The sequence below is a fragment of the Vipera ursinii genome, assembly GCF_947247035.1.
Source record: "Vipera ursinii genome assembly, chromosome: 2".
In the NCBI taxonomy this organism is placed as follows: Eukaryota; Metazoa; Chordata; class Lepidosauria; order Squamata; family Viperidae; genus Vipera; species Vipera ursinii.
Genome location: NC_139513.1, coordinates 144427042 through 144697264, shown reverse-complemented (window position 1 = coordinate 144697264; position 270223 = coordinate 144427042). Strand labels below are relative to the sequence as shown.

The window sequence follows — 270223 nt, the reverse complement described above, 5'->3', positions numbered from 1 at the left end:
CCACTCGGGCTGGCCAAGCCCTCGAGGCTGCAGCCCTGGGGGAGGGGGGGGGCGTCACGCAAGGGATTTCCTAGCCTGGGGTGCCGGGAGAAGCTCGCCCGCCCAGAGTTGCCGTCCTTCGTGGGCCAGAGAAAGCGGCTGCGGCGTTACACAGGCGCTGCAGAGGCGCACAACTTTCCCTCGGCTCTGCCTCGATTGCGGCGGATCCGGAGCCCTCCGGCGTTAGGACGGCGAGGTCGGATTCCCTTTGCCGGCTGCAAAGCGCTGCGACCGGCCCCGGAGTCCGGCGAGGGCAGGCGTGCGAAAAGCGCCAGCCCTCTCTCCTTCTCTCTTCTCCGGTGACCTTGCCAAAAAAAAAGGTCTACCTCCCAGAGGCTCCCCGACTGCCGGCGTTAGTCAGATTCGCCATCTCGACCTCTGATGAGCCGGTAACTCTGCGACCGTCTCGGGACGACCGCGCCAAGCACGTCGCGCTTGGCCGTTGCCATTAAGTCCCGCTTTGCGGAAGGCGAGGCAGCCGATCGCTGCGAGAACTCAACGGCGATCGCCTCCAGCTCCCGGCAGGGAAAAACGATCGGCTCGGAGCCGGACCAAAGCGGCCGAAAAACGCAGAGAGACGAAGAAGCGACGCTCCGAGCCGGCTTGTGGCTCTCAACAGCACGTGGGTCGCCCCAGGCTGGCATGGCAAGCCCGAGGGGGGGGCGCTTAGAGCGGGCGAGCGAAGCGCGTCCTCGCCGCCGGCCCCGGCCGCAGGAGCGCCGTTTGCTGCATTGCTTCGCCGCCGGGATTTTGCTTCGTTAGATCCGAGCGCGGCTTGGCAAAGCGGAGGATTTGCGGCTCCCCGCAGGATCTGAGGGACGGGATTGAGACGGGACGGGACGCGACGCGCCCTTCCTGGCAGCCAGCCCGGCAGCCTCCGTCTCTTTTCTCTGGGACTGCGCGCTAAAAGCGAGGAGAGGAGAGGAGAGAGAGAGCGCGCGAGAGCCGAGAGTGATTTATTGGGAGGAAGTTTATTAATCACCCGCCAGATCCCCCAGAGGAGTCCCCCGAGCTGGGGAGTCCCGATTACTTTCGAGAAAGAGCGGGATCTTGATTAGCATAGCGCCGCCCCCTTGTTTACATAGGGAGAGTGACGCGTTGCAGAGCGCACGTGGTCAATGCGCCAGCGGTGGAGAGGGAGAGTCCGGAGCGAGCGAGCCGGAGGAGGGGGGGGGTCCGCGGGGGGGAGGAGGGCTTTCCTTCGGAAATCCTCGGGCAGCAGGTGGCGTGGGGAGGCTCGATCAGGAGTAATCTCGGGGGCTCGGCTTTTCTCCAGTAATCTCCGCCAATCATTTGTAAATGCAAATGAGGCTTTCCATCAGAATAAGGCACCTGAAGGACGGCCTAGCTTCCTTCTCTGCTGTCGCTGCCCGGGAAGGCCAAGGGGCTGGATCCACCCCCCGTCTTCGAGCCAGCCGATGCCCAGGCGGATCACATGCCCTGGATCCGTCTGCGGTTGTTTCTCTCGGTAGAAGGAGGCCTTTGCCTCAGGTTGGCTATCTGCAGATCTCTCTGCTATAAAAAAAACAGATGGTTGACTGTGCAGGCAGTCTTTAGTACAGGTAGTCCTCGACTTAACGACCAAAATTTCGGTTGCCCAGCCAGACATTTCTTTTTTTTTAATTGAAAAGTTTTACAATACATTTTTAACAAAGCAAAACCCCTCCCCACCCCCTCCCCTCTCCCCAACCCTCCCCAACACCTCCCTCCCTTCCCCCTCCCCCCTCCCCGACTTCCCAGAGCTCAATACAGGGTATAAAAATACAAACAATCATAGTCCACCTTATGCAAACAACAATAAACTATTAAATCTATCGCACTTTAACTCTTATAAACTAACTACAAGCAATATAAATATCACATCAATACTTATTCAAATGCTAGGTGAAACTTTTTAGTCCCATATTTATTCTGGATGTAATCAATCCATCTTCTCCACTCCACAATATATCTCTGTTGCGACTGGTCTTTCAAATACGCCGAAATCTTTGCCATTTCCGCCAGGTTGGAAACTTTTAAAGTCCATTCTTCTATAGTCGGCAGTTCTTCCTTCTTCCAATATTGCCCTACTAAAAGTCTCGCTGCCGTAACCCAGCCAGACATTTCTTAAAGTGAGTTTTGCTGCATTTTACGACCTTTCTTGCCACAGTTGTTAAGTGAGTCACTGCAGTTGTTAATAACACAGTTGTTAAGTGAATCTGGCTTCCCCTATTGATTTTGCTTGTCAGAAGGTGGCAAAAGGTGATCCACGTGACCCCGGGACACTGTGACCATCATAAATATGAACCAGTTGCCAAGCACCCGAATTTTGATCACTTGCCTATGGGGAGGCTGCAACGGTTGTAAGTGTGAAAAACAGTCAAAAGTCAATCAGTGCCATTATAAGTTCGAACGGTCACTAAATGAACTGGTAAGTCGGCAATTACCTGTATTCTTTTCCATACAGGTAGTCCTAGAGTGCTTAAAACCACAATTGAGACCCCAGTTTTCTATTGTTAAGCAAGGCGGTTGGTAAGTGAGTTGCACCCAGTTTTACCACCATTTTGGCCACAGTTGTTAAATGGCTCTCAAACATGACTCTGGACCCATCACTGCAATTTAAAATGTCCGTGTTTCTATTGGCTCTATCCCCAGGATTTGGGATCAATTACAAAAATCAAGAATTGTGGGTTTTTCAGGGATGCATGAAAGTCAGCTGGATGACCTGCAGCCAGTCCCACTCTCTCAGTGCAACCCACCCATAGGGAAATAGGAGGAGAAAGGAGTATAAGATACATTCACACCCTTGAGTTCTTTATAAAAATAATAAAGGTGAGATAAAAATAAAGAGGCAAAAACAATGATCAACTTTTTTGGAGTTCTCACAGACAGACATACCTATTACACTGTTTCTTTTGAGCAAACCAGTGCAAAATAATAAGTGTGGATGCATATTTTTTTCCCACGGTCCGAAGGGGCACATAATTCCATCCTTTCCATGCAAATTACAGGTAGTCCTCAGCTTACAACAGTTCATTTAGTGATTGTTCAAAGTTACAAGAGCACTAAAAACAATGACTTATGAACATTTTTCACACTTAGGACCGTTGCAGCATCCCCATGTGATCCAAATTCAGGCATTGGCAATTGGCTTATATTTATGAGTGTTGCAGTGTCCCTGGGTCATGTGTCAAGCAATGGGGAAGAAAGAGTCACTTAACAATTGTGTTACTAAATAACTGCAGTGGTTCACTTAACAACTGTGACAAAATGGGGCAAAATTTACTTAACGATTGTCTCACATAGCAACCTAAATTTTGGGCTCAATTGTGAGCGTAAGTCGAGGACTACCTGTAATGCAATTTCTTTCTACCATGTTAACGCAAAACTTACATATACAGATAGTCTCCTTGGAGAAGTTGGAGATAGAAAAGTTTTAGGCAGAAAACAGATGGCAAGCTGCTATTAAAGTGTGTGTATGTTTAATGTTTCCACCTTCGGGCTTATCACTTCATATTATAATTCCAAGTTTGCATTAAACATCTGCCTTTTTAGTAATTTGTTTCATTTTTTTTAGTATCAATTATTACCTTTCTAACTAATTTTGTTATCAACCATTAAAGTCCATTTGACACCTGGATGATAACGTTTCAGGACTGAATTAATTCGGCTCAATGACTCAGCATCTGCCATTTCCCTAGTGAGGAAGGGAAAACTCACCACTGCATGTGAACCATAAGGATGGGCTCGTTTTCCCGCTAGAAAATGTTTCCATAAGAACACTCCAAAGGATGGTGACCAAACCAGGTGTATATTCCCCTTCCTAAGAATATTTGAATAGCCTTCCCAAATCAGAACAGATTCCCTCTGAACAAATATTGTCTTTCCACTTTTGAAATTTGCAGGCACCATAAAGACAGGGACTTCAGTATCCCCATTCAAAAAGGAAGTGCTTAGACTCTCTTGGCTGATAGTTCTTGATAATCTTTCAAAAACAACATCCCTTGTTTTATTGGTCTGTAATACGTGGCTTTATTTAGTTTACCTCTCCCCTCAAAAGTCAACTGCTCAATTTGTTCAGACTCCAGTGTGCTGCAGAAAGACTTCTGGCCAGAACAGCCCTTTCAAAGTTGTCATAGTGTTATGTTGTGCACCTGAGGAAATGAGGAATTGTGCTTTCAAGATGTGGTTGATTATGTGCCATCAAGTTGCTTTGGACACCTAGTGGCCACTAAGATCAGGGGTCTTGAAACTTGGCCCTTTTAAGAGTTGTGGACTTCAACTCCCAGAATTCCTCAGCCAGGGTGCTTGGCTGAGGAATTCTGGGAGTTGAAGTCCACAAGTCATAAAAGGGCCAAGTTTGAAGACCTCTGGTCTAGGTAGATGCTTCTCTTTGCTTTCTTGGGTGGCCAGGTTGGATAGCAGTCTCTGATCTAAGATACAGTCATTGCTTCCTAGGAGGGAGTAAAGCCTCTGGAGGAAATGATAGCTCTGCTGAAGGAAGTTACCCCTGATCTGACCATTTCAGATAACTTTCAACTGATTTCCAATATTTTTGGGGGGAGGGGCGGAGGAGGTATTTAAAAAAGGGGCAGGCAATCAGTTGCAGCAGATAAGCTACAAGGGAAGAGATTCCGGTTTTCTAGACTTCCTCTGTTAGGATTCAGACCCAATCATAGGATGGAAACAACATTGATCACTCTGATGGATGGATGACCATACAAGGGCCAAGTTGAAAACCCCTGGCTTAAATACATTTTTCTTCACCTAATCTGGTTTTTCAAGTCTTCCAGCTTCACCATTGTAACAGAGTCCATCCACTTTGCTACTGGTCATCCTCTTCTCTTTCCTTCCGTCTTTCACAACTTTAAAATGTTCTAGGTCTTCACATATTGTGCCTGAAGTAAGATGATTTGAGCCTGGTCATTTGTGCCTCATTTCTTGACACTGGGTTGACTTGTTTGATCATGCATTTGTTTGTTTTCTGGTTTATGTATGGTATTCTCAGGAGTCTTGTCCAACACCAAAGTTCAAAACTACAATACTGTACTCTTCTTATTCTACTTCAATTTGTATTCACATCTCAAGGAAACATGCTGACTTCTGGAGGGATCTTCTGACTATGAATCAGGCTTCTTGTGGCAGCATTGACACACGTTCCTCCTGTTCTTGAGTCTATGAAAACGAATATTAGGAGAAGCAGCCCTGTCCCTTAGCAACGAGGGTGGGCATCTTGTTCTTCTACAGGCTTAATAAGATACAGTTCCAGGAAATGTTTGGTGGATTTTCCACCTTCTGTCTAGAAAGTGTCATTTATCTGCAGGAAAAAACAACCACCCCATTCTCTCTTCAAAGAAGTACAACTGGTGCCCCCACTAGCATCATTTCAACACTAGTTGAGACCTTTCTGTTTGCCCAGACTTTTTCATTCTGTTTGTGATTACATTTTAATTCCTTATTTTTTTGACTGACTACCTTGTTTCTACCTAGTTTGCACTTTGTTTTGCATGCAGTGGATTTCATTCTATATATTTTAATTCAATTTTTATCTTTCAGTGTCTTCTGTTGTAAACGTGCCAGAGAGCTTTCACTATTGGGCAGTTTAGATGATTTAATAAATTAATGAACTAAATATAACAGCCCTCAGTAACTGGCAAAATATTAAAAGGGTAGCTTTGTCCTCAAGAACAGGGCTTTTCAACCTTTTCACCGATTTAGGATATGGCAATATTCGAGTACCACCTAGCAAGGTGTCAAAAACTTGATGACCCCAAAAAAAATCCTATTCAAAGTTGCAATTGCACAGAAATGACTTATGACCATTTTTCACACTTATGACCATTGCAGCATGCCCAGGGTCATGTGATTTATATTTGGATGCTTGGCAACTGATTCATATTTATGATGGTCACAGTGTCTCATGGTCATGTGATACCCTTTTGCAACTTTTTGACAAGCAAAGACAATGGCAGGGCTGCTGGTGGCCAAGTGCTAAGGCGGGACTTCCCTCCCCCCTCTCTCTTTCTCATGCCCATCTCCTTCTGAAGGGAGAATTTGGGGGGAAAAAACAAAAAACCCATATTTTCTCTCTTCCATATATTCATCAAACAAGGATAAGCCTCCAGAGACAGAAAAGACAAGCTGCTGAGTGAACTAGCTTAAAAAGGCGCATTCCCCTTTAAGAATTAGCTACTGGCTAGAAAGGAAAGTTAAGGAGCGTAGCAGCTGGCACTTAAGGAAGAAAAAAAATTGTAGTAAGGATTGGCTGCCGGCTAAGGCAGCCTCCCCAAATGACTCCATTCATAAGTAAAGGAATGCTACAGGCAACATCCATTCAGGAGAAAAATACTTCAAAATCCGTTGCAGCAAAACTTACAGCTAACAATAGCAGAGCAATAGAAGCTAACACAAGACATCAGCCATCAGCCAAATAGAAATTGCCAAACACTCCTTAAGAACACAAAGCCCACATTGCACAAATCCCAGAACTTCAAAGTCACAAAAGCACATAAGAATCCTTCAACTCTTCATCTCCCTCCCTCCCTCCCTCCCTCCGTGTCTCACCTCCAGCTGATGCTGCCTTTCTTCATTGCTACCTTTCTTCATGCCTCGTGGAGGGCAACCCCTCCCCGCTGCATTTCTTGCCCGTTTGTTGCTGCCAGCACAGGTGGCTGCCACAGAAGTTGTAGATCGGCTCATGGCTGGCCTGCTTGATCTCCTCTCCCCCCCACCCTCGTCCTCCTTTCCCTTCAGTGTAGCTAGAGCTGACTCCACCTCCTCCCAAGGCGGCTTCTTTTTCTCTCTCTCCCTCTCCCGCCCAAACTGCCTCCTTTTATAGCTTCTCCTTTCTCATGGTGGAGGGTAAGCCAGAAGTGAGCCTGGGGCCTTTGCCTCACCCCAGCCACTCTGCAGCTCTGGAGGACTCTCTCACAGTAAGTCCTTGTCTGTGCTGGCTCTTTCCCTCCCCCACTACACTTGGCTGGGCAGGGCTGCCTACCACCTGCCACGTGTTAATGTACCACAAGTGGTACGTGTACCATTGGTTGAAAAGCCCTGCTCAAGAAGGTAGACTTTGAGCTGAACCATTCATAATTCAGGGGACAGCTTAAAGTGCACCAGTTAGGAAACCCTGTGAAGATTTTAAACATATATTTTAAATATTCCAATGGGGCAATATTCACTACAGGCGTCATCAGTCATGAGTCCCTTTGGCCCCACGAGAAATCTAAATTCAGCCCAGCTTGAATTCTGTTGACTCTTATCTACTGTCAATTTGCTTGGACCGTTAGTAGTTCAGATTCTTGTAGAGAGCTTAAATTTGCAAAAAATCTTTATATCCATTTGAACTGCCTGGCTCTCCTGATTTCCCTGGCGCATGACAGTTTCTTAGCACAGGAGTCCCCAACCCCAATCTGGGGACTGGCTCTGGGCCACAGTTTGCCAGAAACCGGGCCACGCAAAGAAGCAAAGCCCCATCCGCGGGATGCAGGCAGCATGCAAAACCACACCCACACCCCCTCCGGTCCGTGGAAAAGCCTCTCTCCATGGAACTGGTCCCTGGTGCCCAAAACTGGTCCCTGGTGCCCGGCGGTGGTGCTTTCATCTCACCCCAGACTGCATCAGGCTGCTTTTAGTGACGCTATCGTCCTCGGGCCGTTTTGGCGGCGGAGAGGGCGACTGAGAGTTATCCTAGCAGCGATGATGCTTCCTGTGCTGCCTCGGACCGCTTGTGTTGGCAACGGCGTCTTTGGACCGCTTCAATGGAGCAACAGGCGGTCTTTATACCACCTTTGGACCGCTCTAACGGCAGTGACGCTTTTAGACCATTTCGCCCATTTTGGCCCGTCTACTCTTCTGCCTGAATATATAATTTTGTCTGCCTCCCCCTCTCCCCTTTGGATTTGGTCGGTCCTGGGTATCAGCCATGGTGGGAGAGTGGCTGACTTTTACATCTGCAGCCCCATAGAGGTGGGAGCTCTATGGGGCATGCCTACCCAGAGTATATCTTTGACCATCCCCAGGTACAGAGTTGCAACTTGCCGTGAGAGGGCGGGGGTGACCTGTTTACTGGGGCACCCAGCTAAGTGGCAGTGCAGCTGGGTGTGGATCCAGATATTTTCTTTTCCGGCCTTCGACCCTCCTATGGACTTGATCATCTCCAGGACTACCTATTCTGGACTTGCTGGACTAACATGCGACAATATACTAGCACGGACTTGCTCGCCCTCAGGGGTGCCCCCCTCGCCTGGGTGCGACCCGCCTCTTTAAATTCTAACCTCGATGAAGGGCCCGAGTTCTGGGTCTCTGAGAGATGGCTGGGTAGGGGTAGGGGCCGTCAACATAAATGTAACAAGAGGCCCCTGATTTTGTTTTTATCAAAAAATTTTACGGGGTTGGGGAGGGGGGTGGGTGATAGGGGTTGTTTGGCTTTGGGGGGCGGCCAATATAGTTCAGGCCAGACTTGGGTCTGACCGCGCGGGGGGAGAACGAGGGGTCGTTGTCTCCGGGGCTCATGAGCGGGTCGTGGGATTACCAATTCCCACGACGGGGAATGGCAGCAGGCGGATAGACAGGGGGCCATATCGTTACCGGGAGCGCCGTCTCCGCTATTTGCAAGCGGTGGGGCGCTCCGACCCTCTGCTTCTTTCCCGAGGTTCCGGGAGCGAGGATGTGCAGCCTCCTGAGCTCCGGCTGGTGTACCTGAATGCCAGGTCCGTGGTCAACAAAGCTCCCCTTATTAGGGATTTAGTTGAGGGTGAGCATGCGGACCTGGCTTGCATCACGGAGACTTGGTTGGGGCCAGAGGGTGGGGTCCCTTTGGTTGACCTTTGCCCACCAGGCTTCCGGGTGCTACACCAGCCTCGAGCTCAGGGTAGGGGTGGGGGAGTGGCGGTGATCGTTAGGGAGACCTTATGTCCGCGGGAGACCACCGTTCCTCAGATAGTCGGGTGTGAGTCTCTCTTTATGAGATTTGGCTCTGGGGCGCAGTTGGGCTTGCTGCTCGTGTACATTTCGCCTAGTCGCGTAGCGGCAGCCCTGCCCGAGCTGCTCGATGTCCTCTCAGGGTTGGTGGTTGAGTTCCCCAAACTTATAGTTTTGGGAGACGTCAACCTACCATCCCTGGGAGGTTCATCTGAGCTTGCTCGGGAGTTCATGGCTTCCATGACGGCCATGGACCTGACGCAGGTAATTTCTGAGCCAACTCATGAGGGAGGCCACACCCTTGACCTGATTTTCTTATCTGGACGGTGGTTGGATGATCTTGGTGGGGGCTTTCCACTTACTATGCCCCTGTCATGGACCGATCATCACCTCCTGCGGCTGGTCTTCGATTTTGCCACCCCTCGCCGTGGAGGTACGGAGCCAACTAGATGGTACCGCCCCAGACGCCTAATGGATCCTGAGAGATTCCAAGCGGCGCTGGGGTCTCCACCTGCCTCCATTGCTCACAGCTCGGCGGATGCCTTAGTGGAAGCCTGGGAAAGGGCAGCCACTGAGGCACTCGACCGGGTTGTACCCTTGCGGCCCCTGACCCGGCGCAGATCCCAGCGAGCTCCATGGTTCTCCGCGGAGCTCCGGGAGATGAAGCGGCGGAAACGGGGCCTAGAGAGCTGCTGGAGGTCCAGCCGATCTGAACCCGACCGATTGCGGTTAAGAACCTATATTAGGTCTTATCTCGCTGCGATGAGGGAGGCGAGGTGTAATTACTTCTCTACCCTCATCGCGTCCGCAGACAATCGCCCGGCCGCCTTGTTTAGGGTGACTCGCTCCCTTCTTAATCAGGAGGTGAGGGAGGATCCCTTGCAGGGTCGTGCCGAGGAGTTTGGTCAACATCTGTTGGATAAAATCGCTCGGATTCGGACCGGTTTGGACTCCAGCTGGGCAGAGTCTGACGATCAGGACACGGGCGGTCTTGTCAATGTTATCTGGGAGGAGTTCGATTCTGTGACCCCTGATGAAGTGGACAGGATTATGGGGAAGCTGAGTTCCACCACATGCTTATTGGACCCGTGCCCTTCTTGGCTGGTTTACGCAGCTAGGGAGAGGACACGAGGCTGGCTCCAGGCGGTTATATCTGCTTCTTTGAGTGAGGGTTATTTCCCCACCGTCTTGAAGGAGGCGGTGGTGAGACCTCTCCTCAAGAAGCCTGCCTTGGACCCAGCTGTATTGAACAACTTCCGTCCAGTCTCCAACCTTCGCTTTCTTGCGAAGGTTGTTGAGAGTGTGGTGGCGCATCAGCTCCCTCTGGTCCTGGATGAAGCGGATTATCTGGACCCTTACCAATCGGGTTTCAGGCCCGGGCACAGCACGGAGACGGCATTGGTCGCTCTGGTGAATGATCTCTGGAGGGCTCGGGATAGGGGGTATTCCTCTGTCCTAGTCCTATTAGACCTCTCGGCGGCTTTTGATACCATCGACCATGGTATCCTGCTGTAGCGTCTCAGGGGATTGGGAGTGGGAGGCACGGTTTTTCAGTGGTTCTCCTCCTATCTCCTGGGACGCTCGCAGTCGGTGTTGGCAGGGGGGCAGAGGTCGACCCCTAGGACTCTCGCTTGTGGAGTTCCTCAGGGGTCGGTCCTCTCGCCTCTCCTGTTCAACATCTATATGAAGCCGCTGGGTGAGATCATTCGTGGTTTTGGAGTTGGGTATCATCAATATGCTGATGATACCCAACTTTTTATTTCGACCCCAAACCACCCCAGTGATGCCCTCGCTGTGATGTCCCGTTGCCTGGAGGCGGTTCGGGTCTGGATGGGGAGGAACAGACTTCAACTCAACCCTGACAAGACTGAGTGGCTGTACATTCCGGCTTCCCGAGACACCTGGGATGTTCCACCTCTTTCTATGGGGGGTGAGCTTTTACCCCCTGTGGATAGGGCTCGCAACTTGGGAGTCCTCCTAGATTCACGACTCACTTTGGAGGATCACATAGTGGCCGTGACTAGGGGGGCTTTTGCCCAGGTTCGCCTGGTGCGCCAGTTGCGGCCCTATCTGGATCGGGAGGCCTTGTGTACGGTCACTCATGCGCTCGTGACCTCTCGCCTAGACTACTGTAACGCTCTCTACATGGGACTTCCCTTGAAGACTACTCGGAGGCTCCAACTGGTACAGAATGCGGCCGCGAGAGTTGTCTTGGGAGTTTCCTGGTACTCCCATGTTACACCTTTGCTCCGTGAGCTGCATTGGTTGCCAGTTGTCTTCCGGGTAAGGTTCAAGGTTTTGGTTATGATCTTTAAGTCCCTACATGGCATGGGTCCGCGATACCTCGAGGACCACCTGCTGCCGGCGTCGACTCCCCTCCGCCCTGTGCGCGCCCACAGAGAGGGCCTCCTCAGGGTGCCTCCTGTCAAGGAATGTCGACTGGTGGCCCCCAGGGGGAGGGCCTTCTCTGTGGGTGCTCCGGCGTTATGGAATCAACTGCCGGTCGAGCTCCGGATGGCATCAGACCTCCGATCCTTCCGTCGCGGGTTGAAGACCCATTTATTTGAACTAGCGGGTCTGGCCTGATGGGGGTACTTGGGTTTTTTATTGGTTTGTTTTAGTATTCTGGTTTTAACTTGGGCATTAATTTAATTATTTTTTAATGTTTGTATTGGTGTTTATATTTATGCCCTGTGAACCGCCCTGAGTCCCTTTGGGAGAAGGGCGGTATAAAAATCTCAATAAATTAAATTAAATTAAATTAAAAGGTTGGGGGCCACTGTCTTAGCATACAAGAAGTCCTCAACCTACAACCATTTGTTTAGTTAGTCTAAATTTACAAAGGCACTTTAAAAAGAAACTTATGACCGTTTTTCACACTTAACAACTGTTGCAACATCCCCACAGTCACGTGATCAAAACTCAGGTCCTTGACAACGAGCACGTACTTATGACTATTGCAGTGTTCCAGGGTCATGTGATCTCTGTTTGTAACCTTCCCAGCTGTCTTCTGACCGGCAAAGTCAATGGGGGAAGCCAGATTTGCTTAATGACCACATGATTCACTTAATACTGCAGTGATTCATTTAACAACTGTGACCAAAAGATCATAAGATGGGGACAAAACTCACTTAACAACTGCCTTGCTTAGGCAACAGAAATTTTGGGCTCAGTTGTGGCCATAAGTTCAGGACTACCTGTAGTCTATATAAACATGAAATGGATTAAACAAAGATTTACTGCTCAGCATCTGTTTTTCCTATTTTCGTGCTTTGTCATCTCTGCAGTGTCTTTGGGAAAGTGATAAATATACACTTAAAAGAAATGTACAGCATATATGCATTAGAAACAAAGGATCAGCATGAAAAAATACAACCTTATATTAAAATAAATGGGGAAAAAAAGCTTCAAATGACAAGGATAAATGGAGAAAAGTTTCAGGACTAAGCAGGAGATTCATCTGAAAAATGTTGGGCCATTTAAGGCTTTGATGGTTTAAAACAGCATTTATGCTGCAGAAAACTAGGAAACAGCTCTTCGTTAATGTAAGAGTATATATGTTTTTTCTAGCAATTTCTTTTTTTGCTGCCTTTTTTTTCTCCTGAGGCATTTTAATCTAAGAATAGAAATATTTTATTAATCAAAATTCTTAGTATTGGTGGCAGTAAAGGTACTTTTTATTTATTTCAAATTTGTACCCAATGTTTTTTTAAAATTTGGCTTACCATAATTCTTCAATTGTGCAACTATCAGCTAATATAAATACTTCAAGCAAACTAATTTACATTCAAGGCATGTTAGCAATCTACAGTTTCTAAATACTTGTAGGAGAGATTCCTACAAGCAGCTTAACCTTGGCTGTCAGTAGAACATACATAAAAATAATTGAATTATTAGTCTCCAAGCAGGGAATAGCTGGCCTGTTTTGTTTTTTTAATATAGTATAATAAGAGTTGCTATGAGTTATGCCTATCTGTACATGCATCAAGAATCCTTCATCTAAAACCATACTTAAGGCCACAATCCTACACAATCCTTACTATGCTTTGTAGTAAATTCAGCTGAATTTAGTGGGACTTGTTGCTGGACAAGATTGCACAGCCTAAATTGCATTCTTCCCACAACAGCCTCATTTCCAGCAACTATGCAATAATTTCACTGTGTTCTATCTTTATGGGTAGTGTACCTGTTAATACTAATTGAAAGGAATCGTCTGTAAAATTGTGGGCCGATAATGTAACACCTTGGATTAACACTCTTCCTTTCTCGTACACAGTCACACTCTAGTGAGCTATTTCAGGAGGTGAAAATATCTCTGTAAAAACAGCAGTCAGATATCTCTAATTCTTCAGTTATCATTCATCATGATCAAAAGTGTGTAATCCACAGCTCCAATTCTAACTAAGAAATCTGAATGATATATTTGCTTCTTCAGAAAAATTACATTTTTAAAAACATTAAGGAATTATGCTGCCTATTCACATGACCTCTTGAGACCCACTTGATTTAGACAGATTTATTTTCTCCTTACTGAGTTCAAGATGACTGGAGTTTGCAAAATAATCATCAGAAGAGAGGTGTGAGAACTATAGAAATTCATAGGTCTTGCATTTCCATAAAGTTTAAAGATATTGAAGCCCTAATTATGGTTTTGAGAGGGTAATAGGTTTAATCTAATGTAATAATGCAGAAAGGTCAATTCATGAATATGCAATAATAAGTGAGAGTATTAACAGCCTAAGGAAGCTTAGAGGACTGAACCCAAACAGAAATATTAATTTCCTTATTGACAGAGGTTCAAATGAGCTTTGTGTTTATCTTAAGACACAGTCCTCCTTTTTTCCTGGATATCTAATTGTCTTTTTATTTTCATATAGAAAAAAATGCCATCTCCACAGGTGGCACTTCTTCACTGACTTTCTCTGACTTGTGCCAGCTCTACAAGGTACAGTAAGTCAGACTAAGAAAGCCGTGCTACATAGATCAGAACTACTTTTATTGTGTCAGAATCTCGCAAGTATGAATGTACTTTCCCCTCCCTCAGTTTATCTTCGTGTGAATTTAGGAAGGGCTTGTCAGAGACATTTCCTTAAGATCTTTTTTGTGTCTGCTCAAGCCCTTTATCTGACTTTGCCTTGCCAGAAGCTCTTCCTCCTGATTTCAAGGCCATTCCCCTTTCCCTCTACACCTTGTTAGTACTTAGACAGGACTCGTCTAGGACTATAGCTTAGAAAGAGATTGAAAGAAAAAAGATGTCTTAGAATAAGACAATGACCAATCACTTCTAGATTGTGCCCTGGAAATTATGGGGATTTGGCCATGAGGTCACAAGGATCATTCAAGGCAGAGGTTTACCTCTTATTTAAGCAAAAGCTAAGTGGAAGGAACCAGACAAAATATGTAGCACCCTCATTGTAGGAAAAAACCCACTTATGGATAAAAATGCTTTACTTCTTACTCAGCTTGCATGTTGTGTGTGCGTGTTTGTGTACATTTCTTTGTAAAAATGTCTTTTCTTCTTTCTCGCACATAACTTTCATGAGGAAGAACTCAATTCTGTTTGTTCAGAAAGAGGACAAGTTAGGAAAAACACAACGAAGACATATAAAATTCTGTATTGTATGCGGAAATTGTGAACAGAAAAAAAGGTTTTTCTTTTTTTTCAGAGTGTTAGAACTTAGGGGAGGGGGATCGGTTCATTTCTATTAGGTGCAGAAAGATTCAAGATTGACAAAAGGAATTACTTCCATATACAACACCCGGTTATTCTACTTGGAATGAGGTGGGGTGATGGCTACCAATTTAGATATTTTTAAAATGGAATCAGATAGATTCATAGAGGATCCAGTTACACATTGACCTTACTTGTAGAGCACCCTAATCAGTGAAAACTTTGGATAATGAAATACAAAGCAAAAATAATACAGAAAAAACAACAGTGTCGTATTTTGCACAAATATATAGCACCTAGAATAGACACCCAAAATCAATTGTAGCAAAGGGTCAGTGGAAATGTACTGGCAAAATAGCTTGCAAAATGCAAAAAGAGATGCTATCAGTGTAAGATGTCTCAGAGCTTGGGCATCTCCATGAAAATGACCAGCTATTTAGCTCACACATGAAAAAATCACTTTGGCCAAAGTGGTGTCAGATGTATACTGTTGCTGCACAGCAGAAAGCTTTATAGGCAATGCTTTGAATTAATCCTGGAAGCTACAGATCACCAGGGCAGCAACTTTAAAACGGATGAAGACAATCTGCAGTGGTGTGATTGTCTTACCTGCAGCATGAGGCCCATATTGTGCACCAACTTCCCAAGGCAGTCCCCTGTGCAGCCTCTACAACAGGGGTGTCAAACTCAATTTCATTGAGAGCTGCATCAGCATTGCGGTTGCCCTCAGGGGGCCGGGTGGGTGTGGCCTGGGTGGGTGTGGCCTACTGCGTGGGTGTGGCTAAAGTGGGTGTGGCCTACTGGGTGGGCATGGCCAGCTCTACATCGTTCGCATCAAGGGTGCCTATGGGGGCCTGGGCAGGAGTGGGACAGATCTGAGGGTCTGTGGCAGGAGGAGGGTCTCTGGGCCAGGGCCAAGGCAGAGGGGCCCGTTTCCTCACTGTTTCCAGGATGGGTTCACGGGCCGCATGAAACCACTTCACGGGCTGGATCTAGCCCCCGGGCCTTGTGTTTGACACGTCTGCTCTACAATATATGACTATAGTCCAGTTGCCTGGTGAAACAAATGCAAGTTCCTATTTCCAAGCATCATGACCTGGATAAGCTCGGAGCTGGTTCATCAGCTGAACGTGAGGAAAGGCCCTCTGACTGCTTCTACCTGCGGTTTGAGCAGAAGCCATGAGCACAGGTGGAACTGAAAACCCTATCCTATCCAGAGCAACTACAGGGACTGATTACTGGATGTTTCATTGACTGAATTTTTCAGATCTACTCCCTTAAAGCCTCAAGACTTTTAGGGTTAATCTACTTGGAATGAGGTGGGGTTTCCGTAACATCTCCAGCTCAGCCTACATAATGTCTATTTCAATATCAATTCACTCCCAGCCAATAGGTGACCTCTACCAACAGCTTAATATAGAGATTAAATAATAGGAGAGAGCACCGAGTCCTGTATTATACCAAAATAGAGCAATTAAGGATTCAACTCCCCCTGCCCCCAGCTACTGACTGAATCCACACACTCAGTTTGAAGTGAACCCTCTCTATAATATCATGTGCTATTGCCGGAAGTGGATGGGTGAGGGTGGGGGCTATCGTTTTTATTTTTATTTTTTGTATTTTTGTGTTTTTACTGTTTGTAAGCCTCCTAGAGTCACTGTGAATAAGTAGGCGGCTATATAAATTGTATGTATGTATGTATGTATGTATGTATAAATAAATAAATAAATAAATGAGAAAGGGAAGGAAGGAAGGAAGGAAGGAAGGAAGGAAGGAAGGAAGGAAGGAAGGAAGGAAGGAAGAAAAGCAGCAGACTCACCTCCCTTGTAAGTTGTCTAGAAGGATATAGTTGTGGGTGATAACAATCACCATTGCGAAGTCTAGTAGAACTAAGAGGGGCACATTCCTCCCATTTAAGTTGTGACAAAGGTCATCCATCCATCAGAGTGATCAATGTTGTTTCCATACTATGATTGGGTCTGAATCCTAACAGAGGAAGTCTAGAAAACTGGAATCTCTTCCCTTGTAGCTAATCTGCTGCAACTGATTCCCTGCCCCTTTTTAAAATACCTCCTCCGCCCCCCACCAAAAAAGATTGGAAATCAGTTGAAAGTTATCTGAAATGGTCAGATCAGGGGTAACTTCCTTCAGCAGAGCTATCATTTCCTCCAGAGGCTTTACTCCCTCCTAGGAAGCAATGACTGTATCTTAGATCAGAGACTGCTATCCAACCTGGCCACCCAAGAAAGCAAAGAGAAGCATCTACCTAGACCAGGGGTCTTCAAACTTGGCCCTTTTATGACTTGTGGACTTCAACTCCCAGAATTCCTCAGCCAAGCATCCTGGCTGAGGAATTCTGGGAGTCGGAGTCCACAAGTCATAAAAGGGCCAAGTTTGAAGATCCCTGACCTAGACTTAAGGTCTCAAAGTTGCTACAACAGAGAAGCTGTTAGTCGCACTGGTAAACCAGACCAGGAAATCAACTCCACAAAAAGTCTAATATTATATTTGTTAAGACTGAGTATAGTAACATAATCTTGCATGTCTCACTGTGTTGCACCTCCTTCTCCTTTTGATACTACGATATAGTGAATCAAGGCAGCGTCTGTATGAGTCATCTCCAGATACTTTGTTTCTTAAGACTTAAAAAATGTTTAAGCCCCCTTTGCTCATTCTCAAGGGATAAAGTCACTATGTAAAGGAGGACAAATAAAAAGGCTTCTCTTGGATTTGCAGCACCAACTATAGCTCCAAAAGGGATTTATATACACCAATATATTTTATATACAACCACAAAAACCCTAGCTTTATTGGAATTAATTCAGGTAAAGATGCTGTTCTTACAATACTGTACGATCTCTTAAAATCTCCTTACTGTGCTTTTGCCAAGGGGTATCACACTAACATATTTCAACTACCCACCCACTTTTGCCAAGGATTTTCTGTTATCCCAGATTATATCACCAAGGGAAGGCAGTATCATTAGCCCTTCCCAGTTGGTCAGACAGCAATAGATGTAGCCTGGCCATTGCAGTCAACCTCTGTTTGGGGGAGGCTATATGTTCTTTGTATCCAGATTTTATTTTGCTAGTTAAGTGCTATAAATGGAAAGGCTTGCTTTTTTAGCTGTTCTGTAGCTGTTCCCTTCAGGGGACCAGATACCCAACATGGGGCTTTTAATGAGGTTTTGATGTCCTCCCCATAGACTAACTATACTGAATCATCTTTAAAATAAAACCAGCTTGTTGAGAGCTCATTGATTGGGTCAGCTGCCTGAGCCCTTCCTGATGTACTAACCACCCCCACCACACCTCACTGACCCAATTAAACATGTCATAAGAGCAGAGCCAAGCACTGCTCTTACATAAGCCCAATTCATATGGCAACGTTATACGCCAGGAGATTTTGCCCTGCAGAGAAGCAAGGATTAAGAGAGAGAATAGTGTTATATAGCCAAGGTAGAGAGCAAAGGAAAAATCTGTTCTACGTGGATGGTTGGGAGATGGTCATTCAAAGGGCCTAGACCAGGGGTAGGCAACCTTGGCTCTTTTATGGCTTGTGGACTTCAACTCCCAGAATTTGCGAGCCAGCCATGCTGGCTCAGGAATTCTGGGAGCTGAAGTCCACGAGTCATAAAAGAGCCAGGGTTGCCTACCCCTGGCCTAGATAATGCTTAGGACAGGGGTGTCCAAACTTTTTTCAAAGAGGGCCAGATTGGATGAAGTGAACATGCTGGAGGGCCGAACATTTTTCCGAACATTCTTTGAACAATTGCAATTAAATGCAAATGAATTATTTTATGCCAAGTTAATTGCAAATGGCATACTTTTCATTTTATAACATTAAGATCAACTGGCAGCTGAGTTTTCACTATGTCGGCAACCCGCGGCTCCGGAGCCACATGCGGCTCTTTGAGCCGTCTCCTGCGGCTCCCAACCGCCCGGTGCGCGCGCACCTCTTCGAACGGGCAGTGGTGCGTGCGCACCTCTCCAAATGGAGAGTGGCACCACCCGTTCCGAGAGGTGCGCACGCACCTTTCCAAAGGGCGGAGGTGCACGCGCACCTCTCCAAGCCGTCGCCGTCCGGAGACCTGCCGACGTTTGGGGAGGTTTGGGGAGGTGCGCGCTGGGGAAAAGGCCGGGAGAGGAGGGAGGAGGAAGGATGGGGTGGGGGAGAAGGAGGCTTCCCGGGCTGGGGGGGAAAAGCAGAAGCGAGGGATCAGGACTCCTCCCGCTTGGCTGCTGCCACCGCCGCCGCTCCTACGGCCGCCGCCGCCTGCTCTCTTGGCTGGTTGCTTTCCGCTTCTCTCCCCCCGCCTGCCCTCCTTCCTGCCTTCCTCCCCTCCGCCTCGCCTTCCCCGCTCCCGCGTTTTCCCTCTCCCCGCCTCGGATTCGGGGTGATTCCCCGGGAGAGGGCGATGGGATTCCGGTGAGCTTTCAAGCCTTCTCGGCGGTCTCCGGCACGGCTCAGGAAGCGTTTCTGCGCCGCCCGGCCAGAGCCTTTGCCTCCTTCCCTCCCCCAAGCAAGGCGTCCTTTTTCAAGTTGCAAAACCAAGCGGGGTGAAGCGGGCTGTCGGGAAAGACATTCAGGAGGGTCCCCCTGGAGAGGAGCGGGAGCGGGAGAAGGAGGGAAAGGAGGAGGAGGAGGTGATCGACTCGCCCAACCCAGTCCGGGCCGGCCAGCCCCGTAACGTCCGAGCTCGCACCGCGGGCGGAGAGGCAGGAAGCCGAGAGGAAGAAGACCGCCAGGAAGCTGCCTCTGCAGCCGCCACCGCCGCCTCCTCCTCCACCGCCGCCGCCTCTGTCTCTGTCGCCGCCGCTGCTAGGAAGGCTGCCGGTGCTGCGGCCGCCTCCGCCGCCGCCACTGCCTCCTCCGCCACCGGGGCCTGACCCGGGGTGTTGCTGCTGGATCGCGCTCGTCCCCGCCGCGAGTCTTCTTCCTCTCGGCTTCCTGCCTCTCCGCCCGCGGTGCGAGCTCGGACGTTACGGGGCTGGCCGGCCCGGACTGGGTTGGGCGAGTCGATCACCTCCTCCTCCTCCTTTCCCTCCTTCTCCCGCTCCCGCTCCTCTCCAGGGGGACCCTCCTGAATGTCTTTCCCGACAGCCCGCTTCACCCCGCTTGGTTTTGCAACTTGAAAAAGGACGCCTTGCTTGGGGGAGGGAAGGAGGCAAAGGCTCCGGCTGGGCGGCGCAGAAACGCTTCCTGAGCCGTGCCGGAGACCGCCGAGAAGGCTTGAAAGCTCACCAGAATCCCATCGCCCTCTCCCGGGGAATCACCCCGAATCCGAGGCGGGGAGAAGGAAAACGCGGGAGCGGGGAAGGCGAGGCGGAGGGGAGGAAGGCAGGAAGGAGGGCAGGCGGGGGGAGAGAAGCGGAAAGCAACCAGCCAAGAGAGCAGGCGGCGGCAGCCGTAGGAGCGGCGGCGGTGGCAGCAGCCAAGCGGGAGGAGTCCTGATCCCTCGCTTCTGCTTTCCCCCCCAGCCCGGGAAGCCTCCTTCTCCCCCACCCCATCCCTCACCCCCCAGCCCGGACCCCCTTCTCTCCCGGCCTTTTCCCCAGCGCGCACCTCCCCAAACCTCCCCTCTCGGAATGGGTAGCAGAGAGTCAATACGGCAGGAGGAGGAGCAGCAGCAAGCAGCCGCAGTTGTTAGCTTTACCTCCGGGAAAGGAGACAGAGGACGCCGAGAGCGCGAACTTGATGCACTTGTAGTAGGGCAGTGAGTCCCGCCAGGCCCGCCCCGCACCTGCGCCGCTCGTCTTCCAAGTTTGGGCAGTGACGTCAGGATGCGGCCCTCTCACCGCCCTCCTGCGGCAGACAGTCTTCTGCTTGCCGCCCTCAATCAGAAGGGAGGGCCGCATTTGCACAGAGCAGGGAGGGCTGTTAGAGGGCCGGATTGAACCGCCCCGCGGGCCGCAAATGGCCCGCGGGCCGGACTTTGGACATGCCTGGCTTAGGAGCTATGGATTAGGGCTTCAAAAGTTGCAGAATTCTGTTTCCACCTCTACTCCCTGATCTGAGCGTTTGGACAAACAGACAATCCCAATTCTATATTCTCATTTTCTAGTGTCTCCTTCTCCTCTCTAACAGAGGACATAACTGGGTGGACATGTCATTGACACAGCTGCTTTTTTCTGCCTAACAGCAGGACCAAGTCTCAGCTTGATTAGTTCTGATTTTCAAGAGAGTCCAGGGGCCCCACACTTTGGGATCCATGCAAGAGGGAGACAGATGCCAGGCACCCATCTTTGAGGTTGGGGAGAACGGGTAGACCTCGTACCAACTCCCTGCCCTCTTGAGATGGACTTCACCACATCAGCAGGTCTTCCTTTACCAAGAAGAGGACATTTAGCTGGATACAGTGTGTTTCATTATGATAGTTTTCAATCCTGGATATGATATACTTTAGAAGAGAATATTTGTAGCTCAAGGTTGAACTCTGGAGTCTTTGGTGCTCCCTGAGCTCGGCTGTTTCCTTGCAGATGTTTCATTACTCAGCTAGGTAACATAATAAGGGATGATGCTATCTAGCAGGTTAATGATTATGTTACCTAGCTGAGTAATGAAACATCTGCAAGAAAACAACCACGTTCAGACAGCACCAAGGAGCCTCTTTAAAATGCTTCGGGAGGCAGCTCCTTAACAGTATTCTGCATTATGTCATGGATTTCCCCAGACAGGAAGCTAACTCTGATGCAGTTGAATCCTGCTGAGAAGAGGCTTGACTTCTAATTGGTGCATGAAAGACCCGGATTATTCTCCTTGAAGTATTTTTTTTTCTCCATCACGACCCAGGACATCTTTTTGTTCAGCCTGGCAGATGAAATGTACAAGGTAGCATTCTCAGGAGTACTGGCTGCCTACGCCCACATGGACGTATGCCTAGGCTTTCTTACTACGTGCTTGAAGCAAACTACAGTACTGTGCCTTAGCTTGTTACTGGTAAATATTTGATGTTTTTCTGAAAAACATGCACCACAGTTATGAAAAACGGAGACAGGGCACCACAGCAAGCTTTCAGGAAGGAGACAGTATGGGACGACAGCGGTCTAATAAGTAATGAGGCACAAAGGTATTCCTTTTCCTGTTTGAATTCTAGGATGCATTACCTAGATGGACCTGTTTTACTTCCTCAGCAAAACGTGTGTCATTTATTTGTAATAAAGCCTTGTTTTGCTTACAGAATAGATGAAAATGTTGCTGGAGAAACATCAGAGCTCCGTTTGTGTTAATTTTGCTCCTTTCAGAGGGAATTCTAAATGTTCTTATATTTTGAGCTATGCCATCTGACTTCATACACGTCATCTTATCAGACAGAAATGAAAGAAATATATTTTGGTAACTCCAATAACTCAGGGAAGATTCTGGGAGGAAAGATGGCAGAATGAGATGACTAAATAAACAGCATGGCAGGCCGCATCTACCTTTAAATATTATGTCCTGGGGTGCAGAGGCTCAAAGAGTATTATTTTAGTAGCAAGCATTGAGGTTGTCTTCTCTCCTCAGAACGCAGTGCAATTAATGTCATTCTTGCTTGTTTCTTCCAGACTTCCTGGGAAATTCCCAGCAACTTCAGCAGAATCATCTCTGCTCTTTACATTTGAGATTCTTTTTAAAGAGATACAACTTTCAAATTGTTGAAAATTAGATCAGAGGAGACAACAGTCTATGCATTCAATCTCCTCTTGGTAAGAATATTTTCCAATCCTTTTGTGTTCTGATTGAGGAAAAGGGCTAGAATGCAATCATCAGTAATCTGGTTTACTAAGAGAACACCAGTCCTCAAATCCTCCCCTTCCTTTTTCTTTCTTTTCTTTTTTCTTTCTTTTTCTTTCTTTTTTTGTCCTTTCTTCTCCCCCCCCCCCTCTCCCTTCTCTCCCTCCCTGACTCCTTGATGACCCTGGATGGCTTACAAATAAAAAAGAACAGCCTAATGAGATATGAGCAACAAGCCATCCTGGCTGCCTGGAACAATAGGCCCACCCATCCAGCACACATAACAAAAGGCAGCCCCTCGACTACCCTATCAGAAGGCCTGGGACAACAATCATGTTTTTAATAGTTTCCTAAATATCACAGTGGAAGCTGTGGAAGCTGCATGAACCTTTGGGGAAATGTGATTTCAGAAGGCAGATGGCAGAACAGAGAAAGCTCATAAAATGGCACTGTTTAATCAATAGGACCCAGAGCGTACCCACTCCGCTCACCAGATAGACAAAAATAACTGGAGGGAGTCCTTCAGATAGTCGGGCCTTATGCCATGAAGGCCTTTAAAGGTCTTTAAAGGCCTCCTTAAGTAACACCAGCTGCCTGCAATTAGTGCAGGTTCGCATCCCACCAAGCTCAAGGTTGACTCAGCCTTCCATCCTTCCGAGGTAGGTAAAATGAGGACCCAGATTGTTGGGGGCAATTAAGCTGACTTTGTAATAATGCCGCTTGGGGGGTGTATGAAAGCCCTAATAAGCAGGCATATACATAGAATGAAGGCTACTGCTAAGCTTGTAAGCCGCCCTGAGTCTTCGGAGAAGGGCGGGATATAAATGGAATTTAAAAAAAAAATAAAGGTAAAGGTTCCCCCGCAAATGCGTGCTAGTTGTTTCCGATTCTAGGGGCCGGTGCTCATCTCCGTTTCAAAGCCGAAGAGCCAGCGCTTGTCCGAGGATGTCTCCGTGGTCATGTGGCCGGCATGACTAGTTGCCAAAGGCACACGGAACGCTGTTACCTTCCCACCGTAGTGGTCCCTATTTTTCTACTTGCATTTTTATGTGCTTTCGAACTGCTAGGTTGGCAGAAGCTGGGACGAGTAACAGGCGCTCACTCTGTTACGCGGCACTCGGGATTTGACCCGCCAAACTGCCGACCTTCTGATTGACAAGCTCAGCGTCCTAACCCACTGAGCCACTGCATCCCTTTAAAGGTGATAACTAGCCCTTAAAATTGCACCAGCTAACTGATAATATTTCCAGTTTTCAGAGTAGTGGGGCCCCATAAGCATATGACGCTTCCAACCCTGTCTCCACCGCTGGATTCTGGAACGTTAGCTTCCAGATGGCCTTCAAGGGCAGCATCATGTAACGAGCTTTAGAGTAATCCGACTGAGCAGGGCATGAGTCACCATCTGAACCACAGTCTGAAGCCCTTTCTGAGCTCATTCATGATGCAAACATTTTATGCATCCCTTGCAATGGATGACTCGGTCCTGTGCCAGTTCAGAGGGATGCCCTTACTGAGGGAACCAAATCAGGGCAACTCCTATTAACATAGAGCAATTTCCATTGAAATAGTGTGGGTTGGGAGGCCATGCTGGTTCCTCTCTCCCTATTGGCCTTTTTAGCCATTGTTTGCCTGTCTGAGGCCAGGATTTATCTCCTTAATCTTAGCATCTCTGGCTGCGTCATGGACATAAGAGCTTTGTCAACATGGACAGTTATCAGTTTTCATGAGGATAGTTCAGGAAGCTCTCGTAAAAACCTGCTGCTACATTATCAGCTATGAGGCAGACAGGAAAGGCTTCACACATTGGAATACTTTTCCAATCAGATGTCCTCCAGGTTTGTTAGGATTGCAACATGGCTGGGGGTTCTGAGAATTGTCAGGCCCACCAATTTATCTGTTAGGGTAAACTTACATAACTTTTTTGAAGAGCAACCCCACTTTCCAATATGTGTACATAAGGCAACAACAAAAATCTACTCTGGTCACATTCAAATCAACAAGCAAGGTCTAAGCTAATTACTGCATGAGGATACCTTCCATGAAGTAATGTTCCAAGGGAATTTGTGGGATTTAGTCATTATGGGTCTGTGGTTTTCTTTCTGTGTGAAGGTGCAACAGTGACAGATGCTTATTAAATATGAGAAAATTTGGATATCATAGGGGTTGTCTTTATTAGTGTCCTTCAGGGCAATCCTGACTCCTGGTGACTACAGGAAAAAGTCTAAATAGTTTTCTCAAGGACACATTCCAGAAGTGGCTTGCCAGGTCCTTCCTAAGGCTGGGAGTGATCAAAGTTACCCAGCTGACATTCATGCCTAAGGCATAAATCTGCTCCTCCTGGTTTCTAGCATGGTGCTTTTAACTTTTACACTACACAGGCTGTCTATTTAAGGCTTGAGTTAGCTTGAATTCTGAAAGGGAACTTGGAGGAACACCACCTACCCCAAAATCAAGGATCCTCCAGTAGAAAACACAAATGCCACCAAAGCTTCTTCTCCCCCACCTTTCCATTTGGGAAGTTTGCAGCACTAAATAAACATTAACAGCCTCATGTAATGGAGAAAATAGCCATTGTGTCTTGCTGTTTGTCAGGTAGCTGGAAGACACAGAGAGAGAGGAGCCTACAAGGCGAATCCTGTAACCAAAGGAACAACTGATATGGACTGCTTTGCCTGCACAAAGGAATCACAAGCAGAACAGTGAGCTAGCTAGCCAGTGTCGAGTATTTCAGAAGGACGTGGAGACAAGAATGATTAACCGGATGGCCGCAGAGGTCAGCAGAAGCAATGTTCATGATGGAAAGTGGGCAGCCAAACCAGGAGAATAAGAACCGTATTTATTTCTTTTTGTTTTTTCTCTGGCAAGCAATGGGAAATTAAATTAGAGTGATGTGAGGATGGCTCTGACTTGGGAAGGTTTCTTCAATTGGGAGTACTTGAATACATAGCCCCATCTCTGCTGAATCCTAATTTTTGACTTTTTCAATAATAGGGAACATCCAGCGTCCGCAAATGCTAACCAAGAAGTGGGCTGAAGATGGGGATTCCCCCAATTTTATTTCTTCTGGAATGCCACAAATTAAGACAAAAAACAAACCAACCAACCTAAAAGCAAAACTAATCTATTGTACTTGCATAAAACAGAACAAGAGCTCAGAGTGAAGGATGTTTCTTTAAAAAAAATAGTCTGGGCAAGTCTTTGTCATGATGGTTTTATAGCACAGGAGAGCATCTCGAAAGCTGAAAGACCACACTAGACTCACCAAGCTGCAGAGCAACAAGAACAGCAAAGAAAAAGAACCATTTCTTTGTCTCGGCTTTAGCTTCCACCTGAGTTGTTGCCAATAGTTTTCCTAAGCTTTTTCATTTTCTCGTGTGTTTTTTTTTCTCCCTTCCCTTCATCCTTGAAATAGATTGAAAGCCTGGCTTCAATATTAATTATTGTTTGTTTCACTCAGATACATAGGTCCAAATCCAATTTTATTCACTAAGCAGTCCCCCAGCTTGTATGGTTCAGGGAGGTCAGACTGCTCTGTGCAAACCTAACTAGGATAGTAGCACCATCTGGTCTCTCTTTCCCAAGTGGTGAGCAAGCTAGCATCCTCTGCTCCACCCCAAGATTGTTGTTGTCAAGAACGTTCATCCTAGAGAAAAGTTCATGTTGCAGACAGTGGCTGGGAAAAATCAATTCCTTCATATCCAAGTTTCACTTGCTAATCTTTGCAAATCCAACTGCTGTTCAAAACTGAGGGGCAAACCTATTCTATGAAGTCCTGAAAGCAGATTCTCCAGGAAAAAAAAATATTGGTGCCAATACCGAACACATTTTTGAACACTTGTTCTTATGTAGACAATTCTCATCTTCTGAGTTGATTTGGCACATCAGAATTGCTTCTGTTCCAAAATGTGATCAGACTCCATCTGATCTTGGCTTTGAGTTGAGATCTGCCTGCAGGTTGGACATTACGAAAAGACAAAAAATATGACAAAAAGGCTAGTCTGTAGTAGACCTATGATGGCCTACAATTGATGTGCTGCTGACTGTGCTTGGTTGGAGGCAGCCTAGTGCAAAAAAAAGTAAAAAAGAAAAACCATACTCTGGGGTGAAAGAACAATAGGTATGGTCTCTTAGTAAAACAATAAAATCATGTATTATTGGAATCTCTAGAAACTAGGATGAACTGAGCCCATATGAAGCAAATAATGGAAAGGTAGAAAGGTACTAATAAAGCAGAAACATCAGTCTGAGATGCTGCTGTTGTTGTTGTTAGTTGCAAAGTCGTGTCTGACCCATCGTGACCCCATGGACAACGTTCCTCCAGGCCTCCCTGTCCTCTACCATCTTCTGGAGTCCATTTAGGTTCACGCCTACTGCTTCAGTGACTCCATCCAACCGCCTCATTCTCTGTCGTCCTATTCTTCTCTTGCCCTCAACCTTTCCCAGCATTAGGCTCTTCTCCAGTGAGTCCTTCCTTCTCATTAGGTGGCCAAAGTATTTGAGTTTCAACTTCAGGATCTGGCCTTCTAAAGAGCAGTCAGGGTTGATCTCCTCTGGGACTGACCAGTTTGATTGCCTTGTGGTCCAAGGGACTCGCAGGAGTCTTCTTCAGCACCATAGTTCAAAGGTTTCAATTCTTTGGCGCTCAACCTTTCTTATGGTCCAACTTTCACAGATACATTGCAACTGGGAAGACCATAGAGATGATGCTAGCTAGTTATTTATGTATACATTGATGAAACCTGAAGCAGGTTTGGACTATTTGTATACTGAATCTGTAGCAAGTTTGGATTGTTGAGAAAACATGCAATAACCATTCATTTAGCAACCATCTGCAGTTACAACAGCAGTAAAAAAAAGTGTTTCAAATCTTTACAATTTCTTTTTAGTTTCTGGATGAAGTGAGTTGTCTTTTAAAAAAAAAACCATCCGAAGCCAAATTGCATATTTCCCATCACAAAAAGCAATAAAATGGCGATTCCACAAGACTGGAGGGCTCACTGCACGAGCCTAAACAAACCTGCTATACACGTAGTCCTCAACATATGACCACGATTGGGACCAGAATTTCTGTTTCTAAATAAGGCAGTCATCCCCAATTTTATGACCTTTTTTGTCATGGTTGCTAAGTGAATCAATGCAGGTAAGTGAATCGGGTGGGTGTTAAGCAAATCCAGCTTGCCCCATGGATTCCTGAAAGTTAATCTGGAATTCAGCACTCCTAAGACTAAAGGGCCTTGAATCTGACCATTCTCCTTTAAATCTCTTATTCATTCTGAGAAATTGACAGGTGCAGCGGTTTTGGGACAGAGAAACTCTCAATGCTCCAAGTATGTCCCCAAAATTTTGGGGATCCCTGCTCTAATTTAAATAGCTGGCAAAATCCTTGATCTTGTTTTGTCTTCAAAATGATCCATACTGAAAAACCTGGCTATTTCCACTTTTCATTCCTTTTATCATTTGCGTCATATCATGAAGGTTACTGGTGAAAGCAAAACCCAGCTTGATATTAGGATATTTTAGCAGACCCTGCCAAATATTGCATGGGATGAAGATCTTGATTGACTCTCTTTCCTTTTGTTCCTAATCACCCCCTGGAATGATTAGTTTGTCAGCTGCCTTTTCTCCTTGTGAAGGGCAACTTGTTATTAAGAACCGTCTTCCTTTGCTCACTCACTGTTTCTATTAAATTTCAAAACCTATTTCCCATTATCAACCCCCCCTCCTCCATAACCTCATTAATTGTAAAAGCAGCTGCAAAAATGGGGGGGGACTGATCCAGCACAACTAAAAGAAAAAAGGAACAACAACCAATGATCTAATGCAGCATGAGATTAATACTTTAATACTGTTCTGCCCACTGATTGGTAGGATGTAAATGAGGATGTCACAATGGATTGCTTTAGTCAAAGACCTTCCCTCTCTTCTGCAGCAATTTAAATGTAGCAGAATAAGATGTAGATCTGAACATTAGGACCCTGGTGCCTGTTGCAGATTTTTCTATTCCATTAGAACTGAACATTTGTAAATAGCTGAGAAAATTCTAGCAAGAATCAGGAAAAAAAATAAGCATTATTGGTAAGAGTCCCAATTCAGGATACACCGTATCGGAGATTTCAGCCTTTATAGGATTGGATATATTCAAATATAATCTGACATATATAAATACTGTAGTCAACCAAGCACTTGCACTGAATTGTGCATACAGGTAACTTGATACTCTTGCAAAAATCATCTCAAACCATTTGCTGCATTAGCAGTGCATCCTCCCTCTCTGCTTTGAATAGACCTAACAGAGGCAAGATGGAAGGTAGGGATGGCTCATGAGTGACATTTAAGTTCGGGCTGTGATGCAATGGGGAACAAATAGAGGTTCAGTTCTGCTTTATGCAGTTAAAGACCGTTCAGAAACAAGCAAGTCGCCATCTTCTTATAAAAGTCCACCTTTATGCCCTTGACACAAGAGTGGCTCTTGAATTAGCATCATGAAAGGAGAAACTAGTAGGCAAAAAATGAAAGCCCTCATGAGGCTTTTGAAACCAGGCTGCCATCAGCTGGCGGTTGGTTGCCACTACAATTATTTTGTTTTCTTTTAAAAAAAAAAACAACAGCTGGCAACCTTCGCTCACACTGTCTTGGGTGCCTGTCAGTGGCGATCAAAGAAGTGTCGTTCTTATAATCAGCTATGGGCTTGAATATTTTCAACTTTGACGAGAGGCCAGGAGATGTGTATCCTCTCCTCTTGACTGCCAAAGAAGAATTGGTTATATGTGACAGAACACATAAAAACATTTTCTCCATCTGTTTCTCTCACAGTAACCATAAATATTTAGCTAATCACAGAGTTTGGGTAAGAGAACTGGTGCCTGCTGGTTGTCTGGGATTATTCCCAGCTAGCACAGAATATTCCAAGCTAGCACAGCCAGAAGAGTGGTGAATATCTGTAGCTTGGGTGAAGGATGAGAGTGAAGGTTCGTTCTCCGAGCTCGTGGGTTGGTTTCCAAACGTTTTATTACCAGGCTAGGTAACATCTTCAGCGGCGTTCAGCTAACAAAACATTTGGAAACCAACCCATAAGCTTGTAGAACGAACCTTCACCCTCACAGCTAGAAGAGTCCCAGTCCAGAGACACTCAATTGCTTACGCCTATCTTTGTTATTTTTTAAACAGAATAACTCTGGGTGGCTCATAACAAATTTGAAACTAGAAAACCATAAAAAAGGTAAAGGTAAAGGTTCCCCCGCACATGCGTGCTAGTCGTTTCCAACTCTAGGGGCCGGTGCTCATCTCCGTTTCAAAGCCAAAGAGCCAGCGCTTGTACGAGGACGTCTCCGTGGTCATGTGGCCGGCATGACTAGACGCCAAAGGCGCACGGAACGCTGTTACCTTCCCACCGTAGTGGTCCCTAATTTTCTACTTGCGTTTTTATGTGCTTTCAAACTGCTAGGTTGGCAGAAACTGGGACGAGTAACAGGCGCTCACTTTGTTAAGCGGCACTCGGGATTTGACCCGCTAAACTGCCGACCTTCTGATCGACAAGCTCAGCGTCCTAACCCACTGAGCCACCGTGTCCATAAAAAGCCATAAAACAAAAACAAAACCACCAGTGCTTCAGTTGTCCTTCTAGCATGTCTCAACAAGTATCCACAGGCTCCTATCGTTCTATTCGATGTCTGGGAAAACAGCCAAAATCTTGACATTCTGAGGGAGAAATGATAGATGTGTCAATTATGCAGTAACCCCACAGAATATGGTTATTTATATAGACATAGCTGTTTCCTAATCTTGGCTATGTAACATTGACCCCAAGCAGAATGTCTCATAGTTCCTCTCCACAAATGTAAGATACAGTTGGTCCCTCAAAGAAAGAGAGCATGGCAGCTCTCTGAATTTGGCAGACAAAACAAGAGAAAGGGAAAAATCTTGATGATGATTAAAGGCCGTACAGAAAGAGAGTCGATGTTCCAGGACACTTGAGGTCCACCTAATAAATCAAAAACACATCTTTTGGGCCCTGTAAGGCGTGTAACCGATGCAAGTTAGGTCACATTCTTTCCCCACCACCATAGCTGAAGTTACTCAACTGCTATTAAGAGAAACTTCATGAAGGCAACAGCACAACGATCTAATCCAATTTGGCAAACTGAAGCAGAAATAAGGGCTCAAAACACTAACTGGAGTCTAGCATACAACAATATAGTAGTCAATAGATTTTGGGCACCCCTGCCTGGGGAAGATTTATCATGCCTACCATTGGGGCACTTTCCCCAAGTTTATCTAGATAACTGAGTTTTTGTGTGAAATGTGTGAAGAACATACTTGAATTCAGAGCTACAGGTATCTTACCCAATACTATATAGCAGTCTAGATAAGACCTAGGACAAGATATTAAAACTTTAAGTCCCTTAAATTTACTGTACTGTAAATGACACATATAATAACAGAGTATCTGTAAACAATAAATTTGGCTCTTTAGGAAAGTGTGTTTGTCCCTCATGGTGGGACTCAAAACTCTTTTGAGAGAAATTGGTGGGACTGGAGATACAAAAAGTTGATGGGACAAGACATGAAATATTATTTAAGATCTGTTCTTTTATGTGGTTCAAATTCTGGTCCATCCATTCTCCATTTTGCTCCTTTAATTCTGCAGATTTTGTATGTCAAATCAAACAGGGAAGATTCTGCAGAGCTCCAGCAAATCAGACCTTTGAACATCTATGTTATCCCATAGGAGAAAACAAAAATATCTTTATTACATTTCAGCCAATGTCTTCATACTTCCCTTCTTATGTACTGATCAGCTACTACATACCCTTCTGCCAGTGCCAGATTTAGCAATCAGTCACTTGGAAAAAGCTATTTTCATATATTACCATGGCAATATCTACATTCTTTCTTATTTCTTGCTGAAAGTGAAATCAGGTAGCATATGGGGTAGTAGAAATGTGTTAAGCAGAGGTGCAAGATGATAGCTGATTTTTAAAAAGGAGAAAATGTGATTGGAAAAGGATTCACATCTCTAAAGACAGCTGTCCTCCCAGATTTCCCCCAAAAAAAGAAATATTTAGCAAGATTTCCTAAACCAAGCCTCAACTTTTGTATTGTCACATTATTTGGGACAATATTCTTCTCTTATCCCTTTCATGGACAAACATACATACTACAGAATATTTCCATGGAAACAGTGATGCAATACAGAATGCAGATTGCCTCTAAGTAAAGGAAGAAAGGGGACCAAGAGAGATGGTTCTAATGCTGGTTTTCCATTAACAAAACAGCTTCTGATTTTCTGAACCTTATAAACGTTCAAAGGTGGAAGATGCTATGGAGCCAAGTGAAATGGAGGAAGGAAAAGAGAAAAGACAACATTATATCATGAGAGCAGAAGCCTGGTTGCACAATGCTGGATTTTGCCCTTTGTAACATAGCAACTGAGGTGAATATAGAAGCATTCTGTGAAAAAGAAATCAGTAAAATCCTCAAATAATGTTATACATGTAGCAGGTTTACTAGGGAATTGAACGACCCTCATCCCAAATTTTATTTGAGCCTGAGATGTTCAGTGGATCAATACATGCCACCTAATACTAAGCACCACCTTCAGTATGTCAAATTAAAAAACACAGGTGGCAAAATCTGGATCAGATTCTACTATTACAAAGATAACCTGCTATCATCCGTGGACAATAGTTGGCTAGATGTTGAGACACACAGAGTAAGAACAGAACTTTATAGTTTTAACTTGTTTTATGCCAAGGGTGTCAAACTCAATTTCATTGAGGGCCGCATCAGCATTGTGGTTGCCCTCAGGGGGCCGAGTGGGTATGGCCAGGGTGGGTGTGGCCTACTGGGTGGGCATGGCTAGAGTGGGTATGGCCTACTGGGTGGGCGTGGCCAGCTCTACATTGTTCGCATCAAGGGTGCCTATGGGGTCCTGGGCAGGAGTGGGACAGATCTGAGGGTCTCTGGCAGGAGGAGGGTCTCTGGGCCAGGGCCAAGGCAGTGGGGGCCGTTCCCTCACTGTTTCCAGGATGGCTTCGTGGGCCGCATGAAACCACTTCACGGGCCAGATCTGGCCCCCGGGCCTTGTGTTTGACGTGTCTGTTTTATGCCTTTTCCCCACCTGCATCAGGGTCTTTTTATTCTTGCCTATGGGACACGAAACAGTAGAGTCTTCCTCAATCTTCTTCATTTGGGCAGGTCTTTCTTTGTATCCATGTCCTGGAAGGCTACCTTAGGGCACAGAATGCCGATGACCCAATGGCCTGTTTCAATGGGGTTCTTGTTATGTTCCAAATGTCATACAGTGCTAATCACTCACTCTGCTCTTCTAACTGAATTTTACAGCTGACACACGGTAACCAAAGCTTCACCTTTAGTTTGCGTAGTTTCTTCAGTAGAAATTCTGCAAGGAAACTTCATTGTTGCCTATCCTACCTGGTCAAAGTATCTCTTCCTCTCTTTCAGGAATTTTTTTTAAAACTTCCCCTTTTAAGCTGACATCCATTGGAAGTATGGGAAGTGGCTAGCTAAGGTTCTCCTACTGACATGGATAACTGAGCAGAAATCTAAATCAACAGCAAAAACAGTTCTAGGCTGGGAATCAAGGACAAATAGATCAATAGTACAAGAACAAGCATTCAAAACATAGCACGGCACAGTTATTTATTGAAATACCAGAAAAGGCCAGTGATGGGAAAAATAGGTTGGACAGGAGAAACTTCCATTTAGTAAACCTTCTTGGTAGATTTAAAAATGCCACCTACAGGTCATTCCAGCCACATACAAGATGCAGTACAAACCATGCAATTAATTTACAACCAAGAAGGGGTAAAGCACGGGGTGTTTCTACTTCAGTTCTACCCCTGAACAGAACTTGTCAGGGAATGACTTTCCAAACTAAGGGAATGAAACACAGACTTCTGGTGAATTATAAACAAGTATAATACATTGCCCATGGGACTGGAAAAGGCTATAAAATGTCAAGTGGGAAGATGAGTGATGCACAGAATGGCACATGGTGTCAGATAATGATGTGTTTCATTGATGATACTTCCTTTTCATTTAACCAAGGGAATACCGTCCTTCTCTCTCTTTCCTTGAACTGAGGTACATTTAGCTGCATGAGGAATAATCAGCTCAAGCCCAATCAAATCTGCCACAGAAGAGTCACTCCTGTAACATATGAGCAGGGGCTACAGGAGAAGTTGAGTTATTAAAGTCCTCAAACCTGGTATATCCAGCAAGAACTTCCAATACCAGTGAAATAAATAAACACATGAATGCAGATTCTGAACTTATACTGCCGAAAACAAAAGTCTACTTGCAATTCTTTCGCTCTTTTTGAAACATTTACGAATGGAATTTCTAATAACCCCTGGGGACACTAGGCCTCCCCTGCCTGAATATATATATGTATGTATATGTATATATATACAAATTATTTTACAATAATTCCCTTTTGGCTTTTACAAGTGTAGCCAAGAGTAGCCACTGTAATGCAAATCCTCTTTTCCACACCCTATGCAATACTGCAAGTTTAGAACTATTATTTAAAATAATCTTATCCGTGAATTACAAATAATAAAGTACTTTGCATATATAAATATTTCTAGCAGATTTTAGAATGTACATAAAAGATTCCCCCCCTCAGTTCGAATAAGCCCCTCCCCCCAAAAAAACCATGCTTTCCTCCAGATCACCGCTGTTTTAATAATGCTCTGTACATGGCGAAGCCCAAAACAGCAAAGACTGTAGCACCAAAACTTGCTCGAAGCCAAAAGGTAGAGCTCTTGAGGTCTGCCTGCGTCACATGCCTGAAATACAAAGAATATTTTTTAAAAAAATTAACAAATATTGAGATGATATACAAGCATCAAAATGTGGAAGCTCACTTTCAGAGATCTACTATGTATGCTTTTAAGGCATTTGTGAACTAAATGTTTTTGATGTAATGTAGGTTTGTTCTGTCTATTCAGAAAAGAAGGGTTATATTTTAACTCAGCTAACAGGTCAATCTGACTGATCTATAATTCCATTAACTTTTTCACAGCAACATAAAGTAAACAAATCATATTTAGGCTTATCTCACAATATTAAGCCAATTGCTTTTATACTGTGGTGAAGACTTGAACATAGGGCAGTGCATAGCTTGTTAACTTGTAGTTGTAAAAAGTCTAACAATCTAAGGAATGACTGTTCCAGACTCAACTAAATATAGATGACTTAAATGTAAATTAATGATCCAAGAGCTGTTTTTGTACATATCTATTGATATAGTTCTATACACCACCCAGAGTCCATTGGAGTTGGGTGGCCAATAAATTTCAATCAATAAATCAATGGCCCAACTGGAGAAGGAAAACTTAATATATGCTGTGCTGCTTACTAGTCAGCATTTCCAGTAAAGTTGTCCCTTCAGATTAACTACTCAAATGATTTTATGTATTAGCTTCTTTGCTGTGGTGTTTCTATCCAAAGCCAGAAGGCCTAACTGCAGAAAATAATCTTGAACACTACCACACAATAAAACCATTAGCCACACCAAATAGTTAATGAAAAACAGATATTAACAGGTGAAACCAAAATGCAACAGAACAGTATGGAGGATGAAAGAATTTTTTTAAAATAAATTTAAGATCAAAATAGCAAAAATTAAACAAAAAACAATGATCCAAGCTTGCCAGCATGCCAGTATGTGAGCATGCTCAGTTAGCATTCATGAAAAACACAGCCGACCATAATGCAACAGATAAAAAGCTATCAGCAAGGAGTTTTTACAATGACCTTAGTTCAAGGCACAGTGATTCTCAATTGAGTATTACAGAATTGATATAGGACTGCATTACAGAATAGAACACAAGAAAGAATTCCCTACCCTAGGCACTTTTAAAACTAAATCAGAAATAATGGGAAACCTACAAAAGTATACACCATTACCTTCAGAAGAGCACATTCCAAAGTATAATTTAAAGAACTACTGTAAAATATTATCAGAGATCCTCAAAATTTCTACCATCCACTTAAGAGGTCTGAAAATTACTGAATCAGCCATTCACAAAATGGCAGCACATATAGAAGACCTGAAAGAAACATAACCTGATTATTATAAGAGAAACTTTTACTTTAACAGGAAAAAAACTGTCAACTAATATCTTAAAAAAATAACACTCTTTCAGGCTATTTGCCTCTAGCTCTTCTCCTATCATCTGAACTGGGTATTCAGGGGAGAGTATGAAGACTTTTGAGTCCCAGCTGCAACAAGACTGGGACAAAGCCATAATTGGAGAAAATCTGGAACAAATGGCATAGTCCAGTTTATCAGACCAAAATGGGTGTTCCTTTTCAGACATCCAGGCAACAATACATGTAGCATTTTGCAAATTCAACAGCCTTGCTTGATTACTGCTAGCAATCAGTGAAGCCGGCAAGTACAAAACTATCTGCAGTTAATTTCAAAGTTTGGTTCTTAAGGGATATGATCTGAAAAAGATCCATCAGGCAATAGATACTGATAGGTTAGTTCTTTCCAATCTCTCACAGCAAGTCATTTACTAGAGTTCTCCTCTATAAAGAGTGGGTTACCTGTCTTCCAATAGCTGTGGACCAAGGGATGACTCCATGAAGATGGAATCCTCTACCGAGCTGATGGCATGTACTTGGTGAACAATACTGCTCTCCTCATCTGACAACAGCAAGGCACCCAACTCATCTATGTGGGCTCTCAACCTTTTTACACACATGCACACAGATGGCAGTTCACAGCATGGCTCAGAACAGGAAGTTACACATCAATATGGCTTACAATCAGTTTCAATATCCATTTTTAATCAGAAAGTTTTGGCTGTAAGATGCAGGTTAATAAAGTAGCATGGAAATTAGTGACAAGTCCCAAGGAGATATAAATCTTCCATCAGAGTTTCTCCTTTTTCTATCCCACGTGAGAGAAACCCTCTTTTTCCCCAGAATTCTTCTTCTTCTAGTTTTCTTTGTTTTTAAATTACATTTTTGTAGACATGCAATTTTGAAGACCAGGTCTAACAGAATGCTGGACAGTGGCTAGTAGAATGTTATGCTAGCAAATTTCTGCACAGCAGCTGTTTCATACAAAAGCCTTTGGGAAAGGGGCATTTTGATTGGACTGTTTGACCATTCCTGGATCCAACACTAGGCAATTCCTCACAAAAAACAATCTGGGATCTGGCTAGGGAGAGATAGTTAGGGGTTAACAAAGTTCTCGCCTCCCATTACTAAAGAAGCACAGGTATTTCTCTCCAATATTACATCCCATCCTGGAAGAGTAGGAGGAGGATCCTAACTACTTTTTAAATTCAGGCACACAGACTAAAGTAAAAATGCCTATGCATGCCCTATCAATTAATTATGCTCAGGGTTGTTATTAGCTGGGAAGTAATTGTTTCAAGCTCAAAAAGATATTCACATACTTGTGATTTAGAGAGAGACACTAAAAAGCTACCCCGTTTCCAGATGCTGTTGTTCTCATTTTTTTTCTCTTCCTCTTACTCCCTTTTACAGGAAGTAAAAATGTTGAAAGGTTGCCCTCCACTCATAATTTAACTGTAATTTACCAAACTGTCAGAACTCCAAAACTGTGGTTAAAATAAACAACAACCCATATATATATATATATATATATATATATATATATATATATATATATATATATGTATGTATATGTATATGTATATGTATATATATATATATATGTATATATATATATATATATATAAATTATCTATGGGCCAATAAATACCCATTTCAGAACCATTTTTCAAAATTAATGTGTGACGAGACTGCTGGGAATGCAATTTATGTAAAGAGATAATGATGGGGCGAGGGGGGCTAAAGCATAAAACACACACACATAATCGAGTAGAAAACCTTGTTTGAGTTGGCTCCATGAGCAAAAAGTGTATTTGCTGCCTCTCTTTTCATCAGAATAATTTTTAGCCATCTATTATTTCAACATTAGTCATTGGGCTCAAAAGCAGAAGTTGACAAGATATAACCCAATTCCATATTGGTTCAAAAAATTAACAGAGAGGAACTATTAAGTTTGCACGGTTACTAGAGACAGAAAAAAAGATCACATAGAAGCAAGACAACTATTTGGTATATTGTTGAATTCTTATCCCATTGTCACAAATTTGCAACAGAACTCCTGAATTCCTGCACTGGAGAATTCTAAATATTAAGAGATCTGCCATCAAATGTCAAAATCAGTGTCACCCTCTTCCCAGTATAAGAAGTTGCATTGCAATGAATCTATGTTAGATTTTATCTTTCATTTGCTTAAAATGAAAATATGTTGGCATCTTGTCTGATAGTACCAACCATAAAGCAATGCATTTTAATTACTGCCTAATCAGTGCTGAAATTATCTTTAGACAATGCTTTAAAAAAGCCTCTGCATTTGCAGCCTTTATCTATTTAATTAACAGGAACTTACTTACACATAGATCCCTATGAAGACTGGGTACATGTTGGCTTACATATGCTATTTGCAAATACAGACAGAATAGCCTTATTGCCTCCCACTCATTTGCCTCTGGCTTTCCTTGCAAACAGGAAAATATACCTAATATTGAGTAAGAATCACATAAAGGCTAATCCCATGATTAAGGGGACATCAAAGAAAGATCAGGAACATGGTGGGAAAGATAGGCTTACACACAAGGACAAGGCCCTTGTGGATTCAGAAGCCAAAGGACTGGAATGCCCCTGATGCAGGAGGAATTCTCTACAAAACTACATAGGACAAATTGTATGGGGAAAAAACAGTATGGCTAAAACTCTTTTTCCAGCATAGTGTTTGTGTGTGTCTATGTGCAGGTATATGTGTGTAATCCCAATATTACGGTATGTAGTTAGCTGTTTCTTTCAATTATTTATAGTAAGATTCTTTCAATTATTCATCAGATTCATTTCCCTGGACTCAAATTAAATCCTTAAATTAAATCATCTTACCAAACTTGTATTTTGTTTACCAAAAATGTATTTTGAATAAGACAATATCAGATGCTCAGAATACTCCCCAATGGAGATTTCCCTTTTCGAACTGACCCTGTAACATAACACACTAATGTTCCCAACCTTGCAGGATGATGTTTATCCAGAGACCTCTCAGGCTCTCTTCCCATAACTGCAACTTAGCTTTTTTTAAAAAAAAAATTTTTTTAAATTAAATGGAAGCAAGCATTATCCAAGAAACATCCGACTTCAGCTGCCATTTTTATTTCTAAGAGAGAAAAGCTGAGTTTCATACAGGCACCAAAGACATTCGTAGAAATTAAAAAATGTGGCTGGCTGACCCACTATTTATTTACTTTCTTTGAAAGTGGGTCAGCCTGCCTAGAAAAGATAAATGGGTGCTGTGATCCTCAGTATGTCCTCTAGGGCAGCTAGGAGACTTAATGTTGGTGCAGTGGTATTGGGCTGTCACCAGCAAGATCCAGCTTTAAATCTACCGTCACTCATGAAAACTCACCTTGCCACTTTGCTCTATTTCAATGTGGAAAAATAGGAAAAGGATTATATGTGCCCTCTTGACCCCCCTACCCCAAAAAGGCAAGATAACAAATAATTACTTTGTGAGCATGCCCATGACATGTTCTCAAACTCTTGACTCCAGCTGGCTCAAACATTTGGGGATTTCAACATTAAATGTCTATGGAGATTCTCAATCATCCAGGTCATGGTTGTCCCAAAGGTGCTTTTTCAAAAGCAACTGGACTTTCTTGGTTTTTCCTGGATCCGAAGAAGGTTCTTGGATGAGAAGCTTAAACGTCTTGAAGGAAAAACAAAGGAAGTCCAGTTATCTTTTAAAAAAGCATCTTTGGGTATTTTCATTAAACTTTTAGAAACTCCATGAGAAGTACGAGCTTTCTTTCTTTCTTTCTTTTTTAAGATGATGAGGCAGAGGCAGAAATAGTAAATCAGTCTTTACCATTCATGGCACATGCAAATAGCCAAAAAAGCAAAAGCCAAGCCAATGGTTTGAAAGCACACAATGAATTAGAAAATATACTTAGAAATGTAATATTTTTAAAAAGATGCACAGGAATGCAGCAAGAGGAGTGTAAGTGCCAGCCAGAGAAATGAAAACGAAGACCTAGAGGAAAAAACAAATTAAATCAAAATAATCCAGTATGGTCAAATATTTTCTTTTCCTAAATTATGTGCAGTATATATTGCTTTACGTACAATCCCACTCCTTTTGAAGCCTTTATAGGAAGAGATCCGGGGCAGTTTAAGTCAATAATCTCTCTCTCTCAATGGAGTTACTTTCACAATAAATGAAATCCTAACTTTATAATGATAGATCTCTCTGCCTCAAGTGTAAGACCTGTGGAGGTAAAGACCTTGTTAAAAGTTCTAGTTTTTACCTTTAATTTTCTCATAATGACAGGAAATTTAATATTACTCTCTTATCATTTCCTGTTTCTAGTGAGTATAATATCTGATTAAATTTCTAGACCAAAGGTCAATAAATCCCTTTTTAAAATAAGGGTACAACTAGTGGAATGGATTTTCTTCATTTGAATACATTTTTAAAATATAAATGATTCTTATTCATTTAAGCTTCAGTTGTAGGGCATTCAAAATAAAATTGACCGCTCTTAATCTTCTTGGCACTTCTGAGAAGAGATGTACATATAACTACAATGTGTTAGTGAAACTAACACAACCCTCCACCACAGCTGTGCAAAAAATGCCTAATAACAATTGTGCTACCCACTGAAATGTGGGCAATCTGGAGGGAAATGTATAAAAAGAAATTCAGGTTATAATAAGTTCAGTTCCAAAGAAATTGATAACATACTGTATTTTTGACTGTGTGATCTCCATCCATGCATCCATAATCTGTTGTGTGCAAAATTAGGACATCGCATATGAAAAAAAATAGGGGTGGCATCTTCCAAGCAGGGTAAACAGCTCTAATAGCTCAATAGCTCAAGACTGAATATGCCCTACTGAGACTGCCACTGATTTTGTTTGTCTGGAGAGAAGGCTAGTGCTGGTTGTTAGCCTGGAAACAAAGCATCCCTCTAGGTTAGGTAGATGTCTCAGGGAGGACAAGGAAGAACTTTTTTTCGGTCATCATACAAGAGAACTTACAAAGCTCTCTGCTAACAACCATCTTCAAACTAAATTAGACGCAGCATTGAGCAACATTTCTGCTGAAATACTATTTTTAAATTAAAATAATCTTAAAATTATTAAAAAATACTCAGAGCTCAAGGTTCAGGGGAGAGAGAGAGAGAGAGAGGGGAGGGGAATCAATCACCACCCCAGGATAATTCAATGGATGGGAAGAGAAACAGAACAGATCCTATCCTTCCTTAGAGATCATATGCCCAAGTGCCTAAACACCTTCCTTCTAAATCAGAAATTCACAAGTGAGCACGAAATTTCATTTGCTTTCAAAAGGGCCAGATAGCAAATACTTTAGAGATATCAGAGGAAGGGAATGCTTCTGTGACCCAACAAGACAGGTTGATGGCTGACCATATTATTTCACCTACAGCTGCAGACTTCTGAAAGACACTTTGAATAAAGATAATTTCTACCATTACAAGGGAACCCTAAGGTAAGAATCAAGTGGCTTTTTCCAGTCAGCCTTCAAGTCTAAGCCTTAGGTCTTTCGTGAATTAATCTTAAAAAACCTCAAACAATATGGACAGTTCTATAATTTCTTCAGCGTGTTCTACAACTTTCTGGATTTCATATTTTTGGATGGCAATCTTTGAAAAAGGCATCTGAAAGGCTGGTTAAGGGTAAGGTGTCTCAGTGGTTTTTTACTTGGTTGGTTGAATGCTTTACACTATTAAATCAGACCTTTGTATCTATTCCACGGGTGTCAAACTCGCCGCATCATGTGATGTGTCACGACGCATCGCAACTTTTTTTTGCATTGCCGGAGTTGGAGTGGGCACGGCCTCCGCATGATGCAACCAGCCTGCGGGCTGGCAGTTTGACACCCCTGATCTATTCTATTTGGCTTAGAGACGATGAAATTGGAATGGATATTTGGATATTTCACTTAAACTGATTTGACACTGAGGAGAGTAAACTAATCTGTTTTCCCCTAAATATGGTTGGCTCAAAGTTCATTTGAAACTTGAGAAGCTTAGAGCTAAACTGTCTGATTTATCTTAGAAAACTATGTGGAAGTTTAACATAAAACACTTATCACCTAAACAGTTCGGACAGGTACTACTGCAGCTTGTCACAACTTATCATATTCTAAGATGGCGGTGCCTGGATCGGCTGTGGCTGCATTGGCTCTCGAAGGTGAAAAGTGCTTGGAGGGATTCAAGGGATATAGGCCACATGATCGGGAAGGTTTTAATGTGTTTGAGCAACGTGGTGGGACTAAGTTAACATATGACCGACAATCTTTGCTGGTATGGCAATTTTTTAGCTGTTTCGGAACTGTTGGTGAGACTGTTAAAAGTCATTTGCGCTATTTGAAATTGTTCTGCCGGCAGCAAGATCTGACTGCTGGCACAGTGTCAGTGCAAATCAGGGCTGTTCCTGAAGGAGGCAGAGGAGGAGAAGTCCCGGGGCTTATGGAGGAAAGGAACTGGATGAGGCTGTCAGCAGGCCCAGAGGAAGGGAGGGAGGCTTTTGGAGGAGTTGGAGGTGGCGGCAGTGTGCTCCAGGGGTGAAAAGGAGCGAGGCCCCTTTAAGGAAACGGTGGAAAAGACAAGATCAGAAAAAGGAGGCAAGGTTGTTGCACAGGAACACAAGCTAATTTGAGGGCTAATCCACATGGAGCTACGTTTCCATCTGTCCTGTTTGCCTTCATTCGCTCCCTAGAGACTAAAATGGACGTTCTTAAACTTGAGCTGGCCATGAACAAGGAGTCTATATCGAAGGTGGTGACCCTTTGAGAGTTGTATGCAATGAAATTTCATTTTGATGTATGCCGATTGGTGTACATTCAAAGCGACAATAAAATTGTTTATTATTATTATCACCATCATCATCAAAATTGGATCAGAAAAAGGGACTTCCGGTGAAAAGATGGTCCACTAATGTCATGCCCAGGGAAGGATCCCTGAGTGTTTTTTTCCCTGGAATGTAGCTTCTTCAACTGATCAACAGAAGGAACCTGCAATCCTTTAGTTTATATGACTCTCCTGGGTTAGGGAAAGTCCTACAATCATCCCCCAAGATCCTCCAATACAGCAGCAGATCTGCAAGTAGCTTTAGGAGCTGTGCTTTGAAGCACCTTGCATGCTGACAGCTGGGGGAGGGGGGATGTAATCAGTTCATTGTTGAAAAAGAAGTCATTTTGGAATTTATTTTTCAAATGGACAGTAAGTTGTACCTTTCATTTCTTAAATAATTTTTAAGGATTATTCATACTGCTAAGCTTGTAAGCCGCCCTGAGTCTTCGGAGAAGGGCGGGATATAAATGGAATTAAAATAAATAAATAAAATAAATCTTTATTAAGCTAAAAGAGGTTTTCTTTAATCGTAGCCAGTTATTTCTTTTTGAAGATCTGAACCATTTAGTGGAGATTTCTTCTTGTTAAACAACAAAGAAGAAAGCTGCTAAGGCAAGCTAAAATAAGGAGGTGTGGATTATCGTTTTTTAAAAAATGAATGAAGAACTATAAGGGCAGGAAATTGTGTTTCTAGTTTATTATTTATAGTAATTTGTAGCTTGGTCTGCTTTGCTGTGGGTGGCCAAATTTTCCTGCCTTTTATGTTTCCTGATTGGTCAGCAATTCTTAAGTGACTTACAAAAAAGCTATTCTTTGACTAAAGAGGGAGTTAAGAAGATGTTCTTCTGGACCAGTTGCTGGCATGCCACGGCCCGGTACTGGTCCACGGACCAGGGTTTGGCGACCCCTGGGTTAAAGAATCAAAGAATACAGTGAATTTTGTTAATACAAATGGTGATAGTTTATAAAGGTTATTAAGTGTATATTTTCTTTCCCCATTTCTTATTTTAATGAAGCTGCTGACCTAATGTTTCAGCTGTGAAAAATGCCAAGAAGGATTCATTAAGAAAGGGAATGAAAATAAAACCACCAACGCTGAGCCCTAAGATAAATCTGTGGTATGCCAGCATCTGGCAAACTCTGTATGGTGCTGCTTACCATATTTGAAAGAAGGTATGAGCAAATGCAAAATGAAAGAGAGGGAAGCCAAAATGATCAGTCAACTAGAACACTTTCCTTGTGAGAAGGAAGTAGAATGTTTGCAGTTCTTTAGCTTATACAAGTTATAACCAAGACTGAGAAGTATGTGATCAAGGTGTATAAAATCATACATGACATAAAGACAGTAGACAGTCATTTTTCTCCCTGTTAGGACACTAAGATCAGAGATCATCTTCAAAAATGACTGGAAGAAGATTTAGGAGAGACCCAAAAAAAATACAGTCCACAGTGGTGAATGGTCACTCACTTGAATGGCTTTAAAGGGGAATGAATACATTAATGGAGGATGGAGCTTTTGCCTGACCCAGCTGCTCTAAGATAGATATTAAATTACTATTTTATGTCATATTCGAAATAATGAGTGGGAATCATCTTCAAGGGCAGATTGTTTTTAAAACATAAACATTCTTTTTTTTACCATAATTCTACTCCAATGAAGAGGCATAGAAAGGGATTCTTGGCAGTATGGTATAATTCCTTTCAGCCATTTTATCTATGATTATATATTTTCTTGCTTTTTTCTTTTTTCAGGGGTATATTAGCATCATACAGATTCTCTAAAGAAGAGATTCAGAATAGTGGGAAAGCACTAAACAGCCTCTTCACTCCTAAATGAAGCTTTCTCTAGGGCAGGGGTAGGCAAATTTGGCTCTTTTATGACTCGTGGACTTCAACTCCCAGAATTCCCGAGGCAGCATGGCTCAGCTTGGAAACCTCTCCCTTTTCCCTCAGCGTGGCTGGCTCAGGAATTCTGGGAGTTGAAGTCCACGAGTCATAAAAGAGCCAAGGTTGCCTACCCCTGCTCTAGGGTCACACAGCTGCGCTGGATGCTCTTCCTAGCTGTGTGCATGCAGCTCCTTTTGCTGAGGGAAAAATGGAAGAAAAATATTTTTCTAACAGCTGCCTCCCTCTCAGGATGAAGACAGGACGTTATGCAGGGATTGATGGGAAGCCGCTTTTCTTCAAAGTTCACTTTCTAGTTATCTGACTCTGACGGATCCATCTTTCCTGACTTTCTATTTTTGTGGATTTTCTGAGTGCTTACCATAAAAAATGGAAGGATTGCCAAGATCTGAGGACTACTACTACAATATAATGCTGTCTGCCCTTCTGTCAAGCCCAGTACAGGGATCAATGTGATCTCCTTATCAGTCTGCCTAATTTATAGGGGAGACTAAATGGATAGCCCCTGCCCTTAAACAGACAAAAAAAATATAATCCCTTAATATAATTCCCAGCCACTGGTGGAATGAACAAATCACACAGTGGAATCTTACTTGAATGCTTTTATATTCCTCCACCCACAGTGGAGCACACATTAATGTATTCCAACTTTATAGTTCAAAACACATAATCACAGGACATAAAATAATGCTAGCATAGAAGGAATTGCAGTATCACTGAAAAAAAATTGCTTTCAACTCTCATTCATTTCTTGGGTGAATTTGCCACAAATGGGGCCATGCATTTAATAAAGAGCCCATTAAACCCATTTTTGTTTGTATGAAAACATTTAAATAATTTGCACTGTGGTATTAGTGCGATGCAGTACTGTTTGCGACAAGGAACATTTGTTAACTAAATATTTCTTTATCTTGAATTTTCTTTCCAATACATTGGAATATCCTGAGAGAATCATTTGTGCATTCTTAAAATTAAAAAAAGTAGCATTTTGTTAAAGAGGGTTGATTTAGTTGTTAAAATGCCACAGATCATATCACACCACATCCATTTATAAGCACCAAATATAAGTATTCTGAATGCTGGAAGTAAATGTAACTAATATCCAGAATGTGTGTGTGTGTGTGTGTGTGTGTGTGTGTGTGTGTGTGTGAGAGAGAGAGAGAGAGAGAGAGAGAGAGAGAGAGAGAGAGAGAGAGTCCCCCCCCCAAAAAAATCAACTAATTTTCTTGATTGTCAAGTTAGAGGCAAGCCATGGTTTCAGAGATAAGCACTGACTCAGTGACAAGTTGATTTTATGGATGGAGAAATGAGGTTTGACTCCTTTCTCCGAGTCAGTAAGAAAACTATAAGTTGATGAAGACTTCCCTGGCAATTACTTCTGAATGACTAGAAAGATTGTTGCTTTCACAAGCCAACTCAGCTCCTCTAACTGATGCCAAGTAGTCAGACTGATGTGCTTCAAGATTTGTTACCTTGAAGAGAACAGGAAAACTATTATTTACAAAGGGAGTGTGTTCTCCCAGCCATCTTTGTCCATCCAGTAACTTCTAGTAGGGAAGGCCCCCTTGAAGTCACATCCTTGAGAGCCAAGGACCACCAGGACCTGCCCATTTGCTTTGGAAGATGCTCCAACCAAAGGCATGGACACACCAACATTGTTGGTGGTCGGAAAAGTGGACCTGGTTATTTTGGAAAGCCTTTAGGGCTTGATGATATAGCAGTTCTTCCTTGCAGTAGGCAATTATTAGTGTTAGGACTATTTCCCTTGGTGTGTTAATGGCTACTATTTACTGGGGTTTGGTTATTTTTTTTCTTTTAATTTTTCTATTTTTCTTTTGTGCTATCTATAAGCCACCCAGCAATTTGTAGCAAATAACTCAATAACTGGCAGGACATTTGGCTGCTTAATGGATATGGTGTGACAGGTCTGTCGGTTTACAAAGTTCAGCAATCGGTTTCATTCATGTAATTTCCAAGCACAGCTGGTACCTAGTAAATAAAATCAAAGACCTGTTAAGAACTGCAGTGAAGAGTTTGTTCTTTACAGATTGCAGCAAGTCTGAGTTGAGGAGGTTCTGACAGATGCAAAATGTACACCTGTTGCAGGTGCACATACAGCGTAACCGGGCATGGCTGCAAAAACACACAGAAGGACAAGAGTTGAGACCTTGGGCAGAAACCATGAGAAATCTGAGCCAAAACCAAGAGAAATAGGAACTGGGAACATCTGGGGGATCAGGAAGTGAGGCAAGGGTAGAGTGAAGCTGTGCAGATTTCCAGGAGGAACGTACGTTAAGGAACTGTGCTGATATGCCAGCATCCCCATAAGCAAAAGAAAACAATCCGTTTTCCACTCACTTGGGGCTTAGAAATGGAAGCCTAAGAGAATACGCATAGCAGAAAGCAGCTCCTCCTTAACCCACGGCAAAAATTGGAATTCAGTTTCCTTCTTTAACTGAAAGTCATTAAGCAACAGCTACCCTTACCTCTGGCATCCCAATCAAACATACACATGCTTAAGAGAATCAAGGGAAGAAAGTCAAATACGCTACTGCTTAGATTTCTCCAAATATTTAAATATTCCAGGTTGCCAAATATAAATTAAGAAGAGCAGAATTTCCTGAATTTAGATGTCCCCCCCCCCCCGTCAAAACTGGACTCTCCAAGGATAGAAGCAACTTTACCTTCACTAAGCAACTGAAAGCTTCCACCCAGCAGCACTGATCTTTGCACCTTCAAAATGCTTCCCTGTGCTCTAATTGAGTACAGAAAGATGGTGGTGGTGGGGTTTTTTTTAAAGAAGAAATTAGGTCAATAGTTATTTATCAGAGAGCTACAAATAGAAAGTCAACATTTAAAGGCAGCGTATTTCCAATTCCTGGCTATAAGAGCAAACTTGCCATGTAGATTTGGGGTGGGGGGAAAGGCCTGGAATAGAGGTTGCCATGCATAGACATTTCCTTTTGCAGAAACAACTAGGAAGCCTATATTCTAGCAGAGCCATAGTTAACTGGGGATAGGTACAATGTGGAGCCTTAGGATGCACTTAATATCGGCTATGGCACCATTCTGAATCTGCCATCTGAAGGACATCTAAACTGAATTCCTGCAGGAAAGATTTGTCCCGTCAAATGCAGAGACTGCAGAGTGGGCTTGCTTGGCAACAGAGTGAGATGCTTAGTGAGTAATAGCAACCTTTAAGATCATACGTCTCAAGCTTGACAATTCGCTACAATGCACGAAACACCGAATGTTCAATTTTACCAGCAGCATGTATTTTTGAGAGACACAAATAAGCAAGAGACTATCGTCTAGCGGCTCTTCTCTGGGTGACTAGAAAGAAAGGAGAGGAACATTTCAAAGGAAAATTAAAGCTTTCCATTTTAGCAATGATACATGTCAATTTGCTTTAGTATAATGATGCCTTGAAAAGAAAGGATCTTCCCTCCCCCACTTTTTTTAGCATATTATGAGATACTGTTAAACACATAAGACTGTGATAGCATTATTTTATACAGCTTTTTGTAACTACGTGCACTGAAAGGTATCTATAAAGTTGACTGCTAAAAAGCTCTAATCAGGTAACACAGAGTGTACCTATTCTACCTTGTTAAGAAGCTCATCACAGCAAGTCTTTTAATTAGAATATTTGTACCTTTCAACAATTTTAAGAGAATGCTAAATTTAAATATACTTCAGAGGGATTGTTTTTCCTTGTACTCAGTTAGGGGCTGAGGTTCAGAAAAACAAGCAGAATCATTCAAAGCAGAAAGCAACCCTTGCTATAACTCCCTGAGATGAAAGAGATTGCTAATTAATTGTCTCCAGGGGAAATTAATCCATTTACAATTCAAATAAGAATTGTCCCCTAGAATCATGCTGCTATCGTTCATCATCACTATTACAAAATGTAACCAGCCAATGGAGAGCTGAGCAGCTTCTTTTTATCCATTTTTTTCTGATTTTTTGTTTTGTTTTATATAGCAGACTCTAATGCCACATTTCCAAAACAGCAGCAAACAATTTTATATATAGAAGCACTTTGCCACTAGGATCTGCAAAATGTTCCATTATGCAACGTTCCAACCTTAAAACGAGTTTTTCCAACATGGGCCTATTCCAATGTTAAAACACTCGTGAGATGAAACACTTCACATATTCCTCTACTATGACATCTGGAGAGAGCTACTCCTCAAACCAAAGACCTAGTGGGCATACAGAACTAATTTCACGATCCTTTTGGATCCTGGATCTTATGTAAAAAGACTTACTAAGGAAATAAATGGGCACAGACCGGATAATAAAGCACGCTGAGGAATAAGCTGATGAGGACAAAATGATCCAAATTTATACATATACCCAAAAATCAATTTCTTACCTAATTAGGAAGATAAAATATTTAGTGCTGATTTTTTTTTAAAAAAAATTATTAATACTTTACACAAAACTGTATTTCTATTTTTGTTTCAGCATATAAAGGTCCAATCTTTTGGGGACAGACTCACAATTTTGCATTAATGGATGAGTAATGGTAACGAGCAATGCAATACATGCGTATATGGAGAGAATCGAACCCCATGTCTTTTGAACTAAATCTAATTCATCCCAGTCTTCAAAGATTCTTGTCAAAAGATTATGTGTCAAATCTTGTGCCTACGAATTTTTAAAAATTGAAATATGTACTTATACTTTTCTGCCGATTTTAGGTCATTTCCCTTCATTGATATCCATCACTAACATCTCCCTCTGTTGCTAAACACAATTTCATTGGGGCACAGAGTTCCATCCTTATGGCAACCACAGCATGCAACACTGTCATGATCCATGCAGTATGAATAGAAGGGTGCTCTGGATACATACGGATACATGGCCATTGTTGTCAGTTTAACAAAGATATCTTTACTTGGTGCATCAACGGTGTTACAAGTAAAGGCTTGGGGTGGAGGCATTTTGTGTTTTTTGCAGAAGTCAGCTGGAGAACTGCTATATTCCTGCCGAACTTCGTGTAGATCTGACTTGGCAGCTATCACCAAGCAAGGTATCCTGCTGTCCATGAAGTGTTGCTAGGGATTTAAAATAAAAATGAAATAAATGTTATCTACCAACTTCAATAAAATACATAGGTTTAAAATCTACAGAGCTGTGATTAGTAAATTCAACAGTCTGCCATACCTTCAGAGGACAGGGTGCAATCTATATTTTTTTAAATGTACAATGCCATCCTTCTTTCATTCAGTTCATGTATACCACATATAGTTATCGTGGTCTTTTTTCCTACTATAGATTCACAGCCATTTTGTGAAGTAAGTAGCCCAGAGTGTGAAAAAGATTGGCGTGGTGTTAGTCAGCCCAATGTGGAATTTAACACTCCCGTTGTCTAATGATGAATGTTTTAAGTACCAGGATCCAATCTGGGTCAGTCACCAGCCCCAGAGGCTTTGTCTTCCAAGTTTTTGGATTTTTGCTGGAAGCCATCCTCAGAGAACTCCTCTTTAGCAGAGCATGCTAGAAATGGAAGCCTCATAGAATATATAGCAGGAAGTAGCTCCTCCTTACTCCACAGCAAAACTGGAATTAAGTTTCCCTCTTTAACTGAAAGTCATTAAGCAACAGTTAATACAGCTAATAGATAATGCAGCTAAGAATAGAGACACACATTCTGCTACAGAGAAATTCCCTGAGGATGGGGGCTCCTGCACAAGTCGGAAAGCTCGGAAGACGAAACCTCTGGTCCCGATGAATGACCGAGATTGGATCCTGCAACATTATCCTGGGACACATATATTCGCCCTTCATTAGTTTTAAGTACTATCCCACATGGACTAAATATACAGACATACATATTGTTGTATGTCACCCAGAGTAACCTCTTGTGAGATGGGCAGCCACATATATTTGATTAATAAATAAAAATAAAATAAATTTTAAAATTCTGAGCAAACTACTAGTTTTCTCTGTAGATATGTCCAACTTTTTTTTCAGATGTTTAAAAGATGTACACAACTTTCACCATCAGAATTAATTTCTCAGAAAGGTAGTTGCTTTTCAAAGATCCTCAGATCTAGTAAATAAATCCACTTGTCATGGATGCTTTAATGTGATTTAATGTAGATTCTCATACTGACCGGGCTGAATTCCATAGCCAATACAGCCCTTCACAAAATCAATGATTCTATGACACAATTATTTTCTATGAGGATACAAACCTTGAATATTCTGGCACAATATTCAAATGATTTGGGATTGCTGACATCATATACTAGGCAGACTACATCACACATGATTTCAGCATCACATAAGAAATCAGATTCATAAACACTGTGTAACTAGAAAGAAAAAGAAAATCAATATCAAATACTATAAAGTTACAAACACTGTAACAAATTTACTTTTTTGTACTCATTCCAGCCCGCAACTTTTTCCAATTTATTATGTCGGACACAAACAGGTGCTGTATTAAAAAACCCTAAAAACCCAAAGTGGTACTGCAATTTTTTTTACTGGATTATATCTGTGTCCACCATCACACACAATATTGCGCAGATACAGGCTTCTCAACATTTTATTGCCAGTACATACACTGTTCAGGCAATGTACAGTTCATTTAATCGTCTCCAAAGTCATACTACTAACCCAAAATTAGGACAAGCAGAGCAAGGATGTGCCAGCTTCAACCTCAACCTAGGATACAACAGGCAGAAATGATCTGGCAAGCACAACAATGAGTTCGGATGATGTGTACATAATATGCCCCCAATCTAATATTTCAAATTATGTATCTTCTTTGTTACAATACAGATCCATTTTATGAATATTTACTACCCTGCACTCTATATTTTTAAATATTTATATATTGTACTTTAGTTATTCTAAAACATGTTTAAAGCTTAAACTGTTATGAATAACCCTAGGAAAATCTTGTCATGAACAGGATATGTATTTTTAAAGTAAATAATACTATAAATCTGCTAAGCTCTTCATAAAACAAAGAAGATGCCTTACTATGAGAAACAGCCATTTGTAAAAATCTCAAATTGTAACTAAAAGGTTCACAATAAACATTGTGCACCCCAAGCATGCTTTTGAAAAGTAATAATGGAAAACTGGGGGGGGCATGTATACCATTAAATTACAATGTCAATAGTCCTCATAAGAGGGGAAAAGTCAAATTTAAATGTTATTATATGAGTAACTTACCAATAAGTATTTCTCTTGCCCATACACATAAACAGTATTAATTGCATAGTAGGATTTGTGCTCTGGACGTATATGTTTCTGCTTCTGAAAGCATAAAGGAAGAAAACTGTAAGAAAACATACAGGTTTTCTAATACAGTGTTTTTCATACATACATTTAGGCCTTCCCCAGACTATAACACTGGATTAGGCAATGCTGTGCCTCTCAAATGTTTTGAAGCGAAACAATCTCTTCCTCACTGACCATGTTGGTAGTTCAAAGTGTAGCGTAGGAGGTTGGCAAACTATGGCCCATAGACCGAATTCAACCTGCGACCTTTTTTTTACAGTATACAGCCCACAAGTTAGAATGAGTGGGTAGTAGATTTCCAGGCATGAATTTCTGCTGAGCTGGGGCATCAGAGGTCTTTCAGCAAGCTCCTTACTTGCAGATTCGTGCTGCCCAAGGGCTGCTATACTGCTTGGCCTGCAGACTTGCCAACTGTCCTCACGGAGGTGCACCATACTACATTAAAAAAGAACAGATATACTGGTATTTTGGTGTATACCAATACAAATATATTGGCAGGTAGGGCTCTCAGGGGTGCCAAGAGCTGAATTCAGGTAGTGATGGGCATTTTGATGGGAGTCAGAGAGTGGGCTGCTCTCCAAAAAGACGTCCCCAGTTTTTGGTACCACTGTCACAATCTGACTCCTGTGTACTGAAACCCAGGCCCGGATCAACAAACAGACAGAGAGCCGGGCTTTCGGCTGTTGTTATTTAATGCCAGGTTAATTAATAACAAAGATCCTCTAATGTGTGATCTCATCAGTGAGGAGCAGCTGACCTGGCATGTATTACCAAGACCTGGCTAGGCCCAGAGGGGCAGAGTTTCCTGGCCGGGTTTAGGATATGGCACCAGCGAAGACCCCAGGGCAGGAGAAGGATAGGAACAGTTGTCTTCTGGAAATCCTGTTGGTCTTCAGAAGTGCTGCTACACAAGTTGCTGGTTGTAAGGCTGTTTCTGAAGACAGGCTGGCAGAATCAGCTGGTATAGACTGTGGTGGCACAAGCATAATAGGGCATCTCTAGAGGGGGTGCAAGTAAACCCTGTGCTATGTAAGCTGCATTGGGTATTGGTCTGCTTCCAGATCCATTCAAGGTGCTGGTTATCACCTTTAAAACCTGTTATGGCATGGGACCAAGCTACCTGAGAAACCTTCCTATCCCTATTTCATTAATCTGTCCTACTCAACCAATCAGGGAGGGTTTGTTGCGGATCCTGTCAACTAGGGGTCTAGGAAAAGGGCCTTTTCTGCTGTTAAGGGTCTTTTCTGCTGTTCCATGTTGCTACCCCATAGAACATCTTTCCCCCAGAGGTGAATTAGGCCTCCACTATTCCAGCTTTCTGGAAAACCATCAATATCTGGTTTTGCCAACTGGTATGAGAGGGTGTCTAAGAGTAGCATACAACCTTGGGGGTGGTTGGTGGCTTGAGGGCAGTCCTTCTGCCTTTAAATTTTTTTTTAACCTCTGTTAACTTTTAACTTTGTTTTTACCAGTGTTTTTAACTATGTCACTTTTCACGGTTTTCATCTGTAAACTGTCCAGAGTCACTTAGGTGAGATGAGCAATGTAGAAATAGGATAAGTAAATACTGCACTTTGGATCTGTATAGCAAAGCATAATTGCAGGACCGTCTGTTCCTAGGAAGGACTTCCCATCGCCCTGTGCGCTCACACAGGGAGGGCCTCCTCAGGGTGCTGTCGGCCAGACAATGTCGGCTGGCGACCCCCAGGGGGAGGGCCTTCTCTGTGGGGGCACCTGCCCTGTGGAATAAGCTTCCCCTGGAGCTCCGGATGACCCCAGACCTCCGGTCCTTTCGTCGTGACCTTAAGACATTTCTTTTCCAACAGGCCAACCTGGACTGATAATAATGGGGTTTTTTAATCTGGTTTTAAGGTTTTATTAATTGGGGCTATTGATATAGTTTAATTTTAATTTTAATATTTGTATTTTATTGTTGTTAGCCGCCCTGAGTCCTTTGAGAGATAGGGCGGCATATAAGTCCCAATAAATAAATAAATAAATAAATAAATAAATAAATAAATAAATAAATAAATAAATAAATAAATTGCCTGAACATTAAATGCTGGTACATGACTAACTGAACAGTACATTTCCTTTGGGCCCTACAGGACCCATAGCTAATTGGTCCTGCCTCAAAGTTGCTGGATCACAAATAAAAATAAACAGTGAATGAGAAGAACCAAGTGGGGTGGGGAAACGTGCTAAAAATAATTTTAAGAATATACTATAGGTCTATACATATGTTGTATATGGTATGTTTTAAATGTGTGTTATGTATGTGTAGCCCTAATAAGCAGGCATATACATAGAATGAAGGCTATTGCTAAGCACACTGATTTGTGCTTTAAATTGTAAGCCGCCCTGAGTCTTCGGAGAAGGGCGGGATATAAATGGGATTAAAATAAATAAAAATAAAAATAAATACTTTGAGAGGAAGCAACTAAATTTCATTTTTAATGTGTGCCATTGTGCCCACAGGAAAAAATGACAATAAAGGTTATCTTAAAAAAAACTGTAAAAGCAGTGACCAAATGCTATCAACAGGTAATTCTGTCCCAATTCCAACCCTTGTTTAGGTGTCAGAGATCATCGTTTTAGAGAAAAACAGAAGAGTCTTACCTGGAGATTTCTTCCAAGCAATGCATGGAGAACTCCATTTTTCCCACAGCCTTTCAACCCAATGAGATTACATCTGAACACATTCCTTTGAGTCTGTCTTTTTTGAAGGTCAATCTTTTTGTCTCTGGTTACTTTAAAACAAGAACAAAAACAGACAAATAGAGAGATATGTTCCCTAAAATCCCAATGCTTTACGGTAGGTATTCTTCAATTGCTTTACCCTGCAAGCATCCAAATTCTTCCCAAAATAAGTTGGGGAAGAATGCAAGCCAATACCTGTAATTGCTGATGCCTGGGATTCCTGTTCAGTCAATATTGAATATCCTAAATATCCCAGATACTCGAGGCAGCGCTGTACATCCAAGTATGTAGTTAGTCTATAAGAGAAAATAAGTATGTTTCCCAAGTTCTCACCATTTGTTGTAGCCTTAAAGCGTCCCCAACCTTTCTGGCTTGGCAGACAGGGAAGTGGGGAGAGGGGAAAGAGAGGATGTTTCTGTGTACGTGGCAGGTGCGCACGTGAATGTGTGCATTCCCGCTACTCACGCAAAAGGAGCTTTGTGCCGAGTACGAGTACCTGCACAAATGGAGCTTCATGCACAAGTTCCTGCAAGCGGAGCACATGCATTGCTTTCCTATCGCTTGCGCAGCCCAGTTCCGAACAGGCCGCAGCTTGGGAACTATAGCCTGGGGGTTGGGGACTTCTGCCTTAAGGCACTTTGCAGTACAAATCTATCGGTAAAATCCAGGACTGTTTTATATACGTACTCATGCATTGGAATTTGCACCTTCCCTATTTGGGAGCCCCCCCTGAACAGATTTTTAAGCTACTGAAAGCAGTAGGAAGCAAAATTAGTAATATTTGTATCAGCACTTACATACCAGTTCTGACATACCACATAAATAGGTAGTATGCAGTTAAACAATATTGGATGACAGCTCAAGATTTTATAATGTTAAGGTATGTTATACACTTTATCAGTTTGCATGCCATGTATCAATCAAAAAGGCAAGATAGCCCAATGGGTAGTAGAAAGAAACATCCCTGCAGTCTATTTCTAGCCATAGTACTAATTCACTTGGGCAACCTGCTTGTTGTGTGAAACAAGGATGGCAAACTTTATTAAGCAGGTCTCCGAGAGAGCAACACAGAATTAATTTGTGACACTTGCCTGGGTTACAATCATAGGATTGCTGCAGTTCCTTCCTGATTAAATCATAGTACATGAGAAAGAGTATTTTGGCTTCCTTTCTTTTTCAAACGTGCTTGTTCTTAAAGAGTGCTGGGAGTTTTCAATAACAGAATAATATATTTGCAATTTGAAATAGTCATATCCAAACGAACAACCAAATAGTACCCAATCACTTAAACCAGGGGTGTCAAACTCAATTTCATTGAGGGCCGCATCAGCATTGCGGTTGCCCTCAGGGGGCCGAGTGGGTATGGCCAGGGTGGGCGTGGCCTACTGGGTGGGCGTGGCTAGAGTGTGTATGGCCTACTGGGTGGGCGTGGCTAGAGTGCGTATGGCCTACTGGGTGGGCGTGGCCAGCTCTACATCGTTCGCATCAAGGGTGCCTATGGGGGCCTGGGCAGGAGTGGGACAGATCTGAGGGTCTCTGGCAGAAGGAGGGTCTCTGGGCCAGGGCCAAGGCAGTGGGGGCCGTTCCCTCACTGTTTGCAGGATGGCTTCGCGGGCCGCATGAAACTTCGTGGGCCGCATCCGGCCCCCGGGCCTTGTGTTTGACATGTCTGACTTAAACTGTCTTTGAAAGCAGCTCATTTTCACTTTGTACCATTAAAAGAATAGCTGTTTCTAAACACGTGGTGGGCAATCTCTAATTTATACGCTACACTTACGTCCACTGAGAAAGAAATCCCTGATATGTTATCCAACCCCTTTCATTTGTACAAACAGTGCTGTTGACATCTGGTCCCCATGGCATGTAAGGGAAGATTTTGAACAAATCCTTGAGTTCTTCAGGAGACAAAGCACAGTCTCGGTCCTGAAAACAGATTTATATTTATTTATAGCCAATTAGCTTTGTTTAGTAACTCAACTGACATAGCTTGTTTTTCTACGCTTCATTTAGTTGTGCCTCAGAAGGCGCTGATTAAGGATGTCTGGGAAAGAGAACAATATATAAACAGAGAGCAAACTCCACTCTCTTCTAGCACGGAAGATGTTACCTAGCTGGGTAGTGAAATGTCTGCAACAAAACAACCAGGTTCGGAGAGAACCAAGGACCCCGCCCCACCCCACCCCCAAACCATATATTTTTATGTAACAGAATCACTTAATTGGCAAATCCTAAAAATACGCTATACAATAAAACAAGTTCAATGTTGGATATATTTTAATCATTTCAAGTGCCTTCAATAGCAAAGTTAATGTTTGAAAAATGTATTCAGGAAGTAACTGGGCTGGGAGCTAGATGGCAGGCCTCTCTAATGCAGCCTCCAGGTTTTGAAATTCATTATTCTCAAGACACTGATGAAGCCCCCTTTCTCCGGGTGTTTCACAAAGCACTTAGAACAACTACATTCCACTGGCACTTTCAATTCTATTTAACTGTTTGTGGGTATTTATTTTGAGGGGGTGTGGAACAGTTGTAATGTTTTATTTTTTTAATACTCTTTTTTTTGCATATTGCCAGGAATGTTCAGTTCAATCAATCAATCAATCATGTGTTCATCTTAAAACAGTCCCAAAATCAGATGAAAAACTTACCAAATCATGCTTATCAAACATGCTTTGAAGAAACAAGTATGCATGATGGTTTAACTCTGTCGTGCAGTCAGAAGGTATTTTTAACCTGATTGAAAAAGAAAGCAGTATCTTTGGAAAAGAAGCCTATTTACCAAACATAAAATGAACAGGCAAGTCTTGTAATTGGGGGTGCCTCATTCTGCAAGTTGTTAACTGACTAAGGTAAGGCCCCACCTGCCCCTGTGCATCTTACTCTCTTTCTCCCCATCTTTGTCAATTTTGAGCTAATTTAACGTTACTATTTATTGTGTTAATGTTTTAAGATTTTGGGTTTTTTAAATGATTGTAGGCCACCTGGACTCACCTGCAGGTGAGATGGGTTGGATATGTTGAATAAATGCATACATGCATACAGACTGACCAGAGGCTTATCAAGCCCAATATTCCCTATCTCTAGGGCTAATCAGATGATCCTATGAAGCCCATAAGCAAGACATGAGCAGCTACTCTTTCTGCAGCTGCTCTCCAAGAGTTAATACTGAGAAGTGCAATATTCAAAATCTGAATGTAATATAGATAGTCCTGAAGTTATGACCGCAAACCGGAGCAGAATTTCTGCTACTAAGCAAGGCAGTGGTTAAGAGAGTTGCCTCTGATTTTACAATCTTTTTCGCCGATCTTTTGCTAAGTGAATCACACAGTCATTAACTAAATCACAGTTGCAACATGACTCCAGCTTCCCCCACTGACTTTGCTTGTTGAAAGTCAGCTGGGAAGGCCATAATTGGCAATCACATGGCCCCAGGACACTGCAACTGTTGCAAATGCATGCTCATTGTCAACACCCAAACTTTGATCATGTGTGAGAATCTGTTAGATGTAACTTTTTTTCAGTCAACAGACCTTCAAGTTCTAGACAGTATGTAATTTTCTGCAGGGAAACCTAGATTTTAAATTGTATAGGTCAATAATACCAACTAAATTTAAACCAAGTTTTAAAAATCGAATTTGATGCGTACAGGGGAAATAAATACTCTGGTGTGAGCTCTAGGTCATCGTCATATCCAAAACGCCGCAATACTGTCCAAGTTGTTTCATGCCTCCCTCGCTGGATGAAGAGTGTATGAAGAAAAAGAAAGCCTGAAAAGACAGTTGTTTAATGGGCAGTCTAGAACACAGGCCAGGGAGAAAGGTTAGAATTGAAAAAACAACAAATGCTCTTGTAAAACTGGGCTGATCATGGTCAGGAGGGCTGAGCAACCCACTAGGCCAGGGGTAGGCAACCTTGGCTCTTTTATGACTCCTGGACTTCAACTCCCAGAATTCCTGAGCCAGCATGGCTGGCTCAGGAATTCTAGGAGTTGAAGTCCAGGAGTCATAAAAGAGCCAAGGTTGCCTACCCCTGCACTAAGGGAAAAGGTGAATCAAAACATGTGGGCCCAGCTATCATTTCTGTAACAGCATCTTAAGAATCTGCATGAGAACTCAAGAAAATATGTTTTTAAGAGATACCAACAAGTATTACTAGCGGACATAAGCACACTCTACATCACCTTTTCCCTTCTGGATCTGGAAAACTGCACATTCCAGGTTATATTTTCACTGCAAAAATACGGCGCTAGCAAGCCCTCTCTCTCACAGAAGAGGAATTGCCACTAGCCCTCCAGCCCACCTGCAGATGCAGACAAAGCAACAGACCCAAATGTTTTGAGCTTAACAAAAATGCATTTGGACTCTGGCAAAGAAATATACACATAAAATGAATTAATAAGCTGCCTTTTTGACTAATCAATTCCATACACAAACGACTGGTCTATGCAGAAAGGCCAAAGTATAAACCTCACCTCGGCACAGCACATTTAAACCCATTCAATTCTGCTGGCTTCCACATTCATAAATAGAGATCGAGTCATGATTTTTGCTATAGTTTCCAAATGATCAGCAGATCCCCTTCCCATATTTCATATAGTAATAAGAAAGAATGTAGTCCTCACCCTTCAATGTTAATCCATTGTCTACAACTCCATCACTTAGATTTTTCCTTACTACATTCTTTACGTCTTCCAACGCTTGAGATGCCAGTGGCGTGTTAAAGCAAATTCTCTAAAGAGAGCAGAAATATTTGAAATCAATATTCGTTGATAAAGATTCAGTGGGCTGTAAACAGCTTGGTCTCATGTCAGACTCATACAAGTAGCAGAGTAAGCTACTAGCCCCGTGGTTAAATGTGCAGAAGAAGCATATTGCAGCTCCTTAGCCACCCATGTGGTCAAGCCAGTTGTATCTGACCAACTCAGGGGAATACCACTTTTGTGCAAGAGTTCTGAATACAGAATTCACAACACTGCTGGCAATATAGAGTGACTATATTCTGGCATCTTATTCTTCTATCTCTCTGCGCAAAAAATTGGAGAGGGTGAAGTGAATCTTTAGAGCAGTGCTATTTCCCCCTGCTTGTCTTTAGGAAGAACTGAAAAAGTAGTCCAGCCATAAATGCTCCCACTCTTTGGAATATTCTCCCACTGGAGGTGAGCCCCGACTCTCCTAGCTTTCTGGAAGAGCCTTAAAAATTGGTTCTGCTGGCTGGCCAAGGGCCCAATAGGTGTACTCTATGCAGGGAGCGGCTGGTGGGTTAGAGAAAATATCCGTAACTCCCACGTCGTCTGTCCTCTTGGTTTTTAACTCTTATTTAACCTTAATTTTAATCCTTCTGTATTACTTTTTAAAACCTTTTTATCATTCTATATGCTGCCCAGAGTCGCTGCAACAGTGAGATGGATGGCATATACATGGAATAAACAACAAACAAATAAAGTATTGCTGTCTCTCTGCAGACGCAGAAGCTCACTGCGCCCATCTCTCTGAAAGGAGAAAATGAGAGCAGAAGTCCTGCAACATTTTCATCCTTCCTTTCTGCAGCAATTCCACCCCCTCCCCCACCCCCGGGTACCACCATCACCAGTAAAGTCCTCTACAGTGAGTAGAGTACTCTGGGTCTGAATGTCCCAAACATTAAAACATCAGCAATGAGTTCAACTGAGGATTTCACTTGAGATTTAATGTACAGTTCAGGATGAAACACGGCAGAAAATGGAGTAATACCTGGAAGAAGTTGAGTTCTGCATCGTTCAGGGTGCCATCATTATCTTGATCAGAAATTCGGAAGATCCGAGTTAAGGCTTTTATACAGGCAGGTTTCATCTACAGATTAAGGTGAACCAAGGAGTGACAATGACTGCATTTTATTTCCCTGCCACATTTTGCTTCAACCTAAAAACTCTAGTTTTCACAAGACACAATCAACCAAAAGAATCTGAATATTCTTGCACATGCTACCTTCCTATGTCTTTCAAAACCCACATAGACATTTTTCTTTAAACATAAATCAGTCCTCCTAAATCTGATTATTTTTCGGAAGTGTTGACAAATGATTCCCACAGCTGCAGACAGATCTGCTGAGCTTCATGTGGTAAAAACAACAGTATATAATCTATACCAACAAGTTTTAAGAAGAAAAAAGTAAAAAGCGAATCTGGTCTGAATTCTTAATCTTTAATCCTAAAATATAAAAGGGGTGAAGCTTGTATGCTGGCATGGTCATGCCTGGGACAATGAAACCTATGATTGAATTAAAAAGTTAAGGTATCTTAGGGGCCAATTTGGCACTAGATTTGTTAAGAGATATACAAGCAAACACAGAGGATATAGGCCAATCTGGAGCCAGGCATGGTCATATTTTTTATTTATGTATTATTAAATTAATTTGCCATCCATCTTGCTGTGGGCTACTCTGCACAGCTTACAACAGTTGAACATAAAATTATATTTTAAAAATTTCCTGGATGGATCACTTATGGGTTCAAGCTGCTATTCTTCTGGATTGACTAACAAGGTTACAGTACAGACCAACACAGAAGAGGACTGCTTAATAAGGTTCCAAACTATTGGGTGGCTGACGAAGTCGCAGTTCAGATTCACAAACTTATGTGAGTTGAAAGGGAAATAAACAAAAATAAGTTTCAATAGAAAAATGGCTAGCTTACAAAACTCCATGTTTGTAATATTTAAGACTATGCAAGGCTTAGAATTTCATCTCTGAAATGGGTCCTCCCTCTGAAGCATTGTAAACTTTTACCTATCCTGAAATAAAATTTAAAAGTGACATTTTCTAGGTTACATTTGGCTTAAGATAGATGGCTTTGATTGTTTTTTTGTTTCGGGGTTTTGGTTTTTTTCGCCAGACTGGCCTCATAATGTCACTCATAAATTAGCAAGCAGGAATAAGGTACCTGAATTCAGCCTCTTTTGCAAATCACATTTCTTAGCTAAAAGCTAACTATGCAAATTACACTTCATCTATTAAGTCTTTAAAGCATAAGAATCAATATTAATTCATCCCCCAGCTTGCAAGCTCAAAGTATCACAACACAAGATGTAACCATTATATGAGAGAACTCTATTAAGCACAGTTCTAAATTAGTCCATTGATTTTATTTAAGATTATTCTGAATTCACAGTTGACATAAATAGAAATAAATTCATTAAGCTGCCCAAATTATAAAGGAACACTCCTTGGCCCAGTGTCAAATTAATAAATATTTACATACGTTTGACAAATGTACATTTTGTTTTGATATTAGTATTTACAACTTTTACTTAAAATGATAAAAAATGGTTTCTCCTAAATTGTAGAAAAAACCCAAACAAACCAGAAAACAGGAAGAAAAAAAAACCCTGCCAAAAGAGAAAAATAACATAGGGAGAAAATAAAAGCACAATGGATTGAAAAAATGCCTGAGCCCTAAATGCTTTGTTAAATCAGATAATTCTTCCTCTCTAAGTGGGAAGTGGACTTTTAGAGCCTAGTTGCAATTGTCAGAATGACCCACACTTTTTATTCTTAGAGGGACCCAGTGCAAATGACTGACTTGTGAAGGAAAGAAATTCACATAAAAATCCAGTGAAGGTTTAAAAAATATTCTGAAATGGGCCAAGGAGCAAATGTGGATGTAATTTAACTGATACAATATTGATGTTACAAATTCCAATGGTGGGCTTCAGTTAGATTCCTCACTTCCACAGATTACAAAAAACTGAACTTTCCAAAGTCTTCATAAAACAGCCACACTTAGTGTGTTATAATAGGCAACTTGGATTTTACTAAACTGTGCTGACATATATCCCAATGACATTTTATTAATTTTTTTTATCAACATTGTCAGCACAGTGGCTCAGTGATTAAGACACTGGGCTTATTGGCTGGAAAGCCATGAGCCAAGGTTTGAGTCCTGAGCACGTGACAGGGGTAAGCTCCCGTCCTCACCCCAGCTCCTGCTAACCTCGCAGTTCAAAACCTTGCAAATGCGAGTAGATTAATAGGTATCACTTTGGTGGGAAGGTAGACCACTTTGTGATGTCATGCTGGCCACATGACCGTGGAAATGTCTTTGGACAGCACTGGCTCAATGGCCTTGAAACAGAGATGAGCACCACCTCCTATAGTAGGCAATGACTAGTGGAGTAAAATCTTCAGGGATGCTTTACCCCCCCCTTTTTAATCAATATCAAAAGGGGAAAACTACTCTTAGCCATCTTCGTTACAGCAGACCTGGATCCTGGCGCATTCTCAGATCATAATATGATTCCTTCTACATGTCTTTTGAAGTGAAACATTTAAATCCAAATGAAGCTCAGACATAAACAAACCCTCCCAATCTAAACTTGTATGTAAGCGAAGATTTAGTTCTGCATTGTTCCTAAGTACTAATTTAAGTGAACAAAATTGGGCACTAGTGTCCAAAATACAAAGCCAATATAAAAAGACACCTTCAGGTAGCATCTGAGCAGAACATGAAGAGAACTAAAGCTGCAAAGAAGTAAAAAAAACAACAACCCAGAATAATTGGCATATGATAAACTGCTGTATATCAAATGTTGCAGCAACAATTTTAGTCAAAAACAAGACCAAAAATCTGAAAGAATGGAATCTGCATCAATCAGGTCCAGAATTACCCGGAACTGATCACTCAGAAATGATGATCTAGACCAGGCATGTCAAACTCGCGACGTCATGTGATGTCGCACAACATATCAGGACTTTTTCCCCATTGCCAGCAATGGGGTGGGCGCGGTTTTGGCACGACACATCCAGCCCGCGGGCCAGCAGTTTGACATGATAATAACTGAAATGATTGCAAGTATCATCAGCTCTCCTGGCAGGATCCTACCCATTACTTCTTTCTGACTACAGACCTCCTACCCTTCCTAAGATGATTTCAGAACCGGCAAATATCCAGTGAGCGGGCACTGCGCCTCACTCTTCCAAATAGTCTCCCAATGTACTTAGGAGGCACAAGCTGAAAAGAATCTACACTGACAGGAAAAAGTGGGGTTGTAGCAACATCCATTACAATACTGTATCTGTAATCAATGTGGAATCCAGGTCACAACAGATTCTTCAAGTTTTTATCCACAATTTTTATAAAGTAAACATGTTGGGATATTGGATGTTTAACACTTCCCCCTCCACAAGGAGCCTGTATGTCTTTGCCACTCAGAAAGGCAACACATATTCCTACTATGTGATCACAATGCTACTGTAGCAAATCTCTTTGCTAAGTACACTCTAAAACAACTTCTAACTCATGCTCAAGCTTGTCATAATTTTTTTCTCCATTACAGTAAAAGCCATCCATCCTGTCAATTCATTATTCCCATTTTGTAGATCATCAGGAAAGTTAGGTAAGCTTTAACAAATAGGAGACACAGAAATCCTTGTTGACATGCTAAATCAGGGGTCTTCAAACCTGGCCCTTTTATGACTTGTGGGGGAGTTGAAGTCCACAAGTCATAAAAGGGCCATGTTTGAGGACCCCCGTGCTAAATCATGGTTCAATAAATCACAATTAGCTAAGTATATACATTATGCTAAACCAGCACCAAATATATAATGGCTCAGTATGATGCACCAACTCAGCCACTGTGTCAATCGTTTGGATCTTTTCCTTATTTTAGGGAACAACCAGTATTCTGACACTATTGTTAGATAAGAGAACTAGTCTCTAGATAAAAGAACCAAAGAGAGCTAGTCAAGAGCTATCAGGAAATCATCTATTTTATGTGATCTTTCAAAGCGACAGGGATGCCTGCTTAATGTTAAACTCTATCAAGTGAATTGATTCTTGTGCTTATACTTGATTTTCAGAACAAAACGTAACTCATCAAGAGAATGACCTGTTATGCAATCCTTAGGAATGGTAAAGAAGAGAGGCTCGACGTCCTAATGAAGGCTTGTAAAAAAAAACAGTTTATAATTTCCAATAACATCTTGGTCTGCACAGGAAAGGAGACTACCCATGCAGAGTAAAAGAAATTATTAAAAATAGGAAGATATTGTAGGTGACACACCAATTCTGAACATCTGACTTGGAGAAAGACCAGAAGAATGGAAGGCTGAAGATATTTCTACCTTCTTAAAATGGTATATATCTGTTTCCAACCACTATACCTCTCTACCTTAAATAGAACTCAGGTTTCCACCTTGGATTTTTTTTCTTCTTCAAACACACTGCAGATAATAAAGCAGAAAATGGCAAAACACTGAGAACCAGATGCTGAAAGATCACTTCAGAACATTTTGAGTGTCACTCTTTGCTGTTTAAGACTGGGGAGCTAGTGACAGAGATGGATTTTATAGCAGAAAAGTATCAATATACCTCTTTTTCCTCTGGACAATAGAGGGGCCCTGTAGGGTGTAAAACTGCTTTCTGTGCATAATAAAACAATTCAGATATATTCTTCAAATTCTTTGCTGAGCACTAGAAAAAAAATGAGAACAGTTTTGAAACCTTTACCTCAATATGGAAGAAAAAGGCTTAATATATAGCTATTGGATTGAAAGTCTACTCATCCAAGCATATTCTGCTTAAGAAATAGTATCATGATGGAAGAGCTTTGTACAAATATCAAATTGTGATTTTTAAAAAAAATCTCATTTAGTGTTTAAAATTTTAGTTCTGAAGCTTACTGTTGTCTTGGCCTCATCATACTGTATGTAGCAGTTTTATTTTTATTTTTAGCTGCTTCAATTTTATTTTTAGACGCAAATCCTTGAAATTAATTAAAATGGACAATGATTTCAGAACACCTGGGCAGTAAAAACAGTTACATTACTATTTGTTTAATTATATTTTAATCTAATTTCCAAATAAATGCTCTTCCCCAAAGCAGCTTACATTTAAAAAAGAACTTTCAGATTTATAAGTTAGAAAGACATTTTTTTAAAAAAAAGGAATGGCTGATAAAAATGGCATTTGTATTCAATTGGGAACAGGTTTCTTTTCTTGCTGTTGCTAATGATAAAAAGCTAATGGTGACCCAATTCTTCATTTGTGCAGCAAATGACACACAAAAAAGTATGTCCTTCTCCACAATTCAATAGTCCAGGAAAAAACTACCAGCCAAAGCAGTATTCATTCTGGGGAAAAAGGAGCTCCCTGTATCTGTCCCTTTTCCTGATCAATAGCTGAAGCCAAGCTGTTCTCTTGGTATTTTCTAGGACAGAAGAGACACCATCTCCCAACCATCTCTCTTCCTCCAGCTGGTATAGCAGGTGCCTCCCTCTACTGCTGCAATCCTAGATTTATTTAAAAGTAGAATTCTGATTTCTATTAAGTAACTATGAACACCCACAGACGTGGTTTTTCAATACCTCTACACAGGTTTCAATCTCTGTGTACTGGTTCATGATGGGAAGGATGGTTTCCATGCTACTGTACTCAACCAGATCTGACTTGTTTCCAACCAATATAAGCGGAAGCCTGGAAAAAAAGAAAAATGTTCTCACACTGAAAAATAAAAACGTATTAGATAGCTCATAAACCCACAATAAGAAAAACTAGTGTTTGCTATTCAAATTGCTATTCAAATTCTAGCCCCAATATTATATATAGTAAGGGAAGATAATTTATAAAGTTATAGGAACATCTCTCAAATCAACCATGTGTAGTTTTATCCTTTTAATCTGTAAGCTGCCCAGAGTTACCCTGTGATAAAATGGATGACCAATAAATAAATAAATGTGTGAAACTGAAAATTCTGATTTTCTTTGGCCACAAACACAATAGTTTTAACTAGCAAATCAGTTACATGGTTGATTTGAAGGCTATTTATGAGTTTTCACTACCACAGCAGGGGATATATTCCGATAAACATGGCTAGGACAACAATTATGTTAATTTAACTATGTACAATAAATATGTTAATTAAAATATGCGTGGTTTTCCCTTACATGAAAATCACAGTTCAATACAGTAATAAATTCTGGATTCTCTGGAGGGCTAGGGAGTGTCCATGAATGTAAATACCTTATATAAAAGAATGCCACACAGCATTTCAGTTATGTTTCAAATGTAAGTTAAGTAATAGCAATAGCAGTTATATTATTATTATTATTATTATTATTATTATTATTAATAATAATAATAATAATAATAATAATAATAACAACAACAACAACAATAACAATAATAATGATTTTGATGATGATGATGATGATAGCGCCTTGGGTGCAATCCCAAAACAACTTGGAGTACCACTTGGACACTATTGGCATTGACAAATTCACCATCAGTCAACTGCAAAAGGTGACCTTACTAGGAACAGCTTCCATCCTGCGACGATATCTGTAATACCATCAGTTCAAACATCCACATCTGCCTATCCCAGGTCCTTGGTAAGGACTCGATAGGTAGACAAAAAAGTCAAATCCAGTCTGAACATCTGGCTGACTATGCAGTGAATAATAATAATAATAATAATAATAATAATAATAATAATAATAATGATGATGATGATGTTGCAAGGGGCCTTGGAGGTCATCTAGTCTAACCCCTGCTCAGCCAGGAATCCCCATACCATTTCAGACAAATGGCTGTCCAGTCTCTTCTTAAAAACTTCCAGTGTTCAAGCATTCACAATTTCTGGAGGCAGGTTGTTCCAGAAGTGCTTTACAGGCTTCTCTTAAGCGGTTTACAGAGTCAGCATATTGCTCCCAACAATCTGGGCCCTTATTTTACTGACTTGACCTCAGAAGGATCGAAGGCTGAATCAACCTTAAGCCAATCAGAATCAAACTGCTGAACTGCTGGCAGCTGGCAGTTAGCAGAACTAGCCTGCAATACTGCATTTTAACCACTTTGCCACTATGGTGCTAATATTTTAAGATTCCCAGTTAGATTAGAAACATTTGTTATATTCACTGACGGTTGTGAGGAAAATTACAGAAGAATGCTAGGTATACTATTTTTGAACACCTGGATGAAAAGGTAGATATAAATCTAACACACAAATAAATACAATTATTTTTTTAAACTTCAATTCCAGAAATCTAAGCTGTTCCCAACAGTGCAACAGCAAGCAAGCTAATTAAAAGCTCAGGAAATATACCTTGAGCTTATAAATAATCTTCTTCTAAAATATAATTATAATTGGAGTCTCAATAATATCCTTTAATATTTCACTATTTGAGCTTAAACAGATCTTAATGTGCACCTGCTGTCTTTGTCTGTTCTTTCACTGATGAGAGGGATCCACCGGCTTGTTACCTAAAGCAATAAATCAATATTCATTTTTAAAAGTTAGGCTACACTATTCATTCCACTATATATTTCTATTTCGCTATTGGTTTTCTGAATGTTTAAAATATATTTGAAGAAGTGTGAGAGGGCAAAGAGTATGAACAAATAGGCAGTGCAAGGTAATCCTAAAGGTAGTTACAAAAATTAAGTTTGCTTTCGTTCACTAATAATTGTGAAGTGATAAATCCCAGTGTCAAATGAAGGGGTAAAAATAGAACAAAAACTCTAATCAGCATAACTGTATGCACAGAAAATACATAACCTGCTTCTGTATGTAGGAACTGGACATTTTCCTCATTGGTATCCACTAAAACCACAACCAATTTTCCCTCACCCCAAAATGATGCAACTTTCTAAATCAGGGGTCCCCAACCCCCGGTCCGTGGACCAGTACCGGGCCGCGGCATGCCAGCCAACGGTCCACACAAACAAGCAATGTCCCATCCGCGAGATGCAGGCAGCACACAAAACCATGCACACTCCAGTCCATGGAAAAACCTTTCTCCACTGGAACCGGTCCCTGGTGCCCACAAGGTTGGGGACCTCTGTTCTAAATAACTGGATCTTTTTTCAGATTCTAATATAATTACCTCATGCAAATCCATTGAATTCAAACTACGTTTTCATTCCATGCCTAAATATTGATGTATCAACCCTAACATAGATAGGTTATTCTAAAAGAAACGCCACAGGATTGCATCAGAGAAACTAAAAACACTGTGGAGTTCTTGGTGCTCTCTAAGATTGGATGTTTGCTGCAGATGTTTCATTACCCAACTAGGTAACATCATCAGTGCTAATGAGTGTGGGATTTGCTCCCTGTTTATATGCATTCGCTTGCTCTGCCAGAATTGGTGGGTTTTCTCCTCAGTAGTTCCTTGACTGTTTTTTGGCTTGTTTCTCTGGTTTGCTTGGTGTTCAGCCAAATAAAAAAAAACAATGCTAGGGAATTCAGACAACTGGCCATTAATAGACACATAGAAATTAACCATATTTGCACATCATTTAAAAACAACAAAAAGCTAAGGAAACCAAAAAAAACCCAGGACATATTACTCTCCAGCAGTCAATACCCAAATAAGCAAAGATTAATCAAGACACTCAAGCAGAAAACAATGCCTACTCAAGGAACTATTCCACTATCAACACTGGCAGGGCAAGTTACTGTGTGTAAACAGGGAGCAAACTTCACACTGGCATTGATGTTAGCATTGATGATGTTACCTAACTGATAATGAAACATCTGGAAACAAGTAATCAAACCAAGGATTCCACAATTCAGTCGTAAGCTGCATTTATTCTTTTCTATTCGAACTAAAAACAATACATTCCATGGCATTTAAACTTTGTTTAAATTCTTTTAAAGATCCCTAGTTTTCTCATCTGGAATATTCAATATGTTAAAATAAAAAAAATACAGTAAAATATCCCCTTACAAGTGAAAGGGCCACACTCCGTCTATCAAGAAAACAATGCAATTTTTTAGGACTAAATAAGAAAAGACCCATTTGGATTGATAAAAAAATTAAGAAAAGACAAATTTATTATGTCTTTCAAAAAGACAGTCTGAACACCTGGAAACAAATGTATTCATGGTCAACAAGTATGCTATATTAATATTTGGACAAAATAAAAAACGCTTTCCTCATACCTTATCAATTGAATTCTTGTTGTTAACTGCATATACTATGCAAATTACATTTGCCTGGGACAAAAAAGAAGCAAATGGTTTATAACTGTAAGGTTTTCCTAGCAAAGATGTTAAAAGACATTATTTAAGGCCACTTGATAGTTTCTTCTGATATTCAATTAAACATAAGATATTAAAACTGCGAACCAGCAATTTACTTGTAGATTTTGTACTGTGGGCATAAAGAATAAAAATACAAATACATACATACATACATCTATTTTAAAAAATTGTAAAGTTGAACGTAGTTTGATGAATCATAAACTAAGAAAATCATAAATAGATTTGCAAGGATGTGGAATCATATTCTTCAAAGGGAACTGTACTCACAAACAAATTCATTGACTTTCCCACCAAAATTTATCAGTAAAAGTTTCAGCATCTGAAAAAAGCAGCCTATAATTATAACAGAAACTCCTTTGCTTCTGCAAAGGGCATTTCTTCCCCAACTTTTCCCTATCATATTCTCTCATTGTTTCATGGGATAAGTGTTCGGAGGTTAGGTTGGAAGATTTCAGTCCATGAGATGAACTCTGCTCATTATTTATCATTATTCATCCATTGGTTTATTTTTAAATCATCTTGTACACCCATTCTAGCCCAGGAAAGGCTGCCAGTGATCACTCATGCCTTAGTCATTTCCTAATTGGATTACTGCAATATATTCTACAGTGATATCCCTGAAAAATGCTCAGAAGCTTCAACTGGCAGCATATCCAATTCTAAGTGCATTGGATGCAGTTTGGACTATACCTGGGCTACCCTGCTATTGAGGGTGTTACACTAGGCCCCAGTACGATTCTGGATATAATTCAATGTGGTTATTGCATTCAGAGCCTTGCATGGCACAGAATTAAATGACTTGTGGAACTGCCCCTCCCCTAAGGCTTCAGTTTTCCCACCCGATCCGATAAAGTGGGTATGCTTCAGGTCTCACCTATTAAACGTCATCTGATGGGACCTAGGAGATTCACAGTGCCGGTCACATGCAATAAGTTCCTCAAAATCAGGAATGTCCCAACATTCCAAGAGTTCTGGAAGGTCATGAGGACCTGGTTCTTCCCTCAGTTGCTGGGATGTTAGCTGAGCCCATCGTAGACATATGGCTGCACTGTGAGTTTGTTCAAGTGCCTGCCTATGGTATTGTGGTTATTTTTAACTTAGTTTGTATCTGTATTTTGAGGTTTTATTGTATATTTTTGTAAATTGTTGTTAGAAACGCAGGGTTAGCTATTTAAAATCGATGGCCACGTAAAATTTCTAAATAAATTCATAGAAAATGTTTGGCTTATTTTTTTCTCCCCCATCATTCTGGCATGCAGGGCTTTGCAAACCTGGGCCTGTTCTTGAGAACCACTCAGCTGCAAGTATATACTTTACTAAACATCCATTCCAGTTAAGACATTTCAACTGACAGTCTAATGGGAAGAACAGAGAGTGAGGATGCTTTATAGCCTGAGGACAAATTCATCATTCTACAGTTTTCCTCATTCCTACATCAGTAATCAGATAAATTATGTCTTTAAAATGATGATTCGCCAGGTGCCAAAAACCTGGCTCACTTAAGGCAACTAAATCACTTTGAAGATACAACATAAATGTACTAAGCATGCAAAAAAAACCTGTGTACACTGGGCTCCCAGCAAAGCATTGGCAGCTTACAGAGTAGCCTTGGGCAAAAACAGAATCAGAGCTTATATATCTTCGACCTACTACATTTCAAAGACAAAACAAAGGAAAAAAGCAGACCCAGTGTAAATTACAGCATGATACTGGAATGCTTTTGAAAATCCCATCTGGATGGCTTTCTCATTATTTATACTTTTCTTACTACAGTAGGTAGCATGCCAGCTATACTAAAGTTGATATAAGGTAAATAGAAACCATTTGGTTTAATGGGCCTCTCGTTCCAGTTTGATTTTTACCTGTCACCACTCAGGGTCAATCCAGCTTGCTACGAATATTTCACTATAAGGTTAAGTAGTTCACATATATAAGGATGGGCATCAGGTAGGTTTGGTATTGAACCCAGCTCACTTGTATAAGAAGGGGGGGTATTTTTACCGCCACAATAATTTCATAATAATCAGAATGATTCTGGCTTTTCTTGTGAAAAGAAATTCACTTGCGCACCAAGTTACACAAGATAGGTAAAACACAAATATTTCAGAACAGAAGACACATTCCACTCACTTGAGATATTTCATGATGGAGCTGCTCATCGCTTTGTTCAGCTTCTGCATGGAACAGAATGTAACAATTATTATTGATCAAAATGATCAAAGAAAGGCCAGTAAGCATGAAGTATGACTTGGTCACTAAATGGGGTTGGACTGTTTGATAAATTGGGGTGAGGTCTGGATTAAACTGTTGTGTGCTAAATGTAAAATCTGTTAAATCATGCTCTGGAAGACCAAGGTTTTATAACAAAGTGTCACAACAAAGACTTATGAGAATGAGGATAACAAAAGAACTTCCATCAAGTTATTTTCTTGACTCTAATCTTAAAAATAATTTGACAAATAGGAACTTTCCATGTTTACTACACATTATAATTGAATTCAATAGAAAAAAAAATACAAGGTCACTTCTAAGAAAGTGGTTCTTGATAAAGTAGTGCTTCTTCCATTGACTTTGCTTGTCGAAAGCCAGCTGGGAAGGTTACATATGGTGATCACATGACCCCAGGACGATGCAACCATCATAAATACATGCTAGTTGCCAAGTACCCGAATTTTGATCACATGACCGTGGGAATGCTGCAAAAGCTGTAAGTATGAAAACCAGTTATAAGTCACTTTTTTCAAAGCCATTGTAACTTCAAACAATCACTAAACGAATGGTTAAGTCAAGGAGTATCTGTATACTTTCCAATTTTCTGTGCAGTATCTCAGTTTTCAAGAAAAATCCTGAACTGTGCTGGCATATTGTATGACAATGCACATACAGTATGTAAGATAAAGGAAGCAAGCTAGGATTTGTCTTCATGCTGAGTGATACCCTACATGGCTATATGGCTATTAATTTGAATGTTCCTCTATACTAAAAAGCAGAGAATGCTTTTAACAAAATGTAGTTATTCTTCCCCACGATGAAGCACCACTTTCAATAATAAAGATGCAAATTATTATAATAGGCAATTCCAGGTATGTTTTACATTGGGTAGAACCTAAATTACTTACACCAGAACCCTAAATATCTAGTGCTTTATAGTTACAAACAAATGGCACCTGGCCTTTTTATACAAACAGACTGGCATCTGGCCATTTTACAGTTATTTCTTAATTCAGCTGCCATGCATCTTCTCCATTATCTTCCTATCTAAAAAAAAAACCATTTCATCTGCTTCATGACTTCTAGCAAGCTGGCTCTGTTGGGAAAATGTCAGAGGAAATGGCTCCATTTAACAGAAGTAGACCTCCATTTAAAGTATTACTGTTGCATTTGTGAGACTAAGAAAGGAGCAGAGAGACTGATTTCCTAAAATCTTGGTTATTAGATGCATAAACTGTAAAGACAGAGAAGCACTATTAGTTGGGTGGAAGACAGGATTTTCGATACATTAACCTTTGAGCTCTATTATTCTTCCTTTCTATGGCTGATGAATTGTTCTTTGATACCTCCATTCCCAGAGCAGCCAAACCCTCTTTTTTAATTTATAAAAATAGAGGCATTACCTGAATAATCCACTATGTGGGTTGGCACTCTTTCTGGGGTAACATCAGCCGGGATAGTGATTTCTTCAGCTCGTGGAGGAACCTCAGTGTATGAAAAGCAGAAATGTTAGTTAAATATTCAATTATTACATACATTGCAAAGTTTGTAACCTGTAATAGCAGAAACTGAGCAATTACCTATGATACCCCCTTAAGCAGGAAACTAGAAACCAAGTAAAACAATTTTTTACCATTTGCCACCTTATTTGATTTCACCAGTGTCCGTTAAAGAAATTCAACATTGCGCATTTCTTACCATAAAAGATCGTTTGTTCCAAAGTCATTTCATGCTTGTTACATAAATTGCTATTTCTAACAATCCCAAGTACATCTCCTACACAACTTTCTAATCAACGAAGCCCATGACTAATAAGGTTTATATGAAATGACAGCAAACAACAAGAACACTATATTCATTATCATTTTTTTCACAGAACATAATGGTTAACAATGGAACTCTTAAGAGTTCTCCATTCCATTCTCAGACATTCAATGATTTTTACCAAGTCATTCATCACAGAAGTCAGTCTCATATACTGGCATATTTTAGCCTAATGGAAATTATGGCAGTAAAATTTTGTATGCTGATGACTGAGAATATATTGTTATACTGTGAAAAACTTTGTCATTCATAATATCAACTATGAACAGAAATGGCAGCAATATATTCTAGTGATTAAAGTGTTGAGTAACTTGTACATGTTAAACTTGCAAATTTCTTTACGTAATTTCACAAATTTTTAAAAGCTTATAAAGAAATCACTCTTTTGTGTATCTAGAAAAAAGAACATAAAATATAAACTTTTAGAAGCAATTACTTGTATAAGACTCTAAGCTTATGGTTTTGTAGTTTTTGTATTTCTATTAAGGGCTTTAAAAATACAGTGAAACATGAATAGATTAACTGGGGGAGGAGAAACTGTTTCTAATGAACATCTGGTATATTGACAAGCATGCGCTTATTGTGATTTTATATAATTTTCCCAATGTACGTAAAGATATCCTTTACAGAGGATGGCAATGATGTATTGTAATTTGCATCAAACATCATTAGCAAATGTAACTCAGAGCAGAACACGGTCCATCGTATGTGTAATCTGTTACGTCAAAGTCCAGCAAACTGAAATTTAATTGCATAAAGATTTGTTTTAAATCAAGTGTCATGAAACCTTACCTCTTCAGGAAATTCTTCACTGACAAGAGACATGATAAGTGATGTCTTCCCAACTCTGGCTGTGAAATTGAGAAGATGAACATTCCTGAAGGATTTCCATAGGCTGGGGTGGGAGGGGGTGAGGGGGGGTGTCAGAAATAGTATCAGCAATATTACTGCTAACCAGCAATAAAACTGTAGATAAACCCTTATCAAAAAAAAGAGGCATGGTTCTTTGATATGACAACTACAAAAGTAAGGCAAGTACAAATAGGTGGTTTCTACAAAAGTTTTCTTTTTTTTTTTAAAAAAATCTTAATATAGGTCACATAATAGGAAAAATATATTCTTGCACGAATATACAGCAGTGGTTCCCCAAACCTTTTAGCACCAGGGACCCGTTCTATGGGAAACAATTTTTCCACAGACCAGAGGGGGAAATGGCTTCGTGTGCTACCTAGATCCCACACATGCATACATGAAGCTTCACTTGCTTGTGCAGCCTGGTTTCTAATGGGCCATGGACTGATACCAGGCCATGGACTGATACCAGTCCGTGGACTGGAGGTTGGGGAACCCCGATATACAGCAACTCTTTCCAAACAAGATTAGAACTACAACGTCCTCATAATAAAGAATTCGAGGACTCAATTTAACAAACAAGACTTCAGTGAATCACTGCATTGATCAATGCTTTTGAAGACTACTGTATACAAGGATAGCAGTTGATTGTGACTTTCTTTCTACAACACACTTAACTAAGTCAGTTGTGGATTGGCTGAATATCTGGTGAACATCACAACCAGATCAACTGATCTAGTCAACTAAATTCCAGGTGATCAAACATAGCCCAAATCATACCTCATGTTGCACTCAAATTAATTATACCTAATCAGTTGTGATATAAGTACACATAAATAAGTAATATTAGTATTAGGTTCCTGTAGCAGCCTAACAATGCTTGCTGCTGGCAGCACCATCAGGAAAGGGCTACTCATCAATGGAAGCCTCATTGGTCCTCTTCTGTTTCAAAGGCTAATGGAATTGATGGAAAAGGGGCCCAGGTCTTATGTAATTCCAAAAACCTTTGGCACAGTTTTTGTGATTGTGCGCCACTTTCATTTTTAAGGAAATCTGGTTAGGTTGGTGGCTGGATAGGTTATGTGTGTTGTGGAAACAGGGCTCAGATTTACACCAGTATTATTTTTGAATAAAAAGCAAATTGTATTTACTATAAATTAGTTTGAGAATAGATTAAGAAGAACAGCCAGAAGGAATACCCCCAAATAATGGTCCAGAATTGTTACTACATGTAGTCCCTGATTTACAACCATTCAAACAATCGTTTGAAGTTACAAGGACACTGAAAAAAGTGACTGATGATCATTTTTCACACTTAGGACCATTGTAGCATCCCCATGGTCATGTGATCAAAATTCAAATGCTTGGCAACTGGTTCATATTTATGACGGGCTGCAGTGTCTCAGGTCATATGATCATCTTTTGCAATCATCAGACAAGCAAAATCAATGGGGAAGCTAGATTCACTTAACAATCATATTACTAACTTCATAGCTGCAGTGATTCACTTAACAACTGTGTCAAGGGAAGTTGCAAAATGGGGCAAAACTCACTTAACAAATATCTCACTTAGCAACAGATATTTTGGGCTCAACTGTGGTTGTAAATCAAGGGCTACCTATATTTAACTATGAAACATGGTCATTTGAAGTAAAAACTGTCATTTCAATGGAACAGAATGACATATATATTCTATGCCAATTAATTAAGAAAGAATAGGAGAAAGCTGAGTTACTTCCCTTTGAGCCAAGATACCTTTTGATGATGATGCCTTGGAAGATTTTTTAAAAAAATCCTTTTTAAGTCTTTGTCTGACAAGGAGAACTGAATGAGCATAATGACTTCATGCAAAATGACTGCTGGCTAAATAGAATATTCAAATGACTCTGGGCATTTTCTAAAGTTAGGCCTTGTTGAATCTTGCTATCAGAAATAAAAGTGCTATTAATACTCATAAAACTGGTACAGCACTGAATCTTCTTGTAGATCTCCCTAGGAGATACGGACATCTTGTTTCATGTTTGATTTGTATATAACTGGTATAAAAATTTAATATATAACAATAATATCTTGACTGAGCTTGTCAATGCAAACTTACTTTTTATTATCTGACTGAAATCATAACAAAAAAGGAGCATTTTTTTTTCCTGTGAAGACTGGATGAGAATAATTTTCCTTTCTTTTTTAAAATTTCCTTTATTTTCTTCTCATATATAAGTCTGGACAAAATCAACCAATTAAAAACCCAGCGAGTACTCATCTCTATTTTAATTTTTAGCTTAGTATTTACTTTGTATGGCTTAAGACAAAAACATTCCGGGAACTGCTTTGTGGAAAAGCAGAATTTTAGTTCCTTTTTACTCCACATAAAGGCACATTTTATGTGCTGTACAGTATAGATAAGCCCAAATGTGAAAACATTCCCAAATTTGAGGCAACTGCAGGAAGAGAGTATTAAATCTGCCATTAGTATTTGTTCCACTATCACCAGACACATCACTCTTTAAATTTACCTGTAACCAACAAACATAAGTGGGTACAACTTTGGTATATTGTAAAAATTATAGATTTATAAACTTCTATTAAGCATTTTCACCGAATGAAAATTATAAAAGTGCTTTAGAAATGTAAATTTAGATTCACATTCACGTATATATCGGTAGACATGAGTGCAACTACCACCACATACTGTATCAATCCAAAGGACTTTGATATCACCAAACAGTATTTTTCTATAGTATCAATGCACTTGTTCAGATTCAAGTCAAGTACTGTGATACAGAAAGATAAAATTATTCAGAGTGTGATTTAGCTTTCCAAATTTCAAATTTAATAAAAGTTATTAAAAATTGTCCAAACACTGTTATGCAAAAGTTTACATTGAGACACTTTAGCTTTCTAAAATGTTAAAGTGGCTGTAATGTTGCTGAAATTGAAGCACAGCATTTCCAGAAAGTAGCCCATTTCCTAATTCTGTTTTGAAAAAACATGAGTTGCCCACACAAGTAAACTTCAAATACACCAAATGCGTCATAGCACACAACTAAAAAATACAGTTTAACAATTAGTATATTTCTAATATCCTTTCATGACAGAATCTTAAATCATTGACAATTACAGGTAGTCCTCAACTTACGACCACAATTATGCCCCAAATTTCTGTTAAGTGAGACATTTGTTAATTAAGTTTTGCCCCATTTTATGACCTTTCTGGCCACACTTGTTAAGTGAGTCACCACAGTTGATAAGTTAGTAACAACAGTTGTTAAGTGAATCTGGCTTCCGCATTGATTTTGTTTATCAAAAGGTTGCAAAAGGTGATCAGATGACCTTGGGACACTGCAAACATCATAAGGGTGCCACCGGTCAGAGAATGTCGGCTGGTGGCCCCCAGGGGGAGGGCCTTCTCTGTGGGCGCCCCGGCTTTATGGAATCAGCTGCCGGTTGAGCTCCGGATGGCACCTGACCTTCGCTCCTTCCGACGTGACTTGAAGACCTACCTATTTGAACAAGCCGGCCTGGCCTGATGGGCGATGCGCTGGGGTTTTTATTGGGGATTTTTTACATTTTTCTACTGTTTTTAGTTCGGGCTCGTATTTAATTCTCTTTTTAATTTTTGTATTCTGTATTTTTATATGTGCCCTGTTCACCGCCCTGAGTCCTTCGGGAGAAGGGCGGTATACAAATATAATAAAATAAATAAAATAAATAAAATAAGTATGAGTCAGTTGCCAAGCATCTGGATTTTGATTACATGACCATGAGGATGCTGCAACAGTCGTGTGAAAAATGGTCATCAGTCACTTTTTTCCATGTTGTTGTAACTTTGAATGGTCACTAGATGAACTGTTGTAAGTCGAGGATTACCTGTACATTAGCAGACTACCCCCTATATCTCTCTGTGTGTGATCCTTCACTGCTATGTTTCAATTTTATACTGAACTTATGGAATATGGCAAAGTACTTCAAATAAAAAAGATCCTCTATACATTCCAATACAGTTCTGATCATTCTGGAAATGTTCCAAAACAATTTCAACTCCAAATACTTCCAGAATTGTCAATCTCCTAAATAAAACAAAAACCTGTAGATGTCATCTTGATATGGTAGGACTTGGGAAGAGAGGAAATATATACTATATATTATGGGAAATATTTTTTAAAAAACCCATCAAAATGTATACTTGTCCATTGCAGTGAAGCAAACTCATTTTTCTAGAATCAAACTATGCTATGAAAAGGTATGAAACCAATTTGGCTCTTAAGAGAACACATCAATGTCAGCATCCAAGGTTTTTTGAAATATTATTTTCAGATTATACTATAAAAAATAAATAATATATTCAAAAGATAAGTAGGTACGACACTACTCCGGTCAAAGAATGTTTTGGAGTTGGTTTTTTTTTCCTGGCAAACAACATTTCCCTAAATAAGAATTCAATTTTCTAAATTTAGGCTCCCAATTTCAACAGTCACTAGAGAAATCAAAGCACAGCTAAAGGACAGCTTGAACATTTTGGTCTCAGACCAATCTTCTGAGCAACAACAGTCTTGTCACATGTATGAACGAACATGAACCATTTCTGACAGTATTGTTCTCAGCAGCTAAAACTCCTAGAGTCAGTTTGGTGTTGTGATTAAGGCAATGGGACAGAACCCAGGAGAACATGAATTCTAGTCCCAACTTAGATACAAAATCAGCTGGGTGGTCTTGGGCCATTCATTCAGCCCTAGGAAGAAGGCAATAGCAAATCACTTCTGTAATCTTGCCAAGAAAACTGGAGTAATCTGTCCAGGAGTCAACACTGACTCTAAGGTAAAATACATGCAAGTACAAACACATCGACAGAGTCCTTGAGAATTTGACTTACAGACCTACATTTCAATGGTTTTAAATTCAGCTTCCTCATGCTTAGTCAGATAACACTGTAGTCTATTCTCTTTATACTAATCAACATAGTTGTAAAAGAAGATATGCATTTTGCTTCGATTTGTGGACAAAACACTTTGTCTCAAATTGTACTTTATAGTCAGCCTGCTTCCCAGCTTTTCTGATTTTAAAAGTTGTTTGCAATCTGCATAAAATGAATACATAGTGAAACAGTTCAAAATGCCACCCTGTCTATGCAAATCTCAATGTTTGCTTTTAGGAAACATTTTTCAAGATCACACAACCAACAAAGCAGGTCAGGAAACAGGATAATAATCTCTTTAAACAAATCATTCTTTATTTAAATCTTCCAAGAAGATAAAATCCACTCTTCATGGCTGAATTTTTTACACCACTGACCTGGAAATTCAAACTAAACAGAAATGAACTAATAGCTAAATTTGTGTACATTTCAGTGCAAGACTATGTCATCCTGCATACCCAAATAAATGACCTAATGCCCTCTGGATATTTTGGACTTTACCTCCCATCAGTCTCCCTATAGTGGCTAGCAGCAAGAAATATGATTGTACGAGATCAAAACCTCTGGAATGCATCAGGTTGCTATTTTGAGAAGAAAACATTGGTTGGAAAATAGGAACTCCTTCTGATTTATAAATATTTACCAGTATCTGGAAGGTACATATGCAACAGTCTTCTAAGTAATTTAAAAGAAAAAATGATGGGGTCAAAGAAGAAAACAAAATTATTATTCTCAAATCCCACCCAAAAATCTCATCAAGGCACTATTAGAGCTTTAAGGAAAACTCCAAATTCTCAATTCTTGAACTATTCTAAATATAGCAAATCATTCAAAAGTATTTTAATTCATTAATCCCTCAATCAAATTTCAACAATAATTCATAATTTTTAGACTCATAGACATCAGACTCATTAACATTTAGAGCAATCTTGATAACTTTGCACAATATTAGCAGCCAGGCCTTTATTTTCTGACACTATTCACTGTTCACACATCATTCTCCATTAACATACAACCCAAAAAAGCACATTCAATGATACACTAATCAGAAAATAAATCTTCCTCAACTTCTGCTATGCAAATTAGGTTGCTGCCCATTCTGTAATGAATATGCTTTGACAAAGATTTCAACCTATAAGTAGCATGCCACATATTTAAATTACAGACCTATTAGTCTGTATTCCATATACAGTATAGAACAGTTTCCCAACTTTTCAGGGTTGGTGGCCTGAAGCGGGGGAAGGGGGGAAGGGATGGTTTTGTGTGTGGGGGGGTGAATGCAAGTGCGTGCATGTGCACATACAATTGTTCACGCATGTGGGGCCACAAACTCCCACAACGCTCGCATGAATGGGGCTGTGTGCATGCGCACGCGCGCGCACACACACACACACATACACCAGCCACTCATGCAGCCCAGTGGTCAATAGGCAATGGCCCACAGGTTGGGGACCCCTGGTATAGAACACTTAATAAAATGCATGCCAGAACATAGATTATCAAAGACATGGAATAGTTAAGTTAATAGCTAGATCTGGGTTAATTGTAGCCATGTAAGTGCCAGATATTTTGGTCTATAACTTGCATAAGCCCCTAACAGAATAACCAATAGTTAGAGATTGAAGAATTTACAATAACAATAACAGAGTAGGAAGGGACCTTGGAGGTCTTCTAGTCCAACCCCCTGCTCAGGCAGGAAACCCTATAATTTCAGACAAATGGTTGTCCAGTCTCTTCTTTTAATTTATAAGTCAAAAGCGCTGGAATCGAATATACTTCTGAGAGGTCTTGTCAGTCTGTATTACTTATGTGGGAGCATTCTTTCTGCAAATATATTTTTATCTCAATGGAAAACAGAACTCTGTGTATAAGCATTTTGCTGTAAAATACATTATTAGGATATCTGCTGAGGGAGTTTACAGTAGGTAATTTTCTGCAAAACTCTATTTTGAAATCCATATTTAGAGCCAAGATGAGTCAAAAAGCCTTAGGCCCAGATCCCCGGTAAGGTTATTTTTAAATAATCAACAAAAGACTAGAAAGAGCATATATCCTACAGTGAGCAGCTGATTTTTTTTGGGGGGGGGGGAAGGGGGAGCAGAGGAAACTTGGTGACTCTTATTTTGAGGGAGGACAGCTTGTGTCAGCAACTTGCTACTGTATAAAAACAACAACTTTGATCCAAAATATAAAAGCAGATGATGAGCTAGCACTGACCAAAAAAAATGGGAAGAAAAGAAAAGCACCTTTTTCCAGGTGAAAAGATTAAATTAACCTGCACATTTCCATCCCCACCTGTCCTCCCAGGAAATGCCAAGATCCCAAAATTAAAATAAATCTAATCCAATAAGAAATAGCCTCCTGGTGCCCATCAAAATAAGGTTTGGATGACATTATCTAATGTAGGCTGCCTCGGCAGGTGTCCTAACAATGTATTTTAGAGCAAACTTCCTGACTATACACGAAGAGTTCCATTTGCCATTGAGATAAATATATATATATATATATATATATATATATATATATATATATATATATATATATATATATATATATATATATATATATATATATATATATATATATTGCGGGACGTACCTTTCATCCCTTCCACTTTTGCTCTGCCTCTTCGTCTGCCCTTTTTACATCCACTTGCCGAATGAACGTCTGCTTCTCCTTAAACCAGTTCCCCTCTTCTTTAGCCTGTCTCCCACCCCCTCCCCAAGATCCTATAAAATCCCATTACTGCACCCTTAATCCTGTTTTAAGTTTAAGTTTAAGTTTATTGAATTTATATACCACCCTTTTCCCGTAGGACTCAGGGCGGTTTACAAAGTATTTACTAGCTGCCCAAGCTAGTAAAACTCTTGAATCAAATTAAATCTTCTTTATTATGTTCATAAACCAGCATAAAAAGGGTGAAATTGACTCTGGGCAGCTTGCAAAATACAAAAAAAATAAGAACAGTAAAATATATATCGAAAGGAAACATGGATAAATTGTTATTTTAGTCAAAAGATTTCTAAAAGTAAAATGAAAGCTGTTTTGTTGAAACAGTTCTCAATCTTACCTCCCTACCCCAAGTCCTGAAGATCCATTGCCAAGGCAACTTATGCAAGTGCATAAAAATCTATCATTCATTTTAGCTACCGAAGTGGCCAATGCCCATTCAGAACTACAGTATACAGAATAACAAGAGTAATAATGTTGGGACTTTGAAGGTCTTCTAGTCCAACCCCCTGGTCAAGCAGGAAACCCTATACCCATTTCAGACAAATGGCTATCCTGTTTCTTCTTAAAAAACTTCCAGTGTTGGAGCATTCGCCGCTTCTGGAGGCAGGTTGTTCCACTGGTTAATTGTTCTAACTGTCAGGAAGTTTCTCTCCTTGCTTTCCAATACCCTGCCTGCCCACTGTCCTTTCCCTCTCCTACCTTCGCTTAAATCCCCACACACCTGGTTCTTCCCCCCCCACACCCACCCACATATTTTCTCCTTCTCCCTAGCCACCTTTCTGCCAGCCAACCCGACCCCTTTCATTCTGGTAAAGCAGGGGTCAGCAACCTGAAACAGTGAAAAAGCCACTCGGAACCGGTTCCCTCACAAAAGGAAAAACTGGGAGCCGCAAAAAAAAAATGTGTGCATGTGTGCACATGCGCAGAACAGGGTTTGACTGAAGAGTAGAGCCAAGGCGAGATATGCACGTATCCTGCATATTTGAATTGATTGGTTGAACTTTTTTAGCCCCACTTATTTTTTTTTTGGGTTGCACATGGCAGAGGACCGGGAGCCGCAGGAGACGGCTGAAAGAACCGCATGCGGCTCCGGAGCCGCAGGTTGCAGACCTGTGCAGTAAAGGAAGACCAAACAAGAACACACGTGTAAACCTTTACCCTTCGGCTACATCACTCTTCCTGTCCTGCCTGAAGCTCAGCCAGCCAAACCTCTGCCCTCACCCGGTTCATTGGCCGGGGCGAGCCGGCTTCCCTTCCTCTCCGGCCCAGTCCCCGCTTCTCTGCCTTCCCACTCTTCCATGCTGACCTTCCCAGCCGCTCCCTCCCTCCCTCCTCCCTTCCTTCCTTCCTTCCCTCCCTCACTCACGTTCTCCCACCAGCAGGATCCTCACGTCCTTCTTCATCGTGCTGTTCCTCCGCCTTTTGGGCCCGGCGATCCGGCCCCGGCTCACATCAGGGCTTCGCTAAGGCGGGGTGGGAGGGGGAAAGGGGGGGGCCACGGCCTACTACGCTTCGACCCGCTCGTGCCGTCCCGCCTCCAACAGCCGGCGCGAGCACGCTCTCTCTCTCTCTCTCTCTCTCTCTCTCTCTCTCTCTCTCTCTCTCTCTCTCGCGGCCACCCCGCCCTCCCCAAAGCGCCTGTTCGCAACCTTTTCCCTCCACCAACCATAGATCGGAGGCTAGAAGGACTGACGGCTTTGAACTTCCGGAGCTAAGTTCGCAGGCTTTCAATGGCAGAGGAGACGCTCTCTCGCAGGTTGCTCTCTGTCGGATGCTCTTCTAGGGAGCGCTTGTAACGGGGGCCCGTCGGCATTTCCTGGTCCCACGGATCGGAGAGGCGGTCCGATGGGGAGCAAACCGGAAGTGTAACTGATGCGTATTAGTTTAAAAATTTTTTTTTTTTAAAAAAAGGACGCGTTCGGGAGCACAGAAGCGCCTTAGTTTTTTCCCCCCTCCCCCTGTAATTGTAATTTAATTTAATTTGGAAAATAACGCGAAAGTAACGTGCAAGTATTTTAGGCTACAATATACATCTGCATTCAATTGATTGGGAGAAACGGGTTTGCTCTGGAGAGTTGGCGGTAGATTGATCGTTGGTATCGCTAGAGGTATTTGTCGCCTGGTGTAAGATGTGTGTTTGAAATTCATTTTAATTTCATCTGTTTTTGAAATGTCTACACCAGGGGTCGGCAACCTCGGCTCTTTTATGACTCGTGGACTTCAACTCCCAGAATTCCTGAGCCAGCTATGCTGGCTCAGGAATTCTGGGAGTTGAAGTCCACGAGTCATAAAAGAGCCGAGGTTGCCTACCCCTGGTCTACACTGTCCTACAGAAACACATTTTTCAAACTGCAATTATTGTACAACTTAAACCCCGAGGAAGAGCATCTGGTTCTTGTTCCTTTGCTGCCCCCCCCTAGTGTTAAAATCTTATATCTAAAAAGTTTTTACCTGGCACAGATATAATTGATTGGTGTGATATTCTTGTGATTATGGCATGGATACCATGCCAGATAACCTTCATTCATTGACTTATAATCCTAACTCCTTTGATGGGGAAAAACTACCACACGGCCACCTAAACCATCAGATATAAATCAATTGGTGCATGAAGCTCACTGACAGGCAAAAAAAACACAAGAAGAACTTGGGTGCTATTTATTTTAACTTCCAAGCTATCCATTACGGCTTTCAAGTAAGATCATCTAAATCAGGGATGTCAAACTGCTCATCCACGGTCCGGTTTCCTCATACCGAAACCAGGCCCACCCCATTGCCGGCAATGCAAAAAGAGTCGCGATACGTCGCGACACTTCATGTGGTGGCAAGCTTGACACCTGTGATCTAAATCACTTTTTTTATGGACTTCTCAAAATATCTAGCCTTGTTCTTCCAATTATGTATCTCAAAACAAGAAGGTGTTGAAAGGTGGAAATATGTATTTGCCTAGTATATTATCCCAAAACTAATTTGGGCAGAATCTCAATTTATAAAAATGCCTCTGCAAAGTTATGTGTTCAAACAGAAGACAGTACATATTAATGTTCTTTCTTCTTTTGATCTGCCTTTGATGGTATCAATCATGTTGCAATCCTGATGGCAGATCTGTAGGCCTTGAAGGAGTTCTTGGTAAAAGTCAGATCATTTAATGGAAGAATGTCCTTTATAAATAACATCATTTAAGATTATCAACCTGGACTTACCTATTTACAGTATTTTGAAATTTGGTTATATGGAGAGGGTAAACTCCAGTTTTTAAGAAGAGCTCATGGGGAGATCCTGGAAATTATATGCCTGTAAGCTTAACATCTGTTATGATAGTGAAGTGTTATTAAAGATAAAATGTGAAAGGCCTTGCTAAAGGATGCTCAGCATAGCTTTGGTAAGTGAAGTTATTTTTAAAATGTTAAAAAAAATGAGGATAGGACTGAGCTAGTAGACAAAATCCACTTAGATTTTCAAGTCCCTCATCAAAGACTTCTCAGCAAGTTCGACAGTCATAGAATAAAATGGCAGAACTTCTTGTGGAAAAACAATTGACTAAAAAATAAAAAAAACAGTAAGTATGAATAGACATTTCTCACAATGGAGGGATGTAACTACTATGATCCTGTGGTTCTATTCTCACTTTCTTAAGTATTTATAGGTTATCTGGAATTGTTTTGATTAGTGGAATAATACCCAAGTTTATCTCAGAAGTCTACTTCCTGTTTTCAGCAAAACTGGGTTCATTTAACAACTGTGGCATTCGTTTAAAAATCACTGCAAAAAAGGTTGCAAAATTGGGTTGGTCAGATGGTGACCCACTCTATGACCGTTATGACTTACAACTGCAATGGGCAGGCTCCAGTATGACCATAAATTGAGGACTACCTGTAATTCAGTTTTGGGATTCAGTACCACAAGCTACCAGCTTGGCTGATTTCAAAAAGGTGCTGGGCCAATTCATGGAGACCATGGGAATCAATTGCTATTCGCTTGGATGGCAGTCAAACTCTGCCTCTTATCCAAGTTATACGCTGAAGAAGCTGCTTGGATAAGCAGCAAAATGTTTCAAACCAACAGGGAAAGGAAAAAAGTCCAGGTGCCATTACTCAATTTGCAGACAACTCTATTTGGATGAATGAGAATCTTCATTGACAAGATTGGTACTGGTTGATGGGATTGGGGAGAGGTTTCCCTGTGTGTTCAGGCCAATCTCTTTAGTCTGGTTTAGATAACATTTTTTCTTTGTTTCCTTAATGACCTCCTTATCTATCTCCTGAAGGGATTTTTTCCCCTGGCTTTTGTCCACCCTGCTGAAGTGCCTGCTTTATTTTTAGGTATGGCAGCTTCATCCTAGTCTCACTTATCAGGATGCCAAAACATGGCCAGGTCTCAGTATTAAACTCAACACAGATTAGACCAGCATACTATGGACTTAGTATTCAGTTTCAAGCAATAGGATACTACTTCTGCTTAGCAAAAAAAAAAATCAATAACTGTTGTTATGGACAGATTATTGTCTATTTCAAATGGAATTTAAAGTAGGAAGCAATATATTGCCAATGGGATTCATCCTCTGGCTTGCCAGGAACCCCATGCGAGTTGACTTTAATTTAAAAAAAGTTTTAGTTTTTTTTTTTTAAAAAAAAAAATTAGACCGATGGATGCCCAAAAAAGGGGGAATCAGCTGCCAGCACAGAATAGCATTAAAATCAGGTTACTTAAGAAGTCCTTTCACTGTTAGGTGTCTTGCTCTCAGAATAGCTGTGTAAAAAAAAAGTAAAAAGAGCAGATTTTTTTCCCAATCCTTTAGTTATAGATCTGAACATCTCCCTCTGTAACTGGATCATGGACTTTTTGACTAGAAGATCTCAGTCCGGATCGCGAACATTTCTAACACCATCATACTGAACAGTGGGGCTCCTCAGGGCTGTGTGCCCTGTTGTTCACCTTGCTGACACACGACTGTGTAGCAATGCACAGTTCGAACCACATCATTAAGTTCGCTGATGACACGACCATGGTACAGGAGCATTCAGGCTCGGCCATCCAGATTGTGTAACAGTTTCTTCCTACAAGCCATTAGAATTCTCAGTATGAAGAAACTGGAACTCTAAAAACTTGTATTTGTAGTTTTTTTTAAGTTTTTAGTTTAGAGTTATGTGTAGTTGTGTTCTGTTTTTTTTTTTATTCGTGTTGTCTGATGTAGCACCTTGATCCTGGGGAAACGTTGTTTCGTTTCACTGTGTACTGTACTGTATATTGTTGAAATGTAAATAAAGTCTACTTGCTACTACTACTACTGCTACCCTAATGGTCTTTTAAAAAATGTTTTGCTTATGCTTGTTCAGTAACTGTTTTAAAGAAGGAACATCCCTGAGTGAGTTCATATTTTGTTGCAGACACCAAAATAGTTTTTTTAAACCCTTTTAAACTGATAAATCAGTTTAAACCATTAAAACAAGATTAAATGCAACTACCAGAGATCTTGCAAGATTTGGCTTTGGGTTGTTAGCCGAAGCCTCGGTTTTCTCATTACTAATGACCAGTAAGTCCCACTGAAGCAACAAAGGCAACTTTCAGCTGTTTATCTCTGCAGAAATAAGAGAACCTCATACTTGGGACAGGGGTCCAAATCAAGCATCCCCAGTAAAATCTAGCTCAGACCTTTATACAAAATGTTTCTCTGTTTTACAACGTATCGTTTATATGTAATTTTTTTCCACAAAGGTTAGTGTTTATATTTGGTTGATTACCTTTGTTCTGTTGGCTACAAGATCACATTTGCTGTAGTGTAGTAGAAGATAGTGAAATTTTCCTAATCCTATTGCCAGGAGTTTCCTGCTGCATGTCTGTAGTTTCTCAGTTTCGCAAGGAAGTTGGCAAAGAGAAGGGGAATAGAATAGAAATAGAAATAGAAATAGAATAGAATAGAATAGAATAGAACATAGAATAAAATAATAACTATTGTCACTTTTAATGTACACTAATCGACCTATATTAAAATAAAATTTCGTTGCATTCAGCTCTCAAAGGGTCACCATCTCCGATATACACTACATAAATATGACAAAATAAATAAATACAGAATGATGCATATACCTGTATATATTATATGACACAGAGAAACAACAGTCTAGTTTGGGTTCCGTATACATGTGCATGGTGAGAAAAACGAATCTTGCGATTTTACCAGACAGATGGCATAGGGAACAAAGCTATTACAGAATCAGGTAGTCCTGCTAGAAATACTTCGAAGCAACAGAAATAGACCGTAAAGTGGGTGTGTGGGGTCTCTAACAATGCTTTGAGCTCTAAGCACATAGCGCTTAGAAGCAGCATTCTGAATACTAGGGAGCGAGCTTCCTATGATCTTCCTGGCTGTCCTCACCACTCTCTGTATGGACTTTCTATCTGAGGCACTGCTGCCACCAAACCAGACAGTGATGCAGTTTGTTAAAATGCTCTCAATTGTGCCTCTGTAAAAAGTGGCCAGGACAGAAGGAGAAAGATGTGCCCTTTTAAGACAGTCTGGTGGGTAATTTAATCAGTTCTAATGTTTCTACATAATTTTATCAATTCCTGTATGACTTGGTGTTAAAAACATTATTTGAGGCCTTATGAGTGGGATTCCTTTCCTATAGAAGTTATCACTTCTATCGAGGATTTAAAGGAGACTTTCTCTATTTGAAGGATTCCATTATTTTATGTTCTTTATCATTTTATATTCTTAAGCTGCCATCAACCTATTAAGGGCACCTTTTAAAATTCTTGATATTGTTTTGTATTTTAGACTTAACTTCCATTTAGGGGCATAGTGGACACCATCCAACCAATGTCCACATTACATCTTCAGTGCAGGTCTTTAAAATGGTTGTTCCTGGACGAGGGAGGGAGGGTGCGTGGCAGAGGCGCTGTACAGGTTGGAGAGGGTGTGTGGGGATATGCCAGTTTGGAAAAGGTGCACGGGGACATGGGGTGCTGCAGCAGTACGGTGAGGGTCAGGTGAGCAGGGATGTATGAGGTGCTTATGGGGAAGTTTCATGGAGGTGTGATGTTGGTTAGGAAGAATGTGAGGGTGAGGGTCAGGTAGGGTGCATGAGTCAAGAAGGATGTACAGAGTGTGCCAGAGGTGCAGGGTAGGTGAGGGAGGATGTGTATGGGATGCAATACAGGATGGGGTAGGTACGCAAGATGTGCCAGGTGGACTGGGGAGTGTGCCTGGTGGTGAGGGTCAGAAAGGATATGGCATGCCGTGTCAGGAAGAGTGCAGGTTCTGAAGCAGGTCGGGGAGGGTGCACAGTGATGCAACAAGGGTTGGGAAGGATGCATGGGAGTGCAACACATCTCGGGATGGGTGTGCAAAAGGTGCCACGTGGTCGAGGAGAGTGCATGGAGGGGCATCGTAGGTCAGGGAGGGTTCGTGGAGATGTGCAAGTGGCGCAAGCCCAGAAGGGTGGGGAGGAAGCATGGATGGGGAGACTTACCCCAATGACTTGCAACATTCCCTGCTGGTTTCCCCATTGACTTTGTGGTGAAATTGGCAGGGAATATGGCAATCACATGATCAGGGGATGCTTGGCAAGTGGTCATTAGCTCAAACGGATTTCCGAGTGTCCAGATTATGATCACATGACCATAGGGGTGCTGCTATGGTGCTGCACTGGCTTCCAGTTGCCTTCTGAGTGAAATTCAAGGTGCTAGTGATGACATACAAAGCCCTACATGGCATGGGTCCGGATTACCTACGGGAGCACCTACTGCCAGCGTCAACACCCCTCCGTCCTGTGCGCTTCCACAGAGAGGGCCTCCTCAGGGTGCCACCGGTCAGAGAATGCCGGCTGGTGGCCCCCAGGGGGAGAGCATTCTCAGGGGGTGCGCCAACACTCTGGAACTGCTTGCCTGCCGAAATCCAGATGGCCCCCGACCTTCGCACCTTCCGGTGTGACTTAAAAACCTACCTATTCCAGCAAGCCGGCCTGGCCTGATAGATTTTGGGGTTTCATTTGTTTTTACTATTGTTTTACTGTATAGTTATCTTGCTCTGTACACCGCCCCGAGTCCCTCGGGAGAAGGGCGGTATATAAAAACAAACAAACAAATAAATAAATAAATAAACTTCAGGCACCAGTCATAAATCCTCTGCTCAGCACTGTCGTAACTTTGAATCGTCGTTGAATGAACAATTGTACGTCAAGGGTAATCTGTAACTGGCTATGCAGGGATTATGATGGGTGACAATATTTATGCATCCCAACTCTTGAAACTGCTCACCTCATTCCCATTCAGAAAGCAGAAAATAGATAATTTTTAGAAAATAAAGTAACACTAGAATTGAATAGGTAAGATGTGTAATAAGACTAACAGACTTTTGGTTTAATATGGTGGAAAATAGATAACTTTTAGAAAATAGGATAAGATTATGCACAAATAGATGTGCATTTAAAATATTAGATTTTGTTATGAAAAGGGAAAAATGTAGAATTTGACATAAGGGAAACTTTGGTCACCTAAAGCTTGGAAATTATAAGTACCAAATGTTAATTTGAATATTCATGGGAAATTAAAGCCTGGGAAAAAAGCAATAATAGGACATTGATTGTGTATAAGGATTGAATGCAAACACAATTAAGATATGTATAAGCTAAAGATTATAAATGATAAATGTAACAAAGATGGTTTTACTTAGCTGATAATAATAAGAACTATATTAGCCTAATATGAGCTATCAGATATTAAGGGAAAAAGAGAGGAAATATCTGATGTTGTAACTTGAGATTTGTGCTAAAGATTTATCTATGTTATTGAATTATTGATTACCCAGTCACCACACTGCTTTTTAAATGTTTAATTGTAAAATTAGAAAGCTAATAAAATATTATTTTTTAAAAAAGAAAGAAAGCAGGAACAGATGAGACACTTCATATTTCAAACAGCAAAACATCAGAATCTTAAAAGATTCTTTAGAGGGCAAATGCTTATTAAGGCAATATACAATTGTGGCGTGAAATTAATTCCTACTAATATCATTTATAGTTAAACACTCGCCAGCAGTTAAACTATAAATCCAAAAAGCAGGGTGAACTGGATTTGCTGCATTGATTTCAAACGTGTGTAAGCATGTTTCTTCATCAGTGAGAGAATAAAAAGACAAACTTTTGGTCGGAAAGTCCAGGTAAACTCCGACCCGCAAAGGTTTGTCTTCGTCAATTTTGGTTTCTTGACTGTTGTGCCATGCGGAGATACATTGAGCATTGCATTCTATGCACCAGGATAATTCATTTCTCCCCAGTCGGTCATTTCTGCCAATATCCCCACTGGCAACACCGATGGCCCATGTAGAAGATTCCTCGGTGTTTATTTCCCAGTAATGGCAGCCTTCAGAGAAACTTGGAGAGCCCAGCACCTGACAGCTGCGGAATCTCTTAGAGGAAGGTTCATATTCTTTGCGATTACGAGACACTCTCACTTTCTTTTTATTGCCCATGAGCTCAAGATTGCAACTAAGTCTTTCGTCGTCGAATGTAATGACGGACGCCCCTAAATGAAATAAAATTAAAAAGATGCAGATATAGGAGCCTTAAATCGGGGAGATATGTCCACAGTGCAAAACCCACCTACCTGCAACCTTTTGCCTTAGCTGCCAATGAGTTTGGATAATGCAGCTCGCTTCGACCAGTGAGGTGAAATGTATTTATTTGCTTATTAAACTTACTGACCAAATTGGGCCGAGTACATAAATAAAATAATAACACAACATGCAACAAGCATGTTTATAGGAGATTTAAGACTGCCTGATCGTATGGTGAAGCAAGATTGTTATATCCAACACAGTTTTGCGAATAGCCTGGTATGTATTCAATTATCCCTGTCGGCGCATTTGGATTTTTTTTCCCCTGAGAAAATAGCAATAGCGCTTAGACTTATATGCCACTTCACAGTGCTTTGCGGCCCCTCTCTAAGCGATTTACAGAGTCAGCCTATTGCTCCCAACAATCTGGGTCCTCATTTTACCGACCTTGGAAGGCTGAGTCAACCTTAAACTGGTCAGGATTGAACTCCTGGCAGTGAGCAATCAGTCAGCCTGCAATATTCCATTCTAACCACTGCGCCACCATGGCTTTTATGGGCATTAGAAGAAATGGACTTAACAAACATTCTAGGCTTTCTTAACCCGGGGTCTTTCAAATGCGTGGACTACAGCTTCCCAAATTCCCCAGGTTCCATGGCCACTGTGTAGGGTGCCTTGGGGATGACCCTGAAGGAACTATCCGGACGTCATTAAAACTCCAGAAGCATGTTGCAAGTCTGCTTGTGTTTTCCCATTCCTCCCTCATATCCCCAAGGAGTCAGGAGGAACCAGTCTGAGTCTCTTTCCCATACTCCCCACTTCCCTAGGATTGATATCAGCTGTATAGGGAAGACCAGATCAGGAAACCAACTCCATAGGAAGACTACAGGTAGTCCTCGGCTTACAAGAGTTCGTTTATTGACCAAGTTACAATGGCACTGAGAGAAATGATTTATGACCATTTTTCACACCTACAATCATTGCAGCATCCCCAGGGTCACGTGGTCAAAATTCAGACACTTGGCAACTGACTCATATTTATGACGCTTTCAGTGTCCCAGGGTCATGAGATCACCTTTTGTGACCTTCTGACAAGCAGAGTCAATGGGGGAAGCCAGATTCACTTAGCAGCCATGTTACTAACTTAACAGCGGGGAATTCACTTAGCAACTGCAGCAAGAAAGGTCGTAAAATGGAGCAAAATTCACTTGACTGTCTCACCTAGCAACAGAAATTTTGGACTCCGTTGTGGTCATAAGCCGAGGAGTACCTGCATTCCTTCCTGACTCCTTGGGCTCAAAGCTTGCTTCTGCCCCTGCTGTCTTAGTGACTTCTGAATAGTTTTTCTACGGTCCTCTCTATGGCTCCTCACACCAGTGAGGTGAGGACTTCTTTGGATAATACATGAAGGTTTAAGTCTTCCCTTTTCTTCTGACGATGTGGAGGAGAGATATGCTTTTCGATCACAATTAGGATCATTAAACTGGTGCGCCAGTTGCGACCCTACCTGGACCGAGATGCCCTACGCAGTCACTCATGCGCTCGTGACCTCCCATTTAGACTACTGCAACGCTCTCTACATGGGGCTGCCCTTGAGGACCACTCGGAGGCTTCAGATGGTGCAGAATGCGGCCGCGCGAGTTGAGATGGGGGTTCCCCGATACTCCCATGTAACACCTCTACTCCGTGAGCTGCATTGGCTTCCGGTTGCCCTCCGGGTGAGATTCAAGGTGCTGGTGATGACCTATAAAGCCCTAAATGGCTTGGGTCCGGGTTATCTGAGGGAACACCTGCTGCCGGCATCAAGCTCCCTTCGTCCCGTGCGCTCCCACAGGGAGGGCCTTCTCAGGGTTCCGCCGGTAAAAGATTGTCGGCGGATAACACCCAGGGGGAGGGCCTTCTCTGTGGGTGCACCTGCCCTCTGGAACCAGCTGCCCGTGGAGCTTAGGACTGCCCCCGACCTTCGTTCATTTCACCGGGACCTGAAGACCTGGCTCTTCGAGCTCTCCGGCCCAGGCTGAGAGTTTTAACTGGGGTTTTTATTTCTTCAGGGATTTAATTTAATCTTTTTAATTGTTTTCAATTTTTGTATTGTTGTTTTAAGTACCTTGTATACCGCCCTGAGTCCTACGGGAGAATCAATAAGGAATAAAACACCAGATACATACCTGGGATGATGGAATTGTTAGCTGTCCGTGCCATTTTCATTTGTTTTTATAATTTACAAGAATATGTTAAAAGTCATATATCAAAAGCAAAGTGTCCGCTCTATGGGCCAGTGTTTCTCAACCTTAGCAACTTTAAGATATGTGAACTTCCAACTCAGGCCAATTGCGGAATTCTGGGAGTTGAAGTCCACATATCTTAAAGGATAAGAAATGCTACCATGGACTACAGAAGAACAGAACAGTGGATGCCATTGATGTGCATTAGTTTCAGCTTACTTCAGAAAAAAAATGGAATTTTGTGGAAGGAGGGGAGGAAAACCAATACACTTGTCCATATCTATATGTTGAGAGTTCTGGGAATGATTCTAGATTAGAAAAGGTGTGCATTCTCAAAATATCCATCTGATATTTCTCCAGCAGAGAGGAAAAAAAATGTTGTAATAGTCCAAACAATTTTGGAAAACCTACCACTGCCATGTGCTACATAACCAAATAAATTATCACTCAAGACCTTTGAAAGCTAACCTCATTTTGTTTCATTAATACTAGTAATAAAGGTAAAGGTAAAGGTTCCCCCGCACATGCGTGCTGGTCGTTTCCAACTCTAGGGGCCGGTGCTCATCTCCGTTTCAAAGCCGAAGAGCCAGCGCTTGTCTGAGGATGTCTCCATGGTCATGTGGCCGGCATGACTGGACGCCAAAGGCACATGGAACACTGTTACCTTCCCACCACAGTGGTCCCTATTTTTCTACTTGCATTTTTACGTGCTTTCGAACTGCTAGGTTGGCAGAAGCTGGGACGAGTAACAGGCGCTCACTCTGTTACTCGGGATTCGACCTGCCAAACTGCTGACCTTCCGATAGACAAGCTCAGCCTCCTAACCCACTGAGCCACCGCGTCCCTTTAATACTAGTAGATTTATTTAATAAATACTATATGCTTCTAAAGACACCAAAATAAAATGTTGCGCTCTTAAATGGAATATAAATCATTTGTTTCAGAAAAAAATCATTATAAACACCAACAACAGCTCTTTTTTTCAAATTATTTTGAAAGGAAAAGTTTGAATGTTTGAATCTCTATATAGCTTAATATCACTATTTTGTCTAGGCAGCAATGTACATACTTACACTGAGAAAATCTCCTTGAAATCATTGGCAATTCTCTGTCCTTAGTAGATGGCACTGCTGATGAAGAGCTGCTTGCTTCCTGAACTGAATCTTGGGACAAGGCTGATCAAGGAAAAATAAATAAATAAATATACAGAGAGAGTTTTCTTGTTAAATTTTAACTAAATTGGTTTCAAGAAAGAGATGCTTAACTGATAACAGGGACATTCTGCCAGCTAATTAGTTATTCCCGAAATTTATATGTTTTAGCCTCCAGTCCCCTGATCATCTTTGTTCTCTGCACTCTTTCTAGAGTCTCAACATCTTTTTTACATCGTGGTATGATGACCAAAACTGGATGCAGTATTCCAAGGGTGGCCTTACCAAGGCATTGTAAAGTGGTATTAACACTTCACACGATCTTGATTCTATCCCTCTGTTAATGCAGCCTAGCACTGTGTTGGCTTTTTTGGCAGCTGCAGCACATTGCTGGCTCATATTTAAGTGATTGTCCACTAGGACTCCGAGATCCCTCTCACAGTTACTACTATTGAGCAAGGTACCACCTACACTGGAATCGGTATAAGCATGGTACTCCCAGGCCAGCCACAAATGCTCACAATATTTCTCCCTCTCATATAAAATGTAACAATGTAACAATCAGAAGATGACCAGATAAGTAAGAATACTCTATTATTTTTACTCTAAATGATACTTAACGCTAAGTATATTGATTCCTGTATATTAATCCGTTATTCCTGTAATTGTGATTTGAGCTAATTAATGTGCAAAACTACACAAATTTGTACTTTAATTTGTAACAATTTGTACTCTTAAAAAAAAGAACTAGCAAGTGTTTTTGTTTTGCTCAGATCAGGAATCTCAGAAAGTCAGAACGTCAGTGGAATGTGGGAAATGATCCCGGAGTGGAATGATGAGTATGCTCTCCCCAAAATCAGTTAAAATTAATAAACTACCTACAGGAATTACAAGAAAAGAATGTTTCTTCTGCTCCATCATCTGCAGCTTCATTACTGTTGCTGGTTCCTGGAGAAGGCTCTATGGCAAAACAAAACAAAAATCCAAGCTGTTAAATCACAAAGACTAGAAATTGATCTGGCAGAACACAAATAGCTGCTTATGTTTCAGCCTCAATCTCAGCTTAAGGAGATCTCCCTGATCCATTTTAGGAGGTTCCCATTATCAGTTTGATAAGCATTTCAGAGAAAGCTCATTTTCACAGGAAATAGGACCACCCATATGTTTTCAATTCAAATTGAATGGAGGAGCTTATCGCTGCCCAGAGGTTGCATAAGGAATGAGGGGACTTGGGATTCAATAGCATCCAGAGCCAATTATTTTATCTAAAAAAGAGTTTTGGAAATATAGCTACTATTGCTTAAGGAGACACGTCTCGAATTGGCCACTGCTAATTCCTATTGCAAGGATAAGATATTGAAAAGCATTCAGCAAAAAAGAATGCATCGTGCATTGGAATTCCCCAAACTGAGTACAGTATATAGGCCAGCACCTCTGTATGCTGAGAATAAAGTCTACAGCTGGCAATCGGATCGAATCGGTGCTGACTTGTCACTGACCAATTGAAATTTAAATACATTTTTCCCTACAGGGAATGGACATGGTCATATTTCTTTGAAATATTACAAGAAGAATTTTTTTAAAAATACTTTTATATCATAATAGAAGGTACCATTCATTGCTAAGCAGCAAAATCCCTTTATTTATAAAACTTCTAATACCTATACTAATAATCATAAAACAAAGTAATTCCATGCCCATATTGCCAAAGAGTTCAAAAGATGCCTGCCAAACAACAGAAAAAGAACACACTTTAGGGATGCTTATGAGTGAGGTCTGTAGATATAAAGCCATGGATATAAAGGATCAGAGGAAGGAACAAAATAAGATTCAGTAACCAAAAAGCAAAAACTGGTATGTTCAAAGACTTACACAGAATGAAGGTACAAGGACTCCTGCCTTGGGCAGAGAGCTGAATTAGACCTCCAAAGGTCCCTTCCAGCCCTATGATTTTATTTCCATCATGCTTTACTTACTACCCAGAAGAATTTGGTAGCTACAGAATACCAGTCATGGTAAGATCCACGCCATCTTTCCCATCAGATTAGAACAGGGGTAGGCAACCTTGGCTCCTTTTTGACTTGTGGACTTCAACTCAGGAATTCTGGGAGTTGAGGTCCACAAGTCATAAAAGCCAAGGTTGCCTACCCCTGGATTAGAATAACAATGCCAGATCATATTGGTTTTTATTTCCCTAGTGATATTCAAAGCTTTGTAATAGGTCAGCACATGTTTACCCTTATTGTAAGAGGGCAATGAAAATTCTACCAACTCTGATATGGCTGCCCTGGGAAATTCGAAACTGATGCTTCTAGCTGTCTTCTTAGCTCTTCAACAGCACTGGCAATATCGCTGATCTTCTGAATGGGATCGCCAATATAAGCTTCTTGTCCCGAGGAGGTTTTCTAACAATTAAAAGTAAATCCAGAATTAAGCAAGGCATCGGCAACATTTCAGTGTATTTCTATCAATTACATAATTAGAATCCGAGTAACTGAACATACTGTGTTTCTCCGCAAGTGCGGAATCTGCTGGTTCCGTTTCTGGTTTTTTGGACTGAGTGTTAATCCATTGGTTGTGACAGGAACTGACAAACTGGCTAGTCACCAAAATCCAACATTGTGGGCTAAGAGAGAGTGACTGGCCCACAGCCAACTTTTATGCCTAAGGTAGGGCTAGAATTCACAGTCTCCTGGTCTCTAGCCTAATGCTTTAACCACCAGACTACCAAAGGACATTAGCACCCAGGTCCTACAAGATGAGCACCGGCCCCTAGAGTCGGAAACGACTAGCACGCATGTGCGGGGGAACCTTTACCTTTACCTTTTTACAGTTTTGTAAGTGAGCAGCCATATAAATAGGATACATTAATAAGTTAAATGCATATTTATGATGCCGTTAATGCAATATTTACCTTCATTGTTTCTTCAGATTTATTCTGCAAATCCAATATGCCGTGAATTTTTCCATTGATCTGCTTATCGGTGGAGTCTCTTATTTGTTGAGCCATTTTCCATTCTTCCTCAATAATCCTTAGTACCATTTCCTCTTGATCACAAATGCACTTCTTCATAAAACTGAAGGCTTTTGAAACGGAGCTTCTGGTTTTAAACATATAATCCTAAAATCAGGAAAGAGACTGTTGCTGATGAAAGACCTCTATACAGAGGTCTGAATCTTTTCAACATTTAAATTTTTACCTTTACAATTGGCACCAGAAAGTTTCAACAGTTTGAGAGCTAAACCAGCTCCTCCCACAATCCAGCATCCTCTTTACTACTCAAAAGTAAATACAGTACTTTTTGGATCAAAGTCAAGTCTGACTCACACTCGACTCCTGCTGACTTCACAATCACATCTATGTAGTTTCTGAGCACAGCCTTCTTCCAGAAAATGGTTTCAATTCCCAGTCTAGGCCACAAGCCTGGAATGTTGTGACAGTTTCCTACCCATGTACTAACCAGGCCCGGCCCCTGCTGAGTTTTCTGGGATCAGCTAAGAGCAAGTACCAGTAGGTGGCTTCAGATGGCAACTCTCTCTCTTTGTCTGTTGCTTCCGAAAAGTAAAATCAGTCAGCTCACAACGGTCTCCTTTTCCTTTAATGACTGCTCTTCCAGGAAGTGCAGAAAAGCAGGAAATGCCAAAGGGAACAATTTAGTAATCGAAAGAGAAACGGAAATAAATACTGGGCAATGCCCAGCCAGAGTCTCTGCACTCTAATAAAGGAGAATATTTGTAGCTCGGTTGAAAGGAAGGGGTTCTACCCAGCCGGAGCTTCTCTTGACCCATTTCTCGAGCATCTCCTGAATGGGGGTGGTGGTGAAATGCCTTGTCTAGTGCCACGTTGATCTCACTGGTCTGCAGGACAAACTCCCACTTGTAATGAAGCACAGGATCTGGGTGCCACCAGGACTTTCTTTCTGGAGAGCAACCTTTAGTGTCAGCAGGAACTTGACTCCTCAGAGAGCCTGAATTTCTTCTGTGAATTTCTAGAAGATCTGTAGGATGCACACCCTCCCAAGAAAACTTTTCTTAGGTCTACATTGCGGGGGTGGCCTTGATGCACGTCCATCTGCCAACCCTACAGTTAAAAGGTAAAGGTTCCCCCGCACATGCGTGCTAGTCGTTTCCAACTCTAGGGGCCAGTGCTCATCTCCGTTTCAAAGCCGAAGAGCCAGCGCTTGTCCGAGGACGTCTCTGTGGTCATGTGGCCAGCATGACTAGACGCCAGAGGCGCACGGAACGCTGTTACCTTCCCACCGTAGTGGTCCCTATTTTTCTACTTGCATTTTTATGTGCTTTCGAACTGCTAGGTTGGCAGAAGCTGGGACGAGTAACAGGAGCTCACTCTGTTACGCGGCACTCGGGATTCGACCCGCCAAACTGCCGACCTTCTGATCGACAAGCTCAGCGTCCTAACCCACTGAGCCACCGCGTCCCCACAGTTAGTTCCCTATTATTACCCAATGCATCTGCCTGAAGGCAAGCTTTTTGTTTTCCTTCCGGATCAAACAGATCCAGGATCTCCTTCTGATAGTCCTGGGTAGTTCAATATTTTGGAGATGGGGATGTGGGTCACACACCTCCTGAATGGCCTTCCTTCTCTTATCCTTCTTCATATGTGGGGGAGCAGAAGGCCGGTATTTCCTTGGAAGCAATGGCTTAAGCCGGTGCTGCTTCACTACTCTCCGGATGGGGGCTCATCCAAGATGTTGTGAACAACACTGGAGTGGCCCTGGTATTTGCATTTCAGCCAATAGCTGGTTGATGTAGTTATCCGTATTCAACATGTTGCAGATGTACATAATACTAAAGTGTCTCTAATTGCAGAGTTCAGAGTGAATCAGTTGCAACCAGACTGCGGAACTCAGCTTGAAAGATCCCTTGCTTTTTCTGCCAGGCCTCAACCATCTCATTTACATACCTACAGCCCTGACCCAGTTAGAAACAGTTTATCACACCTACTCCATACCCGATGCAGGGCTTTGTGCCACCTGTCCCTCCTCCAGAGCTGAGAAAGGTGTAGTTTACAATACTCTCCCAGACAACTTCAATCACAGAGCTCCATACTGCTCAATGTAAACCTCTGATATGTTTGTTTACCCTTCATGGTATCTCTCTCTATATAGTACAGTATATCCTTTGATTCGGGTATGTTTAAATGTTAATGAAATTGCTGCTGCTTGCGTTCTTTGCACAAGCCCAGCCTTGTATTTCTTGTTCGTGTATACCACTGTTGCTTGTCATGCCTGACTGCATTCACAATTGCCAACAGCAGGGACCAGAGAATTTCCTGGTGTGGTTGCATCACCGTGGCAAATTTCTCTGAGTGTGACAGGATTAGCTCAGTGTGAAAGGATTTTTGCTCAATGCCTGGGTTGGGACTGGGGACCAACCTGGGGGTGGGCAGGTCCTATCTAGTAAACTGCCAGGGTGTGAAGTGGCATAAGAGGAAGTGGTCCAGAATCCCCAAGGCGGGAGTTAAAAACATGATCAGTTTGGACTCACTCCACTCCCCCAAGAGAAAATGTTCTACTGATTCTAGATTCTTAAAGTTCCTTCAGTTCCTTATCAAAAGTTTTTGTGTCAGCAACAGTACAAGTCTCACATTTCTTGATCAGATTGTTTTCCAATGAATGTTAACAAGAAAAATGCAACTTACGTGCAACCCCCACCCCACCCCACCCCCACATTTTAGGATTCTACTTGGGAAAAAGCAAAAACTGGACTTTTTTACAAAAAATATCACTGACACATAACAGCTATTGTAGATTCACACAGAATATTAAATTAAGCAAAAATTGACAAACCTTCACACACAATGATGGTAAATCATGGCTTGTAGACTACAGTTAGCCAAGCTAAAACTGCACTATGGCTCAGTACCACGCATATATCCAGCTAAAGTATTTGAATCCCTCAAAGCTAAAAACTTTTTGCATCATAAATAAGCCTCTTTATAAGGGCCTGAATTGAATAGTTTTGACAGTTGATACTGCAGAGCAGGGGTCTTCAGCCTTGGCAACTTTAAGACTTGTGGACTTCAAGTCCCAGAATTCCTCAGCCAGTTTTGCTGACTGGGAAATTCTGGGAGTTGAAGTCCACAAGTCTTAAAGTTGCCAAGGTTGAGGACCTCTACTTTAAAGCCATGAAAAAAAGACATAAACAATTAACAGAAGCTGGAAACAAATAGCCTGACTGGTGAACAGAAGACAGATGGGAATAACTAATCATTTCCTTTTTGGTTATTTGTTTACCAAGAAAGAAGGCTTTCAAGCACACTTCATGGGCCATCAATGCAGAAGATCAAAGGTTCAAATTTAAGCCCTCCAGAGCAGTCCATGGGGACTTGTATGTTTGCCTCTAGGTCACACCCAAGGAGCCACAATCTGACTCTTTCCAGAAGTAGGATAGCTAGAGAGGATGGAAGCAGATTTCCATCCTGAAAGATAAAAGCTAGGGAAGGCTACTTGGGCTTGGGCTTCAACTTTAGACAATACTAAGGCTCCAAGGCTCACACTGGTTAATGCAACAAAACCTATTGCAGTATAGGAGTAGTAACCCTTTATCCAAAATGCCCATCATGTCAACGGCAAGCTCTTTCCTTAGTGTGTGTGTGTGTGTGTGTGTGTTCTTATACACATACACACACGTACTACATACACAGAGATTTAAAATGTGTCATGGATAAAATATATAATAGCCCTTTCTTAACCAATCTAAATCTGCATTTCATACTACAGATAGAAGTGAGAGATTGGCTTGTCTAGAACAGGGGTAGGCAACCTCGGCTCTTTTATGACTCATGGACTTCAACTCCCAGAATTCCTGAGCCAGCATAGCTGGCTCAGGAATTCTGGGAGTTGAAGTCCATGAGTCATAAAAGAGCCGAGGTTGCCTAACCCTGGTCTAGAAGCTCAGAATAACAATGACAGGAAAGCCACCCAGCTGGTCAAACCCCCCCTCCCCCAAAGAATCACGGCTAGACCCCAATATTAGAGCCGCCGGAGACCTTTTCCTTCTCACCTGAAAACCGCGCCTGGCAGGGGAGAAGTCCCGCTTGCCCCTCGCCCCGTCTGGGAAGCCCAGGCGCGAGGTTCCGGTGGGAAGCGGGTCGCTGGAGGCTGGGCAGTTATACTTTTCCAGGACCAGGTTCAGCAAGACGGTGCGTTTGGGCAACTTGTCGCTCAGACGGCGCTGGCAGATGGGACATTGGCAGTTTCCGTGCTTGTCTTCCAGCCACTTCCGGATGCAGCTCCGGCAGAAGCTGTGGCCGCATTGCACCGTGGCCGGGTTGCTGAGCAGATTCAGGCAGATGGAGCACTCCAGGTCCTTCGCCGTCAGCAACACGAGCATCGGCTCCTCTACGGCAGAAGCCATGGCTACCATCCCCCGAAGGAGCCCGGGGCCAGGGAGCTTATTCACCCCGCGCTGGCCACGCCCGCTGGGCCGCTTTTCTCGGCGGGCGGAGCGATGCGAGAAACAAAACAGAAACCGGCGGCTTAGGCAAGAAGTTGCTGTGGCGGGCTCCAAAACAGAGTAGAAATGTCACGGATGACGTTATTCTTCTCCCTCCTGCTATGCTGTTTTGCGTGTTCGTTTAATACTGCTTCAAACTACGGGTAGTCCTCGACTTACAACAGTTCGCTTAGCGACGGTTAGGGTTCCCCACGGTCGCATGATTTACGTTTACACGCTTGGCAACTGACTCACATTTATGACAGTTGCAATCTCCCGGGGACCCCTCTTTGCGATCTTCTGAGAAGCAGTGTCAATGGGGAAACCAGATTCACTTAACAACTGTGTTACTCATTGAACAACTGAGGTGATTCACTTAACAAATGGGGCAAGAAACGAAAAATGGGGCAAGACTCACCTAACAAATTTCTCACTTAGCAACATAAATTTTGGGCTCAATTGTGGTTGTAGGTTGAGGACTACCTGTATCGTTATCGCAGAGATTTTTTTAAAAAAGGACCTTCTGGTCAGTTTTTGACTCCTGACTACTACGTACCTGGTCTGGTCCCGGCAGTTTCCCTGACAAGGTTTTTTGGAAGTGATCAGAAACGGAGAGAAACCCTAACCCAGCTGGCTTTGTGCCTAAGGCAGAATTAGAACTCCCATTTTCTTTAGTACAATAAATATTCATAGAAGAGGTTATTTGTAGCTCAGACTTGAATCATTTGTCAACTGTGCCGATTCTGTTTCTAACTGAGACATTTCAGGGCAACCAAATTAATGAAAAATATTAGCATAATTCAACATGGGAAGGCAGCTGCATTTCTACAGTAGCTATTATAAATCATCCAGTAATTGTAACAGCAATTTATTACAAAATTGATACTATATCAACTCAGGGTAGGCATGAAAAATCAAGATTGTACAGTACACAGGCCACACAAACCAGTTCATTCTAATTTCTCTTTGAGAACTAACATTGCAACTAAAACAGGAATTTCCTTACATACTGTTGATGGCTAGAAGTTGCCAAAGCTGGATCAACCAATGGAATCTTTTTCCCCCCAGTCTGTTTCATAGTCTTGAGCACTTGATCTCTTCCTGGTTGTTAATAATGATGATGATGATGGTGATGATAATGATGATGAAGAAGAAAAGGACCTTGGAGGTCATCTAGTCCAACGCCCTCCTCAGGCAAGTAACCCTATACCATTTCAGACAAATAGCTGTCCAGTCTCTTCTTAAAAACTTCCAGTGTTGGAGCATTCACAGCTTCTGGAGGCAGGTTTTTCCACTGATTAATTGTTCTAACTATCAGGAAATTTCTCCTTAGTTCTAGGTTGTTTCTCTCCTTGACTAGTTTCCATCCGTTGCTTCTTGTCCTGCTTTCAGGTGCTCTGGAGAATAGCTTCACTCCCTCTTCTTGGTGGTAGCCCCTTAGATATTGGAAGACTGCTATCATGTCCCCCCTTGTCCTTCTCTTCATTAAACTAGACGTACCCAATTCCAGCAACCGTTCCTTATATGTTTTAGCCTCCAGTCCCCTAATCATCTTTGTTGCTCTTCTCTGTACTCTTTCTAGAGTCTCAACATCTTTTTTACATCATGGTGTGGTGACTAAAACTGGATGCAGCATTCCAAGTGTGGCCTTACCAAGGCATTGTAAAGTGGTATTAGTACTTCACATGATCTTGATTCTTTGTTAGCTGCGAAGTCGTGTCCGACCCATCGCAACCCTATGGACAACATTCCTCCAGGCCTTCCTGTCCTCTACCATCTTCTGGAGTCCATTTAAGCTCACGCCTACTGCTTCAGTGACTCCATCCAGCCACCGCATTCTCTGTCCTCCCCTTCTTCTCTTGCCCTCAATCTTTCCCAGCATTAAGCTCTTCTCCAGTGAGTCCTTCCTTCTCATTAGGTGGCCAGAGTATTTGAGTTTTAGCTTCAGGATCTGGCCTTCTAAAGAGCAGTCAGGGTTGATCTCCTCTAGGACTGACCGGTTTGATCGCATTGTGGTCCAAGGGACTCGCAGGAGTCTTCTCCAGCAGATCTTGATTCTATCCCTCTGTTAATGCAGCCTAGCACTGTGTTGGCTTTTTTGGCAGCTGCAGCACACTGCTGGCTCATATTTAAGTTTATCCTACTTCAGATACATTATGCAAAGGAGGCTCTAATTTTGGAAAAGTGGAAGCAAAGAAAAGAGGATGGCCAGTAACAAGGTGGATGGACTCAGTTACAGTGACTATATGAATGCTATTGAAAGAGTTGGAGGACCAGGTTAAGGACATTTTTGTCACAAAAAAAATCTGTGCGGTTGTTGGGAGTTGAAAAATGACTTGATAGCACATAATAAATAAAAACAGTATTTGGGCAAAATTGTTCAGAAATGAAAAAGAAAATTAAAAGTGATTCTTCCCATTGCCGCTGCAAAAGTGGACAATATCTACATTTCTGGTTCTGCTATACACGATCAGTAGTCCTTAACAACAGTTCATTTAGTGACTGTTTGAAGTTACAACAGCACTGAAAAAGTGAACTTATGACTGTTTTTCACACTTACAACCACTGCATCATCATGTTCACATGATCAAAATTCAAATGCTTGGCAACTGGCATGTGGTTTTGATAGTTGCAGTGTCCTGGGGTCACGTGATCACCTTTTGCAACCTGCTGACAAAGTCAGCGAGGAAGCCAAATTTACTTAGCACTCGTGTTTTTTTTTGTTTTGTTTTTAATTCCATTTATATCCCGCCCTTCTCCGAAGACTCAGGGCGGCTTACAAGCTTAGCAGTAGCCTTCATTTTATGTATATGCCTGCTTATTAGGGCTTTCACACACACCCCCAAGCGGCATTATTACAAAGTCAGCTTAATTGCCCCCAACAATCTGGGTCCTCATTTTACCTACCTCGGAAGGATGGAAGGCTGAGTCAACCTTGAGCCTGGTGGGATGCGAACCTGCACTAATTGCAGGCAGCTAGTGTTACTTAAGGAGGCATCAGCCCACTGCTCCACCAACTTAAGAACAGCAGTGATTCACTTAGCAATGGTGGAATGTCATAAAATGGAGCAAAATTAATTGAACAATTATAATGTTTAGCAACAGAAAATTTGGACTCCGTAGTGGTTGTAAGTCTAGGTCTACATGACTGCCAATAATTTACTTTTCCATTGTGTGGTTAATCTTGGAATGTTTATAGATGAAAATAAAAGGGCAGCAAATGGAGAAGATAGTTGATTTTCCAGCTGCAGCTGGAAGACATTTCATTTTTTTTTACTGTTGTTTCTAGGGGAAATGTGAACGGAGGAGGCTCTTTCCCAGGGGACAAATCATGGCTTCCTATTATTTTAGTATGACAACATCCACTCTAAACCACTTAAGAGGTTTGGTAGAACAAAGAGAAATTTCCAAAAAAAATAAATCAAAATGTACAGGCATTTGGAACATAGTGATAAATATGCTTACAGTACCAGATTAAGATATTTTTGCTCCTCAAAACACTCAAATCCATTCTTCCTAGACACTTCCTAGAAATTCTTGCTGTACTTTTTAGTCAAGAATTCACATTTTCAATTTTCTGTACCCCATTCACAGTACCAGCTGAAGATGGCTTGCATGTATTTTTTTCACTTTGAAATATTTTATGAATCAGACTTTTTCAACCTGGTGCCCTCTGCATACATTACAGATCTGATGTGGCTGCTGAGTGGGAATTTTGGAAGCTGGAATCTCAGTCGATTGGGCATATACATAAAAATGTGCATGTTTTATAGAAAGCCAGAAATTTCTATTTCTACCTTATTCTTAAGCTTGGGATTTTGTCTAGTTTTTCTATAAAATGGAGGCCCTCCTATTTAATGCCACTAGAGCAGGGGTAGGCAACCTCGGCTTTTATGACTCATGGACTTCAACTCCCAGAATTCCTGAGTCAGCATAGCTTGGGATTTTGTCTAGTTTTTCTATAAAATGGAAGCCCTCCTATTTAATGCCACTAGAGCAGGGGTAGGCAACCTCGGCTCCTTTATGACTCATGGACTTCAACTTCCAGAATTCCTGAGTCAGCATAGCTTGGGATTTTGTCTATTTTTCTATAAAATGGAGGCCCTCCTATTTAATGCCACTAGAGCAGGGGTAGGCAACCTCGGCTCTTTTATGACTCATGGACTTCAACTCCCAGAATTCCTGAGTCAGCATAGCTGACTCAGGAATTCTGGGAGTTGAAGTCCATGAATCATAAAAGAGCCGAGGTTGCCTACCCCTGCACTAGAGCATATCATAGTTTTTAACTTCATCCTTATATTCCCTTTCCCTTTTAGACTGTATTTTAATATATTTTGGAGCTCCCGCGGACAACGGGCAAAACCACCTTTGCAGAGCTAAAGGGAGTCCCAAACGTTACAATTTCCCTTTTCAGCAAAAAAAAAAAAAAAAAAAAAAGGCTGCAGAACTTGGCAGACACGGGTGTCGAAGGACACAAAAACCACACGTCCTCTCGTTTAAATGGTGCAAGGAACCGTGTCTTTATCCAGGCTCACTCACAGTCGCTTCTTAGGTTGCTCCGGGCACACACGGGTTATCTCGCCTCCTTGTTTCCCAGCGGTTTAACGACTGGGGAAAAGGAGAGTTGCTTTCCGCTGAGCACTCGCTCCGAAAGCCCTCTTTCGAGGGGTTTGAGTAGCCCAGGGGTCTTCAAACTTGGCCCTTTTATGACTTGTGGACTTCAACTCCCAGAATTCCTCAGCCAGCCCTGGCTGGCTGAGGAATTCTGGGAGTTGAAGTCCACAAGTCATAAAAGGGCCAAGTTTGAAGATCCCTGCAGTAGCCCCTACCGAACGTCAATCTGGCAGAGAGCGATTGCGAAACCTCTGCGCGCGCAGGAGCTTTTTTTTCCCCCCCGCTAGGCCGGAACTCTCCGCCTTAACTTTCAATGCAGCCGGTACTTTGATTTCGGGGACCGGGCAAACAGGATACGGGGGAGAGGAGGAAAAAGCGCGTGGCGCCGGTTAGAAGAAGGCGAGGATGAGCCTGAAGCGCCTTCCCGAGCTCTTCTGGGGCGGTAAGGAGGCGGCGTGGGGAAGCGCTGCCCTTCAAGCGGCCGCTTCTGCGGGCGTTGCTCGCGGAAGGGACCGCGGAGTTTGCAGAGGGCCTCGTCTTTTAAAGTGGGAAATGTTGCCTCGTCTTTTAAAGCGAATGTTGCCAAGCTTGAGAGATCAGAAAATAACGTCTTGGCCGCTGCTGCTGCCGCCCGGGAAATCGAAGTACAGGTAGTCCTCGATTTACAACAGCTCGTTTAGTGACCAGAGTTACAAGGCCACTGGGAAAAGTGACTTATGACCGTTTTTCACACTTAGGACCATTGCAGCATTCCCCGTGGTCATGTGATCAAAATTAAGATGCTTGACAACTGGCTCATACTTAGGACGGTTGCTGTGTCCCAGGTTCATTTTTTTTTTTAAAAAAAATCCCATTTATATCCCGCCCTTCTCCGAAGACTCCGGGCGGCTTACAATCTAAGAAGCACAAATCTTTTGATCCCCTTTTGCGACCTTCTGACAAGCAATGTCAATGGGAAGCCAGATTCACTTAACAACTAGGTTACTAACTTAACAACTGCAATGACTCACTTAACGACTGTGGCAAGAACAGTCGTAAAATGGGACAAAACTCACTTAGATGGGCAAGAGTGGTGGTGACACTGGTAATGCATTTGCATGCAGGAAATGGAATTACCGTGGTATCTGCCCTGTTAATTACATGCTTGTAAGATACATAAGCGATCCCCGGAAATAAATGAAGATATGCCAGATTTTTTTTCAATTTGGTGCCCTCCAGTTGTGTGGGGAATTTGTAAATCATCACAACTGGAGGACACCTTTGGAGAAAGCTCCTTCAATGTATTTGGTTTAAGTGGTTTAAGGCACCAGGAAAGAAAGTGGAAGATGGGAGTTCTAGTCTCCTTAGGCATGAAAACTCGCTTGTGACCTTGGAACACTTTTATCTCTCAACCCTATCCGCCTCACAAGGTTGTGGTTGTGGGGAAAATAGGAGGAGGAAGGAGTACAGGCAGTCCTCAATTTATGTCAATAATCGAGCCCAACATTTCTGTTGCTAAGTGAGACATTTCTTAAGTGAGTTTTTCCCCATTTTATGACCTATCTTGTCACATTTGTTAATGGTTGTTAAGTTAATAACATTGTCAAGTGACTGGTTTCCCCATTGACTTTGCTTGTCAGAAGACAGTAAAGGGAGATCACATGATCCTGGGACACTGAAACCATAAACACCAGTCAATTGCCAAGTGTCTGAATTTTGACCACGTGACCATGGGGAAATGCTGCAATGGTTGTAAGTGTGAAAAACGGTCATGAGTCATTTTTTCCAGTGGTGTTGTAACTTTGAACGGACACTAAACCAACTGTTGTAAGTTGAGGACTACCTGTATTAGGTATGTTTGCTGCCTTGAGTTACTGTATTTCTAAAAAGAATAAAGGAGGGATAAAAATAAATTTGGTTTTAATAGGAGACAAGAAATGCATTCTGTGCATGTGCTTCGGGGGCCAGCACATATTGGCGGCATGTCTTTATGGATTATCTGAAAATGGATGTTAGCCAATGGGTCTAAATATTTTAATTTAACAATTAGAATGGAGCAAATTGGTTGGATACAGTTTTCTCTGGTAGGTTCACTTTGCTGTGAAAACGCTTGTAAAATCTTGTTCCTTGGTAGGATCAGTAATGATGGATAAACTCCCGAAAATCATAGAGAACTGTTCACTTTTACTATTGAATGCATTTTGGAGTGTATTTGAGAATAGAGCTGGGAAGAAATAAAAAAAATTGAAGGGCAAAATGTAATTTGGAGCACACATGTACATATAGAATCTTTGGGAACTACTTAAACCAAATAGGTCCTTGCCTGTGATCGTATATCAGCTGCAAAGGGCAGTTATAGGAGCCCAGGAAAAGATGCACCCATTTTAAGTTGTTTCTTGAAAAGTGATATGTGCTGTGCCATTAATGCTTTGAATCACATTTTGCATTTTCAATCCAGAAATTTGCAGAGAGATATTTATTACGGTATCCTTTTGCATATGGTGTTGAGGTTTACTTGGGTTTGGGCAATGCTCAGTATAAACAGAGATGGGACATACCATGGAAAATACTTAGCCCTCTTTTCTTTTTTAACTGGCACTTTTTGAGATTTAGTTGAACAGATTAAATTGCTTTTTATTATCATAGCTTTACCATTGAACAAACCTAAGTTGAACTAATGAGTAGCTGTTGTCACTTGACCTAGTAGCATTTATCAAATATCGGAGGTGAGAGACAGTCATATTTGGTGGCCACACAATTTACATAAGGGGTTTGCTTAACTATAGTTTGTTCAATAAATTACCGTTGGCTGTGTTTGCAGGATGTGCTCAGCTAAAAAGTATAGTAAATATATTAAACATGTATTACCATTTTGTGCTTGCACTTTGTAGTTTCATGGAGTTCCCTGATTGCAAAATGATTCAGCAATTGAGGTTTGCAACCAAAATTGAGTAACTAGAAATCTTAACTAAGGCCTGTTTCATGTTCACACAGTATTGTGAGTTAAAAAATGGGGCATATAACATTGAGTTTTTAGCTTTGCACATCAGCCATATTCAGATAGTTTGTTTAGTTTTTGTTCGAGGTTACAATGGCACCAAAAAAGTGACTTATGACTGTTTTTCACAGTTACAACTGTTGCAGCATGCCCACAATCCTATGATAAAAATTCAGATGTTTGGCAACTGGTTCATACTTATGACCGTTGCTGTGTCCCAAGTTCATGTGATCACCTTTTGCGACCTTCTGACAAGCAAAATCAGTGGGGAAGCCAAATTCACTTAGCAAACAGGTTACTAACTTATCAACTGCAGTGATTCACTTAACAACTAAGGCGAGAAAGGTTGTTAAATGAGGCAAAACTCACTTAACAAATGTCTCACTTAACAACAGAAATTTTGGGCTCAATTGTGGTCATACGTTGAGTACTACCTGTGCAGCTTAAACAAACAAAATAACAGCTGGATTCACACAACAGGTAGGTTAATATTTTAGCCTATTTAAAAAGGGAATTTTAATTTTAAATATTTGCTAATATTTTAACTTCTGTTTTACAGATGACAATTGAAGATCAAAGTAATCATTTTAAGAAAATTTATTTTGTTTATTAAATTCACATGCTGCCCTATCTCATAGAATGAATCTGGGCGGCTTACAATTGCATAAAAGCACGAGTATAAAAACTTCACAAGCATTAACAACAATTAAAAGATTAAAACCCAAAATTTGCTATCAGTAATCCAAATCCAACTGATTTCATTAGGATTTGAAAATGGCTTATTTGCTCCAGTTGAATACTAGAGGCTAATCTTTCGGCAAAACTCTAGGCTTTTTGCTAATAGGAAATCAATTTCTGAATTCTCTTTATCATTTAGTATTTTATATGAATCCAGACAATTGTGATTAATAAACTATGTCTACAGTAGATCAGCTTCATTGGTAGTGTGTAAAGGCTTTCCTGAATGTAGAAAGCTGATCACTTTCCCTTACCCCATGCCTCCCAAAAAAACATAACATAACATTTGGGGCTATTGTAGTAAAAGAGAAAATGAGTAAGGACAGAAGAGGTCTAAATTCAATAGTTCTGGGGAAAAATATCTGTTCTCATAAATGAACAAAAATTGAACAAAAAAATGAGATAAAATGGTTCAGCTTTTAGTAGAATGTTTAGGACGAGTCTTCAAACTTGGCCCTTTTATGACTTGTGGACTTCAACTCCCAGAATTCCTCAGCCAGCCATGCTGGCTCAGGAGTTCTGGGAGTTGAAGTCCATGAGTCATAAAAAGGCCAAGTTTGAAGATCCCTGGTTTAGTATGGGTAATACTTTGAAGAATTCCCACAAGAACCGAGAAAAGCGTCTTAGCATTTCTAGTAGAATAACTACCGGTAGGAAGCTGACTTCATCAGTAAATGCTTGAACTAATTTTGTTACTGACGGTAGTGGAATGACTGAAATCTCCCTTTATTTTCAGGAAGATGCTTTCTTCAGGTTCTGCTTCCTTCATCTCAAGGTCTTTGGTATCATAAGAAATCTACCTGTGCCCCAATACAGATCTCGCCGTCAGGAACTGAAGCAAAAGATGGAATAGATGCCTTGTTTTCTTCTGAACAGCAATCTGTTATTTTGCGATTTCTCAATTCAGCATCCGAAGAAGAACTCTCTACTGTTAAACTATTGCAAGGAAAAAAGTCTTTTAATGTAATAGAGTATAGAAACAAGCATGGGCCATTTCAGGAATTACAGGGTTTACTGCAAGTGCCTTCTTTTCACTATAAAACAGCCCTTAAAGTATGCAACTTTATTCTCAACCCTCTGGAAAAAGAAGAGAAAAAAACATGCACTCCGATGTCTGCAAGGAAATGCATCAGTCCTGCAGTTAAAAAAAGCAGGTTGAAGGTAACGATTTTCAGCAGGAATCAGTATTTCCCCTACATCCGAATGTAGAGTTCATCTTTGTGCAATGGAGAGTTGCCCTTTCAACATAGCTGCCTTTCCAAAGTTTAATAATTGAATATTATTGTGTAGTGTGACTTATTTTCAAGGGGAGAGAATAGTGGAGACTCAAACAGACTTGATTGTGAGAAAAAAATCACTTGTGAATTACTTTGCATTTTGAGGTACGTTGATAAATGATGCCAGGGTAGAAGTGCTTGTTAAGAAAGCTTTAAACTCCTTGGCAGAGGCCGAAATCCAAAAGCAATTCTTTTCCAAGCAGGATTCTCAGAGTTCTCTTTAGTACGTTTTGCTTAACACTTCCAGTTCCCTTTGCCTGCTTACAAAATAACTCCTAACGCTGCTAAATACCTGTGATTGTAAGTCTGTAAACACCAGGGTGCATATCAGATTCACAGTGTTCTTCAATTAAGAGTGTGTGAGGTTACGAAAAAACCTAGGTTAGAAGTTTGTCTGCCTTCCGTATCTGAATGTGGCTTTTTTGCATCTTAGATTGACAAAATTATATGAAATGATAGGAACACAGAGTCATTCTAGAAGAATTGAGACTACTTTAATAAAAGTTCATTCATTTATTTAGAGAATTTGTATGGCTGCTCACTCACTCTCGGTGACTAGGCGGTTTACAAAAATATGCCTGGTGATTTTTGGGTGTTTTCAGTAGATCCTTCTGCACTAACACAAACTAATATTTACAGTTCAGTTCCAGAAATAGCTCACTCGATACAGGCCAGCAATTAAAAGCATAAGGAAAAGTTCCTCAAATGTGTCCAGAGTCACAACTGGTCTTTCAGGTTGGGAATTTTAGGAGTGATACTCGCAGTTCTGGAGTGTACAGGTTTAGGGACTGCTACATCAAAAGTCGTGTGCATGAAAATTCTCAACCATTTGAGTTTATGATTGATGACCATCTTTAGGATTAATATGCCTTTAGGATTAATAACCACCCTGTCTTTGCTTTGTATTAAAAATCCAAATAAATGCAAATAAATGCTGTTACAAGAATTTTGTAGCTATGTTCAGGAGCAATTCCATGTTCTCTAGTAAGTGAAGGAAAGAAAAAGCAGGTAGTTCTTGACTTATAGCCTTTCCTTTCAATGACTCTTTGAAGTTACATCGGCAGCGAAAAAAATGACGACTTTTTCACACTTATGACTGTTGCAACATCCCCAGTCACGTGATCAAAATGTGGACACTTGGCAACTGGCATGTATTTATGACAGTTGCAGTGTCCCAGGGTCACGTGATCACCTTTTTGCGATCTGACAAGCAAAGTCAATGGGAAAGCCAGAATCTCTTTACAGCCATGTTATAGCTTAACAACTGTAGCGATTCACTTAACTGTGGCAAGATAGGTTGTAAAATGGGACAAAACTCGCTTAACAACTGTCTTGCTTAGCAATAGAAATGTTGGGCTCAATTGTAAGATGAGGACTACTTGTATCTTTACTTACACCAGAAAACCTGTGGCTGTAAATAAATATTTAAATGCCAATACCTTTTTTTCCCTTTTCAGACTGCTAAGAGTATTGTATCTATTGTCTTTGGCGTGCAAAAAATTTCATGGGCTCATGTTGACAGACATTTGGTTGTTCAGAACTGGCATTTGGAAAAATACAGAAATAAGGAAGAAACATTCACACCAGCAACCTATCTTGATACAGTAAGCCATCTTATGTTGTCTTGGTTGGGTCCCCTTTTTCATTCTCGAAGTGTTTTACAGCAGCTGGGAGGTCTGTATGTCACACGTGAACTCATGATTTTAGTTTTGTCACAGCCACCCACAGTATTATGGAATTGGCATCCAATAGATAATATCATGTGTGAATGACTTTTGTTAAGCCCTTGTGCGACCTGGTTCCCAATGGGCCTGGCTGCAACCCAGGGGTTGGGGGCCCCTGTTCCAGAGTGTTTTTGCAGCGATACGCACAAAATAGCATGTCCAGCTAGCAAAAATCTGCCAGATCTGTAGCCCGCTTTTGAGTAGAATATTAGATAGATAACCTTTATTGTCATTTTTTCCCTTTGGCCACAATGGCACACATTAAAAAATGAAATTTAGTTGCTTCCTCTCAAAAGTATATACATACATAACACACATTTAAAACATACTATATACAATGTATGTATAGTCCTACACCCTTACATATAAGTAACATATAAATATTCCCATCTAGAGGCAGTTTTTGATGGACCAATTCATTCTTTACCAAGTTAAATCAATCTTTCCCAGCATTAGGCTCTTCTCCAGTGAGTCCTTCCTTCTCATTAGGTGGTCAAAGTCTTTGAGTTTCAACTTCAGGATCTGGCCTTCTAAAGAGCAGTCAGGGTTGATCTCTAGGACTGACCAGTTTGATCGCCTTGCAGTCCAAGGGACTCGCAGGAGTCTTCTCCAGCACCATAGTTCAAAGGCCTCAATTCTTTGGAGCTCAGCCTTTCTTATGGTCCAACTTTCACAGCCATACATTGCAACTGGGAAAACCATGGCCTTGACTGTATGGACTTTTGTTGGCAGGGTGATATCTCTGCTTTTTAGTATGCTGTCTATGTTTGCCATAGCTTTCCTCCCCAGGAGCAAGCATGTTTTAATTTCTTGGCTGCAGTCCCTGTCTGCGGTGATCTTGGAGCCCAGGAAAGTAAAATCTGTCACTACCTCCATTTCTTCCCCATCTATTTGCCAGGAATTGAGAGGGCCGGATGCCATGATCTTGGTCTTCTTAATGTTAAGTTTCAAGCCAAACGAAGGTCATTACTTCCCGAAAGCTATTTGGGGAACATATAAATACATTTCTTGTAGATTAATGTAACCAATGCATGCTTTAGGATTCATGGTGCTGCATTATTCAAGTTTGATAAAACTGACTTGTTTGTTTCAGGTATCTACTATAATATCCAAGATTCCCGAAGCAGACTTTTATGTTCTGGAAAAAGTTGGACTTCCTCCCACAAATGCTGCCTTGTTTCCAGTAACGTTGCATCTTCGTATAATGGAAGCTGTACTTTATGCATTATTGCAAAAAAGTTTTGGAAAGGATGGAGAACCCCATGTACTGAGCATGTCCCGGAATGCTGTAGGCAGATATTTTGGGCTGATGTTGGGAGAGGCACGAATTAGTGGAATGGACCTTGTAAAACAGTTTCTCTTGGACTCCGCTAAACAAACATCCCATGTGAGCTTTGCAAACAACGTAGCTACCAGGCAAATGCATGCAATGTTGGGTAATCCATGGAAAAGAGAGGAGGAACTATGTGATTCGTTACTGCAGGCAATAGCTTTCTATGAGCTTCTGGTATTAGACACCTATGAAATGCTTTAAGAATTAAATAAATTCATGATTGTGCAACTTCTGGATTGTACAATAGATCTGTGACATTTGATGTACCGTTACAAACGTTGAAGTAATCTTGAGGTGTTAATGTCAAAATTATTTTCTATTCTCAGCTTATCTCACCCTCCCTAGCTTTAGGTAACAAACACATTCAAAATGAAATATATATATATATATATAATTAACATGTTTTGGATCAGTGACAAGCAACAAATAAGCAACCTGTTAAATGTTTCAAAGCCACATATTGTATGTTTGGTAGAAGATGCTAAATGCTTAACCACATATTACCAAGAAGTTTGTTTAAAACATAAGAGTGGTTTTAATTACTTTTCCATACAAAAAGACGTCAGAGAAGTGAGCAGTGGAGCCCAGAATTTGCATTTTTACATCACAAAATCACCATATAAAACGTTAAGCCCTCCCTTTCAGATATTTTATTTTATTGTAGGGATATAAACTTTTAAAAAACAAGCCTTGGTACAACAATAAAATGGTATAAAAAGATTTACAGAAATACATAAACAGCTGCATAGAGCTGTAAAGGGATGTAAAAAATTTGCTGTTTCCCTCATAGCCCTCATGTTCAGGGCTGCGCATGTGGATATGCATCCAACACACCAACCATGTCAATTTAAAGCAGGGCAATTGTTGAATGTCATCTGTTAACATTTGGTTAATCTGGATCTATTGTTAGATCAATAGATCAATTCAAATAGATGCTTTTTAAAAGCTTATCACTACATCAACTGACTTGAAAAACATGTGGCTTTCTGGTGTTAAGATGTTTATTAACATCAGAAAGCCACATCTTTTTCTCAACTCAATCAGCTGTCTTTTTTTAAAAAAAGAATTTATCTGAATTGATCTATTGTTATTCAAATTAAAAGCTGACCTGGAATGTGGAAAGTAATTAGTTGGTACATCTGCATCCTTCATAAATAAAGATTAAAAATATAATTGTCTTTTGAATATACATTTCTATTTACAATGCTATTCTTGGCCACTGTTTTAAGGAAAGTCAGTTGCCAGGCTGTTCAAAATTTCTTTGGGAAGATGAATTCCTTCCAGGTAGTGAAGAAACCTGTTTGGGAGGGGAAAAAATAGCAGTTCAGATTTAAGCATCAACATGCAAACATTTTGATCATTTTTAACCATTTATAATTTTGTCTTTTGTCTGAAACTCAGATACATACACACGTTGTATTCCAACATACCAGAAAGTAAATCCCTTTGAATTCATTGAGATTTACTTCTATAGAAATCTGTCCAGAACGGAGCAACTATAGATACTTACCTCCTTTTTGTCTTCCCCTGTTCTTTCTGTTTCTCTGATTTACAAATGTTGCGAAGAATTGGCAGATATTCCATTACACTGGCTTGTCTGTTATTAAGACTTAAAGGTGTACTGGAAAACACAGTTTTAATTAATTCCATCCGCTTCTGTGCATTATAGAGAACACTGTAAAAGAGAAGTACATGATATATTTTCCATCGCAGTTATATTTTTAGAAGTGAGTATCTACAGCAGATTGTTGAATTAATATCTTAAGTTTCCTAATCCTTTCCTTGTACTCCGTAAGAAAGCTGGAATATCCTTTTTTTAAAAAAATAAAAGTCCCAGGAATCATGTAATAAGCAGAGATTAAGGCTGGATATTAAATGTAAAAGATATACAAATGAATGCTAAATCTTCCACTCTCATTTTACTACTTCTAAGCCCTTATCTAAGTTAGATGAGAGAACAGCAGCTTGGATAAGCGTAATTTTTTTTCATGTATTAAACAACTTTACTTCTAAAACAATTTTGTTGATAAAACTGCTCTCCACCTTAGAAATTAATGTGCCAATGTGAGTCTCTGCCTTCAGTGTCTTCAGTTTCAAACTCAATTTCTCCTAACAAGAGCATTTTATATCCAGCCCTTAATGAAAATAATATAAGCTCTTCGTTCTCTTTAGGGTTTCTGCTTTACCTATTAAGGACACCCTTTTGCCATTTCGTTCTGTAAAACCTAAGAAAAGTTTTGACTTTACCTGGAATTAGCTGTTGACCGGCCAAAGTATAAATCAGCTCGTTCTTTTGAAACATGGAGAGTGAGTTCTTCAAATTCATTCTTCCCGAGAGTTTTACTACAGTTCAAGCAACTTTTCATGATTTTTGAAATGCTCTTAGAGCATTTGTTAAAACTTAATGCCTCCATTGTTGCTTTTAGTTCGCCAGAGCTTTGAGAACTCCACCAGTCAGTGTCCTCCACACTAAATTCATCAGAGAGACCATTTTTTATTTTCCCTTTAGTCCAGATAAAATCTTCATATTTGCCAGCCTCCTTTGATGCCTGGGTGGGCTCAGTGAAACAACAGTCCAAGAAAGACATATTGTCCAGGAATTCAGTTAAGGAATTTAAACATTGGAATATAAATACAGAATCTTTTGCATTGACTGATGTTCCATCCTTCAGTGCCATTGTGCCAACATTTGTAGGTTCCACTTGGCCTGCTTCTTCTAAGCATGAAGTGCTTGTGTCGGTTGATAGTGTTAAAAACCCAGAGTAATTTAATCCACGTTCAAATAAATCGCTGTCGTCCAATACAGCCATTTTTTTCGGACATTTTGATCGTTTAGCCTTCTTCATAGGAGGGGCTTCCTCTACATAATCAACATCAATGCATGTACTATTTGAAGCCTTTTCTGCAATAAAGCTACACGCCGTACTGCCTATTTCAATTGCTTCTGGAATTATATTAAGTGGCAAAGATGAGATGATTTCAAGGTTGCTATAAATAAAATCTGTATTCCTCATCTGGAATTCTGTGAGCAGATGTATCAGTTTGTTCCAATCTTCTTTTGTTCTAAATTCACGCTGTAGAGAAATCATTAGTTCATTATCATTAACGGGGGGAAAAAGAGATTTGGAGCCTATTTTGATTTTAAAGGCGTGTCTTTAATCTCGCCAGAAATAATTAATAAAATCAGATACTCCGAAATCTATTAGAAACGGACATTGGTGTTTTGGAAAAGTAATTTTCTAAATGTGGTTACTTAACTCTGTAGAATTAAGTTTCTTATAATTTCTGTCTTTTAAATTGCCTTTTTATTCATACGGGGAGCCATTGACTTACAGCCATTCATTGAAACACCTTTTGAAGTTACAACAGTGGTGAAAAATGACTTACAACCACTCCTCTCATTTATGACTTGCAGCATCCCCAGTCACGTGATCTAAACGTGGGCACTTGGCCACTGACATGTATTTAGGATGGCTGCAGTATCCCCAGGGTCGTGCGATTACTATTTGTGACCTTCCGGGGGGGGGGCTCCCACCAACAAACCAGTGGAGGAAGCCAGATTTGCTTGGTAACTCTGTGATTCACTTAATGACTATAGTAAAAGGTTGTAAAATCAGGCGCGACTCAATGACCGTATCGCTTAGTGATGGAAATTCCAGTTCCAATTGTGGTCCTAAGTCGAGAAATACTTGTACAAAGCCTGGGTGGATATATAGCACTTGTAGGTTAAATTAAAAAAAACAAGTCCAGTGAGGTTCCCTTGCTCACTGACCATGTAATACAGCTGAAGGAAAACAAATCCAAAGGCAAGGGAGAGAAAATGGCCTAGCAAGGTTCCTGGACAGGAACGTTCCATGCTGCAACATTTGGCTGAGGGTACATTTCTTGTTAAGCATTTTAGTAGGCGTACCTTAAGAAATGAGAACAAATCTTCAGAAGGCAAAAATATGTTCTTAAGTCCAAGCAGATTCTCAGTGCAGCCAGTACTGCACTGTGGAATATTCTCAAGAATAGGTTTCGTTGGATTTGAGCTAGTTGTTCCTTTGATGGAAATGTCCTGCTGTACGCCACTGTCCTCTGACCTGTTCCCTGTACAAAAGAGTTTTAAAAGTTTAAGGGTGTTAAGCCAGGGTTATCTGGATGTACTTGAAGATACGTAACTACAGACAGTCCTTGGGTCAGTCCATTTGTTCGGCGACCAGCCAAAATCACGACGGTGCTGAACAAGTGGTGCTTACCCTATAATCTAGCTGTCCCTATGGTGACGTGATTGCAACCTACAAACAAAGTCAATGGGGAAGCTGGTAGAAAATCAGAAATCAAGGACACATGAGGTCCTCCTTTAACGACCCACACAATCCTAGTTTAACTCTGGCGACTGTGACTGCCAGAACTGCAGTCACTGTGGGGTGTGATCATAGGACGTTACACTTTATGACTGTCATACAACAGTGGCAATTCCACCCCAACTGCTGTCATAAGCCAAGGACTTCCTGAATCTAAAGTACATGCAAAGTAAGATTTTTAGCAGATTTTTTCAAATAATACTGATATTCTTTTTGATACTGATAACAGTATTTAAGCTTTTTAATGTTGCCATTAGTTCTTTGTTTATTTCCCACATTAATATAGCAAGTTTTTCCCGGTAAGCTTAAAATTCACATTTTAAAATATGTAATTCATTAAATTCATTTAAAATTTCTATTGCAGCATAGAAATAGAATAGAGCCGTGGTGGCGCAGTGATTAGAATGCAGTATTGCAGGCTAACTAACTCTGCCGACTGCCAGGAATTCGATCCTGACTGACTCAAGGTTGACTCGGCCTTCCATCCTTCCAAGATTAGTAAAATGAGGGTTCAGATTGTTGGGGGCACTGTGCTGACTCTGCAAACCACTTAGAGAGGGCTGCAAAGCACTAGGAAACAATATATAAGTCTAAGTGCTATTGCTATTGCTAAATGTTATTCTTTAAAAACGTTGTAACTGGCTAAGGTTTCTTTTTGCACTTGCATTCTGTTTGCCCATTTGCTCTTGCATTCATTTTCTTCAATACAATGAAGGCGTTCTAGCACATGCATTCAGCTTCTATGAGATGAGTTTTCTTACTGCGCCTGAACTGGATGGGCAGCATCTTCTGCAACATGGCTAACATTCTCATGCACGTGCGCAGAAGGGAGGAAGAGAAGGCACTATGAAGATTGTAACTGAGGTTGGTTGGATAGGCCCCAGTAGGACAATGGTGGCTTAAGTGGAGGAAGGCAAATAATGCACTGTGATGACTGGGGGCAGGCAGTTGTGAAGCGGCCAGAACAGCTTGATCTTTAGAACACTCAGAACTTCTGAAACATTTAGAGTTTATTCCCAGCAATTTTTTTTCCATGTTGCATGTGTCTCTAGTTTCAGAAATGAGGAGACTAGTGTTATAATAGTAAGTGAAGTAGCGCTTTGTGAAAGCACAACTGTAGACAATCACTGCATTAAGGATAAAGAACGGCAGGTACCGATCTGGGGCTTTGACATGTAGATAAGAGGAGAAGCCCTTAAATGGCTGGCACCAAAGATGCAAAAAAGAAGTCAAGAGTGTACTGTATAAAAGTTAAGAGTCAAGTTTGTAGCTGGCAACGCATTAAGACACTGACTGTTCTTGTGTAAGGCGTAAATGTTCCTACCACTCAATACTTGAGGATAGCAAAAGACCATCTATGTTCTTAAATTCCCAACAGATTGATATATCAGACCTCACTTAACTACGGCAACGTAAATATATCAGAGCTAAATAAAAGATCAATCAATCGATCAAAATAGAGCTGGAAGGGACCTTGAGGGTCTTCTAGCCCAACCCTCTGCTTAAGCGGGAGATCCTATACCATTTCAGACAAGTGACTGTCCAGTCTCTTCTTAAAAACCTTCAGTGTTGAAGCACCCACAACTTCTTGACAGCAAACTGTTCGCCTGGTAAATGAGCATGTGCCATCCTCTAGTCAGAACGTGAATATCCTCCCAGTTTTGACCTCCTAGTTTTGGAAAATTATCTGGGGAACAGATCCTGAAGCAACTACTTCAAAGTAACTGGAGGGACCAGGATAGTTTACATACATTGTGGTCTGCCTACAGATACAGTTCTACCTCTTCTGCCAGATTACTAATCACATAGTCAGGTACATTCAAGCAGCCGACACAAAAGATAATCTGGCCCTCAGATTCATTGCTGTCAACAACGTTGTCTAGAATTCTATCCTTTCAGTTTTGGTTATATATCAGTAATTCCATCCCATATTCACACTGTCACGTTTCTGCAAACTTTATTCTATTCCCTGCTTTTTCTCTTCTCATAATCTATTTAGAGGCCAACACAGTAACTCATCTCTTATTTATAGCAATAGCACTTAGACTTATATGCCGCTTCACAGTGTTTTACAGCCCTCTCTAAGCGGTTTACAGACTCAACATATTGCCCCCAACAATCTAGGTCCTCATTTTAACCCACCTCGGAAGGATGGGAGGCTGAATCAACCTTGAGCCGGTCAGGATTGAACTGCTGGCAATCAGCAGAATTAGCCTGCAATACTGCACTCTAACCACTGCACCACCAGGACTCCACTTTGTACTGGAATTTGATACTATAAACATGTTTAAACATAAAAGCCTAAACCAGGTGCGTCCAACTCATGGCCTAAGAGCTGCATGCGGCCCTGGACAGCTAGTCTTGTGGCTCCACATACAGGGGTCTCAAACTCACATTTCATTGAGGGCCGCATCAGCATTGCGGTTGCCCTCAGGGGGCCGAGTGGGTATAGCCAGGGTGGGTGTGGCCTGGGTGGGCGTGGCTAGAGTGCATAGGGCCTACTGGGTGGGCGTGGCCAGCTCTACATCGTTCGCATCAAGGGTGCCTATGGGGGCCTGGGCAGGAGTGGGACAGATCTGAGGGTCTCTGGAAGAAGGAGGGTCTCTGGGCCAGGGCCAAGGCAGTGGGGGCCGTTCCCTCACTGTTTCCAGGATGGCTTCGCGGGCCACATGAAACCACTTCGCGGGCCGGATCTGGCCCCCGGGCCTTGTGTTTGACATGTCTGCTCCACAAGATCATAAACTTTTAACATTATTATATGATTTATTTACATTAACTATAGTATATATTTCATATATATGAGTCCTTCGGGAAAGGGTGGTATATAAATCCAAATAAATAAATAAATAAATAAATATGCAGACCAAGACAATTCTTCAGTCACTCTAGCCCAGGCAAAGCAAAAGGTTTGTTTTATGCTTCATTCAGTTTTAAGTGAGTTGTAATTATGATAAGACTGTCATACCTTTTTCTTTCAAGTAACCAGCACCACTCTGGACCCAAAACTGTAAGTATAGAATACTCTGCCTGATGTCACAGTTATTCACAGTTAACAAGGCAGCAAAGTCTCTGATATTGGTTCTTAAATTCTCGGCCAAACACAGAACTTGGAGATAGCTAGCCACATTTATCTAAATATAAACAGATGAAAACATTAACAATACTTGCCTTTAGTAAACGTATCAAAGAATGCTCTATCACAAGACTACAAATTGTATTTATTTGCTAGTGTTGTTAAAAATAGGTAGTAAGCCAATGAGAAAGTGTGACGTTAGATGATCTTTTCCACGTTTCCGTAATTTTGTTACACAATGCACTGTTTAAAAATCCTTAATATGCAGTAGACAGCATATAGTAGTGTACATTATAACTAAAAATGGGAACATTTATGATATGTAGAGTGCTGAACATTACAATACAGATAAATAAAACCTAGTTTCACAGCACAAAAACTGGATTTCATTTGGAAAACCAACCCAAAAAGACTTTTAAAGCAGATGAGTATTTGGGGGGGGTGTGTGTTGTTGTTTGTTTTTTGGCTTGAAGGCCACACCACTGACTAGCACCTTGACGGCTGCCTATGAATATCTTCTGTAATGTCTGCCTTTATTTTATATCTACCAACTTTAAAAATAAACTTCAGCAATGTGGAGAGCTGGAAGATAGAGCGCTTTAACCCAAAAATGGAGAAACATCAGAGGAAAATATAACATGAAAGATGAAAGGATATGATGTGAGGAAGCCAATGCACAGTAAAGAGACAAAATGAGAAAAAAAAACTAGTTGGGAGAGTATAATTGCCACAAATCATAGAGAGATGGGAAGAGCTTTGCGGGGTGCGGCACAGGAAAGGACAGAGGATCTGATAACTGCACCTTCTACTTTCCTATTTTAAAGCCATTATTCTATGGGGAAATACTATGGAGAATTTAGATTTCTGAGGAGGGGTCTCCTCAGTATACCGAAATACTCATATTCAGGTAATTCTCAACTTATGCCCATTTGTTTAGTGACCAAGTGAAGTTACAACGGCACTGAAAGTGACTTATGACCATTTTTTACACTGACAACCATTGCAGCCTCCCGGGTCATGTGACCAAAAATTGGACGCTTGGCAACTGGCATGTGTTTACGACGGCTGCAGTGTCCCAGGATTGTGTGGTCACCTTTTGTGATCTTCTGACAAAGTCAATGTCAATGGGTAAGCCAGATTCACTTAACAATCAAGTTACTAATTTAATAACTGTAGTGATTCATTTAATAATGGTAGCAAGAGAGGTCGCAAAATGGGGTAAAACTCATTAACAACTGTTTTCCTTAGCAATGGAAATCTTGGGGTCAATTGTGGTTGTTAAGTCAAGGACTATCTGCAAAAATAGTCTATAACGTCTTTCTGCACATTAATGAAATGAAGTCCTTTGAGCGGATGGTATTTCCTGGGTAATGTCATAAAATGGTTTTGTTAAATTGTTGCTACAGTTCTACCTGATACAGGTTTATCATACTAAGAAACTGTAATGAACAACATTTTTGTAATTCTAGAATTGAAAAACTTACCAAAGAAGGTACTCTGAACGTGATCTGCTCAAAGCAGCCATCAAACGTTTCACTGAACAACGGATCTATGCAAAAGATTTATAATAAAGGCTTTTACCATATTGTCATACAGAATTATTTTTGCTTTTATAATACAGATAGGGAAATATTTGAAAGCCGGTATTAAAATACCTTCTTTATAGTGGCTGTGTAGAAATAAGTCAGCATGCTTGGGAGCACTGAACTTACTAGAAGTATTTGTTTATATTGAAATTATCAATATAAGGTTACTTCTTGGTTATACAAAGTACAAAATTCATTGTAAGTTGAGATTGTAAATTAAGAAGAGACTGGACAGCCATTTGGTATAGGGTTTCCTGCCAGAGCAGGGGGTTGGACTAGGTGACCTCCAAGGTCCCTTCCAACATTATTATTATTATTATTATTACTATTATTATTATTATTATTATTATTATTATTATTATTTCCCAATAAATGGAAGAAGCATAAGGTTCGCTGCCATAACTTGTTAATAACATAACAGCCATTTGTCTGAAATGTGCTCGAGCAGGGGGCTGGACTAGTTGACCTCCAAAGTCCCTTCCAACTCTGTTATTCTATATCATAAATGGTAAAATGGGATAGATAGAAATCTTGGGCCTTTTGAGTGCATACTTACCAGTATAAATATATTTTCCATATGTAATCTTTTCACTCAGATTTTCCTTACTTGGACATGCATACAAAAAGAGAATACCCATCTTTACTCACACTTATCTATATGGCCATACGGATACCCAGCTTCCTCTGTGGGCACAATCATAATTCTTCTCTCATTCACATCCATCTGGATACTCATACCCCCTACCTTCTCCATCCTCCAACAACAAACTTAATACATGGATCGTCCCTGATTAATAACCACTCATTAACCAACTGTTCAAAGTTACAACAGCATTGAATGAGTGGTACTTATGACTGGTCCTTCAAGTTCCAGCTGTCCCAGTCTGCCCACCAATGATGTGATCATGATCTCAGAAAATGGCTCCACCCTTATGATGGTTGCAGTGCCCTGCAGTCATATAATTACCATTTGTGATCATCTCTGCTGACTTCCCTTAAGCAAAGTCAGCGGGGAAGCTGGTATGGAAGTCTGCAAGTAGTTCCTGGCGCTTTCTTGTACACCCTCCAAACACCCACCCTGTATCTAGCCACAGCAGCTACTGCTCTGCCTCCCTGCACTTTTCATCAGATTCCTTCAACCCGGCCATGCTCATGCTATAGCAGCCACTTACTGTTCTCTCCCAGCCTATGTGAGTCCTTGTTAGGCTCACAAGGAGAAACCCCTCTTCCAAGAAACAGGCAGGAACCGCAAGAAAAAAAACAACCCTTTATTCTCACAGACCTGAGTCAATGTCCAAGGCAAACAAACACAGTCCAGAGAAACTCCATCCCCAACACGAACGGTTGCCTTTGACAACCAGCACCTCCCACAGCTTCCCTTTTATAATTCAGCCAAGGCGTGGCTTCCTAATGTCTTCTCCTTTGCCTTTGGAGCCACCTCATTGCATTCCTCTGTCCTACTCGCTTCTCTTGCCTGCGCGCTAGGGCATCCGGGATTTTTCCCAGCTGTTCTTCATCACTGTCCAACTCAGGCTCCCAGCAAAGCTGTGTCTCAGCCTGAGCACGAGTAGAGGGGCCAGGCTCTCTCTCTCTCTTTTTTAAATCCCATTTATATCCTGCCCTTCTCCGAAGACTCAGGGCGGCTTACAATCTAAGCACAAATCAATGTGCTTAGCAATAGCCTTCATTCTATGTATATGCCTGCTTATTAGGGCTTTCGCCCCCCCCCCCCCCCAAGCGGCATTATTACAAAGTCAGCTTATTGCCCCCAACAATCTGGGTCCTCATTTTACCTACCTCGGAAGGATGGAAGGCTGAGTCAACCTTGAGCCTGGTGGGATGTGAACCTGCACTAATTGCAGGCAGCTGGTGTTACTTAAGGAGGCATTAGCTCACTGCTCCACCCACTGCTCTTTGTCAGACTGTAAGTTTTGGAGCTCCTCAGAGCCTTCCTCTGACTCTAATGTCACTCTAGGCCCCTCCTCCTCATCTGATTCCTCAGACTCAGCTGCCAGATCCACTGGCTGGCAAGGAATCACAACACTTACCCACCTGCCAGCCTGCTTGTGAGGCACTGGGAACTTGCAACCTCCTGCCGGCTTGCCCATTGACTTTGCTTATTGAAAACCAGCAGCACGTTGCAAACAGGTCCTTGCTTAACTACCTGCAATCCCTACTTAATGTTGGCAACAAGGATTGCCATCACTTTATGACCACATTGCTTAGGGACAGAAATCCCAGTCGCAATTGCTGATGTCAAGCAATGACTAACTCAATATTCACAAGAAGGAAAAAGAAAGCCACGAAGCCCCCATTTTCTCCCCGAGGAAACCAGAGAGAGATCAATGAAAATTGATTTTACAACACTGTTTAGGGGACTCTACAAGAAAACTGACAGTATAGAGGAGGAAATTAGTTTGCTGATAAAAGTTAAAATGGTTCGGAAAATATTGAAGAATCAATTTACCATACAGCAAACTGTTTCTTATTTTCCTGAACTAGCCCTCAAGGACATTGAAATTTCTGTTTTGTTACACATAATTCCCCTAGAACTATACCTAGTAACGCACTCTCAAAATTTTGTACTATTCTTGAGGGGGAAATACTTGGTAATCAGTACCACCAGGGAACTGCACACCCTCAAAGAAATCTATTCTTCACAGAGTCCTTGGAGCCCAAATAAAAATAGTTAAACAAAAAAAAAACAACCCAAAATAAATGGCAAAAACTGCAAAGATCATCCAATCCGATGGGATCCTGGCACTCTTGTCCAAAAACTCAAAGCATCTCATGTGGGATAACATGAGATAGCATTTTGCAAACGTTATAGTTATTTTTTAAATTTAATTTTGGGACCCTGAAAACTCCTATGGGAGGGGGACAAGTTTATGCTCTGGCACCCATAGTCACCCCGCGCGGCCGATTACTTAATTTATGCACAAGGCCTCAAAATTTATTGATGATGCTACAGAAGGAAACTTGTTTTCCTGAGGAACCATAATATTCTTTCAATGCACAAAACAGTAGCTAGGCAGCTCGTTTTTGGAACCGTCCTCTTGAAGTTAAAAGATTTCAAACAATGGTTTTAATTAAATTCTAGAACAGAGCCTTCAAACTGGATATTTAATGGAAGATTAAAGCAGCCATGCAGCTGCAGAATTACAGAAATAACAGTTGCTTACCATTGGTGGTTAGAATGACAGGTCTCTTGGTCGTGCTCATGAAGGTCTTTACTGCGTTTAGGAATCCAACATCTTCATCAAATATGATATCAACCTAGAAAAAGTGAAACATGTTTCTAACTGTTATATATATATATATATATATATATATATATATATATATATATATATATATATATATATATATATATATATGGTCCTCGACTTACAACAATTCATTTAGTGACCATTCAGTTACAATGCCACTGAAAAAAGCGACATGACCATTTTTCACGCTGTAGTATCCCCATGGTCATGTGATCAAAATTCAGATGCTTGGGAACGGACTCATATTTATGACGGTTGCAGTGTCCCGGGGTCATGGGATCACCTTTTGTAACCTTGAGATAAGCAAAGCCAGTGGGGAAAGCCAGATTCAGTTAACGGTCATGTTACCAACTTAATAGCTGCAGTGATTCACTTAACAACAGGGGAAAGAAAGGTCGTAAAAGGGGGTAAAATTCACTTAAATGTCTCACTTAGCAACGGAAATGTTGGGCTCAGTTGTGGTCTTAAGTTGAGGACTACCTGTAGTTATCTTAACTTTTATGTAAGATTTTATGGATCTGTGTTGATTTAAAAATTAGGAAGCTACCTACTATAAATATGGGAGTAAAAAAAATAGTATTTTCAATTAAATATAGGACCTGAAAAGTAAGCAATGTGCAGTGATATATCAAGCAGCGTAATATTTAGAATCACTAAGATTCTATTTATTGGAAGTAACAAAAGTTGAGGGGAATCTACATTCTGAACTAATAAATATAAAATTATATTATTATATTAATAATTAAAAATGTTGTAAGCCGCTCGATGTCACCATGTGAGAATTGGGCAGCCATATAAATGTGTTTTGCAATTAATTCATTTTTTAAAAAAATGGAGACAGATTTTGTCCTTTTCCCTTTATTCTGGATAGTAGCAGAAGGAATAGGATCTTCATTTAGTGTTACCTCTTCAAAGAGAATAAGAGAAGTTGCACATTTATTACTGGATTCTTCTTCCTTGTTTCTCCTATTTCCTGATTTTAACTCTGTCTTTTTTTCAGTTAAGCTTCTCCTGTTTTCTGTGAAGAAAAAAGTACAATCAGATTTGTATCAGAAAGGAAAAAAGTAACGCAACGCAGGGATGTAAAATTTCCTCAAAATTACAGATCCCCTGCTTTTAAAGCTTAATTTTACAATGACATGTAATACAACTGTGGATAGTTAGATTAGCTGGAAATAAAATAGAAGTAGTCCTCGGCTTAGAACAGTTCATTTAGTGGCCATTCGAAGTCATAACAGCCTGAAAAAAGTGACTTACAACCGTTTTTCACGCTTATGACCATTCAGCATCCCCATGGTCACCTGATCAAAATTCACCCACTTGGCAATTGACTCATATTTATGATGTTGGCAATGTCCAGGGGTCACGTGATCACTTTTTCTTTCCTTTTGACAAGCAAAGTCAATGGGGAAGCCAGATTCATTTAACAACTGTGTTACTAACTGAATAGACGCACACTATTCACTTAACCACTGTGAGGCAAGAAAGTGTTGTGATTCAGGGTCAGCCTGTGGGTTCGGCAGTTGGGTCGGACGATTCAGAGGAGGAGGAGAGGGGGGTGTTGGAGAGCTTGCGGAGGATAGCCTTGAGGCTCCGCAGAGCCCTCAGCCAGGCCCCTCCCATCTGGTCACGACGCAGACCCAGCTGTGTGAGCCTGACAGCATGGATGAAGATGACCCACAGCTGGCCCTGTTCAAAGACGCCCGACGCAGGAGGCAGTCAATCAGGAGTAAACAGAGGAAGGCAATGGGGCACCTCGGAAGGAGGCAGAGAGAAGCCACGCCTTGAACTGTTTAAAAAGGGGAATGTGTGGGAGGGCTGGTTTGCTGAAGGCAACCGTTTGAATAGCTCCTGTTTTCATGGTTCGTGTTTCTGTTTTGCTCTGTTTTATGTCAATAAATTTGGCAGGCTTAGTTCCAGCCTCTTGCCGTTTTGTAAAGGGGTTGTCCCTGCCTTTTCTGCAGGGCCGGTAGTAGGCTGGTACAGAACAGAAAGGTGGTAAAATGGGACAAAACTCACTTAAGATATGTTTGACTTAGCACCAGAAATTTAGGGCTCAGTTGTGGGTTGTATGTTTTAGGACTACCTGTAGAGAAACTGACAACATACAGCAGCTGATGAAAATAACTGGCAGCAGGGATATTTGGCACGTTGCACCTCCTACAAGGTCAACAGCAGGAAATGTAACTCGTAAGGCAAGACAAATGTGTATTTATTTAATTAGTTTCATTGCCAGCTTGACTCCAGCCTGACCCTGAGCGGCTTACCATTAAAAATGGAAAAGCAGTACAAAAAACCCCCACAAACCTTTGCATCCAGACCAGACACCTATCAGCATTTTACAAGTACACTAACCCAAAGTATAATTTCCAGAACATCATGGGGATATGATCAAATAAATCTCTGGGGAGTATTATTCCAGAAGACAGGCACTGTGACAGAGAGAGCCTGCTTTCTGGATCCCATTAAATGGAATTGGTCAATCAAAGGGAGGGGGCAGACACAGTAGTATACAATCTATCGAGTTAAAAAAAATATTGGAATTTCACCTGAGATATGATATGTTGCCAACCTAAGAGAAGTAGAACAGTTTCTGGCTGATTTTTAAGTGCAGCTGCCTCTATCAAATCAATCAAATCAAATCAACCTTTATTTTCAGAGTACAACATGTGTACAATGAGATTGGCTGAGCCTCCCTTCGTGCACCCAACTCACAGTGAAGACAAAACAACAACAACACCCTAATCCAGTGAATCCTAATAACAAACACACAATCTTATTGCACCATGTGAACTTACTGCACAACGCGCCAGCCCTGCAAGTCTATCGTACTAGGTTGACATGGAATTATACACAACATCTACAAGGCTTCAAATATGAGTTTCGTTTCTGATTTGATTTGTTTAAAATGAAAAAAAAATGAGACAAAGAGCTCATATTTCCTTCATCCCCAAAGATCATATGCTACAAGTTTTCAACATCTATAGCGGCTATCAGATCACTCGTTGCATCTAATTGTACCATGGAATCCATTTTTACAAGATAAATAAGCACTCTCAGTACTCTATTTCTAGTTTAATGAAGAGAAGAACTAGGGCTGACATGATAGCAGTGTTCCAATATCTCGGGGGCTGCCACAAAGAAGAGGGAGTCAAGCTATTCTCCAAAGCGCCCGAAGGCAGGACAAGAAGCAGCAGAATGGAAACTAGTCAAGGAGAGAAGCAACCTAGAACTAAGGAGAAATTTCCAGAACAATTAATCAGTGGAACAACTTGCCTCCAGAAATTGTAGGTGCTCCAACACTGCAGGTTTTTAAAGAACAGATTGGACAACCATTTGTCTGAAATGTTACAGGGTTTCCTGCTTGAGCAGAGGGTTGGTCTATAAGACCTCCAAGGTCCCTTCCAACTCTGTTATTTTGCATAAATGCATCTTATCATATGGTAAAGCTTACCTTTATTGCTCCTTTGTATTTTTTCTTCTTGATTCTTCGGTTTGGAAGTTATGTTAAAATATTTATCTAGTGTTTGGGGCATTAAGCCTTGCTTTAATCCAACTTTTCTGGGAGAAACTGGAAACTTCCTTGGGGACCACTCTTTTCTGGGAGATTGTTTTTCTATAAGAGCAAATTTATACATAAACTTACAACAGGAAAACATTAGCTTTTGTATTAGAAAAACAACTCTTTTCCTTAATGTAAATCTGCACTTTCCAAAGGAATTTAGCTCAAAATTAGGCCTTTGCATCTGGCCTTTGGGAAATATGTTGAGGGCCACATTGTAAGAGGTACATGGAGCTCATCTGAATTAGTTTTAACTACTGTTAAAATTAAATGAAATAGGGACGCGGTGGCTCAGTGCGTTAGGATGCTGAGCTTGTCGATCAGAAGGTCAGCAGTTTGGCGGGTTGAATCCCGAGTGCCGCGTAACAGAGTGCCTGCTACTCGTCCCAGCTTCTGCCAACCTAGCAGTTCGAAAGCACGTAAAAATGCAAGTAGAAAAATAGGGACCACTGCGGTGGGAAGGTAACAGCCTTCCGTGCGCCTTTGGCGTCTAGTCATGCCGGCCACATGACCACGGAGACGTCCTCGGACAAGCGCTGGCTCTTCGGCTTTGAAACGGAGATGAGCACCGGCCCCTAGAGTCGGAAACGACTAGCACGCATGTGCGGGGGAACCTTTACCTTTACCTAAAATTAAATGTAACTCAGGGATGTTGTTGTTAGTTTTTGGGGGTTGGGGTTGGGGGGGAAGTGAGAAGGGAGATGGTACTTTTAAGTCAGGGATAATTCCTGGCAACTGCCTGGACAACTTCCTGCAGGTTTTTTTGGCAAGATTTTCAGAGGTATTTTGCCAGTACCTTCTCTCCTGCCTAGGGCTAAGAATCACTCAGTTGGTTCCGTCCTTAAAGCAGGACTAGAACTCAAGAGTCTCCTGGTTTCTTATTGACACTAGTATCTGTAACCATCACACCAAACTGGCTCTCTGCTCAGTTTAATTATATTTAGCATAACTCTACATGTGTTGATAGCAGAGTTAATTTGGTCTGGGGGTTAAGGCATCAGGATAAAAACCAGGAGATTGTGAGTTCCAGTCCCGCCTTAGGCATGAAAGCCCGCTGGGTGATTTTGGGGCAGTCCCTCTCTCTCACTTCACCTCACGGGGTTGTTGTTGTTGTGGGGATAAGAGGAGCCTCATGGGGTTGTTGTTGTGGGGATAAGAGGAGGAAGAAGGGGTATTAGGTATGTTCATTGCTTTGAGTTATTTATAAATAATAATAATAACAACAACAACAACCAGAAATTCTCTATCCTCCTCTGCCATTATCTTGAAATACCAAATGGCTAAATCAGTGTTTCTCAACCATGGCAACTATAAGAGATGTCCATACCTCTTAAAAAGTTTGTTAAGGTTGAAAAACACTGAGCTAAACGATGTTGGGAAAGATATTTTATGATCCCCGTCAGCGGTATTACCGTTACTATAGACACAACATAGATCAAGCCCAAGGAGGTAAAGGAAACACCCTTACTGTCACCACAGAGTGCTGACATTGTGATTACCAGGAAAGCTCAGGCAGTGCTCTTTAGATGCTGATAAAATTGTGTAGTGCAACAGAGATAAAGGGTAATTCATCAGGTAAGACTGAACTTATCCCTCTGTAAAAAATACAGCTATAATAAAGTTACTTTATGTCAAATAACAAATGTAATTGCTCCACCTGTTTTTTTAATGACTGTACAAAAGAAGAAGAAATATCTTACTTGGCGACTTAGTGCTGCTGTAATGGTTAAAGAAGCATGGCTTATGAACATGGACACCTTGTTTGTTCACCTGGTGAGACTGAGTAGCTTCTTTTAATTGTGAGAGAATCTGCCTTCCGCTGCGTTGGCATGAAGCATTTACCTCAAATATCTACAAGGGAATTGTAAACAACAGATGACTTCATAACACAACGACCTCATCTCTGCACTATTTACCACTAGGACAAACCTTGAAGCCAAGCTCCTGGGCACAAGCGTAGACGGCTGCCGTCTTCCCTATCCCCGGGGGTCCAATGAGCAACATGGTGTTGCACAGAATGTTCTCTTCATCGCTGACTGATGTGTCATCTATGAAGTCCAAATGCTCCAAGGAATCTGTTCAGTTACAGAATGGCACAGATAATAAAAGCAGCCTTAACTGGAACATGTACAAGTAGACCACGGGTTGGCAACCCGCGGCTCTGGAGACGCATGCGGCTCTTTCAGCCTTCCGGTCATCTTTCAGCGGCTGCCAGTCATCCTCCGCCATATGCAGAGAGAAAGACAGAGACAGAGAGAGGCACTTGCGCTTCTCTCTCTCTTTCTCTCTCTCTCTCTGTGTAAAAAAAAAGAGAGTGGCCTCACGCTGTTTTCCAACAAGATGACAAGCTTATTGGGCGGGGCTCCTGCCTTTGCTGCGTCTCCACAGGAAGCAGCAGAAAGCAGCAGCTCTCAAGGGCAGGAGACCCAGCCCCATAAGAATGTGTGTCAGTTTGTCGGAGAACAGCATGAAGCCAGCTTGCCAGATGAGCAGAAGATCAGAGAGAGGGAGAGAGGGAGGGAGAGAAAGAGAAAGGGAGGGAGAGGGAGAGGGGGAGAGAGAGAACTCATGCACAGCAGCCTCTATTTCTTTTTAATTAAACTCTTCAATCAAGCTCCCCACCCCTTTTTCCCCCCTCTGGGAAATGGGTCCAAGTGGCTCTTTGAGTGTTCAAGGTTGTCAACCCCTGACCTAGACCAATTTTTAGTTCTTGGATTCCTTATCCGTATTCATTTCAAAATGCATGTCCTGGCAATCCATGAGAAAAACAAAAGATCAAAGATCAAATTAAACATTAATATTTTACACAAAACGTATCACCCCCCCTACTGGGCTCTCGATGTAGCTCACGTTAACAACTATAGGTAAGCCCGATACATTTTATTTTAAAGAACGAGGAAAGATTCCAATATACCATCTCTGCTGCCATTCTTCTTTTCTTTTTGTGTTCTCTTTTCTTCCCAATCGGCTTTTCTTTTCCATTCACACAGCCACCTAAAAATAAAGAGAATGCCACATTGTCATCGGCAGCAATACATTCTTATGTCGAATCCTCCATGTTTCTAAAAGACTGAATGTGTCTGTCTGTCTGAATGGATGGATATCGATAGCTAGATACTGGCAGATAGATGATACAGTGAGAGAACCAGATGCAAAAACAATTGTAATCGTTTGGGGGAATATCCTTGAGGCAGGAGAAAGAACAGTAGCCAGGACAATGCTCTGAATAGCAACATCTGTCACCGGGAGGAATGGAAGACTGCTAAATCTCTCAGGAGGGACCCTCCCCTGAAAAAAAAAAGGCAAGTGGGGAGACATGGGCTTTCAGACCTGGCAAGAGTCTGTTATGGAAAGGTAGCGTTTGTATTCATGGTATTGGTTTCTTGTCCGGACTACCTCGAAGAGCTGACAATCATTTATTTTTATTTTAAATAGTTTCTGACCTCTGCAGCTTTTTAATTGCTTCGGTGTTCCCTATAAGTTCACTGGAGTTTTGTGGCTGGTATTTTTCTGTCCAAAGCATATCTTCACTCGCAAAATCTGTAGGCGGGAAAATAAAAGTTATTCGTTTTATTAAGGTATCTCGTGCATTTATTACGTCAAAACCTAGCAGTTATTCAGGCCAAATAAAGGTTTCATTAAAGTTAATGTATTGTTGCTCTAACGAGCACACTGCGTTCCGACATTACCCCAAGCGATACCGCTTGACGTTTCATTCTGTCTTCAGTTAATCAAAGTTTAGTATCTGAATCCAAAGCTGCAGTCAATTTTAGTTATCGCTTTAAACAAACCAAGTTCGTGATAGAGACAGCAATTTGCTTCTTTCAATAAGAAATAATGAAAATTAACAAGAGGTTTTCAGAGAGAAGGACAAGATGGATTCATCAAAATCCATAAATTATTGAAAGGACAGATTCACTGAGACACCACAGTTTAAAATCGCTTAAGATTTATAACTAAATAAAATAATTAAAATAGCAGCAACATGGAAGCAACATTATATTGCTGAAGCAGAAGGAATATCTGGAATCCTCCTAGTCTGAGGTTCATTATATACTTTCCCATTACGATTCTCTGATGCAGGCAGTGCATTACCCAATTTATGTCTCGTCAATCTGTTTTAAAGTGATGCTTTCCATACAGGTAGTCCTTAGGGACCATTCAAAATTACGGCACTGAACAACGTGACTTAGGACCATTTTTCACACTATGACCACTGCAGCATTCCCACAGTCATGTGATCAAAATTTGGCTGTCTGGCAACTGGCATGTACCTATGACGGTTGCAATGCCCCTGGGGTCACGTGATCACCTTTTCCAACTTTCTGACAAGCAAAGTCAACAAGGGAAGCCAGATTTACTTAACAACCAAGCTACTAACTTAACAACTGCAGCGATTCACTTAACCGCTGTGGCAAGAAAGGTCATAAAGTGGGGCAAAATTCACTTCACAACTGTCTTGTTCAGCAATGGAAAATTGGACTCAATTATGGTCCTAAGTCAAGGACTACTTGTAGTATATTCCTTGCTAAAAATAAATAAGTTCTAGCTTTATGATTACCACACGTATTTTCTAAAGCATTCAGAGTAAAGCCAGTTACCAGAAAGATTGGTGAGTTTTGATCCAGACTGAGAATCTTCTGTTGTTTCGATCTCAGGATTTTTCACCTTAGCCGTATCTATTAGGAGGCTATTTTCTGCACCGGTCAGTTTCGCACATGGTATCTGGGAAGGGCTTTTTGATAATTCGGGCTCTGGTTTTTCCTTCTGGTTCTTCCTTTTGTATTTGCGATCTTCACTTTTTCGTTTCCTTTTACCTTCTTTCTGAACTTCAGCTGCGATTGTTTCAGAATTAATGGATTCACATTTATTTACTGGTTATAGGGAGGGGGGGGGGAAAGCAAGATGTTATATCCTTTTGCTTTTCTAGCATCAATTATTTAATATACCCAAAAGGCATTAGGACTCTCATCTTAAGTATTGTAAAGTTCTCTTTCAGCTACTTGTGCTCTCAAACAGAACCTACTCAGAATTACCGTATTTTTCGGACCATAAGACGCACCCAGTTTTTAGAGCAGGAAAACAAGAAAAAAAATATTCTGAACCAAATAGTACCGGTATACTAAAACAGGGCTTTTCAACCTTTTCATCCATTGTACCACTTTTAGGACAAGGCAATGTCCAAGTACCACCAGTCGCCCAGCAAGGTGTCAAAAACATGACCCCCCCCCAAAAAAAACGAAAAAAAATGATAAAGTACAGGTAGTCCTCGACTTACGATTCACTTAGTGACTGTTCAAAGTTACGACAGCACTGAAAAAAAGTGACTTATGACTTCGGATGCTTGGCAATCAATTCATATTTATGATGGTCACATTGTTCCAGGGTCATGTGATTGCCTTTTGCAACCTTCTGACAAGCAAAGTTAGTGGGGAAACCAGATTCACTTAACAATCATGTTACTAATTTAATTTCTCTCTCTCCTTCTCTTTCTCTCCCTCTCTCCCCCTCCCTTTCTTTCTCTCTCCTCTCTCTCCCTTTCTCTCCCTCTCTATTTTTCTCTTTCCCTCTATTTCTCCCTCTTTCTCTCTCTATTTTTTTTTAATCCCATTTATATCCTGCCCTTCTCCGAAGACTCAGGGCGGCTTACAATCTAAAGCACAAATCAATGTGCTTAGCAATAGCCTTCATTCTATGTATATGCCTGCTTATTAGGGCTTTCGCCCCCCCCCCCAGCGGCATTATTGCAAAGTCAGCTTATTGCCCCCAACAATCTGGGTCCTCATTTTACCTACCTCGGAAGGATGGAAGGCTGAGTCAACCTTGAGCCTGGTGGGACTCGAACCTGCACTAATTGTAGTCTCTCTCTCCCTCTTTCTCTCTCCCTTTCTTTCTCTCCCTCTTTCTTTCTCCCCCCCTCTATTTCTCTCCCTTTCTCCTCTCTCTCTCCCTTTCTCTCCCTCCCTATTTCTTTCTCCTTCTCTCTCCCTATTTCTCTCCTTCTTTCTCCTCTCTCTCTCCCTTTCTCTCCCTCCCTATTTCTTTCTCCTTCTCCCTCCCTCTCCCATTGTCCCTTCCTTTTCTTCCTTCCCTCCCTCTTTGTCCTTCCCTCTCCGCGTTAGAGCAGTACCCGCGGAGGCGGCCCTGCAGCCCGGCTTTCTCTTGCAGAAATCAAGCTGAAACGGAGCAAGGGAGATTGCCAGAAACGCGAACCGGCCGATCTCGCGCTCTTGCAATCTCCCTCACTCCGTTTCAGCTTCCCTTGCTACAAGAGAAAGCAGGCTGAAAGCGAGCGAGGGAGATTACAGCAGCGCGAGATCGGCCGATTCACGTTCCTGGCAATCTCCCCCGCTACGTTTCAGCCTGCTTTCTCTTGTAGCAAGGGAAGTTGAAACCGAGCAAGGGATATTGCAGGAGTGCGAGATCGGCGTTTCTCAGCACGTGCCGATTCGTGCTCCTGGCAATCTCCCTTGCTTTCCACTTGCGGAGGTTGGGGCTGGCCATACGGATCACCTTCGGACCATAAGATGCACCCTCGTTTCCCCCCCACTTTTGGGGGGGAAAAGTGCGTCTTATGGTCCGAAAAATACGGTAGGTCAATCCTCTAGGACGGACTAGTATCTATTTTTCTAGAAAATACATTTCCCTCAATTAAATCTGTTCATTTGCTACGTATACCTAAACAATAATTTTAATTGCACATCTGGGAAAGATTGAGGGCAAGAGAAGAAGGGGACGACAGAGAATGAGGTGACTCGATGGAGTCACTGAAGCAGTAGGGGTGAGCCTAAATGGACTCCAGAAGATGGTAGAGGACAGGAAGGCCTGGAGGAACGTTGTCCATGGGGTCGCGATGGGTCAGACACGACTTCGCAGCTAACAACAACAACTGCACATGCTGCTAACCTTGTTTATTATTTTCAGGAGGAGTTTGTTTTTTCAAAAGTAGATCAAAAAATAGTTTCACCGGTAACTGAGTGTTGGAAGATTGAATCTCTTCCAACAAAAGATCCCTCTGCATTTGGGAAAACACTGGTCGCCACCCAGATGGCTGCAAATAAAAGAAAACACATGCCGTTTGCATACTGAATATTTCTGGTAATTAACAATTGTTTGATAAGGACACAATATTCTCTAGAAACTATGCAGTTAAAAATATGATGTAATAAAATTCACTTCAATCATTAAAATTGTCGCATAAAATTTGTTCACATGCATTATTCATACATATGCATTATCATGATTCCTGTGAATTTTGATCTATCATTCTTGATTAAATGTAATCCTTTGGAGAGGAATGACTGATCTTTTCCTTCCTTCCTTCCTTCCTTCCTTCCTTCCTTCCTTCCTTCCTTCCTTCCTTCCTTCCTTCCTTCCTTCCTCCCTCCCTCCCTCCCTATTTTCTTTTGCTATCTTTGGTCTTATGCTGTATTTGTCTTTGTTATATTGTTCTTCGTTTTTAAATGTTTCAGCAATTGTAAGCTGTCCAACAGTCACTAAGAGTTAAGTAACATAGAAATGTAATTTTTGGTGCTGCTGCTATTATTAAATTATTGCTGTTAGCCTTGGGATGGTAACATTGTTCAATAAGTGGCATTTCTTCTTTCGAGAATGGGGCATTGGAATGTCATTTTAATGTGTGCCATTATGTGTACGTGACAATAAAGGTTATCTTACCTTAAATTAATATTGTTATACCATTCCATATAATATTGTTCTTAGATCAGTAAAATCATGTATATAATGCTACCAAAACTGCCCCAGACACTAGTAAGACATTTCTAAAATGTAAAATCCACAACAATTTATACCAAGTAAGAACCTAATGACAGCGACTAACTTAGCTTATAATTCCTGCCTTATAAAGAAAAGGCAAATCAAAAGTCATTGAACTTTTTTGCTGAATTCCTATAGCTATGAAAACTGTTCTCGCCACTGCAAGAAACTAAGCAGGAGCAATCAGGCAGCTGCACTAGCATGTTATTTGCAAACAACAGTGGGAATTCTAGTTCTCTATTTTTTGTTAAGATGTCACAATGTTTACTCAAAATGGTCGTTAAGAATGTTTGTAAAATACTAACCGCCACAACTGCAGAATCATTGCTATTAGATTGTATAGTTAAAACTGAGAGTTCACCCAGTGAAAGAGTAAGTTTTGCAACATCGGTTACTTCAGAATTCACATCCTTAAGTTTAGTTAAGAAGGAACAAGAAAGGGGTGCCAATCTCCACATCAAGCATCCTACGAAAGAATAAAAACAGAGTTAACAACTTTTAGAAAGAGATTCTTGAATAGAAATTATAGGAGAATCAAATGATGGGACAATATTCATTTATCTGCCACACACATGTTGGTAATTAACAAGTGTCTTGGGAGAATGCCAGACACAGTACATCAGAAATCAGTATTGCACAGAGAAACTTACTCTAATGAACTGAACTTAAACGTAGAATAAACACCTGACTGTTAAGTTCTCTAAGCGAAAACTCATTGGCTGGCCTGCCCACTAACACAGATGCAACATTACTACACACTTATTAGTCTGCACTCCTATGTGACCTACATTTATATTTCTAGTCTCTTCTCTGGCTATCTTTCCTTAATATCTGGTCTCTTATTCCTCAAAAGTACTAAGATTCTGATGCAAAATACTTCCACAAACACAAAATAGCCACTTCATCAAATAAAAACATTTGACGATGTGGCTATTTTGTGTTTCTGGAAATATTAAGGAGAGATAGACAAAGAAGAGACTAGAAATACAAATGTAGGTCATCTGGGAGTGCACAATACAGGCAATCCTTGACTTATGACCCCAATTTTTCTGCGAGACAATTGTGAAGTGAGTTTTGCCCCATTTTACGACCTTTCTTGCCACCAGTTGTTAAGTCAGTCACTGCAGTTGTTAAGTTAATAACACAGTTGTTAAGTGAATCTGGCTTCCCCATTAGCTTTGCTTTTTGGAAGGTCAAAAAAAGGGATCACATAACCCCGGGGACACAGCAACCGTCATAAATAGGAACCAGTTGCCAAGCTTCCGAATTTTGATCACATGACCATGGGGAAGCTGCAACGGATATAAGTGTGAAAAACGGTCATGTCACTTTTTTTCAGTGCCCTTGTAACTTTGAACCCTCACTAAACGAACAGTTGTAAGTCGGGCACTACCTGTACTAAGTATGAAGTTGTACTAAGTTGTACCTGTGTAAGTGGGCAGCCAACAATGGGTTTCTTAAAAATAAATCTTATAAGATCAGTAATACAGCTACAGAGGAAGCACGGAGAAAAAAAATTACACTGTTTACTTTGATTCCTATTATCTTCTCATATGAAACAAGTGGATCTTAGTTTTCTTTATTTCTCCAATTCTCTCCCAACCAAAAAGCAATTACAATCAGATCTGGCTTTATCAAATATGTATTAAGTGGATCTTAGACACAGTACATTATATTTTCTGAGGGACCTTTAGTGTTCTCTAAGCTTGGCGGTTTTCTTGCAGATGTTTCATAACCAAACTAGGTAGCAGCATCAGTGCTAACAGAGCTGAATGCGAAGTACAGTACTGTAGTTTAGATAAGGCATTTCAATGTATAATAATTTTATGCCTTCCATAGCTGCTTATATAATTTGTAAAATACCATCATTTCACAAATCCCCATGATATACTATAGCAGATATTTAGTAGTCAATGAAGCCACTTCCTCTTAAATAGTCTGCTGAAATAAGGTTTCGCTGTACTCTCAGTCCAGGCATCCAGTATTAAATGTGCCAATAAACTCCCTTTAAAGTGAAAACGTTCAATAACTTTATATTCATTAAAGGAACTTGAAAAAAGGTCAGCACTCACTGTCGTCCTTCTGCTGAACATGGATCACTTTTTGAAAACAGGAATTAGCTGCAGAAGATGCTTCCAATGCCGCTGCTTTTTTTGCAATCTGTTTCTTTAACGATTCTGGCAAACCGCTCATTAAAAAGTCACGCTTTGCTTTGAACTCCGTGTGATCTTGCGAGTTTTCAGACTCATCTTCACTAAGGAAAATCACAACCAAAAATAACTAAGCTTCAGTACAGAGCAACTGGATACAGCAATACTTTTTTAAGAAGATCTGAAGAAGCTTACTAAGAGTATTAAGATCTGTTAAAAAAAAGGGGGGGTTGAAAACAAAAATGACCTCCCCCGGCAATGCATAACTAAAAGGGAGTTTCAAATGTTCCCTGTTTGAAAGGCAAACATTGAGGCCAAGTTAGACCGTAGCTAGTCCTCAAGTTATACTTGCTCCCTTAGCAAACGTTCAAAGTTATAACGGTCTCCCCAAAGGATATGACTGAAGTCATGATGGGTGGTCCCCCAGTCATGGGTTCACATTTCAGCTACTTATGAATGCTCCGGCATTACAGCTGTCTCCAGCATCTGCACTTGGCTGGAATGGTTTAGTAGTGTCTCCAGCTTGAGCAGAGGGGTTCGACTAGAAGACTTCCAAGGTCCCTTCCAATTCTGCTATTCTATTATTATTATTCCGTTATTTTGACCAGCCTGCTGCCTGACACCAGTTCTTCCTGAAATACTCTATTGGGACTGGTATTTGGAGACTTGTGGGATTCTAGAGCTGGGAGACTTCAACCGCCATGCCTTGGGTGCAGAATATGGGTAAGCTCAGGGTTGCATAACTTCCATGGGGTGGCCTCTGTTCTATTTCAGAGGTCCTCAATCCCTGGTCCACAGCCCGATGCCGGGCCGTGGCTCCTTGGGAACCAGGCTGGGCAAAGCGGCGGGCAAGTGCGTGAAGCTCTCCCCACCCACCACCACCACCACCAATTCGCAGAGCCGGAAAAGTTAGGGACTGCTGTTCTAAATCTTAATACACTTTTGGCAATTGCATATTAAAAAAAGATGCATCTTGAAATAGAGGGATCATTATTCAAAGATAAGAGGACACTGCTGTCAGTCCGTTGTTACAGTCAGATCATTTTCTGGGCAATTTGCAGTTTGTTGATATACCTGTCTTCTGCAAGAATGGGAGATCAATTCAGATAGAGGCCATGGGCTTACAGGTCTTTTAGGGCATTCATAGGTGAATGGGGGTGGGCAATTCATTATGCACCTTATTCCATTCTTTAATATACAGACCACAAAGATATTGAATAAGATTGCCTGAATGGCATCTCAGTAATAGTTGCTCCCAAGGGTCATCTTGGTTTATTAAGGACCTCTGGATGATGAAAGAATTACAGATATACCAATAGAAGAGAATATATGTAATTTGGGGTTGAACCATGGAGTTCTTTGTACTGTCTGAACTTGGTTGTTGGCTTGCAGATGTTTCATTACCCAACTAGGCAACACCATCAGTGTATACATACATACATACATAACACATCCTTTTTCCAAATTAAACATGATATACAAACATGCCTCTATCAAATGTCTTTCTGAGCACTAACTGAAGCTACACATTTTTGAATCAAGAGGCATCTGGCTAGACAAACAAATTCTAGTGACAATTTTCAATTTAGTTATAAGTACTTATATCATTACTCCGTGTAGCTATAATGGACTGACCTGGATTTGACAAAAATAATTGCTTCATCTGTAGATTTTTTATGTTTTTTCCTAATTGCCAAAGACATTTTCTCCTTCCCTTTAAAGAAAACATATTATTAAATTAGTATTAAATTATGTATAGGCAATACTTTAATCTTAATCTAGTAATGAAACAATGTAATAAGAGAAATAAAAAAATCTCTTTATTTTTATGAATCTTTCCAGGCACTATTACACAATCTTACACAATGACAAGGGCTCCTCTAATTTTTCTCTTTCTAAATATGGCCCAGATTTTGTAAGATTTTGGTGATCTCAGCTGTGATGCCCTGTGGTCTTGCACAGTAACCTTACACATTCTGATGCGGCACTGGTGAAATTTCCTGAGGCTTGGAGTTCTTGTGAATTCTACAATTAAAAAAATAGTAATTCTGTAGCTCTACAGGTGCCATCTAAAGCTGCTGCAGAAATCCTGGCACCCGTGACATTATTTATAATATTTTGCACGTGGCATTATTTGGATACCTCAGGCAGCCTCTGCTTAAAAAACATCCTTTTGTTCAGTGACTGTTCAAAGTTATGGCGGCACTGGAGACATGACAGTTATGACAGGCCCTTGAAGCTATGACCATTGTAGCACCCTAAGTCAGGGGTAGGCAACCTCGGCTCTTTTATGACTCGTGGACTTCAACTCCCAGAATGCTGGGAGTTGAAGTCCACGAGTCATAAAAGAGCCGAGGTTGCCTACCCCTGCCCTAAGTCATGTGATCAAAATTTGAGTGCTTGGCAACTGACCTGTATTTATGACTGAGGAATGTCCTCCAGTTGCACCCAACCTGTTTTTGCCATATCTCTGCCCTTTTGGCTATCCAGCTCTCTGCCACCCCATCCCTCCAGCTGACCTTCACTGTCTTCTGACAAGGCACGCCAGGCCAAGGCAGCTACTTGTTCTTTGTGATGCCTCGTGACACTTCCACAAGGCCTCACAACACCTGATCAGTAGCAGGAGAAAGAAGATGGCAACTGTCAATTGAGGGATGATGAGGGTTGGCAGGGGCAGCCGAGTGCAAGGCAGCCAAAAGGCCTGCAGAGATGGGGATGAGGTAAATGAGTGGCAGAGCCTCATTCACTGAAGAGAGCTCACCAGGCCTGACTGGAGAGGAGGCAGTAGGAAGGAACTGGCAATTCGTTTAGGACAGGAGAAGAGTGAGGTCCTCATCTAAGGACAGCAACTGAGACTACTGGAACTGCTCTTGATCAGTGGTACAGTGCAGTTTAGCCTAACGCCTGCTTCACTTAGCGGGGTAAATTCTGGACCCAATTACAGTAATTAAGCAAGGACTACCTATATCAGGGGTGTCAAACTCAATTTTATTGAGGGCCGCATCAGCATTGCGGTTGCCCTCAGGGGGCCGGGTGGGTATGGCCAGGGTGGGCATGGCCTACTGGGTGGGCGTGGCCAGCTCTACATCGTTCGCATCAAGGGTGCCTATGGGGGCCTGGGCAGGAGTGGGACAGATCTGAGGGTCTCTGGCAGAAGGAGGGTCTCTGGGCCAGGGCCAAGGCAGTGGGGGCCGTTCCCTCACTGTTTCCAGGATGGCTTCGCGGGCCACATGAAACCACTTCATGGGCCGGATCCGGCCCCCAGACCTTGTGTTTGACATGTCTGACCTATATATTTCAAATGTTTACTTTAAGCATACAATGTTATGTCTCCTTAATGTATTAGGTACATAGACTTTAGGTCAGGGGTCTCCAACTCCTAGGCCCCGGACCTCTCGGAACCGGGCTGCACAAGTGGCAGCCGAACATACGAGCAAACGTAGCTCCATTTGCACGAGTGGTGGGCACTCACGCTTGTGCGGGAAGCTCCATTTGTGTGAGCGGTGGGCGTGCCGCTTGCCCCAACAGTCCACAAAGCTGGAAAGGTTGGAGACCCCTGCTCTAGGTAATCAGACATGGCTAGATTGTTTCTACAGATCTAGGAAACAAACAGTTATAGGCAGACATTCTCACAGTGTATCTCTCACTCTTCATTATCTTTATTTTATAGTGCAGAATTTAAAATATTCTTGTTCACTACTGCCTTTATATATTTCCCCTTACAATTTTTGACAACTTCTCATGTGATAAATATTAGGGATAAAAAAGTCATTTATTAAGTATTAGCTTCCAGTGGATCAAGCTAACTTGACGAAACACTGCATATCCAAATTATTGGGGGAATAATTTTGCCCTTCATGGTTGTTCCTATCCCAGCCAGCAAATTTATGGCTGTTATTTACACGATTATAAAGAGACAGGATTTATGATCACAGATCTCGCTTTGTTTCTACTGTAGCCATTTAACATATTGTAAATAAGTAGCACTGATTACCATTTGGCTTCTTAGTTGCCTTCACAAATTTGGTCTTTTTCCCCAATACATCGTTTACACTTTGGAGTTTTTTGGGATTTTCTGTGTAATCTGAAACAGTGGTAAGACTCCATGTGCCTGAATCCAGAGCCTCCAAGTTCTGCATAAAAACAAATATTAAGAAATTAATATTGCTATTCAAAAGACTGGAGGAATCTTTTTTTTATTGAAAAGTTTTACAGTACATTTTATCTTTAACAATCCCCCCCTCCCCCCACCCCTACCTAACCCTCCCTATCCCTCCCCCCATTCCCCCCTCCCCCCCTCCCGACTTCCCAGAGCTAAGTACAAGGTATAAAAACAAAGAACAATCATAAACATCCATATGCTAACAATAAACTATTAATTCTATCGCCCTCTAGCTCATATAAAATGACTACAAGCAATACTAATATTACATATAAAAAGAAAAAAAAAGAAAAAAAGGAAAGGAAACTTATTCAAATGCTAAATGAAACTTTTTAGTCCCATATTTGTTCTGGATATAATCAATCCACTTTTTCCACTCCATAATATAACGTTCTTGCGAATGATCTTTCAAGTAAGCCGAAATCTTTGCCATTTCTGCCAGGTCAGAAACCTTTAGAGTCCATTCTTCTATAGTCGGCAGTTCCTCCTTTTTCCAATATTGACCTATTAAAAGTCTTGCTGCTGTAATTAAGTTCAACATCAACTTAATGTCCACAACAGTAGCATCTGTAATTATGCCCAGCAAAAACAATTGCGGACAAAACTTTATCCTTTGCTTAAAGATCTTCTGCATATTCCACCAAATTTTTATCCAAAAAGCCTTAACCTTTTTGCAGGTCCACCATATATGAAAATACGTTGCATCTTCGCCACCACAAAAAGACTGGAGGAATCTTTGATTGCCTGTTGGTGATGTGTGGGTGCATACTTCATCATCTTGCTCCCTTCCCCCCCCCCAATAATTTGTGGAAATTTCCTAACATTTAATGCGTAGATTCTCTTGTAAATTAATATCCTTTTATATTTCATGCAATGTTAGTATGCCCATGGAACTCAGGGCACATTATAGCTTCATGGGCAATCAATCTCTCCACAGTGCTTTACAGCCGTTTCTAAGAGGTTTACAGAGTCAGCATATTATCCCCCAACAATCTGGCACATTTTACTGACTTCAGAAGGATGGGAGGCTGAGTAATCTTCAGCCGCCGCCAGGATCAAACTTCTGGCAGTGACCAAAGTTAGCCTGCAATACTGCATTCTAACCACTGCGCCACCATGGCATATATAAATGTGGCAAACCATTAGAAGCATGGTTTATCATGAACATATTCCTTAATGTGGCTCAGTTTTTATCATGTCCTCTTCAATCAGTTCTAGGCATAACTAATAGATGCTATTTAATAATTTTTAATAATTTAATAATTTTATTTGTATACCGCCCTTCTCCCGAAGGACTCAGGGCGGTGAACAGGGCAATACATAATAAAAACAGAATACAAAAATTAAAAAGCAATTAAACCATTATGCCCATAATAATTAATACATATTAAAATTAAAACTATTTATAAAAACCCAACCCCATCCCGTTAGACCAGGCCAGCGTGTTCGAAAAAGAAGGTTTTGAGATCGCACCGGAAGGAGCGAAGGTCGGGGGACATCCGGAGCTCAACCGGTAAGCGGTTCCAGAGGTCTGGCACGCCCACAGAGAACGCTCTCCCCCTGGGGGCCACCAATCGGCATTCTTTGATCTGTGGCACCCTGAGGAGGCCCTCTCTGTGGGAGCGCACTGGACCGAGGGAAGTTGACGCCGGCCGCAGGTGTTGCCGTAGGTAATCCGGACCCATGCCATGAAGGGCTTTGTAAGTCAACACTAACACCTTGAACCTCACCCGGAGAGCAACCGGTAGCCAATGCAGCTTGCAGAGCAAAGGTGTAACATGGGAGTATCGGGAAACCCCCAAGACAACTCGCGCGGCTGCATTCTGCACTAGTTGAAGTCTCCGGGTGGACCTCAAGGGCAGCCCCATGTAGAGAGCATTACAGTAGTCTAGACGAGAAGTCACGAGCGCATGAGTGACTGTACGCAATGCTATCCCTATAACAAATCTACAGTAAATGAAAGGGATGCCCTCTGGTTAAGAGGAATAAAGAAGTATCCTGCAGATGACACAGTATGTCCAAAACAAACAATGGACTGCTGGTTTCTAACTGCCACTTAAGGAAAGAAGCCACCAAGTAAGAGCATTCAAGAATAAGCTTAAAACTGAAACCTTTCTTAAAAAACAAATATCTTAATATGTGCTCTTCCTTCATCTCATTTCCAGTGTTATAGTTAATTTCGACTGCAGAAAGCTAAATAATCATAATGCTGGTAACATTAATGTCCTAAACTTGTAACTAATATTAATAGAATATCCAGTTTTTTCTTTCTTCTTCTCCTCTATGTTCAATACTCTAAGATACTTAAATAGAATATTAAGAATGCAAGAATACTGTACTGAAATAATATATTGTATCAAGATTTACAGTAACACAATAATAAGTAAAAATAAGGCATGTTTTCATGTTATTGTGCTGTCCAAATATACCTATTATAACTTAGAAAACACTTGGGTTGGTTGAAAACTTTCTACTGCATGTTTTGCTATAATTAAACTTTTAAATGAATGTAAAACAAAACATGTCAAACAAAGCAAGTTTATTACTTGAAACTCAACAGGAAAGAAATATTTATGTTGTTTAATTTCAACAGCAAAATTACATACGTCAGTGATCTCAATAGACTTACTTCTATTTTTTCTAAATGTTTCTTTTCAGCAAGAGCCCGTTGTCTAGAAGAGCGTCTTAAAGATATATGGGACCCTTCTTCCACGGTTCTTGATATTCGATTATGCTGTACAGCTTTTGCTTTCTCAACCAATTTCTTTGCTTTGAAAATATTTCTAGAAGTCGAATTCATCTACCAGAAACATGAAAAATAATTAACACCCGTGAGCAGAAATACATGCACCCTTTCCAAAGCATGTGTTTTTCCTTCCCATAAGAGATCTTTGAATATAATGAACTGTATTAATGCCACATATTAAGTAGATCTCTAATATGGTGTAAAACAGGAAAATAATTACAGTTATAACAAATATGTACTGTACACTGCACATATGTACACAAATTTCCGAGCATTCTACTGAGGGTGCCAGTATGAGCCAGTATACTCATTTGCAAAATCTCTAAGTGCAACAAGATCAGCAAATGCCTCAAATTCGCTTTCATTACTCTGCCCATTCATTCTCTAAATATATTATTTGACCACAAGATAACGCAGGTAATTCAAAATTTAAGTTACATGATCATAAGAATGGCAACCCTAGCTTCCATGCAGTGAGAAAATAGGCCTGTGTTTATATTTTTCATGGGCTTAAGAGGCTTAATTTCCATACATCATTCGAAGATCCATTTTCACACTTTAAATCCAGCTATCTAACCTTAATTTTTACAATGATGCCTCAAGGGTTACTTTCATTCAGATTTGTCATACCTTTACATTCTGCTGCGTAAATCTGTCTGAATTATTAATTCGGGTGAACTTCATCCTGTATAAACAAGAGAAAAAAACACCCCACCCCATATTAAACTTTTTTTTTAAAAAAAAAATACAACTTGAGTATGCTACAAAACCCTGATAAGTTCCTATTTCCAGACAAAATTCTGTAACAATTATTACTTTCATTCTTAAAATATGTCAAAATAACATTACCTTATTGGACTGTTTGAATCAAAGGGCTCGGTTATCACTTCAGCTGTATACAAGTCATTTTTAAAGGATCGGTTTGTTTTAGGAGTAGAGGTCTGAAGAGGGGGAGCATCTGGTGGATTTTCAGTAGCAGCCTGTGAAACCATGGCTTTTTCCGGTGTACTCTGGCTTCTCTTTTGCCGACATTGTCTTCTCAATCCCTTACTTTGAGACAATTTTCTTTCTTTCTCAGTGGGTGTTGTCCTATTAATTGGACCATAAGCATTATCGTTCCGGTTATCATTAATATTGAAATCCTTCTCTTCTGCTTCCACTATGCCCTTCTGCTTTTTGGATTTATTTTTTACTCTGGTGCTACCACATTTTTCAGTAATGTCATGGGCAGTGCTACTACTAGAAGCTATCAATGCATTATTTGGAGTGTTTTGGTTAGAGTGATCCTCACATTCTTTGCCTTCTAGTTTGTGGCTTGATGATTTTTCTTCAACTTCTCTCTGCCTACTAGGTCCCCTTTTAGCTCCATTTTTTACTATCTCTGCTCCTGGCTGTCTAAAAGCTTTCATAAACTGGTATCGTTCTTCTGCAGTGCATTTCAGCTTCACAGTCTCTGAACCTGCACTTTCTAAGACTGCCAGTTCTAACTCTTCTTCTGCAATCACCACATTTGACTTTCTTTTTTGAGTCACCTGTTCAATATACTCCATTTCTGAGGAAGCTGGACTCTTTTTAACTTTGGCTTTGCTTTTGGGGTTTACAAAAATAGAAGCAATTTTCTGAGACCGGAGAGATTTGGGAGGGACAGAATGAATTTGGGCAAGAACGGTCACTTTCTTAAGAGGCAAATGTTCAGCGTCTTGACAAACGTCTGCTTTATCAGAGGCCACAAAATCATCAGATGTCTCTTTCCTTGGAATCTGTTCGAAGTCTTCTCCTTGGCTTTTTAAGAAGTCTTCAAATGATATGTTGACAGTATTGTCATTTAACTGTGGTGTCATCTGTGCATTACTCTCAGGATCCGGAGTAAGTAGTAATTTTCTATTTTCTGATTCACTGACGGATGCAATTTGTTTATTAGTTTCTTTACCTGAATCTTTTGCCTGTGTATCAGTGGTAGAATTTTCAAACAAGTCCATTTCATTTTTAGGGTTCCTTCTTTTTAATTTTTTCTCATTGCTTTTTACTATATTTCTTTGTATTTTAGCTTTTCTTTTCTCATTCTTGTAACTAGCTGTATTGAGAGAGCCTTCACTGCAAACGTTTAATGTCTCTTCCCCATTTGTGAGGCTATTTAACGCAACATCGTGGCTCGTGAAACTAGCCTTATAGTTCTCTTCTAGTGGGTTGGTTGTCTCTTTATCATTATCCTTATTCAGTTCTACCAAAGGCTCAGGCTCAAGTGTTTTATCAGTTTTTAATTTATTATTTAAGTTATTCCGTTTTCCTCTCCACCTAAGTTTTGATGGAGGTCTTGACGAATTTTCCAATGAGGCTGAGTTTGCTTTGCTTTCCTGCTCTAATAGAGGTGAAGCGACATTCTCATTTATAGTTTTTTTAAAATAACCCATTATATTATTAGACTTTGGTAGTGACAATACGCTCTCAACATTTTTCCCCAATGGAGAAAAATAGCTGGTAATTGCTTTTATAGAAAGGTCATCTTCCTTCCGTTTTGTACATGACTGTAAAGAAAGAGCATAGGAGTAAGTACAATAAAATGCAAATATCTTATCAAGGTGATATTCACTTTGGAATTATTTTTTAAAGATTCTCAACGTATCACTCACAAATACATGGCATTATTTTTAAGAGTTGTGCAGCGCTTTGGATTCACTACCAAAAAGATGTTTTAAAACATTTGGGGACTGTAAACATAACACCTTTCTGCAACTTAAAGCACACATGATTTATTTCAGACGTGTCTTCTTGTTAACAGGCAACAAATTCAGGCTTTAATTTAGAGATCCTACCTAGACCAACTTCCAGCTGAACTATTAATGCCAGTGCACAAAAATGAAGAAAAAACTGATCAGACATATAGTATAGGTAATCCTTGACTCATAACATTTGTTTAGCAAAGTTACAGCAGCACTGAAAAAAGTGATTCACAACTGGTCCTCGCACTTACTACTGTCACAGTATCCCCACAGTCTTGTGATCAAAATTTCACCCAAAGGTGCTTTTTCAAGAGGCAACTGGACTTTCTTGTTTTTCTTTGAAGACGTCTTCAAAGAAAAACAAGGAAGTCCAGTTCTCTCCTGAAAAAGCATCTTTGGTACAACCATGACCTGGATGTCTGAGAACCTCCACAGACATCCGATACCAATTGTTGTTGCAAGTCTTGACTACCTGTACTTGTTCATCTTTTGTATTCCAGCAGATTGCTTTCCTAATTTTCTTTCCACCAGTCAAGCAGAACTAAGTAGCATGCACATCTGAAGAAAGGTATGGATGTGAGAGCGATCTGGCTGCAACATCTATCACATCCATGGCCAGAGTTGACTTAAACAAAATAAAATCAAATTGGCCAAAGATAAGAAAATGCCCATCAATAGGAAATACAAGGCTGTACTAGAAACATTATCAGGCATTGGATAAGTCTTAACACAATTTTTATAAAAACCTTTTTTGAAGAAAACTTGACAACTGTAATTAGTTTACTCAACTTCCCTAGGGCATTTCTTTTCTGACACTAAATTCCTAAAAAGAGGGACCGCCTTACTACGATCTTTGAATTCCATAGATAGAGCCACCGATGGCCCTTCTTGAGCCCTCCTGGTTGGGAATTACTGTTCATTAGAAAGCTAGCAAAAACAGTAGTTTGACACCTCTTCTCTTCCCGACTTTGAAGCCCAAGCATCAACCGCCAAGGATCCTTGGTTTTGGGAGGGATCGCAAAACAAAGTGAGCGTACGGTAAAGGAGACGTATGAAATCAATATGCCAATACAGGCAAAAGAGAATTTTATTTCCACCTTAAAATCCAGATTAATATACCAATATTGCATGCATATATTAAAGGGGAGGTTGAAGGTGTCAAAAGATTAGAGCCGGTTACGGGCGCCTATATACAAAGAGATCGCTGCATCCCACCGCTTTCCCCTCCCGCTCGGGCGAGCAAAAACAGGAACACCGAAGAGAAATGCCGCCTCCTCCCTTGCTCTCGCGTCTCTCCTTGGCGCTTACCTGAGCAGCCCCGTCAGTCGGTGAAGCTGTCGCGGCCGCGAACACGGCCATCTTCCCTGCAAGAAAGCCGCCCTCGCCCCAGTCGTCTCCTATCCGCCATTCAGCGGGAAGAGGAACCGCATCGGAAATTCCCGCGCGAGAAGACAATCGGGCAAACCAGAAAAGACCGCGCGAGAGGCGGGGCGGTGGGAGGGATTTGGAGCGCAGTGACACTGGGAGGGAGGGGCATGCGCCCCTGGAAAGCACGTGACAGGAGGGCCGCGTTCTACGTCACGTGAACCTCTAAGCCAATTAGAAGAAGGCTCCGTGTGTGTGTGGCCGGGGGGGGGGTGTGTGCTTAAGGCTGGGTAAAGGTTTTGCTTTGTTTTCAAGGCACAAAGTGGATAAAGTCTGTTTTGAGTTGAATTCGGCTCCTCGTGGCCGTATAAAATAACAATATTGGAAGTGGGCAGATTGCCCTGTGTTGCTTTTAATTCACTGATTTCAATGAGGGTAAATTTCTAGGGAGAAAGACGTGTTTATATTATGTAGAAAACTAATGTAAAATCTTGTAAATGTGCTTGAAAATTTCCAAAGCCTTGGGTATGGCCCTAGGAAGATTTGAAAGCTGCAGTAAAATGGCATTATTTCACTGAATTTAATAAAAGGCATGCATTAAAACCAGTGTAGTATAATAGGAGTGGATATCCAGGTTCAAGTCCATCCTCAGCCACAGAAACTGTGTGGCTTCAGACCAAAATATGTCAGTTATGTGGAAGAATCAGAAGGGACCATTATTATGGTTCATTGCAATCAGCCAGATGTTCAGACTGGATTTAGCATTTTTATCCGACTACCTAGTCTTTCCCAAAGATCTGGAATAGGTAGGTGTATGCATAGACTTGTGTTTACACTAATTGCTTTACAGTAATTATTGAAAGCTAATGATTTATATTGTCGTTAGCATCCTTCTCTATGATAATATAACAGCGTTGGCTCTGTAATGGGTGGGTGGTGCAAGTCCCTAGTGAGAAAGAGCAACTATCAAGTATTCCTTTAAAATTTAGTATAAATAACTAAAAATAAAGTTTAAATAACTGACTCATGAAACAGCTTCTCCGACTGACGACCCTATTCTTTTAACACGTATCTGCCCATCTACCATGATTTGGCGTTTTTTAAGTCCTTTTTGATGCAATTAACTACATCGCTCCGGTTAAAACAGTAAAGAAAACAGCTATGGATTATAGTCTTCATTTATTCTTCTGAATCAGGTAATTGGAATCGGTGGTAATTCCCAAAATAAAAATATCAAATACGAATTCGCAGCACGAGTGTAGAACCTCGGAGACTCTGCCCCTCTTCCTGTTCTTCCAAGATTGAAATGCCCGGATGTTCTTCGCTTCCGGTTGTGAAGCTACTGCCAATAGTGGGCTCGGCCGAGTGGAGGCCTGCCACTCTTCGCTGCCGAGTGGCAGTGGGTTGTCGTCGGGGGAAATGGAGCTGGAGCTGGAGGCGTTGTTGCAGGAAGCGCACGAGAGCATCGAGGCGGCTCGTACCTACTGCCGTGAGCTGCAGCAACGCCTAAAAGGACTGCACCTGGCTCGCCAGCAGGTAACGATGCGGGCGTGATTCCGCCGGCGCCCGCCTGGAGCCTCGTCTTGCAGCGATGAGGGTGTAGAGAGCGGATGTGTGGGGAACCTGAGGAATGTACGTTCTTCTGCAATGCATTGGTCTCCTCTAAGCTGGGAATAGCGGGCTCCCTGTTCAGTTTGCAAGCGCTGCGGCATTTTACTCGATCCGAGGGCAGCTTTAGACTCCCTCTGCAGAAAGATTGCCAGAATGGCACGGCGTTCAACCGAGTGTAAAGCGTAAATTGCCTTGCCCCTTCCGTTCTGCTTCTTTACGAGCTAGTTTGCAGGGAGCTTATCTAAGTATTGCTTCTTTTCTCCGTGTGTAGTAGTGGCTGCTTGACACAGAAAGGGAAATTCAGTGTAATTTTAGAAAGTGAACTGCTGTCTGTTACAATTTGAAGCGAGTTTGGGTCCAAAGGAGTGGGCTGGGAATGCAGAAGCGTTATCTCATAATAGATGGAAGTGTTGCTTATTATGCTGGCAAGAAGTAGTAGGACCAATAGCTCTAATCTTCTGTTGCCTCATTTCTAAAATGGTAATATATTCTCGTTTTTATTTGTGGGCTGAAATGGGAACTTGCAAATGCTACAAGCCTTTTAGGTAAGTTTGTGCAAGGGAGCATTGCAGAATGAATGATGTGGAGGGATAATATTAAATGAAACAGACAATTCCAAGCAACACCAATCTCCATTGAAGTTGCCAGTAATGGAGCCCCTTGTTCTCTCTAATTTATATTTGCTTTTATATTTTGAAATAAATTACTTACACAGGTAACTCCTCAACTTACAGCCATTCATTTAGTGATTGTTCAAAGTTACAACAGCACTGCAAAAAGTGACTTATCATTTTTCACACTTACCACTGTTACAGCATGTCACGTGATCAAAATTTGGACTCTTGACAACTGGCTCATATTTATGAGGGTTATAGTGTCCTGTGTTCATATGATCACTTTTTGCAATCTTCTGACAAAGTCAATGAAGAAGCCATGTTCATTTAACAACCATGTTAGTAACTTAACTACAGCACTCATTCACTTAACAACTATGGCAAGAAAAGTCGTAAAATGGAGCAATAATCACTTACAAATGGACTTAGGAAAGGAAATTTTGGGTTAAATTGTAGTCTTAAGTCGAGGACTATCTGTATATTGATTTTTGTTGCAGTGTGATTTCCGGGTGCGATTGATGTAGTTTTATGAAGAGAAAAATGCAAATCAGTTAAAAATTCCATAGTTTGTATTAAGATGATTTCTCTATTAGGATTAACTCGTACGGTATTACAAAATACTGTGTGCATACTTTCACTTTATGTATAGGTACACAAACATCAGACAATACAGTAAACATTTTTTAAGTTTTTAAAACTTCTCACATCAATCAAGAGTTTCTCAGTCTCTCCCTTACAAGAAATTTGCATTTCTTTCATATATTTGTTTTACAATTTGATTTTCATTCGTTTTGTCTGATGAAACATCTTAAGGTGCTTTTTCATGTGGAATTCAATCCACATTCATTCAGCACCCTATCATTAATTCAATCTTACTCTTCTTGTTTTAGAGCAGACTTGTTAAGAAACCCATTCCCACAGCTTCCAATTTTCCCTGCTATAAAACAGAACTTATTGAAGCATATAAAAGCCACTTTTGCTTCTTTAACATTTATTCTCTAGAACAGACCACATACCACTGCCTTTCTACCAACATTTCCATGTTTTCATACACAAACCATGTACTTGGAGTGATTTTGACTTTGCTTGTTTTTGTATATTTTTGAGCATATTTCTGAATTATATAACTACTGTTTCCCCGAAAATAAGACCTATCTGAAAAATAACTGTAGCTTGATTTTTACACATGCGCCTACTATAAGCTCTACCCCCCAAATAAGCCCTAGTTAAGAATCTATGCAGCTGGCCGCCTGCCCACTCCATCTGGTTGTTCACGGTGCCATCTCCATGAGGTGAGGTAAGATGAGGTGAGGCAGGTGGGGGTGGGAGTGTAGCTGCCCCATGCACCCGCTTACCTCGGGGCCCATGTAGCTCGGCCTCTCATGCCCCAACACAAGCCTTGCGATGGCGACACCAACAGCTCCATCAAGCAGGAGCCCATGTGGCTGCCGCCGGCCCACTGCTTTTGCAGCCACCACTTCCACGCGTCTCCCTCAGCTTCTGTTTTGACAGCAGAGGCCTTCAGGAAAGGCCTGTGCAGCTGAGAATGGAGCCCTGAGTTGATGTGCGCATCTCCCTTAGCCTCCATTTTGCCAGCAGAGAACTTTTCTTGCAGGACTCTTCTGGCGAAACGGAGGCCAGGGGGGATGCACGCATCAACCCAGGGCTCTGTTCTTGGCTGCAGAGGCCTTTCCTGAAGGCTTCTACCGATGAAACAGGCTGGGGGCGATGGGAGCAGCCACAGAAGTGGGCTGGCAGCCACGCAGGCTCCTACTAGACGAGGTTGTCAATGCTGCTGTCGCAAGGTGAGTCAGTGGGAAAAATAAGACATCCCTATAAAATAAAACCTCGTGCCTTTTTTGGAGGCAAAAAAAAATTATAAGGCCGGGTCTTATTTCTGGGGAAACACTTTTCACAGTCAAACACAAACATTTTCAGTCTTCAGTATTAATGCCAAGATTCATACATTACAGTTCAGACTCTATGAGTCATGAATTTAGCATTTACTGTATCATTCAAGTTGTCAGTTAATAACATGGTATAGTCATGTTCAAGCTACATGCATATTCATTAAAGCCAAGATAGCTTTAATCATAATCATTCCTTAGATGTTATTTAAAACAAACAGTCAAGAGGTATCATATATTCTTGTGTTACTCTATGTTTGGTTTTGAACCATGAAAATCTGTATCACCCTAAAGTCTATTTACTCCCTTCTTTGGTCAAATGTTAAATATCCATGTAAGATGCTAGTCTCCATATTTTGATAATACAAACTAAAAGATATTAAAATTTATATATACAGCTGGGAGGAAAACATCTTGCCGAGACACCCATACTTAAACTTACAGTTCTTATGAAGACAACTAGATGGGTTATTTTATATAGCATGATGGATGGCTGCCTGTTTGGGGAGGGAAGCTAAAAAGTGGCTGGTACTTCAAGAGAAATGAGTACCGGTATTTCCTTCTCTTCCTCTGTTCTGCGTCATGGAGTTGGAAGATCCTCAAAATTAGTCCCATCGTCTGCTGCCTAAAGTGTCTCCAGTGTGACTAATGCTTCTAAATATCCTTATCAGCTCATCTTAATTATCTCCAATGAAACACCTTATTAGCTCTTCAGGTAATCTGTTCTGTCTATGGCTCTTACTGTTAGTTCCCCCCCCTAACTGAATAGAATATCAGAGTTGGAAGGGACCTTGGAGGTCTTCTAATCCAACCACCTGCTCAAGCTGAAGCCTTCAGTGATGGAGCACCCACAATTTCTGAAGACAAGCTGTTCTATTGATTGATTCTTCTCACTGTCAGGAAATTTTTCCTTAGTTCTAGGCTGGATCTCTCTTTGATTAGTTTCCATCTGTTGTTTCTTGTCTTGCCTTTGGGTGCTTTGGAAAATAGGTTACCCCCCCCCTTTCTTTGTGGCAACTGAAATCTGCTTTCCTATAATTTTTATCCAGAGATTCTTGTTTGACTCAGCTGTGTCTTCTGTGATGTCCTTCAGATATTTATAAATTACTACAATATTCGCCCATTATCTTCTCATTTTATGAAATAAATATGTTTAGCTATTTCCATTGTTTCCCTTAGAGCTTTTCCAGACTCTCAGCATCTTGGTGGTTTTACTTTGAATGTATTCCAGCTCTCACTGTCCTTAAATGTTGTGCCCAGTGTTCTAAATGCAGCCTAATTAATATGGAATACAGTGGAATTATTATTTCCTTAACCAGTGCCTTTAGGACTACATAATACTGTTAAAAATAACTGCATTACACTGCTGACTCATATTCAGTTTGTATTCCACTAAAAGCCAAATTACATATCAATTGCCTGGGAATCAAACACACACACACACATACACACACTACATTTCAAAACACTATTTCTTATCTTCTTAGTCAAACCCTATGCAAAATGTTATATGAACTGCCCTATATGAGTTGTGTATGAACTGTGCCAATTCAAGTTTATTCAATATCAGTAGGCTAAGTACACACAAACACAAACACACACACACACAAAATTTGGATTGCTGACAAAGAATTAAAGGGAGACTGATATAGCAATCCTGAAGACCTGGCTCTTTGAGCTCTCGGGCCCAGGCTGAGGAGAAATTTATTTTAATTGGGTTTTTTAATAGTACAGGGTTGATTTAATATTTTTTAAATTGGTTTTTAACTTTTGTACGGTTGATTTTTAACTCCCTGTAAACTGCCCTGAGTCCTCAGGGAAAGGGCGGTATATAAATGCAATAAAATAAAATAAATAAATAAATATATATATATGTGTGTGTGTGTGTGTAAATTGCTAACAAAGAATTAAGGGAAACTGATATGCATTTCAAACTTATTAGTTTTCATCAGTCAGCCATACCCTTCTGAGATTCGAACCTGGGCTGATTGCACATTAGGCAGTTGTTTTCGCCTCTAAGCCACAGGATCTCTCTCACTTTGTTAGCTTGAGAAGCAAGGGGAGATATGTGTCAAATGCTTGTTAACTATTTAGATTACCTTAGTTTCCCTTAATTCTTTGTTAGCAATTTACACAAATATGTGAACTTTCCGGTGTGACTACAGCCTGTTCGATGGCCTTCAAGATAGGCTGAAAACAGGAAATAATGATTTGTCCCATGTTTGGGGCCTAGCAAGGTAATCTAAATAGTTAACAATCTCCCCTTGCTTCTCAAGCTAACAAAGCGAGAGAGATCCTGTGGCTTAGAGGTGAAAACAGCTGCCTAATGTGCAATCAGCCCAGGTTCGAATCTCAGAAGGGTATGGCTGACTGATGAAAACTAATAAGTTTGAAATGCGTATCAGTTTCCCTTAATTCTTTGTTAGCAATTTACACAAATATATGAACTGTCCGGTGTGACTACAGCCTGTTCGATGGCCTTCAAGATAGGCTGAAAACAGGAAATAATGATTTGTCCCATGTTTGGGGCCTAGCAAGGTAATCTAAATAGTTAACAATCTCCCCTTGCTTCTCAAGCTAACAAAGCGAGAGAGATCCTGTGGCTTAGAGGTGAAAACAGCTGCCTAATGTGCAATCAGCCCAGGTTCGAATCTCAGAAGGGTATGGCTGACTGATGAAAACTAATAAGTTTGAAATGCATATCAGTTTCCCTTAATTCTTTGTTAGCAATTTACACAAATATATGAACTGTCCGGTGTGACTACAGCCTGTTCGATGGCCTTCAAGATAGGCTGAAAACAGGAAATAATGATTTGTCCCATGTTTGGGGCCTAGCAAGGTAATCTAAATAGTTAACAAGCATTTGACATATATATATATATATATATATATATATATATATATATATATATATATATATATATATATATATATATATATATATATATATATTTTCTGAGGTTTTCGCGGGTGTTTGTATGTGGATCTTTGGTTATTCGGGTTTTTCCCCGCATAGAACTAAAGGTGTAGGCGCAACGTTTCGACGGAATCCCATCCGTCATCATCAGGCTGGTGGCTTTAGCTTCCTTCTTCTGGGAGAAGCATGTGGCCACCTCAGAAAACAAATATATATATATATACCGGTATATATATATATATATATATATATATATATATATATATATATATATAAATTTGGATTGCTATATCAGTCTCCCTTTAATTCTTTGTCAGCAATCCAAATTTATTGTGTGTGTGTGTGTGTATCCCCGCTCAGTTATGGAGCTGATAGAGTGATTTGGAGCTAAGAGATAATGTATACAGGTAGTCCTCACCTAATGATCACAGTTGGGACCAGATCTTTAAGCGCTGCAATCACTAAGTAGAAAGTCATGTGACCGTCATGGATTTACAAAATCATTTCCCATTTGGTCATTAAAATGACTCACAATGTTCGTTAAAACATATGGCTACAACTTAGGAACTTACTTCAATGTTCTGCAGTGTTGCAAAGTGGCTGGGAAACATGCAAACTGCAGTCTTGATTGCGGGATGCTACAATGGGCATAAATGCATGCTGGTTGAGAAGTGGCAATCATCATCATGGGACACTGCGACAGTCATAAACGTGACGATTGGTTGCAAAGCATTCTTTACATCATTGTGACTTTGAACGGTCACTAAACAAGGCAGTTGGTAAGTGAGGACTTCCTGTAGTCCAATCTATTCATAAAGTGGTTACTGTGAGAATAAAATTTGAGGATGTCCTTTTTTTATGATGGCTGCCTTAAATTTTCAGAGGCTAGATGGGACATGTATGCCATAAATATTATTAATTTGTTAGAGCTGTATTCTGCCATTTCTGCAGGAACTCGGATAGTTTGTATGGGCATCTTCCTTATCCTATTAGTGGCTAGCCTACTACAACCAATAAGGTTGGCCTAGGAGAGAAGATTGGAGCTTGAATATGAGTCCCAGTTCACATTTTAACCACAACAATAAGTAAATGTGTGAACCAGATGGGGTTTTTTCCCCTCATTTCTTTCTGTCGGCCTGGCTTTTCTGTGTGCAAAGCAGAGGTTTAACAAGTGGAATATTTCCGGTTGGCTGCACCATTTCCAACTGCAATCATTTTATGATTAGTTGTTCCCCACTTCTCCACTACGCTGGTTTTGTGGTTGTACCCATCGTACTTTTTCAAAATGCAAACTGCACTGATTTTGAGAAGGGTTCTCACGTTCTGTGTAGTAGTGTCATGGCATAAACTTCAGCACAGATTGCGCTTCTGATAGCCTTTGCGATCTGCACGGGCGAGTAAAATAGAAAGTCTGTGCTCAGTGATATATGAAGTTGTTCTGATCTAGGAGAGGACAGTGATACAATCTGTTTTTCATATAAATTCATTACTGCTACGTGCTTCTGTGCAGATTTTTTCTAAGGGGAAGGAAATAAAAGTTATCAGCTTCTATGTAAAAAAAAAAATTGCTTTGCCTTAATTTTGCCTGAATTTTTAGAAAAGAGATGGGCTGTGCTTGCTGACAGTTTGTAGCCCCAATACATATTGAGGACACCAGACTGAGGAAGGCTGATTTAAGAAATGATTTTCAATAAGTCTCATCCCTGGCTAATGAGCCCATTCTGTTTTGTTCTATAGAACATTATAGGACAGTTACTTTTATTTCAAGATCAGTATCAGAATACTGTGCCTGCAGATAGCCTTAGCCTTCCTGGCATCCCCCATCGGCTTGCAGTCACTGAAAAAGTTTCTTATGGTCATTTCAGATAGTCCTCGACTTACAACAGTTAATTTAGTACCATTCAAAGTTACAAGGGCACTGAAAAAAAGTGGCTTGTGACTGTTTTTCACTTACCATTGTAGCTTCCCCATGGTCGCATGATCAAAATTCAGACACTCGGCAACTGGTTCATGACTGTTGCAATGTCCCAAGGTCACGTGATCACCTTTTGCAACCTTCTGACAAGCAAAGTCAGTGGGGAAGGCAGATTCACTTAACAACCATGTTGCTAACTGAATAACTATGGTGATTCACTTAACAACTGTGGCAAGAAAGGTTGTAAAATACAGCAAAATTCACTTAACAACTGGGCTCAGTTGTGGTCATCAGTCAAGGACTATGTGTATATCCATGTCTACATTTCAGTAATAAGGCTCTGTTTGTATTTCAAAGTATGGTGTGAGCATATCCTTTCAATCTAAGCTAATCTGTCTACAGAAAAAAAATTACAGTATCATATTTTCTATCAGACTGGTTTGTACTGGAATGGAAAATCACTGAGGAATTTCAAGGCTACAGATAGCCCAGAAAGTTAAATCAGAGAAAACATTGAAAACAATTAATTTCTTTACCGCTGCCAGAAAATTAGATGAATGCGTGTATGAAATCGCCAGGAGTCAGTCTTGACTCATAGAACTTTTATCTTTTATAATTTTACCAACTGATTGACCAAGGTTGGGGTTAAGGGCAGATGAAATTCTGGATCTTCAGTTTAAAAACTGCACATATATTTTGTCTTAGCATAACTGCAAAAACACAAAAAAGTCCACTGGTACTTCACATTTAGCCTCCATTATTAATTAAGAAATGTTTTAATCAATTGTGTCAGGACATTTTTTTAAAAAAATTGTAAGCAGAAGGTGAAAAATCTGAGTAAACTTGAGGATGTTAGAATGTTTATAAATGTGATCTGTCCCAATTCTGGCTACTTACAAAGAGTTTTTTCCATGATGCGAATTGACATCCTGTTCTTAATCATTATCTTGTCATCTATGAAGAGTAACGATAAAGGTTTCCCTTGTCCAGTTATGTCCGACTCTAGGGGGCCCTGCTCATCTTCATTTCCTAAACCAAGGGAGGCGACATTGTCCAAAAATGCTTCTGTCATCCTTTGGCCAGCATGTCTATATCCCCAGGCACACGGAATGCTGTTAGCTTCCCACTGAAGTGGTACCTATTCATCTACTCACATTTGCATGCTTTCTAACTGCTAGGTTGGCAAGAGCTGTGGCAAGTAACGGAAGCTCGCACCGGTTACGCAGCACTCGGGTCTCAAACTGCCAACCTTCTGGTTGACAAGACCAGCGTCTTCACCTGTAGACCACCAGGCCCCCCCTATGAAGAATATGTACCTGAACAGATACATGTGTTTTTGGATGTTAATGTTGTTGTAATTCAGTAAGGTGCTGATTAATTGCTGCCGTAACTTTGGTTGCCCTTCCTCCATGTAGCTTTAGCCCTATCTCTGCATTGTAGTCCAGTTCATTGCAGCTAATTCCTGCATCCTCAGACTTGCTCCGATAACAACTGGCTCCTGCTATAATGTCTTCTGCTGATGGGACAGGAATTAATAGCAATTAGAGAGGAAAGAAACCTAACTGTACTTTTCTCTCCCATTCCTACAGAACCCTGCTGTCATGCATGGCCATACTATTGTAGCTTTTGTTATTTATTTATTTATTTATTAGTTGAATTTATATACCGCCCTATTCCCGAAGGACTCAGGGCGGTTTACAGGGCAGTTAAAACAGTACAAAAAGAGAATAAAATGAAATTAAATTAGTACAAGCCCACAATTAATAATAACAGTAAAAATTAAAATTTTAAAATTAAATTTGATTTGATTTAATTAATATAATTTAAAATTTAAAATCCCTCAGTCCAGGCCAGACAATTCAAACAACCAGGTTTTTAAGTCCCGGCGAAACGAGCCAAGGTCGGGGGCAGTCCGAAGCTCCATCGGCAGTTTGTTCCAAAGGGCAGGCGCACCCACAGAGAACGCCCTCCCCCTGGGAATCACCCGCTGGCAATCTCTAACCGGCGGAACCCTAAGGAGGCCCTCCCTGTGGGCACGCACAGGACGATGGGAAGCCGATGCCGGCAGCAGGTGCTCCCCAAGGTAATCCACCACAGTGTGAAGAATTACATCCGTGTAATCCACACCTAAGTCACCAGTGAGTCCCCCCCAAGGCTGTAATGTCCACCCTTCCCAGCACCCGTTTCATAGTCTCATGTTCAAGACTTAAAAGAGCTTTTTAAAAAAGAGAACGTGATTATTTGATCTTTCCTGCCAGCACTGTGGGTCCTTTACAATGTACGGAGGCATATACTTCCTTCTTTTGGTCATGAAGACTTGAAATAACAAAACTTAACTGCACAGGGACTACAAAGGCCTACCAATGTGACATAAAGAGGAAGTCAGCTTTGCATAACCTGACCAACGTAGCGCATCCTGTGTTGTTTGTTAGAACTTAAAGAGATCAAGAAGCTACTTTTGGTTAGCTTTGTTTAGCTTTTCATTGTGATAAGCTTTTTCCCCCTTGTAACTGTTTATGTTTATTTCCTTCCTAATCAGAATTTTAAAAATTGGATTAAATAGTGCCGACAACACCCTGCCTTTGCACACATCCGGTTCTGTGCGCACACTGACTTTGTTTTAGGTTTTTTTCCAATTAAAAAACAGATATATGGAAACTTTGCAGGTTGCAGGACACTTTATTACATTCCAGTATGGGTTTTTCCCCCCTTTTATCCAGAGCCCCACATAGATCCTCTAGCTGGGGTCTCCAATCTTGGTAACTTTAAGACCTGTGGACTTCAACTCCCAGAATTCCCCAGCCAGCCTCTTTGAGGTGTGGATAAATGATGAGTGATTTAGTGAGAGCAACACAACATGCTGCTGAAGTTCCAAATGGTTAGAAAAGAAGCTTAATCTGTATTCTTTCTTCATTATGGCCTTTTCTCACCTAAGGCCCATAGATAAATAGCTGGAAAAAAAAGGGAAATAAAACTGACTAATTTTCAGATATATAGTGCAAGCTATTGTTACACGCACTCCTGGGTTTGGCTTATGGTCACTCACTTGCACACACTCAGGGTCAATAGCCACATTTGAATCACTTTGAACCTAACACTGAGGCACAACTCAATTTTTGGAATAGAAGGAGATCTAGTGAATTTAAAATAACAGCAAAACTTTACTGGTTGCAATGTACATTTGCTCTTTCTGACATGCACACATCCACTCATCCACACTTACCTGTGTCCTTCTCAACTAGCTATTAGCCAGAAGGATGGAAGCCACCAAGCTGCGATCCAAAGATGACTCAAAGAGCGGGCTAAGCTTCAGGATGCCTTCTATCCCCCAAAGTCCTCACTTTGTTGATTTTCAAGATTGGTAGCTACACTTGCCTTGATTTTCAAGTCTTGTTAGCAGTTGTTTGGATTTGGGGAGGGGATTTCCCATCTTGCTCAGGCCCAACTTCTTTTGTCTGGTTCAGGTGACATTTTCCCTTTGTTTCCTTAATGGATTGATTCCTTCTTATCTATCTGCCTCTTATCTACCTCCTAATTTTTGTTGTTGCTGTTAGTTGCGAAGTCGAAGTCGTGTCTGACCCATCGCGACCCCATGGACAACGTTCCTCCAGGCCTTCCTGTCCTCTACCATCCTCTGGAGTCCCTTTAAGCTCACACCTACTGCTTCAGTGACTCCATCCAGCCACCTCATTCTCTGTCGTCCCCTTCTTCTATTGCCCTCAATCTTTCCCAGCATTAGGCCCTTCTCCAGTGAGTCCTTCCTTCTCATTAGGTGGCCAAAGTATTTGAGTTTCAGCTTCAGGATCTGGCCTTCTAAAGAGCAGTCAGGGTTGATCTCCTCTAGGACTGACCGGTTTGATTGCCTTGCAGTCCAAGGGACTCGCAGGAGTCTTCTCCAGCACCATAGTTCAAAGGCCTCAATTTTTTGGCATACACTCTGCTTATATGTCTGCTTCATCTTTAGGTATGGCAGCTTCAGCCTAGTCTCACAGTATGAACTCTTTTAGATTGTTTTCGCATCAGATACTACACCATAGAAAAGAGTGAAGGCCGATATTTGGGCCACCATCTTTCCCTCCCCTTCCCCAGCTGAGTGTGGTCCATTAATTAGACTTGAAGGTTAACATGAGTTTTAAAATGGCCCCTTTTTTTAGATATGCAGAAGATGGACTTTGAAGCTTTGCTTTCTTGGAGGTTTCAGTTCTGGTTTCATCTGACATTGCAGCTGTACTGAGTTCAAGGCTAACTCTGGTCAATGAGCTATGCATAATAACCTGTTCCTGTGGTTTATATGTCATGGGAATGTGGCCTTGCTAGACTGGATATAAATGCGAGTGTGGGATCCTGGAACTGACTTCAGGGTAAACATTCTTTCTGGAAGATGTTTTCCAAACAACAGTGAAAAATTACTTCAGAATACCTTCTTTTGAAATTAAAGTATTCTTCTTGGAATTCATTTCCTGCTGTTTCTTAATCTGCATTATCTGTTTTCTTCTTGAGTTTATATTGAGAAGAGAAACATCTGGAATCAGGCATCATGCCAAGCAAGAATGTGATTTATTTGGAGAGTTTTTTTGCAACGCAAGTAACACTGTAGTGATTTATAAACCATGATTTATAGCTTAAAGTGGAAGATCTCCAAACTTGGCAATTTTAAGACTTGTTGGATGGGGAATTCTGGGAGATGAAGTCCCTGAGTCTTGAAGTTGCCATGTTTGGAGACTCCTTGCTTAAAGCATGGCACTACAGAAGTTGTTAAACTGCATCTTAGAACAGGGGTGTCAAACTCACCGTGTTGCTACGTATTGCGACTTTTTCCCCATTGCCAGAGCTGGGGTGAGCGTGGTTTCAGCATTATGAAATTCAGCCTGTGGACCGGCAGTTTGACACCCCTATCTTAGAACAACCCTAGCCAGTAGTGAGGGATGTTGGGAGTTGCAATTCAACAACTTCTGCAACGGTACAAATTGCCTAATTCCAGACCTAGGTTGTATTAGGTTCTGTGGCTTGCTTCAGTAAACCATGGCCTGGCATGATGTGTGATTTTAGCCACAGAGAAAATTTTGGAGGTGCAATTCCTCTTGTGTAGAATAGATGAGAATATCTCGTGTCCAACTAGTTCTTCCTTTTTCTTTATTCTGTTTCAAATTTGAGAAGTTTTATTCATTTATTAAATGTTTATGCTACCCATCTACCCTACAAGGTGACTCTGGGAGACTTACAGATTATAAAAAGATTTTTAAAAAGTTATTAAAATATTAAAACTATGCAGATTAAATGTTTGCATACTTTGCAATCCTAAATATATTTTGGCTAAAGTAAGTTGCATACGTTCAAAGGACCTTAATTTTATGACTGAATTCATACATCATGCAAACCCAAAAAGTGGTTCATTTATTTCTAGCTTAAAAGTGCTGTAAGCCGCTTGAAAACAGCAGCTTACAGCAAAGCTACTAGAGGTTTCCTGTGAAACGCTTGCTACTAAAATCACGAATCTTTTAAGGTGATAAATGAGGCAATTTTAAGAAACAGCAAAAATAATTCAGCTTTTTGTGGGGTTGCTGAATTTTGGGAAGAATCTGATTTTCTTCAATTACGTTGTGGGGCTATTTGGCGAAGCAAACTCATTCAGGTCCAAGATGTTTTAATTGACCTGACTTGCAGTGATTGATGAGACCAAGCAGGCTCAGCACCTTCTTGCTAGCCAAATTAGTGTGGTAAGAGCCTTCTTTTAGCCCAGGGGTCCTCAAATTATGGCCCGCGGGCTGCATGCGGCCCACCCTGTCTTTTTATCCAGCCCGCCTCAACCTCCCGGGCAAGCTGTCCAATCACAAGGAGAGGGTGGGAGGATGGTGGTGAGAGCCCCAGCCAATGGCGGGACGGCAAGTTGGTGAGAGGAGATTTTTTTCTCCAAGTTTCTCCCTCGTGCGCCCAAGTGCGTGCTCATGCTTCGGCCATGCGCCCCTTCCTCTCCTCCTTTTGCCTCTTTGTATTTTTACTTCAGGGCCAGGCTAAGAGGTTTGGGTCTTGCTTGCAGCCTTGGCCTCACTTAGGGCAGCCAAGCCAGGTGATGACACTACTGCTGCTGCTGCTTCTGAGGTGGGTCCCTTGCTAAGCGCTATGGAATGCAAGCCCAAGCCTCTGCCGCTGCCGCCATGCCAGCCAAGAGGAAACTGGTGCTGCCGGCCCCCAACATCACCCCACCATCGCCGAGGGACCCAGCCCCATTGGCGGCGGCGAGGGCGACAGCCCTAAATGAGTGGGCTTGACCCCCGTGAGGGTTGGAGTGGGGCGCCGATTATGGGTCTGAGGGGAGCGGGCGAAGGGCGAGATATTTCTGAGGGGTGGCCGGGATGAGTGAGAAAAAAGGAAGAGAATTTGTTCCTGGAAGGTTACGTCAGGGTTGCGAGGGGTTGTGTGGAGCTGAGGTGATGAAAGGTCCGGAATGCCAATCAAGGAGAATATTTCTGGCTCAGGGTTAAAATGAAGTGTCCTTTTGGGGGGGGGATGTCTGAGGATGGTGGTTTTCTTGCAGACATTTCAGGACCCAAAGTGGGATAAGTGAACTGATGATGTTACCTAGTTTGGGCCATGAGACGTCTGCAAGAAAGCCACCAAGCTCAGAGAGCACCAAGGACGCCACAGCTGCCCTCCTTTTCCTCTTCTCCTTCTCCATTCCACAAACCCCGCTCTCTTCTGGCATTGCTGATGTTACCTACTTTGGGTCATGAGACATCTGCAAGAAATGCTGAATGGAAACGGCACCTTGCCTTTCTGACAGATGTAGCAGAGCTACTCAACACTTTCAAAGTGCAACTTCAAGGAAAGGGGAAGCTCATCTGTGATGTGCATTCACATGTGAAAGCATTTGAAGTAAAATTGGACATATTCATTAAACAAGTGAGGGAGGAAAACTTATGCCGTCTTCCCACAACTCAAAAACTATTTGCAGAAAAAACGGCAGTTTCATTCCCAAACAAAACACTTGTGGATTCACTGGAAATGTATATTTTCTTCAGTTAAAAACCCATTCAAATGATTAACCAATTCATTTTTCTTGTTTCCTTTTTTTCATTTTATACTCGATTTTACATGGTTCTGTAATCGTTATTTTTTTCTCCAAACTATACTCGCCCCCTGTTTAAATAGTTAGAGGACCCCTGTTTTAGCCAATCTCCCTCAAGGCCTTACTGATTTCTTTGTCTCCCTTCAGATCAAAAATAGTGCTGCACAAACCCGGGAAGTCCTGGAACAGCATTTCTGTGACTTAAAAGGGACCTTGATGAAGTTGCTGGATGAAAGATTGGCCTCCTTGCTCCAGGAAGTAGACAGAATAGAACAGGAAAGTGTCAAGCCCTTGGATGAGTGCCAGAACCTCATTGAACAAGGAGTTGGGACGGCCAATGAACTTCTCCAGGAAGGTAGGAGAATCTGCCTTTAAAACATTTTCTTTGGGGACCATAGGGGATTTCTATCAACCTTATAGCCACTGAAATTATTGTACTTAATAGTTCCACCTTGCAACATATTAAAACTATAATGACAGCTGTCATAGGCCGCTTTACGCGGCCGCACTGACAGCTGTCAAAAATGGCGCACACGCTCCCGCGGCCTACATAAACACGCGGCCGTTTGACAGCTGTCAAACGCCGCGCATGCGCATTAAGGCATGAACTGTCAAACCGCGGCTAGCCCACAGCGGCAGCCGCGAGCTGTCAAAACTGGCGCATGCGCTTTAACGGCGGCTAGCTGTCAAAACGCCGGCCGCCCGCCAAAACCAGCTGACGGGGTTCCCTCCCCAGCTAACACGCGTGCACTATCACTGGGGAGATTCTGAATTACCAGCTGATCCATTGGCCACGGTTTTTGGCGGGAAGAATTCCCACAGCTGATTCGCTGTCCTGTTTGACAGCTGCCTATATAAGGCATGTTTTTCCCTGTTCTGTTGTCCGGGCTGACTAAAATAAACCTGTTGGACGAAGACGCGTCTCCCTCGTCCTTCTTGCCTATAAACCACACCTGTCTGTCAAAAATACTCCATTTGTGTCTAGAGATCTAGACTGGTCCTTTTGGCATAATGCTTCTGCATATGAAGAAGTACGGTTAAGAATTGCTTGCACAAATCTTGGAGTTACTTTGAACAAATAAGACGTTGGATAAGGCTGAGAAGACCCAGGTTGAAGTCCATCCTGAGGTGTAAAAGCTTTTCTGGGTAAAATTGGTCCAGCTGGTATAATTTAACTAATCCTTCCTCATTATTGTTGGGGGGGGGGGAAATCAAGCAGAGAGTACTGCGTTTGCCGGGAAAAGTAGGGCGTAAATCAAACAAATGGCAATTATGCATAGAATGAGCATGCATATAAAGCACATCCATGTACCATGGAACAGAAATAAATCACAGATATGTTTGTTGTTGATCAAGAGGAAAAAACTGTTGATGCCTCTGTCTTTTTTCCCCAATCAATACACATATTGGCTGATCTATATACTATGGTTTGTTGTAAAAACATAATGTCTGAGAATACATATACACATCAAGAGGTTTTATAGGCCATAGTATTTTGGTTTAGATAAATCAAAACTCAATAAAGCTAGTTACTAAACCATGGTGGTACAGTGGTTAGTACTGCAGGTTGACTCTGCCCACTGCTAGGAGTTTGATCCTGATGGGGCTCAAGGTTGACTCAGCCTTCCTTCCTTCTGAGATTGGTAAAATGAGGACCCAGATTGTTGGGGGCAATAGGCTGATGTTGTAAACTGCTCAGAGAGTGCTGTAAAACACCACGAAGCAGTATATAAATCTAAGTGCTATTGCTATTATGGCCTCACCTAATGGGTGAACCCTACTGTTCTACCAATATGTTCATTTTAATTCAGTGAAGTAAGTTTCAGAACAATTTGCTAGATGCGCAAAAAATTATCACGGCTATCAATATACTGAGAATTTGGAGCTGGGATATCTAAATCCAAAAAACAAATTAAAGATGTCTCTTGAATTGTTTTGGCTATTAAATAAGATTGCAAGAACCTGAATTAACAGAAATGGGACAAGGATGGAATATGTGACTCAAGAGCTGTCAGCAGTCTTGCAATTGTTTGTCACTGCTGCTTCTGGGCCTTCTTCTGCAAGACCACAATAATATTTAATTAAACAAGTCGCGATGCCATCCTAGTCAGCATTTTCTTCTTCATTTCTTCACCCATCCTCAGGGATGAAGGGTGGGGAATACTGAGCATAAGGAGATTGTATCACGGATCTTGCATAGCAATGCTATTGCAGAGAAGTGAATCAGCATGTTGCTTTGCCTTTAATTTTGCAATTTGGCAGAGGTGAAACGATTTGATTGAAGATATTTAGAATCAGAACTACAACATCAAACCTGCTAAACATTTGCTTCTTTCTGTAACTAGAATCTCCCTGCCTAAGAATGAAGTCAGTGAACCTTAGAGCTTCCTCTCTGGTCCTGGATCAGTGCCCTTCAACCTTTTGGGCACCAAGGACCAGTTCCGTGGAGAAAGGTTTTTCCGTGGACCGGAGAGGGCGTGGTTTCATCTACTGCCTACATCCCACGGATAGGACTTCGCTGTTTGTGTGGCCCAGTTTCTGGCATGCCACGGACTGGTGCCAGTCTGCGGACCGGGGGTGGGGACCCCTTCCTAGATGATCAAATAAACATTGGAAGACTGAGTCCTTGGTGCTCTCAGGACTCCACAGTTCAACCCTGGACTTCATATATTCTCTTCAGTTGGAAGACCGATTTTAGCCACTGTGTTTGTTTATTCACTTATACCTCACCTCTCTTTTTGTCTGAATACTTCAAGTATTCAGAGCCTTGGTGGAGCAGTGGGCTAATGCCTCCTTAAGTAACACCAGCTGCCTGCAATTAGTGCAGGTTCGCATCCCACCAGGCTCAAGGTTGACTCAGCCTTCCATCCTTTCGAGGTAGGTAAAATGAGGACCCAGATTGTTGGGGGCAATTAAGCTGACTTTGTAATAATGCCGCTTGGGGTGTGTGTGAAAGCCCTAACAAGCAGGCATATATATAGAATGAAGGCTATTGCTAAGCATATTTGATTTGTGCTTAGATTGTAAGCCGCCCTGAGTCTTTGGAGAAGGGCGGGATATAAATGGGATTAAAATAAATAAATAAATAAAATAAATAAAGTGATTTCCACCATTACGAAATCCAAAACATAACATCAACTTTTCTTAATTTCTCTTTTCTGTGTAACAGAAGATAATTAAATTGTATTTATTTTCTTTTTTGCTTTAAAACTAGGGGGGCTTTTTTGCTTTAAAACTAGGGGGGCTTTCGCTCAGGTTCGCCTGGTGCGTCAGTTGCGGCCCTATCTGGACCGGGATGCCCTGTGTACGGTCACCCATGCGCTCGTGACCTCTCGTCTGGACTACTGCAATGCTCTTTACATGGGGCTTCCCTTGAAGACCACTCGGAGGCTCCAACTGGTACAGAATGCGGCCGCGAGAGTTGTCTTGGGAGTTTCCCGGTACTCCCATGTTACACCTTTGCTCCGCGAGCTGCATTGGTTACCAGTTGTCTTCCGGGTGAGGTTCAAGGTCTTGGTGATGGTTAAGTCCTTACATGGCATGGGTCCGGAATACCTCGGGGACCACCTGCTGCCGGCGTCGACTCCCCTCCACCCTGTGCGTTCCCACAGAGAGGGCCTCCTCAGTGTGCCTCCGGTCAGAGAATGCCGGCTGGTGGCCCCCAGGGGGAGGGCCTTCTCTGTGGGCGCCCCGGCTTTATGGAACCAACTGCTGGTTGAGCTCCGGACGGCACCGGATCTTCGCTCCTTCTGGCGCGGGCTAAAGACCCATTTATTTGAACAAGCTGGCCTGGCCTGATGGGGGAACGTTAGGGTTTTAATGGGTTTTATATTGTGATTGTTTTAATTGGGCAATTATTTAATCCTTTTTTTAACTTTTGTATTTCTATTTATATGCCCTGTTCACCGCCCTGAGTCCTCCGGGAGAAGGGCGGTATATAAATTTAATAAATAAATAAATAAATAAATAAAAAACTGGATTGTTTTGAACCCATTTCAGGTGGTCCTCGACTTACGACCACAATTGAGCCTAAAATTTTGGGGTCTTTTTTGCTTTCAAAACCATTTCCTCTTTCTTTCACAGTGTAATCCAGACAATCAGGCAGCCTTTAATTAACCACAGTTCTCATTTTAATTCAGCTAAGGAAACCATGGGCATTAACTTTTCGACGAGCCAGTATATCAAACCAATACAGTAGTCCTTGACTTACGACCAGAGTTGAGCCCCAAATTTTTGTTGCTAAGTGAAAACACATGTTAAGTGAATTTTGCCTCATTTTATGACATTTCTTGCCACAGTTGTTAAGTGAATCATGTCAGTTGATAAGTTAGTAACAGGGTTGTTGAGTGAATCTGGCTTCCCCCATTGACTTTGCTTGTCAGAAGGCCACGAAAGGTGATCACATGCCCCTAGGATGCTGCAGCCGCCATAAATATGAGTCAGTTACCAAGTGTCTGAATTCTGATCACATGACCGTGGGGATGCTGTAATGGTTGTTAGTGTGAAAAACAGTCATAAATTGGTTTTTTTTCAGTGCCGTTGTAACTTTGAACCGTCACTAAATGAACTGTTGTAGGTTGAGGATTACCTGTAGTTTGACTTTAATTTACTGTTTTTTTTTCTTTTTTCCAAACTAGTCACTGTCATTTCTCTTATGTGAATGAAGAGGAAAATTCCTAATTTAATGCTGGTTTCAGTGGAGAATGTGCAGGCATTGTATTTCGTCTTGTGCCAAGATACCATTGTAACATACCCTATATTCTTTCCCATTCTCCAATCTTCCTGAATTGTTTGGAAAATGGTTGTGGAAGATAGAACGGAGTAATGAAAAAGTGGTTGAGGCACCTCTGGTTTTTGGACGTTGAGCAGCAGCTTCTTAAGCTTGACAGTCTTAACAGAAAATTCTGGATCATCGGCTCAGAGAAACAGCATCCACCTGCTTCTTATGGCAAATCAGAGGGCATAGGAAGACCCTGGCGTGTTCTTCCTTTTCCCTTCAGCTACATCAAGCAGCGTAGAGGGAGATGTAGGAGCAAAACATCAACCCAGGTTTTGTAGGGGGGAGGAAATTGGGAACCACCCATATCAGCCCGTTGAGTCACAGAATTGTAACCTTCCTAAAGAGTTCTTCAAAAGTCCTAAAGCCAGCTGCCAGTAAAGCAGAATAATAACAGAATAAGAGAGTTGGGCCTTGGGATCTTCTAGTCTAGGGGTGTCAAACTGCTGACCTGCAGGCCGGATGCATCATCGGGAAACCACGCTCACCCCATTGCCGGCCATGGCGAAAAAGCTCCGATACATTGCGCAACGTCATGTGACATTGCGAGTTTGACATGTCTGTTCTAGTCCAACCCTTCTCAAGCAGGAGACCCTGGCCTACACCATTCTGGACAAATGACTGCCCAATGTCTTCTTAAAAGCCTCCAGAGCATCCACAACTTCTAAATAAAGGCAAGCCGATCCACTGGTTGATTGTTCTAACTGTCATGAAATTTCTCCATGGTGATCAGAATTTATCTGAGGATCCATAGCCTTTGGGCCTCACGGATTGTCAAGGTGGCTATAAATATACACTTCAGGTGAATGTCTGCAAAGAAGAAGCGAATGTCACCGAAGCCTGTGGATCAGTTGCCCTTGGCTGTGATGTCCCAGACTCCCTTCTTAGCAATAATCTCTTCCGCTGTTGCATTACAGGTGAAAGTGCCATTTGTGGAATTACCAGGGACAACAGTGACAAGCTGTGCAGTTTTACAAGAAAGGCTTTGCATATTCAGCTGGACAGGTAAGAGCCACAGATCAGGGCTGGATTTTCACAGTCAGTAGCTGACAGAAATATCCTTAGGTTGCAGAGGACCCTCTTCCACTTAGGGTAGTTTATGTGAATGATGCAGAATTACCATTTCTAAGGCACAGTTTAAACTGCTTGGTCTACTGAGGCTTATAATAGCAACTTCTAACCTTCAGACAGCATTGTTTGACAACTATTCAGAAGGTCATTGACTTATATTGAAAAGCTTTCCTTTCAAAAGAGTAACTAAACTAATCTTCACTAGAGTGAACTATCTCAGAGGAAAATCTGAGCGCTCCCCAAATCTCAAAATTATTATAATGAACTAGCAAAGCTGAAAAGAATATACAGATAGTCCTTGACTTACGATTGCAATTGAACCTGGAATTATTATGGTCATAAGTTGAGCATCACCTATCCAGACCTGATTTTTTAAACATTTTGTTTTGCAGTGGTTGTTAAGAGAATTTATCCTCAGTGGGCTTTTTTTTGCCAGAAACCAACAAAGAGTTGCAAATTGCAGTCATGTGATCATAGTATGCTGCAAATGGCTGTAAACGTGAGCTGGTTTCCAAGCACCCAAAATGCTATCACATGACTCTGTGTGTGTGTGTGTGTGTGTGTGTGTGTGTGTGTGTGTGATAACTTTAAGTAGCTTTTGTTGGGGGGGGTTGTAAGTGTCCTGTCATAAGTCAAGGACTACCTGTAAATTTGAGACTCAAAATAATTATTTTAAGGGAGAAAGTTGTCTCCACGGTGGGATAGGTATTAAGTAAACCAGCCCAATGAATTCTCTGAAATATTTCCTTGGCGAGAAACTTAACTAATCCAGAGTTCTTTCATTCCATCTTCACCACCTTTCAAATTTATATTTTCCATTTGGGAAACACGAGGTGCAAAATTATGGGCACAGAGGAGGTGATGCTAGAACCCCGCCTTCAACTTTATGGAGGTAGGGTTGGGGATTAGAAATCCATAGCCTAACGTATTATACCTGTTTGGATGTGCTTTTCTTTATGCTAAAAATAAAGAAGATATGGATTTGAGTGGCTCTGGAGGAATTAATCTAGTTCCAGACATTGTTAAATGATCAGAGTGAAAACAGATCCTTACCTATTATGTATTGATAACGTTTCCTCTCTTTAGTTTACCTGAAGTGCCATCGCTGGTTGATGTGGCTAACTTATCTGCTCAATGGGATGACTCCTTTTTCACAATAATGAAAAGCTACATCTTCAGCCATGGAACAGTAGCATCTCGACCACCGATACAAATAGAAGAACTGATTGAGAAGCCTGGGGGTATCTTAGTACGATGGTGCAAGGTGAGTTAGCAGCCTTTTCAGGATCAGATACATAGATGTTTTCTTTCGTGTTGTTCTTAACCCAACAGCCTGGTGGTGCTTTTGCAATGGGCAGAAACACATTACAGGTAATCCTCTACTTACGACCACAACTGAGCCCAAAATTTCTGTTGGTAAGCAAGACAGTTGTTAAGTGAATTTTGCCCTATTTTACAATGCCACAGTTGTTAAATGAATCGCTGCAGTTGTTAAGTTAGCAACATGGTTGTTAAGTGAATCTGGCTTACCCCACAGACTTTACTTGTCCAAAGGTTGCAAAATGTGATCACATGACCTTGGAAAGCAGCAATGGTCGTAAATATGACCCAGTTGCCAAGCATTTGAATTTTGATCATGTGACCATGGGGATGCTGCAATGGTTGTAAATATGAACTGTTGTAAGTCAAGGACTACCTATATGTGGAAGAGGTTTGGGATTTTTCCTTTCACATGAAAATCTCTTCCTTGAGAACAGAACACAGATAATGGTTAATGCAATGAATAGTGGTTATTATGTGGGCTTTATTGATTTCTATTTAAGATAGCATTCTTTTAAAATTGTAACTAATTTAATAGCTGTCTGATAACTGGCATATTGTGAAATAGATTCTATGTGATTTTTTTCTCCCTCTTAATACACTAGTGACCAAAATTGTGGAGAAAAGTGTACAGTAGAAATGCCACCTTTGGTTAAGTTTCCACCAATTTTTCTTCTAATTTCTTTATAACTGTAGCCTTGTTCACTTAATAATACTATTTTACATCGCTTTCTGGGCAACCAGTCAACTCTTTGCACCATTACTTTAATTTTATTACATTTTACAAACTCACTAAATGAAAGAGAAAAAAAAACCCAACCAACTTGATAGCAATCACATAACACACTTGACAAATGTTCTCCTCTCAGCTCAAATACATGACATCAATAACTGAATCCTGTGATCTGATTGGCTCATTGCCGAAACAAGATGACACCTGATTGGCTCTCTCATGCTCATGCTCATTGGCTACAATCAGATGAAGGAAAGCTACCTGATATCAACCTAAGCAAGTTGTGCTTCCTTTTTCTGGTTATTTGGCTATAACTTTGCATAGGATACAGTACAGATAATTGAACAAAGTATGTTGCATTACATTCTTGATTAAATTATCTTTCCATTGATATATAATTTTATGGTACTACTCCAAAAAAAGTGGTGTTATTAGCCATCAAAACTCAAAAACACACTTTTCCCAAAAGGTTTCCACAATTTTGGCCACTGCTGTATTTATATCACTTTTCCAGATTCCTTGGGACTGGAATTCTCAGGATACCACCACATCTGGCTGGTGTAAGACTGGAAAATGTGTTTTGTGCCTAATTGCTCGCCCCACAATAGTAATTTTGCAATTGTGTCCATTGTAATATGGCTGATCATCCCCAGTGTGCTGCTAATCGCAAACTACTGCATCTGAGCGATCAAGCTTGAAGTCTAAACTTGAAGTCTTTGCATTTCAGAAAACAAGCTAGTTAAAACAATGTTTAAAGAAGGAAGAGTTTATGATAGGTAATAATGTAATTCCTCTTTACTTAGGTTGATGAGGACTTTATCCCACAGGACTACAGACTTCAGTATCGCAAGAGCACCATTTGCCATTTTGAAGATGCGTACATCGGTTCAGACACAGAATTCATGGTGTTGCACATCGACCCCAACATCGATTATCAGTTCAAGGTTTGTGCACGGGGAGACGGCCGTCAGGAATGGAGTCCATGGAGTGTTTCTCAAACTGGGCGTTCCACATTAGTGCCTCATGGTATGTATTTGGTCATTTTATTCTGCAATAAAAATATTTCAGTCTCGCTTCATCTTTTTTCCCTTGACTTGCAAATCTAGTCTATTGCTGTCAGGCGTTTGCTCTGTATGATTAATTTTCACATTCAGGTACATTTGTTTGGTGCTAAGGCCATTTATTATGCAAACATTTAGCTTTATGAAATATTGATACATTTTCAGGCGCAGAGCATATATGTATGAAATAGTTTAAAACTGGTTTTTAAGCAACATTTTAATTCTGAGCTCTCCTTTAAAAATGGAAGCTTATTGATCATAAGGAGGCTTCTGTCATTGGTAAAGCTCATAGGTTTGTATGTGATCAGATTGTTTGTGAATTACAGTTAGTCCTGTAATTTGAGCCCCAAATTTCCATTGCTAAGCAGGACAGCTTAGCAGTTTTGCCCCATTTTATGACCTTCCTTGCCACAATTGTTAAGTGAGTCACTGCAGTTGTTAAGTGCAGTTGTTAAGTGAAACATTCAGTCACTAAGCAAATCTGGCATCCCCCATTGACTTTGCTTGTCAGAAGCTGGCTGGGACGGCGGTGATCACATGACCCCTGGGGACAATGCAACTGTCAAACACATGTCAGTTGTCAAGGGTCCTAATTTTGATCACATGACCATGGGGATGCTGCAATGGGCGTAAGCGTGAAAAACAGTCATAAGTCGCTTTTTCCAGTGCCGTTGTAACTTTGAATGGTCGCTAAACAAACTGTTCTAGGTTGAGGATTACCTGTAGTTTGACTTTAATTTACTAGTCGAGGGCTACTTGTACATTCTTCTTTGTGCACTTTCCTATATCTTGGAATGTGTACACAATGTAACTAAAGGGAAGCAAAGCACATATTTTCAAATCTAAGGCAGAGCCTGTAGTGTCAGTGAACTAAGAATATTACGTTTTGTAGGTTTTTTCCAGGCCAGGGGCCTCTGCATTACTGTTGGTTCTTCTTTCCTTAGAATGGACTCCAGGTATGGAGGGCTACAGCTTGAGCAGCCGAAGAAACATAGCCCTTCGAAACGATTCGCAGGCAGGTGGGGTGCTGTATTCCAAGGCTCCAACTTACTGTTGTGGCCAGACGCTGACATTCCGGTAAGGAAAGATGAATCAATCAATCTGGTTGTATTTTCCCAAACAGGATTTTTTTTAAAATCCCATTTATATCCCGCCCTTCTCCGAAGACTCAGGGCGGCTTACAATTTAAGAAGCACAAATCAACGTGCTTAGCAATAGCCTTCATTCTAGGTATATGCCTGCTTATTAGGGCTTATTAGGGCTTTCGCCCCCCCACCCAGCGGCATTATTACAAAGTCAGCTTAATTGCCCCCAACAATCTGGGTCCTCATTTTACCTACCTCGGAAGGATGGAAGGCTGAGTCAACCTTGAGCCTGGTGGGACTCGAACCTGCACTAATTGCAGGCAGCTTGTGTTACTTAAGGAGGCATCAGCCCACTGCTCCACCAAGGCTTTCATGGCATCGATCTCTTCCTTTGCTGAGTTGGGCTGTGTTCTAGTTATCCAAGGTAGACTCTCTAGGTACCGTGTTTCCCCCAAAATAAGACTGGGTCTTATGTTAATTTTCGCTCCAAAAGACACCTTAGGGCTTATTTTCCAGTTAATACCGTGGGGAAACACGGTATTAATAGCCGGGAGACGAGGAGCAATTGACGAGAAGCAAAGACAGCGGGACGGAAGGGGGCTTAAGGGGCCAAGCACAGGATTTTGAGCCAAGAAGCAGGGAGGAGCAGCAGAAATGGAGGGGTTAAGAGGCAATCTACATCTCCTTGCAAGCCATATGTTTCTCCAATCCCCCTCCCTTGACCCACAGTCTCACCATATGGGCTGCACGGCTGGGCTTCAGCGGTGGCAAAAGCGATCGGGGATGGCGGTCCAGTCCCAGCACGCATCTGGGGAAGACTTGAACTGGTGGCTACTTTCTTCTGCTCCTCCTCCCCTGCTCCCTGCTTGTTCTGAACCAGCCCTCTTCTCGCACCCCTAATCAAAAGAAGAGTCTGGAAAGCGTCCAAGACCAAAAGGCTTCTGCCAAGTTTTAATTACACTGTTACAAAAATACAAGAGCTTGACTTCTCAAACGGAAAAGTTGCTTTCAGCAACCAGCCCCTCCCCAAACACTTCTTTTATAGAGAGCTCAGGGCGTGGTCTCCCTGTGCCTCCTCCCGAGGAGTCCCATAGCCTTTCTTTGTTTGTCCCTGCTCGTCTGCCTCCTGCGTCGGGCGTCCTTGAACAGGGCCAGCTGTGGGTCATCATCCTCCGCACTCTCGGGCTCACACAGCTGAGAAGAGGTTCCCGGCTGAGGACTCTGCAAAGCCTCCAAATCATCATCAGCCGGTTCGTTTCCCTCCTCCCCCACATCTGAGTCCTCCGATACATCGGACCCGGCTGTCGGACCCACAGGCTGGCCCTGAGTCACAACACTATCCCGCACCGCAGGGCCCTTCCCCCGGGTCTGCCGATCCGGATGCGGTCGGGATGGGAACTGTTCGTGAAACGCAGTCACCAACGCAGGGGCATGAACGGCGGTCGCGTCTTCCCATGTGAAGTCCTCCGGCCCGTACCCTTTCCACTCGATCAGGTACTGGAAGCGACCTTTCAGCCAGCGGGAATCCCTGATGCTGGCGACCTCGTACTCGGGGGGGCTGTCGCCATCACGAGGTCCTGATGGGGGAGGTTCCGCTTGGCGAAGTGGACAAGCCGGTTGTTCGGGGACCAACAAGGACCGATGGAAGACGGGGTGCACGCGCAGGGAACGTGGCAGAGTTAAACGATAGGCGACCGGGTTGATGACGGCCTCGACTGGGAACGGTCCAAGGTAACGGTGGTCCAGCTTCCTCGCCGGCCGAGTGGATGGTAGGTTCCTGGTGGACAGCCAGACCCGATCCCCCACCGATAATGGAGGCGTATCCCTTCTCGACCGATCGGCGAACCTCTTGTAGTCGGCCTTGGCCTTCTCCAGCTGCCGTCGCACCAACCGATGGATCGCCTGTAACTCCGCCATGAATTCGTTCGCTGCCGGCTCCGGTGAGTCCACGGGAGAAAGGGGGAAAAACCGAGGGTGATAACCCACATTGGCCAAGAACGGTGTCATCTGCGTGGAGGTGTGCTGCGAGTTGTTAAAGGCAAACTCGGCTATGGCCAAATAGTCCACCCAATTGTCCTGCTGCAGGTTAACGTAGCAGCGCAGATACTGCTCCAAAATGCCGATGACCTTCTCGGTACCCCCGTCGGTCTGAGGATGATGCGCGGACGAGAGGCAAACCTTAATGTCCAACGCCCGCATCAACTCCTGCCAGAAGCGGGCTGTAAACTGGGCCCCCCTATCGGAGACGACTCTATCGGGAAGGCCGTGCAGCCGGAACACCTGTTGGATGAACATGCGACTAGTGGCGCGAGCTGACGGTAAGCCGCGACAGGGGATGAAGTGCGCCATCTTGGTCAACATGTCCACCACCACAAACACTGTCGTGAAGCCGGAGGATGGGGGTAGATCCGTCAGAAAGTCCATGGACACAGCCCCCCAGGGTCTCTTGGGCGTTGGCAAAGGCTGCAGTAAACCAGGCGGGGCCCCTGTCGCTGACTTGGCCTGCCTGCATGGGACGCAGGAGGTGACATAAGACTGGACATCGTGTCGGACTCGGGGCCACCAGAATGTACGGGAGACCAGGTTCAGAGTCTTGAACAGGCCAAAATGCCCCGCAGCCGGGTTATCATGACATTGGCTGAGGACAAGTCCCCTGAGTGGCCCTCCTGGAACATAGAGCCGGTCACGATAATAAAGGAGTCCATCCGTGACCGACCAAGGCGAATCTGGCCCCACCTCTTCCTTCCGCTGAGCCACCCACGCCTCCTGCTGCTGCGCCTCCCGGATCCGAGCCCGTATATCCACCGGCTCCCGCACCGCAGCAAAAGACTCGACGGGGATCACGGTCCTGGGCGGAAGCTTGTCTTCCACTCGGGTGTACTCGGGCTTCCTGGACAGAGCATCCGCTCTCTGGTTGTGCCCGCTTGGTATGTACCGCACCCGGAAGTCAAACCTCGCAAAGAAGAGGGACCACCGGATCTGGCGTTGGTTCAAATTCCGAGCGGTCTGCAGGCTTTCCAGATTCTTGTGGTCCGTCCGGACCTCGATTTGATGCCGCACCCCCTCCAGATGATGCCTCCAAGCCTCGAACGCCGCCTTGATGGCCAGCAGCTCCTTCTCCCAGATGGTATAGTTGCGCTCCGAGGGATTCAATTTCCGTGAGTGATACGCGCAAGGGAAAAGGGTACCGTTGGGCGTCGCTGCCTGGAGTAACACGGCCCCAATGGCAATGTCGGAGGCGTCCGCCTCCACGACAAACGGCCGTTGCGGGTCAGGATGCTTCAAGATGGGCTCCTTCATGAAGGCGTCCTTCAAAGCTTGGAACGCCTGTTGTTCGGGGGCGTTCCACTGGAACCGAGTCTTCTTCTGCAGGAGCCGGGTGAGGGGGGCTGTCAAGGCAGCAAAGCCAGGGATGAATGTCCGATAGTAGTTGGCAAATCCAAGAAGTCGCTGAATATCCTTCACGCGACGCGGGGGTTGCCAACTCTGCAACGACTCAACTTTACTCGGTTCCATGGCGATGCCCTCAGGAGAAATGCGGTGACCCAAGAAATCAATGGTCACCTGGTAGAACTGGCACTTCTCCAACTTGGCAAACAGCCGATGTTTCCGGAGGCGCTGCAGGACCTGACGGAGATGCTGATGATGCGCTTCACGCGACGGGGAGTAAATCAGGATGTCGTCCAGGTAAATCACAACAAACTGGTCCAACAGATCCCGAAAGATGTCATTCATAAAATGCTGAAACACAGCGGGGGCGTTGGTCAGGCCAAACGGCATCACCGTGTACTCGAAATGTCCATAGCGAGTACCAAACGCCGTCTTCCACTCATCACCCGGCCGAACCCTGACGAGGTTGTAAGCTCCACGCAGGTCCAGTTTCGTGAAGATCTTAGCCTCCCGGAGTCGGTCCAAGAGCTCGGGGATGAGGGGCAGCGGGTAGCGGTTACGCACCGTGATAGCGTTGAGTTTCCGGTAGTCACAGCAAAGCCGTAACTCGCCCGACTTCTTTTTGACGAAGAGCACGGGCGCAGACACTGGCGAGGATGAGGGCCGGATGAAACCACGAGCCAAGTTCTTCGTCAGGAAGTCCCGCAATGCAGCCAACTCGGGCTCCGACATGGAGTACAAACGCCCCACTGGGAGAGGCGCATCAGGGACTAGGTCAATGGAGCAGTCGTAGGGCCTGTGCGGGGGTAATTGGTCCGCCTCTGACTCGCTGAACACGTCAGCAAAGTCGGACAGTTCGGGAGGCAAGGAAACCCCTGGGGAACCCTCCACCTGGCCGGCACAGATATGGCGGGTGTGGTCCACGCACTGCAAACTTGCGAAGGTGACCAAGTTCTGAGACCAATAGATCTGTGGATCATGCGCCCGGAGCCACGCCAGTCCCAAGACCACGGGGAAGTGCAGATCCGAAGTGACGTAGAACTGAATGGCCTCCACATGGGTACTGATGGCCATACACACGGGTTGCGTGGCGGCCGTGATAGGCCCGGACAGGAGCACTCGACCATCGATGGTCTCCACAAGCATGGGCGGATCCACTGGACACTGGGGAACAGCCCATTTGGCCACAAAGGCCGAATCCATAAAGTTAGTGGTAGCCCCAGAGTCAATCAAGGCATGGACCGGAATCCCCTCTGGCTTGCCAGGAAGGATCAGTCGTGCCTCCAAAATCAAATGCCGCGGAGGTTCACAGGCACCGTCGGAACGGCGTCGCTCGGCGTGATCGTTGTGGGTCGCCCGATCTGTCACACCGTCTAGATCGGGCTCGGGCCGTTTCCCGATAGCAAAGCAGGGGACTTTCTCGGGGCAGGCTTGGTCACTGACGCCCGCTGACGCTTCTTCGGGCAAGAAGCAGCCAAATGTCCAGGGTCCCCACAGTAAAAACACAACCCCTCCGATCGTCGTCTGTCCATTTCCGTCACCGATAGACGGGACCTGGCGGCACCCAGCTCCATTGGCTCCTCCCTCTGGACTGGGGGCTCACGCACAACAGGGGCGGCAGGGGTCTGTGGGCATCACCTATGTAGCCACAGGAAAAGTTAAGCCCTTGTGTGCCAGATCATTGGTTGAGAAGATTCTTCTACATAAGCTTTTAGCAATGAATCAGTTTAATTGAATCTTCATGTGTAGGCCTGCTCTTTCCCACCTGATACCTTAGCAGTTTTCCCATCAGGTGTCCTGCCCTCATAATCACTTCCCATGTTGCTGGTACTGTTTAGAGCAGTACAGCAGCATGGCATAGCTGGCCGAGGAATTCTGGGAGCTGAAGTCCACAAGTCTTAAAGTTACCAAGTTTGAAGACCCCTGGCTTAGACATATCCAAGGCCCTCCATCCAGGGCATTTAAAACCGAGTGACCTTTTAAAGCTTTTTTTTTAAAAACCAACTACTTGATATCTTGACTGAATTTATTTTTCCACCTAGCAAAACTATCTACAAAATGCTGAATTTCTTATTTTAAAATGGAATTAAATATCACTATAAATATACCTGCACTTGCAGTTTGGTAAAATCTCTGAGTGAATTGTGTGATCGCTCAGATGAAGTAAAGCTTTCTGTTTCCCTGGAGAAAATGAGCTGGTTTTCTGAACCATGATGCCTCTGAATTGGTCTTCTAGTCCAGGGCTTTTCAACCAGTGGTACGGGTACCACCTGTGGTACATTGGCACCTGGCAGGTGGTACACGACCATCCTAGAAAAGTGGTAGCGGAGGAGGGTCATGTGGCAGCACTGCACAACCCTGAGTGAGAGAGATGGCTGGAGCTGCAGGGCTGTCAGGGCTGAGCGGAAGTGCCAGGATCAATGCTTCTTCAGGGCTGTCAGGGCTCAGGGGAAGCGCCAGGATGAGCCCCAGGCTCCAGCTGGAGCTCGGCGCTGATCCTGCCGCTTCTGTTGAGCTTAGAAGAAGTGCCAATCATCTGGAAAGCAGCACGGATCCTGGCGGTTCTGCTGATCCCAGAAGAAGTGCCGATCAGCTGGAATTTTGCAGCATCTCCAGGTTCTTGTGATTTACATTCAGATGCTTGGCAACTGATTCATATTTATGGCTGTCACAGTGTCCCAGGGTCATGTGAAGTGACCAAAACCTGCTGCAACCACCCAGCAAACGGGGGAAAAAAAAACCAAACACCCCCACCCCTCCCCTGCTTCCAATCCTCAACAGAAATACAACAATGGAAACCTCGGACAGGAGGAAGAGCGCCACCGGATGGGCAGGCAGGCGTCTTGCTCGGCTGTGGCTTGGGGGGGGCACTTTTTTTGGTCATCAAGTTTTTGACACCTTGCTAGGCGATTGGTGGTACTTGGATATTGCAATGGGTGAAAAGGTTGAAAAGGCCTGTTCTAGTCGTTCAAAGTCGAGTGGGAAACTGGTGGTCCAGCCACTGGGAGTCCAGCAGCTTCTGGAGGGTGACCAGTTTCTCCCTTCCTAGGTGGGCTTTTCTACTGTTGGGGAGCCTTTAATCATTTGAAATCAAAACATTCCTAGTTCAAGTGAAGTGCATTTCCTGTTTCGTCGTGGAAGAAAGATAGGATTCAGTTACTGGACATTTAGGTTTAGGGAGCTCGATTGTTCCAAGCTGACCCATCCTTTGGTCTTAAATGTTGGCTTTTTCTGTTACTTGGCCTTGGGCTTTGCCTACCCCAAACTTTGTTTTCCAGCAAAGAGGAATGTCTGTCCTTGAATTCTCTAGATTTCCTTGGCCAGGCTTTTTCCTCCTCCTCTTTGTCGCTGTGGACTTGATTATCTTTCTCCTCAAGGGCTGCTCTGCTCTTCTTTTGTGCTGGGGCCGACAGGATGTGTGTGTGAAAAAAATGGGAAGCAATAGCCTTTGCCAAACTGCAGAGAAACAATGAGGTCAATACTCAACTGAAGGAGGAGAAAGTCCCTAGGGAATCCAACAGGGTGGGATTTCATTTCAAAATTGGAAAAAAAAATCCAAGGGAGATGCGAGGGAGTTTTGGATAACAGCGAGAATTTTTTGTCATAACCTAAGCATATAGCAGGAAGAGAGGCTGATATTTTGCTCTTTTGTGGGTCTTGTTGGAAGAGGAGGACAATGAATTGAATCTCCTTTTGCGATGATATAATTGCTTTCGGAAACTGGAAAACACTCTAAGCTGCCCTCCTCCCGACCTTTTTGCCTAAGGTTTTGATCTTTCAGAGTTTGGGTTGGGGTTAGAAGGGTTGTGTTTAGCTGTTAGATTTATCAGTGTTGGGTTATTTGGTTTTGATTGGTTTCTATACTTTGTTTCTGCAAGACATCAACAAGCTTTTCTGGATAGATGTTGGGAAATGCCCAGCCAGGCAAGGAGGGAGGAGGAATCAAGCGGGAAGATAGCCTTGAATCACTTTGTAGCCAAAAGAGATCCAGGACTACCCCTCTCCAAGCTCTATGAAACCTTATATCTCTGTTCCCAAGGGAAGGAAATCTCTGGGCAGATTCCTGTACTACGGGCAGAATACAATAGAATAGTTAGCTTGAACTCTGTGTGTGTGGCTCTGGTTATTTGTACTGCACAATAGGGGTGTGTGTGTGTGTGTGTGTACAGGAGATTTTACTTAATTTTTTGAAGTACATCATGGATATACTGTAAATGCAGATTCCTAAAAGAAAGATGCACAAGCTTGATGGAGTGATTTGACATTTATTTTTTTTATTTTTTTATTTTTAGTAATGGAATTTATTTTTTTGATTAAGAAAGTTTGCACAAACAATTGAAAATAATGCTAAACCTTGAAAAAAGGAAGAATATTCTGTAGCGCGGCTCAGTAAATAAGCAAAATGATGAAGCGACTTGTAACTGCTTTGGCATTTCAAGAAGAAAGAAATGTTTAATGGCTGATTTAGATGGCCACAACTGCCCCATAGCCATTACCACATTCCTATGCTCCAGAGGGGTTGATGGGTACGCGGAGGTTGCAGAGGGTTGCAGACAGGCCAACTGTCCAAGCAACTCCCCAATCCCAACTGCGTGTTGTGTGGAGGTGCAGGCCTTGCCTGCTGATTGGTTCTGACTTCCAGCTGGGAGGTGGGGAGAGGCAAGGTACGTTCAAGTGGGAAATGTTAACATTTGCTGTTGTATAAAAAGAGTGACTATGCAACCATCCTACATACATTCCGTGCAGTGCCGAGCAGCAGAGGTCTGTTCCAACCTTTGTAATGTACTTGATCAGTCCTATAGGAGTTGGCATTTTAGTGTCTTCATGCCACCCTAGAAAAGGCTGTGATAATCCTTGCTTGCATATCGGGGCAGCACCAAATGGAAGATCTTGACAGTCCCAGCCTATGTCCTGTTCAAAATCAGTCTTGTATAGCAGGGGTCCCCAACCCCGGTCCATGAACCGGTACCAGGCTGCGGCATACCAGCAACCGGTCCACACAAACAAGCAAAGCTCCATCTGTGGGATGCAGGCAGCACACAAAATGCACCCATGGAAAAAATCTTTCTCCATGGAACCAGTCCCTGGTGCCCAAAAGGTTGGGGACCTCTGTTGTATAGGGTTAGGGTCCTATTCTGTATTTCAGAGATTTCATTAAGTAATGTTTCAACTTCACATGTGTCTGGAGTTCCCTTCCTCCCTCTGAATACTGTAAGGTACCAGTGTTACCGGGAATCAGGCAATATATAATTTCAATAAATAAATACATGTATAAAGGTAAAGGTTCCCCCGCACATGCGTGCTAGTCGTTTCCAACTCTAGGGGCCAGTGCTCATCTCCGTTTCAAAGCCAAAGAGCCAGCGCTTGTCCGAGGACGTCTCCGTGGTATTCTCCATATGGCATGCCGAATACGATGATTTTTGAAATTCACTTTAATTTTAACTCCATTGTACCATAAATATCCTTGCCATCCAAACCTCAGGTGGTTGTGACCTTCTACTTTTAAAAGTCTCTTATTTCTCAGTAACATCCATTTTTTCATCCAGACCAAACAATAAGCAAAAAAAATATAATTTTAAATCTGATAACTCAGTCCTCCTCTTTCCTTTGCATCTTGTAATACTTTATATTTTACTTGTGGATTTTTCCCTTACTTTATACATTTAGATATAGCTGTTTGCCATTGTTTAAATGGTACTTGAATTCTAAAAATGTTTTTGTCTGAAACAAAGACATTCTTAGCAAAACATTCATTTTTATCATAGAGATTCTGACAGTGACAATTTTCTTTTCACTCATTTTAACATGTCTTTCTTAATTTCATTTCATGTCTTCACATAATTATTTCGAAATAGCATACAATTCATATTTGCCTGTAGTCATCCCCAGTGCTTTTTTTGTAAAAGAAAAAGGTGCCGGAACTCACACATGTCATACAACCCGCCTTGCCTACCCTACAAGGTTCCATCCAAAAAAGGTGCCGGAACTCCGTTCTGAGCGTTCTATGAGAAAAAAGCCCTGGTCATCCCACTCTCTTTGGATTTTGAGCACTTACATCAAAATCCTGCATCCCCTGTAATACAAACGTAATCCCACACTGGAGCAGTCAGGATGACTCATTCCTTTAGGTTTCTTAGAAGTTAGTTCTCGAGTTGATTCAGCATAAAAACAATAGGAAATTAAAAATAAAAGCTCTGGCTAGGAAAAAGGCTCAAAAACACCAACATCTCAACAGTTGCAGAATTGTTGAAATCAGGGTCCAAATGTGCACCCTTCCAGGGCCTTGGGCGTGATTTTTTTTACCTGTTCCCACAATTAGATCTTTCTCCTTAAAGGTAAAGGTAAAGGTTCCCCCACACATGCGTGCTAGTCGTTTCCGACTCTAGGGGCCGGTGCTCATCTCCGTTTCAAAGCCGAAGAGCCAGCGTCTGTCCGAGGACATCTCCGTGGTCATGTGGCTGGCATGACTAGACGCCAAAGGCGCACGGAACGCTGTTACCTTCCCACTGTAGTGGTTCCTATTTTTCTACTTGCCTTTTTACGTGCTTTCGAACTGCTAGGTTGGCAGAAGCTGGGACGAGTAACACACTCTGCTATGCGGCACTCTGGATTCGACCCGCCAAACTGCCGACCTTCTGATCGACAAGCTCAGTGTCCTAACCCACTGAGCCACCGCGTCATATACATATGATTTATGTATATTAGCCCACTGCTCCACCAAGAGCCTTGGTGGAGCAGTGGGCTAATGCCTCCTTAAGTAACACCAGCTGCCTGCAATTAGTGCAGGTTCGCATCCCACCAGGCTCAAAGTTGACTCAGCCTTCCATCCTTCCGAGGTAGGTAAAATGAGGACCCAGATTGTTGGGGGCAATTAAGCTGACTTTGTAATAATGCCGCTTGGGGGGTGTGTGCGAAAGCCCTAATAAGCAGGCATATACATAGAATGAAGGCTACTGCTAAGCTTGTAAGCCGCCCTGAGTCTTCGGAGAAGGGCGGGATATAAATGGAATTAAAAATAAAAAATTTTAGGTTGCCATTTTATATAGGGTTTGTGCTTTCCTGTAAACTTGGAAAACATTCTATTTTGGGCTTCTGTATCTGCAAGAAATTGCTGGATTGGAGCATAAGCTAATCCATATAACCAAATGGCATTTCCATGAACTGTAGTCATCCATCTAATAAAGATGCCTGGGTCACAGTTGGTAACCATTAGTTTCATGCTCTGCTTGGATACCTCCCAGAGACATCTAATCAGCTCCTTTTGGACATGAAACGCTAGCCTAGAGGTTTGTTCTCACAATGGACTTCTTATGTTCTTACCAGCTAGAGTTGTAATAAGAACTAAATGTAGCATCAAAGGGGAACACATCAAGCTTAGTGCAAAATTTCCACACCAAAATATATGGAAGTCCATGGTTAAAACAGCTTAACTTAAAAACAGCCTTTTTTTAAAAAAAAAAGTATCAGCAGCAACTTATAATTAAGGATGAAACAACTGCAGATTGTAAATCTCAGCTTTCTTTCTTTCTTTCTTTCTTTTTTTTTACAAGTAACCTTCTCTTATGGATTGCTTCCAGATGTAAGAGATTCCTCCTCCTTCCCCCATTTTGTAACATTAGCCTTCAGCTGAGTCTCTTCCTGAAGAAAAGGAAGACTGGCTAAAATATTAGCAGGACAATATGGTTCCTGTTTTGAGGTCTACTCAAAATTGAGGGGAAGAATTAACTCATTGCTGCCCGAACTGTACTCCTTAAAAAACGGGGAGGGTTTTAACGTTTCCCTGTTTTTGAAATAATTGTGCTTATATTTGGCTGGCACATGTACTGTATCTGCTTCGTTTTAAACACAAACTGTTATAAATGTGATTTCTTCTATAACAAACCTAGGGTGTTTTTTTTCTTGTACAAATATACTGCCCAGAAGAAGCAGGCCACTTAAAGGTTTGCTACCTTTAGGTAATAATAATAATAATAATAATAATAATAATAATAATAATAATAATAATAATAATAATAATATAGTAATAAACCTTTATTGTCAAAGTACAACATAAATAAAATAAAAATAAATAAATAAACCTTTATTGTCAAAGTACAACATGTGTACATTGAGATTAGCTGAGCCTCCCCCCCCCCGTGCTCTCTCCCCCCAACACACAGTGACCACAAACCCTCCATCCCACCACACTATGTGAACCAACTACACCACACACCGGCCTCCCAAGTCAATTCTGCATAAGTTCACAGAGATTATGTCCCATTCAAAAGCCTAACAGCCCACGGATAAAAGCTGTTTTATCTCCTACAGGGCAGGTAACATTCCTTTGTAAATTTTAAAAAGAAGGAATAAATTTTTGGCACTTGCTCCTTTTTCTTTTTTCCTTCCTTTTCTTAGCAAACAGGATTAGCTCACATTTTATGATTGCTACTTAATACAGGCAGTCCTCGATTTACAACAATTCCTTTAGTGACCATTCAAAGTTACAGTGTCACTAAAAAAGTGACTTATGGCTGTTTTTCACACGTGACTGTTGTGGTATCCTTATAGTCATGTGATCAAAATTTGGATGCTAGGCAACTGACATGCATTTATGACGGTTGCAGTGTCCCGGGGTCATGTGATCACCTTTCGCAACCTTCTGATAAGCAAAAGTCAGCGGGGAAGCCAAATTCAGTAAACAGCCATGTTACTAAACAACTGCAGTGATTCGCTTAAGAACTGTGGCAAGAAAGATCATAAAATGGGGCAAAACTCACTTAACAGCTGTCTTGGTTAGCAGTAGAAATTTTGGGCTCAGTTGTGGCCATAAGTCAAGGACTACCTATATGTCTCAAGAGTTTCCTTAGAGTTATAACCATAAAATTCCAAATGGCTTAAATGAAACTTGGGAGATAATTTTTCCTGTTTTTCTTTGGGTTAAGATTTGTATATTCTGCTATTCAGGCCGTGACGTCAATTGTTTGAAATTTCTGCTCACATCGCAGGTTTCTGCGCTTCCGATTGCTACCATTATTAATGTAGCCTCTAAACACATTATCTGTTCCGGAGATTCTGACAATAAATGCTTATTTGATTACTAATGAAAACTACTTTAGGCTTGTTTAAATAATGAAAAAGTGGGACATCTGTTCATAAATAAATAAATGAAAGGAGGAGTGTTTGGTCTGAAAGTGGTACCCTGTAGAGAAAACTGAATCTTCCAAAGGAATGTTTTAAAGATAAATAATTATTCTTTCAAGACGGAAAAGCAACCAACCGTGACATTTTATGACAGCAAACATCTTATTAATTAATGCTGAGAGGAAGAATGTTACTTCTCCCAATATATCTGTAGTAGGAAGAAGACACTGTATGGCAGCTAGCTAGATAGTAGATGAATTGTATTGTTCAGAGCATCAGGCAAGAGCATCATGGTGGCGCAGTGGTTAGAATGCAGTTTTCAAGACTAACTCACTGCTCGCTGCCAGGAGTTTGATTCTGAGGGGCTCAAGGTTGACTCAGCCTTCCATCCTTCCGAGGTCAGTAAAATGAGGACCTAGAATTTGGGCTGGGGGGGCAATAGGCTGACTCTGTAAACCTCCTAGAGCGGGCTGTGAAGCAATATGTAAAGTCTACAGTAGTGGCCAAAATTGTGGAAACCGTTTGGGAAAAGTGTACAGTAGAAATGCCACCTTTGGTTAAGTTTCCACCAATTTTTCTTCTAATTTCTTTATAACTAGTAGCCTTGTTCACTTAATAATACTTATTTACACCGCTTTCTGGGCAACCACTCAACTCTTTGCACCATGACTTTAATTTTATTACATTTTACAAGCTCACTAAATGAAAGAGAAAAAAACCCCAACCAACTTGATAGTGATCATATAACACACTGATAAATGTCCTCTCAGCTTCAATACCTGACATCAATAACTGAATCCTACTGTGATCTGATTGGCTCATTGCCAAAATAAGATGACACCTAACTGGCTCTCTAAGCACTCATGCTCATTGGCTACAATCAGATGAAGGAAAGCTGCCTGATATCAACCTGAGCAAGTTGTGCTTCCTTTTTCTGGTTATTTGGCTATAACTTTGCATAGGATACAGTACAGATAATTGAACAAAGTATGTTGCATTACATTCTTGATTAAATTATCTTTCCATTGATATATAATTTTATGGTACTACTCCAAAAAAAGTGGTGTTATTAGCCATCAAACCTCAAAAATACACTTTTCCCAAAAGGTTTCCACAATTTTGGCCACTGCTGTAAGTGCTATTGCTATGAGACATGGTTCTCCAACATCACTGGCAGAGATTTTCGTTTTCACTTGGCTATCGTATCATTTTAGCTAAAGATGCCACTGATCCAATGAAGGCCTTCCCTTATGTAAAACATGTGGGTGGGTGGTTTTCCCAATGCTAGAAATTTTCCATCTTTAAGAAAGATGACTTGAAGCAAATGGAAACTATCCCATCTAGTAAAGTAGCTTTCCCAAAACTGGTAAGTGTTGTAAGCACTGAAGACCAACATATGGGATTTGTATTTGAATATATGCGAGGAACACCAGATGGGAGAGAGCTGAATTGCAGATTCCTAGACTGTGAGATTTAAAGGAGGGTGCATTAATCAAGGACGTGGTTTATATTAACATTTTTCTAAATATAGCTGCTTTCCTTCCCCTCCCCCCACCCTTTCTCTTCACAGAATTGAAACAGTTGGCCAGCCAGACAGGAAAGATAGCATTGGAGTTTGTGTTGAGCAGCTCAATGGCTATGATTCTTTGCAACGGGATAAAGCTGTGTGCATTAGTACCAATGGTGAGTTTCAAATAGACCTAAATTGGCCCACCTTCTGACCTGCAATCTCTACCATATCCTAATGTTCTGACATTTTAAGACCTACTATATATGGAATGACTGTATTATGATGTGGAGGAATCCAAAACAAGTGATGGAAAATAATAAGCGTGGTGATTTCCCAAGGTTGTCAGCGAAAGTGTGCAAAAAAGGCAGTGCCTTGGGAAACAGGCATGTCAATATTCTTGGAGTTTTTCTGTGCTCTGGCTGGTGTCAGCTTTGATGATGTCTAGCCACCGTGTTCCTTGACGGCCTGGTTTCCTTTTACATCATCATCATACAATCTCCTTTTTCATTTAATTTCATTCTAAATACATGAAGATCAGTAAGTCCTAAATTTTATCTCATTAAGCTTCTGTATGGAGAATTTAGCCCTTGACCCCAAACAACTGGGCAACCCTTTATAATGGTATTTTTAAGATTTGCCCTACCACTTGTAAATAACTGAGAACTGAGAAAGTAAATTTCCCTCTTTTCTTGCTGCCAGTATGGTAAACAAGTGTAATTGATTTGCGTGTGAGACACTATATGGAATAATGTGGGCGTCCTAACTATTTTGGGGGCAGTGGACGCTGTTATGGTCTTTCTTGGGAGATTTAACCATTAATAACTGTACTGGCTAAGAGACCAAGAAATGAGAATGTTCTGCTTCTCTATCTAGTTCTCTGGGTTGATTTCCACCATTCACTTTTGATTTGGGGGGTTGGATATGACAGTGAACAGATGCATGTGGGAGTAATAAAGTTGGGATAGCACCTTTGTTTGGCAAGCAAGCCAACTTTCTGCCTTTAGTGGTGAGAATATAATTTAACAAGGTGTCCGTGAAGTGTGTTGCAGGTCATTACAGGAGATGAATTCAGACAGCTCAGAAGTTACTTGATTTCCATGGGAAGTTGAAAAATGTGTTAAGTGACTGGGTAGGCTCACCAGCATTTCTTCTCTGTTGCAGGAGCTGTTTTTGTCAATGGAAAAGAGATGACCAACCAGTTGCCTGCGGTGACCTCAGGGTCAGCTGTAACCTTCGACATGGAAGCTGTGAATTTAGGCCCTTGCAATAATAACGGGGGGAACTTCAAACTCAGAGTGACAATTAGTTCCAACAACAGGGAAGTGGTCTTTGACTGGGTACTTGATCAATGCTGTGGCTCTCTGTATTTTGGATGCTCCTTCTCCTATCCTGGCTGGAAAGTTTTGGTGTTCTAACTCTTAGACCGAGAAGCAGTAGTTGTCTTTCAGTTGCGTCATTCAAAGGGTTCGGACTCCAATGACACAATTATTTGCCCATCCAGACTGTTAACTCTGTGTGTCTTTGGTATACTGCTGTTGGTTCAGACAAGAGTAAGCTGCTTAATGCCACTTTTCTGTGAGACGGACATTACTTGAACTCTGTCTTCTCTACTGGATTCACCTGAAATATTGGTGAAATGCTGAGTAACCTGGAAAATTTATGTAAGCTGTTGTGTTTGCTGTTCAACATCATGCATTTTGAGTATTATTTTTTTAGAACAGCTCTCTCCATTTGGTTGCTCTCCAGAGGTGCTGGACACGATCCTCCACAATCCCTAGTCAAAGGGGGATGATACGAGTTGTTGTCCATCTCTGGAGATCACCAAGAGAGAGGGTGATTTTGAAAGAAAAAGGTAGAGATGATTCTGTTACTGTGGTCCTGCTATCGATGCTTGGTTATGCTTACTAAGTTTGCCTAGTGTTATTCTTTGGCTCAGGGTTAATGGACCAAAACTGTATGTATGTTTTCCTATTCATCAGAGTTTGGTACTGAAATGCTGCACCTCAACCTACTCCTGCCGAAAGCTTTTTGTCCACTGGGCAATAAGACTTTTTGGGCCTCTACTTTATCCTTTTCCTTCAGTGCCTTGCTATTGACTGCAGAAGAAATCTGAGCTGAGACGTTTGTTTTGGCAAGTGCCTTCGTTGGATGCTTCTGTTGAACAATATTTCACTCGTGAAAGAGAAAATTTCATTCCTGGCATTTGTCGCTTAAGTGACATTTTTCCACTCCTCTGTGCTCATTGCAAGTGCCTTCTACAGTTTGTGCCTTTTTCAAGATGATATCACACAGTCTGAGGAAATATTTAGGGCGCAAATGTTTTAGACCATTCCTGAACACTTGGACGGAGTCTAGAGTTTTGTGTAGCAAATAAATGATGTTCATCACGCCCGTCTTTACCTAGACTTGCTTTCAGATAATTTTATACAAAGTGGGGTCAGACCAGCAGGGTATGCAAATAAGGAGGTACCATATAAAAAATTAATGCATAACAGAGATCTCTTAGTGTGCATTTTAAAATTTGGTTGATGTAACCAAGTTAACAGGTGAGCCAGGTACTAACTTTAAGTAGAGAGTAACAGCTAATGCATTTTTGCTCAACCTCTGCAGTTAATTACCATTTTGCTGTTTTAAATTGGGCAACTGAAATCCCTCTTTTCCGGATCTCCTTTGTATGATTAAATTGCCTGCATGCCCATCTCCCAAAATGGGGAACCCAGTCTTGGCCGCTGTTTCCTTGCAATAGCAGTATCCTGTTAAGTAAGATCTGCAAACCAGTTTCTTTCTTACACTTTAAGTCTTCGATCCCAGGCCCGGAGGCTTTAGCTGCAGTCCTTAGCTGCCATACCCCGTCTGACAAGTAAGCAAAGAAAGAAGCTGCTGATAAAAAGAGCAAAATTCCTCCCTTCCCTTCTTACAAGGTGGGATTGCCAGCTAGGAGTACTCTGGTTTCAGCCCTAAGTAAAAGTTGTCACCAGGTATTAATGTGTGATCAAATGGTAGTAGGTCTTTTGGTTCAGGAATATGTAGCTGAGCCTTATCTCGTGGCCTATTGCAATCTGATGTTTTCTAGATATATTTCACTTTCCAGTTGCTTATCAGAATTATGGGGTTGAAGTTCCAATATATCTGGAGGCAGGATTTGGGGGAAGGCTAACTGAATACTCTGTGGAGCAGAATCTACATAAAAATGGTTAGTTTCCCCCAGCCCACCCTGATCTCAAGATACCCTGTAAGAAGCTGGAATTTAAGGATTGTAGAATCCTACCTCTGCCCCTCCCCGGTTTAAAATCAAGCCACGCCAAAACTCTTCTCTTCTACTCATATAAATCACCACCTTGCCTTATGTTCATGTGAATATAGACTGGGAAAGGATATTAATGTATTGACGTCCCTCTCTTAAGAATGTCAGTTGCAAGCCAGATCATCCATATACTCTTTATCTCTCATTATTGATTTCTATGAAAATGTATTTGAGCATAAAACAAAACTGGTACAAAAGAGGGAATGAGATACTTTAGTTCATCTTTAGCTTTGTATGTTCATTACCGTATATAATGGTAGGCTGGAAGTTCCCCCTTCTTTTTAGAATGTTATGCATAAATCTAAATCGGGATTTGCAAAGGTATTCAGATGTGATGTGTGCTGTTTCCTCCTCTTGATTGCCAGAGGACATTTGCAATTTCATATATACCATACAAAATGCCTTTGTTATGTTCTAAAATAAGTAACCTTTTTACATCTGGTGACGGAATGGAGGACATAATCCAAATATTCAACTGTTAGAAGACCAAAAATATAAAGCAACATTTAAAACCGCCGGATGCTATCCAGATATCTGGGTTGTAGTTCTTATCCCTCCCTTGGAATAGAGTAAGATCTTCATTTTTGAATATACCACAGACTTCTATCTTGTGTGAGGAAGGCATGTAGATGCTGAGCTAATAAGGAATTTTCTGAATTTCTTAAACTTTTGTAAAAGCTGTTTTGCTATAGCAATAGAAATTTGTTTCCCCAGCAAAGGCTGACTTTCTGCAGCTGGGGATGGGAGAGAAAGAGGAAACGGAGAGATTTTATGTCTTGAGAGGGTAAAGTCTGGGCTTTTTTTTAAAAAAAAAGCTATGAAACAGGAAAGCTATTCAAAAGCTTACCTTGAACCTATTTATGAGCAGCAAAAATGTTCAAAAGAAATTGAATCAGTATTTTAGAGCCGTAAGAATTCTGAAAAATTGGATTCTTTGTTCAGACAGTATTCATATGAGGTGGCAGTTCTTGGAGGCAAAGTTAGCATGGAATTATGTTTTGTATGCACTTGTATGTATTTACCTCAAGATTCTTTGTATCATGACTTTTTAATAAAGGTTTGACTTTATTGTACCCTATCCAGTTATGGTGAAATCTTGTCTCTTGCCTATGGAAGTTCTCAATCAGGGGTGTCAAACTCAATTTCATTGAGGGCCGCATCAGCATTGCGGTTGCCCTCAGGGGGCCGGTTGGGTATGGCCTGGGTGGGCGTGGCCTACTGGGTGGGCGTGGCTAGAATGTGTATGGCCTACTGGGTGGGCGTGGCCAGCTCTACATCGTTCGCATCAAGGGTGCCTATGGGGGCCCGGGCAGGAGTGGGACAGATCTGAGAGTCTCTGGCAGAAGGAGGGTCTCTGGGCCAGGGCCAAGGCAGTGGGGGCCGTTCCCTCACTGTTTCCAGGATGGCTTCGCGGGCCGCATGAAACCACTTCGCGGGCCGGATCTGGCCCCCGGGCCTTGTGTTTGACATGTCTGTTCTCAATCATCCAGATCATGGTTGTCCCAAACATGCTTTTATTTTAAAAGCAACTGGACTTTCTGATTTAAATCAGAAAGTCCAGCTGCCTTTAAAATAAAAGCACCTTTGGGTCTTGTCTCTGTTGAACTTGAGAGTCATATCAGGAGATGAAGACAAGCAGAAGATAAACAGTTGCTTAAAATTATGCTGTAGGAAGCTGAGGGATTTTTTTTTGCAGGAACGTTTGGCTCTAAAGTAATTTTATGAGCAAAGAACTTATTATTTTCAAAATCCTACATTCCTTCAGAAAAGGTGATGGTGTCGTTGTACTCATATCCAGGAATTTTCAAGTAGTTGTACACGTGTTCGAAGATGGACTCAAAAGTAATAAGATGGGCTATAGAGTAAATCAGTGATGTTTTAACATTTTTGGTGATTAGTAAATACAGCAACAGGAAAAAAAATAAACCTCTTGTTTCTGTTGTGGTAGGGCCCAAATTCTTTGAAAGTGTTTGGTGAGACTTCAGGTACAGAAAATTAGGAGCCATTGTTCAAAATCATTAGTCTTGCTTTCAAATAATTGCCAACAGTAGCTAGGTTGACATCTGCCATCCTACTAAAAGTTTTAAAGAGATTTAAATAATCAGAATTATTTACTTATGGTTTGAATACTGAAGAGGTTACCTTTGGGAAATAACTTAGTTTTGAAAATGTTCATTACCTTTAGTACCAAAATAAGATACTAGAGTAGCAATATACAGAATAAGCCTTGAGGGCTTTGCAGTTTTATTCCCCAGAAACTTTGTGTTGAACATTATTACATCAGCTCATAATGGAACACAAGAATTTAATAAATGTATGAACAGAGGTATGTGTATGTCTGCCAATGTATATCTAACAAAAATTTTTTTCTTAGAAACAGCTGATCATCCCTCCTTAAATTAGGTGGCGCCATGGTTCAGTGGTTACAGCGGTGAGCTTGTCGATTGGAAAGCTGGCAGCTCGGGTTCGAGACCCGAGCGTCATTCGACAGGGTGAGCTCCTGTTCTCATTCCAGCTCCTGCCAACCTAGCAGTTTGAGAGCATGCATATGCGAGTAGATAAATAGATACCACTTCAGTCCGAAGGTAACAGCACTCCATGACATCATGCAGGCGTCATGATTGCGGAAACGTCTTTGGACAGCGCTAGCTCAATGGCTTTGAAATGGAGAACACCGCCTCCTAGAGTCAGAAATGACTAGTGAAATAAAATCCTCAGGGACTCCTCCTTAAATTAGTGGATATTAATTCACCGGGAAAGTCTTTGTTCATAGTCTGATATGCTAAGACAGAAAGCAGACAAATTTTACATAGATAGGCGCTGCACCTTTAAAACACCTGGCAACCTAGAATTCCAGTGGATAGGGCAATGGCATGTTGGTGTTAGGATTTTATTGAGAATAATTTGTTCTCTTTATTTTTTTAACCAAGAAATGTAATATTTTGCCTCCGTTTGACAGGAGTTTCTTGCTACTGAATTTTGACTATAGTTTTAGGGTTACAGGTCAGCCACCATCATATTAAGATCACCTGATTTTCAGCTTTCTCTTAATGGAGAAGATTGTGAAGAAAGTAGTTGGTTGACAGCTGCAGAGAACCTGGAGGATCCGTATCTATCAAAATTCAGGTCTGGTTTAGTCACTCCAGAACTGTAAGTGATCTGTGGCAGGCCTGGAACTACTATTCTTTAACTCTAGATGGGGAGCATGCTCCCCCATATGAAGCTGGTTCATAATTTGAGGGTTCTCCTGGATTCATGATTCTACTACAACAGATGGAGCAGTGGCCAAGAAGGCCTTAGCCTGATTGTCTATGGAGATTCGCCAGAAGATAGGCTTAAGATACAGAAGGATCTGGACAGACTTGAACACTGGGTACTATAACAAAATGAAATTCAGTGGTGAAAAAAGTAAGGTTCTACATTTAGCCAAGAAAAACCAAATGCACAAGTATAGTATAGGTGGTACCTTGCTCAATAGTAGCAACTGTGAGGGGGATCTCGGAGTCCTAGTGGACAATCACTTAAATATGAGCCAGCAGTGTGCTGCAGCTGCCAGAAAAGCCAACACAGTGTTAGGCTACATTAACAGAGGGATAGAATCAAGATCATGTGAAGTGTTAGTACCACTTTACAATGCCTTGGTAAGGCCACACTTGGAATACTGCATCCAGTTTTGGTCACTACGATGTAAGGGGGATGTTGGGACTCTGGGAAGAGTGCAGAAAGTGGCAACAGAGATGATCAGGGGACTAGAGGCTGAAGCATATAAAGAACAGTTGCTGGAATTGGGTATGTCTAGTTTAATGGAGAGAAGGACGAGGGGGGACACGATAGCAGTGTTCCAATATCTCAGGGGCTGCCACAAAGAAGAGGCAGTCAAGCTATTCTCCAAAGCACCTGAAGGCAGGACAAGAAGCAATGGATGGAAACTAACCGAAGAGAGAAGCAACCTAGAACTAAGGAGAAACTTTCTGACAGAACAATTAATCAGTGGAACAACCTACCTCCTGAAGCTGTGGATGCTCCAACACTGGAAGTTTTGTCTGAAATGGTTTTCTGCCTGAGCAGAGGGCTGGACTAATGACCTCCAAGCTCCCTTCCAACTTTATTATTAGCATCACCATCATCATCATCAATCATCATTCAGGTCATGGTCGACCCACAGGTGCTTTTCCAAAAGGTGACGAGTTTTTTTCCTTGCAAACTGCTTCAGGAACTGAAGTTTCTTGGATGAGAACATTTTCAAGGAAAACAATCCAGTCTGGTTGCCTTCTGGAAAAGCACCTTTGGGATTTATCACGATTATAATCTTGTGCACTATTCTAAATCAGGAAAGTTTGTATGAGGTGAAAGATAGTGCCCATGCAGGGAGGGGGGACGATGGGCTACAGTGATGTGGCAGTTTCCCAGAAAGGAGACACATTGCAGGAAGAGGACGAGACAAGAGGCAGCCCAGCAGAGCTGGGTAGGGGACCGAGAGGGAAGGACAGCCCTCCCAGGGTATATCAGGCTGAGAATAATAAGGGTTTATTCTAGAAAGTTTCTATTATGTGCAAATAAAGAACTGAACTCTAAATTGTTCCACATCATTTTTGAGCCTGACATACAGGGCACTGTCTCTGTTACCTTGTGGTTTGACTACAATAATCTGCTCTGCCATGGAAGGGATCATTCCTGTAATCTGAGTCTCGTTTCTCAGATGCTCACAAAATTAACCATGATACATATTGGTTGGGTCACTCAGCCTTCCATATAAATACAGCATATTTAAAAAAGATTTGAAGACTGGAAGAAATGGTTACCTTGGCTTTGAAGTGACTACTACCTTGTCTCAGCTTGGAAGCTAGGTAGGGTAAGATGAAAACTTCACCTTTTTGCGCCAGGTGATAGCACATTATTATCTCTTGGGCATGATGTGTAATGGTGAAATGAATGCACAACTAAAGATAAAAAATCATCTAATACCTGTGAGCAGATAACGAATGGAATTGATTTTCAGTATGAACAACTTAAAAGAAACAGGCAGCTAAGCCAGAGAAGGAAGAAGCCTGAACAATTGTGCAGGCCACAAATTGGAAAGTTTTTAAGCAATTACATTTTATGCCTTGAATTCAGCACAATAGCAACTGAAATAGTGTGTTTGCTGAATTCCCATTAGAAAGAAAATGCAAAACAGGTGGTCCTTGACTTAAAACCAGTTGAACAACTGTTCAAAAGTGACAATGTTGCTGAAAAAAAGGTGCTTTGTGACCAGTCCTCGCACTTAAAAACTACTGCCAGTCACCCTATCAAAATTTGGGCACTTGTCAACCAGCGCACACAGATACAATGGTTGCAGTGACCTAGTCACACGATCACCATTTGAACCTTCCCAGGGACTCCTGACAAGCAGTCAGTGGGGAAAATTGGATTCACGTAATGATCGTGGCAAAAAAATGACAAAAAACTGGTGCGATTCTATGACCGCATTGCCTAGCAAGGGAAGTTTGAGTCCCAATTGTGCTGTAAGTTGAAGATTACCTATCACTTTGATTTCAGAAAGGTTGCACTTATGGCCCTGGGTGAATTCAATTCATGTAGATCAGAGCCGTATTGTCAGGCCCCCAAATTCATCTGCTCTCTTTTCTTCCTTTGGGACCTGCCATTCTTTTTGGGGGGAGGGGGTGCATGGGGGATTCTTAGTGTTAACTTTCACTTTCTCCTTTCTTTGCCTGACCTCTTCAAGTATGGAACGGGTCTCCTTATCTAGGAGACAATTGCAAGGAATCGAAAGCTGGAGACGACCTTGAGATGCAAGCCTACCGTACCAGTCAGCCGGCCATCAGGCCACCTGTGAATTGGCTGGAGTTCAAACGGACGTTATGACTTTGGTGGGAGGGGGCATATTGATTGCTTTAATTATATCATTTCATGCAGGCTTTTCTTTGGATCTTGCCTTACATTCCCTGCTATCACTAGTAAAGGTAAAGGTTCCCCCGCACATGCGTGCTAGTCGTTTCCGACTCTAGGGGCCAGTGCTCATCTCTGTTTCAAAGCCGAAGAGCCAGCGCTTGTCCGAGGACGTCTCCGTGGTCATGTGGCCGGCATGACTAGGCGCCAAAGGCGCACGGAACGCTGTTACCTTCCCACCGTAGTGGTCCCTATTTTTCTACTTGCCTTTTTACGTGCTTTCGAACTGCTAGGTTGGCAGAAGCTGGGACGAGTAACAGGCGCTCACTCTGTTACGCGGCACTCGGGATTCGACCCACCAAACTGCCGACCTTCTGATCGACAAGCTCAGCGTCCTAACCCGAGCCACCGCGTCCCTCTGCTATCACTAGTCCCTAATAAAAGTTTCCTTTTGAGACAATGCCTATTTCAAGAGTTCCGCTTTCCTGGGTGGTTAGTTGAAGTGGGTCCCGACACGTATATTTAGATGTTTTTACCATCTTAATTTCCCAAAATATTTCTACTTGGTATTAATATTTGAAAAATAATTTTGCTTGTGTATTTCAACAATTGGCAGATCGGAAAAGAAAAACGTTTGTTGCCAATCTGAACATTGACCATTTCTGGTCCCTTCATGGACAATGATGGCATCAGAGTTTATCTCTAGAATACTACTGGTATGTTTTATCTAGATTACATTTGCTTATGACTGCAAGTCTTGAAAAAAGCAAAAAAATAATTTAAAAAAGTATTCTAAATGCAGGCAAAAAACCACCCACCCATTTCAGGCCCTATCACAGGTCACAATTAGTCCAAATGCAAATATTCCCCCCCCTCAACAAAATTTGTATGGTTCTGAATCCATCTTGGCATATATGTGAAAAGATTCAACATGACACCTTGTCAGATTTTACATTATTGAACTTTATGTACAAAATTCAAATTTCAAATAAACATTTAATGTAAAAACAAAAGGGTTCATTAAACAATTGTCTTTATCTACTGTACCATTCAAATGTTCATCCAGTTTACATGATTTCTTCAGTCTCATTAAGAGTACATATAGAAAATCCATCTTTATTATAAATAGAAACAAAGGGATTCTCAGCTTTTATTATAAATGGACATGACATAGAAAGTTTACTTGACAGAAGTAATTTGATTACTATTTTTGGGGGTCATCAACTTTTTGTGCAAAGAATGCTAGCCTCCTTTTAAGCATTGAGAGCGCGACTGCTTAAGTGACATAAGCAATAACTCTACATCTATGTCTCTCCTAAAATATTTCTTTACATATGTGCACAGCTTTAGCAAATTAAAGCCCAAGAGAAATGCTTGCCGGCTATTCAAAGGTGTAATTAGAGTTTACTACAACTCAGAGCAGACAAAAGACATCTAATGAAAACTGTAGTTTCCCTCTTTGCTATTGACACAAATCTGTGACTAAGAACTTAATACTGGATGACAAATCACATCCACACCATTAGTTAAATAGTCTCACAGTTAAACACACCTTTAGGGACCAAAGTCAGTATTTACAGTTTTTATAAAGTTTTGAAAATCTCCATTAGGAAGCTTCTTCCCCGCCCATTCCATAGTAAAAATCCAAAATGGGGAACTGCCTACTTACGATGATGGAATGAAATAAAAACAAATGTAAATTGTATATACATAACTGATCCTTTATAAATAAGGAATATGAAAAATGAAGTATTTACGATTTTTTTTAAAAAAACGAGGCGATGTTTACTCAACCATAGTGCTTGCTGGAACAAACCCTTGGTGCTGATACTGTACCAGTAGTGAAGCTACTTTCCATTGGAAAAAAAGAAAATCTGTAAACATATGCTTTAATGTGTTAAGAGCAGTGCAAGACTGCACCAGACTTTTAATTAGCATCTGTATTGAATGCAATACATCACAGAATACTTGCAAAAGAAGTGCAACACATTTTCTGGATCAATTTTACAGTGTATTTTCCCCCTTAAAAGTAGCATCTAAAAGTCCCAGGTTAACTGTGCTTGGATTTTGCAGTCTGTATACATGCAAATGTAGGCCGAAATGCCCACCATAACCTGAAGGTGTTAAAGCAGCATATTGTCATCTTCATCCACCCTAAACAGTCTGATCTCATATACCAGATGATATCAACACATTCTTTTAGGCTACTGGCACAATTATTATAGTATATCCCTGCGTTTGTGATAGACAAAGCAATGTCCCCCCTAAATGGACATTATAGAAGTGCAATATTACACTTGAATGTTTAAAAATGTATTTAAAAACTGTGGTCTTCTAATTTGATAGAATAAAAATAAAGGATCAAATTAAGCTTTAAATGATACATTATTTTCTACAAAAAAGAAACAGAATTTTTAAGTACAAATTATAAACTGTTCCTATCACTTCTCATTTTCAACTCCATGGTAGGAAAGTCAGCCATTACCGTTGCAAAAATTTTTATATAAAAACTGGTTTACATATACTCAAGTTATGTAAATTCAGTACATTTCATAATTAAAATTTCCAAAAATTGTATTGCTCTTCATGCTCAAACTTTGAGTATTGTCATTACATCACTAGAACTGATATACATGTTGCACTGGCATAATTATTTCAATAGGAACCATATCAACACTATCTGTGATGAAATCCTTTGTTTCCAGCAGTGCCTGTTAAAAATCTGTATATCTTATTAAATTCCTTATAGAGTTCATGCATCTTAGAATATCACTTCATTTTTTTTGTCAGCTGGTCTTTTCAGATCTTCTGTTTTCTATTCTGTTTTGTCATACAAGATGCATTATCTATTTCTGAAGACCGTTCCCTAGAATTAGCATCACCATAGCCATTAGTTGTACCCATCTGTTCTTCTGTAAACTCCTCAGATGCTGTGGCTGTAATGGACTCTCCTTTTTCTAATTTCTGTTGCATTTCTCGCAGCTTAGTAACAGCTTTGTCTATTGACATAATGCTTATAAGATTAAAGTCGTGCATGCTGACTAGATGAAGCATAAAATTCCGACACAAGTTCTTCTTAATAATTTTGTGTCCATAATTTTCTACAAACAGCATACAGGCATGATTCATTTGATTGTCAGCAATAAATCTGTTAACATTAAAACACAAGACAAAATTATTACTACTTAGTTGTCACCCCTGAAAAAACAACAACAGAATTTGGATTTCTTGGAATTCTCAAAAGATGCAAGTTTTAAAAGAATCCTGTTTAGAAATACCATTCTTGCCCATATTTCCAACTGAACTTTTTAAAATTCTCAGTACATTAAAATAAGAACAGCAAAATATTTAATATTTTTTAAAATTTGAATTGAAAATTTGAATAATTTTTCATCCATATTTCTGTTCTCATCCATTTTAGATTAAAAATAGATTACATACCCATGTTTCATGACATGTAGATTCCATAATTTCATGACTTCTTTTTCTCCTTCATTAACATCAGAAAACTCTTCAATTTGCTGCAGTGAAGCAACCGTTGAAAGTTAGTTAAAGCAAAGGAAATATTAATAATTATAAGGATGCCACTTGGTTGGATCGGCAGTATTGGGGTCTAAGTACTAAGAACTCTAGCATCTCTGGGAACCATTATATCAGAAAGTAATAGAATGTAATATCTAATAAAAAAGTCCCTTTTACTCATGCTATATTGACTTTATGGGGAAACCTAACTTTAAATATTGGGGGGAAAGATGTAATACAGAAAAATTGGATGGAAGTGGAGATATTTTGACTGTGGACCAATTGACAGATGATAAAGGTGAATTTTTAACATATGCTGTGTTAAGAGATAAATAACATCTATCAGATGTAACCCAACAGCAATATTTACATTTACAACATTGTTAACAACGTTATTTGGAGTAGCAGCATTTTCAACTTCTGAGATACAAGAACCACCAGTTAAATCCTTTAAAATAAATAAATAAATAAATAAATATTATTGGGTTTTATAAGTATTTATCAATAAATCAGTGAGATATGCAGATGCTAAGAAACAAGTAGAATAAAGAATTAGTGGGTTCCTATATTGCCTAGAGTCTAGACCAGGGGTGTCAAACTGCCGGCCCACGGGCCAGACGCGTCACGACAAAACCGCACCCACCCCATTGCCGGCAATGGGAAAAAAGCTCAGATACATCACGCAACGTCACGGGTTTGACATGCCTGGTCTAGACAAATAAAGGAATGTCTTAACTTCTATAGCAAGAGTGGCAATGGACCTCAAATTATGCCAGCAGCCCCCAACCTTTTGGGCACCAGGGATCAGTTCCATGTGCTGCCTGCATCCTCAGATGGGAGCTTCGCTTGAATGCCCGGCCCGGATTCTGGCAGTTCCTGGACCAGGGCTTGGGGACCCCTGACTTATGCAACAAAAAACATTTAGAATTTATTGGCTTCCCATTACGTTTGTACATAAAAGGATGACCTAAGACAGCATTTTGTTGGATATGGAATAAATGCTTCTTCAAAACACATGCTTTTACAGTGTCCTACACATAACATGTTTTGGGAGACAATAGTGGACTACATAAACATGACGGTGCGACATATGCAAAATTTCAAAGGATAACATTCTCTTGAAATCTATACCTATATAACATTTGACAATTAGACAATATAAATGAACTCTCTGGGCCCTTACTATGGGGGGGGGGGAAACCCCAACAATGCTGAAAGTATGGCCCCATTTACTCAATGTATCGAACACCTGACTATATTTGCCATCTATGAGCCCCTAGTTGTAAAATATGGAAATGTTATGACCAGCATCCAACCTAAACATGAGAGCCTCTTCTCTACATTATATATTTTTTCTTTCCATAGTAATTAATATAGAACATTTCAGAATCTGTCCGACAGATAATATTTTCCTGTTTTGTACATAATCCAGCTCCTTGCTATTTACGCCAGCAATTGTACCAATTCCATCTACCGTATTTTCCGGCGTATAAGACGACCCCCTACTTTTCGTGTTAAATTATAGGGTTTGGGCTAATAACTCAATATTTCACTTCCTGGCACACAATCTGCATATTAACAACTCGTTTAGCGTTAGTACCCTTTTTTAATAAGTGCCAAGATGTTGCTAAAATAAAAGAGGTAAACTTCGTGACCCTCCCAGCCCGTGCATAAAACAGAAATGAAAAGGCTTAAGCCTTTCCGTTCACAAATACCAAGGTTTCCCCCGAGTTTTGTGTGCTTAAACAAACGGCATTTGCGTATTAATGTTTTTCCACGGAGCACAAAATTCGCCCAAATTAAGGAAAGTGGGGAGCTAAAGAATCTGGGGCTACAGGGAATACCTCTGGCACGACAGGCAACCCTGGGAAACACGAGGACTGTAGCGGCACCCTCAGTTCGCACAATCCGATCCAGAAAGCGCCCGGAGGCTCCTTCGTTACTTCTAACAGAACGTCTCCATGTCCCGCCCGCCTCGCCTTTTAAACCCCGCCCCCTTTCCTCTGTAACATTTCTCTGCTCTGCCTGCTCTGTGATTTGCCCAGCTTTGCTCCTTCCCTGCCAAATGGGCGCCTCGTCTTCTTTCCTCTGAGCTCTCTCGCTTGGTGCGCTGCTGCTCTCAGTTCTGCACTCCGTGACCGGGCGATTCTTCTGGTTGGCGTGGTCAGGCGGTGCCTCGGCGGGAGCAAAGGTGCTCCCTACTGTTCAGCGGAGCACCTCCTCTCGTCGGGGAGCTGACAGCCAGCATTGGAAGCGCCAGCATGACCAGTCCTAGAGAGAGCAATGGCGGTGGCTGCAGCAGCCGCCCCATGATCTGACGAGAGTTTGCCCTCCATCACCCGTTCGCTGTTGGCCGCTTAACCACGAGTCGCCATCGCCTACCTCCATTCACCCAGCGATCCCGGCGTCCAGCAGAAAAGATCAGAGGGGTGAATAGTATTTTCCGGCGTATAAGACGACCCAGCGTATAAGACGACCCCCAACTTTTGAGAAGATTTTCATGGGTTAAAAAGTTGTCTTATACGCCGGAAAATACGGTACTAATAATATTAGCAGATTAAGAGAAAGTATTGCAGTCTGCCCCAAAGTTACCGTTATAGTTTTCTCCCGTAGCCATTCAGGGTCTTTTTCATCTTCACTATCAACTTCCATTTCTTGTGGGCGTAGAGGTAGACAAGTATCACTGTGAAAGTATAATCGATTATGGCCACTGCTATATGTTCTTTGCTGCTCTACTTCTCCATCTTCAGATTCCAAAAATTCTGACATGCTGGCTTTTGTACGCTTTGGTCTGTAAAATGAAGTTTTAACATTTTCAACCAGGTATTTAAATATCTGAGCAGCACTGCAATCCTACAAAGACCACTTGAGGACTGAAGGTAGCAGCAGCCTAGAAACCTAACTGTTTTCTAGCAGAAATATATCCAGATTATCAATTATTGTTGTAGAGTTCATTTAAAAACACCAACGTATCAAAATAGTAAGCTCTCGTAATATCACAGTTGCTTTCTCTAATAGGACGAGAGCATCACAGACTGCGTATTTTTACTCATATACATCTACAAACTAACTCCATTTTCTACTGACCTGCATACAAGGATGTGGGTTATTGGAGTTCGCTTGACTGGTCCGTTACGACTGAAGGCGAACCCAGGTTGACGATGAATATCCTGAGGGTTTCCTGCATAGGAGCCATCATAACACTCATTGATAGAAACATCTATCCTAGCACCTTTTGGATGATACTGCAATAAATAAAAGAATGGGTTTTCCAAATCTTGCTGCACAAAGATTCCAAATCAACTTTTAGCCACTATTTGTTTATTCTGAGTTACTGGGTACATTCAGAAGGATGACAGGACTTAATGTGAATTTTCCCTGTTGTAGCTTCTACTGCTGACTAGTATTGGGGGGAAAAAGTATTAAATTTGTTCACTTACCTTCTGAGCTCCATCTAGAAATTTACACTGTAGCTTTCTATAATGGAATCATCTTCCAACTAAGGCAACACCAGCAGACATAAAATATTAAACCCTAAGTGATTTTACTACAATACTTACCACATAATTGAAAATAAACCGGCTGTGACAAAGCTTGAGATGTTTAAGTAAGCTGTAAAGCTTGCGACAATTCAGCGTGCACCACGGGCAATGTAAGTCATCTCTAGCTTCAGTCTGTTGCCTTGTGTTGTTGTTGTAAAGAAACTAATAAAAAGAGACAACGTTACTACTATGAGTTTGTTTATAAAAAATCTACATTGCAATTCATTTTGTTTCTAGTATGCATTTTATGAATCAATGCATATTTCTGCTCAAAACCAAGAAGTGATAGCTAACTCCTTCAAGAACAGGGGGAAATATTTTGCCTAGTGGTTAAAGCACCAGGCTAAAAACCAGGAGATGGTGAGTTGCAGTCCCATCTTAGGCATGAAAGCTATCTGAGTGACTTTGGGTAAGTCACTTTCTCTCAACCCAAGTCACCTCATGGGGTGGTTGTCGTGGAGAAAATAGGGGAAGTAGTATTAGGTACAGTAGTGGCCAAAATTGTGGAAACCTTTTGGGAAAAGCATACTTTTGAGGTTTGATGGCTAATAACACCACTTCTTTTGGGAGTAGTACTGTAAAATTATATATCAATGGAAAGATAATTTAATCAAGAATGTAATGCAATAACTCTTATGAAGGATTTGCTATTAGAATAGCAGTTATAAAAAAGAAAAGTGAAACGTAGAAAAAAGATATACAAAATTATCACCATATAAAAATGATATATACAAAAATTACTACGTCAGTTAATACTTAGTTGGGTAACCTTTAGCATAGATTACAGCCTTACGTCTTCCCATGGAGTAAACCAAGTCCTTTAGTTCTGCAGATGTTATAATGTGAAACCAAGATTGAATAATTGCTTCTATTAACTGGGTTTTATTGCTGGGTTGCTTCTGACTAACGAGTTTATTTAGTTGGCTCCATAGATTTTCAATTGGGTTAAGGTCTGGGCTATTCCCAGGCCATTCCAGCAGTGGAATATGATTATCTTGAAACCACTTTTTGCACACAGCAACATGACATGGAGCTGAATCCTGTTGAAATATAAATGCTTCATTGTCTTGGAAACGATCATGTGCGGAAGGCTTCAGTTTGGGCTCAAGTATTTTGGCCATTTATATTCCCATTAATCACACAAATTCTGCCCACATCTTTTGATGTCATACAACCCCAGATCATAACAATGACTAGGTGTTGCATGGTACATGTAATGCAATCAGGATGCAAATCTTCCCCAATTCTTCTCCTTACATATTTTATGCCATCACTACCAAACAGGGAGATCTTGGTCTCATCACTCCAACTAACACTGTCCCATTGTTCCTCTTTCCAGGCAACATGGGTTTTAGCCCAGTTTAGTCTTTTCAACCTTTGTTTGAGAGATAAAAGTGGCTTTTTTGTGGAATTCTAGATTTTAGGCCAAATTCCTGCAGTCTGTGCCGAACAGTCTTTGCACTCAACTTCACATTGTATTGCGCCATTTCATCTTGTATAGACCCAGATGATTTTCTTCTGTCACATAGGCACAATCTCTTAATTCTTCTATCCTCACTTGCTGTTGTGCACCTTCTCCTGCCTTTACCAGTGTGGTTTTGACCGAGTCTTCTTATACCTCTTCAAAAACTTTGAAATGCCACCTTTGGTTAAGTTTCCACGAATTTTTCTTCTAATTTCTTTATAACTGTAGCCTTGTTCACTTAATAATACTATTTTACATCGCTTTCTGGGCAACCAGTCAACTCTTTGCACCATGACTTTAATTTTATTACGTTTTACAAGCTCACTAAATGAAAGGGAAAAAACCCCAACCAACTTGATAGCGATCACACTGACAAATGTCCTCCTCTCAGCTTCAATACATGACATCAACTGAATCCTACTGTGATCTGATTGGCTCATTGCCAAAACAAGATGACACTTGACTCATGCTCATTGGCTACAATCAGATGAAGGAAAGCTACCTGATTATCAACCTAAGCAATTTGTGCTTCCTTTTTCTGGTTATACATTTTCATAGAATGCAGATAATTGAACAAATGTTGCATTACATTCTTGATTAAATTATCTTTCCACTGATATATAATTTTATGGTAGTACTCCAAAGAAAGTGCTTTCATTAGCCATCAAACCTCAAATGCACACTTTTCCCCAAAGATTTCCAAAATTTTGGCCACTACTATATGTTTGCTGCCTTGAGTTACTGATAAACTAACTTATAAACTCTAATAGACAGATAGATAAAATAAGACAACAATGACCTTTAAAAAACAAACATTAAATAGTTAATACCTGATAAAATATTCTCAGTTTCTGGCGAGGCTCATTTGAAACATCTCTCTCTTTTCTTGTTTGTAGATCTGATGGCAAAGATTCCTTTACAGCTGAAATAGAATCTGAATAGTCAATGCCTACATAGTCTTAATACAATGTGCAGGACTTAAGTCTTTTGAAGACCATCTTTGCTACATATGCCAATTACAGCAATTAGTAACTGAGCAATTTAAATTATTTCGGAAATAGATGCTTTAAAGACAACAAATACCAGCACCTGGCTGATTTTCTTTAGGCTACGAATCTAAGGAGGGTTCATCCTGGTCAGTATTTTGATGGGAGCTCCCATGAGTCCACCTAGACTGTGAAGTAAAAAAAAAAAATCTGGAATACCTACAGTGGAGGAATGGTTGGCGAATTTGATAGAATCATAGATAAGAGTTTGCAGAGATGGCAAAAAAGACTTGTTTGACTACGGAAAAGACTACATTTGATAGTGATTGGAAACCCTGTATGGACTTTTTGCTGAAAACGAACCAACAAAAATAAACTTGTGTGATTTCTGAGTTTTATGGTTAGAAAGGATATAATGTGGAAGGGGAGCCATTATGTAACCTTACAGAGAGAGGGTATCATAAATACTATATTTAAAACTGCTGTAAAGAAGATCAGAAGCCATTTCTATATATATTTCTTTTTCATTTCTTTTCTATTTACTTATCACTTTTCTTTGTTTTTTCTTGTTTCTTTTGTTAAACACTTCTATAATAAAAATGAATTTAAAAATCCAAATTAGACAGACTCAAGGAAAAAAGCAATGGCAAGCCACTTTTGAGTGTTTGTCAAGAAAAATGTACAGACATGAAAAATGTACATGTTCAGGAGAGAGTCAAGAGATGTCCTTGATTTTAAAAAGACATTGCTTTCCTTCATAGGCAAAACAATCCTACTTTAGCACAAGTTCAAACCACTATTGTAGAATACACTACAAGGGTATTCTGGACTAATATTTATGGTACTTTCAATGCGTATATTTATTTTATTATTTCCTATTGATTATTATCACATAATAATGTCCTATAGCGCTATACTTTCTAAAGCCGTCCAGCAAATTTCTTGCGCAACTACACTGAATAACCCTCTACTATGTCATCATACTATGCACACACCTTATGCCACGTCTTAGTACATGAATAAAAATGTATGAAAGATGGACTGTGAGACCCATTCAAAGCAAGCAGAAACATCTAATAAAAATGCAGAGAAAGCTAGAAGAAAAGTTTGCTTTTTGAGGTAAGAGCAAATAAAACTTTAGATACAATTCTGCATACAGTTAGCAATATTTTAAACTATTATTTTTTACAATAGTGATATTTATGATCATATATTTTGCAGGCATTCTATATGATCTACAGCATAAGTTACTAAAACAAGCTTAAGCTGTTTTGCAATTTTAAAGGCTGCCAATACATTTTAAATAAAAAGTAATATTGACCTCAACCTGATGAATTTAGGACCATGTCAATATAGTTTTCCAGGCTACAATACAGAAGTGATTTGGTATTAATTTTCTCTAGGAGGTGTTATGTGTATGTGCTGGACTTTCTAGCCCAGTCCAAGCTCCAATATTAAATGGTGGTCCATTCAAATATTTAGGGGTCGTTACCCATTCAAATACTAACCAGTTCTGACCCTGTTTAGTTTTCAAACTTAAGGTCAGTCAGGACCTGCCACTTGCTAGGCTGAAAATTTTTCTTCCTAATCTTTAATATAAGTATTTTTCTTTGCTTTGGTACAATATTTGAATTAACCTCCAATTCTATTCAGTTTTTTCATATTAATTAGTTACAGACTTATTTTTATTCCCACATTATAATTTCATACAGAACACAAACTCTTGTTTATTTCAAACCTGTACCAAACTACATTTAAGAAAGCTATAATTTACAATTGCTATACCTAAATATTTAAACTTTAAGAAAAATATACAATTAAATATTTCTCAATTTATCCAAATATTCTTAAACAGCAAATATATCTTAACAAACAGGGAGCTATAGTTATTGTCATGCATTTTTGGAAATAAAGATATTTGAAGTTATTAAAAATTTTGAAGATCAAGAAACAAATTTCAAGCAATGCTGACAGATTAGCACTGAAATTAAAGGCTCTCTGAGAGACAATATATAAGACAAGCAGGTATATATCGTACAAGATCCAATAAGTGACATTTCTTCATTTGAGCTTCAGGCAGATTAATCCAATCTATTAATTTAATATAATCTCAATATGACTCATGTAATATTTTACTTTTACTTGAAATAAAAGAGAGTTTTAAAAATTAAAGGGAAAGGGAAGGGATCTACAGCAAGCAAGCTGCACAACAAGTACTTCTGTTTCAAATATTCACCTACCTATAGTCTGTGTAGGTTTAACAGAACTTGACTTGTTTTCTTGAGGGTGACTCTCTGAATTCCGTGTTGAAAGGGGCTTAGCTATAGGAGTGGTAGGTTTATCATTTGTTTCTCCAGTCCATCGAAGTGTAAACTGAAGTGTTGGTCCCTGAGAAAATGTTTCAAATGGTGGAAGCCTCTGAAATAAAAAAAATTTTTTTAAAGAATTTTCGAAAGGAGTGTTTCATAAGGTGAAATGGAACAATTCATTCATTAAAAAAAAACATTGAGAAAAGATCATAGTTAAACTGTTAAGAGCCAAATAACCTTCACTGCAATAGTGGGGCAGTGGAATGGCTTGTCTACTGCAAATATTTATAGTGAGAACATGGCATACTTATATTCTCCTGTATCAATTTGTAAATTACATTTCCCTTTTAAATGTTCACTCTCATCCAGCAAGAGATTTCAAACGTGATCCCAACACACTAGTAAATGATCAGTCATCTGAACATCAAGCCTTATGGGGCGTAATCCTCTAAAGAAGAAATATTGTATTGCTCTATTACAGAACTAAACTGTACTTTTCCCTTCTAGTAAGTTGCCCTATCAATAAAATTTCACGTCACTAACATCACAAGCTAAGGAAATTCATCAACTTCATGCAACTGTTGAGAGGAGTTCTGGTGGCTCTAGTGGTTCTTACCTTTCCATCAAGTATTGTTTCCCATGTTGCTCTTTTCTTGCTGATGGGGCATTCTTCCATTTCTTGCATTGCTACTTCATATTCTCCATCAAGAAGCTGCAACCGTCTGTTACAAAAAATGTTATTATTCAATATTCAATGTTGGTCAAACAGCTTGGTTTAATTTTTATGATTTTTATGGGCTTTCATTATCTCTAAATTATCCACTTTAATGTGTGTGTGTGTATATATATATATATATATATATATATATATATATATATATATATATATATATATATATATATATACACACACACACACATATATATATACATATATATATATACATATATATACACATATATACACACACACACACACACACACACACATATATATACATATATATATATATATATATATATATATATATATATATATATATATATATATTTCTTAATGTGGAAAGGCAATAAACAATAAAATTGGAGCAAGAAAAAGATGTGAAAAGTATAATGTCAAAACATCCATATTAGGGTAAAGGATTAAAAACTTTGGGGCTGATGTGAACAAAACCATTCAACTATTTCCAAAACTAAAAGCTGTTCAAGGAATTCATATAATACATTATATTATATTTCAACTGTTAACCATGTTTCTATATTATTTGGAAGAAATATGGCATACTGAAATGTTAGTTGGCCTATTGTTACTTTTCATCTCCAATTGTTTGATCTTTTTGAGATTGGCAGAATTCCTGTATCAGAAATATAAGTACTTTTTTTAAGATTTAGTGCTAGACATGTTAACTGTATGCCATATGCCCTTTGTCTGTGAAGGTGATTTATATAAAACAATTTCCTATTTTAAAAGGAATAAATGCTGATTTATTATACTGATCTCTACTGTGATAATTATGTATCCTGGACTGTTTTAGGGCTTGGCTTAATAAAAAGAGGCTGGATCCCAACACTGTAAAGGATTCTCGATCTATCTCTAGATTGACAAATGCAGATAGTCTTCAACTTACGACCACAACTGAGGCCAGGACAGTTAAGCGAGTTTTGGGCCATTTTACTACCTTTTTGCCACGTTAAGCAAATCACTGTAGTTAATTGAATTATGCAGTCATTAAGTGAATCTGGCTTGCCCTGATGACTTTGTCAGAAGCAAGAAGCAAAGTCAATGGGGGATTCCCCCCCCCCAGTACTGTTATAACTTGTACCAGGATCCAATCTGGGTCGGTCACCCGGGACCAGTGGCTTTGTCTTCTGAGCCTTTGTAGTCGTGCTGGAGTGCCCATCCCCTCAGGGATCCTGCACCATCAACCTGGGATGTGTATATTTACTTTCATTTGTGAATGGCTGCAAGTTGAAGACTATCTGTATATATCACTGCTTCTATTATCTCTTCTATCAAGCTTTGTTTGCTCTTTAAATCTGCTCCCAGATGACTGATACACGCCCCAGAGACCCACGTTTAGCCTTTTCTTGCTTCTTCCCACCCTTATAATCATAGATTCCCTTTACTTCTCATGTTTGGTCCACTTGGATGAATTCTATTATTTAAAAAAGAGAAAAAATGTTGCATTTCAAAATATACTGTACATACGCTGTGTGTGGTCTTAAAATAACACAGTTTAACATATTTTTTGCAGATGTAACTACCTTTCAGTCTATTTAGTTGCCATAGCTACCATTGTTAATTGTGGTTAACAGAATTCTGGCAGGAAAAGATAACCCTTGAAGTCTAATAAAGGACCCTATTTTAAAGGTATCCCTGAAAATGTGTATTTAAGAATTTTTACTATAAACATATTTTCAAATCAATTGATCTGTACATAAATTTTACACTTCAAGTTTCCACTTCTGTTGTGAACTTTGAATACAGAAGAAAATCAGTAGACTGTACTGTTTTACTGTGTTACTAAAAACAAGTTTATAACTTGTTTTAAAATAAAAAATCAATGTGCTTTTTCATCTGAAGAACTTCTACATTAAAACATTCTAATTTTAAGTTTAGCATGAAAATCAGAATTGTGTTACCTTTATTTTTTGTCAATGTTTAATCACAGGTAGTAAATGATTCATCTTTACTATGTCAGTATAGAAATGGGAATAAAGTGTTTAGTCTCAAAAAAGCACAGTACCTATGCAAGCGCAATAGACAGCATAGAAGAGTGTTGAAATGGCATTTGCTGCAGATATTTATGTCATAAAATCATAGTTTTATAATATAAATATATATATATAACTAAATATATCTTGATTTTAGGGGTTAACAATTTCTCTCAGCGATTTCATAATGCAATATAGAATATTTGAATTCTATTCTGGGAAAGATGAGCCTTCAAAAATTAAATTTGATCGAGAACCCTTAGGCCAGACATGTCAAGCTCGCGATGTCACATGACGTTGCGCAATGTATCAGAATTTTTTCCCCATGGCCAGCAATGGGGTGGACGCGGTTTCATCATGATGCGTCTGGCCTGTGGGCTGGCAGTTTGACACCCCTGCCTTAGGCTAAAATAAAATCCACATTTAAAAGGCTACATGCCAGGAAAAAAACCCTCATTTTTAAGAACACATTACCTATTTTTATCAAATACAGTCATTTGTGCTACAAAAGTCTTTTCCCCATCTTCACGGTTGGAAGAATTTCGTTTTCTTCGAGCTGGAAGCTCTTCATTAACATCTGTAATTAAATACAGTTATTTGCTCATAAACAGCTGTTTACAGATACATAGTAAAAATAGAAAGCAATGAAAAAACTAAGATCATATCCTTTCTTTGGTATAGAAATCCTTTCTAGGCAGCAAAGTTTTAATATGCACAAGATTTTATTAAAACAATTCACTGTTCTCAAATGCATATGCTCTAGATCAGGGGTGTCAAACTCATAATGTCACGTGATGTGTCGCGACATATTGCGACTTTTTCCCCCACTGCCAGCAATAGGGTGGGCGCGGTTTCACCATGAAGCATCCGGCCCGTGGTTCGGCAGTTTGACACCCCTGCTCTAGATAAAAGGATACTAAGGTACCAGATGCATAAAAGTAAATTGAATTTGCATTCTGCTAACATAGGCACTTTGGATGCTGACAGGAAATCCAACTTCAAGCGGTGTTAAATGCACAGTGGAACTGGTAGAATTTGTAGTCTTGTTCAGGGCTGATCTTTCTCTTACTCAAGGTTTATCATTTCTCAAATACTAGCCAAAGTACTTTTATTATTCTTGTGTCAAAATGTCTGACCCCCATATGCTATATATTCTCTAGGGCAAAACATATTCTAGCCAATATGGAAGCACTAAATTACTTAACTGAATTGTATTTATTATAGCAATACGTTAAACTTTCTCAAACTACCTGCAATAAAATGATTGCATCAAGAACTGAAAACCTTGCCCTCAGGAAGTGGTTTATTCTCCATTTATGTCTTTTTCCAAGTTGCTGTTCTCTCCTGTTTGGATTTATAATACACAAGGCCAAGGCCAAAAAGGAAAATTATATAAGAATTAGGTTTTTTAAAAAATATTTTAATATTCTATTGGACAGCTATAGTAACCAATTTAGGCTCCTTTGGAAAATGAGTTAGGAATAAATAAATAGTGATGTGAGAATATCTTTTACAATTTTCCCTGAAAAAGAAACCTTACTCAAGGACATGTGGGTCTGAGTCAAAACTGAAAGAAGGCAGATAAAAGGTATGCATGAAATCTTATGCGATGAACACCTACGCATTCAAGAACTGACTCCATCTTTTTATTTCAAGTGAAAGTGAAATAGACTTCACTCTTACCAATGTTTTCATTTGTTTCACCATTTATCATCCCATTAAATTCTCTTCTTCCTGGACGAGTTACTCTGAATAATAATGAATAAGACTTCACCATGTGACTGTTACTGGGTTCAAACTCATTGCTGGAAACGGCCAATGATGGAAAGTTGCCTGGCTTTATTTGGTTGGTGTCTGGATTCAAAGGTACCTGCTTTTTCCCCGTAGGTACTTGTCTTATAGGACAGCTAACATCCTGCAGACAAATATAAGATGATTTGCTGAACACAGCCGAGCAAAACCCAAGATTATCCATTTATTTATTGTACAAGATTTTCTATAGTGCCCCAATACAAAATCTGAGTGGGGGCACAGCACCTCCAACCCACATTAAAACAAAGCAATAACTAGATGGTGCCCTAGAACAACCCACTTTGGACAATATTTTTCGTGGCTAATTTTTCTATAAAAAATTGGTCAGGTCAAATACAAAAAATCAAAACATTTTTACCGACTCTAAAAATCACAATTTTTATATCGCCTAGTTTGAACTAGCTCATATTTGCGACTTTTCCAACAGTTTCAGAAGATTAATAGAGACACACTGCATCTAAAATATCTTGTAATAGACAAGCAAACAAGCAAGTTTTATATTGAAGCCTGAGGACTAGATCTACATTATGTCAAATATTAATCAGCAATACAGCCCCATCTTTTACATTATCAGAAATGACCAAAATATAGTTATCAAGTTTGCAGATTTCATAATTTAGCTTTAACTAAAATTGTTAACGAAACTTAATTACACTGGATTATACCTTTCATTTTAAATCTAAAGTTGTAACACTATGTCTGAAATTCTGTTTCATAATAATCTTGTTGAAATTCTAATTAACTTTAAAAAATAGAATACCATGAGCTGTCATTAGAAGCATGCTATTTTGAGTTTTTACACTCGAAGTAAAAAACTATTTAATAACCTACTTTGACAAATTTGCATTTTCCGCCCAATAGGTTCAAATCTAAATCTATTTTAATTTAAATGCTATAACTGTAACAATACCAATATGGCATCAGCTTTAATTGATATTTCAACTTGCACAGCTGAAAAATGCGGATGGTATTCTGGAACTGATGACGTAATAAAAAATATCTAGATTATTTTTATTAATAATGTAGATGATAGTAAACCTTAGTTGAAGGTAGAGACAAAAGATGTACCAAATAATATATTTTTACCTAGTTTCTAATATTCCATTTGGATAGTATTATTGAATATACAGGATAAATTTTCAACTACAGTATGCCTAAATGAAATTTATTCCAGGCTTCTGAGGTTTGTCATAAAACTGCTGACAAACCCCCTTATCCTAAGAAGCTTTCACTGCCATGAACTGTGTTCTAGAAGTAATAATGGATTAGATGTATTTTAACATAATGAAACTGAATTCTTTTCTATTCACTGTTAGTTCTTGAGGTGTGCAGGATCTACATTTAAAGTAGAAAAATATTTGGCTCTAGTATGATACATTGTTTTTGTTGGCATCAAAAATCCAGGCCATTCAGTAGTCTCTTAAGAAAGTTGTGCAGTGACGTGCAATATATGTTTGAATTAATAAAATGGTAAAGAGATAATGAGATTCAGGAATTACTGATATGTACAGTTAAGTACAAACATTTCTCCCCACCATTCCTAGTTCAGCCCTAAATAGCAGAAACCTCCGTTTAACTAAATTCTATCCACATGGCTGACTCTCATTAGAACATTTGGAAGTAACACTGGCCTTGTACACAGCACCTATGATTGTCACCAAAGTCTACATAAAGAGAGAATATGACTATTAAAAACAGGTATATAAATATTCCCCTTTGTTTTGGAGGAAATTAAAAATATTGACAATTTTCTTTCAGATTTGTCAAAATATTGTCTTTTTCCACTTTTTTCCAAAACCAAAGATCTGGTGAAGATACCATATTTTTCTGTGTATAAGACGCTATTTTTTCCTGCAGTCACCCTGTTAAAAAATCAGGTGCGTCTTATACAAGTGCATCTTATACATGGAAAAATAATGGTAACCTCCGCAGCCCAGGGCATGCCTGTGTGGGTTCTTTACATGCCACTGTCATGCCGCCTGGTGCAGGTGTCAAGCCACTAATGAGAGGGGGCAAGATCATCGGCCAGCCGAACTTCCGGATTTGCCGGCTAATCTGATTGGCATGGAGAAGCTCGCATGCCAGAGCATCTTATACAAGGGTGCATCTTATAGACAGAAAAATATAGTAATCATATATCCACTTAATTGCTCATCAAGTCTTATCATTCTTCCAGGATTAAAAATTAGGTGGCAATTTCTAACAACCCTTTTCCAATGTGCCAAGAGATCTAAAGAGCCACAAGAAGTAACAAAGAGTTTTTGGCCTTTTGTTCAAACAAAATTTTTAAAAATTTAAGTCATGGGCACTTTTTAAGACTTATCATTCAGTTTTAAAAAATATTGTAAAAATCTTAAGCTACATTTTTAAAAAATCAACAAAGAGAAAAAGCCATCTATCCAAAATATTAAGCTTAAATGTTTTTAAATTAAAAGTTTAAATTTAAATTAAGAGTTTGAGGCAAAATGCTCCCTCTCCTTAGAATTCAGGTAAACAAACAGAAGAAAGTAAGACCTAATTAGAACATTATTTCATCTGGCAGTAAAATCTGAAAAAATCCAGTCCTTAAATGAGAGATATGAATAAAGCAACAGTGAAAGAGAAAATTGTCAAAGAAAACAAATGGCTTACTTATTTGGATAGTTTATAGCTTCTTATAAGAAACCACCTAGTTTTAATATCACCCTCTTCCTTTACCAACTATAACTTTTCCAAATTGCCTTTGCTTTTTCTAGTATTTTAACATTTGCTTTCTAGTACTTACTTTTCGCTTTTTGTGACAAACTTTTACGAGCAATACTTCCAGAGTTACAGAACTTTGTTCATTTTCTGAATTTTGCAATGGCTTATCTAAACAGTCAATATAGAAAGAGAAAGACTTAAAATCCTGAAAAGATTAGGAATTGAATTCTGCATGGCCAAAATATATTTACAGTAAGATATTGCTGGATGCTTTAGAAATGCCCACTTATCCCTAATAGGCGGCTTTCATGTCAGTAGGAATTGCCTAACGCAGGGGTAGGCAACCTTGGCTCTTTTATGACTCGTGGACTTCAACTCCCAGAACTCCTGAGCCAGCATGGTTGGCTCAGGAATTTTGGGAGTTGAAGTCTACGAGTCATAAAAGAGCCAAGGTTGCCTACCCCTGGCCTAACGTAACTACCATTTTTTCGCAGATTGCTCAAGACACATTGTTAAACAAAGCAGAATTAGGTAAACAGAAAAGCATTTGTCTAGTGATGTCCATTATCATACATTCTATATTTAAGCTTGACGAAAAAGCATTTTGTTTTTAATCACCTTAGTGGCAAAGCCAGATCTCAAATTCAAAAACATCTATTTATTACCCTTAAATAGAGTTGCAGTTGTTTTCCATCACTCAGAAATGATACAAAAGTTTATATTCTGAAATACTGAAACAAAGTCTTATGGGGTCTACAATAACCACCAACCAAATACAATTGAAACACAAAGGTCCAGGAGCTTTAGATTTAAGGGAATACCGTAGCACACTATTCTTCTTGAAGTTCAATTTTAATCCTTGGTACAGGTAGGCCTTAACTTACCACAATAGAGCCTAAAATTTCCATTGCTAAACAAAACCTCTGCAAAGATCTGACCTGGAAAGTTAATACAACCCAGGTGGCCAGAAAGGCCCAACAGAGACTTCACTTTCTCAGGGTCTTGCAGAAAAACAGGGTAGAACAATGGCTTTTATCCACAGGCTGTTAGGCTTTTGAATGGGAAATAATTTCATAAACTTTATGCATAATTGGCTTGCGAGGCCGGTGCGTTGTGCAATTAGCTCACATAGTGTAATAAGATGTAGGGTTTGTGTCACTGTAAGTTGGGGGTGGGGGCACGAAGGGAGACTCAGCCAATCTCAATGTATACATGGTTGTACTTTGAGAATAAAGGTTGATTCAAAACAGTAAATGAGTTGTGCACCATTTTATAACCTTTTTTGCCAGTTGTTAAATGAATCACTGCAGTTGGTTGTTAAGTGACTCATGTGTTTGTTAAATGAATTTCGCTTCCCCCACTGACTTTACTTGTTGGAAGCCAGCTGGGAAGGTTACAAATGGTGATCACATGACCTCAGGGTGTGGCAACCATCATAAATACATGCCAGTTGTCAAGTGCTTGAATTTTGATCATGTGACCATGGGGATGCTGCAATAATCGTTAAGTGCAAAAACAGGTCATGTCACTTTTCTCGGTGCCATTGTAACTCCAAATGGTCACTAAATTGATGGTTGTAAGTCAAGGACTATAACAAATGTTTACTACTCCACACTAATATACAGAAATAAAATCATTAAGATTGCATTAACTTCAAGCTTTAAAGCCAATTAATTAGTCTGACAGACTGGATATAACAAATACTTTGCAGAACAATAGTATTGTATAAGTCAAGTTTTAAAAGTATTTTTATTGTCTTAATTTATTCCCTAACTCTGTAACAAATGACATTTGTCAACTGAGAGAACAGCATCACAAAGGGAAAAGAGAAAAACTACTTACCGTTTTTATGGAAGAAACCGGTAAAGGTGAGATGTAGATGAGCAGACAAGCTAAATTAGGAAAATAAAAATTTACCGTAACTGATTTGAAGTTGTAACATTCTTTTAAGTATGCAAACAAAGATTTTATCCACTAAAACACTGCATTTACAAATAACACAAGTACCACTATACAACTACTTATATGAAACACAGCAAGTGTTATAAGTAATCATTTTGGCTCCTTTGCTAAAATAACACACATATTATTCACTGGGCGTTTCAAGTAGTTGGGATTAGATGTACAGATACTTCTGAATGAGACTGCACTTTTCCTTTGGAATCTATAGTTTAATTCCTGTTTTAGGTATTCTTGGTTAGCTTCAGCTTCAGTTGGCACTTCCTTACATTACACATACTGACCTAGCATTAGTCTTTAATTCCCTAATTGTCTGGATTAATGTTATATTCCACATTAGAATGCTTAAATTAAGAATTTTTCATGCTTGAAAGTGCAAGTCATTTTACTAATTATGACCTGTATTTACTTCATATGTGTCAAACTTTAAGCTGATCAATAGTATTCTGAGTCCAATTCAAAATGTTTGTTTTAATATTTAAAGGCCTCCACCAGACAAGACAAAACCTGGAAGATTCACTCACCAAACTGGCAATATAACAATAGGATGGGGATGAATGAAGTTACAATGCAATATATCTGAGGTCATTAGCTGAGCAGGCTGCTCTAAACAAAATAAGCCAAAGTTTCTGACCCGCTTGATCCCTTCATTATCTGCCTAAATTGTTTAGTTCTTGAATAGTCAATTTGAAAGAACAATGTCATAAATTTATTTTGTTAAAGTATTTATAAACAATTTGAGTTATGTAAATCACCACTCAAGGTATCTCACAATGTTTTAAAATTCAGTTTTGTAGAGGTCATACAACAGTAAAATCACTGAATAAGGATAGTATCCTAATCAAAACATTAGCTTCAACAGCCTGCTGAAATTAAATGACCCTTAACAAATAGCAACACCACTGGAGGGGAGTCAACTTCAAGGCATTCCATGAGATGGTACACTTTGTAAAAACAGGTAACGAGTTGGGCAGTAACTACATGAAAGTTATAATAGAAAAAAATGACTCAACTGCAACATATATTTCAGCGCTGGTGGAAGTTATTTTATTCTAGCATTACAATGACTATGTTGTATACTAATGAGAATGCACTCCAAAGAAATTTTTAATAATGCAGAGTTTTAAGCTGGCTGCTAATTATATGATTTATTAGGCTTGCTTTGATTTCTTTCTAAAAGAAGTATGCTATAACACTTCCTAGATATGAAGCATTAATGACCGAAAGCCTTGTTTATGGAATTAGGATAAACTGGGAGAAAACACTGCCAGCATTTATGACACAACTATGAGGGTTTTTTTCTTACTATACTCATCAAAGCTTGTCCCTTTCACCAACATGCCAATGTTGGTGATCTCAGGATAAAACTACTGTCAAGAACCATTTTAACAAATCTGGTATATATCTTGTTCAATGAAATTTAATCACTGGCATCTAAACTTACAAATTTAATAAATTTAACATCCCAGTATTTTAAATATTTTAAAGTACATGTTTATATTTTAAAAACAATCTGTAATTTCCTATCAAGAAAAATGATTGAAAATTTTATTTCAAAAGGACAAATAGGAAACTAACATCAGTTCCTAAAAACAAACTCATCAAGAAAAGCCACTAACTTAAGATCCTATTTAAGCAATCCCTCACTTGAAGGATTTTTTATATGTATTTTTTAATGTGTATGTTATGAGCCTATGTCATCCAAGAAAATTGAATTGGCAGCGGATTCACAGAAAATAAAATTGAGTATTTCATTAGAATCCTAATTTACAGTCCTAGGAAAAGATGTATTTGGCTTGAGAAATTAAAGACGTCTGTGTTTCCATTTCTGCATATAATGGAGCATCTTTTTGTCTTAGAATTCAAAACACTGTAATGCTGAACTTCAATGCAATCTAATCTGCATAGAAGCAAAGTGTGATAACATATTCTGTGCATAAAAGTACATGGCTCGTTCCCACAAAGTGCTTTACTCCCTAGAAAGGCACTCTTGGGAAATAAATTTTCCAGAATAGAAGCCATTTTCATCATTATCATAGATTTGCACATCCCTGATGTCCTACCCTTCATTTGCCACATTCTTTCATTACATAAAGAAATGCTAAGTTCTTTTGAATTGAATTCCAATTTCTAAAACAATTCAATAAAGGCTAATAAAAATGTATTACAACAGGTAGTGTTTGTTTCACTTCTTCAATAACCATTTTCCTGCAAGGTAAAATGGGGAAGCTGGCAGGAAGTCAGAGGTTGTAGTTACATTGAGGTCCTTGCTTAACAATGGCAACTGCAGCTGCTGGAACTGCCCTAGCTAAGCTGCACAGTCACGTGATTATTATTTTTTTGACTTATGACAATATTACTGACTTCCCAATCCCAATTAGCATCATTAAGCAAGAACTACCTTTATCATTTTTTTTCTAAAAAAGCTGAGAAGCTTAAGCTAAAAACATGTACAAAGACATTATTGAAGGAAATAAAATTCTTTAAAAGGAACAGCAAACATCATAGGAGTATACACCTATCAATCTCAATCACTAACATGTATTGCCTTCTTAAAAAAATAATTCATGCTGTGCCAAAAACCCAGAGAGAAGTCAGACCAATTTCTGAAAGATAAATAGGGCACTCAGCAGATTCCTTCTCCAGTTCCAATCAACTGAATTTCTAATTATATAAGAGTTTTTTTCAAATACTGTATTATTTCAGCAGGATCACATCCAAAACCTTTTTGAAATATGGTAGTCCAAAACTATGTTAAAGTACTGAGGGTAATAAAGTAGCACTTTGAACTGGCTCCAGAAGTCAAGCGACAGCTAATATAGCTATTTCAGTATGATATAATATGCTGAACATTTATTTATCTGCAAAGTCACAATATTTTTGAACATGGTTTAAAGGCAGCCAAAAAGAGCACTCTTTTTGGCTGCCTTTAAAATATGTTCAAAAATTTGCAGTATAATCTACGTAACGCTGATCCCAATCCACACAGTGCAGAGTAAATGGAAATTGGACTACATAATGGAAATCAAGGAAATTTCAAAAATAAATCAATTGGTGGATCCAGTCTATATACTACCCAAAAATAAATGTCTACAGAAGTCTCCTTCCGCAGATGCAACTTTATTATATATCATTTAGTGTTAACTGAGACAACACACTATCAAAGCACAAAACACACACATCTCTTTAACAGAAGTAATTTATGGATATTTTATTATGGGAGAAGCAGATGTAAATTATCTTAATCTACATCACATTTCACTTCTATTTCTGCATAAATTTTATTGACACATTTTTTTAATCTATCATGTATACATCGCAGTTGAAACATTGCTAGTGAAACACATTGGTTGATAAAACAAATGTTACCTTTGCAAGTCGTGTTCTCCCTTTGTTTTCTCTACTTTCGTCAGCATCCCGTCTACTCTGAAAGTTTTCCTGCAATAAAAGTTGGCTTTTGAAATTGCACTGATTTCCATTATGTAGTACAATTTTGTTGCATAAAAAAAATTCTTCTAAAAAATACCATCCTTCAGGAACCAAGCCCCAGGCATTTTTTTAAAATCATACTGAATGTATGAGGAGCATCCCAACAATTACTATTAATTTAGATTTTTTAATCACTAAGTTATCTACCAATCCTCCCCATTTTGGATATAATCAACCCCACCCCACCCAAATTTTAAAGTAGCTATACCAATAACTGCAAGTAGCTATATTTCCTTAAGTAAGCAACATACGCTATTAATCTTAGCATTAATTACCACATAAAAATTCCTGGAAACCATGCTACATTATTTGGTAGACTGATGCTAATGTTGAGCCACCAAAAACTGAGAAACATTGGATCATCTATAAAATAAAGAACCAACATAGGAAGCAATGCTGTAACTTCCTTTCAGGTTTTACTATTTCTATTATATTTGTTCTATAAATGATATAATCAAGCTGAGTTTGAAAACCGATAGAAGAGTATATTTGACTTTGAAAACATCCGCACAAAACAATAATACCGAAAAGGAGTACAGAATGCTCCAAACAGCCTTCTTATATCCAAGAAATCCCCAGCTACGAAGCTACAAAGAAGATGAAACATTCTGCATCTTCTTTACCAAAATGATGACATTAAATCAAGGATCTTTCATCCTTCTAAAATATTTTTCATTATCATGCACAGGATATTTTCTTTTTTTATGTTCTGGGTAGGAAGAGTTTGATTTAGAAATGCTAGAATTGGGTAGTGGTTCCTTTGACAATCCCTTCAAGCAACTGCCCTGCGTAGTCTGAAAACTAGCAATATAGCCTTGCCTCTGAACTGCAGAGATCCATTCAGTAATCTATTCAAGAACATGATTAGCTTTTGGGAATCCTAGCGTGGGGAGAGCTTTCAGCTTTCTACAGTATATATAAACAATCCTTTTTATCAGTAGCCAAACTTAGCTACCAAGCTTAGTTACCTTAGTTAGCTTTGTAGTCGAAAGGCGGGAGACTGCCTGAATCAGACTACTGGTACTTACAAGTTATGGTATCTAATCTATGTCCTGATCAATGTCTGGGAATTAGTTTTACTTTGATCACACTGTATCTATTTAAAGGCCTCTTATAGGCTAGCTAAAAGTAAAATAAATTGGACAGAGGATTTTCAGTGTCTAGTTTATTAGTACAATTGTTCACATTCATGTTGATCAATACCACACATTTTACAGCTGATCTTGAGCAACACTAGTTATGTTTTTTCCCCTACAAGTATATATAAATATTTAAAAAGATGAAATTTATACTATCTGAAGAGAATCTGGAGTAAATGTGTACAATCTAACAATGAGTGTACAGTTTTGTGGCAGCAAATATCCAGATATATTTCTTCTTTTTGCACATTGTTACCGTGGAATATTTGTATTTGAGAATGGTTAAGATTTTGATAGTAATAAAACTGTTGGAAACATCTTATTCAATTTTGTTCATATCAAAAATCAACCGACTTGGGAAAAAACAGCAAACCTGCTGTTATTTGGATCAGAGGTACGTCTAGAATATACTGCTTTGCAATAGATGTAGCATCTTTTTAAAAGTAGGCTTTTGGTTTATATGATGCAATTTTGCCTCCCATACTATTAATAACTAGAACAAATTCCTGGAAGAGATAATTCTAACAGCTGGATAGGCACAATTATCTGAATACCTGAATCTATTTCAAGTACCATTCTTTGATCCCAGGGCAATAGCAGAAGGCTAAACTAATGCTTGAGAATAACTGGAAATAAATTAAGGTATATATTTCATATAAAGAATTTTGGCCACAGAATCTGGAAATAATTTATTCTGCATGAAAATGTATTTCAGCTAAACATTTACAGCCTGGAAATGGGCTCTAGATCAGGGGTGTCAAACTCACATTTCATTGAGGGCCGCATCAGCATTGCGGTTGCCCTCAAGGGGCCAGGTGGGTATGGCCAGGGTACGTATGGCCTACTGGGTGGGCGTGGCCAGCTCTACATTGTTCGCATCAAGGGTGCCTGTGGGGGCCTAGGCAGGAGTGGGACAGATCTGAGGGTCTCTGGCAGAAGGAGGGTCTCTGGGCCAGGGCCAAGGCGGTGGGGGCCTTTACCTCACTGTTTCCAGGATGGCTTCGCGGGCCGCATGAAACCACTTCGCGGGCCGGATCTGGCCCCCGGGCCTTGTGTTTGACATGTCTGCTCTAGATCAAGCACTTGGGAAATAACAGGATTCTTTCACATATATAATGATAAGCAGGCCATGGCAGGAGACATATATTCTGGTCATGATCATGTTAGGTCACTATAATAGGCTATTGTGCGAGCACTCCAAAAACTAGAATGGTTATGTTCCAGCAGAAGCCAAGAGACCATCACATTTTTTATCTGCTCTACTTGCTAATTTCTAGGTTGAAAGGTGCAGACTTGAATCCTAACATGGAGAAGCAAAAAGCACTGAAATCTTATAAAAACCCATTCCATGAGTCAAGGCCTTCCATTCCACTGCTATTTAACGTATGTTGAATTGCTCTTCTAACCATAGTGTTCAAAATGTATACTTCCCTATAGGAATATATAGGGAAAATTCATTTCCAATCTGTCACTTATAAAGGAAGTTTTATTTCAGTGAGGGTTCTTCTAATTTTATTTTAACTTTATTTACCACTTTATATTAATTCATTAATCATGAAGCATCTTCTTACATTTACTTGAAAGAATAAAAATAATTTACAGGACAAAAAATCATTTATGAATATATTTTTTAAAGAACATGGCTAGTTAAACCAATCATTTTCAATACATTTATGGCATTATTTTGTGTTATATCTCCCCTAACTATTTAAAAACACTTTTAAAGAGTATGTCAATAAATAACTTTCAAAAATTCATCAGACTATATACAGTAATATCAATTTTTCTGGTTTATGAAACATTTTATTGGGACTTATGGACAATGAATTAGAAAAGACTTATGGTAGACTGATTTTGTATATCGTAACTGCAGCAAGATTATATTATTATATGAACAACAATGGAAAAATCCTCACAGTGGAGAAACAGATTGTAAAAATATCAGAATTTGCAGAAATGGCAAAACTAATCTGAAAACCCTTTGAAAGATTGGAACCTTATATGGACTTTTGCTGAAAGAAGAAATGAAATGATGATTCGTGGATTTGAAGATTAAAGCAGACTTGGATAAAATGAGCTGAAGGGATTTGTATATCAAAGGGTGGGAAACAGTAGTGTAACTTTCTCTTGAAAAGAAGTTCAGAAGTCATTTATTTATTCCTTATTTTCTTTTATTCCTTTTTTTATGTTTTCATTTGTTTTATATTCTATTAAAAATAATGTAAATAAAAAGTTTTTTCTAATTTATAATAGCTTCACTATCTAGCATCTTTGATTGCTTGTAGGTCAAATAATTACTTAAAATATCTTTTAAACCAGAGTAGATAACCTTTGATTGAAATAACTTATGATTCTACTAACAAATACTTTCAGTATAGAATACATCACACAATAGATATATTAATCATGATACACTTTTAAAGCAGAGCGAAGTAATTGTGTTATATGCAGTACAAGCTGGATACAGACTTTACATATATATCAATATTCATTAGTCATGCTTTTTAAAATACTTTCAAAACTGATAATTAATCTATACATCATACTGCACACATTGAAAAACAAATAAATTATGACAATAAAATAAATGGATTCAGTCTCAATATGGAGAAAAATATTCCAAGAAATTAGTTTCTAACTATGAAAACAAAGATTCAGAAGAAAAAATAAAGTCACACATATTTCTTCAACAGCAGTAGTCACTAACAAAGTTTCAGGTACATTGAATATTAGAAATTAATCCAAAAAATAGCTCAGGATTAATCATAGTTAAAACTTCATCTACTACCTTGCACCAGCAGCCATTAAGTCATTGTTCAGTCACAACAGTGTGAAAGTATTAATTTTAAATTACCAGAAATAGTTTTAATCACTGACATCTGTTTATTACATGTTAGAAGAATTCAGTGTATTTTCCTTACTAAATATATCCCATTACTTCAGACTGTGTCCTCTTACATTATAATCCCTGTATGTTTTTCATCATTGCCTAACATGCTACCTACCATATGTATTTAAAGGGCACTGCATCATTAATGTCATGTAACAAAATATCTATAGCTTATTACTAATACTATATTGCAAAGAATCAAAAGAAAATTTAAATCCACTAAAATAAATTAAACCCACTAAAATTCAAAGTTTTAGAAATGCTTACTTTAAAATAGCCAGATAAACCTTACAATGTTTAAAAATCAGCCACAATAAACAGAAAATTAGTGTTATAAATATGCAAAAAAATAAATGTGCATTTTTTGGTTATTTAGCAAGAGGTTGGAGTTACCTGCCTTGGTTACTGAAATTATATTAATTTATAAATAAATCACCGAGACAAATTTCCCAAAACTATCACATAAAATATGGCACATCAAACAAGCAAATGTCAAGCTTCCTCTGGATAAATGCGTGTATCAACTTCATCTCATTATGTATATCAGAAAAGTTTTAGTTTCAGCTTCAGTTATTGACAAGATACATGGACATATATTTATATAACTATTTTGTCACTTATTGGAAAACAAAGCCTGTTTTAATTACAGCTTGAGTTACCTTTTAATATTTGTTCGGGTATTTCTGTGGGACATATAAGTGAGAGTTCTATGCAAGAATATTGGCTGCAACAGAAAACAGGGAAAAAAATCAATCCACTGCTCACATGAGAGAATCTACGAAGTTAAAGACAAAGATGAATAGTTACTCACAGCTATAAGATTGCGGGTACGCAGAAATCTATATATTTGGGTTGGTTCTGTGAGGGAAAAATTGAAATATTCTTTACATAAAGCTGCTAATCTGAGAGAACTCACTAGCTTTTGTACAAGCACTACAAAGTCATACATAAAACATTCTCACTCATATCCAACCTGTGTTAATATATATTTCAAATATGAGATGAATAGGTGTTTTCAAATGGTGACCTAATAAATATCAGTATCACTTTGTTGCAGGGATCAAAAGAAAGTCTGTGGAGATTCTCAATCATCTAGATCATGTTTGTCCCAAAGGTGTTTTTTTTTTCTTTCCAAAAGGTAACTGGATTTTTTTGGTTTTTTTCTAAAGAAGTTTCACTTCACATCCAAGAAGCTTCTTCAAAGCTAAGTTCTGGGATGAGAAGTGGAACATTTTAAAAAAACACACACCAAGAAAAACCAGTTGCCTTTTGGAAAAAACAACTTTGGGACAGTTCACAGAAAGTACCACAGTTGGTTAATATCCTACTGTACAGCAATCAGGGACCCTCACATATACCAGAAACATTTATATGGAAATGGAGTGTACACAACCTTGTATATTGGAACCTGTGGTACAGCAACAGCTAGAGGAGCCAAGTAATGAGCATAAGGAAGAAAACAAAAAAAAAAAAATCTGACAATTTCAGTATTTTAAACTTTTCAAAATGCTAGCTGGGTTTATAGATCACATTACGTATCATAGCCTAGTTTGCACGAATACCTAATGCATTATTTACAAACTAATCAAAGCTGTTAATTGTTCTATTAGATTAAATAGTCGGAATTGTTTAGGTCTAAAAAAACCAGTCAACTAAAAACCAATCTTTCCATATTTTAGCTACAATATGTCAATGTTATATAAGGTATCATACACTGGATACTCATCCATCTATTTAACATGCTACAATACGCTTTTAACAAGTTACTCTTTTTTTGTTGTTTAGCTCAGGAGTGCGCATCAACCTCTGTAAATCCACTTCTCGTGCACTAGTGGTCTATACCTTCATTAGAGCACCTTAAAAGCCGAACTGTTAAGGCTTGTATTTTCGGAACACGGAGCACATTAAACCGATTACTGTATTAAAGACTGCTATATTTCGATTTGTTAAGGAATTCTCGAGGGTAGGAAGATGATACCGGAAACAACACAGTGTCGCTTTACAACACTCCATCCCCATCCCTGCGAGAGAGAGAAAGAGCGACCCCAAACGCAACTCTACCCCGCGGTGAGCAATCCCACGGCTCCCCCGAAAGCTCCCGGAGTGGGGAGTGCGTGCCGCTGGCTCATTAACGAAATTATTAGCCAGGCGTTGAGTTTCCCTAAAGAGACCGCCCGGACTGACAAGCCAGAGACGGAAGCGGCAAGCAGGTTTTCCTTTCCAGCCTCCGCCTCCCCGCCCAAAGCTCTACGGCAGGGGTCTTCAAACTTGGCCCTTTTATGACTTGTGGACTTCAACTCCCAGAATTCCTCAGCCAGCAAAGCTGGCTGAGGAATTCTGGGAGTTGAAGTCCACAAGTCATAAAAGGGCCAAGTTTGAAGACCCCTGCTCTACGGAGATTCTCAAAAGGTTCAGGTGGCGGGTGGTCCCCAAGGCGCTTTTCCTTCCCAAAAAAGAAAAGAAAAGAGGGCAATTGCCTGTCTTGGAAAAGCACCTCGGGGACTTTCCGCCCAAAGGATCGCAGGAAGAAGCCCCGCGCCGGGTCCCAAGAGCCCTTTGCCCCGCTACCGCGGCGCGACTCGGAGCGGAGGGGGGAGCGGCTGCCGTGGCCCTTCATCCCCTCCCACCACCACCACCGCCAGCGGAGCCCACGCTCACTCTCGAAGGCCTGAAGGAAGAGCTCGTGGTCAGCCTGGATCTGCTCCATCTTCGGTTTTTTCACCGGGGGCAGGGCCGCCGCGGAACCGGCCGCCGCGGAAGATGCCGACGAACCCCCGCCGCCGCCGGAATAACTGCCGCCTCCTCCTCCTCCGCCGCCGCCGCCTCCAACAGCACCGCCGGATTTGCCGCCTGGCGCAGCGGCTGAGGTGAAGCCGCCGAACCCCCCAGCGGCGCCTCCGCCCGTGGCGGTGGCGGCAGCGGCGCCTCCCCCTCCGCTCGGAGCACCTGAGCTGGGCCCCGCGTTACCCCCGCCGCCGCCGCCGCCGTGCTTTTGAGGAGCCATGAGGCCTTTCCTCCGGGGCGGGAGTCGGGCGTCAGGTGCAGACCGGCCGTAGGAAGGGAAAAGGGCGCGGGAGCGCTCGCAAGGTGAGGCGAGGAGGAAGTGGGAGCGCTTCAACTCTTCGGAGTGGCCCCGCTCGGGTCTCCTCAAGCGCCCTCTCTGCCCAGCCAAACCCGACGGCGCCGCCACCGCCGCTCCCGCCCCCTCCGCCGCCTTCCTACTGGCTCCCGCGATGGCGCCGTACCGCTTTATTGGCCGACCGAGAGCCCGCCCAGCCATGACGGCAGAATGATTCTGCGAGAGTTTGGTTGGACCGCGCGCTTCACCGCCGGGAGCTTCCCTTTTCCCCTCCCCCTCGTTCTTCCTTTGAACTGAATTCGCGGGAAAACGAAGTTGCTGCTGCTGCTGCCGCTGCCGCTGCTGCTGCTCCACCGCCGGGCCCCCCCCCCCCAACTTCCATCCCCGGCCCCGCAGTGCATGATGGGAAAGCACCAGCGACTGGAGCTCTGGGTTGCTCTTCTTCGAACCAGCGACGCGTGTCGGATTGCTAAGAGAAGAGGCGGCGGCGGCGGCGGCGGCGGCGTGAAAACTCCGTCCTTGTTTGGTGGAACAGTTTTGAAAAATCTGAGCGCGCGGAAAAGCGATCACGCGCTAGCAGAGCTGGTTCCACACGTGCTTCTTGCAGAGTGTACTTAAGGGTGCCATCTTTGAGATGTTATCTTCTTGGTCAAATTCTACAAGTAGAAATTAATGTCTCGTGGGAACGATCAATGATCGTCTCCCACCCCTGTTGCGAACCCGTTCTTAGTTGCAGGATAAGCGCGTCTTTCCTTCCGTCATCTCGGGGGAGGGGGGGAAATATGCTGAGGGAAAAATCTTGAGCCCTTTCTGATCTTCAAAAGTGATGGACATATATGTAAAATTTATTCCTTAGCACTGATGCTATAAAGTTTGAAATGTTCAAAATGTTTCTTCTCACAAGATCTCTGAGATGCAACCCAAATGCAAGTTTAAATCAAACAACTACGTGCCACAACATTGTTAAAGGATGTAATTTCTGTCTTGTGCAGGTGAACGTTTGATAATTATTAAACTCTAGCTTTTTTACAGTACGAAACAATGGAGGAACAAATATAAAAATAAAAGCATTACAAATGCTTTGAGTTGCTCATAGTAAAATTCCATGGAAGAGATGTGATTGCTCACTATATTTGTAAAACTCAATTGTTAACAGGGATGAGCTTTTGGATACCCACATAATAAATAAGCATTGAGTTGTTTTTACTGTGATCCTTAATAAATTTGGTGTATTCCACGGAACTCTTATCCATAGTGACTCTGCAGCTAATTAATACATGATAAGAAATAAAAGCAACAAGCAGCTTTGATCAAGCTTGTAATACAATAAATGTCACCTATCATTGTATAGTTTTTAAGAGGCTGGGGTACAGTCTATGCTTGCCTGATGGAATTGTTGAGTCTTCAGACAATCAGTTTGTTTTAGCTGAATTTGGCTCACTGATTTGTAAAGAAAATTAGTGTAGGCGGTGCAGTGTGGTCCACTGAGCTCTTGGAGGAAGGTGGAATAGATTTCCAAGAAATAAATATGCCATCTTCCTGATTCAGAACCTCTTTATCATCCATTTTAGAAACCAAGTATAGGAAGGATGATTCTTCATAAGGAGGGTTTTTTTTCTTTTTCTTTAAATGTGTGTGCCTTTGAGACAGTTTTTAATTCCTGGAATAGTTTTCTTGCCAATATTTTTTAATCATGGGTAGCCCTTATCTGCTTCCCAGGGACAGAGAAACCAGCCCAAGGTCACCCAGCTGGCTTTGTGTGCTAGTTTTTATCCTGTTGCCTTGACCCCTACAGTACAGCAAACCAGCTGTCTTGTCTTGATATTATGAAAGTATCACTCAGAAATTTTCATTTTCTCCAATGTAAAAAAAACTCTAATCAAATAACATATATTGATACTAAAAGCTTGTTTTCCATGGAAATTCCCAGATGTTGGGATAGTTCCAAACATTCATTATTTTGATCACATGTCAGATCTTTTATTGGCATTGGCATTGGAAGATACTTAATTGGAATTACAGTGAAAAGGATAGGGTTGGCAACTTAGTATTTAAGTTAAAGGTTTAGGAGCAAGAAGGAAAAAAATTACTATTTCCATGTAGATTAACAGAACATGAAACTTTCTAATATAAATCAATATTAATGAATATATAAAATAACAGGTCTCAGTGGCTTCATTTGTGGCTAATTTGGGTGATAAAATCAAGTAAATTTTACTGAATTGAGTGAAAACTGCATTTATTTAAATCAGTATAAGATTACATCCTGTGTTTCAGCAGTTAATACATGAATGATATTTGATTAGTATTTAAGAGAAAATTATAACCTATAGAGAATGATTCACCTACATGGTTGTCTTCCAGATGGAACCAAGGCACAGTTAATTTTGGGTCTGAATATGAATAATAAGAAAGATGACTCATAAACATGCTTAAGTTGTTAATATATAGTATTATATTAGGTAAGATCTCCTGAAATCTAGTCTGTTCAAAAGGAGAAAAGTCCCACAATTTTTGAACTTAGCTATTTGTCAGGATAAAAATTAAAAAAATTGTACAGTATTATATAGATTTCTGCTGCTGATATAAACACAAATGTTGCTAGTTTAACCAAATAAGACATGATTCTGCAGAATATTTTTTCCATACAGTTACTGCTTTAGAATATTTTAGTTTTGTCTCTTTGAAACTGCTGTTGGTGGAGAACCATCTTTGACTAGAGATTATCTGATCTTCTTGAAGCAGAAAAATGTGATGTGATTTCTTGAAATTACATTACATTCAAATGGGCTAAAGTGATCATTCTGATGCAGATTAATATGGATAATTCATATTTATTTGTGGACCCATATTTTGGTAGGAACTTAGAGCAGTACACAGATATACTTTACAAGAATTTGTACTGTAAATATCAGATTAACATATAGGTCTTGATAAATTTGCCCAAGGTAAAACTACTCTAAAAGTAATATGTGGTTAAAACATTGTAATAACAACAACAAATGAAGAACAGCCACTGTCATCTATTCATAATTCCTTTGTCTAAGACCTTACGTAGTCTCTGCTACTTAAAAAAAAGGATCCTTCACCCCATTAATTTTTTGTTATACTCTCAAATGGTGAACTTAAGGGCACATGGGAAACTTTTACAGAAGATTTTCTGAAGGAGGCAGGCACAAAAGACATTTCAAGTTGGATTTTAGTTTGCATTCCAAATCTACTGAGACAAATCAAGTTCTTTCTTGCCTGCCATACACTGCATCTGTTACTCAGGTCTGAATACTTTTGACAGTCCATAATGTTAATTGTGTTAAGATAATTAGAAGCAGAATATTCTTCCTGGTTCTCAGGTACACTTAGATAAGTTATCTAACACCTTACATATATTTGTCCCAGCATTTTTAACATCTTCCCCATTGTCTCTGTTTTAGCAATTTGCATTTATGAACTTCCAGAATAGAATACTTTTGAGATTATATTGTTCTGCCTGTATTTCCTTCTTTCTAACAATTATGAATCATATAGAATGGTTTTATCTTTGCTATGATGGAAACTATGCCCCAGTTATGACATTGTTAAAATTCTGACAAGTTTTCACACATGTTTTTAATGGTCAGTTGGCCAGTATTGCAGTGTATTGTAATATAGAAAACATATGAATATAAACCATTAAACAAATTTACTGAAGCAAGTTACATAATATTACATTGAAAACATATACATATCTGGCCTTACAAAAACCTGAGTAAATAAATCATGGAAGAATGTTTATTGAATTGGGATATTTCTGATAATCTTGGCTAATTATGGACGTTATTATTGTGGAAATAACATGGTTACCTGAATCAGTGAAACAACCTTAGCAGGCAAAATATACAGATAGTCCTCGACTTACAGCCATTTGTTTAGTGACTATTTGGTTACAACAGCAGTGGAAAAAGTGACATGACTGTTTTTAACACAACCCTTGCAGCATTCCTGTGGTCACATGATCAAAATTTGGACACTTGGTAAATGGCATGTATTTATGATGGTTGCAGTGTCCCAGGGTCATGTGATCACCTTTTGTGAACAGCTGACAAGTGAAGTCATTGGGAAGACAGGCTCAATTAACAGCTGTGTTACTAACAATTGCAGTGACTCACTTAAGAACTGTGGCATAAAATGGGGCAAAATTCACTTGACAATTGTCTGGCTTAGCAATGGAAATTTTGGTCTCAATTGTGCTGTAAGTCGCTGGCTACCTCTATTCTAAATCAAAATTCTGTGGCTATTGGTTTGTCCAAGTCCTATCTCAAATCTGTGTTTTATATGATCAGAAAGTCTCTCGCTTATCTTCCCCAAGCAGATTCAGACAACCAACATGTATTTTATTCTGCTTTACCTGGCATGGGCTTCTTCAGGGAATCCTGAAATCTAAGTTTTGCACCAATGAAGAGCATTGTCTGCTGAAGATTCCACTCTTGCCACTGGAGCAGCAGGGTGACTATTAAACACAGTTTAGGGATGCTCTCTATCATGAGATAGACTGAATACAGTGGGTGCAATACTTGCTCCTAGCCTACAGTTGCAGCACTGCATAAACCAAACAGGGTTTTTGACCCTCGGAAAGACAAAGCTGGAAGTGGAAAACATCCAATTGGTGTGCCCTTGTCTTCCTGCAAGGAAGCGAGTTTTCTAAGCAAAGCATCAACAAGCGATTCCCTTCATTCTCTGCCAATTCTGTTAATAGTACAGAATTGTACAGAGAAAGTCCCAGATTCAAGCCCTTGGTGGGACCGCGAAAATCTCCTCCATCCCAAACATAATTGCCGTGGAGGGTAGAGCTGGGTTGTTCCCATTTTGTACATTAACTTATAGCCAGACATGCAGCACAAGACGGCGTATGCCCTGCTATTTTGATTTCCCTGTCCGAAACCAGAAAGGCTGCAATTATTCCAGGAGCCACATGGTGGAAGCACCGGGGACCCTGCGTTGTTTTAGACCAGGGGTCGGCAACCTCGGCTCTTTTATGACTCGTGGACTTCAACTCCCAGAATTCCTGAGCCAGCATAGCTGGCTCAGGAATTCTGGGAGTTGAAGTCCACGAGTCATAAAAGAGCAGAGACGGAAGGGAAAGGAGCGGCCCGGCCCGGCCCGGCCCTTCGGCGTAGCTGGATTTTCGCTACAGGAAGCGGAGGGCGAGCGCTCCACGTGTGTTTCGTTTCGGCGTATTGCTCCGTCGCTCGCTTTTTTTTTTGCTGGTTATGGCTGAAAGGATCGAACAACGCATCGAGGACCGAATTCCCGAGCTAGAGCAGTTGGAGAGAGTCGGGCTGTTCACTCGTAAGGAAGTCAGGTAAAAGGGGGAGGTCTGTGAAAGCGGGGCGTTCACAATAACTAGGGACGAGGGTGGGAAGAGAAAGCGTGACAAATGCAGAAGTGGAAGGAGACCCTAGATGGGTCTACTTGCAGCAATCTGTTTTTGATTAAGAATAAAGCGTCACAGGGGTAGCTGTACACCCCCTTCTCCAATCTTGTGTCTTCCAAGTGCATTGGAATTTCTTTTAGTCCCAATACAAATGCATAAGAACACTTTTAAGGGAGGCTTCTTAAAGGCTTTTTGTTGGACATCCTAAAAGTCGTGTGTGTGTGTGTGTGTGTGTGTATGTATGTGTATGTATATATATGTGTGTGTATATAAATACTTAACATTAAGAAAACCAAGATCATGGCATCCGGCCCTCTCAATTCCTGGCAAATAGATGGGGAAGAAATGGAGGTAGTGACAGATTTTATTTTCCTGGGCTCCAAGATCACTGCAGATGGGGACTGCAGCCAAGAAATTAAAAGACGCTTGCTCCTGGGGAGGAAAGCCATGGTAAATCTAGACAGCACACTAAAAAGCAGAGACATCACCCTGTCAACAAAAGTGCGTATAGTCAAGGCCATGGTCTTCCCAGTTGCAATGTATGGCAGTGAAAGTTGAACCATAAGAAAGGATGAGCGCCAAAGAATTGAGGCCTTTGAACGTTCAAACCGGTCAGTCCTAGAGGAGATCAACCCTGACTGCTCTTTAGAAGGCCAGATCCTGAAGTTGAAACTCAAATTCTTTGGCCACCTAATGAGAAGGAAGGACTTATTGGAGAAGAGCCTAATGCTGGGAAAGGTTGAGGGCAAGAGAAGAATGGGATGACGGAGAATGAGGTGTCTGGATGGAGTCACTGAAGCAGTAGGCGTGAGCTTAAATGGACTCCAGAAGATGGTAGAGGATAGGAAGGCCTGGAGGAACGTTGTCCATGGGGTACGCGATTGGTCGGACATGACTACAACTAACAACAACAATATATAAATATGTACATACGTGTATGTGTATGTACACATACATAAACAAGTAGTCCTCGACGTACGACCACAATTGAGCCCAACATTTCTGTTGCGTGAGACATTTTTTAAGCGAGTTTTGCCCCATTTTGTGACCTTGCTTGCTACAATTGTTGAGGGAGTCACTTCAGTTGTTACTGTAAATTAGCAACACTGTTGTTAAGGGAATCTGGCTTCCCCATTGCCTTTGCTTGTCAGAAGGTCGCAAAAGATGATCACAGGCCCCCGGAATGTTGCAACTGTCATAAATATGAACCAGTTACCAAGCATTTGAATTTTGATCACGTGACTATGAAGATGGTGCAATGGTTGTAAGCGTGAAAAAACAGTCATGTCACTTTTTCCAGTGCTGTTATAACTTTGAACGGTCACAAAACGAACTTGTAAGTCGAGGACTACCTGTATTGATATGTGGCTCTCCTTCCGTCTTCCACCCATATATTACGCCACAACTTGTCCAGGGTAATTGGCTGGATTAGAAAAAAAAATCCATCAGCTCTAACAACTGAAAGAAGCTGTGCTTGACAGAGCATTTGCCTATAAAGTTGCCAAGAGTCGGACATGACCGAACAGCTAAAAATACTACTAATATGGATCAGAATTTACGAAAGGGTTCTGCCTTCATTTTTGCAGGGCTGTCATCAAGAAGGTCTCAGCTCTTGAATATAAGATACAACGGAGAGCACTTCACAAGAAAGACTTTATTAGTTATATACAGGTAGTTTTCTCACTCACTTTTTTTTCTATGCATTTTTATTTGTTGAGATGAACACGTCTTATGATACATTGCTTATTCTGCCACCAACTTCTTCAAATGGTTTCTTTCTCCAATGTGAACCTGCAATGGGATGCGTTAAAATATTACTTAGGGGGAAAGTAAACAGTCTTTCCATTACTTCACACGATGCTACAGGCACCTCCCAAAGAATTACTGAAAATAGAAAACATAATTGTAATCAATTGCATCTCGTGAGATTTTAGGAGAATTAAGAGCTATTGTAAATTCAGACTGTTTTGCATGACCTTTTTTTAAGTTTTAGGAATTTGGAGATCAGTAGGGGGAGTGCATACATCGACTTATGACCATAATTGAGCCCAAAATTTCCTTTGCTAAGCAAGGCAGTTAAGTTAGTTGTGCAACTTTTTTTGTCACAGTTAAGTGAATCACTGCAGTTGTTAAGCGAATCATGTGGTCATTAAGCAAATCTGACTTCCCCCCCCCCCCAATTGACTTTGATTGTGGGAAAAGCCGGCTGGGAAGGTTACAACTGGTGATCACATGAACCTGGGACTGTGCAACGGTCATAAATACATGCCAGTTGCCAAGCGCCTGAATTTCGATCATGTGACCATGGAGAGGCACACAAGATTACCGTTGAAGATTAATAATAGTTAGGCGTGTAAAACTCTGAACTTGCAACAAGCCATGTACCAACTTGTTGCCTTGGCTTAACACATCTGTGAGGGTTGTTTGGTCCTGCCAGCCACTGAGCAGGAATTCAGCCCGTGCTGCAGTAGCACCAGGCAATCATCACTGCTGAATCAAATTGAGGCTGCTAATTTATGCCTGGGGGAGCTTGGGACAGCAGGCAGGCAGGCAGGCAACAGTCCTTCCTTACCTTTGCAGTGGCAGTTGACCTGCCCTGGACCTCAGAGCCTCCAGCTCAAGAAAGAGCATTCCCCTGCCAAGGTTTGCTTTCCCTCCTTCCTCCAAAACAGGCTTAGTAAGTTAAGGTTCACTTAACCACCGTTTTACTAACTTAACAATTGCGGTGAGTCACCTAACAACTGTGGCAAGAAAGATCGTAAAATGAGGCAAAACTCACTTAACCAATGTCTCCCTTAGCAACGTAAATTTTGGGCTCGGTTGTGGCCGTAAGTCGAGGACTATCTGTACACACATGAAGACAGGAGATAGGAGAAAGCAGCAATATTACAGGAGTGGATAATATGTGACCCATCAGATCGCTGCTGAATTCAACTCTGATTCCAATGTTTGCTAAGACCGTTTGGAATTCAGCAAGATCTGAAGGTGTGTTGAAAATGTAAGAAAGTTGCACCCTGTCAAGCCGTTGGCCCAGTTTGCTGAATATTGCTTGGTGTGACTGTCCCCCAGGCATTCAGTCCTACCTAGAGGCACTTCACTGGGAGCTTTTGCTTATGAGGAGATGACTTGTCACTCAGCTATGATCCTTATAAAAAATAGATTATTTGGGACGTGTCAGGCCTAATCGATTGTTAATTGGGGAAAATGGTATTACATGAAACACGCGTGTTAGGAGAGGAATATAGGAAACGGTACATTCATTCACACAAAGGAGCCGTGCTGCAGGCTGATGGAAGTAGATTGAGGAAAGCAGAGCAAAGCTTCCCTTCAAGGGAATAATGGGTAGGCCTTGTTATCTTCTCCCCTCCCTCCTCTTTGGGGAAGCAGTTAAGTAGAGAACTTCCTGAGGAGATGGGCAACATATAAATTTAATAAAAAAACAAAGATGGGGGGGCGGGTTTCTAAGCAGGTGAGTAAGCAGAACAATACACTTCAATAAAAGCTGAAATGACACATTTCTTTATTTTAGAATGCCAAATGATTATAAATGGGGGGCAACAACCACTAAATCTTACTTTTGAACAGCGTGTTGATCACATAATATCTTTTGCGACTGCTGGGTTGATCCCCTCATTCCATTCACCGCCCTGAGTCCTTCGGGAGAAGGGCGGTATATAAATAAAATTATTATTATTATTATTATTATTATTATTATTATTATTATTATTATTATTATTATTATTGTTGTTGTTGTTGTTGTTGTTGTTGTTATTATTATTGTTGTTGTTATTATTATTATTATTATTATTATTATTATTATTATTATTATTATTTACTTCTTAGCCTTCAGCAAACTTTGAGGTTTCCTGCGTAGTATTAGTACTTGCCAGGAAGGATCAGGACAATAAATCTTGGGTTTCTCCCTAATTTGCAAATACATTCATTAGTGTGGATAGTGCTTGCCTGCCTAAGAACGAGCATCCAGAAAAACACTTTGTTATTGATTTCTTGGACTGGGGAATTAGAGTAATTCTTAATTAATTGTGTTATTGGCAGCTTGCTTCACTTGTAACTGTTATCATACATTGTAGAAATGCTAAAAATGTAAGACTGGACAGTAACAATCTATTCAGCACAGTAATCTTTGAATTATTGTTGATCTTTTTCTCTCAGTATGAAATTAACCTCTTGGAACTGATTAAGACTCGAAGACTGGTAAGTTACCCAGGGACTGATAATTTGAAAAAGCGTACTCAGATTTTTAACAGTGACAGCTGTGTTCTTTTCCTTTAGCGCATTGGTTATTCATTTAAGAAAGAAGAGATTGAATACTCCATTGTGCAAAGAATCCATGGCATTTTCAAACGTGCTACAACAAAATGGAAGGTAAACCTATCGTTATTACAGAAATGGCTTTTTTCTAATTTTTTGATGCTATTAAAAATAAATTAAGAGTCATCTTGATGTGTGAATCAGATACCTACAACAAAAATTAACATGTGCACTATCTCCATGTTTAGGTACCAGCATCTATTCCTTATCTCAGAAGCAAAATTGTTGTTAAGCGAATATATTGCAGAGAAAGAAAAAGGCTGCAAAGGCTGGTTCTTGAGATCACTCTGTGTGTGTGTGTGTGTCCCTCCGGGCCTCCATTTAGGGTGGCAAAGGCTTTTTGCAAAGCCTTTTGCTGCAGATCTCGTCCAGGCCCCTGTTTGCAGAGAACAGAGGCCTAAAGTACCGTGAAACCAAGGGAAGGAGTGTGAGGTTGGTAGACCTCACAGTTCTCTTGGCTTCCTTGTGCTTGCACTGCACTGTAGCATCCCCTCCTCCAATTTACATGAGACCAGCATAGGACCTCACCCATCGGGGTGGGGGTGGGGGGGAAGGCATTCCCATGCTCGTTACCTGGGACTCCCACTGCTTTCCGCTTAGCAACCTGTATGTCTCGGGGTTACGATGGCAGTTGGGGCTTCCTGGATTACATAAGTTAGTGTCATCAATCCCGGTCCAAATTGCCACCATAACCCAAGGCCTACCTGCAACCCACCTCCACCAGAATTGATAGGAGCGATGGGAGCTGCAGTTTAATCTAGAAGTTTTGTGGAGTGATACGTGGCATTGGTTGCCTTCCAGCAGGACCCGGGTGACGCATGGAAGGGAAGCCTTAAAAGTACAGCAATTTCTATATCGATTCTAAACATTGTTCGATATTTTCCATGAGCGGCGTGGTGGCCTAGTGGTGAAGACTCTCGCCTCCCACTCGGAAGGTTGAGAGTTCGATCCTAGTTAGTGGCAGATGTTTCTCTGCTAGGGTGCAAAGAAAAAAAGTGGCGGGAGTCTCGGGTAAGAATTGCAGGAGGGTGGAGCGGGTTTGGGAGGCCCAGCAAAAGCCACATGAGTCAAGGGATATTGGAGAAGAACTGAAGAGGCCCAGTGTAGGGAAGGGTTTGGGAGGCCCACTACAGGCCACACAGGCAGGAGTGACTTAACCAGAGCAATCTGTGACTTTTCCTATTGGCTTCCCCATTGACTTTGCTTATGAGAAGCTGGCAGGGAAGGTTGCAAATGGTGATCACGCAGGTCCCTGTTATATTATAATCACAAACAGTGTCCTCGAATGCCTAGATTGTGATCGTGTGATAGCAGGGGCTGGCACTTTGAGTATTGAGTGTACATTCATTTTTTTTCAGCACCACCGTAATTCTGAATGATTACTGAACAAATGGATGTAAGTTGAGGACTTACAGGACTTGTCGGTATATGCAGCTCCTGTTTCTAAAGTTGTTGCTCTCTCTGAATGCTTGTTTGATTTGCTTCTTTTCCCTCCTCTTTCATTTGTGAATTAATGGTCATGAGTTCTCAGCTGATTCCTTTCTCCTTTGTCTCACTCCAACAGGATGACCTACAGCTGTGGCTGTCTCATATTGCATTTTGCAAGAAATGGGTGAGTGGCTGTAATTTCCTTGTAATCAATTTGTGCTTATTATTTGAACTAAGCTTCCTCCTCTTAATTTTTACACAGCGGAGCTCTTTTCCATTTATTGGAATATGGAGCTGAATGCAGCATTTGCAGTATAAAATGCTGTAGGTCTTCAAAGGAATTGCTTAAGGGCAGGAAGCAAACCATCAGTTGTGGGTCAAATAGACATTGAGGACAAGCTACTTAATTTTGATACTCCATTTGGGGAACTTACGCTGTTATTAAAGTATTCCTTTTTTCTCTTCTGGAAATTACATCAAAAGTGTTGCTGAAGAGTCTTTGCTACATGAAAATTGTAGTGTCCAAAACGGTTTGTTATTTAAGCTAAGTTAATTAACCCATAGAATCTGCCAAGAAATAAGAGAATATGTACATTTCTGGATGATTAGGGATATATATTATTTATTTTACTTGTCCTTTCCAAATTTAGTGCTATTTAATTGTTCCCAACCATTCCCAATTTTAACTATGGGAAATGTAGATATAGTGAATTTAATCCATGCTTCAATCTTTTGAAGACTTGCGTCTGTCTCTGCTCTTGTTAGATCAAGAAAATTCAAGTCCTCTGCAGTGAAAGTGATTTAGTTTCATATTGAAAACTGTAACGATGACTTCCGGTGGCTCCGCGGCGACGGAGGGAGCCTTCCCGGGCTGCCCGCGGCTCAGCTGGTGCTTTTTCGCCCGAAACAGCGCCGATCAGCTGTTCGGGCGAATCTGAAGCCCCCTCCTCGGGAGAAGAGGAGGGGGTGAGCCCCCAGGTGGGGGTTGAGTTCTCCGGGGCCGCCTGAGCTTGGAGCTTGGGCGGCTGAAGGATTGAACTCCCCCGTAGCCTGGGCTGCTCCCAGCTGACCAGCGTCTCTGCTAATGGAGCAGAGCCAGGCGTCTGCGACCATCCCTGCTTGAAGGAGAGACTATGAAAGGGAAAGAGCAGGCAGAGCAGTACAAGAGGGAAAGATGAAGAGATGAAGAAGATTTTATTTTACTCTCAAGCTTGATGGACTTTGCTTAAAACTTAAAGTGAAAGTGCGTCACAATTGTAAGTAAAAGATGGCGGCTAAACCTCCCCCTAGAACTTTTCGGAGTGCTGGAAATTCTCCGGTGCAACAACAATCATTGCTGCAGGCGTTGCATTCTCCTGATGTATTGACATCGAAGGATCTTGAAAAACATACCCAGTTAATTTTGGAGTCAATGGGTGTTAAATTTCTACAGATGGAGGAGAAATTGGAGAAATTGGAGCAGAGAATGGAAGAAAGGATGGAACAGAAACTTAGAGAAATGAAGGTAGACATTTTGTCCTCAGTGCAAAAAGTTGCTAAATGTGTGGAGGTGCTGGATGATCAAGTGCAAGACTTGATTCAAAAGAATGCTTTATTAGAAGCAAAAGTATTGGAAATTGAAGATTTAAAAGACAAAATCGACAGTGAACAGAGCTTGGCCCAATTTTACCAGATGCAGTTTGCTGTGAGAATTAGAGGCCTAAAAGAGAATATTAAGGAAGATTTAAAGCAGCTGGTTTCTGAGGCTTTTGAGGGAGTATTGAACCATCCAGCATCTGAATTAAAACAAGGTATGGACAAAGTGTTTCGTGTGAATTCGTGGATTGCTAAACAGAGAAAGTTGCCTAGAGATGTGGTGGTTTATTTTGTAAAAAGGGAAATTAGAGATGAAGTTATACAAGCTGCCTACGATACCAAAGTTGTGATTGCTGGTCAACAAGTTTTGGTTCTAAAAGAAATTCCTCCAAAGATTTTAAAGAGAAGGAAGGATTTTATATTTCTTGTGCAAGAGCTCAAGCAAAGAGATATAAGGTTCAGATGGGAGATCCCAGCTGGGTTGAGCTTCATGTATGATGGCAAAAGGTACTGTTTGAGTAATGTGAAGCAAGCGCATGATTTTTATAATAATGTTTTGAAAGTAACCCCATCAACACTTCTGGAAGCTGCAGAGGGATCTGGAGAAGGAGAACATCAAGAGGATGAAGATGCACAGATAGACGAGAAGGGTACAGGAGGAGTTCAAGCTGTAACTCTTTTGGATGATCTTAGAGAACAGAGGGTGACGCGTGCTGCCTTAAAACGCTCAAAAAAGAAAAAAAAATAGGACCAGTAGAAATCTATGGAACTTCCACAAAATATTTATAGTTAAGTGGTAGTTGTGTTTTTTAAAAGTTTTGGGATGTTATGTATGGTAATAGATTTTTTTTTTTTAATTTGGAATTAATGGACAACTTACTACAGAGGAAGAGGAAGAAAGTTTTGTGGGTTAATGTGGGTTAATTTGTGTAAGAACTATTTATTAATGTGCAAATGAGAATATGTTAAGGTAATAGTGAATTGTGGAAGAACATAGATGGGAATGATGCTAGTTCTCTTTTATTTTAGTTTTTTTTATATATTTAGTATTATTAAGGATTGGTTTACTATATACAAGCTAGAGGGTGATGGATTTTAGAGTTTATAATTGTTAGTATATGATTGTTTATGATTGCCTTTTAGATATATACCTTGTATTTTGCTCTGGGAAGTCGGGGGGGGAGGGGGGAGGAGGGGAAGTGGAGGGGGGGAGGTAGGGGAGGGAGGAGGGGGAGGGGGAGGGGGGGAGATAGGGGGGAGGTAGGGAGGGGAGGAGGGAGGGGGAAGGGGGGTTTTTGTAAAGGAAAATTGTATTTTATAAAACTTTTCAATAAAAAAAAAAAAAAAAGAAAACTGTAACTAAAATTTATGTTTTCTGTTTTATTACAGAACAAGAAAATACAGCTGAGTAAGGTGTTTTCTTCCATGTTAGCCCTTCATCCCAACAAACCAGGTACGTGGGTTATCCCCCATGTCTGTAATTCTTCCTGCAAGAAGCACAAATCTTTTAGATTGCTGGTCCTTGGACATATCAACAGAATTTGGCTGATGAAATTGAGGACATCTGGGGTGTGAGAGGTTTTCCTGATGTGTTTTAATTACAGATAGGCCTCAAGCTATGGCCAGAATGAAGCCTGCCTATTATGGTTGTAACTCGTGATGGTCATAAAGCAGATTATGGAACTAGACCCAATTTTATAACCTGTTTTTGCAGCGGTTTCGTTAAGTGAACGCTGTGGTCATTAAGCAAAATGCATTGTTCACTATGGGGCTTTTTTGCTGAAAGTAAATGCTAATTTTGTCAAAACTGTTGTAAATTATAGTCATGTGATCATGGTATTGGAACTGGATCATAAGTATCTTTTGGGTTCATTGTAACTTTTACAATGAACATTGTAAAAGTTCATTGTAACTTAAAGGTTGCTGAGTTGAGCACATCTGTACTTTTTAAAATATACTTTATTTGTGTGTGTGTGTGTGTGTGTACACACACATACACACACATGTATCTGGTTTTTGTAGAAGTGGTTTGACATGAATGTTACAGGTGTTACAGAAATGAAAGAGATGATTTGTGCTGAAATATGTAATTGGGTATACAATGCATCATTTTGTCTAAGAATCATAGTAACATTATCTAACACAGAATAGGAACCTCTGACTCTCCTACATTGCCAAGTTACAGCCATGCTGGCTTGGGTGTTGCAAACAGCAAAAGTTAAGCATTTCTTTTTGGGGTGACCTCTAGTTTGATGCCTCATTCTGTGTCAGCTGTCTTAAATAATCTTTTCTGTCTCTTTGATTAGCTTTGTGGATCATGGCTGCGAAATGGGAGATGGAAGACCGCCTGTCATCAGAAAGTGCTCGGCAGTTGTTCCTTCGCGCATTGCGTTTCCATCCTGAATCTCCCAAACTTTATCAAGAGGTAGGCAGGCGATTCTTCCTCTTTCCCTCCCTTCCTCTCCCTCCTCTCTCTGCATATAGAATATAGAACAAATACAGCTGATCTGTTCCTCGTCATGAAGAATAAAATATCAGGCTTTTTAATCTTCACTGGGAAATTTTATCTTTGAATTATAGATTGTAAGGTAAGCTTGGGTGTACAGGCAGACCTTGCTTAGCTGCCCTATTTAGCCACTGTTCAAAGTTACCACAGTACTAAAAAAGCAACTTTATGACCTCGCATTCATGACTGTCGCAGCGTCCCCATGGTCCCACGATCAAGATTCGGGCAGTTCACAAGTGGTGGGCATTTACCGCCATCACCTATCCCTTGGTCGTGTGAGCGCTATTTGCGTGTTTCACAAATGGCTTCCGACACGTAGAGTCAACAGCAGTAAAAACACAAGTTGTGGTAATGGGATGTTTCTTGAACAATTGTGGGCGATTTGTTTAGCAACCACGGCAGAAGTAACACGGGAAGTCTGTCACAGTCACGTGATGTTCTGCTTAGCAACTGCATCATTTAGCCTAGAGTTGCGAGTCCCAGTTACAGTGGCTAAGGAGGACTACTTATGTACTTATGTGTTTCAGGAGAAAAAGTCAGAGGTAGATACTTTTTGAAAAGATTTTCCTGCCATCTTTTTTTTTCATGTACAACTCAAGGTGGCAGACATACCAGCCCTCCTTTCTTTTCCTGTTTCCTCACAACTAGAAGTCTGTGAGGTGAGGTGGGTTGCGAGAGAGTGACTGGCCCAAAGTCACCCAGGTGGTGTTCGGTGCCATTCCTACCAGCAGTTATCCTGTCATTGTTCTTCCAACATAGCACTAATAAAGATACGCAGATTATATTGCCTCAGTAATGGTTAGGTAATGCTAGAAGCCGCTATAGGTATTTACGGAAAAATATATTTTACCAAAAATGAGAAAACCATGTTTTTTAGTGGGCTTTGTAAGACACACTGTGTGTTTCTTTGCCTAATGGAAATGCAGAAGAAATATTAGTTTTTTAAAATCCCACCAGCCAAAAGAAGACAGAATTGCATTTGGAGTTATGTTACAAGGTTGTCTTCATGCTCTTACCATTCGAATGCCTTGTACACTGTATATGGCAAGCTATTGTCAGCGGTAAGTTCCCATGATGTATCTTTCAATTACGATGTTAATTTTTCCTGAAGCCTTTTTCTGGTTTTAAATGACAATAGTTGGAGAAAGAGAGCCAGTCTACAAAAGTGACATAATTAATCGAGATGAAAATGCCGTTAGGGTGCAAATATAATATTGAGTCCTTGAAATCATTCTTAAATGATGTGACTTGGTTAGCTATAGGATAAAAATGTCCTGTATCAAAAACTATACAAGTTAAGAGTGCTTTAAGCAGCAGTATTAACAAGGACTGCTTTTTATTCAGGAAGCTATGATTGTGTTCTTTGTAATTGTTGAATGCCTTGATACATTATTAATTCTCTCTTCCCCTTCCCTTCCCTTCCCTTCCCTTCCCTTCCCTTCCCTTCCCTTCCCTTCCCTTTCCTAGTATTTTAGAATGGAGCTGATGCATGCGGAAAAGCAGAGGAAAGAGAAGAAAGAATTTGAGCAAGCAAAAATAGATTTAGTAAGAAATCATTATGTTATCAAAAATATTTCTTTCTCTCCATGGTACTTATTTAATTTAAATTGTTAAGTGGAAGGATTTCAAGTGTTAGCTTAGGATAATTACTGCATATTTGTGCAGAGCTTTCATGCACTCGCTATAGTTTAATAAATGAATCCAACATCCCCTATCTGTTGTGCACACCTGGGCTTCAAAGCAGATTGCCTGACCAAGAAGAGAAACTCCCACATTCTTCTCTTGCCTGATTTTGATGTCCTTCCATTGCTAAATCAGGAATGTGAAAAATACAGCAGATAAACAATGAAAATACAGCAGGCAGTGTTTGTTATCAAAGGTAGGATGCAAATGAGATCACATTTCAGTGCTTCCATTTGCACTTCTGGAGATCATAACTTGTATAAACATGTGCCAGGTAGTTCCTCCCCCCCAATCTATTTTAGATCCTTCTTTCATTGAATTAGAATTCATCCAATTCCAAGGTTTTGTAGCACAGGTAAACAATATGGCCTTCCCAATGCCTCAGCACCAGCAGCCAATAAGAAAAAATGTTTTGCGTTGTTTGTAAAAGATGTGTGGGTCTGACCCCTTAGCAAGCTACTGGAAGTTTTGTGACCTGTTTTTATTTTTAAACACTTTCTTCTGTCCTTCAGTTGCTCATTGAAAGGTAAACCATGACTTAAAATTAGATGTAGTAATGCTGTTGTTGGGTTGTGTTAGGGTTAGGGTTTATTGTTTAAAAAAGAGATACTCATTTTTGTTAACAGCCTCCATCAATTAATTCCAAATGCAAACATTGTAATCCTCCATCATTCCAGGCATGATTTATGAGCTATATACGGCAATGCTAACTAATATCAGGGAAAGAAGAATGTAACACATTGATTTGAATCTGACTGAATTTATTCAGTGCTGGAATATTAGAGTTCAAGATTCTAGTCTGCCATTTGCTTTTTATTAGGCGTGATAAATCAAATTTGTCAGAGTATGAGAGAAAGATCAAAATGCCATAAAGGTTTCTACTAAAGATGATTCCTTTTGTGGATGATGACGTATGGTTTAATTCTGCCAAATCACCTTTATTTTTTAAAAAAGGTAACGAAAATGGCTGTGCAATTTTCAACAGTCAGTTTGGAATATTCCCTTCAATGCTGAGCTCAGTTAATTGTTTTCTGTGATGGCCTCCTCCACTGCCAGATAAAAACAGAGAGACACGGGGTTCTCTGCTCTGTGTGGAGCGATGTTCCAGAAGGGACCACTGTGTTATACGGTATCTGCAGAGAACATTCAGTGTGAAAATGACTACTCAGAACCCACAGCTGGTACAGAATGCAGTGGCTGGCCTGCTGGTGGATGGGAGCAGTTCCTTCCCAAATTCCACTGCAGGCGTTGGCACTGGGGTTATAGGCATCATCCAAAATGTTGGGTTTGACACTTATAGCACCCTAAATGGCTTGGGTCTGGGGTCCATTCAAGATTGCTTTCTCCAGTAGAACTGGTCTGCATATATGCTCATCCTAGATCAGGGGTTGCTGACTCAGGAATTCTGGGAGTTGAAGTCCATGAGTCCTAAAAGAGCCGAGGTTGCCTACCTGTGTCCTAGATGGAAATGTTGGAATTCCCACGACCCAAGAAGTGAGGTTAGCCGGGCCTGAGATACTGCTTCTTTGTTGTGCCCCCTCCCCCCAATCCTTTGGGATTGTCTTCTCCAGCAACCATTCTGGCCTCATTCCAGAAGACAGATGAGGGCTTTTGAAACCTGAAGTTGCCTTACATTTGTAGGTAACCGCTAGCATGATTGTATTCATGTTTGTAGACAATATTGAGGGGTGTTTTTTTTGTATTATCACTGTGATTTTATTTGTATGGTTTTGTGAGTTTTATGGTGGTAAAGCACACAGAGTCTTTGAATATTGGAAGCATAGAAATAACGTGCCTAGGCAATGTTATCCTGACATTAGGAGATATCCGGCCTCCCCATTTTGTGCAAACATTACAGCCCTCCAGAGTGTCGCTGAGTGTTGTGGCAGCTGAAGCCTGGGCCAAATGCTAGGAAGGCTTCTCTTGAAAAATCCGAGAAATACAACGTTAATCATAAAAGAGCCATTTTCTCTTGATTTTCTAGGGTGAATTCAGTTTTTCTGAGGACATCCTTAAGGGTGAACTGGCTAGAATTGTCTACAGAAATGCCATTGAAAAAATCAAAGGTAACCTATTACTCTTAACTTTTAATCTTACGCACTTGTACATTGTCTCGTTCCTCTTTTGCTTTTGAAAATGAGTGTAGCTCATCTCAATTTTTTTAAAAAATATTTGGTGCCTTCAAGTCATTTTTGACTCCTGGCAACTTCCTGGATTGGTTCCTGCAGTTTCCTTAGTCAGATTTCAGAAGTGGTTTGCCATTGACTTTTCCCCCAGGCTGGCTGGACCAAGGTCAACCAGCTGGTTTCGTCTCTAGTTGGAACTCATAGTTTCCCAGTTTTTAACCCTGTGCCTTAACCGCTACACCAAACAGCTCAATGATGCCTCCTTGATTTATTGACATCTGGTCACTCTGAATAGTTGGTTAGATAGATTAATTAGCTGGCCAGTTATCTACGAGTCCAAAAAATGCAGAAATTTATAAGTGAGCAAATACAGGTAGTCTTTGACTTACAACTGTTCATTTAGTGACAGTTCAAGTTACGACAACACTGGGGAAAAGTACGACCATTTTTCATACAACCATTGCAGCATTCCCCATGGTCACATGATTCAGATGCTTGGCAACTCACTCATGACGGTCGCAGTGTCCCAGGGTCATGTTTATCGCCTTTTGCGACCTTCTGACAAGCAAAGTCAATGGTGGAAGTCAGATTCCTTTAACTGTATTACTAACTTAACAAGTGCCGTGATTCACTTTAGCAGCTGAGTCAAGAAAGGTCATAAAATGGGGCAAAGCTCATTGAACAACTGTCTCACTTAGCAACAGAAATTTGGGGCTCAATTGTCATAAGTTGACGACTGCCTGTATTTTTTCAAGCATTGGGGAGATACCTTTTCACTATGCAACATTAGTTTAGGGTAAAACTGCTCTTGTTTCCTTTTATGGGTTTAGGATAGACATGCTTCAGTTTTTTTAAACTATGACGTTCTTTGGGTCAATAAGCATGTCTGGAATTTTAGAGTGTGTTATTGGTTTCTTTAAAAAGGGGCTAACACTGATGAGACTTGAAGACAAATAATTGGCTAAGACAGAGGTAGGCAACCTCGGCTCTTTTATGACTCATGGACTTCAACTCCCAGAATTCCTGAGTCAGCATAGCTGACTCAGGAATTCTGGGAGTTGAAGTCCATGAGTCATAAAAGAGCCGAGGTTGCCTACCCCAATGAATAGGAGGAGCAGACAGAGTCTGAAGATGATAACTTGCATATTTGTTGTCACAAATTGCAACAAAATATTCAAAAATAACAGAGTAACAGAGTTGGAAGGGACCTTGGAAGTTCAGGCGGGAAACCCTATACCATTTCAGACAAATGGTTGTCCAATCTCTTCTTAAAAACTTCCAGTGTTGGAGCATCCACAACTTTTGGAGTCAAGCTGTTCCTCTGATTAATTGTTCTAACTGTCAGGAAATCTCTCTTTAGTTCCAGGTTGCTTCTCTCCTTGACTAGTTTCCATCTGTTGCTTCTTGTCCTGGGGAATAGGCTCACCCCCCTCTTCTTTGTGGTAGCCCCTGAAGTATTGGAACACTGCTATCATGTCACCCCCTAGTGCAGGGGTAGGCAACCTTGGCTCTTTTATGACTCGTGGACTTCAACTCCCAGAATTCCTGAGCCAGCCACGCTGAGGGGAAAGGGAGAGGTTTCCATGCTGAGCCATGCTGGCTCAGGAATTCTGGGAGTTGAAGTCCACGAGTCATAAAAGAGCCAAGGTTGCCTACCCCTGTCCTAGTCCTTCCTTTTGTTACATAAGAAATAAAAAATGATTGCTCATTTAACATCTTGCTGGGGTAGCATTGCCATTTGTTTTTTTGTTTTTGTTTTTTTAAATACATTTTTCATATCAGTACTCACAATTCAAGGACATCTAAAACTTTCATCCTTCCCCTTTTCCTCTGAAAATATAACGAATCGCTCACAAGCTGCCAGTAATGTCGAAAAGAGAGAAAGAGGGACAGATATAAGGACAGATTTTAAGACACCAGGGATTATTGAAATATAAAGAGGCAATATATTTGATGAAGAAACTTTAATGGAGATCAAATAGATTTAACAGATACTTAAAGGGAAATATATTCTCAATAACATTTTAAAAATATGCTGATTTTAGAAAATGCCCACATGTTCAAGGATCATTTAAACTTGGGTATTTTTCATAGTCATATTGAATTTAATTTACAATCAATCTCAAAAGGTGATTTAATTCTAAAAAGTGAATCACACAATTACTTTGTAGAATTAAATCACCTTTTTTTTAAAAAAAAAATCCCATTTATATCCCGCCCTTCTCCGAAGACTCAGGGCGGCTTACAATCTAAAGCACAAATCAATGTGCTTAGCAATAGCCTTCATTCTATGTATATGCCTGCTTATTAGGGCTTTTGCCCCCTCCCCCAAACGGCATTATTACAAAGTCAGCTTATTGCCCCCAACAATCTGTGTCTTCATTTTACCTACCTCGGAAGGATGGAAGGCTGAGTCAACCTTGAGCCTGGTGGGACTCGAACCTGCACTAATTGCAGGTAGCTGGTGTTACTTAAGGAGGCATTAGGCCACTGCTCTACCAAGGCTCTATTTAGATTGATTGTAAATTCATTTCAAAGAAAATCAACACTTGATTTACATAGAAAGAAGAGATACATACCAATGTACCTGGGCAAAATATACACAGCAAACATACCTTAGACAAAAATCATAGGGCCTGAATATTTTCTTGACAGTATAGCACAGGGAGTTTATTTTGCAACATGCCAGTACCCCATTTATGTTAGATGGGGCAAGAAGCCTGGGAATGTCAAAGGAAGTAGGGGTTACAGTTAGGGAAGCTGCAATTCTGATTATGATACTTAAGAGTATCCTGATTAATGTATCCTTCTTCATTGTAGGTGCTGAGTTTGTGCTATTACTTTTGTCAATTGCAAAACATTTTGATTTTACACAAGATCTTCAAAAAGAAATTCTTGAAAAGTAAGTTTTGGGTGCGCTTTCCACCATCTTAGCGTTCAGTAACCATTATTCTATTGTGTGTTAAGTCTACTCCAGTAGACTGCATGTTTAAGGTTTAGAATTATTTCAGCATATTCCAGAAAGGATTAGATTAATTGCATAAACTGGTCTCATTTTGATTTGGCTCTAGCAAAAACAAACCCCATTTCTGTTCAATTAAGATTCTCTAGTGCAGCAGTTCCCAACCTTTTCTATACCCCACACCCCTAGAACGCTTCTGATATAGTCTCACACCCCTTAACAAAAGTAATAAACTTATTTAAACAAATTTTGAATGACGTGAACATAAAAAATAATTTTGAAACTTCTAAACCCAAGTTTTCCCACCCCCTGGAATATTGTCTCACACCCCCGGTTGGGAACCCCTGCTCTAGTGCAAAGAAGCAAGTGTTATTATTACCTTGGCTCTGTTTTTAATTTATAAGATTTTAATATGTATTTAAAAATAAACCTATTGAATACTGGCAGCAGCTTTTGGGCGGGCAGATTTTCATCTCTTTATAGACTGCAGCCATTTTTCAGATTCCCTTTTTCTCTGGAAGGCTCAGCCAGGTGAGAACTGCAGCATCGGTGCCTTGTTTCCTTCTGGGGAAAATAGGTTAAAAGTGCCTGTGTGTGCTTTGAAATATTCTGTTTCCAATCATGGTGCTCAGTTTTTAACTATGTACCTTTGATAGTCTGGTGAATATCAGAATATTGACATTGACATTTCTAATGCAGCTTTTTAAATGTAAGCTGCTTTCCAATCCTTGGAAACGAAGACAGGTTTAGCGTACTGTAAAAAGGAAAATTTCTAGACTAGGCGTTTATTAGCACAGCCTTGCTTTTAAACAGGTATCTAGCACCCTATGTAATTTGTGTATATACATATATACTGCCCATCTTGCTACCCAAGATGGATAGCATCTGTCATTTATATCCACAAACAGCAGAATATTCAGGCCACGATCAACTGCGTCAAAATATTTAATTGCCCACTTAATTGTCTGGCTTGGCATTGAGTGTTTGCCTTATGTGCCTGCATGATTTATGTGACTTTAAAAAAATAATAGTAAGAAACACCATAATTTAGGAGCTGCTGTTCAGAAAAGAGCATGTTTCCTCCCCCCCCCCATTTTTATCTGTTTGTATTTATTTTTTATGGCATCCTGACTTTCGTGTGGTAACTCAATGTGCTTTAGCTCACTTTGTTTATTTTTACAACAGTACAATGGTGAGATTTGTTGGGCTGAGACAGAAAGTAGATAAAATTATAAAATGAGTTCTGTGGTCAAATGGGCCTCCCAAGTCTTTTCATTCCAGGTCCATCGTCTTGGCTATGATTAAGACTGTGAGTACAATTGAGTATAAACAACTGATAAGCATAAATCTGCTTGGATTTATGGTATGCGGTCTCCATTGCACTAAAAAAATGCCCTTGATCTTCATAACTGTGTTGTGTCTGTAGAGGCTTTGGGTAGGAGATAACCATTTTTTAGTGCTAGTTGGTATGTACAAATTCCTTTTAAGCTTCTCGCATGGGAAAAGAAAATGTGTTATCTAACCCATTTCTTGCTGTGCCAAGTTTCCCATTTTCTAGGACGGGTAGGCAGCTATGACCCCTTTATGATCTGTGGATTTCAACTCCCAGAATTCCTGAGCCAGCCATCAATTCTCAAGAGTTGAAGTCCGGAGGTCATAAAGGGACACACTGTCCGTTCCTGTTCTAGGAGGTATATGCATATTTAACACGGTGAGCTTGTAAATGGGACTGCTACCATCTGTAGTGGTGTAATTCTAATTTAAAACACTGAAGCAGGAACACATCCTTCCCAGATCACCTGGCTAGGCTTGTGTAGAGCACAGGGTAGTATTCTGAAGTACTTCAGAATATCTAAAACACTTCTGGCTGAAGGCATTCCTGTTTCTGTGCACACTCTGTGAGTTCTACTAGCATAAGCAAAATGTTCCCACTTATGGTTGCTTACCTTTTATGGAACAAAAGCACTCGCAATTACGCCAGAGCTTTATAGGAAGGGAGTCACTCATAGCTAATAGCGTAATGCAACTTTTCTTTTAGCTTGCAGGCAACGTATGACAATGATCCTCTTGTGTGGGATTTTATGGCACGCCGGGAACTGGAGATGGAATCCCCACCTTCTTCAGAACAACCTAAGTCGAAACAGTCAAAGGCTTTAGAGGTTGCCTGCAAAGAAGAACGGTGTTGTGCTGTATTTGAGGAGGCAGTCACACACCTTCCCACTGGTTAGATTTTTTTCCCCCCCTGGATATTAAAACTTGCTTGTTTTCCTCCAGTTCTTATAGCTGAGTTTCTGAGTTCATTCTGAAGCCATGGACTTGAGAACGGCAAATACTTGCCCCAAAAGTCTGTCTCGTATACTTGGGGTTGTTGTCCAAGTTTCCCATAGGGAAGGTGGCTATTTATTTTTGTGTGAACTAATATTGAAAATCTGTGTTCAGTTCATGGGGTTCAGTTCCAACAAGCAGCAGATGGAAAGAGTCAGTAGTTGGGCCGAGTGCTATTACTGTCGATCCCAGGGACAAATAACTGAACATTATTTTATTTAGAAAACAACAGCCTTCCACAGAGGAAGTTTCTGGATGAAGGATTGAGATGACTCGTCACTTTGATTTGATCTCCTAGAAGATTTTTATGAAAGAGTGCGTTTTTCTAAGGCAACATACAAGCCTTTAGTTTCAGTGTCAAGTGTGTACAGGTAGTCCTCGACTTGCAGCCATTTCATTTAGTGACTGTTCAAAGCTACAGTGGCGTTGAAGAAAGTAATCTATGACTGGTTTCACACTCAGCGGTCATTGCGGCATCCCCGTGGTCACATGACCAAAATTCAGATGCTTGGCAACTGACTCATACGACGGTTGCAGTGTCATGGTGACATGTGATCAGCCAGATTCTCTTTACAACTGGGTTACTTTAACAACTGCAGTGATTTACTTAGCCACTGTGGCAAGAAAGGACATACAATGGGGCAAAACTCGCTTAACAACTGTTTCACTTAGCAACAGAAAATTGTGTTTGTAAGTCGAGGACTACCTGTCGTGCAAAATGATTTCAGCTCCCCTCCACTGTCTTTGCGAACCAAGCTGGAATTTCAGCAGTTGCCCAGTACCTAATTAGCACTTATCTAAGAAGGACTCTGGATAAGCACTTTCCACCCATGTCTGTGCTTGTGCACAAAGTGCTTATTTGGCATCTCCTACCATCAGCCCTTTGAGGTAGTCCGGACCAAGAAGCACACAATCCCTTTATTGTAAGATTACGGTAACAGAATGCTACAAGTCTGAAAAGATCTCTCCCCTCCTTAATTTTTTACTTTTCAGAAACCTAGGGAGGCTCCCTTCCTAAACACTTTCCACACCTCTTTTCCTACCTTTTTCAGGCTGGCTGTTTCTTTCATTAAGCCTGCAAACTGCTTTATTTCAATTTTGTACTAATTGAGCCCATCTAGCAAAACAACTCCACAAATTCAAATGTTCTGCCACCTATTTCTAATGTAGTCTTGCAGTGAAATGAGAAGGAACGTGAGGAGAATATGCCCGTTTGCCCCCTTAACAGTTGCTTTGTCATACTTAGGTATTTTTCTCTCTAAGACTCTGAGTCAACTGTATGTGAATTCTACAACAAAGCTTAGTGGGCTTTGTATGCTGACTTATGAGGAAGATGCAGAGCACCACAGCGCTCCCTTGAGGCTTAATAGGGTAATGCCACAGCAGAACTGGTGCTGACTTGAAAGACTACTCAGAAGTTAGACTCTGCTTCATAGATGCCAGTAAACCTGACTTCTGTTTTCAGAAGAAATAACAAATGTTTTGAATTCTGCAGAGGACATGTGGAAATATTATGTCACGTTTACCTTGGAAAGATGGAACCGGAAGACCAACAGTGAAGAATTAAGACAAAAGGTAAATGCTTTACCTTTGGAATAATGCAGGTTTCTTCTGTTACTGATGCTGCTTTCCCATGGAGGGATGTCACTGGCAGGTCCCTCAGTTTGCAGCCTGAAAAAGCTTTTAGAAAATTGATTTATTGGATAGAATATTAAGGCTTATTAAGAGAGTAAACAAAGATCTGAATATGTGCGGCTTCAATTTGTACAGTTTGCCCGTGTTTATCTGTCCTTATGATTTTAGTGAGGCATTGTCAGAATTGCCATCCGGCGCCTGTACCATATGCCTGTGCAGGATGGACAGGCATATTCTGACCTACCTTCCCCATTCTGATTACTCAATAATATAGTACTTCACTTAAATAGATACTTAGTCTCATCTTGAGAACTTATCTGGTTGGCTCCTAATTTCTAAGGCTGGACTGCAAAAACCACTAATTTGCGCCCAAATCAAAAGGAAGTAAAAGTTTTGGATATATGTCCTTAGTGATGAATGGCTACTTGGGTTTTGTTTTTGTTTTTTTAAAAAAAGATAGGAAGCTTTTGTGAAGAATCTTTGTGATGTACAGTAATATTTATTATAATAAAGAATAAGCTGAGAATGTGGGAGACTGAGTTCAAGTCCTGCCTTAGCCATGAAAGCCAACTTTGGGCTAGTCACTCACTCTCAGTTGTTGTTATGGGGAAAATAAGAGGAGGAAGGAGTATTAGGTGTGGTTGCCATATTTATAAAAATAAAGGCAGGATACAAATGAAACAAATTAATATTTTAAAATTGTCATTATAACATTTTACAAGTGCTGGGAACTTTAAAAAGTGAGGCTGGCGCCCATGCCCTTTTGCCAGACATTGGCTTCGCCTTTTAAGTTTTAATCTGGGAATGCATCTTTGACAGAAGACTGCAGAAGCGACCCTGTGGAAAGTGAAACCTACGTAGAATGTTAAAGTAGTAGACTTGGATTCTCTTGTTTTTAGTTCAGCTTGTGATGCAATTATAGATGTAACATGTAAGCATTCAGTTGTTGGCTGCTTTGCAGAAAGGCTGAACAGTCTTTTCAGTGCTGAGGGCGACATGTAATAATAAATAGTGTAGATTGCTATTGATCTGGGCAAAGGTTCATGTCTAGTACTGCACCTAGACTTCTCAACTTCAGGGGAGGACGGAGAGGAGGCAATGGTTGCAGCAGTAATGAGGAACAGAATTTGCATTGAGAAGACACAGCAGAGGGTTGCAAAAGAGCACTTCCTTGGCAACATAAAAGATTGTGGGTTACGTGGCTCCTGCGGCAAAATCTTACAGTGTGTGGTATGCTCGTACAGGGTTTGAACTTCAGCCAGATAAGCCAGTTTTCAGGATCTCCAAATTTTCATCCTTTCAATTTCCCCCTTCCTTTCCCATCAAGTCAGTTCCACATTCATCGTTCCCTAAGGAAACTGATTTGATCGGCCTGGTGGGTGGAAGATTTGTTTCCCTTAATTTTAAAAAACTTTTTGTTGGTATTTGTCCAGTCCTTGAAATTCTCCCAAACCCGGTGCTTTTTCCGTTGATGCCATAAATAATATCCTTTGACTATATGCATGGTTCCGGAAAATTTAGCCACTAGTACTCAGGATTGTGACTTCAAAAAGCACTGTGATATTTTATGAAGACTCATTTGTACAGCAGCGCAGGTTTTTTTACGCCTTCCCTCTTGTTTCAGAGACTGGAAAGGGCACTGAGTGTTTTCAGCCGAGCTCATGACTCACAATTGCTGCCAGCTTCTCTCTATAAACAGTGGGTAAGGAAGGATGTGGTCCTTGCACTTGAAAAGCTCCCACTCGCATAAACCGGAAAGGGTGGGTTTGGAGCTTAGAACCTCATTCCTGAAAGCAGCCATTCAGTGCTTATTTTGTGTCATCTTTTCAGATCCAGCTCCTGCTGGGACTCGGTCATGAAGACAAGGCCAGGGAGGTGGCAGCGGCAGCCACAAACCGTTTCAGCCAATTGGTGGATATGTGGGAAATGAGGTTGCAATTGTTGCTGAATCTGCAGAGCAATGAAGTGGCCGCTTGTGCCCAGGAGGCTTTCAAAGTGGTTAAAGCTAAGGTAGGAACTCTCTTCTGATCTTTGGTTGTATGACTGAACACTTGGAGCCTGGGAGTCATCTGAAACTAGTAACAGTAAACATTTTTTTGAGTCATTGGACAGCAACGTTTACCAAATATACAACACAAAAAGTCAAATCAAGTGGGTGAGATAGAATGCCATCAAAGCAAGGAGTCTTGTTCATACAAATGCAACACAAGCTACTAAAATAACGTGTATTAATAAACTGCAAGTCTGAAAAAAATTAGGCTCTGAAGTAAAAATGTATACAAGTAGTCCTTGTTTACTGACTGTCTCATTTAGTGACTGTTCAAAGATATGGTAGTTGGAAAAAAAAAGCTTTGCAACTAATCCACACATCTTTAGTGTCCTGCTGTCACATGATTGCCATTCAGGCAGTTCACAATTAGTTTCCAATCCGGAAAATTAATGGAGAATGTGGAAGTGAAATTGCTAGTTGTGCTTATATGATATCTTGCTTAATGATCCGTGTGATTTGCATAAAGTCCAAATGGGAAGTAAGGTCATAAGCCTTACTTATGGTTTCCCTTAGCAACTACAGTGCTTGGTGATAGAGTTGCCACTCCCAATTGTGGTCAGTAAACAAGGACTGTCTGTATTGACTAAAACAGAATAACTAACACAATTGCAGGATCTGCTTAGTGATCTGAAATGCTCTTTCCATAAGATCCAACTTGAGAGATCAATGTGGCACTGTCCAAAAAGTCACATTTTACCTTCTTCTCGGGAAGGATGAATGGGGCAGTTGGCAGTGCTCCTGGCAGAGGCAATGAAAGAGCTTTTTAAATCCGCTTCTTGCACTTATAGTAACAAAGGGCATAGTAACAAAGGGCCATCCATCCCTAGTGGGCCTATATAAGTACTTGCTTACCCATTGTCCATAGGACGATGAGCAGTTGTCGTTAGGGACGTGGCATTCCATTGTGGTAACACCTTCCAATATTGCAATTGCATTCCCCACACCTCTTATATTTTAAAGATCCCAGAGACAAATCATGCAGCTATGACAGGGGTGTCAAACTCAATTTCATTGAGGGCCGCATCAGCATTGCGGTTGCCCTCAAGGGGCCGGGTGGGTATGGCCAGGGTGGGCATGGCCTACTGGGTGGGCGTGGCTAGAGTGCATACTGGGTGGGCATGGCCAGCTCTACAACGTTCGCATGAAGGGTGCCTATGGGGGCCTGGGCAGGAGTGGGACAGATCTGGGGGTCTCTGGCAGAAGGAGGGTCTCTGGGCCAGGGCCAAGGCAGTGGGGGCCGTTCCCTCACTGTTTCCAGGATGGCTTTGCGGGCCGCATGAAACCACTTTGCGGGCCGGATCCGGCCCCCGGGCCTTGTGTTTGACATGTCTGAGCTATGAAAATAACACTCAGTTATTTTCTGAGTTCCCCTATTTTTCCTTTGTAAGCTTTTTGCATTGCCTGCGTAATGCAGGACTTCACTTACTTAGTCTGGTCCCTTTCTATAGACGAGAGGCTCCTTAATTTCATCAATATATTTTCTGCTAGACTACTTCAGGAATTCCAGTGTCTTTCAATTTGCCTGCAGGTATTTTATGCAACTCATATCCAATACGTTCTTCTGTTGTTGTTTTTTTGTTATTCCTCCTTGTAGGACACCTTGCCAATATGGACTTTATGGCTAGAATGGAGTGAAGGTGCCAGTAGCAAAGCAGAGACTGAAGCCCTCTATCAGGTATCATATATTCCATTAAAAAATGAATCATACTGTGAGGTTAATTTGGAAAAGAAAGTAAGAATGGTTCCACTATTATTTTAAAAATTAATTTTAGAATTAATGATAACCTGTGCATTAAAAATAAATAAATTGCAAGATAAACCCTATGATATCATATCTATAGACAACGAGGCTTTTGTAATTCTGCAAATATTTTGCTGAAAATATATACAGGTAGTTCTCAACTTACAACCATTCGTTTAGTGACTGTTAAAAGTCAAAACGGCACTGAAAATAGTGACTTATGACTGTTTTTCAACCTTACAACCCTTGCAGCATCCCCATGATGATCAGACTTCAGACACTGGGCAACTGGCATATATCTATGATGGTTGCAGTGTCCTGAGGTCATGTGATCACTTTTTGCAACCTGGCAAGCATAGTCAATGAGGAAGCCAGATTCACTTAGTGTCTGTCTTACAAACTTAACACCTACAGTAATTCACTTAACAATTGTGGCAAGAAAGGTTGTAAAACGGGGCAATTAACAATTGTCACTTAACAATTGCCTTGCTTAGCAACAAAAAGTTTGGCCTCTATTGTGGTTGTAAGTTGAGGACTATCTGTATGTAATTCAGAAATAGAAACATAGGCTTCATTAACAAAAAAGTGGAAATTTAGGAAGAGTATGAAATACACCGTAGGGACGCAGTGGCTCAGTGGGTTAGGACGCTGAACTTGTCGATCAGAAGGTTGGCAGTTTGGCGGGTCGAATCCCAAGTGCCGCATAACAGAGTGAGCGCCTGTTACTCGTCCCAGCTTCTGCCAACCTAGTAGTTCGAAAGCACGTAAAAAGGCAAGTAGAAAAATAGGGACCACTACAGTGGGAAGGTAACAGCGTTCCGTGCGCCTTTGGCGTCCAGTCATGCCGGCCACATGACCACGGAGACGTCCTCGGACAAGTGCTGGCTCTTCGGCTTTGAAACGGAGATGAGCACCGGCCCCTAGAGTTGGAAACGACTAGCACGCATGTGCGGGGGAACCTTTACCTTTACCTTATGAAATACACCATTTTGGTGTAATGATTAAGGCACCAGGCTAGAAACCAGGAGACTGTGAGTTCTAGTCTCACTTTAGGCATGAGAAGTGTCTGAGTGACTTTGGGCCAGTCACTCCCTTGCAGTCCAATTTACCTTACATGATTTTTGTTGTAGTTGTGGAGAAACTAGGAGGAGAGCATTAGGAACAGTTATATGCCTTGAGTTATTTATCAAAAAGAACAAAAAGGTTTATATATATATATATATATATATATATATATATATATATATATATATATATATATATATATATATATATATATATATATATATATATATATATATATATATATATATATATATATATATCTCCTGAAATGGAGTAAACAAAACACATCTAAACAGTCTTTAATTAGAAATGAAAAGTTTCAGAAATATTGTTGTATTCAGTTAACAAGGATAATTAGGGCCAGAATTTCTATTGCTAAGCAATGCAGTTGTAAAGTATGATGTCACGTGACCATGCCACTTAGTGATGCAGTCACTGTTGTTAAACGAATCCCAAGCCATTGTTAAGTGCAATGTCATGTGGTTGCTTCTTGTGACCTGCTGGCTTTCCATTGACTTTGCTTGTTGGAAACTGGTAGTGAAAGTTGCAAATAGCAGTCACCTGACCGTGGAATGCCACAATGTTGTAATTGCAAGCTGATTGTCAAGTACTTGGATCTCAATCATATGACCACAAGGATTTTGAGACAGCTGCAGTTACAAGGACCTGCCGTAAGTTCCCCTCATTCTGCACCATTGTAACTTCAAAAGGACGCTGAATGAGTGGTTGTTAAGCAAAGACTAGTTGTAGACTCTCCAGAGTAGGTTTACTAAACTCTATGAATAGGAGATTGCCAGATTGATGTATATCCTCTAGCTTAGTGGCCCCCAATCCTTTGGGCATCGGGCCGGTTCCGTGCAGAGAAGTTTTCCATGGACCAGAGGGGGCGTGGTTTCATGTGCTGCCTGCATCCCGCGGATGGGGCTTCGCTTCTTTGGGTGGACCAGTTTCTGGCATGCCACCATCCGGTGCCGGTCCAAAGACCGGGGGTTGGGGACCCCTGCTCTAGGTGAGTCAATAGATCCAATTTGGTGTGGGTAATTGTCACAAAGAACAAAGTAACCTATCTTCTTGACTTTAGTTTCAAAATCCACCTTGGATGCTTAAAAGCTCTGTGTCATTTAATGGACTTCACAATCATTTACATTTAACCGGCAGAAATCTTTACTTGCCACACTTCCTGCTGACTCCATAGCCTTGAAAGAAAAGTACCTTGAGTGGGCTCACAGGACCGGTGGCTATAAGAAAGCAAAGCAAGTCTTCATCAGGTTAGCATAGCTCCTTTTTGTAGCATTATTTAATCACTTTTTTCTACACCTCTCCACCCCTATTTGTTGTTAAAATCAGGTGCCTTACTTACCCCATTACTTCTCTCCTAGGCTGCAGGAGTGCCGCCCATTTTCACTCCAGTTCTTCAAACAAATGATTCAGATTGAAAAGGAACAAGTAAGTAAAGAAGTATTATAAACAAGTGCAGGGATCCGTTTCTTGGTTGTGTTAGTAATTATGGAGTATGTTAGTTTCTCAGGTACCATGTGTTTTAATTTTTGTATGGTTGCATTAATTTTTATTTTCAATTGGTTTACCACTCAGTCTCACTTAAATGAATAACGGTGATATTTGTGGAAATATTTACGGATTGTTTGATAGAACAAATGAATAAATAGTGTCAACATTTGTAGCGGTATTTACCAATGTGAGGTTTCTCAGGGAGTCAGCGCTTTTTATTTTGTAAAGTATGCTCTGTTAGAACTGGGCCACAGTAAAATACTTCAGCTGATTTTAAAAGCCCCCTAGAAATAGTAATCCTTAATGTGGTAGGCAGATTATTGGCACATGGCCAGTTTCTTCAACATCCTAGCTATCGTTGCTGTTCTTAAACTTTATTAAAGGAAAGGGTGAGGTTGACCTCTGGATTCTCTAATATTCCCAAACTACAGTTAAGAAGTCCAGTGCCGGCTGTTACTGCTAGGAATTGTAAATCAACAACATTGGAAAGATCATCATAAATTTCTCATTTTTGTTTTAAAGCATTACATGTCTTAAGAATGGAAAGACACTTACATTATTATGTTTCACACACACTGATTATAGTGGTTGTCTTGGGTGGATAATCAATGTCTTTGCATTATGTAAGGATGTCTTTTGTGGGAATATTTGAGAGGGGGAGCTCTCTGGAGTTTAACATAATACTCCCCTCCAATGAGAGAAGCTGAAACTCCTACACTGACCGCAGTAGTTGGGGATGGGTGGGAAAAAAGGGAGAGGGAGGGTCCTTTTGGTCCTGATGCTGCAGCTATATAGGCCTGTCAGGCTCCAAAACCAAGAAAGACATGCAGAATAATTTCTAAGCAGTTCTTGTTATTGTTCCTTGGCTATAGACAGAAATCTTGCCAAAGTAAAGCATTACTTGCACCATTAAAGATATACTCTCAAAGTATACTCTGAGAATTTCTAACTCTTTTCTCCTAACTGAACTGTCTAAACTGGCTGTCTTTTTGGGCCTCTGGAATGCACCCATTTCTTCCTGGGAACCTGGACTACATTCCACCACAAGGATTGGACCCTACAAGGGGCTCAGAGGAAGAGAGTACTGTAGCCAGCCGTGACCGTGGAGAAAACCAATAGGGCCTCTGAAACTGCTGCCTTCTCTTGCCCTTTCTTGCTGTCCTTCAAGAGCAGCACAGTCAGGATGATTCCTCTCTCACTTCCAGAAGTCTATTCCTGCGCCTGGATTGTTTGCATGCAAACTGCTCCTGGAAGTTGGGAAGGAATGCCCCTGTCAGAGCATCTGCAGCTTAGACTGAAATCTGCAAGATTTCCTGACAGCTAGAACAATTGATCAGTGGAACAACTTGCTTCCAGAGTGCTCCAACACTGGAAGTTTTTAAGAAGAGATTGGACAGCCATTTGTTTCAAATGGTATAGGGTTTCCTGCCTGAACAGGGGGTTGGACTAGAAGACCTCCAAAGTCCCTTCCAATTCTGTTATGGTGACATGTCACCATGTTGGTATGCATCTAGAAAAGGATTCTACCATCTTGTTCATTTTAACACTCCCCACCCCTTGGAGGCTCTCGGACACTGCATTACGCCCCAGTTTCTGCTTGCCAATTCATTCCCCCGGTTGTAAGGTTTTGTTTTGGATGACTGTGACTTCTTGTTTAAGACCAAAGGCCTGGCAGGAAGCCCCTGTCTCTCTTAGTCCCAAGATAGCTCCCCATCCCTCCCTTTGCTTCATGTTCAGGTCCGATTAGAATGAAAAGAGGCTAAGCTTGAAGTGAAGGAATGGGAGACACAGCTATGATTATGGTCTAGTGAAGAAAGGCAAAAAAAAAATAGAACCAAAAGATATTAATGACTGAAGGGCAGGAAACAAATGTTCTTCACAGGTTATTCATTTAGTAAACAGTGAGGCCCCTATTTGAGTTAAGGCAGTCCTACGCTTATGACCATTTCTTTCACAAATTTGTTTAAAACTTTCAACTGCTACGAAAAAGGTGACGTACGTCAGTCTCTTGCACTTATGACTGTTGCAGCATCCCTGTGGTCATGTGATCAAAATTTGGTGGCTTGGCAACCAGCCTGTATTTATGACAGTTGCATCCATTTGTAACCTTCTCAGGGGTCTTCTGACAAGCAGTCAGTGGAGGAAGCCAGATTTGCTTAACGACCACCTGATTTGCTTAATGCCCATGGCAAAAAAGGTTGTAAAATTGGGTGTGACTCGCTTAACAATTGCATCGCTTAGCAGACATTCCCAATTGTGGTGACTTAAATTACCTGTACTTGTAAGAGGACGTTGTACAGGGTGAAGTGTGTTAATCAGGAAAAGGTTGCAGAGAACTACTCCTGTGCAGAGTTGTTAATCCTGTATAATGTCCATTAGCAATAGCAATCTTAGACTTATATACCGCTTCATAGTGCTTTGCAGCCCTCTCTCAGTGGTTTCCAGAGCCAGCACATTGTCCCCAACAATGTGGGTCCTCCTTTTACCGACCTTGGATGGAAAGCTGAGTCAACCTTGAGCCGGTCTGGATTGAACTCCTGGCAGTGAGCAGTGAGTTTGCCTGCAGTACTGCATTCTAACCACTGCACCACCACATATGTATGTATTGATATGTATTCATATCAATTCAATTTCATCTTCACTTCCTTGTCAGCATCAAGGTGAGAGAGCGAGGAGTAAGACTCAGCTTCTCTCTTACATACTACATATTATTTTGTAAGATTGCCCCAGAAAGATTTATGTATGAAGGCTGCCTAAAGTTTCAGAAGATGATTGAGATTGTATGACAAATATATTTTATTCCTGTCATTTTATCGCTGTGTGTTAAGTTCAGCATGGTAACCACCCACATTTTTTTAAAAAAGGAATCCAGTAAAATATTTAACATCCGAGAATATTATGAACGTGCCTTGAGAGAATTTGGTGCTACAGAGCCTGGTAAGAATTTTTACTTGTTGGTTTCCAAGACTATTCTCAGTTGTCTTTCTGTTAAAGCTGTGGCAATCGCCTGATTCTTTCTGCTAAAGAATACCAGATCTTTCCATGAACCAAGCAGAGCTTATTGTGGCAGTTGCTGATTTTTCTTTCTGTCTGTCTTGGAATTCTACAGAATACTGTGTAGTTGAAACATTTCATCACATTTTTATTTTATTCTATTCAAAATATTTAAATGTTTAAAAATTAAAAATTAACTAGACAAGACTACATAAAAATGTGCATAAAAAGAAAAAAAAACCTATACATCAGGGGTGTCAAACTCACAACATCACATGACGTGTCATGACATATCGCAACTTTTTTCCCATTGCCGGCCATGGGGTTTTGCCATGCATCCAGCCCACGGGCTGGCAGTTTGACATCCCTGCTATACATAAATGTTCCCCCACCCATTGAATACTGATAAATGCCTTTGAAAGATAATAACTCCTCCCTCCTTGCGAAGCAGATGCACAATTTATAAATTTGTACAATACTATTTACCAACCCACTTTGTCTGACATCTACCTACTATATGGAAACATAGTTAACAGAAGGTTCAAAACCTTCTGTTAACAGCCTATTATTGTATTTCATTCACAGAAAATACACAACAGCTTCTGATCTACCATAAGTTACCATAGTCATTGTCTCTGATCCACCCAGGATTATTTTACAGAATACAGTGTAGTTGTAACATTCTAATCAAATACATAGGCAATGTGTTTTTGGCACTGGGAATTCCCTCTTTTGTAGCATTTTCATTATTACAGTATTAACTATCGTTTTTTTATTGAAGATCTTTGGCTGGATTATATCAAAGAAGAGCTGAATCATTCTCAAGGCAAACCAGAGAATTGTGGCAGTATCCACTGGAGAGCTATGAAAACATTGAAAGGAGAACAAGTGGAAACATTTATTTCAAAGTATACATTGCTGCAAGCTGGGCACCTGTGAAAAATTATTTTTTCATTCTAATGGCAAATTAATCTGTTTGTTAGTCTACAACTATGGAAACGTGGCTTTTATTTGAGTCAAATGTATAATGAATGTTCCCTGGATAAATTACTTTACTTGCTACTAAATAATTGCCTACCATCCATATTGTCTCCATGTTACTGGATGTAACAGAAATGTAGCAGTTTTAGATTTTAATTAATATACATATATACTTTCAGGGAAAGTGGAAAAACAAAACTAATTTAGAGTTTATTTTGCTACTGTTTCATGATGGGCCTATTTATATTTTATATATATATTACATTTTATATAACGGAACTGGATTTCATTCTGGCTAATGAATAGAAATTAGCTGTCTGCCAAGTAAATGTAAATGGTCACATACAGATTGTTCTAGGAACAGCTAGTTTGCTGTGGTTTGTGTAAAAAGCAAAACATGCAAACGGATGCAAACTGAAATGTAGTTGTTCTAGGCAAAAGTATTTTGGGGCATATGGGAGGGAGGGGGAGAGAACAGGAAAAAAAGCCTTAGTGAAGTTAGGCTAATGTGTACCAAGTTAGGCACATTTCTTTTTTAAAAAAATGAATCCATACTCGTTATGTAAAGATTCAAAATAAAAAACTGAATTATGTCAAGTGTAAAACTTTGGACATCATCTCTTCTGTCTAGGTTGGGCATTTCAGCCACACAACAATTTGAAACATTTCCAAAGCAAACTAGCAAAGCCTTCTAGAAAATAAAGGTTCTGGAATGGTCTCCATGTTTGCCAGACTTAACTATTATTTCAAGAAGGGAGGTCTCAAATATGCAATGCATGCAAGGAGACCTATGCAGGGTTTTGCAAGGGAGATATTACCTGAGCAAGAATAACTGTAGTAAATAATCAGTGAGGAAGAGATGGTATAAAGTGATGACTTAAAAGTGGGTTTCTAAACTTTACTCCTGGATAACTCTCAGAAGTTCTTTTACATATTCAGAACCTGCCTAGAACTAAAAGAGATCATCATCTGAATGCATTCCAATTGCTATGACTAACCAAGGTCTGGAGTGAATTTAGCAATCAGAAACCTGGAAGAAATATGGAGAAGTGGTAATAAGTTAAAGTCATCCATTTAAACATATATTTCATATACTGTGAACACACAGACATTCCTTCTGGCTGACATTAGTAATGTGAAATTTGAGAGATGTCTTCTTCCAATTGATAACATAAAGATGCACATAAGAGCATCATCAAAAGAACAAGCTGGTACCAATGTTTTTTCCCCTTCACAGCAGATTTAAGAGCTTTTTTTAAAATTAATGAACAATCTTCACAAGCTGTTGTCATCAGGCAATTAGTGAATGATCAGTACTAGAAAACTCATTGCATCATTGTTTCAGAGATATTTCCTTATCTAAACAGAAACAGAATGACCCAAGAGTAGGAAAAAAAACCCCTTCCTCACTGAATTTACTTGGAATTAAGTAGAGAGCATTCTTCCTTTACCTTCCTAGCAGGCAGGTATGTGGCTGTTCTGGGTGGGGGAGGCAGC

At 40.9% G+C, this 270223-nt stretch overlaps 7 protein-coding genes across 26 annotated transcripts; 3 read left to right on the top strand and 4 right to left on the bottom strand.

Annotated features, from left to right (window-relative positions):
• Nucleotides 1-32969: 32969 nt before the first annotated feature.
• On the bottom strand, nt 32970-83304 carry RHOT1 (ras homolog family member T1). Of its 14 annotated transcripts, XR_014491221.1 has the most exons (22): nt 83084-83304; nt 74013-74071; nt 72800-72881; nt 71316-71359; nt 69084-69137; nt 67347-67399; nt 65506-65614; nt 64511-64612; nt 59898-59996; nt 58790-58898; nt 57815-57935; nt 56817-56901; nt 55946-56091; nt 54364-54464; nt 54088-54218; nt 51400-51483; nt 50409-50528; nt 49063-49265; nt 46213-46335; nt 35906-36049; nt 35261-35403; nt 34050-34137 (listed from the first exon to the last, which is right to left on the bottom strand). XR_014491221.1 is itself a non-coding variant. In XM_083352740.1 (21 exons), exons 1-21 carry the CDS (start codon nt 83118-83120, stop codon nt 34020-34022), a joined length of 2124 nt encoding a protein of 707 aa, XP_083208866.1. In that variant the 5' UTR covers nt 83121-83304; the 3' UTR covers nt 32970-34019. The 14 variants fall into 14 exon arrangements, 11 of the variants coding, with proteins under 11 accessions (XP_083208866.1, XP_083208872.1, XP_083208873.1 ...); XM_083352740.1 differs by lacking the exon at nt 35261-35403 and having other exon boundaries at nt 32970-34137; XM_083352746.1 differs by lacking the exon at nt 35261-35403 and having other exon boundaries at nt 32970-34137; nt 51400-51480.
• Nucleotides 83305-90107: 6803 nt separating this feature from the next.
• On the bottom strand, nt 90108-102587 carry RNF135 (ring finger protein 135). Its single transcript, XM_083353624.1, has 6 exons — nt 101676-102587; nt 97564-97770; nt 96922-97054; nt 95532-95609; nt 94572-94673; nt 90108-91242 (listed from the first exon to the last, which is right to left on the bottom strand). Exons 1-6 carry the CDS (start codon nt 102036-102038, stop codon nt 90713-90715), a joined length of 1413 nt encoding a protein of 470 aa, XP_083209750.1. The 5' UTR covers nt 102039-102587; the 3' UTR covers nt 90108-90712.
• Nucleotides 102588-107048: 4461 nt separating this feature from the next.
• TEFM (transcription elongation factor, mitochondrial) lies at nt 107049-115627 on the top strand. The gene is made up of 4 exons (XM_083352739.1): nt 107049-107163; nt 111173-111597; nt 113171-113317; nt 114531-115627. Exons 1-4 carry the CDS (start codon nt 107127-107129, stop codon nt 114969-114971), a joined length of 1050 nt encoding a protein of 349 aa, XP_083208865.1. The 5' UTR covers nt 107049-107126; the 3' UTR covers nt 114972-115627.
• A 203-nt stretch (nt 115628-115830) lies between these two features.
• Nucleotides 115831-151594, bottom strand: ATAD5 (ATPase family AAA domain containing 5). Of its 2 annotated transcripts, none has more exons than XM_083352737.1 (23): nt 151469-151594; nt 148290-149965; nt 148071-148125; nt 147324-147494; nt 144527-144665; nt 142168-142246; nt 140455-140636; nt 138688-138848; nt 137513-137657; nt 135208-135480; nt 134050-134146; nt 133521-133600; nt 132536-132681; nt 132307-132457; nt 130499-130660; nt 127950-128062; nt 126958-127051; nt 123674-123738; nt 122082-122247; nt 118681-118859; nt 117018-117844; nt 116281-116445; nt 115831-116067 (listed from the first exon to the last, which is right to left on the bottom strand). In XM_083352737.1, exons 1-23 carry the CDS (start codon nt 151517-151519, stop codon nt 115995-115997), a joined length of 5250 nt encoding a protein of 1749 aa, XP_083208863.1. In that variant the 5' UTR covers nt 151520-151594; the 3' UTR covers nt 115831-115994. The 2 variants fall into 2 exon arrangements, with proteins under 2 accessions (XP_083208863.1, XP_083208864.1); XM_083352738.1 differs by having other exon boundaries at nt 135208-135441.
• Nucleotides 151595-152908: 1314 nt separating this feature from the next.
• On the top strand, nt 152909-196004 carry CRLF3 (cytokine receptor like factor 3). 2 transcript variants are annotated; one of them, XR_014491317.1, is made up of 9 exons: nt 152909-153061; nt 167703-167910; nt 173250-173337; nt 174490-174667; nt 176260-176482; nt 177462-177594; nt 191683-191795; nt 192784-193283; nt 194714-196004. XR_014491317.1 is itself a non-coding variant. In XM_083353629.1 (8 exons), the coding sequence occupies exons 1-8, from the start codon at nt 152945-152947 to the stop codon at nt 193035-193037; spliced, it is 1314 nt and encodes a 437-aa protein (XP_083209755.1). In that variant the 5' UTR covers nt 152909-152944; the 3' UTR covers nt 193038-196004. The 2 variants fall into 2 exon arrangements, 1 of the variants encoding a protein (XP_083209755.1); XM_083353629.1 differs by having other exon boundaries at nt 192784-196004.
• A 5557-nt stretch (nt 196005-201561) lies between these two features.
• On the bottom strand, nt 201562-232434 carry SUZ12 (SUZ12 polycomb repressive complex 2 subunit). 2 transcript variants are annotated; one of them, XM_083353035.1, is made up of 16 exons: nt 231984-232434; nt 230137-230183; nt 229985-230049; nt 225177-225245; nt 221691-221740; nt 219931-220016; nt 217038-217269; nt 215829-215931; nt 213256-213361; nt 212571-212748; nt 210175-210266; nt 207898-208041; nt 207425-207582; nt 206930-207020; nt 204257-204336; nt 201562-203963 (listed from the first exon to the last, which is right to left on the bottom strand). In XM_083353035.1, the coding sequence occupies exons 1-16, from the start codon at nt 232327-232329 to the stop codon at nt 203615-203617; spliced, it is 2196 nt and encodes a 731-aa protein (XP_083209161.1). In that variant the 5' UTR covers nt 232330-232434; the 3' UTR covers nt 201562-203614. The 2 variants fall into 2 exon arrangements, with proteins under 2 accessions (XP_083209161.1, XP_083209160.1); XM_083353034.1 differs by having other exon boundaries at nt 206930-207128; nt 231984-232431.
• Nucleotides 232435-237546: 5112 nt separating this feature from the next.
• Nucleotides 237547-268827, top strand: UTP6 (UTP6 small subunit processome component). 4 transcript variants are annotated; one of them, XM_083353620.1, is made up of 19 exons: nt 237547-237742; nt 239401-239485; nt 241988-242029; nt 242108-242200; nt 243711-243758; nt 246539-246602; nt 247456-247574; nt 249123-249200; nt 251323-251404; nt 254285-254366; nt 256465-256649; nt 258247-258326; nt 260011-260088; nt 260217-260396; nt 262031-262111; nt 264401-264510; nt 264622-264688; nt 267616-267688; nt 268527-268827. In XM_083353620.1, the coding sequence occupies exons 1-19, from the start codon at nt 237651-237653 to the stop codon at nt 268682-268684; spliced, it is 1797 nt and encodes a 598-aa protein (XP_083209746.1). In that variant the 5' UTR covers nt 237547-237650; the 3' UTR covers nt 268685-268827. The 4 variants fall into 4 exon arrangements, 3 of the variants coding, with proteins under 3 accessions (XP_083209746.1, XP_083209747.1, XP_083209748.1); XR_014491315.1 differs by lacking the exon at nt 264401-264510 and having other exon boundaries at nt 268527-268683; XM_083353621.1 differs by lacking the exon at nt 260011-260088.
• Nucleotides 268828-270223: the final 1396 nt, after the last annotated feature.

Bases quoted from the DNA above. Each gene is read 5' to 3' on its own strand.
- ATAD5 (XM_083352737.1), bottom strand. From the start codon at position 151,519: ATGGCCGTGTTCGCGGCCGCGACAGCTTCACCGACTGACGGGGCTGCT. The intron at 142,247-144,526 runs GTAATCAGTGCT...TTTTCTTTAAAG, and splicing joins GGCAACTAAGAAGCCAAATG to GGAAGGAGAAAATGTCTTTG. The intron at 116,446-117,017 runs GTAAAGTCAAAA...TCTCTTTTACAG, and splicing joins CGGTCAACAGCTAATTCCAG to TGTTCTCTATAATGCACAGA.
- CRLF3 (XM_083353629.1), top strand. From the start codon at position 152,945: ATGGAGCTGGAGCTGGAGGCGTTGTTGCAGGAAGCGCACGAGAGCATC. The intron at 153,062-167,702 runs GTAACGATGCGG...GTCTCCCTTCAG, and splicing joins TGCACCTGGCTCGCCAGCAG to ATCAAAAATAGTGCTGCACA. The intron at 174,668-176,259 runs GTGAGTTAGCAG...CTCTTTACTTAG, and splicing joins TCTTAGTACGATGGTGCAAG to GTTGATGAGGACTTTATCCC.
- SUZ12 (XM_083353034.1), bottom strand. From the start codon at position 232,329: ATGGCTCCTCAAAAGCACGGCGGCGGCGGCGGCGGGGGTAACGCGGGG. The intron at 217,270-219,930 runs GTAAGTACTAGA...ATTTGTCTGCAG, and splicing joins TTTGTCACAAAAAGCGAAAA to GATGTTAGCTGTCCTATAAG. The intron at 210,267-212,570 runs GTAGGTGAATAT...ATTCTATTTCAG, and splicing joins TAAACCTACACAGACTATAG to CTGTAAAGGAATCTTTGCCA.
- UTP6 (XM_083353620.1), top strand. From the start codon at position 237,651: ATGGCTGAAAGGATCGAACAACGCATCGAGGACCGAATTCCCGAGCTA. The intron at 258,327-260,010 runs GTAAATGCTTTA...CTCTTGTTTCAG, and splicing joins GTGAAGAATTAAGACAAAAG to AGACTGGAAAGGGCACTGAG. The intron at 264,511-264,621 runs GTTAGCATAGCT...CTTCTCTCCTAG, and splicing joins GCAAAGCAAGTCTTCATCAG to GCTGCAGGAGTGCCGCCCAT.
- RHOT1 (XM_083352740.1), bottom strand. From the start codon at position 83,120: ATGAAGAAGGACGTGAGGATCCTGCTGGTGGGAGAAC. The intron at 71,360-72,799 runs GTAATGCCTCTA...TGTTCCATGCAG, and splicing joins CCACATAGTGGATTATTCAG to AAGCTGAACAAAGCGATGAG. The intron at 67,400-69,083 runs GTATGAGGAAAG...TTATTGCTTTAG, and splicing joins ACAAGAATTCAATTGATAAG to GTAACAAGCCGGTGGATCCC.
- RNF135 (XM_083353624.1), bottom strand. From the start codon at position 102,038: ATGGTAGCCATGGCTTCTGCCGTAGAGGAGCCGATGCTCGTGTTGCTG. The intron at 97,055-97,563 runs GTAAATATTGCA...TTTAATTGTTAG, and splicing joins AATCTGAAGAAACAATGAAG to AAAACCTCCTCGGGACAAGA. The intron at 95,610-96,921 runs GTTGGTAGAATT...GTTTTGCCATAG, and splicing joins CCCAGGGCAGCCATATCAGA to AGCCTTCTCCAGGAACCAGC.
- TEFM (XM_083352739.1), top strand. From the start codon at position 107,127: ATGAGCCTGAAGCGCCTTCCCGAGCTCTTCTGGGGCG. The intron at 111,598-113,170 runs GTAACGATTTTC...TTCCCTTTTCAG, and splicing joins TTAAAAAAAGCAGGTTGAAG to ACTGCTAAGAGTATTGTATC. The intron at 113,318-114,530 runs GTAAGCCATCTT...TGTTTGTTTCAG, and splicing joins CAGCAACCTATCTTGATACA to GTATCTACTATAATATCCAA.